General features: G+C 40.6%; 2 protein-coding genes, 1 non-coding gene and 1 pseudogene across 7 annotated transcripts; all 4 read right to left on the minus strand.

Moving 5' to 3' along the window:
* Positions 1-8,169: 8,169 nt before the first annotated feature.
* Positions 8,170-48,945, minus strand: TTC39A (tetratricopeptide repeat domain 39A). The gene is made up of 18 exons (XM_054572883.1): positions 48,797-48,945; positions 37,578-37,682; positions 30,250-30,381; positions 29,300-29,376; positions 27,994-28,061; positions 26,214-26,278; positions 24,137-24,236; positions 22,637-22,702; positions 20,657-20,765; positions 20,089-20,156; positions 19,945-20,004; positions 18,884-19,045; positions 14,288-14,379; positions 12,257-12,377; positions 10,685-10,796; positions 10,175-10,289; positions 8,955-9,071; positions 8,170-8,412 (listed from the first exon to the last, which is right to left on the minus strand). Exons 1-18 carry the CDS (start codon positions 48,832-48,834, stop codon positions 8,289-8,291), a joined length of 1,731 nt encoding a protein of 576 aa, XP_054428858.1. The 5' UTR covers positions 48,835-48,945; the 3' UTR covers positions 8,170-8,288.
* On the minus strand, positions 43,366-43,529 carry LOC129071497 (U1 spliceosomal RNA). Its single transcript, XR_008529263.1, has one exon. It is a non-coding gene; the product is annotated as a U1 spliceosomal RNA (small nuclear RNA).
* A 22,067-nt stretch (positions 48,946-71,012) lies between the features above and the next one.
* Positions 71,013-184,852, minus strand: EPS15 (epidermal growth factor receptor pathway substrate 15). 5 transcript variants are annotated; one of them, XM_054572893.1, is made up of 25 exons: positions 184,768-184,852; positions 157,718-157,759; positions 153,899-153,988; positions 152,705-152,752; positions 149,490-149,585; positions 146,986-147,051; positions 145,730-145,855; positions 143,622-143,681; positions 137,598-137,687; positions 136,479-136,624; positions 134,760-134,916; positions 131,437-131,522; positions 119,120-119,192; positions 105,827-105,988; positions 105,233-105,430; positions 100,419-100,622; positions 98,347-98,463; positions 98,034-98,124; positions 95,993-96,028; positions 94,826-94,962; positions 90,515-90,584; positions 79,379-79,455; positions 77,882-78,044; positions 75,041-75,228; positions 71,013-72,513 (listed from the first exon to the last, which is right to left on the minus strand). In XM_054572893.1, the coding sequence occupies exons 1-25, from the start codon at positions 184,798-184,800 to the stop codon at positions 72,367-72,369; spliced, it is 2,703 nt and encodes a 900-aa protein (XP_054428868.1). In that variant the 5' UTR covers positions 184,801-184,852; the 3' UTR covers positions 71,013-72,366. The 5 variants fall into 5 exon arrangements, with proteins under 5 accessions (XP_054428868.1, XP_054428865.1, XP_054428860.1 ...); XM_054572890.1 differs by having other exon boundaries at positions 77,882-78,050; XM_054572885.1 differs by having other exon boundaries at positions 137,487-137,687.
* Positions 184,853-212,442: 27,590 nt separating this feature from the next.
* Positions 212,443-225,062, minus strand: part of LOC129069304 (calreticulin-like) — a 24,454-nt pseudogene continuing 11,834 nt past the window's right edge.

The raw sequence follows: 225,062 nt of genomic DNA on the forward strand, positions 1-225,062 counted from the left end.
CTACCTCTGCTTACAAGGGCGTTGGCTACTAGTCAGTTTTTGAGTTAACTGATTCACTTGCATGTAAGCGCATCATAGCTGACGTAATAACCTCAACTAATTTTTTAAGTCTTTAATTTTGAAATTAGTGGACATGCAAATAGTTGGATTTTTTGTTGTAGCTCCTGAAGTAATATTAAATTTACGCACTTGAATTTAAAGATCATCTATTCTTTTTGGGGGGTGGGGAAGAAGCCAGAGGAGATAGTTTGTTAGCCCTCCTTCTGTACCCTCCCTGAGTAGCTCCCCTGCTCTAGTCGTACGCTCAAATAGACTTCCCTGAGACACAGGCCTGGTTCAGGACGTCCGCATCATGGGAGGTGTGAGCATGAGAGCTTGTTAAAAGTTTGCATCCACCCATTTATCTCTTTAAGTACATTTTTTTCCCTGAGGAAGAGATACTCAAAACTTAAGTGTTTAATAAATGCTTGTTAAATAAAATATAGAGTAAAAATGTCTAACTACAAAGTTTTCATCATTGCATTGAACACGGTTACTGATTGACCCACTGTTAAGTGAGATTTTTCTAAGAGCTATCAGAAATAGTTTCTGAAAGAATTTTTTCTCACTTCTCTACATGTCAAAAGATGAATTTGCCTATGCTCAGGTAGTGATTTAATGTTCACAACTGAGATTTAGAGAAGGCTTTCATTTGTTATGATTTAGTGAAACATAAGGGTTTAATCAAGAAACTGTAAATGTTTGGTTGAATTGTATTGTATAAACATCTTAAAATAGTACTTTTCTTAAGTGGTTTAAAAGGTACAGTAAGTTAATTTTATGTATTTAGGGAAAATGAGCTAGTCTGTTTGTTAGCTCTGCACGTACAGTATTTACCTAGAGAAAAATAACCTCCATCTATTTTTTTAGCTCCTAGGAGTTACATTACAACACACGGAGGTTTATATTAAAAAATCATATGGAAGTTAGTAAATGGATAGAGCACATGTATTTGGGGAATATTAATTTTTTAAATACTTTATAATTCATTTTATGAGAGCCTCTGAGTCTAAAAGCATCCCACAAAAAAATCGATTAGCCTGTTTAATTCTAACCAATCCTTTTTAAAACCACACAGGGTAATTTAAAAAATAACAACAGTATTGGGTGCTTGTGGATTATTCAAAGTTTGATTGTTCAGGTAAGAGTACCCAGACTTTGCTTTTCCATTTGTCCTTTGGTTATTTTCTTACTCTTTAGCATGGAAATAGAAAATCACGATGAATCCCTATGCAACCCATTAACTGATTCATAAAGTTTTGTTAGAGGCATTGGTAAAATTTTACAAAAGGGGTTTGGACCTATCTGTACATTTTCATTGTCCACACTGTTCTTGTTTGCATTATCACTCTGAGTAATAGGCATTAGCTCAGGACAATAACTGGAACCATCTGATTAAAGTAACTGATAGACTAAAACCACTTAACATTTCATAAAATTTTTTAGGAAACTTTAGGAGAGACACTAACTTTCTATATTTTTGTTTCTTGAGAAAGTTACTCTCCACTAGAAGAGTTAGTCATTTTTGGATGCTTTCCACAGAAACTTTTTCCTCTGCATATGAGTGAAGAACGAAGCAGGATTATGAATAAGGTACACACATTTTAGGCATCTAAGACTGATTGTGTTCAAAGAATGAGCAGCACCTGTTTGCTTTGAACCCCTTCTATAACAGTGTTTATAGGCTCCAGATTTCTTGGCACTGAAAAAAAAGAAGTTGAAATAGACAGCTGAGGGTTTGCCTCAAGAGTCTGGTCATAGTGGTGAACTCTGAATGCTTGTGAGAAGATTTGGTTGGGTCTTTTTTTTTTTAAGATTTTTAATTTATTTTTAGGGGGAGGGGTGGAAGAAAGAGAGGGTGAGAAGCGTCGATGAGTTGCTTCTCATAAACACTCCGACTGTGAATAAAAATGTCAACCTTTTACTTTACAGACCAACACCCAACCAACTCAGCCACATAGGTCAGAGCAAATTTGGTTGGCTTTGAAAAGTGATAAGCCCAGCTTTTCTCTCAGGGACACATAGTAGTTTATTTAGTGATTTGGCATCCCAAAGCATTATATGAAATGGGAAGCCTGGACTATGCTATCAGAAAGACATTGAGATTGGCTTCCAGCACTCGCCATGCTAGAGTTGGAAGAATAGACTGCGTTCTGTCAATTACAGAATCAGAGCCAATCCTTGAGCTTTGACACTGCAGAATCATGACCTTCTATGACGGTAGCTGAATTCAGAGGGCAGAATATATATTAATAGCTACAGTTTTATGGTGTGTAGTGTATGGAGAATGGACACTGTTTTTCACAAATTATTTGTCTCCATGGCCCTTGCTTACACTAATAATATAATTTCTTGACATGAGGAAGAATAATTTACAAACATTCTTTGTGGTAGTGAGCAGGTACTGTATCTAATAGGGCATTTTGAGATGGTTTGTTATTGCAAGTACTGTTCTCGGGACTATTTCTTAAACTTTGAGTTAATGGCTTTGAAGACATCTTTGAAGTATGGATTTTGATAAACTGGGTTTCTGATTTTCATGACAAGCAAAGGATATGAAATGCCAACTTTCATGGACTCTTAGAGCCTCTCACTCAGCATATTGAAAGTTTGGGGTTTTTTTTCCCCTAAGTCTTGTAGCTGGTGAAGGGAAGATGTATTTTTATTGGCAGTTTTACACAAAGCAGAGGCAAGTACTGCTGGAAGCCTTTGGCATGGGTATCAGCTTCCAGAATTCCCTGTTTAACCCTATATAATCCATTCTTCACATCGCAACTAAAATAATTTTGAGTAAATTAGATGATGTCATTCCTCTGCTTAGAGCTTATATAGCTTCCCACTGTGATGAGAGTAAAATCCAAACTTCTTAACGAAGAGAGTTGGCATTCTGCCTCTTTTTTCGTAGTGCTCTACCTTCTAGCCCCATAGCTTTCTTTGTGTGCTAAAATGTCAAACTCATTCCTGTTTCAGGTCTTTTGAAATTATAGTTTCTGCCCTGTAGATCACTTCCCCAGATTGTTCCAATGGCTGGCTTATCCTCTGGGCCAAACACATCCCATTTATTTACACCATGGCTGTAATTCTGTGGTTACTTGTGTATCTTCCTCATCAGACTAAGCTCCATGAGATCAAAACAATTGGGTGTCAGTATTTATTAAGTGAAGGTAAGGAGAATGAGGTAGAAGACAGGCCCTAAGGAATCTGAGCAATTCTGGGGGAGATGGAGCCATCATCAAGGAAGTTCCCATGGGAAAATAGGGATCTTATAATCAGGATTTTTGAGGGTGGCAAGAAGGGCAAAGGCAACTTTCTGGTAATTCTTGTCATAAACCAGTACCACAGATTGAACCTTCTGTCTGCATCTTTCCCTTCACCTTGGAATGTAGCAAGCCATAGTTCCTGTATATGAAATTTGGAAAAAAAAAAAGACATAGAGTGGATACATGTTGTGTTTGTCTGCCCAGCACCCCATCTAACACAGGGGCAAAGCCAAGAGATGGGGAAGCACTAGAGCCCTTGATTCAGTCATTCCCAAGGCCAGCCCCACCGCTGCCTTCCCACAGTATATGAGGCCCAATAAATTTACCACCTTAATATACTGAGAGCTATGCTAGGATATTTGCATGATTTTTTTATCAACTTTTTTTTTTTAATCATGTTTATTACGGTTGTCTCAATTCTCCCCCTTTGCCCTCCTCCACCCATGCCACCCCATCATGATTCTCTTTATTCTTAGCAATTCTGTGAAGCAGTTGGCATTAGCCTCATTTTGTGGAAGTAAAGACTGATTCTCAAAGCAGTGAAATAATCCAAGTTTGAATTCAGTCTCTGCTTTTTTCCCCACTACCCCATGTAATTAATAGAATCTAGCATTGGTATTTTTAGGAGAGCTGGCTTTTCTCTTACTGTGACTTTGCTCACAAGCTCTTTCATAGACAGTTATCTGAAAGCTCCAGTCCAGGGTGACAGATCTGTGGCTCAAGGACTACTTTGACCCACACATGTGTTGTGTTTGGCCGGCCAGCCAAACTTAAAAATTGAGTGCCTTTAGCATGTGCTTCCCAGTTGTCAAACATTCCTGCCTTTAACTGTCTTATACCAAATCTCCTCTAGCACATGGTTTGCTACCCCTCCAAGCCTGAGTCCAGGCCTGAGCCTCTGCATCTGTTCAGGCTTCACTTCTTATCTCTAGAGTAGCAAATACTGTTGGTTAAGGGTTGCCTTTTATTTCTGACTTCGTCCAAGCTAGAGCCTATCCCCACCTCATGAAGCCAAGTGGCCTGGGGAAACTCCCCCACAGACATATATTCTCTAGGTGTGTTCCAAGCCAAGGATTTCTAGTGTTTGAGTTTTTAGCTGCCACCTTAACAGTGGCCCAAGTCACTGTAAGCCAGATCCAACTTTAAACTGGTCATTTTAAGCTCGACCAACAGTTTAACAGAGCATGGGCTTTAGAGTTCAATTACTTTGCTTCAGATTGTTATGCTGCGTAGTAACTGTGTGATCTTAGGCAAATTATTTAACCTGAGTTTTCTCCTCTGTAAAATGGCAATAATAGCTCCTCCTTCAAAATGTGGTTATGAGAATTAGAACTATGTAAAGCATTCAGAAGAGCAACTGGTAAATAATGAGCACTTGATGTTAGCTAATTTTTCCCATCCAGAACAAACAGTGTCTGGTGTTCAGAAGTGTTTGTTAAAGATGTGAAGAAAAACAAGACAGCCCAGTCCAGTCATTTGTGAGGTATTAGCTGTGACATGTCTGGTTAAACTTGAATGTCAACTTTTAGAAGTCCATTGTGACCTTCAATAATTGTATGTCTTCACAAAGGAAGGGCTCGATTACATTTTATCATTTGACAGTTGACTTTATACAGTGGGGGCAATTCATAGATTGCTAATTTAGAAATCAATTTTTCAAGCCCCCAAATGAGGCTCCTTGTTGTGGACTTACCCTGATGGGCAGTCACAAGCTTTGCACCAGCTTTCCCAGGAGCTGTGCTAACCTGAGCAGAAAGGCACTTTCCAACATTGGAAACTGTGTTGGGATGAGGAGTGAGAAATTCCCATTTGCTGCATGGTTTTTGGAATCCAGACACCTGTCATTATTACTGAATTAGTGCAATGGTGGTAAGGACATAAGGAAACAGTTATTGAAAAAGCACACTGTGAAGCTTTAATTTTGAAGCAAACAAGGGTAAGTTGTCCATTCCCCCATCATTTTAGAAGAAATAATTTTGGGAGTAACTCCAGAGAAAAGTGTCTTTGGATTTTATTCCTTTGTTGAGTGATTCTAGTACTCACAGACTAGCGCTTTCTAAAAACCTCCTGGTGCTATTGTTCAGTTGCTGGGACTCTCCCACCTGGACTTCAGCCAAGTCTTGAATTGGTGTTGGCCTTTTAGGGCCCTGGTTTTGCTGTCAGGTCATGGCTTTTGCTGTGAATGACCATAGCTGTTTTGGAAACACTCCCGTTCTGACTTGAGAGATAAGGAACAGGGAATCCTGCCAACACATGGGAGAACTGATAGGGACCGGCACACTGCTGAAAGCCCCAAGGGCCTGTGACCAGTGAGAAGCAGAGGTAGACTTTCCGTTGTCAAGGGCCTGTTCAGGTCGTGTTACACAGTTGCTACTTCCTAACAGCTGAGTGCCTGTGTGTGGCCGAGGATTTAGACTTGCCCCAAATGAGGATTATTTGCTCTCTGGGCATCCCGGACCCCTGTTGAGGCCCCAGACTGAGGAAGCCTACTGTTTCTGTTTAAGTAGATTGGTAACACAAGGCTTTGGCAAAAAGTAGTTCTGTATCTGTTGCCTCACGTTGGCGATGAACACCCACCAACAGACTTGACCAGAGTTGGAATGAGAACTGTTGACAGCAGGAATGAGTGTAATCTAGTCCCAGTTGTTAATTTTCAGAAGGTCTGTGAATTTTCCAAGGTTACCCTGAAAAACAATAGCGAAGCAAGGACTAGAATTGAAGTCTCCTTATTTCTAGGCCAGAACTCTCCACCTGATCAGCTGCCTATCCAGGGCAGATGTGCTGGAAAGATCTGTAAGAAAAGTAACCAGAAATGGCTCAAAGCAGACACAGGAAGAAGCTCGTAACAGAATTTCACCTTCAAAGGCCTCTGCACAAGGATAAGTGGTGTCAGACACCCAACGTGTTCAGCCTCCACCCTCCCTCACATGCGTGTTTTTCATAAGCTATCTCAAGCTGCAGATGGGATAAAGGAGACAAAGCCCACTGATTTCTCTTATCAGCCAGACTGCAGCCAGGGCAGCAGAGGTGAAGGTGATGTAGGCTAATTAATGAAGCCCAGCAAGAAAAGCAACAAACACAAGGAAACCATCTGGCATAAATTTTTTAAATTCAAGCAAAAGCACCTAAAGTAAATGTTGAAATCAAAAGCTGTTGGGTTTGTTTGGTTTTTTTTTTCTTTATCCTATGTCCAGTGCTGCTTTTCTACAGCAGTAGGGAAGGTTCTACTATGTGGGGGAAACCACAGAAAGCCATCCTGTCAGCATCCTGGCTGTAGGCACCTTCTCACCCCTGCCCTGCCCAACAACCTAGAAGCAGGCTGGTCTCCCGGCACGCAAGCTTTGGAGGAGACAGAGCTTGTAGAGGGCTGCTCTATGGAGAGCAGTCTTTTGTCTAGTTCTAACAAAATGAGAAAAAAAATTTCACCGCATTTCTGCTCTGACAGTTTGCTTTTTTCCCCTAATGAGAATATGCCGTACCTAAAACCTATTCAGTATCAGTCACAGGAAGCTGGCTAGCTGTATGTTAGATTAACCCACCCAGCCACTGGCAGATGTTCAAGAGTGTTTGCTAAATACAGCAATGCTGGAAGATTGGAAAGTTGTCTGTGATTCTTCCGTTACAGGAATTGCATGCATGTATTTGAGGAGTGACATGTTCACAGATGAGTATTTGTACTGTGTACATGAGTTTTCTACGGAAATGGTGAAATTGAAGCGTGCTATCATGAGATTCTGAATGGTAAAACTGGTCACTGAACTTGAGTTCTCATTTTAACAGTCCCAGAGGTTGCAAATGCAGGTGATTTTAGGGACCAGAAGGGTAGTGTGTTTAAAGACACCTTTACTCAGCTCCAGTTGATCGTTGCCTTACGGTGATAAGGCCCAATGTCGCCAGATCTTTTTTTGACTAAGAGGCTGGAAACCAGATTTATTTGTGATATCTCCCCATTTTTAAATGTTGGTAAATTCTAAAAATTTTAGAATATCATATTATCTAAATAAAACAGGTTTCTGATCCAGACTTTCTGCCCTAAGAATTCAAGCAACACATATTTTACTGAAATAGATGTTGCATAATCTCTTTTAAGTATGTAAGTTTTATTACTTAAATATCTATTTTCTCTCAACTGAAAATTTTAAAACATATACAGTAGGCCAAGAATAACCAGAAAAATGCTGTCTGTAAATAAACATACCTTGGAGTAAAGTACAGAACATTTCATAAATTACTTTCAGCGGTTTCAGTTTGAGAACCATCCCCCGCCTCCACCCCCCACCCCCCCGCAAACATCTCAGCATAGAAAGAGCCCCACAGCTGCCCTCCTGCCAGCCTCAGCATCCCCATCCTTTCCTGGTGGAGATTGATTTTTTCCCCCCACAGATGGACTCAAATGAAAATTATCTCACTAAAAAGACGTTTGATTTTTTTTTTTTAAATTGGAAGGATACAAAGGGTGTTAAAATCAAGTGTAAGGAGTAAGATAGGGGGTGTCTTTGTGCAACCCCCAGAAGTTTTGAAGCCTGAGGTACAGACCCTCCTGAGGGTCCTTCCGGCCCCGGAAGCTGAGACCTTGCCAAAGTTTGAAAAGCAGCTTCGCCTTTGGCATCATACAGATTTTCCTCCAGGTCAGTGGGGGTTAACACAAAGATATACAGGTGGTTGGTTGGTGGTTTTTAAAAAAGCCAACTAAGAGCCCACCATTGTATTTCTAAGGAAAATGTAAACTGTTCGTACATTCTCTTAAACATCACAGTGAAAAACAAGTACCCGTATATGTGATAGGGCAGGCAGAGGGCTCCACCTGCTCTGTCCTTGGACACACTGGTGAAAATGCCAGCTTGGCTTCTTCACGGATACTCAGGTCGTGCTGTCTCACTGGAGCACCGGTGGACCCCGAAGGCAGGGCAGGGGGAGGGGATCAGTTTGAAATGTTTCCAGGAGCTCTGTCCAGGTGTTTGTCTTCCAGCTCGGGAGTGCTGCACAAAACTACAAGGACACCGATGAGACCATGGATCTATTGCCATTCTCTAGAGAAGACTTGGCTTGGAGTGTGGCTGCCTGGATTCGAAAATGTGTCCTTGACTCCATGGAGTAATTCTTGTAGTTTTGCCTGGAAGAAACCAGAGAATCAGACACAGGCTGCTCCAGTCTGAGTTGGTCCGAGTTGTGGGAGCCCACCAGCCAAGGAAGAGTTACAAAGGCTTAAATCCCTGTCTCTGTCTAAAGAAAGTTGGTCCTGCCTGATAGGGATTAGCAGAAAGGTCATGTAGCTCCTCATCCCGATATCATGCCCTCAGGAGCCACTCTTGGTCCTGATGGGTCCCCCAACCTTGAGATTTCAAGAGGTAGATTCTATGCGCTAGAAGGCAGGAGACCTGAGGTGTCACAGAGGCCTGTGGCTGACTTGTGTGAGACCGTGGGTAACTCCCTCCCTGCTTCTGGGTTTCCAAGTCCTCACTGGTAAGTTGAGGAGGAAGCCTTTCCACAGTAGGTAAGAACTAGGTTCCCAGGGACGCAGGTCCAGACTCTGGACTGCCATCCTGCGTTGCCCTCACCCTCCCTCACTGACGCCTGGGCTCCTCTGCCCCCAGCCAGGTGAAGCTCCTGAGCTCATGGAGAGCAAAGGACTCATCAAGGCTAATCCAGCCTTACTTGGCAGTTTCCAAGAGTTTGACAGCCTCTTCATTTCTGCCTTGCTCCATGAACAGCAGGGCCAGCTCCAGCAGGGCATTTGGGATCAAGTAGTGGTCATATTTAATCTTCTTTTCACTGTGAGACAGAGGAGAACAAGGCTTACGGGCCCTGCCCTTGAGACATCCTTCAGGCTTCTCCGGAGCCTCCCCCAAGTGGGAGGATGCAACTCGTCCTCAGGTGGAGTTTCCAACTCTGAATTACAATTTGGGAAGGTTCCCACTACCTAGCCCTAGAAAGGCTTAGGATCCACAGCAGAGCGTTCCAGGCCTCTGCACCTGGGACCCAACTTCCTGACAACCTTTGGCTGTTGTCATAGCCTTAGCCCACTCCCACCACAGTCCACAACCCCCTTTTTCCAAGTTGACTTATTGAGAAGTGTCCTGTCTCCAACTTGGCCCCTCTGACCCACCCACCCTGCTGCCCCAGGAACACCCTTTTAGGACCCACATCTGCCCTGTCTGGTATCTTCCCTGGCTCTTTTCTGTCTGCAGGATAAAGTTCAGTCTTGGAAGCAAAACAACCAGGCCCTTTGCAGTGTGGCCTCCCCCCCAACTTCCTGCCCCTCATTTCGTCTGCAGCCCTTTCCCTCTAATTTCACGCAGGCAGGGAAAGCCCAGTCACTGTCCCTCCAGCCTCAGGTGTGTCTGTGCCCAAGCATTTGCACATGCTCTACCTACTCCACTTAAAACCCCTCCTCCATTGCTTTCTTTGCCTGAAGAACTTCACAATTTAAATGGCATCTTTGGAAAGCCATTCCTGGTATCCTGAGCATTAGGTTTAGGGTCGTCCTCAGGACACCTGCTGTCTTCTCTGCTTCCCTTTAGCATAGCCCTGATCCTTCCAGACTGGGTTGCCTGTAGCTACCTATCTGTAACATTTGTGATCCCCAAGGGCAAGGGCAGATTTGGTGAATTACAAACTTCAGAGGGGGCACCGTTCTCATGAAACTCAGCGTGGATGGGCTCCTGTAGTTGAGCAATCTGGTGGCCTGGAGGGGTGAGGCCTCAATGATCAGTACCCAGAGCAGACCTGGCACAGAGTGGACACTAGTACCCGCATAAAGATAGGGCCATGCGCTGGGGTAAGTGCACATGGAGAAATATGCCTGAAATTCCACCCAAGAGAACCAGGCCCAGCAGTAGGCCATGTGGATTGGAAGCAGCTACAGAAGCACTTACTTGGCAGTGATGCTCCTGAAATTCTCCTCTGCCTCCTGGACGCGGCCCAGGTATTTCAGACACAGGCCTTTTAGCAACTTCACTAAGCACTCATCATCCACCGAGTACTCGTTCTCTGAGAACAGGGCAGTGAGAAGAAAACAGGATTGTTCATTTCTGGGGCCCCTACTCTGCTGGGCCCTGGGTACACAGAGGTGATTCACACATGGTCCCTGTCCTTAGGGAACTCAGGCTGGGAAGGAAAGACATACTGAGATGATAATAGAGTGAAACCAGGGCTGACTGAAGGAAGCCCAGGGGGCTGTGGGAGCCCATGGGAGGCCTTGACTCTACCCCGGGGGACAAAGGACAGCTTCTTGGAGGAGCTGTCCTTGAAGCTCACTCTAGAAAGGCAAAGGTCAGTTACCAGGGTAGAGAAGTAAGGAAGGTCATTTTTGGTGGAGGAAGCGTCAACTGAAAGCCCTGTGGTTGGACCCAGCCTGGCAGGTTCAAGGGCCTAGCGTTAGTCACCTGGCCCCTTTTCCAGCATCTCTTCAGCCTTGGTGATGATCTCAAGTATCCCCTCTGTGAGTTCCGGCTGCTTCCCAATTACAGCGTAGCCATTCCAAATGTACATCATTTCCTGAGGGTAGGGGAAGCAAGTCAGTCTTAGGTTTCCTCAACGGGGCCTCAGTTTCCCCATCTGTAAAATGGGCAACTAAAGGCCCTTCTAAGGTTCTAAATATTGGGGAAATAATTTGTTTAGAACACTCTCACCCAATATATTTAGTCACAGATCATTTCATGCATAAATGACATTTTTCAGATTATAGTTTGGGAAGTTCTCCCCTAAATTTTTTGTATAGGTACTTCCCCTGCCCTTTTTTTTTTTTTTTGCATTGCCCCCAATTTTATGATAATAGCTTTATTTTAAACTATAAAATATTTAAAAATTTGTTTAGCGATATTCAGGATACAAGTTCTAAATAAATTCTGTAAATATTGAACTTTTTGGCCTTAGCCAGGTTGCTCATCCCAGTGCGCTAAGGTTGCAGGTTCAATCCCCAGTCAGGGCACATACAAGAAGCAACCAGCAAATGCGTATATAAGTGGAACAACAATCTCTCTCAAAATTTTTTTAAAATATCGAACTTTTTGATTTACACAGTTTCTTATGCATCTTATCAGCTGATTCTCATAACCGCACTATGAAATGGGTAAGTTATATACTATCCTATTTTACATTAAGGTCACACAATTAGGGAATGGTAGAACCAGAACCAATGAAAGGTCTCTGAAGACCCTTTCTGGCTGCCTTCCTATTTGAACAACAAGGATTCCTGACAAACTGAAACCTTCTCTAATGTCTGCTAAAATCATGCATGGAATAAGCATCATAATGGTTGTTCAGAATACATCTCTGGAACCAGACTATGTGAGTTCAAATTCTGACTCTCTAACTCACTAGCTGTGTGACCTGGACAAAGTATTTTATCTTTCTACTTATATTTTAGCCACTTACTAGACATCTTCCTACTTTTATCACTTATCTTTTAGGACTTTGTATCCCTATCTGTAAAATGGGACTACTACCAGAAACTACGCAGAGGGTTATTGTGAGGATCAAATGAGGCCATAGGCAATGGGGTGTAAGGAACCTTAAACACAGGGAGCGCCCAATAACAATGTCAGCTATTATTGTTATTTCAGAGTGGAATATCACAGGGTCCCAGGCCTCAGAAAAGCTAGGTCCAGTGACAGGAACTATGTAAACAAGTACAATCATGTGACAAGACTGAAACAATCAGGGTAGGAACACAACAGCTGAGCAATGCCTCTGCCTCGGGACAGGTGTGTGGAGCTGTCTAGGAGGGCCATCCTTTCTGCCATGAGGTGTTTGAAGCCGGCTCCTCTGTCTCCCAACCGCCCTCCCCCCCCATCCCAGGTGAATTGTGAAATCCTCTCCAGGCCCTTGAGGCATGAAGGTCTTTCTCCCTCACCCACCTCCCACTTCCCCTGGGTCCATGGCTGTATCCCTGGCTCTCAGCTAATCCCTAAAATTCCAAGCTGGAGTGCAGAGCCAGTCAAGACCCTCCTACCCACCAGAGCAGGAATTGGCAAAGAAATAGGTTTGGGAGAGAGGTATCGCCTGGACTTCCGGATGGCAAACTTCTCCGTGGGTAAAGATTTCCCAGCAATCTTGAGTTTCAGGCCTGGCACGGCTCTGCAAGAGATGGGGGGAGGCAGGGGAGGCAGGGTGAGAAAAAGCAGGAGAGAACTGAGAGTCCCCACACTGCCCAGTGTCTGCTTGGCACCTCACTGGGCTTCAGTTTCCTCATCTATACGACAACAGTGTGGGATTCATAATGGCCTTATTTCACAGGCCCTGTCTCAAGACTCGGCCACTTCCTGTGGCTAGGCAAGGGGTTCCTCCTCACCCACTGGCAGAAATGAGAATACATACCAACAGCCCAGGCCTGCTCTGCCTTCTAGCCGTCTCTCCTCTGCTCCCAGACCCTGTTTCTGGAGAGCCCAGTGGAAGCCTGACCCCATTTCACAAGGGATGAGCACCCGGAGAAAGTGAGGGACCTGCCCAAGACCTCACAGCTCGAACCTTTAATTAACTCTTGCTGGGGGAGTTGGGGCCTCCTCAGCTGTTTCCAAGGGCAGAGTAAAATGTGGTATGCAGCTCGGCGAGCCTGCACAGCTGGGGCCTCACCCACCCAGCTCCATCCTACCCGCCGATGTCTGCCACATTCACAGGGTGTGGCCGTGACCCTCAAACCTGAGCCACCCAAGTGCAGGAAACAGCTGGACCTTGTTGTGAGGTCCCCCCCACTGGACACCTCCCCTGCTTATTTACTGTGGAACCTCTCTGGGCCTGTTTTCTCATTTCTAAAATGGAGATAATAATATGAAAGGGAGCAGAATCTGTTACCCTGCAACATACCTCCTCGGCACAAAGATTATTTTAGGCAGGTTATTTTTAAGAAATAGCAGACACAGGAAAACTGAAAACCTAGAAGTTACCTTTTGTCAGAGAGAGATATTTACAAGGGAAATCCCATATGTACAGGCACCTCCCTCTCTGTAACAGGAATGGGAGGGTGACTAAATCTCTAGGAACTCTTATAACAACCATCAGCTCCTTTGCTGTGCTTTGAAAGCTGGCTCCCCACCCATTTTTTGTCTTGAGTTGAAGATGGTGTTTAAGGCGATGGCTTGGGCCAGTTTTCCTGGCTATCTCCCATCTATGCAGGAGGCATACATGTTAATAAACTTCTTTTTCTCTTGTTAATCTGTCTTTTAACTATGGGGTGGGGGTGGGCTCAGCCAAAAACCTGGGAAAATTTTCTTCTTCCCCCACAGATACTTACCCTTAGAGCCTGTCTGGAGAGTTACATGAGATGGAGAAACTGAGGCACTCAGTAAACGGTAAACGCCCTATGACTAGGACATTGGTTGCCCGTGGAGCTCAGGAGCTCAGGTTGCCCCCACCCCAAGACCAACCCTCACCACAGCTGGAGGAAGGCCCAAGGCTCCACTCTCCACCTGCCAAGGCTGAGCCCTGCTCTAGGGCCTTTGCAAAGATGAACAAGACAGGCCTTACAGATACGAATAAAAACAGCCATGGTTTAGTGGTTCCAGGCTCTATAAATATATCCTCTATCTGATTCGCAGAACAACACTGCAAGGCAGAGGTTATTCCCATTTAACAGATGCTGAAATTGTCCAAGGTAACAGAGCTAAGAAATGGCAGTCTGGATTTAATCCTGTTGGACTTTTTGGCTCTCTGCTGTGCTTCCCTGAGTGTATCAGGTTAATCCATCAGAAGGGACCTCGCTGGACCTCAGTGTCCACATCTGTCCTACTGACCTGATGAAAGAGGCCCAGAAGAAAGGATGTTGACAAAACCACTCTGGTGAAAGAAAGCCTCTAAACAGATTGAAAAGGTTCTAAAAGCAGCAGCTGGAGAAGGCGGTGATGGAAGGGAATGACGGGCATGTGGGGCGATCCTTGGGGAGAGCCAGGGAGCTCAGGGCCGGGGGCGATGACAACCCCAGCACCTCCTCCCTGGTGCCCTGGATAGAGCCTGGCTGGGGCCTCCAAAGCGGGTGCCGTGGTAGGGCTCACCTAAACAACTCCACTTCGTCATCCCCAAATGGCTTGTAGTCGTCCTTTCCAAACATGCTGAGGTAGGCAGCCTTCATGTAGATGTAGGTAGCCTGTGAGAGGCACAGCAAGAGTCAGGTGTGAGGAACCAACCTTCTGATCACAGCTGCAGGCTGCGTGGGTGAGGCCCCAGCTGTGCAGGCTCGCCGCGCTGCATACCATGTCTTACTCTGCCCTTGGAAACAGCTGAGGAGGCCACAACTCCTGTGGCAACTCATTTGGACCTCATTTGGTGCAAATACCTCATTTAGTAGCTAACATTACCCCCAGGCCCCAGGGGAGAAACTGGGGGAACTGAAGCAACTTGAGGACTTGAGCTGAGAGTTAAATCCAGGACGGGCCCACGTCAAAGCAGCTGCCACCCTCTCCACTGTGAAGCAGCAGAGAAGAAAACTCCAGCAACTAGTGGATGCACAGGTGGTGCTGAGGCTGGGATGGAGACATGAAGGTAGGGCAGCAAGGGCTTCTGGGAAGCAGTCACTTCAGACTGGACCCTTGAAGGCCAACAGGGAGATTCACAGGAACCCAGAGAATGGACCTTCCTGGCAAGCGGAACAGCCTGAGCAGAGCCCGGGTATAATAAAGATACAAATAGGTAGCATAAAGTATGGGATGCATAAAAGAAGAGGTGTGAGGCCAGAAGAGTGAGCATGGCCCTGGGGTAGGGCTCAGCTCAGAATCCTTTGGGGACACTGCCTTACTCGTAATGTGGTGGACACTTTACATATATCACCTCACTTGATCCCGAAGACGATGCCAGAAAGGAATCTGGACACACCTTATGCTTCCTAGGTCTTCAGCGCTGCTGGGGGGCAGAGCTGGGAGCGACGCCAGATTTGTGTGGCTTTAAGGGCCTTGTCCACAGGGAAGGAAGGTGTAGCTGTGCAGAACCGCCTTCCTCCCCCCAGAGAGCCATCCTAAACGCGGCTCCCCTTCCCCTTAAAAATCCAAGGCCGGAGGAGCCTGGCTTTGCGCTGCCCTCCAGTGGCGGAGCCTTGAACCACAGCACCTGCCACCTGGGACGGCTGCGGCTACCTACTGCCATTAGCTCAGAAAGAAGTGCAGTGAGTGGGTGGAGGAAGAAAGGAAGCAGGACATCCTGGAGTCTCCTCTCTGGAGAAGATGGACAGCAGCCTCCACCTGGCAGCCCCACCCATGCTGAAGCTCAGGGCTACTCCCGGTTCTCTGCCCTCAGTACCTCAGTCTGCCCTTCACAAAATGAGGAAAAGCTGGGTTTTGTGGGGTGTGGCGGGAAAAATCTCCCCTTGCTAAAACCCGTTCCCCATCCCATCTTTAACTTCCTGGTGTCACCCTTGCCTTCCCCCTCGTCCCCGCCCTGGCACTGAGTCACTAAGTCCTCATGGTTTTACTTCCTATCTAGTTCTTGATTCCCGCTGACCGGACGGCTCACCTCAGCTACTGCACCAGCCTGTACACCAGCTCCCTGCTCCAGGCCACCAGGGATGTCTTTCTTTGCCCTCGATTATATGGCCTCCCAACCGATCTTCCTGCTCCCACTCCTGTCCCCTGCACACCACGCCAGGCAGGCCTTTTCAAGTCACATTACATCAGTTTGTCCTTGAAATGTTCTCATGATATCCCACACACTTACAATAAAATCCAAACCCCCTCTCATGGCCTGCGAGACCCTATCCAGTCTCCCCTGGCTTCCTCTCAATTTCATCTCCCACTGTTTCCCCCTCCCTTCCCCCACACCACCCTAACCACGCTGGCCTCTGGGCCCTTCCCAGAATACATCAAAGGCACTCGGCTTCAGGTAGGGGTGCCCAGGAACTGCAGGAGAGATTGCTTAAAGCCCGCATCTAAGGCGCAAGCATCAAGGGCTCCTTCCCTGTCAGACTGAAGCCCAAACCAGCCACTCAGGGCCCTGTGACCTGCTTTTCTGGCTTCTCTTCTGCCAATTATTCCTCCATCTTTCCTTAAACTTACCCCCAGCCTTTGCCTGTGCCTTTCCTCTGCCTAGGGTCTCACTGTTCCTTCTCTGCAAGGCTTACCAATCCAATGGCTTCCTCTAAGAACTTTCTCCTACTCCCCCCTGGACAGCTCATCCCCCTGAGTCTCCAAGGGGAAGGGAGGATGCAGTGACCTAGAGTTGTGACACCCACGGACACCAAGCTGCCAAGGGATTTTATGGGGCCGCATTGCTGGAAAACAGCAGCCTTCTCCTCTGATGGCATTCCTGTCTCCCCAGGGTACCTGACTGTTTGACCATTGATTCCACACATTTTTCTGGATTACTCTACCAGGGTATGTGCAGTCAGATAGTCCTTGTCCTCAAGAAACTACAGCAAGTGACCTAATGGGGACGGTTTCCCATAGTCCCCTTGCACCTCTACCCACAACCCTTCACCTGGCAACACAGAACTTCTTAGCAGCACCCTGGCTTTCAAGCCTTTGACCTTGCTGTTCTTTTGGCTTGGGGTGTCCTTTTCACTTCCTCCACTCTCCACCCGAATTCCTCCTCCTCCAAAACTCAGCTCAGATTCTCCTCTTCCAGAAGCCTCCCTCGTCTTCTTGGCTGGGCTGCCCAGCGCTGCCTCTCAGCTCTCCTTAGTTTCCCTCATTACAGCGCTGAACACATGACTGTTACCACCTAGATTCTAGCCATCTCAAGCTGAGGGGAACATGAAGGCTCCACAGGGATGTGCAGTCCAGGCGGAGAGAGATGCCACAGCCACAGGCCAAGTCCCTTGAGCTGAAAGTGGGTGGACTCTGTGGCTCAAGTCCCTTGAGCTGAAAGTGGGTGGACTCTGTGGTGGCCAAGGACTGGAGAATAGGAATAAATGAGCCCCAGAACTCAGGGTGCTACAACCCCCACTTTCACAGGAAACCCTTCTGAGGAAAGCGCTGGACAGAGCGAGGTTGACCACCCCAAAGTCACACAGCTGGAGACTGAGCTGAGCCAGACTTCTGCCCCTGCTCCTCAGAGCAGCTGTGTGCACCCCGACACCTCTCCTCGCTCATGTAGGTGGACCCAGCTGCCCGGCCACTCCACAGGAAGGCTTCTGGGCCACTGGTTCAAAAAGGTTCCCGAAGCCTGTGCTCTTACTGGGAGTGGGAAGTGATGAAGCATGAATGCCAGGCCCACAGGAGCTGGGCCTGAGGAAGCACCTTTAACAGCTAGGTGGCCTCAGAGCAAGCTGGCAAAAGCAGGGGCCTTTGAGTCACACAGAGCTGTCTTCACATCCAGTGTCGGCACCAAGAGCTATGTGGGCGAAGAAAGTCACCTACCTTCCCTTAGCCTCAGTGGCCCTTGTGTGCCCAATGGAGAGAACCTCTGCCTTGTCGGATGTGGTGTGGAGGGAATGGCAAGTGCTGGGCCCGCAGTGAGAGCTCAGTGGGAGGCTGCCCTTCCCCCACCCTGCTGCCCAGACCTAGAGAACTCCCTTTGAGCTTGGTTCCTGGGCGGGGCTCCTGGAAAAGGACTTCCACACAGAGGCAGGGAGGAATGAGAAACGGGAATTCAAAGTCATTGAGACACACTGATATATAGTTGCCAATAGCAGATTAGATGCTCTCTGATGATCTAAATTATCCTAAAGCTCTTTGTTCAGAATTTTGTGCTATCATTACCATGATGATAATGGCTCATGCTGACTTTGACACGTACCTTGGTGGTATAAGTTTTCGCCTATAGTGGGCACCTGTTTTGCTTTGTTTTGCCTACATGGCATTTCTTTAATGCCCCCCAGTGCTGCTTTTGGGGATATCACCTCAGTTTTCTTCTGGGCAATCACCCCTCTTCTACTCCCCATTCCTCAGCCTTCCCATCCCTCTGTTTCCAGGCATTGACCTGCAATCTATGCCAGACCAACAGGGCTCAACTGGGGGGCCACGGTGGAAACCAAAGGGAAGATGTGAGTTTGGGGCAGGCAGCCCATGGCCACCCTGCCTATCACATGGAGAGAACCTGCCTGCACAACAAAGGTGTCATAGAGCAGAGCAGAGCCACAGATGGAGAAAGCAAGCCCAAATGAAATAATTTCAATCCCTGGATCCAACCGTACCTGAAGTCATATTGCCTAGAATTCTTTGTTGTATGAATTAATGAGCCTTGTGTGTTTTAGACCCACATAGTCCAATACAGTTGCCACTAACCCTTGTGACTTCTAAATTTAAACTTCAATTAAAAATAAATAAAATTAAAAACACCCAGTTTCCCCGTTGCCCTGGGAATATTCCAAGCGCTCAGTGTGTACATGGGGCTGGTGGCTCCCACAGTGGATGGTGCAGGAACAGAACATTTCCACCATAACAGAAGGTTCTACTGGCCAGCACTCACCTAGAACAGTGTAAGCCATGTTTCTGTCCCTTGTGATTAAAAATCTCGACACACATTGTAGTTCTGAAGTCTCTCTGTTCCTCATGGTCTTTAGTTCCTTCCAGCCCTAAGTCTTATTAGAAGTTAGGGTTCTGTTTAAGTTCCAGCTGAGACATCTGTGTTCAATCAGGGATTTAGCCCTTGATCTAGGGACACGTGGCTCATCTGGGTTGGCCTGGTCCCGCAATGTCCCCCAGCCCTAGGTATGAGCCCACCTTGGACCAGGAGTTCTCCTTGCTGAGCAGGTCGGCGTAGAAGTAGGCCATCTTCCACTGGCCCTTGTAGGTGAAGCACCACATCAGCTCCCAGTAGCACATGTGGTGAAACTGCTTCCAGTGCTGCTGGGCCTCGCAACACTCCTCAAACCGCCGGATGGCCTGTGGGGCACTGGCTGGTCAGTCTCGGCGGCGGGAGCCCCCGGCCCACACCTACTCCACTCTGCACCCACCTGACTTCACCGTAGGCCCAGCCTCCCCGGAACAAGGTGGTCCAGCCCATGCCAGGAGACTGGCCTCCAGTCCTGATCATTCCCCCATCTTACATGACCTCAGACCCAGTTACTGCCCCTTTCTGGGGCTCTAATCATCAAGTCACAAAGCAAAAGGATAGGATGGAGCTATAATAGAGGGATAACAGGCAGTGGACAGTGTTCATATTAAAGTGATATAATAATGCCTGTGCCGCAGAGCCAAGTCCAAAGGTTTCTGAAGCTCCTATGAAGTGACCTGGACGGGGGGCGGGGGAGGGGGCATCCATCCTGATGCCTGAGGAATCACAGCCAGAGCCAGCGGAGACCCCCGAACTCCACATTGCAGAGTCCATCCCGGGCCTTGGCTTGGAGCTGGGGTCTCAGCCAGGACTGTGACCTCCCATCTTTAGCCCCTTCGGTGGCTCCTTCCCACCTGCAGCGTCTTCCCCCCAGCACCAGGCTCCCCAGCACTCACTAGGTCCCTGCCTACCACCGTGCTCCAAACAAGTGCCAATAAGTGCGTCTTCTGTCTTCTGGTGTCGCTGCCTTACTCAAGCACCTCCCCCTCCAGGAATGCTGAGGTCCTAGTCTCCCTGTCAAAATGCTGCTCCACAAATGCCGCCTCCTCCCTCGGCTTCCAGACTGCCTTGGAAGTGCCTCTCCCCCGCCTGCTCGCTGGTTGGTCCTCCCTTGGGGCCAGCTCCCAGCATGCCCTGGCCCGGAGGGTATTATCTCTGTGGGTCTGACTGCCTGCTGGCCTGGGATCCCCCGAGGCGTCCTCACACCAGCCTGGACCCCAATACTCACTGCGTCAACATTGCCTTTAATGGCTTCAATCCGCCCCGCAAAGAACAGGAAGATGGCGCCCTGCAAACACATACATACATGTCGGTCCGGGTGGGCCCATGGGGCACGCGTCGGCTGGGGTATCTGGCAGGAGGTGGAGCTCACCTTAGGATATTGCTTCAGGTAGGGCTTCAAGAGCCTCTCTGCCTCCTCAATGTTGACGTTCCCAGTGCCTGAAGGAGGTAGGGGTACAACACATGTCAGTCACCACCACTGGCTCCCGTGATCTCTACCAGCCTCTATTTTCCCCTCTGTGAAATGGGGATAATATTCTTCTCTCTCTAGAGTGATGGGAGGATTAAAGATGGCAGTGCAGATGTCACCGCTAGCACATCACAGGTCTCAATAACCAAGAATCAGGGTCCACGGAGGCTGTGCCCAGAACCCCGAGGAGCAGCCTACAGTGTCCCCACGCCCACTGCAAGGCGGGCATGAGCATCCCCATTTCACAGATGATAATACAGAGGCTGGAACCCCGTCAAACTATGGGGAAAAGAGTGGGCAGGGGCCAGGCCCCGGGACAGTTGATGTAGCTGCTGTTTGTGGTTTTGGTGCCCCATCCCCAGTCTTGGGGGTCCGATCAGGGTGTGTAGCCCTTCACCCGCTTGACCCCTACCCTTAGAGCCAGCCACACCCCAGAGGCCCCCTGCACTGGCCCCAAGGGCCCTCCTACCGAGCACGAAGGTGAGGAAGGTGTGGTAGCACAGCAGCAGCATGACACAGAGCACAGCCCGGAAGCTGTGCCCCGAGGCGCCCTCCTTCAGCTGCAGCAGCCCATAGTCCTGGGGACAAGGAGACAGGCTGAAGCCAGCAGGGCCCAGGCTCCCCAGGGCCCACCCTGGGACCCAAGGAAGGACAGGGGCCCAGGGGTCACTGGACTGCTGTGAGGGCCGCTGCTGGAGCTGGGGGAGGGGGAGAACACGAGGCCCAGGAGGCCGGGTCAGCTGCTCCCAGGCCGTGCACCGCTGGACAAGGGGCTGCGCCCCCCAGACTGTAAGCAGCCTTCCTGGCGCGGCTGCCAAGGCCGCCACCTCAGCAGCCCCTCGCCCACTCCTCCCTTTGTTCACCTGCTTGGCCTGTGGTGGGTGCCGAGGCCCTGAGCAGCCCCAGGTCCGATAAGGGGAAGAGGAATGACAAGAAGGAAGATAATCCTAATGGCAGGCCCCGGGCACAGGCTCCAGGCAAGGACTGTGGTCTGGGAAGGCTTTCTGGAGAAGGTTCCAGAGCCCGACTGGGAAGGAGCAAGAGGCCAGACCCCACTCGTATCCCTGTCTGCAGTCTCTGCCGTTCTGCAGTCGGTCCTCCGGGGTGTTCTTATTCTTTGTGATATACAAATCTGACTGCCTCCCCCTGCCTCAAACCCTCCATGGCTCCCGGGCTTTCAGGACAAAGACAGAGCTGGAGCTGTGCTGGGGGTCTCTCCATCCTGGCCTGGTCACCCTCTCTTCCTGGCCAGGCGGCCACACTGTCCCACCTCTTGGACTTTCTCATGCTCTTCCCTCCCATCATCATCCTGAATGAGCCAAAGGCCTTCCTAAGAAAACAGAACAGAAAGGGACCTTCAGAGCCCCCAGTCAGTGTTTCCCCGCCTGGACCATGGACCACAGGTGGCAACCAAGATGTCAGAAGTACGTGAGCAGGTGAGGAAGCAGAGTGTCCCACGTGAGAGTCTCCCCTTCTCCGGTGTCTGCCTGTCTGCCTGCCTGCCTGTCTGTCTGACAGCATCCAGGAGAACCTAGGGCCTGTGCTGGGGTGTGCTCCACATAGCTCTCACTCAGAACACCCTTCCTCGCACAGCCTTGGCAGACCACACAACCTAGCTGGGCCTCCGTAAGATTGTTCGGGCCTCTTAGTGTTTATCTTTATGATTATGCTCTTATCGTGCCAAATCATATAGGGATTCTGTGTAGTATATTTACTTTAAATCAATTTAAGTAAAAATCACAAGCCACTTTTGAGAAAAATAATATGTAAGTAATAATAATACAGAAGTCTGTGGACATGGCAAAAATCAGCAAGGGCCAGAGAAAGTTCAGGTTTGAGAAACAATGATCTAGTTTTAAAAAAAAAATTAAAAAGCCCCATGTTTTACTGAAAAGAGGCTCAGAGTTACAGGGAGAAGGGCGTGCCTTCTAGGCCAATGCTCCTTCCATCACACCAGGCCTCCTCCACCAGGGAGCCTTCCTTGATCTGCTGCCTGGTACTCAGGTCGCCGCACTCAGCAAAGCCTAGGAAAGTGATTCTGGTTTCTGCCTCAAGGCCTGATGCACAGTAGAGCTTCCCTTGGGCATGTCCCAGACCAGAAGATGGTCCCAGGGGAAGGGACTTATTCTAGGTCTTCTGAGGGGAGAAGAACCAAGTTCCTGACACCTGTGAAGCCCAGAGAACATGCCCCCAGGCCCCTGCACAGAGCTGCCTTTCACAGCCACCCCAGCCCCAGAGCCATCATCCTGTGAGGGACCAGGCAGGGATCACCGGCCTCACTTGACTGGAGGGTAGACTGAGGCCCAGAGAGGTTTGGGCCTTGGCCAGGGCCACACACTGAGGGGGCTGAGCCAGAGCTGGCACCTAGGCCCTGCGGCCCCTCAGCCCCACTGCGTCCAGCCGAGCTCCAGCCCTGGGGCTGGGTGGGTCCCAGAAAGCAGGTAGTTACCTTGTTTCCTGAAAATCCCACAAACTCCAGCAGCCGTAGGATCCTAGTAGGAAGCATGGACAGCGTCTGCAGGAACAGAAGCAGGTGGGCACATGGAGGGGTGCAGGTGGGCACACTAGGGGCGCAGGCCCTGTGTCTGCAATGCCCCTGGGTTCCCGGGAAAGCCAGCTTCCCCGGACAGAGAAGTATGATAGCATGACAGGAGCAGGCTGCGTCCAAATCCTATCTCACCGCTTCAGCTGTGTCATGTTGGACCAGTTACACATCCTCTCTATGCCTTAGTTTCCTCATCTATTAAATGGAAATCATAATAGCCCCTACCTCATAGGGGTACGTGCAGATAGATCCAATTAATATGTGTAAAATGCATAAAGGAGGGCCTGCACATAATAATTAGCTATGGCGGTGGTTATTACACTGAATCCCTGCTTGGACCCAGGGGCTCTGTCATTGCATTTGATCCTTAGAACAGTCCTGCACAGAAGGGATTGCTGCCCCTTTTGACAGATGGGGAAACAGAGGCAGAGGTCAGTGACAGGGCATGTCCGAGGCCCCAGAGCTCATCAGAGGCAGAGCCAGTCCTTGAACCCAGGATAGTCCAGCTATTACGTGCACCCAGGGCACTTTGCAGCTTGTACTGCTCAGCTCTCAGCCTAGGATCACTGCTCCCACTTTACATACAAGAAAATGAACTCAGAGTCAGGCAGGGATCCCCCCGCCCAAGGCCTGCTCTTGGAACACGCTTTGTCTGAAGTGGAGAGAGCAGCTCCCACGCCTATTCTGTCTCTGTCTCTCTCTCTCTCACACACACACACACACACACACACACACACACACTCTCTCTCTCTCTCTCTCTCTCTCTCTCTCTCTCTCTCTCTCTCTCTCTGTTAGAAGGGTCCCCAGGCCGGAAGCCTACATTTTCCGGGAGCAGTTCCTCCCAGGAGTAGGCACGGCTCTCCTGAGCCTCCCTGCCTCGCCCCACACGGTTCCTTCTGCCAAGTGTGCCCTCCCTGCCTGGACAACTTCCCCCACCCATGGGTCATCCAAGATCCAGCTCAAATACGACCCCCTCCAGGAAGGAGTTTGGCTCCCTAGTCCCTGAGGGCCACCAGCTATTTCCGGGCCTCTCTCCTTCCTGCCACTGGTCAATGTTGAACCACCAGCTACCCGGGCTGAAAAGGCCCTGATTTATCGTTTGTCCATTTTTGGTGCTATAAATACTGCCACTGTGGTAGATTTCAAACTTTCGACTTGACCTGAGAAGAAATGCACAGAAGGGACTCTGGAACCAGGTCCAGCACCCACCCCCACCCGCACCCTATCTGTGAGCCCCCCAGGTTGCAACATATCTGCTTATCACTGGGTCCCAGGCCCGGCACAGGGCACAGCACAGGGCCCAGCACAGGAGCCCGGCAAACAGCACGCGTGCGGCTGGAATGTGCAGGGGAGGTTAATCTTGAGCCCAGGCAGTTGGACATGGGGAGGGACACTCCCACTCACCAGGTTGAAGGCGCCCATACCGAGCTTCACGCCTCCTACGAAGTGCCTGTGGCTCTCTCCCTTGCAGTACTGTGAGGACTGCACGAGGCTGTCCAGCTCCCTGCAGAAGGAAGCAAAGTCACGTAGTTGGGGCTGGGTCTCATTCCAGCTAGGCCTACTGTTGTCCTTATTCCCAGCTGATCTTAGAACTTACTGGTGGTAGATTATATCAGTTCTGGCAAGCTGAAAAGCTCATATTCAAGGAGTTTCCAACCACATCTCCCACTATAGTAGCGTACTCCTTGTCTGTAGATTTCAGCCACACCAACCATAGGGAACCTGCTTTGTCCAACATCTAGGCATTTGCTTGTGTTCTGCATTTTGTCTAAAACATTCTCTCAAACTCAGCCCTACGACATGTTAGGCTTGATAATCCTTTTTGGGGGATTGTGCATCATAGGATGTTCAGCAGCATCCCTGGCCTCCACCCGCTAGATGCCAGTTGTGACAACAAAAGTATCTCCAGACATTGCCAGACGTCTCACGGGGTGAAGGGGGGGCAAAATTACTCCCAGGTGAGAACCACTGGGCTAACTCCAACACACCCTCTTTCAGGAAGTCTCCTGGTTAGAATTCAACCATCTTTCCCCTGCCCACCACGAAGCCCATATCCCAGCCTGCCTGGAACAGGACAGACGCTTGAGAGATGTGCGTGCCTTCTTCCCCGGCCACAAGCATCTCACGGGCCTTTAACCAGCAAACACTGACTGCAGCCTCTCTTGCCAGACACTGAAGGACAGCAGGGGGCAAAGCCACCAACCAGCTGCCCTCACAAGCCTCCCTCTCCAGAGGACAGACCCTCATCGAGTCAGCTGTGAAGGTAAGGAAGGCCTCAGAGGAGAACATCGGGGCCTGACCGAGTCTGGGGTTCAGGGAAGGCTCCCTGGAGGGGCTGACATTTGAGCTGAAAACTAAGGGATGAGGAGGGATGAGCCTGAAAGAGAAAGAATGTTCCTGGCAAAAGAGGACAACACGTCCCAAGTCCGTGAGGTAGGAAGGAACTTGGCGCGTCTGAAGAATTGAGGGAGTGCCTGAACGTCTGAAGCGGCGTGCAGGTGGGAGATGTGGTGAGGAGGGCCGGGGGCTCTCGGGAATGACTTGGCAAGAAGGGCTTTGGGACGTGGCGGAGGACAACCTGACGAGGTTTGTACTTCGGAAACATCGCATCGGTGGGGAGGCTGGAGGAGCCGGAACGCTTGCGGGGTCCCCTCGCACAGTCCCAGCACAGGCCCACGGAGCGTGCGGGGCCCGCACCCCACACGGTGTGTTACACCAGCAATACCTTGCAATCAAACTCAAACTAGCTCTGGAGGGAAATCGTCACATTAAATGAGGGAAATAGAGATGATAAATAGCCTCAAGTCAATTCAAGTCGACTTTTAATGGAAAGTGATTTTTTAATGCCAAATGGGTAGAGGGGGCGGGGGAGCAGGGAGATGAGCTTTCAGAGTGTTTTTGATTTTGGAATGATAGACGTGTGTGGTACGATGTTAAGTAACAGTGCTGTGTTAAGTCTTCATTCTTTCATCCATAAACATGGCCTATGCCTTGCCCAGTGCTGAGGTGGCACAGAAATGACCTGGCCCTCAGGAAGCTTCCATCTTAGCCGGGGTTTGGGGTGGGTGTGGACACCAACCCTGTTGCCCTGGAGAGGACAAGGAAGGCTTCATGGGGAAAGCGGCATTTGGACTGGGCCTTAACAGGTGTGTAGGAGTTACACTGCTGTTCCCAAAATGACTGTGGCCTTCCCCCTCCCCCCACTAGCCCAAGCTGTTTGTGCAGAATTTGTGTCTTATGTTCTGCAAGTTCAAGGTCAGGCACAGAGTAAGCACTCAGGGGAACCAACAGGCACACCCAGGGAAACCAGGGGAATAATATCCCAGAAAACTGAGGTTGTGAGGGTGCAGAAAGCCTCCTGAGGTCGCCCATATTCTAGGCTTCCTGCCTCCAGCCGGTGTTCTCCAGCTCCCACAAAGCAGCCCGAGGGGCACAGAGTAGCAGATGCTGTGCCCCAGGCCCCCCGGCCAGCCCCACTCACTTGTAGGTCTGATAGCTGTTTCGAACTTTGATGCCGCCCTTGATGAAGCTCACCATGTTCTCATCCTGCAGGAGGGAGAGATGCTAAGAACTGGTCCTGGGTGGGTAGCCAGAGGCTTCAGAAAGATCATACAAGGCTCTGGGCTCTGCCTTCCCCTCCCTGGGCCCAGCTCTTTGAGGGGCCTAGGGGCATGGGGTCAGAGGTCAGCCAAACCAGGCTCCCTACCTTTGGGACTTGAGATGAGGGTCTTGTGTACTAAACAAGACCTCCAAAATGCCCAGGGTTTGACCACAATGCCCTTCACCAGCTATGCGTGGGTACTGGAAGAGCCGCTCTCCACGGTTCACCCGTGGTTCACAGCACCTCCTCTAGGTGGAAGACAGGATGTGGGAAAAGAAGAGGGATGCTCAGTTTTGGATTGTTTGTGTTTCTCACAAGCTGGTATTTATCACATGTGTAATGTAAAGCACTAACACCTACAGCCTACCCAGCAGCTGCCCCCCAGAGTTTACACCCAAAAGAAATGATGAACATGGGCTGCGGAAGTCACCTTCACGAATGTTTACAGCACCCTGTTCACAGCAGCCAAAACCCAGAAAAAACCCAAATGCCCTTCAGCAGGAGGATGAATAAACAAGCCGGTATATTCACAGAAGAAACATTACACAGCCACATAGGTTTGGGTAAAGAAAGCAGATCCCACACAGCTTGAAGCCAACTAACACATAATATGCTGTTCAGACATGAATTGGAAGATGAAAAAGCTATTTTTAAAAAATACAGTGGGGGGATGATAAACAGTAAAACTCTAGCTAGTGGTTTCCCCATGTGGAGGGAGGCAGGGAACAGGGTGGAGAGGTGCCCAGAGAGTGAGGAGACTTCTAGCAAAGTTCTGTTCTCTGATGGCGGGGCAGGGGCGGGGGCGGGGGGTGGCTTCATAAACATTTGTTTATTTACTATGTGTAATATTAGAATAAGCAAAGAAAATCAAAGGCCATTCCTGGTGCCATTATTACAGTGATCCTAATGAAAGATTAGGATTAATCCAATTCTAATCACCAGAGGTCCAAAAGGATAGAAAAATAGAAAACCAAAATAAACAGTGCCCCAGCAATAAATTTTATATATGCTTTTCCACCCCCATATACCTATTTACATGATGATTATATGTGATCATTCTAACTCAACTCTTTGGTAAAATCATGAGGTGATGGTTCTCATGGTTACTGCTGTGTGGTAAGGAGCACAGGCTACCCTCGGCCAGACCTGGGTCCAAATCCCAGCTCTGCCATTTGCTAGCCACGTGACCTTGGGAAAGTGGCTCCTCCTCTCAGACCCTCCCCTTTGCAGGCCTGTGAGATGAAGATTAAGTAATATATGTAAGTGTACATAAAAACAAACATGCAGCGTGTATAAGGTATGTGAACACTATATGCCTGTAACGTATGCCCACAGCCTGGTATGTCGTAGATGCTACCAGTCAACGTGGTTGAATAAATCAGGTGTAAAGCAGCCTTTGGGACAATGCCTGTATCCCATGTGACCCTTAGCAGGACAGCAGCAGTCACGAGGTGAAAGCGCGTCCTGGGAGCGGATGGGACACACGTGCTGGGTGGAGCGGGTACAGCCCATGACCTCTGTCCCTGAGCCTGGCCGGGGCTGAGAGTGTCGCTTGAACCACAAGGGGGCTGATCAGGGCTGCTATGGGCCCTTCTGTCTCTGACATGGTGATCCATCTCCTGAAATCCCCAGGCTGCTTGTACAAGCAGAGGGCTCCTACCTGCAGGAAAGTCAGGGCTGCTCTCTGCAGCAGGCATTCTGCATAGCAGACCTCAGCGTGGATCTCCTCTGCGGGAAGAAAACCAAAGCCCTGTGGCCTCCCGGGACTCTTGGCAGGAGGCTTGGGCCAAATCCTCCCCACCCCCACTTCCCAAAAAAGCAAAGGGAGCCTGAGTCAGCACCCTCCCCAGCCTCCTCCACCGCATCACCCAGGTCAGGCTGGGCAGTACTCACCGCTGTTCTGAATTAGCTCACATCCCCTGCCCGCCTGCCTTGCACCTGGTTCCCAATCCCCACCGCCGGGAAAGTCAGCACAGAGCCCTCCGCCTGCTCCCCGCTCCCCAAGTACCACTGTAGCTGTGCACCAACATCCCGATGGTGCGGGGCGAGGACAAGATGCTGGGTTGAATGGATGAACAAAGAAGCTTTGAGAGTAAGGGAAGGAGACCCAAGCTTCCAGGGAAGGTTTCCAGAAGAAAGGACATTTAAGTTGAAAAGGGAATGAAAAATGAGGCAGGGAAAGCTTTCTAAAAAGAGGCCCAGGAGAGCCAAACAATGGAGATGTTGGGGGACAGCTGAGGCACAGAAGGTTGAAATGGGGACGAGGTGAGGAAAGAACGGGCGTAGGGCAGAGGAGCCCCTGCAGAGAGCCCCGAACCCTGGTGAGGATTACAGATTGGCCCTGTGGGCGGCTGGGAGCTACGGATGGTATGAAGGAGGAAATGGCACCATCATGTGCACTGCTTCTTGCTGGGATCTTCCAGGGCTCTCGAGGTGGGGAAGGACATTTGCCCCTATACTGAAGAGCCCCAAATTGCTCACAAGTGGCTGCTGAACGGCCACATGTGGCATGAAGACACCACATAGGCGCTGGCAGACTGGACCATCTCTCCCACTGCCTTCAGCTCCCTCCTACCGTGTGTCAGCTTCTAAACACACATCCCCTCTGGGGCCCATGAAATCGATCACTGCTACAATTCAACCAGCAAACCTCACCGCACACACAATGCTAAGCGCCCCTGGCCTGAGGAACAAAGTACACAGACCTTATGACAGCGTCCTCCTTCCTGACCTCCAGGCCCTTAGCAGGCCGTGCCGTCAAGGGGGTGAGTCTTACTTGTCTGCCCTTCACCTGAGGGCCACTCCTCAAAGGGCCCAGGTTTGACCCACGTGTGTCCCCGCATCAGGCCAGGGCCCAGCCCCTCAGCAAGACCGGGAGGTAACTGCCCCTTCCTGCCCCTCCCCGGCCTGGAACTGGGCTGCCTGGGGCCAGCGGGGTTGAGAAGACATCCTGGATGACGCCACACCTTCCGTGAACTGATCCATGGTAGGGCGGTGCACAAGGTTGCTGAAAGAATCTGTTACAGAGGACTTCCTCCGGTGCCTGAAGAGGAAAACGGGGCCTCCGATCATTCAGGGAAGGGGAGGGGGCTCCCAGCTGGGCTCTGACCGCACCTGACCCTCCCATAGGAACCCCCCCCCCACACACACACACACTGAACTCCTGGCCACTCCCCCAAACCCAGGGCTTTCTCACACTGGTGCCCCTGCTGGTCTCTCTGCTTGGAGCCCCTCTCCTCTCTCCTTTGCTCCTAGTCACCCTTCACCAACCAGCTCTGCCATCACCTCCCCCAAAAAGCCTTTCCTGCTCCCCCAGCTGAACCCCACAGCCCCTTGAGCATCATGCTGGCTGTCACTGTTTGTGCCTGTCTTCCCACCAGGAAGTGTGAGTGTCAAGCGGCCCAGGCCTGATGAGCGCCTGGGCAGCCAGCACCCAGCACAGGGCCTCACCGAGGGCAAGCATGAGGGTGCGCCCACTGAAGGGTGACCACACGCTCACACTCAGGGTCTACCGGTCCACCGATGTAAGCAGTTAACATGTACTGAACGCCCATTACACTCCAGGGCCTGCGACGGTATTTTCATGCAGCCCCTGTGACAAGCTTGTGATCACCCCCATGTTATAGACAGGGAAAACCAGGTCCCCAGAAGGACTTGCCCAAGGCCAAAGAGTTATTAAGTGACAGCCAGGCTTCATCTCCTCCCAATCAGGCCTGGCCCCTGGGAGACTCTCAGTGAGTGGCTCCGACAAGGTTCCTGAGGCAGTGCTGAGAGTGGCAGCTGTTGGCACTTGGGGACACATCCTTTTAGCCAAAAGGAACAGCATTCATCGTAGCATTTGAGACACTGGGATAGGCCAGCGTGACAGAAGGATGGGCCTCGTGACCCCTCAGCCCTGCCCACCCCGTGGCCCGACCTCTGACACAGCAGCTGCGCCTCCTTCATCATGTTGCCAGCAAGCAGGATGTCCTGAGGGTCAAAGGTCATCATGGCCTGCATCTCCAGGATGGTGGCATATGTCAGGGAGTGGTACATGCTCTCCTTGGTTCTGCCAGAGAGAAAGGACATGAGAGCCCCAACTCCTGGAACTCCAGAGACAGCCAGCCCTGTGTCACCCAGCCATGCCTCTCCCACTCTGCATGGGGGCAAAGCGGGGTCCAGGGAGGAGAAGAGGCTTGCCCAACGCCTAAAGGCCTCCTATCCCAGCTGAGTGGCTTTAAGTGACTTTCCAAACCTGAGCCTCAGTTTCTCTTCTGTTCTGTAGAGATAGCACCAACAAGGCTGCTGTGAAGACTCCACATCGGCCTGAGGTCTTCCTTGCACGCAGCCATGGCTTGCCCCGAGCCTTCTGCCCAGCCTCCCGCCGGCGGAGCCCCAAGTCCTGGGAGTGGGATCCCTTCTGTCCTCAAGGCCCACCGTGGGCTTGTCCAGTGCTTGCTTCCCAGACCTCCGCACAGGCCTCCCACCGCCGGCCTCTTCCCATTCCACCATCTATCTGATCACGTCTGTCTCTGGGTAAAGCCTCTGTAGCTTCCACATCCCGTGAGATAGCACTTGGGTCTGAGGCTCCACGCAATACAGGCCCTGCCTACCTCTCCAGCCCAGCCCTCTTGTCACTTCCGTTTCTGCCCTGTGATGTGGTCACATTCCAGGTTGAACCACACAGACTCTCCTCAAGAAAATCCCACGTTCTCCCTCCTTCCAGGTCTTTGTGCTGTTCCCTCAGCTAGAAATGTCCTTCCCCTACCCTCCTGTGCCCTGACTGTCAAAGCTTTCAAATGCCTCCAAGGCCACGGGGAATCCAGGGCTCCCTCCTCAGGGAACACGTGTCTATAGCTGCAGTGAGGCTCACAGTGAACTTAAACCAGCAGAAGCACAGCTCTCTCCCCAGACTATGTGTGCCTCAGGGACACAGCTTGTGTGGCACACATCTCTGTCCTCAGCACCATGTATGGGACCAAACAAGCCTACCTCAGCCAGGAGGCCTTCCCCTTCAGTCCTCAACTAAGGACGTGCTGGGGTTGGAGTCGGGGTGGGGAACATTGAGTCTGACACACAGAGAGAGCAGCAGGCAAGGAGGGATGAGAACAATGCCAGTCCCTCTCTGTACTTGGGGAAGTCCTAATATGGCTGGGCCTTGATTTATGCTTCTGCAAAATGGGGACAATGATGCTGGCCTGCCCTTGCGTAGCACATAGTAGGTGCTGCAGTGGTTTCACTCCCTTCCCTACATACACATGTTAATTATTTATGAAACTCCTAAGCACTAAGCTTACGCTGGGAACTTCAGAGGAAAAAGAGATGGTTAAGGTTTATAGATTGTTCTATTGTAAAATCATGTGACTTTACCCATTTTCCTGCTTTTCTCATTCACGAAACACCTCTGTAAATTAAGTTGCTTTTTTTTTACATCTGGGTGACCCTCAGGTGATATTTCCTTGGAAGTCAAAGGTTTTGAAAGGAAACCAATGGCTTGTCCACCCCTCACCACGTCTGATGGGACACCTCCCAGATCTTTGCTAGAACTGTTTAATCTGAGGGCAGTGACCTGCGGAAAGGAGGCCACAGCCTGCAGTCCGGGCAGAGCTCAGGCTTCAGAGTCCCTCAGACACAGGTTGGAATCTTGGCTTTGCTAGTTACCAGTTGTGTGGTTCTGGTGAGTCTTGTAGCCTCTCTGAGCCTCAAGGCTCTCCTCTGTAAAACGGATACAATAATCCTTCTCTCCTAGGACTTTGGGTGGCTTAAATAGGATGTCATGCGGCCAATAAATCTGAGTCCCTCTGTGTACTGCCAGGGTCAACAGTCATTACCCTGGATACAAGCTTTCTCCTTGGTGGGGGGGTAGGGGGGGTGTCTCTCCCGCAGCACACAGACCCATGCCTCCCCAGGTAGTCCCCTCCCACCAGGCCTCTCAAGCCCCTGCCTTCCTCTTCCTCTCTCCCCCAACCCCCACCCCACCGGGCTGAGGCCAGGGACTCAGCTCTGCCCACTCAACTCCACCTGCTGAGCCCAGTCTGGTTCTGGGCCTACAAGAAGGAACAGCCGCCAGCCACTCCCCTCCCCCTCCAGCAGCTGGCAGGCAAAGTGGAATTTCCAGTCCGAGGCCCGAGGCCAGAGCATGCTCCTGGCCCTTCCCCAGCCCACCACCTGGAAGCTCCCCAGCTATGTATGGACGGGGATTTGGGATACAGAGGTATGACAACCTCCCTGACCTCAAACACTCCAAGTTTAGTCTGCAGTCCACAAAGCTCTTCTTTGCACATACAGCGTCCAGACCCCTGGGAGAACAGCCCCCTCACCTCTAAGCTAGACCAGCTGTGGAACATGATGCCCACTGGGGTCTTACATTCTGGGCTCAGACCAGCTGTCAAGATGGGGAGGGCACTGGAAGAGCCCTCAGAAGAGCTGGTGTTGGAACCTGGGGCTCCATGGCTACCTGGAGGTCAACTAAGCCCAGTGGCCTCCAGCCCTTCCCTCCTCTACCAGGGGCCAAGCTACTTGTCAGCCATCCTTGTCCCCAGCATCTGGGTCTCCCGACTCTGACCCAATACCTCCCTGATCCTTCCTGGGGCACCCCTTCAGTCCCAGCCTAAGGCTCCACTTTCAAAGGCCTCCCTGGGCAGGCTGCTCTAGGTTGGCAGGCAGAGGCAGCTCCCTTGCTTCTGAGCCTCCTTTAAAAAAGACTTTATTTATTTATTTTTAGAGAGGGGAAAGGAGAGAGGGAAACATCAATGTATGGTTGTCTCTTGAGCGCCCCCTACTGGGTACCTGGCCCACAACCCAGGCCTATACCCTGACTGGGAATCAAACCCGTGATCCTTTGGTTCACAGGCAGGTGCTCAATCCACTGAGCCACACCAGGCAGGGATCTTTTTTTTTTTTTAAGATTTTATTTTTTCTTTATAGAGAGAAGGGAAGGGAGGGAAGAAAAGAGAGAGAAACATCAACTGGCTTCCAGCAGCCTCTCATGCACCCCGTATTGGGGACCAGGCATGTGCCCTGACCAGGAATCGAACTGCAGCCTTTCAGTTTCCAGGCTGGTGCTCAACCCACTGAGCCACACCAGCCAGGCCAAGCGTCTTTATTTACTCCACTGTAGTTAAAACCCTACCTTCCAGACCCCACCTCATTGCCCTCTTCTCCAGCCCAAGCACCTTCTGGGGGACTCACAGCCCCAGTTCACCCTCCATCACCCCGCCCTCTCCCTTCTGGGACCTGCTTCAGCTCTCCTCACTCCAGCCAGGTCAAGTGTCTCTGTTCCTCGAACACACTAGACCCTCCCTCCATCTGTCAGGCCTTTGGACAACCTGTTCCCTCTGCCTAGATACGTCCTCCATCTGGCTGACTCCTTCTCAGCCAGCCCATCTCAAACTAAATGTCACTTCCTCCAGGAAGACATCCAGAGCTAGCTTCATGATGGGATCTGTACAGTGACACTGGGCCCGATGCCTAAAAAGGCCCCCTGCTTGCTTGGTTTAGTGTTCTGCTATATGTCTTGAAATCCTTGATAATTTTTTAATAGGACTCCATATTTTCATCTTGTCATGAGTCCCAAAACTTATGTGGCCAGTCCTAATGCCTTCCTGACCAGCCCCTCCCCACATGAGTCCGGGGTCTAGGTATAACTCCTGGCACCCGTTATTGCTTGTTTCACTGAGAACAGCCATGCCTTGCTCAGTACTGCAGCCCCAGAACCCAGCACTTGTGAGGTTTTGGTGAATGAACCAGGAACGGGAAGGCAAAAGAGGGGTAACATCCCCCACTGCATGGGATTAGGACAATTAAATGAGATGCATGGTACACAATGAGGAACAGTGAAAGGGACTGAACTCCAACATCTTTTCAAGCTTCAGTGGCTATGACTGGGGAGGGGAGGCCATTCTGAACAAGGACAGTTTTCAGTAGACCAGTGGTTCTCATGCGGTGGAGAGGTGTTTTTGCTGCCCCCGGACATTTGTCGTTATCTGGAAACATTTTTTGGTTGTCACAAGGAGCACGGGGAGTGTGCCACTGACATCTACTGTTTAGGGAGAAACCTCTTAAATTCAAAAAGAAAGGAAAGATCCTTTTGTGGGAGGGGGCAGGACCTAAGATAAAGAGAAGCTACACTGCTTTCCGTGTGCAGGAGAAGGTGGCCTCATGGGAAGACTGTCTCTCTGTGGAGCCACCTTTAGGAGGGAAGATGAGGCAGCCCCTCAATGAGGAGGGGTGGCAGGGGGTCACTTAGGGACTCTGTGGTGGGTATAGCTTCAGGGACTGGGTGCAGCATGGCATCTGGTTTTAACAGTTTCCTCTGGGCTCAGTCTCCCTTCTGTTGGCCCCACGTCTGCAGGACAGTTTAGAGTGAGACCCAGGTATGGCCTAGTCTCAGCTGGGCTTTAGGGGTTAAGGAGACAGGCCAGTGCTGGAGCCTGGAGTGGAGGACGGGCCGAGCAGCTGTGCCCTGGGCAGTCTGGCCAGTGAGGGCAGGTGGCCACAGTCTGGGGTTCAGGGCCAAGTAAGTGACAGGTAATAACCAGGATGGAAGTGGAGTCAGGAGCCTTCCAAAAACACTGGGAGGGGACCCTGGACGTTTGGCAGTGGAGCAGGAGGAGGCTCCGTCTGCCTCAGATGGAGGCCACATTCAGACTGTGGACCCCTGCTTGCCCGATCTGCCCCCACTCAGGCCCAGATCCCCTCCGAGGGGGGGATGAAGTGTGGGGGTTCCTGCCGGTGCCGCTGTTGTAAGACTCACCAAGGTCATCACGCCTTGGACCCCCCGCCCCCCCAGAAGCTGAGCCACTGACCCCAGAAGAACAATGAATGAGTCAGTGCAGACTAGAGAAATTGAACAGGTCAGGCGTGGGGACTTGGGGAAGGAGGTCCCCTGGCCTCACTCTTTGCTTTTCCTGAGAGCTTAGGGACCTAGGTGTGGCAGAGGAAAGCCTAGAGCTGAAAAGGGGATTAAGGGTAAGCAGACCGTAGACATGATTAGACCGTGCACCCCACCCCACCCCAGCCCCAAAGGGCAGGCAGCCAGGGGCCCTCTGTCTCAGCCGAGGAATGGAGGACTCTTTTCTGGAGAAGCTGACATCTGGGGCCAACTTTCAGCCTTATAATCCCGAAGTTGATGCCACTAATGACAAGGCTGCTTGGTCCAGACTTTCCAACCGGCCTTTTAAGAAACTCACTCCTAAATATGACCGTATAGACAGCCAGGAAACAGCGGGCATTAAGGAGAGGATTCCCCCACGAGAAGAGGATTCCCCTCATTAAATGGAATAGGGCACCTGGAGAAGGCTAAGATTATGCAGGAAAAGAATAAAACATTATAAAGAAATAATATTCTGTGATAATAACAACAATAAATATTTATTCGAGTGCTTGCTACATGCCAGGCCTTGTGCTAAGGACTCTTATATTCCAGATATAGATATAAAGAACAAAGAGCATTCAGAGAACAATGAGGAGTACTAGGAAATTAATCATATATGGTAATTACAAGAATAAAGAAAAGTCAGTAGACAGATTTAACGGTAAGATTGAGGAAATCTCCCAGAAATTAAGAAAAAGAAAAAGATAAAGATAAAGAATTTTGAATTGGGGGCAGGGAGAAATAAGAGTCTTAGAAGAGGACTGAATGATCCAGGAAGTCTAATATCTGACTTAAAAGAAGTTTAGGAAGGGGAAAGAGAACATGGAGGGATCATACAAGAGAATTTCCTAGAACTGAAACACAGAGTCTCAAATCAAATGTACCAAATAAAAAAGACCTACAGCCCTGGCTGGTGTGGCTCAGTGGACTGAGTGCCAGCCTGCAAACTGAAATTTTGCTGTTTGATTCCCAGTCACAGCACATGTCTGGGGCCACGTCCCCAGTTAGGGGCGTTCGAAAGGCAACCAATCGATGTATCTGTCACATGTTGATGTTTTTCTCCCTCTCTTTCTCCCTCCTTTCCCTTCTCTCTAAAAATAAATAAATAATTTATTTTTTTTAAAAAAAGAGCCTACATTCCATCATGTCATAGTGAAGTTTCCAAGTTGCGGAAATAAAAGCGAAGAGCCTAAGCTTTCCTGGAGAGGGAACAAAGGTCAGATGCAAAGTGAGAATTAGGGTTCTCATGGCTAGTAAGGGCTAGAAAACAAGGCACAATACCTTCAAAATCCTGATGAGGAAAAATTATATTCCTGCAACAGTTTCTTAGTAACAATTTCTCGAGGACCTGTTCTGGTAAAATGAGGGAAGATACAAGAGAGAAAAAGCCAGGATCAAGCAGAGGGGGTCCGGGGGACAGCTGGGAGGGGGCCAACAGACACGTCTGTCCTCCAGGGGACAGGTTTCCATGAAAAGCGGGGAACTGAGTGCTTACCTGACATGTCTGAGCATTTAGGGGAAAAAGTCAAAATAGTATGATCTGATGGAGTGGTTAGAAAGAGTTCAAGAAAGATGTATAGTAAACTAGGCTAATGAAACAAATGAAACAATTATTAACTCTGGAAAGGAAATGTAGTCTTACAATGTATGACTTGTCTCTGTGGTGAGCATTAACTACATAGTTATAATAATGTTAACATTTATTGTTGATCCAGCCAAATATTGTGATATAGTGATAAGAGGGAGATGAGGGAAAGGAGATGGGGCAGAGGTACTGGAAAGTTAACTTCTTGTTTACCAATAGATAATGTTTAAAAGTAAAGAGTAACAAAAGAGTGAATTTTATGGTACTTGAATTTTATGTCAATTTCAGTTTCTGAAAAACTGCAAAAAGTAAGTAAAAAAAGAGCAGTATAAACATGTTTTTTAGAAATAAGGCTGTAAACCCTAGAAGAATTAGCTAAATGACTGTCATTATTACCCTAAAAGGCTTGAGTAAAAGCAACTCCATAGTCTTTAGCACTTGGGGGAAAAAAAATAAAGAAAAGGGGCTGTGTTAACTGATGGGGGAGAAACCCCTGGTGGGTTCAGTGGGAAGAAGAAATCCAAGTAGAAGAAGCCAGAAGATCTAAGAGGAAGGAAGTCACAGTGACCTTGGGGAGGGCCTGGCCACTCACAGCTGTGGAATGGGGAACCTGAGCCATGTTTATGGGATTCTCAGGGGTCACTGTGACCCGGAAGGCTGAAGGCACTCAGTTACTGGGCATCCACTCACAGATGACCTCTGGTTCTCCATGACCCACCAACCCCCATCCCTACACTCGCACATGGGCTCACACAAACACACGCACACGTACACCTCCTACCCCCAACCTGGGCTTAAGACTCACCTGGGCTTGAGGTAGCTGAGTGCTTCTGAGAACTGGTTGGTGAGGAAGAGGTCCAGGGCGGTCATGCACTGGTCCAGGGCCTCGTGGAGGCCGCTCACAGCAGTCCTGAGGAGAGAGACGCGGGGGTGTGATCCCGGGGACTTCTACCACGCTCTTGGCCGGGACAGCCTCTCAGGGCCCATCTGGCTCCCTGGTGGGCCTTGGACGCCTGTCGCCAGCTCCTCCAGGCTGCCCGTTGGGACACAAGGACAATTTGGACCCACTTCTAAATGTTCCTAAAGGCGGGAGGAGGGCAGAATGGGCTAACCTCTGAGATCTTATGGAGAGGGTTGAGGAGGGCTGAGCATAGGGAGGCAAGGAAGACTCAGAAACGTTATCTTACCTCTCACAAGAGTAAAGGGAATCTTTGTGGCCCTTCTGACCCATTGGGCTTTCCCACCCCCGCCCCGGGGGGCACAGCCCACCCGCTTAATTCCTCTCAGTCCTTTCCTTTCTCCTTCCCTAGGCCCTCTCCTGCCCCCTCAGGCTGCGCTCTAGAATCCCAGAGACGCTGTCACAATGGGCTGCAGTGGGCAGCGGGCCTATGGGAGCTGCCCAGGGCCTTTTACGCTCAAGGCTCAACTTCCCAACAGCACCTCCGATATTTTCCAGTCCTTCTGCTTCTCTATAGCTCTTACCACCTTCTGACATATAGTTTTTCCTTATTTTTGTGGATATTTTGTGTTTATAGTCTATCTCTCTCCGCTAAAATATATGCTTCCTGAGGGCAGGATTCTTTGTTTCATTTCCTGCCCTAGCCCCAGCATCTAGTATCTGGTACAAAATGAGTTTTTGATAAGTGCCTGTTAAGCGAGTGAATGAATGAATGAATGAATGAATGACAAGTCTAAGGCTAAGAGAGCAAACCTCTGATCTTTCTGGGTCTCAGCTTCCCCAGTTGAAAATGAGAGAATAAACAAGAAGATTCCAAAGTCCTCTCTGGTGATTTTGAGAATGTCTCTTCTCAAGAGGTCTCTTTAGAGTGAGAGAAGCTTTCAAAACGGGCCTTGATCTTGCTGCAAGGAGATCCTTTTCCCCGGAAGTTAGGACGAAGTCCCTCCTCCACCAGGTAAACTCCTACACACACCTTCAGGCCCAGCTCTAATGTCTCCCCTGTGATGCATCAGCAGATCTTCTCAGGCAAACTGAAACTTGTCTCATTTAAAAGTGAGCTCTTGTCTGTTCTCTCCAATCTGTTCTCTCTGCTCTCCCCAAGTTTTTAATAAATGACACCCCTCTAACTAGCGCCTCAAGCCCAGAATTTCATAGTCATCTTCGACACATTGCTCTGCCTGGCCGCCGTCATTGGCTGCATCACTGAGCCCTGCCAGTTCTCCCTCCCGAACATCTCTTCCAGCGCCCCGCGCCCTCCAGTGCAGGCATGTTTAGCCTGGCCTCATGGAAGACGCCCTTTCCACTCCCAACTCCTCCTGGCCCTTCTCTCTCTCGGATAGACCATTTTAGTCTTTATTTCATGTCTCTTCCCTCTCTGCTTTGCTACCTCTTTGACTTTCTCAGTTAGAGTCTGAGTAATTTAGATCCTCCACTTCATTAATTCTCTTCATTCCAATAGTTATATTTTTCATCTCCAGAAACTCTACTTTGTTCTTTTTCAAATCTGCTTGGCCATTTTGGGCAGTATAGTCTTCTCTGCTTATTGTTGAAAGTCCATCTTTGATTTTTTTTTTTTTACACACTTAAAACACAATTCTTTATATTCTATATATCATAATTCTAGCATCTCAGACTCTCAGAGAAACTAATTCAGCTATTTCTTGCATTCAGTGCCTATCGCTCACAGCAACTTGTTTCCTTGCATGTTTTGTAGTTTTACCATGAGCTCCTATTTGATGGATCCCCTTGGGATGAGACCCTGTTCCTCCCAGGAGGATGTTCATTCACTGCACCAGGTTCTCTGGGGCACTACCACCGAAACCACGCTAGTTACTTTTTTAGTTTAGCATTTTCAGCATGACAAATATAGTGTTGTACTGAAACCCAAAATTTGTGTGAGGGCAATATAATTTTCTTCGGAACCCTTCCGCCCCCACCAGAACTGCTGTTTCCCATTGCAGATAGGTGAATATTTTGTTCTGGCCAATGCCCCTATTTGATGAAGACCTTTGAAAGTCCCAATTCATGTGGTGGGGGCAGGGAGGCTACATTCCAGCTCCTCACATTGTGGCTGCAGGCCCAGGACCTTATTGCCCATCCCTTGAGTGGCTGTTAAAACTCAAGGTTCTATGTTTCTGCAACTTGTAAATACCCTCAGGTTGCTGTGGCTACATCTCATTTACCAGCCTAATATCCACTCTCTCTTTACTCCTGGCTTAGGAGTTCTGTTACTTCTGTGCAATCTCAGGAATGTATTTCAAAGGATATTTGTTTTAACTTATCCAGCCTCTAGGTAGGTTGTTTTGTTTTGTTTTGTTTTGTTTTTAAAAAAGGAGAATGTTAGGGCCCTGGCTGGTGTGGCTCACTGGATTGAGTGCCAGCCTGTGAACTGAAAGGTTTCCAGTTCGATTCCCTGTCAGGGAACACACCTGGGTTGTGGGCCAGGTCCCCAGTTGGGCGTGTATAAAAGGCAACTGATTGATAGTTCTCTCACATGTATGATGTTTTTCTCCCTTTCTTTCTCACTCCCTTCCCCTCTCTCTGAAAATAAATAAAATCTTTTTTTTTTTAAAGGAGAATGTTAGAAGTGTTATTCCCTCTAATCTGTCCCTCTCATAATAGCCAAAGTATTTTTGTTTTTTTTTTTAATCCAAATATAACCATGTCACACTTTTGGACTTGCATGCCTTCATTGTCTTCTCCCTACTCTTAGGGTAAAGACCAAATCCCTTCCCATGGCCAAAAAGGCCCCACTGGAAGCAGCCCTGTCCCTCTCTCCATGAGGCGGGGACAGTGTCTTCCTTTGTGCCGAGCGATGAGCCTGGTGTTCAGTCCACCCACCTCAGCTGGATGAGTCGATGAAGAGGCAGTGAGCACTTACGGCCCCAGGGGTTTAACTGGCATTCTTTCCTTGAGCCCTCACTAAGCCCGTGAAGTGGGTTATTACCCCCACTGCCGATGAGGAGACTGAGGCACAGAGGAGAGGTGACTTGGCCAAGGTCACATGCCCAAGCATGGGTTCTAAACTCAAGTTTCTGCCTGAGCCAGTGCCCACCAGCTCAGCCCCAAGGTCAAGTCCATTGTCCTGGCTTGAGTCCATCTCTATACAATTCCAGAGCCAAGAACCTGCTTCCCATGTCTGCGCAACACCCCTCCACCACCACCACCAGCTTCTCCCCCCTCCATGGAAAAGGTTCTACCTGTTGGGACAACCTGGAAAGGAGGCACAGACAGATGGCCACACAACACAGAGGCACATATTGCCTCCCCTGGCAGCCCCAGCACCTCTTCTACTTAACTCTAGTGAGGTGGGTCTGAGATGACCTCTCCCTCCTTCCCTTCCCAAAATACCTCTAAATCTCCAGCTCCAGGCCAGGCCTAGGGACACAGAGCAGACCCAACCCAGACCTGGGCCTGCTTTTTCAGAGCTCATGGGGAGGACAGATGCAATGGGTGGGGGCAGGAGCGGTGACTGCCAGAGCCCTCAGGGTAACCACCAGGGACTGCGGCGGCCCAGAAGGGAGGGTGGGGCACACAAGGAAGCTTTCCGGGAAAGATGGCACTGAATTGAGGACAAGATGGAGAAAAAAGTCCAAGGAAGGGAAAGAGTGAGAGCAAAGGGTTGGAAGCAGGACACCATAGGGAGGAGGAGCCCAAGCCACGGGGCAGGGCAGGGAGACAGAGGCTCTGGAAGGCCTGCTGGGGGGAGGAGGGGCTGGGGAGCTCAGGAAGCTAAGGACCTTGGGCCCAGTGACTTAATAACAGCATTAACAACCACCCCATCACCACCACAAAATTATCACTTCAAGTTACCTAAATAGATGACTAATTAGTTCACTCAATCCTCCCACCAGCCTGGAAAGGCAGGCAGACTCTTATCTACACTTGAAAGACAAGGAAATGAAGACAGGAATCTATTCTGCTCCTCCCAGCAGCCTGGAAGAAGATAGAAGTGCTTTCTGCAAAAGCCACCTTGCCAAACCTTTCTTCTCTCCTGGCTGACTGAGGTCCCCACGTGTCCACAGGCTATCTCTGTTACTTCAAGGTCTTTCTGCTCCAAACCACCAGGCCAATAAATTCTTGAGCTCCCAAGTGGGGATGGTGGCTTCTCCACTGGGCCTTGGGGAAGCAGAGGATCGGAGGGGGCACTGAGCCGGTTGGAACGTGAAGCTGGATGTCCACCGATGCCAGGAGCTTGGCACAGTAGGGGAGACTTGAGGCCAAGGTGAGAGGGGAGCTCAGGCAGCCTGGAGACACCCCACCCTCTCCTTCCCTCCCGCCTCCCTTCTTTAATCTTCTGGGAAGCTGCCGCCTCAGCTAATGCCTGATGGGCATGCCTGGGTAGAGCTGGGACCCTCAGTCCCTACTGGGGACAGAAAACTCCCCTTCCCTGACCCCAGTCAGGAAGAGGTGGGTGTGGGACACTGGAGAAAGGGCAAAGACATCATTCAGGGAGCATACGGGATCCAAGCTGGCTTTTTACTCCCTGCTTCCCCATTCAGGGGGAACTTTGGCTCAGAGGGCAAGACAGCATGTCTACAGGGACCTTATCGCTTCCAAAGTGACCTTTCTAAATTGCAAATATGATTGTGAATCTACTTCCAAAGAATCCCCCTTAGCTCTGCATAAAGAAAGTATCATGTGGCATGGAGTGAGGTGTCATGGCCTAGTGCAGCGTGGCCTTCAAGAGTTTTGAAAGCAGACAACCCTGGACTCAAGCTGCAGCTCAGCAAGTACTTGCTGAAGAAACCTGGCAAGGTGCTTTAAACTCCATGAGCCTCAGTTTTCCTGTCAGTGAAACGGGAGGTAGGAGCCCTACCTCACAGGGCTGCTGTGAAGAACAGCACAACAAGAAGTACTCAGGAAATGTGATTGTTATTTTTTCTAAGATTATGTATTTCCATCATTTCTCTTATTGAGCACCTCTACTTTTATCATGAAACCAGATAACTTTAAAAGATTAAGTATATATCTCTTAAGATCCTGTGATTCTACTCCTATGGGGAAATGTAAAAGGACACGCATGTGTGTGCAAAGGACAATCATATGAAAATATTCATTGTTTAAAGAGTAAGACACTGGGAACCACCTCACTAATTATCAAGGAGGCTGGATAAATAAGCAAATGGGGTCACATCGAGTGGTGTATCATACATCGAGGCAAGTAGGAACCAGAGCCACAAGGATCTAAAAAGCTACATTTCAGTAACCTGAAGCTGAGTGAGAAAAAGCAAGCTGCAGAACGATTCATATTGTGTGAATCCATTTGTATAAAATTTTTAAAGTAACAACTACATATTTTTTTACACTTACACACTCAGCAAAAGAATAAAAACACGTAAAAAAATGAAAAAACCAAAATTCAGAATGGCATTATGTCTGTAAAGGTAAGTGGGAAAGAGGTCCACCAGAGGCTTCAACAGTCTCCGCCACGGTCTCTTAAAAAAAAAAAAAAGGCTATGAAATGGGGCACAATGTTAACTATCTGGAAAGGCTGGGTGGCAAGGGCATGGAGTTTCCTTTACTATTTGCTATGTTTTTCTGAAGCTTAAAATATTTCTTTCCTTTTTTCTTTTCTTTTCTTTTCTTTTCTTTCTTTCCTTTTTTTTTTTTTTTTTTTTTTTTTTTTTTTGGTCAGGGGAGAGTGCAAACACAGTCCCCCACTATCACAAATTATGCAGTCGAGTTTCTCACACTTGGGGAAATCACAGGGGTCAGCACATCCAGAGAGCAATGGATAAGCCTCACCCTAGGAAAGCCACCTTCGTGATCATGCTATCTCCCCTGCCATGTAAGTATATATGTCATGATTTTTTAAAGTATATTTTATTGATTATGCTATTATAGTTGTCCCATTTTTTTCCTCCCCTTTATCCCTCTCTGCCCAGTACCCCCATTCCCTCCTGCATCCCCCCACCTTAGTTCATGTCCTTGGGTTGTACATATAATTCCTTTGGCTTCTCCATTTCCTATGCTATTCTTAACCTCTTCCTATCTATTTTGTACCTACTATTTATGCTGCTTATTCCCTGTACCTTTTCCCCATTCTCACTCTTCTCCCTCCACACTGATAGCCGTCCATGTGATCTCCACTTCTGTCATTCTGTTCCTGTTTTCATTGTTTGCTTAATTTGTTTTGGGTTTTTTAGGTTCAGTTGTTGATAGTCGTGAGTTTGTTGTCATTTTACTTACCATAACTTTGATTTTCTTTTTCTTAGATAAGTCCCTTTAACATTTCATATAATAAGGGCTTGGTGATAATATGAGTTCCTTTAACTTTACCTTATCTGGGAAGCACTTTATCTATTTATATAAAGCTAAATGATAGCTTTGCTGGATAGAGTAATCTTGAATGTATGTCCTTGCTTTTCATGACTTTGAATTCTTCTTTCCAGCACCTTCTTGCCTACAAGGTTTCTTTTAAGAAATCAGCTGATAGTCTTATGGGAACTCCTTTGTAGGTAACTCTCTTCTCTTGCTGCTTTTAAGATTCTCTCTTTATCTCTAATGTTGGGTAATTTAATTATGACATGTCTTGGTGTGTTCCTTTTTGGGCCCAATTTGTTTGGGACTCTCTGAGATTCCTGGACTTGTATGTCTATTTCCTTTGCCAGATTGGGGAAGTTTTCCTTCATTATTTTTTCAAATAAGTTTTCAATTTCTTGCTCTTCCTCTTCTCCTTCTGGCACCCCTATGATTCAGATGGTGGTACATTTAAAGTTGTCCCAGAGGTTCCTAAGCCTCTCCTCATTTTTTTTGAATTCTTGTTTCTTCATTCTGTTCCAGCTGAATGTTTATTTCTTCCTTGTGTTCCAAATCATTGATTTGAGTCCCAGTTTCCTTCCCTGCACTGTTGAGTCCCTGTATATTTTTATTTCAGTTTGTATAGCCTTCTCTCTTCCTTTATTTTGCAGCCATACTCAACCATTTCTGTGAGCATCCTGATTACCAGTGTTTTTGAACTCTGCATCTGATAGGTTGGCTATCTCCTCCTTGCTTATTTCTTTTTCTGGAGTTTTGATCTGTTCTTTCATCTGGCCATATTTCTTTGTCTTGGTGTACCTGTTACATTGCAAGGGGTGAAACCTTAGGTATTCACCAGGACAGGGCAACCCACTTCGCTGCATGTGGCGCTGTATGTAGGGGAGGGGTCAGACAGGGAACAATGCCAGTTGCTTGGCTCTCATCCCACTTTCAGTCACTTCCTCTGCTTCCCACAAGTGAATTGTGTATTTTTTGTTGCTTCCCTGATGCTGATTCCTGGGTGAGTGGGCTTGTATATATTCTAGGACCCCATGGGCCCCTCCAACACTCTCCTGTGAAACTGGCAGTTTTTCCCACAGCCATAACCCCCACAGATTTTTACAACCAGAGGTTTTGAGGCTTTATTTTCCCAGCTCTGGAATCCTGGGTTGCAGGGTCTGTCTCCCTCCCCAGTTGTTCCTCCCAGTTTATCCACATGCAAATGTGGGACCACCCAGTCCACCAGCTGCCACCTCACCACACGTCCTCTCTGCCCCATCTGCCCATCTCTACCCTTCCTACCAGTCTTGATGAATGTTTCTTCTTTAACTCTTTGGCTGTCATCTTTCCATACAGCTCAATTTTCTGGCAGTTCTGGCTGTTTTTTGTTTTTAAATTGGTTGTTATCCTTTTTTTGGTTGTGTGAGGAAGCAAAGCATATCTACCTATGTCTGCATCTTGGCTGGAAGTTATTATTTCATGATTTTCAAAGTCCGCAGATTGAAAGCTTGATTTGTTCTCCTTTGACCCTCATACACAGGGCCAGGCCCAGAACAGCGTCAGAGGTATTTGTTAAGTTGCTGAATGAGCGTCTATAGTGAAGATGGCACTGCTTTTCCCCCGCTCTGCTCAGACCCCACCAGGATGGCACTGACCAGGGGAAGGGGCACAAGCAGGTGGACCTGTGTGGCCTCAAAGAAAAGTGGGGCCTGGAGGGCATGTGGGGAGGGGGGTTCAGTATGAGGAAGACCCAATGTTAAAAGAGTGAGCCCATTGAACTGGAGGCCTGCAAGGGGCCAGAGGAGTCTGGAGTTGTAGAGAAGGTACAGGCTCTGATGTGAGTGCACAAGAAAGAGAGATGAATGTGGCTTCTAGCCTGGGAGTTCAGAATTCTTTGATAAATGCCCTGTTCCACCTGCCTTCTGATCTGGAAACCACTTTTCTGGACCCAATGGGGTTGTACTCAATCAAGGCTGGGCAGAAGAGACCCAGCCAGGTTCCAAATTTACAAAGACCAGCCCAGGGCAGGAAGGGAGCAGCCAGCCCAGCTCCCCTGTATTTTCCAAAGTGTGGACAAGAAGTCTAGGGAGCAATGTACATAAGGGTATATATATTCTTTTGAATTAGTGTTTCAGGTTTCTTCGGATATATTCCCATAAGACAGTTCCATTTTTAATTTTTTGAGGTATTGCCACATTGCTTTCCACAGTGGCTATACCAGTCTGCATTCTCACCGACAGAATGCAAAAGCATTCTTTTTTCTTGCCACATCCTTGCCAGCACTTGTTGTTTGCTGATTTATTGATGATAGCCATTCTGACAGGTGTGAGGTGATATCTCGTTGTGGTTTTAATTTGCATTTCTCTGTTGATTAGGGACATTGAGCATCTTTTCATATCTCTATTGGCCATCTGTATGTCCTTTTTGGAGAAGTGAAATTGTATGGTCTTTGTCTTTCACTATTTGTCAATTTCTATTCAGATTCTTTACCCATTTTTCGATTGGATTATTTATCTTTTTGGTGTTGAGTTATATGAGTTTTTAATAAATTTTAGATATTAACCCTTTATCTGATATATCATCAGCAAATGTGTTCTCTCATTCAGTGAATTGTCTCTTATCATTTTGTTGATGGTTTCCTTTGCTGTGCAAAAGCTTTTTAGTTTGATGTGGTACTATTTGTTTTTCTTTTTTTCTTTTGTTTCTCTTGCCTGAGGAGATATATACTACAAAATATTGCTACAAGAAACATCTGAGATTTTACTGGCTATGTTTTTTTCTAGGATTTTTATGGTTTCAAATTAACATTTAAGTCTTTAATCCATTTTCAGTTTTATTTTTGTGTATAGTGTAAAAAACATGGTCTAGTTTCTTTCTTTCTTTTTTTTTTTCAGATATCTGTCCGATTTTCCTAACATCATTTGTTGAGTAGACTATTTTTACCCCATTGTATATTCTTGCCTCCTCTGTCAAGTATTAATTGACTATAAAGGTGTAGGTTTATTTCTGGGATCTCTATTCCACTCCATTGATCTACATGTCTGTTTTTATGCCAGTACCATGTTGTTTTGATTACTATGGCCTTGTAGTATAGTTTGATACCAGGCAGCGTGATTCCTCCAAGATTGTTATGGTTATTTGAAGTCTTTGGTGTTTCCATGTAAATTTTTGGTATATTTGTTCTAGTTCTGTGAAATATGCCATTGGTTTCTTGATAGAAATTACACTGAAATTATAAATTGCTTTGGGTAGTGTAGTCCTAGAAAGTATTATGCTAAATGAAATAAGCTAGTCAGTGAAAGACAAAGACCATACAATTTCACTAATACGTGGAATCTAATGAACAAAATAAACTAACAAACAAAATAGAAACAGACTCACAGATAGAGAACAGACTGACAGCTGTCAGAGGGGAGGGGCTTGGGGGAACTGGGTGAAAAGGGTGAAGGAATTAAGAAAAAAAAACCCCAAAAACCTCATAGACAACAAACAGTATGGTGATTACCAGAGGCAAAGTGGGGTGCAGGGAGATAAGAGAGGGTAAAGGGGGGATAAATGGTGATGGAAGGTGACTTAACTTGGGGTGGTGAACACACAATACAATAAACAGGTAATGTATTATAGAATTTACACCTGAAAACTATATAGTTTCATTAACCAACACCACCCCAATAATTTCAAAAATGAAAGAAAGGCAGGAAGGGAACGAGGGAAGGTGGGAGAAAGGAAGGAAGGGAAAAAAGAAAGAGAAAGAAGTCTAGGGACGATAAAGGACTTGACCGAATTCATACAACGAAAATCGCCAAGACTCACCAGTCAACCCTCCCACAGTCCCGAGGGCCCCCCGGCCACCCCACTCCCAGGTCCTCAGCAAGGAACACACACACACAGGCCCTGGTCAGGATTCCAGCTGCCAGCTGGCACCGGCCCTGTCACCTCCCTGTTAGTGTGTTAGCCCTGAGGTCCTTGGCAAATATTGTCCTTGGTGGTGAGGCCCCAGGCAGGGTGGCGCCCCTCCCAGCTCACCTGGGCCGGTTCTCCACCCAGCAACCTGCCAGCAGTCCAGGCTCCCAGCAGCGGGCCCCTCACCACTAGGGCCTAGGAAATGCTGAACTGCTTCTTATCTCCCAGCAGTTAGTAGCTGCCACTGCTCCGAGGGCAGAGTAGAGGTCCTACAGGGTTTCTCAGTGGGGTGGGCGAAGAGCCACAACGAAAGTGACAACACCCACCGTTACTACTCTGGTTCCTGCTGCACCCAATGGGCTTGGCTGGTTCATTTCTTAGCCTTTTAACTCCTCCAAATATCCCTGAAGACGAGGTAGCGTGCCCTGCGGATGGGGGCTCTCGCATCCATCGAGCTGGGTTCGAACCCCAGACTCACCTCTCGCCTCTTGGGTAACCTAAAACAAGTTACTTAAGAGCTGTGCCTCAGTTTCCTCCTCTGTAATGGAGATGATAATGAGTCCACCCACAGGTGTAAAGGCCACTAGGAGAGGAAGGAGGCTTTGAATGTAGTAATGGCCTGTTACTACGAATGCGAAAGTTGGGACCCAGAGCGGAGTGACGACCCAGGACCGCCCGCGCCTCCAGTCTCCAAGCGCGAGTTTCCGCAGCGCCCTCCCCCTCCTCCCGGCAGCGGCAGCACCAGCACCCACAGGCGGACGGAGCGGGGGAGCGCGGCGCCGCCTGGCAGGGGCTGGAAGCCGCAGTGCGGGCCGCGGGGCAGGTGGCGCGGGGGAGGCCGGCCCGGGGCCCGCCGCACGCCCCGGGCCCCGGGCCCAGGTCGGCCCGCGCCCCGCAAGACATCCCCGCCGCGCACTTACCCGGCGGGCGGGGCGCTCGGGGCGCCGGCCGTGGTCATCGCGGAGGAGGGCAGGCAGCGTGCCCCCGCCGGACGCCAGCTGCGGCCCAGGTGCTGCCGCCGGAACCCCAGCCGGGCGCTGTGCCGCGGAGCCACGGACGCGGCGGCCAGGGAGGGGCGCGCCGAGGGCGGGGAAGGCGTCGGGGCCGGGCGGGCCCGGCCTCGGGCTGCCCACCGGCGCAGTGGGGCCGTGGCCGCGACACGCCTGCATATTGCACCCCCACCCCCGCACCCCCAATCCCCGCGCCCCCGGTTCGGACAGGTGAGAGCCCCGGGCGCGCATGGCCCATGTCTGGGTACCTTCTGTGCGCAGCCCCCAGAGACTGAGAGTTCGCTCCTTCCTTACACAGCCCCACCTATTTGGAGCCAGAAAGTTCTCCTAGACTTGCCACTCTCCCCTCCTCCACAGCTCCCGCCTCGCAGAGCTGGGGCCTGAGCCCTTCACCATCCCACTGCATTCATTGGCGCAGGGCACTCATGCAGAGAGAAAGTCCTGGCCTCCAGAATCAGGCTTGGATTTTAAGCCCACCCACATGCCCACTGGTGACTGTATATGAGGACACAAGAAGATAGAAAATAATGCGGTTTAACACTCTGTACTAGCCAACAGGTCACACTTGCCTTCTCAAATAATCCCCCTAATTGCCATTTTACAGATGGGGAAACTGAGGCACAGCGTTGATGTGACTAGCTCAAGGCCACTCACCTAATAAATGGCAAGTTGTGATTAGAACCAGCCCTCCGGACTACAAAGGTCAGGTTCTTGCCTCTTGCCCCCTTGGCTCCTCCCCTGAATCCCCAGTGCCTGTGTGGGGGTCACCTATAACCCTCCTCAGATGCTCACTGTGTGCCCAGCTCTGAGTTATGTGTCTAGGGCCAGGGCTGAAGCCCACCTGGTCTCCTGGCAGAAAGAACTGCAGGCCCATGAGGAGTTAACCAGCCACCAACCCCAGGCCCCAGATGCTCTTAACTATGACTCATCAGACCACGTGGCTGCCATTAGAGCTGTCCCTTCGCTCAGGCTGGGGACAGAAGGAGGAGGGACTCTAGCACCGGTGGATCAGCCCTGAGCTCTAGGATGTCAGAAGAGGAAAAGGAGGAGCTTGCAGAAGCAGCTGTGGTGGGGAGAGGGCTTGGACTAGGTCCAGGGAGAGCCAGGCAGATAGGGTCTGGTGGCAGAGGGGAGAGTTTCAGGGGAGCGCTGTTTAAATCTGAAGAGGCTATTTGCAAAAGTGGTGAGTTCTTATCCTGCCCAGATGTGAGCAGAGGCTAGATGCTCAGTTGCAAGGTTCCACGCCCCTCTGGGATTCTCAGACACAGGCACGGAAAGATAATTAACTACAAGGAGCAGGCTATGGTGACATTCACCATCGGCTATAGAAATCCAGATAAGGGAAAGTGCTTCATAGGCTGGCAGGGTCTGGGTGGCTTCCTGGAGAAGGTGGGCACAGAGCTGACCCTTGAAGTTTAGATTATTTATATGCAGTGAAGTCATGCAAAGGGTGCACCAGATGGGAGAACAGCGTGGATGAAGGCATGGCGGTGGGCAAAGGCACACTGGTGACAGCTGGAGTTTACCAAACTGGCGAGACGACTGGTGTGTCAACAGGGGCCTGGGCGATGTGGCTGGGGGAGGCGGGGGTGGGGGGGGCCCTATCACATGCCATGCACTTTCAGATCTCTAGGCAATTGCACATGCTGTTCCCTCTGCCTGGAACATACCTTCCTCCCGTGTCACTTATTATTCAATCATTTAACCATGAGTCAATCCAGGAGTTTACAATGGAAAGGTTTCCTCCAGAGCCTTAGGAGGGACCAGGTGAGTGAGAGGTTCTTTATACTACATTAACTTCAAGTTAAGTCTTTACTGTATTCAATTAACATTTACTAAGAATCTGCCATATTCCAAAACTCCTACTTGCCCTGTAGGTTTCTGTTCAGAACCTACCTCTTCCAGGAGGGCCTCCCGCCCTGGCTGGTGCAGAGGCTTCCTGGGCACACGCGGCCCTAATCCCCTCTGACCTACCCTGCTCACCCTGGGCTGACATGGCCTGTGTGTGATGGTGGTGAAGTGAGGTGTGTATGTGACTGTCTCTGCCATCAGACTGGGAGCTTCTGGAGACTCAGGTCTGTCAGTCACGTCTGTGTCAGTGTCTGACGAATCACTAAACACTAATGTTGGGCCCAGCGCTTGACCATTTCCCTCTGACGTAATGATTATAATGATGGACGTTCATCAAAGGCTTATTACGTGTCACACATGTTAAGTGTATAACAAAGAGTATCTCATTCAATGCTCACTTTTAACCACCTCTCTGAGCCTCAGTCACCTCATCAGTAAAACGGAAATAATAACACTGCTCACTACAAAGGGGTATTGTGAGGATCAAGATTCATGTATGTAACACGTGCAGAATCGTGCCGGCATGTGGCACAGTGCTGTGTAGGGACACTGATGAGGGCGGCAGGGGCGGTACGGAGGATGCCATTATTCTCCCCATGTTACAGGTGACAGCTGAGGCTGAGCAAGATGAGCAGCCAAGCTGCCTTTGGAGCTGTAACTCTCCTCACACCAGCACAGTGACAGTGATACTAGAGCCACTCAGCTGGTGAGTCAGAGCATCAGAGTGGCCCACCCCTCAGGAAGGCCCCGCCCCAGCAGTTCCCAGCCCCCAGGAACCCTGGCCCAGTCCCAACCCTGAGGAAGGAGCCTGTAAGTCACCATTATTTCCACCTCCCAACCCAGGTGACACTGCTCAGGTCACCTGCCCATCCCCAACTCGGGCTGACAGCCAGGCCGTAGGGACCAGGAGAGTGTCCTGAGTCCTGGGTCCCATCCTCCCCTGACAGGGGACCTGTCTCCTGGTGCTTTGTGCCTGGGAGATACGAGGCCTGCTTTCCCCCCTCATTTCCTCCCCGACCCACAAGAACAAACCAGTGGGCCCACCGCACTTTTTGATGGCCCCGAGGCCCTCGCAGGGACTGCTTTCACATCTACCATCTCTCGGCTTAAAAAGGCCCTCAATAAACATTTGTTTAGTGAAACCTCCTCAGAATGCTCCAGGAAGCTCTGTAATAACTTTATCTCCCATCCTATAGGAGGCTTGGACCAGGTGGGACTTGGACCCAGGCCTAGTCATAGAAAAAACTCAGGTCTTGACTACTTATCTTGCAGAGAAAGTGTGTGGAAATGGGGGCCCCAGGAATGGGGGTGTGAGCATGTGAAAAGTGATTCCACTGTTGCAGAAAGAGCTTAAGCTGTGCCTCTTCCTCTCTGAACCTCAGCCTCCGCATCTATAAACCTGGGACAAAAATGTCCCAGCCTCTCCGGGATACTGTGAGGCTTGCTGAGCACTATGTGGGTGATGCTTCCCTTTTCTCAGTCCCTTCCTCCAGGGCTTTCCCTGGCATGAAGCGCCCTTATCCCCCACCTCTTTGCCCCCACCCCCGCTGTCTCTACCAGCCCAGAAGCCCCAGAGCCCTCGGACTTCAGAGCCTCCCATTCCAGCAGAACTGGTGACTGTAAAACAGGATTGTCTTCAAGTGAGTGAGTCTCACCCAGCCGTACTTGGTCTCATTAATAATTCACAAGGAAACAGGCTCATCAACAAAGGACTCTTGAAGGCAGCTGTAACAGTCACAGCTCTTAAACATTCCCTGGAGAGGGACCCTTGGGGAGGTCCTAGCCTGCTCCTTGGGCCAGTCACCTCCCACCCCACGGACTTTGCCTCCCACTAGACAGATGCGTGACCTTGCGCATGTTACTGCCCCACTCTGGCCCTTAGTTTCCTTCTTCCTGTTCAGTATAAAGAAGGAAGAATACTGGAGCAGGAGCTCAAGGGCCCTCTCAGCTCGGATGTTCTCCATTCTGGGATCTGAGCTCTTCTACCAAAGTCTGGTCTCCAGGAGCCGCCAAGAGTGGGTTTAAGGAAGGAGCCCCAGTCAGACACAAGGGACCAAGAACAGCTTTGACTGGGAGAAAGGCAGAGCTCTAATGAGGGGTTTCTGGCATTGAGTAGCATCTTGTCAGGGGTTATCGGAACTTGGGCTTCAGAGCCAGGAGGTTCCTGGCCCACCGTGTTTACCTGTGCAGCCACAAGCAGGTCACTCTACTAGCTACAGGCGGGACAAGGAGTGGTTTGCAAGACAGGGCTTATACCCCTGCTCTGACACCCTGGACCAGTGACATCGTCTCTGAAGTGAGAATATTGATCGCACCCACCTCACTGGGTTGTTGCAAGGGTTAAATGAGGTAATACCCATAAAGCACTTGGAAGAGGGCCTTATTATTATTCTTTGAGCTTTAGTTTCCTGACCTACAGAGCAGGGGCAACACGACTGTTGTGAGCATTAAATAAGTAAATGGACTCGAAAAGGCTTTGGAACCATGCTGTCAAGAAAGAGGGATTTCCCCTAAGGTGTATCCAGACCTGGCCAGGACCACAAGGACAGAGCAACACCCTTTGGACACCTATGATATACATTCAGGGCAGATGTGATACATCACACACTGCCGGTGGCAGTAGGAAGTGGCACCCTCTCTCTAAGGGCAACTGGAATTACGGAGAGAAAGCCTTAGAAAGATGACCCAGTAACACCCAGACAGCAAACGTGTCCGACACAAAGATTTATGGTACAAAGGTGTTCATCAGAGTGTTTTCTATAATAAAGACACAGCTGGAAATAACCAAAATGCCCATCAATAAGGAATTAGTTCAATGAATGATAGTACATTTGTAGGGCGAACTACTTGGAGATACTTAAATTGTGTTTATAGATAATTTATTTGCCTGGATTACTGCACTGTCTCCTAATGAGTTTCTCTGCTCCTGCCCCTGTCCCCTTATTGTCCTTTCTCCACACAGCACCAGACCCATTTGGTCAGATCATGTCACTCTTCTGCTCAAAACCAGCGCCCTATGTTTCTTAGTACAAAAGCTAAAGTCTTCACGTGGCCCTGAGGCCCTGCACGACTTGCACTCCACACCTCCCTCTGGCATCACCTCCCTTTTTTCTCTCTCTCATTCAGCAAGCCTGGCCTCCATGCCATTCTCTGGAGAGCCAGCACGCGCCCACCTCAGGGCTTTTGCACGTGCTGTTCCCTCTGCCTGAAATGCTCTTCCCCCAAATACTCACATGAGTACCCTCTTACCTCCTTCAGCTCTCAGCTCAAATGTCACCTTCTCTGTGAGGCCTTCCCTGACCATTCAATTTAAAATAGAACTCTTGCCCTCATACTTTGAATTCTTTTCTCCTGCATTATTTTTTCCAGAGCACTTGATTTCTGACATCCCATATATTTTGCCAATTCATTTATTCTCTGTCTCTCCCCATTAAGTTCTACACTCCACACGGGTGGGGATTTATTTGTTTATTTTTGTTCTCTGTTTTCAGTGCCCAGAACAGTGCCTGGCACACAGGTACTCAGTAAATGTTTGCTACATGAATATGTTTTCTAAGAGGTGGGAAAATACTTTTAAAAAGCAGAATACAAAATTAATACTAAAAACACCCCTCATTGTCCATGCATTTGAGAAAGCGTGAGGAGGCCTCAGTTTCCTCATCCATTAGAATGGGAGACAAGACCGCCCAGTCAGAGTTGTAGTGGATTGAAGGAGACGATGCATGTCAAGTCAGGGTGCCGTCAAGGGCAGATCTGCGTGTTATTACAGATCACCGAGGCAGTGGGGTGGCTGGCGGTGGGGACTTCTAGATGCAGGGGCCCACTCAGGTCTGGGAGAGAAGCTGGGGTTGAGGGCGCAGTGACAAGTGAGGAGAAGGGTTATGGTCTGAGTGCAGTGCTGTGTGCTGAGCCTGTGGCTATGTCATTCATTCCCCTTTGACTGGCCTGTGCTCAGGGGCAGTGCTTGGGGGTGCCCTCCCATCGCCTATGTGTAAAGAAAGTACCTGCCCATCCATTTTCTTGGAAAGACAGCAGAGTCACCTTCAAACCGAGACTCGGATGCTCTATCTGGGGGAGGGTGTTCATGAATTCTTACAGTGAGTAGGCGCTTGCCAGAGCCGACCGTGCCGGGGAGTAAGAGGACAACCTGAGGCTGTGGAAGGGAATAGGCAGGGAGAAACTTCATCCCATGGGAAAAAGTGGGAATCAAAAGGAATGAAGTATCTGCGCAGGTCTACCTGGATAGGGCGCCTGGTGCCCCACCCAGTGTCCTCAATCCTAATGTAATCGTCCTGTTGAGGGACATGGGGCAACACTAGCCCTTTATTGGGTGGAAGAATGATTTTACCTAAAAGGAATAGATTTCTGCATTGCTGTTCACCTGAGAAGGGCTAATCTTAGAAAAGGAAAGCAAAGCTTGGGGATCTTGGGTTATGAGAGAGATTTCCTCCTCTTTGCAGGCAAGATGATGGAAGACATACATTCGGCCCTCCCAGAAGTGGTAGTTCTTCAGGGATGCTCCTTCCAGGATGGCTGAGGGGCTTGGAGAAGAGCCACAGAATCATAAAAATCTTCTATTACTTTTCTCTGCTTCCTAAGGTACCCTTATGAGGCAACAGGGGTTAGTTATCGGAATCCCAGGATCAGAAGCTTCAACATCGTAGAATCTTGGAATTAAAATAGTAAGTCTGGTAATCAGCTCCAAAGATCTGAGACTCAACATTGGCTTCTAGTCCAGATACAGTCCCAAGGAAGAGACACCAAAGCTGCCCAAGGATTCCTGTCACCAAACTACAATAGAAACACCCTACCTGGAGGAATCAGAGAACTCCTTGGGCTCAGGCTCAAACCAAGAGCAATGATTCTGTTGACAGTGGCCCCTCCCTCCCAGAGCAGCTTGGCCACAGAATTACCGTCTCAAAAGCAATCTGCCTGCCCACACTTCCCCCTTTGTTCCTGGTGCTAACTCCTACAGAAGCAGCTATAAGTGGGGGTTTCTGGTATGGCTGGAAAGGGGCCCTATTTGTAAGTCAAGTAGGTGATGGTCCACAGTGTATGATGCATGGTTTTCATTTCCTCCTTCTAACAGTTCCCAGCTACTGTGGACCCTGAGAAAGAATGGCTCCCTGTGGCTAACTGGGCTCAAATTTTAAATACAGAGCCTAGCAGCCGTTTCTACACAAGGGCCTCTCATGCAAACTGCACCTCAGGGAGAAGCCTGCTCTGAACTGCCAGCCTGCACTGTGTTCCTGCCATCTGAGCCAGCCCTTATGAAGGAGTTCCTAAAATCCTATGTCAACCAACAGGACTGAGGCTTTTCCCATCCAATCAGAGATAAGCAGCTATCGCAACTATATCCCCGTAAGTTTCTTCACCAGCCAGTCAGAGTGGCTCCATTCTGACCAAGCAGGACAGTATCTTTTGGACCAATTGAACTGTAAGAATTTGGAGTCCTCATGTGCATGAGAAGGAATCAGTCATGGTCCAGGGAGCGGGCATTTTTGTCTGTATAAGCCAGCTCCCCTCTAGCTGTGAGAGCACACTTTCCCTTTCCACCAAAGGCTGAACACTGCTTTTCCCCTGGCTGCCGTCTCACCAGAGCAGGGGGCACAGCAAATGGGCACAGAGCAGGCCCATGCAGGAGTGAAGCAGAGCTATCTAGCCAAAGAGGGGCCTGGCCCCAGACCTACCTGGTCAAAGGGCCGCCTAAGAGTTATGCTATTTTCAGGGTGATGCTGTATCACAATTGAGCTGTTTGCACAGAATAGTTTCCTTTTTCACCACACCCCTATTCAGAGATTCCTGTTGCTGTCAAATTGATGCCAACAACCCTTCAGTTCACACTACCTAATCTGGTGCCAGGAATCCCACAATTGGCTCCCAAACCTCTCAGAATCCCCTTTGTTCAATGCAAATGCCTCTGAAGGAAGGTTACCTCGTACCAGTGCAAGAAGAAAGTAAACTTGCATTTACAAAACACTGACCGGATATTTCCCAGTAGCTGTCTATTAGGTCCTTTACCAACATCACGTCCCCAGGTCTTCCCACTACTCAGTGAGTAGCAATTATTTTTCAGCTGAGTAAACTGAAGCTTTCACAGGTCAAGTAACAGAATCAAGGTCAGAGAGCCAATAAGTGAGTGGCAGAGCAGGGTCTGAACACTCTACCAAGCTCTCCACCCTTTGGCCAAGCTGTGAGAGACAAGGCAGCATGATGGGCAAGGAGTGAGGTGGTGAAGTCACATGTCCTAAGCTGAGAGGATGGAGACTTGGGTTTGTTCCTTAGGTGTGAGTCCTGGTGGGGGCCACTGGAAGCAAATAATTTTTAAGTATTTGAGTCTAGCAAGTTCCCTGAAGTACAAAGGCACATGTGTTCAGGCGCTCATGCCTACTCCCTTACACAGGCCCTTGGAGGGATGTGGCAGACTCTACTTGGCCAGAGTCCCCCGTCTCCCCCTCCTCCTCACTGCCTCTCCTCTCCCTCCGTCACTAGTGATCCTGGATCTTGCCTCCCAGCTTGTCCATTCGCCACGTCTCAGTTCTTCCTTCTTAGTTTCATTTCCCCCCATTCCCTCTATTCTACTAACCAACACCCCAGCATCTGCCCTGGATCATCACACCAGCCTCCCCTCCACACTGTGACGTCAGCAGTATATACACATTTGAAACCCACGAGGACCCCTGGTGCCTATAGGATAGAGCACAACCAGATTCTCACAGGCAGGACAGGCCCTGGGCAAGAAATCCCTCTGGACACAGCCACTCCTCACCACCGTAGCCAGGGGACCTCACCCTCCTCAAAAATCATTTCCCTATGACCTTATCAAAGCGGAAGCACACTCTAAGCCCCATTCCGTGCTGGGCTCCCAGGACATGGGAGCAGATGACCACTGTCCTCTCTCCATGTGTAGTGGGGAGACAGAAAAGGGTGACTATGACTCCGTGTTGAAATGGCCTGTGCTCAAATATCCTCCCCACCCCCCTTGCAGCAGGGTCATTCTTAAATATGTAAATCCCCTCCCCAACGCCCTCTAGTGGCTTCCCAACACACCATGAAATCCCTGTTTGTTCTGGGCAGCCTGCCTCCAAGCACTGATGCTCAATAACCTACCCCCTTTTTCTGCTCCTCAGGAGCACCTCAGGCTTTGACATGAGCTGTTCTCTCTGCCAGGAATGCTCTTGGCATGGCTGATTTTCCTGTTTATCACATCACCCCATTTTAAGCCTTACACAGCATCTATCTGGTGTTTACTTGTTTATTTGCCTAATAGGTTAGTCTGTCCCACTAGGACATGGTCTCCTGAGAGCAGGGACTTGTATGTGTGAAGTAATAGCATATCTGCAGCACCTACTACAATCACCTGAAATATGGTACGTGCTCAAAAATGTTTGTTGAAAGACTGAATGAGAGCCATGAGAGGGAGCAAAGATGCTGGAACCCTGAAAGCCCCTGACGCGGAGTCAGAAAACCTCTCTAAAAGAGGTCGACCTAAAGTTGAGCCTCAACGGGGGGAACGTCAGGAGTGGAGGACAGCACTCCGGGCAGAGGCGGCCCCCGCAGCCTGGCACAGCTGTGAGAGCCCCGCCAAGCCATCCGGCGTCGGTGGACGGCGTGAGGGCCAGGCAGCTGTGGGAAGCAAGCCTGGGCGGGCCACGGCCTCCCGCCTTGAGAGCCTTGAACTTGAACTTCCAAGTGACACAGAGCCGTGGAAGGGTTTAAAAGCAGAAAAGTGACATGATCCGGTCTATGTTTTTGAAGAGACCAGTCTGAAGGATGCATGGAAGGGAGGAGACTGGAGGAATTGGGAAAGTTAGAGGCTGTTGTAATAGTCCACGGGAAATGAACAGCTTTGAGAGACATGCAGGAGATAAAACCAGCCGAGCGTGGAGACTGGGGTGGCGGTGAGGGAGGAGAGGGATGACTCCCAGGTCCCGGGCTTGGGCAACTGGGTGGATGACTGTGCTGTTTTCTGAGATGGGAAAACAGGAGGAGGCACAGGTTTCAGGGGGGAACAAGCAAAGTTTGATTTAGGGCCTGCCCAAGTTTGAGGTGCTCATAGCATAGTCAGATGGAGGCGTTGGTGGGCGACTGTGAGACCGCCCTTCTCCAAGCAAACTTTACATATGTAAAGGAAAGGAAGTGGGAGTCAGGACAGCTCAGAAGAGAGGTCAGGGCTGTCTCCCCTTCCCTCTTTGATGGGGACACTTCTAGAGACACCAGCTCATCCAGGAGGAGGGGACAGAGGGGAGGTGAAGATGACACACAGGAGGCACTGAAGGGTTGGCCTTGGAGGATCTGTGGTGCATGTAATTCCACCACGGACTAGAACTGGGACCCAGGATTTCCCCCCACACTGCTACCCCCAGATGTGGACAGTCCCTCAGGGGGACAGTGTGCCTGCTCTCACGTGTCACCTCTCCACTCATGCTTCCCTGGGGAGCACCAGGTGTGTGAGGGGCGCCCCTGAGCGGAGCCGCGGCGCCGAACCCGCCTCCCAGCCGGCCGAGGGCCGAGGTCCGTTCCCTCGAGCTGCCCTTGCAGGTGGCCCATGGTTTGCAGGGGAAGCTGGACTGGAGCGAGATCGGGATGGGGCCGTAACACGCAAGCGGGGGCGGGGGGGCACGTGGAGGCATGAGAGGGGCTGGACTGCCCCTCCCGGGGCCCTCGGGCCGTTACCCTAACCCAGCAGCCCCACACACCCGTCTCCAGCTGTGCCCCCCTCAGCTGTCCCTCCCGTCGTCGTCTGTTCCCCAGCCGCCCCTCGGACCCATCCGCGCGTCTCGCCGAGTCCCCGCCCAGCCCGGTACCTGCGGTCGCTTTTCCCTGGGGCCGCTCCCCTCCAGGCGGTCAGAAAGGCCATGGACGGAGGCCGGACTCGGCGGGGGCGCGGGCGTCCCCTCGTGGCGGCGGTGGCGCTAGCGACTCCCTGGCAGCAACACCTGGACGGCGCGGGCGGGGTCGGACCCGAGGCTCCGCCCCGGCCCTGCCGGCGCCTTCCTGATGACAACGGAGTCGCCTCCCACGAGTGTCCCTGGGGTCCCAGGGCAAGACCACTTTCGTCCAGAGCCATCAAGACCCGTCATTAGTCACAAGGAGAAACTGAGGCCCAAGACGGCGAGGGATTTGCTCAAGGTCACATAGAGGGTCAATGGTAGACGTGCCAGGACTACCTCGGGCCTCTCCACTCCCAGTCCAGCGCTTGTCCCCGATGCAGATGAACGATGGTGTCACCAATGCCTTTCCCTGCTGCCTGAGTACAGAACCGGCCTAGCCAGGGCTGCCCCGGAATCGAGTCAGGGTCTCGGGGCTGCTGCGGGGGCCGGGCACGGAGCGGCAGGGGCAGGGGCAGGCCGGAGGGGGCCGGAGGGGGCCGGAGGGCACCGGGTCGTGACGCCGCTCACAGACCCGAGCGGAGGTGGTGGTCGGAGGGGAACGGGCCACAGCCGCTCTCCAGTACAAACTTCCTTTGAAATCCTGTATTTTGTCTTAGGTCATACTCATTTAAAATTTTATTTTAAATAACTACTAACAGGTAGAAGCATCAGCTCTGGAGCAAGGCGAGGCCCTGGCAGGGCAGCGCCGCGGGCTTCCGTGGGAGGCTCAGTCAAGGACAAGGAGCAGGAGGGCGCCCTGAGGCCGGACGTAAGAGGATCGCTTTGGTCCAGCATAAAGGACGGATTGAGGGGCCCCTGGAGACTCCCCTCAGTGAGAGAGGGTGGGGGTTGAACAGCAGGCAGGCCCAGGGGGCTAAGGCACCTATTCTGTCTCCTTTTCGGGCTGGGTCTGTACCCTAGATACAAATTGTGTGTCTAATATGGGTACTGATTCTGATAAGTCAGAGACATTTTCTGATGTGCCAAGACCTAAGCCAGGTGTTTTGCCCAAATTCTTATTTAATTTCATTTTATGAAATACCCCTGTTTTTACAGCTGATGAAACTGAGGTTCAGAGGGGTTAACTGATTCCCCAGAGACCAAGCTGTTCAGGTCTTACACCCAGGTCTGTCGGCGCCACCTGGTTCTTCCCCAGTGCCTGCCTGGGGCCCACAGGTGGGCTGAGCATCGAGTGTGAGGCCTGGGCAAAGCGAAGGGCAGAAGCCTCAAGGCTCATCTGGGCAGTTTCTCTCACTTTTCCTTGGGAGGCAGCAGAGAAAGAATGACCTTTCCCCTTTACTCTGAGCACCCATATCATAGTCTTGGATCAACAAGGGTCTGAGAATGCTGCCTATCTGACCACAAAGCTAGAGCTTCTAGATCTGGAAATTCCAGTTACAGTGCATTCATGGGCCCAAACCCCTCAGGCCACAGCGCTTTGTCCAGCTGGGCAGCACTGGACACCGCGGAAAGCCAGGTCACAGGCACGGATACCACAGGGCCTCGGAAGCCTGGTCTCTTAAAGGCCCAAAGCCCAGTCTTACCCCAGGTAGGATTAAAGTCCCACCCAGCCTGTGAGCCCACAGGCAACACCACTTCTTCTTTGGAGGCTACATTTTTAAGTGTTGTTTTTTTAAAAAATATATAATATTTATTATATGTTTTCATGGGAAGTTACACTTTTACCTTTCTCATGGCATTTAGCACTATGTTTTTCAATCCTTATATTAGTTATTAATGACCATATTAGTCTCACTCTTCAGATTTCTGTCTCCCACCTGTGTCTTCCTTGGACCCTAGCACCACCGCTGCAGGTAGCAGGTGCTCAGCATTAGGTGAAGAGGGAACGAAGATTCATTGTTTCTACTCAGTGGCAGGCACGATGCTGGGGACTTTACATACACTTCCTCTAATCCAGACAACACCTCTGGTCTGAGAATATTTGGGTCTGAAGTTTAGAAATGTTCCTGAGATCAGACTAGGGGCTGGGATTTCGTCCCAGGGTTCTCAAACTTCAAAGCTTGTTACCTGTTCTTCTTCCCCCCTTTTTTCCTTCATCTTCTTCATCTTCATTACTGCCATCATTGGTTTAAAACTATGTTCAGCACTATGGTAACCCTTTACATGTGTTTCATCCTCAAAACAACTCTATCAGGTGTTTCCTTTTACAATCCCAATTTCTACAGCTGAGAAAGTGAGGCAGGGGGTTGAGTAATTTGCTCAAGATCACAGAAGCTGGGTAAGTGGCAGAGGGAGGACTCAACACAGGCAGCCAGACTTGAGCCTGTAGCTTAACCAGCCCAAGTCTGTCTGCCACACAAGCTCTTAGAATGAACACAGCATTTATAACCACTTTTCCAAGGTTTATCTCATTTTGAATCTCATAGGAACACCAATTCTTATGAGATTTTATTCTTGCCCTTGCTCTCGAGCCAGGCTGCCTGGGTTGGAACCTCGGCCTCACCACGTGATAGCTGCGTGTGACTTCAGGCAAGTGTTTTAACCTCTGCTTTCTCATCTTTAAAATGGGAATAATATCAGCACCTACCGAAAAGGTTGTTGTGAGGACTAAATGAGTTAATGCAAACATTACAGAGCAGTGCTGACACATAGTATATGTTATGTGTTCCTCCTACTATGTGATAGTTTTATTCATAATCAGTGGGGACGTAATGAAGTGTTCTGGATCGATAAACTTTTAAGGTGACCGACGTTTACTCCCTTTAATCACAGACATTTTCCTAAAGTGTATTGTTAGCTTTTCTGTCTTCTTAAACACAGACATGACAGCTCTTAGTGACTATCTGCCACGTAACAGGAACAAAGACTTTATATCCATCATCTTCAATCTTCACAACCCTGTGAAGTAACTGTTATCCCCACTGAGGACCAGAGGGGTTAAGAGATTTAACCAAAGTCACATAGCTAGGAAATGGTAGGCGCATGTTTATCAGACTCCAAGGTCTGGGTTCTTTGTACAAGGGCAGGAAACCTTCTCAGGAAGCTGCGATAAATTGGGGATTTCTTTGAGAAGGTCAGTTCTTGCTTAGGGCCCAGGGTTGCTGTGTTTGATCTCTGTTACTCTTTGGTCTCTTAGGCTGTGCAAAAGGCAGCTTGGTGCGGTGGACAAGCAGGTCTCAGAGGTGAGGCACCTGGGCTGGAACCTGGCTTGATCTCTAACAGGTTGGGGGGGGTCTTGGCCAAGTCAATTCCATGTCTTTATACAGCATGTTTTCTAAATGGGGTAATACAGACAGCCTTAGTACCAGGCTCAGAGAAGTTCCTCAGTTAAGTGTCAGCTACTTCTCCTTGTCTCTTCCTTTCCACAAAATGCAGTCATGCACCACTCAATGATGTTTTGGTCAATGATGCATATATGGCCCTGGTCCCATAAAATAATAATGAATCTGAATTTCCTGTAAGAAATGGAAGGATATGTAGCTCAGGAGGAATTCTTTTTCTCTGACGGGAGCAATATCCGTGGGGCTTGGCACTAGATTCCCTGTCACATAGAGCACCTCAGTTCTGTGAGTGCACACATCATTCCATCCTAGTCAGTCAGTCATTGGCCTGCTCAGCACAGAGGAGCCTGTCCCCCAGCACTACACACTCAGCGGGAGCTAGAGCCCTCCCAGGTCTAGCTTGATGGTGTTCTGAGTACATTGCCATACATCACTGTGGAGGTCATTGTGGAGTACGTTGCCTTACATCATTGTATGAGGACACAGGTCCACAGGTGTTACCCTAACAGGTAGGAAGTGCCACTGCCACTCTAGTAAAGCTCGCTGTGGTCCTGTGGACCCAGCCTGTCTCCATACTTTGGAAATATTTTCAGATTGTAATGAAATAAAGCACAGGTCTAAGTTTTATTTCTTCCATTGATTCCATGTCAGAGAGAGACTTTTGTATTAGGTAGGGTCAATGGAACCCAAAACAAATTTCCAGTGTCAAAATACTGAGTTTTTAGTTCTACGGCTTCTCCATGTTAAACACCCTCTTTTTTAAAGTTCCTTAATCTGACCACTGCGCCAACATGTACTGGCCAAAACCACATTGCCATGACAACCCCCTATGTTCCTTTATCTCTCCATCCTGACTTCTTAAAAAAAAATTATTGATTCTAGAGAGAGAGGAAGGAAATGAGGGAGGGAGAGAGGGAGGGAGGGAGAGAAAAATATTGCTAGTTTATGCATTCATTGGTTGATTCTTGTATATGCCCTGACTGGGGACTGAACCTGCAACCTTGGCATATCAGGATGATGCTCTAACCAACTGACCTACCCAGCCAGGGCCTCCATCCTGATTTCATATTCCTACTGGTCCTCAGGCCTCCTTTCATTCCCTCCTAACAGTCACTATTATGGTGATCTATGACTTACCCAGCCAGTTTCTTCTCATTATTTCCAATCAGTCTGCCCACGTCCCTATTCAGGGAGCAGCATTGACAGCTTCAATGTTCTATTTCTGACCCTGTCACAAGGGAGCAGGGGGGAAGGCTGTGGGGCATGTTTATAGAGTGTACGGTAGTATATAGTGATGTCCTGGGCCTTCATACTCAAGCAACACTCACTGACTCACCCAGAGCAACTTCTGGCCCTGCAAGCATCATTCATGGTAAGTGCCCTGCACTGTGCACCATTTTAAATCTTTTATACCATAGTTTTACTGTACCTTTTCTATGTTTAAATACACTTAAATACTTACCATTTTGGTACAATTGCCTACAGTGTACAGTTCAGGTTTGTAGCTTTGGATCAATTAGCTGTACCATAGAGCCTCGCTGTGTAGTAGGCTGCACCATCTAGGTTTGTGTAAGTGCATTCTATGGTGTCCGTGCAACGACGAAATCATCCAATGACGTGTTTCTTAGAATGTATCCCCATCGTTAAGTGACACATGACTGTAACTCAGACCTTCCAAGTTCTGACTCCAGAGAAAACAGAAAGGAGAGGCTGAAACTGAACCCTTAAGTCTTGGGCAGCTGAACACATTCCAGACACTTATTGAAGTGGGAAAGCAATATGGGTGGGGTCTTTCGGCAAAGACACGCCTTCCCCTCCTTGTGGTATTTTTTTTATGGTATTACCCTGGATACTGTGTTTTGCTGTATATACTGCACACTTCTTTGCCCAAATTTTTGAGGGAAAAATAAAGATGCACATTATACATGGGTATAATGATTACATACCCGGGAGACAATAATCCCACGTATAATGCGCACAAAAATGTGGGTGCACTTTATACAAGGCAAAATACGGTATATAACATTAGGCCCTATATTTCTTACTTGACAAGAGATGTTTAAAAGGTCAATGGCTTTCAAATGTTTTATCCTGTGGCCCAAAACATATTCGATAACAAATTCTATTTCATGACTTTGAAAATGCTACTCATTAAAATACTGAAAAAGTGAGTAGGACTATATATAACATTGAATACAGATTGGTAATTATTGAAGCTGATTATTGGTACACAGGAGTTCATTCTACTATAGTACTGTTTATATTTTTTCCATTCCGCTTGATTCACTACACTGATTTCATGACCCAACTAATATATTACAATCTGTAGTTTGAAAAATATCAAGTTAGAGAGTAAAGTTTTGGACATTTTAAAAGGATTTCATACCCTGCAATCAGATTAGGGATACCTTTATTTCCTTCAAGTGGAATTTTCACAAGATCTGTTTAAAGGAAAGAAAACCGAGTTGCACATTCGAGCCATTACTGATTAAACACCAATCGGAAATTAAGGTTATAAAGGAGAAGCCTCCTAAGGGGTAGGATTTTAACCTGAGTGTGACAGGCATCAGTGGCATCTTTTACTGTAGGAGTTACGGGGGCAGATTTTGATTCTAGAAGAATCTGACTGCAGAATGGAGGATGGTTTGGAAGCAGGGAGAAAAACAGAGATTGTGGCAAGGAGATTAGAAAGCTTTGGCAAAGGCTAAAAAATAAAAATAAAAAATAAGATGATGAAGACTTGAACAGGGGCAGGGGCACTGACTGGAGATGAAGAGGCCAACCGGAGAAAGGGTTAAAAGGCAGAGCTGTTAAGGCCTTGATGGTTTGGGGGAGGATGGCTCAGGGAAGAGGCCTGGCACATGTACACTCAATAAACAATACAATCAATGAAAGCGGGGAATCAGAGCCCAGCCGCTGAGGTGCTTCACTAAGAACACAGAAACTGGGAAAAATCTGCCTTAGAAGGAGTCAACTGTGTATTCCACGGACAATGGATAAAAGCAAAGATAAGCAAAATCACTCCAAAGAGACATCAGAGCCACCCAACCAGCCAAACCAGACTATAACCTGATTAAACATATTAATCTAAAAACTGTGTTCACCAGAGGGACCCAGCCACGCTGGCTGCAGAGAGCGAGGAGCCTGAGGGGCAGGAGGTATCCGGGCACTGGCTGGAGGGGGGCGGGGACACAGGCCTGTCTTGTTCAGTCAATTGTGGGCGCTCCAAGCCCTGTGGCAACAACTTTTACTGGAAACTGACTTTCTGGTCTGACTTTCTTGTACATCAGTCCCTGTGAACTTGATTAACAGGACCTATATTTAACGCATGAAAATCAGGTTTCTAAACCTGAAGGTCAGGCCTTGAGCCCAGCTGGATTGATTCACTGAATGACTGAACACCTAAACGAGGCCTCCTGGGAGCCCATCTGCCTTTTGCAGTCGGCAGGGCCCTGACATCAAATGGTGGCCTGTGAGAGGTACATTTCGACAGTCACCCCCTACGTTTTTACCAATGCTAGGAGCAGAATAATGTGTCCTGGAAACATACCCTCTGGGGAGCCTTCCCCAATCCTTTAGGCAAGAACTATTCTCTCCTTCCTCTGAGTGTCCCAGCATTCCTATCATAATCCTTAGTAAGCAATGTTGTTTGAACCTAGCTGTAGGCAGGTGGCTAGCTCTCACACCACGCCACCATTGTTGGCAAGGCTGTTAAATGAGTCTTCTCTTGTGCCTGGCCCAGCACAATGCCCGGAGCATATACACCTTAGCCAGGGTGAATGGGAATAGCAATGATTTTCTCACTGTGCTCACAAATAGAGCTTTCTGAGAGGAACAGGTACACTGCAAATCCTCGTACCAGAAGCATTTTGACGTAAGTTTTTTGGTTGTTTTTTTTTTCCCCAGCCAAGCAGAGCGATTGAGCGTAGGTTCTGGAGCCAGCTGCCTGGGTTTGAATCCTAGCTCTGGCACTTTTTAGCTCTATGATCTTGGGGAAATTTAACCTTTTTATACCTCAGCTTTCTCATTTGTAAACTGGTAATAACAATACCTAACTTAAAGGATTGTTATAGAGATTAAAATGACTATATACAAGTGTTTCAAATAGTACTGGCACACAATAAGGCACTCAAGCTGTCTTTCGGCTTGCAATTATTTTTTAAAACTCTATTCACACACACAAAAAATGAGAGGTTCTTTGCACTATCAGGCAGAATCCACAGGTCAAGTCTAAAACAACAAAGTTCAACAGCACTGCAAACTAAAGGAGTAGATTTAGTAAAACTCACAAGACAACAACAGACATGGAAGTTAGCCTCTACTCCAGTGGTTCTCAAACTGAGATCCCTGGCTAGCAACTGCAGCATCATCTGAGAACTAGTTGGAAATTCACATATTTCTGTCTCACTCTATTCCTACTGAAATCAGAAACTCGGGGGATGGGACCCACAATCTACTTCAACAAGCCCGCCAGGTGATCCTGACGTCTGCTAAAGTTTGCAAACTACTTCTTTCCGTTCACCACCTTGTCTAATCATACTTAAAGGGCTGGTAGTTCTCCTAAATTGGCCCCTCTTCAGGCCTCAGCCACAGCCACACTGAGGTCCTTACCCTCTCACCTGAATGAATGCAAAAGCCTTCACCTGCTCTCCCTGCCTTACCTGGTTTCCTCCTAAGGCAATTCTCCAAATCACTACCAATGAGATCTTCCGTATATGAAGTATATGAAGGTAGTGTTCCATATATGAACATGAAAACTGTGTCCTTTTGCCCACACACTACTTCAATTCTTGCTGCTTGCTAGCACACAACCCCTGTCCTACCCATTTTTCCTTATCCACAACCATGCCCTCTGCGTAGAATACCCCACCCCTTCATCTGTAAGGCAAACTCTTCAAAATCTACTCTGTGCTTACCTTTTTATGTATTTTTTTTTTTTTGGTACATAGTCACCTTTATTGTAATTCATAAATACTTTAGAACTTTAGAAATACATTAGAAATGGAATTTTAATAAAAGGCATCTAGGTTCTCATGGGCTTCTACTTCTGTTCCATTTGGCTATGTAGTTAGAAAACCAACTCTGAGGATGAAAAAGGCCAAGTAACACCTTAGTTTCAATTTTTCACCTCAGGTATTGTAAAAGGGCTTCTGGGCCTCCCAGGTCCAAGAGCCATGCTGTCTTAATAGACCTGCCCATACTCAGTGCCTTCTGTGATTCTTCATAAATGTCAATGGACCACCTGGCCAATGGAACACTCTATTACTCTACCAGTTCTTAATACAGATTTGGGCTACGCCTGAGAATTTGCAGTTCTGTCCTCTTGTTCCTTTTTTCTCTCTAAAGGGCAGTTACTATCTTCCAAAAAATAGTATCATCACTTTACCAACTCTCTGTCAAGTAAAAGACCCAAAAGCATTGTCAACTGGCAAAAAGGTAGGTGAGCTCCTCTTCTCTCCCCAAATCCTTTGGAATCTTGACTGAAACCAAAGTGCACGAATGCAGAGCAAAAGCCTTCCCCCACCTCTTTATGTGCGCTGTCCTGAGCTCTGGCAGCACTGAGTTTTTATTTTTGCTACCCTCATGATTTTAAAATATTTCTTTAATAGAAGCAAGGTTGGCTATCTCCCCTATACACTTACTTATCGTTTATGGTAACAGTAATAACTAACAATGGTTGAGTGCTTTCATGTTAGAAACTATCCCAAATCCTGGGAAGGATTAAATAGAAAAATGAACAGGAAAATGCTTTATGAGATGCCAACATGCTATGTGTAATAGGTCTATTTTATTAATCCCCAAGAATAGAGGTTACATGGATTATTCTATTTATATTTCTCCTTTGGCTTTAATGGAATACAAGTAGTAGTTAAAACTCTGGAGCCAGTATCCTGGGTTCAAATTCCAGCTCTGCCACTTACCAGGTGAACAACTGTGGCCTAGTTAGGGCACCTCTTCTGTGAAATGGAGACAATAATAATATCTATAGATTACAGGGCCAATGTTGTTGTGAGGATTAAATGAATTAATATATGCAAAGCATTAAAGATCCTGTCTGGAATTTAATACATCTCACTTGTTATTTATCATGTTTTGTTCCTAGCATTTCCTATAAGTAATTTATTTTTTCATACAAAATGAGACAAAGCATGGTAAAATGGAGAAAGTATCATGTTTTAGAATCAGAGAGACCAGAGGTCAATTCCTGGATCATCAATTTACTAGCTGTATAATGTAAAGCACAGTATTTTAACTTTTTTTTGAGCCTGTTTCCCCATTTCTAAAATAGAGAGTAATTGATTGTACTATTTAGGGCTCTTGTGAAGATTAAACAAACAAAAAAACCTCACAAATAAAGTTCTTAGTATAGTGTTTCACACATAATATGCATTCGACAACCAACAGCTGTTTTTCACTATTAATAATATGTCTTAATTTTTAAAATTAAAATACAGTTGACCTTTAAACAATATGGGCGCAGCGGGGCACCAGCTCACTCACTGCACAGTCGAAAATCCACGTAAAACTTACATCACCCTTCCTCATATGCAATTCCTAAGTGCAGATAGAAAATACAGCTGACCCTCAAACACAAAGATTCAATCTGCGTGCGTCCACTTTTATTGTTAAAAAGTTGTCAAAATCAAATCCTTCAGAACAAATCTGTGAGTTAGATATTTTATTGTTCATTAGATGAGGAAAATAATGCTCAGGGAGGCTAAATAACTTTCTCAGTTATCTTTCTCAAAAATGACAGACCAGGGACTCAACCCCAGGACTGTATGAATTTTTTACACCACATTGCCCTTCTAGAGCCTGTGTCATAAACCTCATTCAACAAATATATGCAAAGCCATCTATGTATTAGGCACTGTCTCTATGCATACACATTTCCTATCTTTCAAAAAACAGAACTTGACCTGGCCAGCGTAGCTCAGCTGGTTGGAGCATCAGCCCATGACCGAAAGGTTGCAGGTTTGATTCCTTGTCAGGGCACATACTTAGGTTGTGGGTTTGATCCTCCATCCCCAATCCCCAGTCTGGGAGCATATAATCCCCCGTCCGGGTGTGTGTGGGAGGCAACCAATAGATGCTTCTCTCTCTTCCTTCCTCTCCAAAAGCAATGAAAAGAAAATGTCCTCAGGTGAGGATGGAAAAGAAAAAAAAACAGAGCTTGATAACTAAAAATAACAGTTAACATTTATTAGGTATATATTTGACACCAGTTAGTGTCTCAAGCACTTTACACTTATACCTGATTGTATACCCACCCTAGGGCGCAGCATGGACATAACAGAGAACCATGCAAAAACTCCATTTCAAATAGGATGTATGGACAGTATGTTTTATGATTACTTTAAGTTTATTGTTCTCATAGTTACAGGCTACAATTTAGAAGTTTGAAACATAAAAGAAAATTCTATAAAGAGAGAAACCTGACCAAGGATGTAGAAGATGGTTAACACTTTGTAAAAATTGGTACTTGGCTCTCAGGAATACTCGTCGGTCCTTTCCAAGCACAGGCTCTGGAGCCAGAGTCAACAATGTAAAATATAATCACAAACAGCTCTAAGACATTCATCCTACACAAGTGAGCATAGTGATAGAGATATATATTTATATTTATATAATATATACATACTTTAATATTATATTGGTCCACTGAGTATACATATTTTAACAAAAGATAAGAATCTATGTAATCCAGTTAAACATACATAAGATCAGGGTACACATTACATCAAAAGTTGGTGTTTATAAGTTACAGATATTTAATCTTTTCCAGAGTTTTTTAATTAAAAAAAATATTTTAAAAGCATTTCAAACATCTGTTCACTTTCCCAGTGCAAAAGAAGGTTGTTCAAGTCAACTTACCTTTTTCCTGAAGTGTAAGGGGAAGAAAAAACCCAAAACCATTACCTATCATAACTCCCAACACTACCTTCTCAGTCAACTTCTGTGTATATCCTTAGTCACTGGATTAGTTTATCAAAATTTAAGCCTTGTGACTATGATTCAGCCCTTGCTTCATATGTATGACTTTTATGCTGAACTGTTTCAATTTACAAAAGTAGAAAAAAGTTAGCAGTGCAAGAAAGTGGTTTAAGTTTGTTTTAAACTACAGCAGTCCAATTGTTTGTGGAGAGAAACAAAGCACCATTTCAAGATGAAATGAACTGGATGTTTTGGAATTTATTCATAGGCTCGGCAGTAAGTTACTGATTAACACAGATTAATACAACTTTGACTTGATGACGAGAGAGACTTTTAATTAGTTTTAAGTGCGTTTTTCTTTATCTTGGTAAATAAGTATTCAATACATTACCTAAGTCAGTAACTGATGTTAAAAAATATTAAGATTACACCTTACAGCCTATTTCAAATTCAGCTTGTCTGCTAGGTCAGTTTTACAGAAGATAGGCTTTTAACACATGAAGAGTTTTAATAATTTGGCAGGTCTCTTATCTCCCAATTATTAAAAAAACAAGATTTTTTTTAGCCAGACTGCCGATTTCATAGGCAAAAAACATGAAGAGAATAAACTATTTTAAACCACAAAGATGTACAAAAAGCAGTATGATTTAATACATGTTACTTTTTTCATTTGTATTCAGTGAAGTTTTACATTTCAAGTAACTGAGCCTTCATTAAAGAAAACAAAAATATATATACAAAAAATTAAAGTACCTTCCAGTTCTAGCCTGCTAAAGTCTCTTCTGCAAAAGTACAAAAATAACCTACCACGAACCGCCGAGGACAGTGCCACAGCAAAGGCAGAACAACTGCCACACTCTGATGTTTGCTCACCTTGTGCTGATGGGTATATTCTAGGGGATAAATTTTCTCCATTGTCTAGCACTTAAAATTCTGGAGAGGTATCTGTTTATCTAAAATTCTTTAAATTCAGTCTGAAGCTGTAATGGTTCAATCTAAAGCATCCCTTTTTCAATAATGGAGTCACTTTATGCAAAATATTTTTCCTTGTCTATTAAAAAAACAGTTTTTTGATTCTATGGAAATACAAACACGCACTTTAGTTAATCTTTACTATCATAAAAGAAATAGGATGGTCTATCCCTTCTCCTCCCTCATCCATCCAAATCAGGAGAGAATACTGTAACTTTTAAGGACCCCACTGGCTATCAGCAGAGTAACTAGAGAACAAGGGTAGCACAGGGGTGAAGCTATTTTTCTATATTCCAGAAAGCAGAAGCTTGGGTGCTCTGGTTTTAACACGTAGAAGTAGCAGAGGCAGGCAAAAGCTCACAGTAAATGCACACCAGAACAGGGACGTAGGTGAAGCTGTCTGACTCGGCTACTGCTTTTACGGGGAAGGGGTGGGGGAAGACAAATCTGAAATGAATTTTTTTAAAAAAACAAACTTTTGTCACATTTACAGGAACCTCAAACCTTTTGTATCCCCATGCTTATGGTAGTTTTGATATACACTGTAAATAGCTTCAGCATTCAAGAAGAAGAGCATTACATGGTTGACAAAGGAGAGGAGAATTCTTCATGCTTCTGAAATCTCAGATTTGCTGAGTGCAATTGCCAGTTCTAAGTCTTCTTGCTCTTGCTGAGTCAGTCTGGCAAGCCTCTGCTCTTCCTCTCTCTCGCTTTCCCTCTTGGCCCATTCAATCATGTCTTCTTCAGAGGGATACTACCATGTAAAAGACAAAGGAATAAACAAATGAATAGATTAATGAGTAAAACAAATAAAAAGAAAAGAAGGAAAAATAGTTTTTACAAAAGGCATTAGCTACTTGTTTCACCTGAAGGACTCTAGAAATAGTCTTGTTACTTGTTGAATTTTTTTTCTGAAAGCGCCTTTAGTTTTACCAGTTACTAAATACAGTTTTGTTTTAAAAATTATTGCAGTTTACAGCCAGTTTATAAAACTAAACATTAAAACATCATTTTTAAAAGTGTATGTTTACAGTGAGTTAGTAGTTCTAAAAACAGGAGCGGCCAGCCTTTTTGCCTAATACAAAACACCTACTACTTCAACTTCGGTGAGCATCCTCACATGATAAATCATTTTCAACTTAATCCCACTGGTGACTCCCTACCGTATCCTAACCTTCCTGCACAGAAAAACTATAAAGCAAAGAATATGATGATTTTGCTATATGTACAATAGGAGTACTAAGTATACTAAACAAGGTATGGATGAAATCCTTTTTTTTTTCTTTTTTCTTTTTTTTTTAATAATACATTATAAAGATGTTGGCAGTCTCTGAGAACTTTTTGACCCAGTCAGACATTAACACTAGTTATTAGGTCAGGGATATATTTTTACCCCAAAACAGCAATCTTGGCAGATACTAAATAAAAAAAATTCGACTTGCTTTAAGTACTGTCATATATAGGAATACCATAATAAGATGAATATCACAACAGACTGAAATGAAAGAAACTGCCAGGTTTTTAAAAAAAATGATAGCTTTTTCCTAAGGAGTTAGAGGGACTTTTAAATGTTTAACTTAACAAATCTTTGATAATGGAAAAAGACATTTTTAAGATTTTGTTCATTTTTAGAGAGGGGAAGGGAAAGGGAGAAACATCAATGAGTGGCTTCCTCTTGCACACCCCCTACTGGGGACCTGGCTGGAAATTCCGGTGTGCCCTAGGCTGGGAATCGAACTGGTGACCCTTTGGTTCACAGGCCAGCACTCAATCCACTAAGCCACAGCAGCCAAGGCAGAAGACATTTTTATGAGCTGCTTTATATTATACTATATTGAGATTCTGGAGCAGAAAATAAGCAAAATGCCTCAGCTATTGGTCAAGGCTCATTCCAAACAGGTTTTAACTTGCTGAAATAATATTTAATGTATTAAATGCCACAAACTGCCAGCAGGTTTCTTTACATTAAAGGGATTAAAATCTCTTAAGCAATTCTGGATTCTATGCTGGAAACAAATCAAATCCCATGTAACAAAACTGAAGTCAGTAAATTCTCACATTCCATTTTCTAATAATCAAGATACTGATTCCTATTCTGCTCCTTCATATTCAGAAGAAGTCAGTGGTACCTAGAGTACAAATTCAAAATCTTGGTAGCTCAGTTTAATTCATTGGCCTTGGCTGTATGCAGATTCCTTGACTATTCCTTTCTCACTAGAAATGGCTGCTGGGCTAAAGTGACTGGCTGGGTGACCCAAGGCAACACGGAAGGAGAACCAAAGCAGATTTTGGCCCGGGGTTACCTGGCCACTAGATCTCCTACTTCCAAAATCATCAAGGGCTTTAGGTGGTAAGTAGAGGAAAATTCTTTTGTTATAGAATAAGCAGTGATAATGAGAGTCATTATTAGTGGGGAAAAAAATCTGGAAAAAGAAACTTTGTTAGCTACTCTAAGAATTTTATTTTTAAAAAGGCCTTGTTTTTTTAATCAAATAATGGCGGAATGTGTCATTGCTTTATGTCCCTCCAGAGTGATACGTCCATAGTTGGTTCTCTCACTTGTGTGATATTACAGGCCCTGCCTGTGTCATTATCACATTATCCTTCCATTTGTTTAACTGGTCTACCTATTTTGGTCAGCTCTGGGAGAATTCCAAGTAAATATGGGAGGCCAGTGAATTAGAGCCCTCCAAATGATTAAAGATTTGTTTAACTCTTGACGACTGTATTTATTTCATAAAAATGACATTCACGTTAAAAAACAGTACTATATAAAACCAGAGTGTTACTTTCTATTCAGAATTCCTGGCCCTATCCTGTCATGCAATAGTTGTTCACTAGTCTTCAGAAATCTACAAAGCTTTATACACAAACACACATACGCAATAACAAATGCACAAGATCATTACTGGCATTATTCATTCAGTGGGCAGACAGCAAACGACTGCCTAATGGCCCATCATCCATAACACTGCAAAATCAAAACAGTAACTATAGAGATTTTACTTATGTTGTTTACCAAGATGAAGAGAAAGGTTTACAAAACAACTGGTATATATCACAAGAAATAAGACTACTAAAATCATTTGTGCAAAGGAATAATTTTAGAACCATTAAAACAGAAGCAAACAGAGGTTTTGGTTGGGGGAAGACCATTTTTAGTATGTTGGTAAATTTAGTTGAAATGATGTAAATTTGGCAGACTCCAAAGTAATCTTTGAAAACCCTTCAAACTGTAAATGGAAAGATTCTCCCCCAAACAGCCCATTCACAGTACTTACAGCACTGAAGTTAGCAAAATTGCTTGGGTCAGCCTCTTTATTGGTAGTGGTAGTAGTAGTAGAAGTAAATGGATCGCAAAACATATCAGGATCTTTTTCTTTGGGGCTATCATTGACTGGGAAAGGCTGAAATGGATCATTCAGTTTAAAGGGATCGGAAGAATCCAATTTGTTGATAGGTCTTTTTCCTGGATCAAAATCATTACAATTAACCAGCAAATACGGCAAACACAAACACACAAGAACATGAACACAGGGAGCATTAAAGAACTGGAGATGGGAGTAGGGGTGAGTGTCTAAAACACATTCTCCATATGGTTTTAAATGGCCACACCAATAGCCTAACCTCAAATTTTTCACATGCAACCTCTCAACTACATTCCAGCTCCATGTAGGCAAATTAAAAAACAGCAAACGGGAAAGGAATGGGCCAGAAATCCTATTTTTGCCAAGAGAGTAAACCTTTTCTTCCCCAAAACAGCATTTCTCCAAGAAGAGAGAAAAGAAAGAATATAACAGAATGACAAAGAATAAAGACAGCAATGCCTCTGCTATTAAAACCTCAGCCTGATACAGTTATTCACTACTGGCAGTAAGAGCAAATGACCTTTGAAAAATGTTAATATTCCTCTGATTTTTTTTCTCTGGATCTATATGCCACAGTTGGGAACCATGAAATTAAAATTTACTTTGGCAAACCCCACCCACTTTTTGCCATCTACAATGTATTACTGAGGAATAAAGAGAATATTTTGATGCATAGGGCCTAAAATCTTTGTGTTTGCTGATAAACTCTAACCAAACAACAGCATATTGCTGCTCATAAACTCTGACCAAACAACAGCATATTGTTGCTCATTAATTCACCATCATTTTCAAACAAGTTCTCAAATTTTAAAGTCCTAAACTTAGTACTTTTTGAAGAAAAATAAGAATAGATGTTAAAATATCTTCGAATATGTATTTTTCCTAAAATGTGTTAAATGGTGATAGCAATCGAATCAAAAGAATCTTTCCATCACTGCAACAGCTTACAAAAGATGTTCATATTTCGTATCTTAGTGGATCCTCCCGAGAGTACTTGAAGGAAGGCAGAATTAGAATCACAGCCACCATCTAACATCTCAGACAGTAAGGCTCCAAAACTACACACTCAAGATCATGGAGCCAGTCAGAGCATATCCAGAATTAGAACCCAAACCCTTAAGTTTCCAGTCCAGTACTCTCTCCAACAAACCATCTTTTCTTTGATCTTTCTATAGCAATAGACACTCACTATGCTGCAGACACCATTTAGTTAAAACACTAGTGTATTATTTTACTTAGGACTTAAAAAATAACTTCACTTTTGGCATCATACAGATCTAAAAATTAAATGAACAAATTGACTCATACTTGTTTCATATAGTCTGACAACCTTACCCTCTGGCAATATATAATATAGGCTACTTTTCCTTAAAAGATAGAAATGACTTTAAAGTGTTTACCTGATCTTTCAACAGATAATTGAGTATTAACAATTATGTATGCAATTCCTTTAAATCAAGGAAGAAAAATTAATCTTCCCAAGAAATACCATAGGGAGGTTATTATGATAAAAAACAAAAGAGTAATCTATAGCTACTGTGTCTGAAAATTTCCCAGGGAATGACATATGATTAAAAGAACAGCCTGGCTGGTATGGCTCAGTGGGTTGAGTGCCAGCTTGGGAACTGAAGGGTCATCAGTTCGATTCCCAGATGGGGCACATGCCTGGGTTGCAGGCCAGGTCCCCAGGAGGGGGCATGCGAGTGGCAAGATGTATCTCAATTGATGTTTCTCCTCCTCTCTCTCTCCCTTCCCCTTTCTCTAAAAATAAATAAGAGCTTAAAAAAATTACAACGTCCAGATGTGTCTTCTCATAGTGCTTCTCAACCTAGTAGCACTACACCTACTCAGGGGACTGGCCTTTTTTGCCACTTCCAATGAACTTTATTATCTTCATTAAAAAACACCCTCCAACCCTTTTTCTTGGTATAGTGCTAAAGATTAAAAAAAAAAAAAACAACTTTAAGAATTTGTTCCTGGACGCCCAAAATATCATTTTATTAAAAAAAAAAGGAGTCTTTTTAAAAAAAGATTTTATTTATTTATTTTTAGAGAGAGAGGAACAGAGGGAAATAGAGAGGAAGAGAAACTTCAATGTGTGGTTGCCTCTCCCACCCCCAACTGGGGACCTGGTCTGCAACCCAGGCATGTGCCCTGACTGGGAACGAATTGGAGACCCTTTGGTTCACAGGTATTGCTCAATGCACTGAGCCACACCAGCCAGGGCAGGAGTCTTTATTATGTAAGGTAATGCTTTTCTTCAAGAAAAACAATACTTCCTTTTCAAATCACTATATTGCTAAATTCTGGATACCAAAAAGCCATATATTCTCACATTAAAGAATTTAAGACTTCACATTTACCACAAAAAGAATGGGACTTCCAAACTAATCTTCTCTTATAGAAATTAAACACCCAAGTGTGGGAAACTATTGTTCAAATGGTAATCGATGAACTTCCAAAAAAACCAAGAGACTTCATTAGTACTTTCCTTTTTCCATTTACTGTCTCTCTAAAATGATTTAAAAAGAAATTCATTTGTGCCAGAAAAGTAGTTCCTTACAGGTACACAGGCTGGCCCCTTAGGCACATGCCTGTCATTCTGTGTTGGGGTCAGAACAGAGGACAGCAGCAGGCACCTGCCATGTTTTTTGATTTGTTTTGTTTAAGGCTCTTTAGGTAATTAAGGCCCAAATGACACTTTAAGAAAAGGAAAAGATCTTGTTGATTTAGGAAAGGTACCATCTTTCATACCAGGTGGCAGTGGGCAAGGTCTTGTTGGAGTTCCGATCTTTGGTGGCAGTGCAGGGGGTACATCTTCATTTTTGACTGGTGCTTCCTCCAGCATATTTTTTGTAACAACCACATTGCTGGCAGAGCTCGATGTAGCTGAACTAAAAGGATCTTCATTGTTGACCTTTGTTTGAAAAGAAATGTTTATACACGGTTACATGTATTATACCAACCAAACTGTATGTGGTCATGTAGCATTTGAAGAATGGTCTTCAGTATTATGCAGCTTTATTTATTTCAATTCTGAGAGCACTGACTTTGCTTTCAGGGCCAAAGGAAGAATTTTTTGAGTTGTTCTTAATGAGTAGTAATTATAACATCACTATTTATTAAGAGCAACAGATCACAGCAAAAAACAAGCCAACTATGGATTAACAGTTTGTCAAGTTTCAGGCAATACAAAACCACCTGAAGTCATTTTAAACAGACTACATATCTTCCCTCAAATGAGTATCCGATGCAAATGATTTAAAAAAAAATTTCACACTTCCCAAAGTATACTTAAATACAAGCAAGATTTAACAAATGCCCCCCTTCTAAAAATGGCATTAAAGACAACCTGAAAGCTAGTTTTTTAAAGCAAAGGGAGCCCATGGAATCATAATTTGAGTCTTAATGTGAGTCTGAGAACCCTGTCTTTCTAATACATGGAGTAATGAATGATTCACTTTTGAATAATGAATCAGATGGTATGACTTTAGATCCACTTAGGCCAGTGTTTTTATACAGGAACACTAGTGACATTTTGGGCTGGCCATAATACTATGCTGTGGAGTCGGGGGACTAGACAGGGCATTTGTAAGATGTTTAACAGCATCGCTGTTCTCTATCCACTAAATATAAATAGTCCCCTCCCTGGCTGTGACAACCAAAAATATCTTCAGACATTTCCAAATGTCTCCTGGGGGTAGGGAGAGGTGGGAAATAACACCCAGCTGAGGAACAATGACACAGACAATCTGACTCTAATTTTACTCTTTTGGCTTCAATCAGTCCTAAGTACTGGACTATGTGTATAAATTATCTTAATATAACTGCGACAGCCTCAGAACAAAAAAACAAACACACAAAAAAACCCTCCATTAACCAATGCAGAGAGGATGGAATGAATACCCAGATTATACAACTACTGACCCAGACAATGAAGAGGAGAAAAATGTAGTTCAATTGGAAGAAACATGTTTAAAAAGACAGAAGACTCTTAAAAACGAAGTTGTTGAGCAAATTTGTCATTAGGACACTATAATTACCTGTAGCCTCACCACTGTCTTTATTAATATAAAAACATCTACTTTTAATTATATCTTACCTTTCATCTCTGTCTGAAATCAACATTAGCTGTGATTTATTGAAATGAAGTAGCAATGTCTGCAAGAGGGTTAAATAATAGAAAGGAAGGACTGCTCTTTTGGTAGAAACATAACATACTTTAGTTACCCACTAATCACTTCAGATTACCTTTGACAATGTGCTGAAGTCAGCAAATCCATCTTCAAACGATTCATTTCCAAAAACAGAAGCAAAGGGGTCTGTGGCTAAAATGAATAAAGAATATCAATATAATAAGACAGAAAGACATCACATTTCACATCCTCTTTTCTTTGGTAACATTTCAGACAGATGAAAATGATCTAATTCCAAATATTAGCCCTGAATTTCTGACTTAAGTCCGCAAAGACAGTGAGCACATTGATATCCCTACAAGATAGATATATTCCTTTGTATAAATCAACTGGTAAATGACTTAGGATTTTAAAAAAACAGGTAAACTAACTCTAGGTAAAGCATTCAACACTGGAATGAATGTCACATAATATAGTTCCCATGCACTTTAAATATTCCTAATAAAGACATCAAGAAGTAAAAAAAGCTGGACTCCATTAATTCCACATTTTCACCCTCATCCTGCAAGGTCCATTCTGAATGCTACTTAATCCACAGGCTTGAAATAATGTAGGCAATTTCACCTCTAATTCCCAGAGCAAGAAGTGATTTATTCCTTCTTTGTGGCTGACTGCATTCTAGTTTGTACTATAGTTATCTATGACTGACCTATCACCCTTACTAGGTTTTTTAAAAAAAAATCCTCACTTGAGGATTTCTTCATTGATTTTACAGAGAGAGGGCAGGAGGGAGGAAGAGAGAGAGATGAGAGAGAAACATCAATCAGTTGCCTCCATTTGCACCCCGACCGGGGATCAAACCCATAACCCTTTGGTTTACAGGACGATGCCCCAACCAACTGAGCACCTGGCCAGGGCACCCTTACTAAATTGTAAGGTCCTTAAAAACAGGGAGTAAGGCTCAGCCAATGAAAAATGAATGGCCAAAAACCATGTTGACCATATAGCAAATCCAGGAAAATAAGAAAATGCAGTTCCTACCCCTGGGAAGCTTGCAGTCTAGTTAGAAACATGTAAAGAAACCATAATAAAACAATCTTAAATGAGCTATCTGAGATATGAAAAACCTGTTGTAGGAGTCAACAACTGTCTAGGAGAATTAGGAAAAGTATCATAGAAGCTACTACATTTGAGCTAGACCTTTTAAAAAAGTGATGGAATCTGCCAAATAGATGAAGGTGGGAGAAAGCAAGCTATTCCAGGCAGAAGGCACAGTAATTGCAAAAGTAATGATTTAACTTGTGCTCCACAGGCATGAGAAATGACCTGTTCCATTACAGTGCACTTACCACAGGGACTAACATTTCTGGAAGGAATGAACTGATCTACTTTGAGACAGGTTTCACCTGTTCAGGCATAAATTCTACCATAAAGTCGAAGAATGTTTATAGGAATTGCTGCTTGATATAAGAAAGTACAAAGAAAGAAAGGTGCAGGGCGGAGGGGCGGGCGGGGGGAAGAGACCTGCAAAACAGAGGGTAAGAGGGAGCAAGCTAAGAGGTGCAGAAAGTTTCCTTGTCCTTCCTCAGCTCTTTACCTTTACATCAAATTCATTCTAGAACAACGGTGTGCCCACCCACCATTTAAATGTGTACAGTGTGCTTTTACCCTAAAAATGAGTATACCATGGACATAAACAGAAGAGAGGGGTAGGCAAAAGTGGGTTTACAGTGGTAAGTACATGAAACAGGTTTATTCGTGTATTATTTGTATTACTACTGTAAACCTACTTTTGCCCATCCTTGCGTATTATTTTTTGTTTGCTTTGTCACAAAGACAGTCCTGGGGTGGAGGAAGTACAGAGAGGTGGGTAGAAGCACAGACATCAGTCCTCCAGGGATACGTAACAACTCAGAGCCTGAAGAGGATGTGGAAAGTCCAGAGCTACAGGAAATCCTACAGCTTTAAGTATGAAAGATGCTTTATTATTATTACATATCTGCTGAGTCCGATAGCCTGGGGCCCAGCCTAGTCATGGGTGCTGTTTCAGGCTTTCCCTTCTTTCTCCCCCTCTTCCTGTTATTCTTGATACCACAGCAGCTGAGGTATAATCAGGGTGTACAATCAGGGCACAGACACTCTCCTGATTGGTAGGCGGGTGATGAGGGAAATGGAGTTGGGCTCATTTTACTGGAGGGACCGAGAAACCTGCTTCTTGCTTTTCCTCTGCTACTGTCCCAGAGCTTTTACAAGAAGTCATAACACATGTGTGGCAACAGTGCTAAGGTAGGTCATGTTTGGCTGAAATTTTGTAAAGTATACACTATGGGAAAAAATGAACAAAAAACATGACATTTATGTATGAAGCATGTGCTACTGTAACTTACTAGAGTTTTTCTACAATTTCTTCATCAAAGTAAATGACCCATTCAGCACTGGTCCAAACACTGAGAAATGTATCCTGAAAGAATGACAATGTATTTTTGCTCAAATTGGGGAATTAGTAAGACTTCTAGAACTTTCTCAGATACTGATCATGACTGATACGAAGCAGAGGCCTCCTCAGAAACTGGAAGGAGTCACTGAGTGCAAACTTGTTTAGATCATGTGTGAGACACCCGCTGAGGAATCTCGCAAACAACACTTGCAGAGGAACTCAGCAGGAGGCTTACTTCCTACTGATGCGCACCGCACCGGAGCTATGGGCAGGCAGAATCAGGCTTCAAATGCAAAAGTGACCTCACTAACACCCTCTTCTCCCCGAGGCTAAAGTTAATGAACACTCTGGAAAAATACATAAAAGCATAATTAAAAAAAGTCATCTATAATATCATTTCCAGAAATAGCCTGTACCAATATTTTAGGATACTTCCGTAACAGCTTTATATCCTGATATTCTTTTTCATTACATATTTGAGGTCATACTATGATGACAGGCTTTTTTTGTAATGTGCAATGGATAAAGCTACACTTTAGGCATATCACTTTTATCCTGTTACCCTGATTCAATATATAGCATTCATCAGTACCTAACATATCACATATAAGCTCTATGAAGACAGGAACTGTTTTGTTCACCACTGGACCTTCAAGGCTGAGCAGAAGGTCTGGCCAATAAAGATATAATTCATATTGTTGAAAATATTGGGGGGAAAAAGAGAGAGAGAGAGGATAGAAACCATCTATTTAACCAGATGACCAACAAGTAATAAGGGATACTAGTTTTAAGGATCACAAATAATTCCTGTAGAACAGCTGTCTACAAGAGAATCCTGGGAGAATCAAGAAATCTCCCCCCCCCACAAGACCCATTTATGACCCACAAGATAATCAAGCTCAGGCTCACACTCAAGACCTTCAATAGATCCTCATGAATAATCTGAGGTGGAGATACGGGTCATTAATAAAGGATCCATTTTCTCAAGCTGGTCTCCAATTCATTCACTCCCTCACTGACCCACTCATCCACTCACATTTACTAAGCATCTATTGTGTTCAAGGCTTGGTACTAGGGATTCAGAGGGAAATAAGACATACCAGTAACCTTCAAGGAACTCATCATTTAACTACGTGGTATACATATACACAATTGCTACACAGTAAGTGTTAAAATTCAAAGAGAACAAAGGAGAAGCAACACCTAAGTTTATGAGAAAGAATCAAAGAAGACTTCACAAGAAAGACTTCATTTTCTTTTACTGTGGATGGAAAGGAGGTGGGAGAAGGGAGGGACATGCATACACTATACACACCTGCTTGTGCGCACATATTTTTCTTTTTTCTTTTCTTACACACCTGCTCAAGTGCACATTTTCTTTATTTTTATTTTTTATAGAGAAGGGAAGGGAGGGAGAAAGAGAGGGAGAGAAACATCCCTTGGTTGCCTCTGCATGCCCCCAATCAGGGACCTAGCCCACAACCCAGGTATGTGCCCTGAGTGGGAATTGAACTGGTGACCTCTTAGTCTGTGGAGCAATGCCCAACCCACTGAGCCACACTAGTCAGGGCTTAAAAAAAAGATCTCATTCATTCATTCATTCATTCATTTTGGGGGATGGGGGTTTATCCAATATGAGAGAGAAACATGAATCAGTAGCTTCCCACATGCACCGCAAAGTGCGACCGAACCTGCAACCCAGGCATCTGCCCCAACTGGGAATCAAACAAGCAACCTTTCACTTTGTGGGACAATGCCCAACTGAGACACAACAGTCCCGGCATGCAGATGCATTTTTCCATTCAAAAATGAAGTGGCCTTGGAAGAGAAAGTCATGGTCTGTGGCTTGTGGAAACGAAGAAAATTAGAGAAGAACATGAAAGAAAGCAGAAGCTAAGAGTCATAAAATATGTGAACATCTGTGTGCTTAGCCTGAGTCATTGCCTATAAAAACAAAGACCTGCCTACTCGGCGTTTTATTACTGCTGGAGCCAAGGGTGCTCCACGGATGCCGCAAGCTCCCTTCTACTCTCCAGGATGTTGTAAAGCTTTATTTAAGAGTTGGAAAAACTCTACATTTTCTCATCAGGAGATAGTAAAATATTCAATGCAAAGAATTTTCTGGCAACAGAACTAATCTCATTTAAAATGAAGTGGCAAAAGAACTTTCACGAGTTGAAAAAAAGTGTATGTAGAAACTAAGTGACCTGATTTTTCTTGCTTCTGTTTTCTTTCTTAGTTCTGTAATGTGTCTGCCCACCAGTAGGAAATGCTAAAAAGACCCCAATGTGAGGCAAAATACTAAAAAATTTTAATGTCCTTCTATCTGTCATGCCTACTATACTGTAGAGATAGGAGTGCAGTAATTTACCATTTAATTTTTAAGAACAAAAGTTAAGCTTATGTTTTTATTTTGAAAGGTTATAATTTTCTTTTTTAAAATTTATTTGTCATTTTTTTATTTTTTAATTACAGTGGACATAAAATATTTTATTAGTTTGAGGTGTATACCCCAGTGACTAGACATTATGTAACAAAGTGATCATCTCAATAAATCTCATACCCATCTGACACCATACATAGTTATTAGAGTATTGACTATAGATTTCCTATGCCGTACTTTACATCCCCATGGCTATTCCGTAACAACCAATTTGTACTTCTTAATCCCTTTACCTTTTTCACCCATCGCCCCAACCTGTCTCCCATCTGGCAATCCTCAAAATGTTCTCTGTATCTATGAGTCTGTTTTTGTTCTGCTTCTTTGTTTATTTTGTTTTTTAGATCACACTGTTGAAAAGATATGTATTTACTGTCATTTTATTGTTCATATTTTCTATCTTTTTTCTCTTCTTCTTAAAGAAGACCTTTTAACATTTCATATAATATTCTTTGGTGGTGATGAACACCTTTAGTTTTTTTCTTTTCTGGGAAGCTCTGTATCTGTTCTTTGATTCTAAATGATAGCTTTGCTGGGTAAAGTAAACTTGGTTGTAGGTCCTTGCTTTTCATCACTTTGAGTATTTCTTGATACTCCCTTCTGGCCTGCAAAGTTTCTGTTGAGACATCAGCTGACAGTCTTATGGAAGCTCCTTTTTTGGTAATTAACTGCTTTACTCTCATTGATTTTAAGATTCTGTCTTTAGCCTTCTGCATTTTAATTATGATGAGTCTTGGTGTGTGCCTCTTTAAGTTCATCTTGTTTGGGACTGTGCTTCCTACACTTGTATGTCAAAATAGAAGTCCTAACTAGAGCAATTAGGTAAGGGGAAAAAGAGCACCCAATTGTAAAAGAACAAGTATAATTATCTTTGTTTTCTGAAGACATGATTTTATACATGGAAAACCAAAGATTCCACCAAAAAACCTATTTAGAACAAATTAATTCAGCCAAGTAGTAAGACAGAAAAATCAATACACAAAAGCCAGTAGGATTTCTAAATACTAATAATAAAAAATCTGAAAAGGAAATTAAGGAAATAATTTCAGCCCTGGCTGGGTGGCTCAGCTGGTTGGAGCATTGTCCCATACACCACAAGGCTGCAGGTTCACTTCCCGGTCAGGGCACATACCTAGGTTCTGGGTTCAATTCCCATGGGAGGCAACTGATTTAATGATTCTCTCTCACACAATGATGTTCCTCTCTCTCTCTCCATCTTCCCAACCCCTCTAAAATCAATAACCATATACTCAGGTGAGAATTAAAAAGAAAAAAAAATGGCCCTGGCTGGTGTGGCTCAGTGGGTTGAAGGCCAGCCTGTGAACAAAAGGATCACTGGTTCGATTCCCAGTCAGGGCACATGCCTGGGTTGCAGGCAAGGTCCCCAGTAGGGGGCGCGTGAGAGGCAACCACACATTGACGTTTCCCTCTTTCTCCCTCCCTTCCCTTCTCTCTAAAATAATAAAATATTTTTTAAAAAAAGAAAAAAAGTGATTTAAAATAATATCAAAAAAGAATAAAATACTTAGGAATTAACTTAACCAAGGCAGACTTAAACACTGACAACTATTAAACATTCTGAAAGTAAAGAACAAATAAATGGAAAGACAGCCTGCATTCATGGACTGGAAGACTTTGTATTGTTAAGATTTTTAAGACTATCCAAAGCAATCTACGGACTGAATGCACTCCCTACAAATATTCCAATGACATTTTTTGCAGAAATATAAAACGAATTCTAAAATTCACATGGAATCTCCAGGACCCCTGAATAGCCAAAACAATCTTGAAAAAGAATACAGGCCTCAAACTTTCTTTTTTCATAATGTATCACAAAGTTACAGTAATTAAAACAGTGTGGTATTGGCATTAGACATTTAGACCACCGACAAAGAATAGGAAGCCTACAAATAAACCTTTGCATATTTAGTCAAATTATGTTCTGCAAGGATGCCAAACCACTCAATGGAGAAAGAGCAAGTCCTTTCAACAGATGGTGTTGGGAAAACTGTATGTCCACATGAAAAAGAATGAAGTTGGACCCTTACCTTACAACACGTACAATATTAACTCAAAATGGATCAAGAAGGGGAAGGGGTGGATGGAGGTTAAAGAGGGCATAAGAGGGATAAAGAGTAAAAATACGATAAAAAGTAACTATTAAAAAATGGATCAAAGACTTGAATGTAAGACTTAAAACTATAAAACTCTCGGAAGAAAGCACAGGGGAAAGCTACATGATGTTGGATATATGTAGCTATACTTTCTTGCATATGACATTATAAACATACGCAACAAAGAGTAGAGTGAACTAATCAAAACTTAAAAGTTTTGTGCACCAACAGACAGTATCAACACAATGAAAGGCAACCCATGGAATGGAGAAAATATCTGCAAATCATATGTCTTGTAAGGGGTTAAAATCCAGAGTATATAAAGAATTCCTACAGCCCAACAAAAAAAAGCAAACAACCAATTTGAAAAATGGGCAAAGCATTTGAGTAGACATTTCTTCAAAGAAGATATACAAGTGGCTAATAAACAAGCACAAGAAAAGATGTTCTCAACATCACTAATCATTAGGGAAATGTAAATCAAATCAGTGAGTCAATACTTGACACCCTTTAGGATGGCCACTATTAAAAAAACAGAAAGTAGTAAGTATTGATGAGGATGTAGAGAACTCAGAACCCTTGGAATATAAAATGGTACAGCCACTGCCCTGACTGGCATGGCTCAGTTGGATGGGCATCATCCTGCAAAGCAAAAGGTCGCCAGTTCATTCCCAGTCAGGGCACATGCCTGGGTTGTGGGTTCAGTCCTGTTGGGGCGCTTATGAGGGGCAACCGATTGATGTTTCTCTCTCACATCAATGTTTGTCTCCCTCTCTTTCTTCTTCCCTTCCCCTCTCTCTAAAAATAAATTTATAAAAATTAAAATAGTATAGTTACTATGAGAAACAGTATGACAGTCTCTCAAAAAAAGAAAAATAGGATTACCATATGATCCAGCAATTTCACCTTTGGGTATATACCCAAAAGAATTGAAATCAGGGACTTAAACAGTATTTGTATACTAATATGAAAAGCAGCATAGCCAAAATGTGGAAGCAACCCAAGTGTCTATGGGTGTATGAATGAATAAACAAAATACGGTATAGACATACAACAAAATATTTAGTTCTGAAAAGAAATTATGATACATGCTACAACATGGATGAACCTTGAGGACATTACACTTAGTAAAATAAGTCAGTCACAAAAAGATAAATACTATATGATTCCATTTATATGAGGTACCTAGAGTAGTCAAACTCACAAATACAGAAAGGAAATAAATGGTAGTTGCCAGAGCCTGTTAGCAGGGGTAATGGGGAATGTCTGTCTAATGAGTATAGAGTTTCAATTATGGAAGATGAAAAAAGTTCTTGAGATGAGTGGATGTGATTGTTGTACAACAATGTGAATATACATAATACCACTGAACTGTATACTTAAAAATGTTTAAAATGGTAAATTTTATGTTATATATATATATATATATTTTTTTTACCACAATATTTATAAAAATCCACTTATCAGAACAAAATAAACAATATACCCTATCCCCAAGATTTTCATCCACTGGGCTATTATCATATGTTCTGTGAGGAGAGTAATTCATTCATCCATTCATTCAGTAATATCATGTGCCCATGCATGGTTTAAGGTTCTTGGACTACATCAGTGAATACAGAGATCCAGATTCCTGTGGAACTTAAAATCTAGTAGAAGAAGAAGATAGATAAAAGAAAAACAGAGTAATTTATACAGTATGCTGGGAAGTAAGTAACCATAATGAAAGGAGGAAGCGTAGAGAACAGTAGGCAGGAGTGCTGGGGCGGGCGGTAGTGCTTGCAAAAAATGTTAAATAGGGTGGCCGAGTCAGCCTCCGAATAAATACCAAAATGTCAGAACAGTGACATTTTGGCGAAGATTTGTTAGAGGTAATGGAGGACATCACATGGATAGATGAAGAAAGATCATCCGAGGAAGAGGGAGCAGTTAAGGGCAAAGAGCCTAAAGAACACCAGCCCATTGTTTGAGCAACAGGACAAAGGCCAGCGTGGCTGGAGCAGAGTAAGTAAAGGGAATGCTGATGAGATATTATTAGAAAGTTATAGGCCACGGTAAGGCTTTCACTGGATATAATTTGAAGACAGAGACATATTTCCTTACAAACTAGGGAAAGAGTGTTAGAAAAAGAAGAACCAAGGATGACTTTGAGGTTTCAGGTTGTAGCAATATTAAAGATGAAATTGCCATGAATTAAGATGGAGAAAGATTTAAGAGAAGCAGGTCTGGGAAGGGAGAGTAGATGTTTGGTGCTATTAGACATGTTGTGTTAGATATATCTAGCAGATAATTTCAGTGGAGATGTCAAAAGGTAGTTGAGTCCAGAGTTCAGGAAAAAAGTGTGACTAGAGCTATACATCAGCATACAGACAGAAAAAATCAGCAAAGGAGACACAAGGAATGATGAAAGACGACAGCAGAAAACCAGAGACCTCAGATGGACCCTCTAGGTCCATCCATTACTCCGTTTTTAACTTGGTGAAACAGCTCCATGTGTAAAAATTAAATGAGACCACATATGGAAAAATGGTTAGCACATGGAGTGCTACACTTACACAAGTGCTCAAAAAATGGTATCATTATAATTATGATTAATGAGAATAAATCTTAGCCTCCTGCCAGGCAATTATAGTTATTTATTCTACCACTTTACTAGAAATGAGCTTGAAACTGGAACTGAAGGAGAGAAACAAAGGCAACAGAAACCTTCTACAGTAAGATTGCAACCTACCACTTCAGCCTTAACCTTACTCTTCCTATGTTGGATTTTTCTTTGAACATGCCCTATGCTCATTCTTTGCTCATGTTACTCTCTTTGCTTTATTTACATAGTCTCTTTCCATAACTACTTATTAAAAATCCTAGCCCATTCTTTCAAAGCATATCACAAAAAACACCTTCTGCTTTAAAAATCACTCATGATTTACCCTTAATGGAAGTAAGCTCCCTTTCCTTTGAATTTTTACAGTTTTAATGAACTCTCATGGCACTTACCATTGCTCAGTGTGGGTAACTGAGAGTTAATTATAAACTTATTAACCTTTCATTTTATTTTCTTAGGTTATTCTTTCTAATTATATAATATTCCTAGCAATATATTAATTTCTCAGTTCAATAAGGAGAGTCTAAAAAAGTACATGTATTTTTAAAAAATATAATTTAACCACTGTTACTACAATAAGTCTTTTAGAAATCATATTTGCTGTCATTCTAAATTTTGGTTTAAATCAATACTCTGTACTACATTAAATCTTGTTTTCCTCACATCTGCTTTTATATTCACCATTCTTGCTACTCAGGTTGGAAGTAAAATTTCAACCAAAAAAATAAAACACAGCGCTAAATCCCATCTTGTTACAATTTGTAAAGTACAAGAAATCCAAATTGTAAAGGTATTTCTACTTTCTTTCTCTATGCTCATAATCCTTAATTTGTCTCCATCAACAAAAGTGTACTGCATAACTTACCTTATTTCTATCTGAAAAATAAGGCATTCTATTTTCAGCATGATACTGAATTATTTATTTGTTTTCGTTTACTCCCCTCTAATTCCCAGCTTTCCTACATAATAGCTGCTCTGTTTGTTTTATTTTTAAATGAATAGTGAGAGAGAAGGAGAGTTAGTTAAGAAAGCTTTTAGATTCTGTCAGACTTAGGTCTGAATCTAGGATTCAACTTGGCTCAAATATAGTAAACTGTATATCCTTAATTAAGTTACTTGATCTTCTGGTCTTCAGTTTCCTGATCTTTAAAATAGGAATATTACTAAGGTTAATAAAAGGATAAATGGAAAATTAGAGACCATGAATAAAGCATGAGAACTGGATGCTAAAATAACATCTAGCTTTTCTCTGTGTTATTACAGGATGCATCCACTACCTGGAAAGCTATTACCATAATTTATTAGAAGCCACTAGTTTTTAAATTTAGGCCAAGACCCGTAAGAGTCAGTGCTGACTTTGAAACTGTAAAGCAACATTCCTTTATATGAAAAAAAATCTGTATTGGTTTTACTGATATTGGCTACAGTACATATTCTAGTAAGATCTTCAACATGAACAAAAAATGAAATATTTAAGAAAAGTAGAAAACGATACACGAACACTTGTCATCATCATCATTATTGGTAGATTGTAATTGGGTATAACTATGCAATAATTTTAAAGCCACACATATATAAATAGGACAAATACATCTGGAGACCAAAGAAAAGAAGCTTAAAGAAAATGGTGATGTTTACCGTTCAAAGAAATGGTTTACCTGAATCACTAGCTGCAACAACAACCGTTCCACCAGGAGCAAAAGGATCATTGTGTTTCAATGTTTCTACCTAAACAAATTACACAAAACCATGAGTGAGTGAGGCAACATTCCATAGCTGAAACCTCATTGCCATAACAAAAGAAAATATTCTTTACAGATTCTAAATTCATTAAGGAATACAAGGCATTAGGAACAATGTTTCCCTAATTTGCAATCTTATTAAATCAAAATGATACATAAAACTATATGACATATATACAGTTTAACAAATAAGTATCAAGTGAACGCATATGGTATCACCTCCCAAGAAACTGTCAGCACCTCAGAAGTCCTGATGTGCTTCTCTCCAATCACAGTCCCATGCCTCCCATGCAGAGGTAATTATAATCTTGACTTTGGTGGTTTCATTTCTTTTTTCTTCTTAATTTTGCTACTTGTATAGATGCACACTATTTAACTTTTTACTTTGAAAATAATTTTAGATTCCTAGAACAACTGTAAAGATAATACAGAGATTTCCTATATACCCCTCCGTCCAGCTTTCTCTAATGTTAATATCTCATATAGTCACAGTACAGCTATTAAAACTGCAGAATTAATTCTGGTACAAAACCATGGACTTAATTTGGATTTCACCAGTTTCTCCATTAATGTCCTTTTCCTATTCCAAGATGACGTGTTGCATTTAGGATGCATACTATTCTAACTCTTATATATCCTAGTATTTAATATCAGAAAATGCTAGATTTCCATTTTCTATTTGTTATCTAAAAACAATTTAGCATTCTTCTCCTTAAACAAAACATGCATTTGTGCTTTGGGGGGAGGAATAGAGAGGGGGCAGACAGAGTGGAGAGAGAGAGAGAGTAGCGGGGGGGGGGAGAGAGAGAGAGAGATACTGATTCCCGATAAAAAGATTCTGCTATTTTCAAATAAGCCATGTATATAAAACTCTGGATCAAGTTTAAAGGGCGAGTAGCTGCAAAGAGTGAGCACTTTCTCCAGCAGCCAGTTGTCTTCCTGCTTTAGTTTTTAATCACAGTCAAACAAATTGTCTATTTAGGAAGACAACTGAGCTTTTTCTTTCTGATATATTTTTAAGAGGCCATCCAAAAGCCTTGGCAAACAAGTGAAAAGGACATGAAAGAGTTTTGCAATATTTATCTCCTACTCTGACTCATCTATTTCCAATCATCAAGAAATTGGATATTATAATTGAACGTCAAAGAACAATGCAGAGCTCGATTTATAAATTCCCAAGTAAAATAAATACATTTGAAAAGAGAAAAGAAATGCTGAGAATTATATTCTCTTTATAAACGAGGATCCATTAAAATTATGAGCAGAAAGAATACTAATGAAGTTTTGAAACTGAAAATGATAGTCCTTATTTTAACTGCTCCCAATGATATTATTTATAAAACTAGCACATTAGCTTATACTCTGATTACATCTGCTGAGTGAATAAACAGCAATCAAAGAAAAAAAATAAGCTGGTCTGTACAGTAAATGACTTTCCATGGTTCCTAATATCAGTGTGAGAGACAGTCACTGACATGATAACTTAAGTCACCAACTATTAATTTCTTCTTCTCTTGACTTTGAGGGAAGGAAAAAGAAGCAGGCCTGGCTTTTAATAATAGCTTACAGGTTCTGTGTACCATTACGGAAAGAAATAGAAAAAACATGCCTACATGCGTGTCAGGTTTAAGTTCTATTCCTTCATGGTACACTGTGGACCACTCAAAAATGCCTCTCTAGAGAAAGGGGAGAGAATGGACATGTAGCTCTTGAAGGAGTAAGAAAGTCTCTTTATGTTATGGTCAGTTTGATAATTAGGCAATTTAGTACAAAACATTTTCAGAACTAAAATTCATGTTCCAAAATCCTCAAAGAAGGTCATCTAAGTTATTAAAATTCTCTCTCTTCTGCATCAGCCATCCACTCCTCACAGTGACAGTGTGGCGTAGCACCTATGCAATGCTGCCATACACTGGCTAGGACAGTAGGAAACGGCAGTTGTTTGTTTTGGTTTGGTTTTAACATTATGTCCCTTTGAGAACAAAGACCATCCTTGAGGGAATAGGAAAAACTTTTGGGGAGAGACTCATGAATAGAGGAATAATCAGGGGCCTGTTTTGCTTTTTTTTTTTTTAAGTAAGATCACAAAATCAAGAGGTTTTGAGCTACAAAGAAATGAAGTTCAACTTTAGACTATAGTGGTGAAGACCTTAAAGATTTTTGATCAAGGTTTGAATTCAGTTCTGTCATTTACTAACTTAGTACCACGTAACCTCTCTAAGCCTCATTGACTTTATCTTAAACACAAGGATAACAGCATGAGCCTCATAGGATTACTGTGAGGACTAAATGAGGAAACACATGAAAAGAGCTTAGCACCATGCCTGGTACATAAAAAAGATTAGATGAATAACTATTCTTATATTGCCAGTTTGTTTTCTTGTTTTGTTTTGCTTTTAATGGAGAAATTAAGAGCTGTCAGCAAGGGCAAGCCGCTTTCAAAAACTGGGAGGAAAGAGAAAAAGTAAGTAGAACAAATGGCCGAAAAATTTCACCAGTGTAGAGGAACTTTGTTTATTTTTAAAGTAGAAAGAGCTGCTTTAGCTTTCTTGTTCTTTAACTGATACAAGTAGAGGATGAGAGGGTAGAATAAGGTGAGAGGAAAAGAATTCAGGTTGCAGCCAATTTAAGAAGAATTTGGCAAATGGATCTACACTGTAAATATGCGCTGTAGGAAAACACAGTATCCAGTAGCCTGTGGAAACCACAAATATTCAGTTACGGAAGCATTTGCTCAGTTTTACATCAATGGAAAATACCAATTCCTGGCCAAATAGCTCCTGACCAAAGACAGTAAGGAAACAATTCAAGAATACCAAAATCTATTATTACCTTTTTAAAATAAGTATTCTTTTAAAAAATTTTTATTGAATTTATTGGGGTGACATTGGTTAATAAAATTATATAGCTTTTACTTGTACTAATTTATAATACAACTATATATTGTATTATGTGTTCATCACCCAAAGTCAAGTCTCCCCTTTACCCCCTTCTACCTGCTTTGCCCTCTGCCCTTTGGTAATCGTCATACTATAGTCTGTGTCTATGAGGGTGATTTTTTTTTTTCCTTAAAAAGGTTGATTCTTTTTTTCTTTTTAATTATTTATTTATTTTTAGAGAGAGGGGAAGGGAGGGAGAAAGAGAGGGAGAGAAATGTCGAACAGGCCGCCTCTCGCATGCCCATGGGGACCTGGCCTGCAATGCAGACGTATGCCCTGACCAGGAGTTGAACCAGCAACCTTTAGGTTCACAGGCCAGCACTCAACCCACTGAGCCACACCAGCCAGGGCGAAGGGAGTATTCTTAATCTAAGAGTATTAAAGACAAGATATTTGCTTCAAATGCCTGACACTCAATTGATCCTTTCTGGGTCTGGTTTACTTATAAATATGAAACTCCTGCCTCAAAAAATAACCCTCCACATAAAAATTTTAAAAGAACTCTAAAATTACTCATAATTATTAAAATTGGATGGCAGATACATGAAACTGTGTTAGAATATTTCATTGCATTATTCTTTTGAATATGTTTAAATACCCATGATATAAAGATTTTGTTTTTAAAGCCTCCAAATGATAAAAAACTTGGTTGTATGACCTTGGTTATGTTCATTTTTCTCGGTCCCAGTGTTCTAATTGTTAAAATAGAAACACCAACGCCTGCTTTGCAAGTTGATGTTAAGATTAGGAACAATGAATGTAAAACACACAAGAAGTATCTGATGATACAGTATGTGGTTATAAAGTAGTGATTGTTGTATTACATACGTTCTTAGGACTCTGACATTTAGTGGGAATTTGCACTTCTTTACAAGATTAACATCCCAGATGTGTCTATATAATAACATAAATGATTTTATTTTTCTAAAACATCAATTTTGTTCCCTCTAAATTGATTTTCATTATTTTAATAATGCATACCAAACATTTCTGAAAACCTTTACTTAAAATTGGTATATGGATTTCTAATCATTTATTTTAATATCCCCAATGGGACAATATTTGGTCCTTTGAAGGGGAGACTTGATTTTTGGATGACATAAAGTTATTCTAATTAATTCCCACAGGTGATCAAGCTGTAAAATACTGCTCTGAACCAAAAACTAAATGGGTTAAATGAAACTAGAAATTTTATACAGTCCAAAGTTACCTAAAATAGAGGTGAGTTTCAAGAAACTCACTTAGAACACTCGTTACCCATTTAACAGCTTTTAAGCCTCTCACTTACGGATGTATTACTGCTATTGCTGGCTGCACTGAAAGGATCGGCACTGGAAGCAGCAAAAGGATCGGCAGAAGACTGCTTGAAGAAACAGTCAGATGCAAATGGGTCTGAACCTTTGAAAGGATCACCTCCAAATGGATCTAAGAAAATACAGCACAAACATGAGTGATTAAAACTCTATTACACTGAATTTCCTGTCCCCTGAAGGCATGACAACTGCAGTAATAAAAAGACATCTTAAACTCCTGAAGAATCTAAGTTAGGTACTTTCTATTATTTCTATTGATCTTAAAAAGTATAGACTGTGCCATCTAGTTAAACAGCTTTAATTAACACTTTTTCCTACTTGTTCACCATTCACCCAAAGGACACCAATTTCCAACACTTAACTACTCAAATGTTTTCTGCATGCTAGGTTTACATAATACTTCTAAATTGGTTCTAACTGGGAAAGGGAAATCACAAATTCTGTTACAGTTTTAATAAAAGATAACAGCCTTTCACCTAATGAACTTATTCTTTTTTTAAATTAGCATATAATTTCAAGGGATCCCAATTTTAAGACCTGTACTCTATGCTATCATTAACTAAAGAAATAACAACAAAACCCCTAAATATATTTCTTCCTCTGAGCTCAAAGGTAACAGCCAATACTTGGGAACAAGTTTGCAAAGCATAACTAAATGGAACAAAAGATTTGTTTTATTCAAAGGCAAAAATCTTAGAAAAAGAATCTTAGAAAGCCTGACATTTAGTAATTCTTTAAGATGTTTCCTTTTCTTCCATTTATTGGAATACCCTATAATCTTAGGAAAACAAAAGTTCTAAACCCTGTACTAGTGTAACTTCTTATACTCACCAAACCCTTGACTAATAAGGAGAAATAAGTGTAAATATTACTAAAAAGCATCATCTTTTAAAAAGTAAAACTAACAGTTAAGTAAATTCATGAGAATCTATCACTTTTCTCTCTGAAAATGCCGAGTACATACAACATCTTAGAAGGACCTTAGATCTGTTTCAAAACTAAATAAAAAAGAAGTCTATTTCCTATAACAAGCCCATTTACTATAACTACGAAACTGTGATCTCTTATTTCTAAATACAACATAAGCTTATAATTAAATAGAATCAAACTAAAGCTAAGATGGACCTCAATAATATACTGACCAATTTTCCCAAAAGGATCATCCTTGAAAGGATCACCTGTGATAAAATAAATAAGCAGAAATCAAAATAATAATATTCACTATTGTGGCGCCATTACTTAAAGGTAATTTTAAAACAAAAGCAAAGGTTCTTAAAGCAAAATTTGTTTCATTAACTCCACCTCAAAATAGATAACAATGAGTGCTATTCACCTTTAGGAAATGTTAAAATAATAAAGTGTAAAGGCAGAACATCAACACACCTCATAAAAGAGGCAAATCTGAATTACAGCCAACTATACTTACTTCATAGGACAGGCATGACAGCAAGAATTTTACTAACAAAATCTCTACTCTTCACAACAGTATGGAAGGGGTATTATAACCTACTTCAAAAACAGGCACTGAACTTCACCGAAGTAAAAAACAAAAAAAAAGTTCTTACAGAATTAAGCCTAGAAATAAACCCTTACATTTATGGTCATTGGGTTTTTGACAAGAATGCCAAGATATTAATTAAATGGGGATAGGATGATCTTTTCAACAAATGATGCTGGGACAACTGGATATCCACATGCAAAAGAATGAAGTTGGACCCCTATCTCACAGCATATACCAAAATTAACTGAAAACTGATCAAAGACCTAAATGTAACAACTAAAACCATAAAATTTTAGAAGAGAACATAAGAGCCAATCTTTAAGACTTTGGACCTTAGATATTACATCAAAAGCATAAGTAACAAAAGAAAAAGATGAATAAATTAGACTTCATCAAAATTAAGACAACAAGGAATATAAGAAAGTATCTGCAAATCATATATAATATATGATTCAGGACTTGTATTCAAAACAAGTAAAGGACTATAAAGAACTCTTACAAGACAGGAATAACATGATATACAAATAGCCAATAAGCTCACAAAAAGATGTTAAAAAACACTAGGCATTAGGAAAATACAAATCAAAACCACAATGAGATACTGTACAATATAAGATGAGTGAACCTTAAAAATGTTATGCTAAGTCAAAGAAGCCAGACATAGAATGCATGTTATAAATATGCAAATCTACAGAGACAGAAAGTAGATTAGTGATTACCTAGAGCTGGGGGTTAGGAATAGAAAGTGACTTCTAATGGGTATAGAACTGCTTTATGGGGTGACCAAAAATGTTCCAAAATTAGATTTTGGGGATGATTATACAACTCTGTGAATATACTATAAGCATTTAATAGACTTAACTGTATACTTTAAAGGTTCAATTTATATACCTTTTAACACTTTTCTATATCTCAGTAAGATTTCTTTTTAATAAAGATTATATTTATTTTTAGAGAGAGGAAGGAAAGGAGAAAAACAGGAAGAGAAACATCAGATTCTTGCACGCCCCAACTGGGGACCTGGCCCCCAACCCAGGCATGTGCCCTGACTGGGAATCTAAGCAAGTTATTCTATGTGCCTCAGTTTCTCATCTTTAAAACTGATATAAACTGACCTATCAGTTTCACAAGGTGACTTTAGAAATAAATAAAATGCAAAAAGAGCTTTAGCACAAGTAGTATTTAGCATAATTTACAGTAACATCAGATATTTTTTTCTAAATATTTTTATTTTATTTTTTAAAAAATTACCTTTTAGTCCCTTTATACTCCCCTTCCCCCCAGCAATCAGATGTTTCTTCAGTAAGACTGTAGGTACCTTAAGGGCAGGGATCAGGCTATTATCAACTACAGCTTCCACTGTTTTAAAAGCATGGTATTGGCACTTTCAGTAAATAATGGCTGGCTGACTTAAAAGTACTCAACCTCCTCTCCTTTTAATCCCTTCTCTGAAGAAGAAATGTACTTATTCATGGGTTCCTAAGACATAATCAAAGACTTAGTCTTAGGATTTAGTTGCCTAAAGGGGACAAATACTAAAACCTGAGGATTTAAACCTTACTCTCCATTCTACTTTTGTTATAACAAGTAGGTTCTCAAAATTGAAGCCCTAATTCTTATACAGTTTTTACACTTAAAAGCCTTTTTTGGTAAACCTTTATTATAAAAATAAGAATACTTACTGCCAACAAAAGGATCAGACTGAAAAAAATCCAAGTTTGTATCTGCAACTGGATCTGTCAGTGAACTTGATTCTACAGTAAAAGGATCTTCCTAAAAATAATTTTCAATAAGAAAAAAATTGTATGAATCAAAATTTTAAAAGTAACATTTTAAAATAACATGCTTTGAAAAATCAACAGATGGTAATATAACAAATATTTCTATGGCATAAGTTCATTTAACACATTTTTCTTCTCCCTTAGCTTAAAATAGTATAGAATCTTTCTTGGGAAACCAGCAATAAGAACATTTACCTATAAAATTATTTTTTACCTCTTTTGAATGACTGCCACTGTTGACTTGAGGACAAACTTTTTCATTAACAGCTGCAGTCACCATTTCATTTTCATCAATAACACCGGAAGGCAGTATTTCAGGACTACTTCTTGCCTATGAAATATTAAGGCCACATGGACTCACAATGTATTTTCTACTTGGCAGAGGAAACTAACAAAGAATAACCAAAAATTACTAGAAAATAAAAAGAGAGCAGAACATATACGCTGAATGACTTCTATAACATTTCTTGGGAAAATGGTATCACTGATTATCAAGGTCACTCAGGTCTTCCTTAACCACTTCCCTTCGGTCATTCCTCAGCTAGACTCCATGTCTTACTGAATCTACCTCCTACCTCTTTCTCAAATTCCTTCCTTCTTTTCCATGCTCACTATCACTATCATCTGTTTATATCATTTCTAGTCCAAATCACCTTTCAATTGTTTTTGTGCCTCCAATAGGTGCCCCTTCCATCCTATCCCCCCTATAATAGTCAAAGTAATAGATCAAAAAATGTGATTCTAATCTTAACCCTTCTGGTTAAGTCTCTCAGTGGCTTTCCATTGTTTTTTGGATTTATACCAGTATATAATTAGGCTTAAGAAGTGGCAGGGGCATCCTGGTCAGGTAGCTCAGTTGGTTAGAGCATTATCCTGATACACCAAGGTTGTGAGTTCGATCCCTGGTCAGGGAACACGAGAGAAGCAACCAATGAATGCATAAACAAGAAGAACAACAAATCATTGTTTCTCTCTCTCTATAATCAATAAATTAAAAAAAAAAAAAAAGAAGTGGCAGAGGCAATCTCCATTTAACACCACCCTTTGTCTTTGAAGGATGGCCTAGTAATTTTACCTTTTGTGCTTAAAAGAATATTCTATAATGTGTCCAACACTGTGCTATTTAAATACAATCAAGTCTGTTCTCTCAAATCTATACTCTTCTTATGCCACCTATTACCGCTTAAGTTTAGTCTAAAAAACCATCACACAGACCATTCCAATAGTCTTCCTAATACGTATCCAGTCCCACCCTCCAATCCATTTCCTACATTCTTCTCAAAGGTAAATTAAATCCTGTCCCTTCTTGCTTAAAATTCTTAAAACAGCTACTCACTGTAGCATGATAAATTCTTCAATGCCTCAAGATAAATCTAAATTTCTTATTCTCTGGCTCTTTTTGACCTAAAGGTGGTCATTTTAATCCAGTTACACATCACAATCACCCAGGGAATTTGTTTTTATAAATATGTGTACCTGCCTCGAAGCCAGAAACTCTAGCTCACCAAGTTCAGAGTGGGGTGCAGGCATCTACACATTGATAAAGTACCAGAGGTAATGCAGGTGCCATAGGACAGAGCCGCACCTCCTACGAACACTCTGTCCACCATCACAAGATATCCTCCGAGACCTCCCCATGACCCTGCGCAGCATGTTTTCTCCCGTCTCATCCAGATGTTAATGCTGTTTCTCTTCTGGGAATGTACCACCTTCTACTTTGCTTAGTAACTCCTATCTCACTTTGGAGGTCACTTGTAGCTTTCCCTACAACATCTTCTCTGAGCCCCTTCCAAGCTGAGTATCCCATGCTTCCTTTGTCAAAGCCCTTTCATACAGTGTTACAGCACCCGACTGTACGCTGCCTGAAGGCAGCGTTCTTGTCTTTTGTCTCTGTAGCTTGCACACATACCACAGCAGCACTCTTGCACTTAGTTGGTGCTCTCTAAATAACTGGTAAATTAATGTCCTCAATAATAAGAAATAAAGAATTACTTTCAGCTTTGGGTGAGGGTATCTAAAAACAGTTTTAAAATGTTATTATCTATAGAACTACTGTTTTGAAAACATGTTATATAATAAACAGACCAGTTAAAATAATATTTTTAAATTGTTAAAACTCTTAGCACTGTTAAATCAGTAACCACTCTCAGAAGAAAACCATCTCAACTTTACTCAGATGAGGCAAGGTCACATATTTATATCAGGCATGATGTCAACAAAACTTTAATCTGCATCAATTTTTTTTTCTGAGGTTGACTGTGAAGGCTGTGCAACTATCAGACTCACTGGAGACTCCTGGTGTATAGGCTCAGACTCCAGCGCACTCTGGCCGTCGGCGTGCTCGCTCAGGTTGGCTGTTTCACTGCTGCTGGTGCTGAGGCTGCAGTAATCTGTAGCGCCATTTACGAGAATGCTGTGTGGGCTACTGCACCAGTTTAGTTGATTATTATGGTTTTCCAGCTCTTTCATCTCCATCAGTTTCATTTGCATCTGTCAATACAAAGTACAAAACAGAATTTATTACCCAAAGACATGCAATGTAAAAGTGGCTATACCCCTAGACTTGGTCAAGGATAAATTTGCTTCCGCAAGGAGAATACACTAGGAATGAAGCATGACTCAGAGATATCAGTAATTCATCCCAGTAAGTTCTCCTCCTGAAATTCCAGTACATACGGATTTGCTTTTGTACACCTTTTGAAAGCCCTAAGAATTTTGATTTAAATATCTGCAAATTAGCAGTCCTTTATAGGGTATAATTTAAAAAGGAAGGGTCAGGGTATTGGAGAAAAAGAGAGCAAAGTGACAGAGCAAGAGAATGTTTTGTGGTGAAGCTTTAGAAGAGATAAAGAAAGTTGAGGGAGAGTACACAAGGCTTTGGAGTCATCCATACTCCTGTTGTGAAGGAGAGGAGTAAAGACAAAGATAAAATGAGCTCTGGGATTTCTTACTAATGGGCTAGAGTTCTAGGAAATAGCCTCTAAATCTAAGCTATGCCAAACATGCTAAATAAAAGGCACTCAAAGTTTTCTTGATCCCAGTATCCAAGTGACTTTATACTTCTGGGACAGGAGGTAGAAGTCAATAAATTTTAATACACACACACAAATGTTGGGGCCCAGTGGCAAGAAAAAAATGCGTATTTATATTAACATCTTTAAAGAAAAATAAATTTACAAACATCTTTAAAAAACTGAGATGGTAGAGTAAGAAAATGTTTCTTGGTCAAAATAATCTAATTTTTCATAAAGTATATGTATTTTAAATGACATTGGAATTCCCTTTATTACCATGCTATGCTTGTTTTTAGCAAACATAAAAATGAACAATTGGCATTTCATAAATCAAGGCTCTGTTCACACAGCCTTATTTTCCCCCATAAGGTTTTTAAGTTGCTCAATTTGAAATCTGTAATTTACCACAGATCATTCTGAGTCATAACCTGGGGAAAGAACACCATTTTGGATTGGAAGACAAATGTAAATCTAGCTCTGTCACCTTCTAGTTAGACGATCTTACAATAACCACTCCAAGTCTATTCTTTAATCCAAAAGGGAATAACACCATCTATTATATGAAGCAAAAGATATATGAGACAACTCTGTAGAATGTAAAGGACTATGTAAATGACGGACAATGTAGCACACCACATTTCTCAAGCCTATAGCAATTTCTCCCCTTTATTCATTTTCTACTAATTCATGCATTTTTCAAAAGTTAAAGACTTTGAGCTCTTTGAGGGTAGAGGTCACAACTTTTGGTATCAACTTTGTATCTAACATCTAGCAAAATGATGCATTTAATCATGTTAGTGCAATGTTGTAAGTGCTTAATATATGTTCACTTAATGAACACAAGTATTGTGCTGATAAATTTAAACAGTGGGTATCAGGAAACATATCTATCAAATTGGATATTACACATTTGTAACACACAGCATAGATGTGCCTTGTATAGTCCTAGTGCTATAGAGCAGTGGCTTATAAACTTTTGTTTTTTAACCCGTAGAAAGAAATAGATTTTATATCCTAACTCAGTAAATATGTATATATTTGGATGTCTCTGTGTGTCTATGTATATATAAATATAAACATATATAAGATAGACACATACATAATCATATATAGTTTATATATATATGATTTTATACACACATACATATGTACATACAGTGGTGAAACAAGTTTCATAAAGTAATACTTATCCTTATTACATGTAATGCAGTCTGATGTTTCATATTCTCTCCAATTTTATGATAGGAGATAAAAATTTTTTTTATCATGATCATTGACAAAAATTTCAATACCCACAACAACCTTGCCATCAAAAATTTATAACATTAACACTAAAATAATACCCTTCTTGTAGATGAAGTAGTAAGTAGATAACACTAGCCTATTAAACAACTCTATTTAGGACAGTTTGTTTCTCATGGTTAGTTCTGAGACAATCAGTAGAATGTTGAACAGAATCAGGCACTCTTGTGCCTGGCTCTCTCATGCACCTATCACTAAGTCTATGTTCTTTCTTAGTCTCTAAGTAAACTTAAGTGATATTTAAAAAAAAGTAAGTCATGCAACACAAACTCACTGTGAATTGTGCAAGAAAAGTACAATAAGCTACTAGAACACCTTCAAAGTACTTGGAGAAAAGTAGTATATATCATAAGTACAATACATAGATTTAAGGTCAAAGGTTCTTTTCTTGCTACAAATACAAGGTAAGAAGAAAAGATGAAAATTCAGCAAGTCAGAAAAATTTTCTTCAGTTATTCCTTTTTTCCAGAAAAGCTATAGTTGAAGCTTTAGAGAGCAATGGAAGTCTCAGGCTAGTTTACAACCATATTTTCACTGTTACAGACCCATGGGAATACACTGCCCTCTGTGGGAAAGGCACAGAAGCCACTCAGTAAAATATAAGAAGTAGGCGTGTTTATTCTTAAGATTTGGAGATCAGATACAAGGATGTAATTCCTTCCACAGATACCAAACATATTCTGGCACACTTGGTAAGTATAGTTTACTGAGGCTCTCTTCCTTGCTCACAAACACTGCTTTATTTTCTGAACGATAATTTATAATACTGAGTCCTTTCTACTTTTCTTATTTATGCTCCTTCCTTTGAAAGAAGTCTCCTCTCAAAAAGTCAAAGAAAACAAAAAGACGAGCCAGAAATTGAGAGAAGTTATTTGCAAATCAAGTATCTGATAAAGGACTTATATTTCAAATATATTTTTTAAAAACTTGTAATTTAATAACAAGAAGAAAACCTAACTTTAAAAATGGGCAAAACATTTAAATAGACATTTCGACCAGAGATGTATGATAGCTAAAAAGCACATGAGAAGATACTTAACATCACAAGTGATTAATAAATACAAATTAAGAAAACACCATGAGATACCACATTGCACCTACTAGAATAACTATAATTTTAAAAACAGACAATGAAAGTGTTGGTAAAAATATGGAGAAACTGGAACCCTCAGATATTGCTGGTGATAATATAAAATGGTACAGCCACCTTGGAAACCAGTTCAGCAATTTAAAGTTAAAAAAAGGGGTGAGCATAACTTTACAACAGAAGTATTCCATACCCAAGAGAAATGAAAACACAAAGAATTATATGCAAATATTCCTAACAGTATTATTCATAATGACCCAGGAGTAGAAAGACTCCATATGTCCATTAACTGGGAATGAATAAATAAAATACCTATACATTTTCAGTGGAACAGAATGTTGATAAGATGCTACAACATGGATGAATCACAAAAACATTATAGCTTCCATCTGTTCAAATTCAAAATAAAATGGACTATGTCCAAAAAAAAAAAAATAAATGGAGCTACTTTAAATGGAGCCAGAGCTGCCATGCCAGAGGTACTGCTTGGCGTATCTTGTGCCTCAAACCTCTGGGCAACATAACCTTTGTACTGGGCCTAAGACAACACTGTGTCCTGAAGAACTGTTTTCAAAGATAACAAGAAAGCAGATATTGTGACTACTGGACTGAAAATTTCAAACAATATTTAAAATTAACATCACTGTGTTATGTTTATCTGCACCAACAGAAATGCCTTCCTTCTATTGATGTAATTGTGCTCCTCCTCTTCTCATAAATATCCATTTGTCTCCTAATAAGAACACTATATGGGCTTCTGCCTAAATCGGTGTGTCCTAAATGTCTGTTCTTACTGATCTCAAATAAATACTTTTTTTTGCCTCTCACTTTGAAAGGCCCTTTTATTTTTAACAGCTGTACGATCTCTATGCTCCTATCTAACCATCTTGCTATCTATCATTCTATAAAATACCCTCCATTTAGGAAGGCCTAGAAATAACAAAGCAAAGGATCGCTCAGGGGTATCCAACCAACCTGTGGTCCGCAGGCTGTGTGCAGCCCAGGACGACTGTGAATTCAGCCCAACACAAAATCAGAAATTTACTTAAAACATTATGAGATTTTTATTGTGATTATGTGTCACAATGTATTTAATGTGTGGCCCAAGACAACTCTTCTTCTTTCAGTGTGGTGTAGAGATGCCAAAAGGCTGGACAGCCCTGAATGGACACACTACAACACGATATATTTATCTATATAAAAACAATTTTCTAATTAAAAAATTAAAGGTTGCCAATAAGCAAAACTGATTTCAAAATTAGATTCACAAAAAGGGAGATGTTGGGCTATTTTTTTAATAAAAACAAGTAACACATTAGCATTTATGGATCAAACACTATGCTAAAATGTCTCACAAGTTTTGCCTCATTTAATCCTCACAGCAGCCCTGGGAAGTAGGGGTATTATTAATTCTCCACTTTTAAAGATGACGATCTGATGCTAAAGTGATTCAGGTAGTAAGTGGCAGAGCCAGCACTTAACCTAAACCATCTTAACCATGACTCCAATGATTATCATCACACGTACAAAATAAATGATAGTGTAACTTATGACAGGTGACAAGAAACTGCATCAGATGACTGAAAAATTGATCATAAACTAGGCAGAGAGAGAAGGAGAAGTTGAGAAATTATTATTTACTGAAAGGATATGCGGGGGCCCATTTGAGTATATTTCTTACTGCTCTAAAGACTTACTGAACTGACTTCCTGCTGTGAATCTTGCAGGTGCTGCTGAAGAGGTCCCAGCTTGGCCTTCCCTGACTCCACACTCTCCTCCAGTTCTGCTGTTTCTTGCTGTAGGCGATTGAGCTCTTCTCTAGCTTTGGCCAGCTCTTCTTCGTAAGTGGAGATCTGAGATTCTTGACTAGTTAACTCAGCTTTCAGGGATGAGATCTATAAGATGGAGGTAAATGAGAAGAAAAGGAGATATAAAAAGATGTCATTATAATATTCCATAATGTGTTTATTTGTTTAGTTTACAATTTTGCTATTTTTTGATGTAAAATTTTGATAGAAAAGAGCAATTAGAGAACAGAGGACAGCTAAAGGCACAAGTGTCATACTTCCAAATAAAATTTGGAAAAATAAATAGCTCACTAAGTACCCTATTTTCCCTAAAGAGGACCTGTTATTTCTGGATGAACCATGTTCCATTTCCTTCATGTGCCCAAAGTGTTGATTAGATTGCCACCTAACAACAGTGACAAGAAGAAACAGAGAATGTTTCCATTTTAAGCCAGGAAAGGGAACTTAGGCATAGATATGCAGCAGAAACCAGCCAGTCTTTACCAGCTGGGCCTCCTCAGCGCATTTCTTTCGGACTTCCTTGAGCTGCTCCTCCAGCTGGGCTTTCTGCTCGTCCAGGCCATCAAGGAGCTCCTGCACTTGCTGTTTCTGGGCCTGTAGTTTCTGCAGATTAGTATTCTCCCTTTGGACTTCATCTTGAAGATCCTGAAATACAAGAAAATGAACATATGCTCTTTGGAGGCAGGGGAAGGTTAAGACAACAATTTTTAAGAGCCTATCTTGAAGGAAAATCAAGTCTTGTCTTAGTAAGTATATTGTGTTGGAAGATTGAAGAAGGACTGGTAGCTTTAAATACAATGTTTACTTCTCCCTAGACTCAAGATTTAGGTATTCAATTTGCTTACCAAATCTGTCTGATGCATCCACTAACAAGTCAAAAACAGACCTCCTGGCACTCCACCCCTCAAATCTGTTTTAACCTCAATCTAATCCCCACCTTCAGTTTCTCTGACAAAACAAACAAAAAAGCACCATCATCTTCTCTGATGCTTCTTTCTCTAACATCTCAGCTCCAATTTGTCAGTTTGTATTCAGTACAGCAGCCACTGTTAAAAATCTATGTTAGATGGTGTCACTCCTTTAACTCGAAACTGTACACTGACTCCCCATCGCCCTCACTGTAAAAATCAAAGTCCTTATAATAGCCTTCAACGATCCCATCTCCCTACTTCATTTCCTACTGTTCTCTTCATGGCTTGTTTCATTTCAGTCATACTGGCCTCACTGCTGCTCCTCAAACATGCCAGATATGCTCTCTTCTCAGGATCTTTCAGTAACTACCCCGTTCCTAGAAAGTTCTTCCCCCAGGTATCCACATGGCTCAATCTCTCATCTCTTTCAAGTTTTGCTCAACTGTTACTTTGTCAGTGAGACCTTCCTCAGCACCAACACCTCATCTCTCCCCACCTCTAATTCTCCTGCATATACAGCATATGATTTTTTCCATTGCTTTTTAGGGAGGCAGGGAGAGAAAAACATCAATGTAAAAAAGAAACAGCAATTGGCTGCCTCTCGTACATGCCTGGACCAGGGATCAAGCCCACAACCTATGTATGTGCCCTGACCAGGAATCAAACCCACAACTTTCGGGCTACGGAACCAACCAACTGAGCCACACCAGCCAGGGCTATAGCATATGATTTTATTTACTTCCTGCAACAGCTTTGACATAGCTTACATGTCATATAATTCATCCATTCAAACTGTACAATTCAATGGTTTTTAATATGTTTACAAAAATGTGCAACCATCACCAACACAGTTTTAGAACATTTTCATCACCCTCAAAAGAAACCCCACACATTAGCAAGCCGCTCCCTATTTCTCTCCTGATCACACCAAATGGAACATACAACACGTAGTTATTTAGGACTGGCTTTTTTGTTGCTTTGCATGTTTTCAAGGTTCATCTACGTGGGCATAAAATAACTATTTTTAAAATCTTTATTAAGGTGTAATTTACATACCATAAAATCTGCCTACTTTAAATATACAATTTGTAAGTGTTAGTAAATTTATACAATTGAGCATCACCATAACCCAGTTTTAGAAGCCTGCAACACCTAAAATCTTCCCTCATACTTTTTCAGTCAATTCTCATCCTCATGTCTAGACCTAGGCAACTTAATGACCTGTTTTCTATCTCTGAAGTCTTGACTTTCACAGAAACTTCACACAAGTAGGATTATATAATATATACTTTACTATACTTGGCTTCTTACACCTAGTATAATATTTTCGAGATTCATCTGTGTTGTTGCACGTATCGGTAGTTTGTCCTTTTTATGGATGAGTAATATTCCGCTATATGAATATACATTTGATGGACATTTAGATTGTACCAGTTTTTGGCTCTTATCAATAACAGAGCATATAATTGATCTTGTTTATGGTTTTAATACTTCCACAGAATGTAAGCTCCATGAGTCCAAGGATATTTATAAGTTTTGTTCACTGCTGTATTCCCAATTCCCAGCATGCAAGAGGTACTCCATAAATATTTAGTGAATAATAAATGACATTATAAAGATGTCAGTTATCTCCTATCTATACATCCTATGAAAATTCCAACAAGGTTTTTTATGGAACCCAACAAGGTGATTCTAAAACATACATGGAAGAACAATGAAAAAAATAGCATTATAAAATGTAAAAGGGCTTACCCTACCCGATACTATGCATTATTGGGAAACTAAAATAATAAAGACAGTTTGGTACTGATTCAAGGACAGTCAAATAGACTAAAGGAACAAAAAAGAGAATTTAGATACTAATATAGGCATATACAAAAAAAATGATGAAAAGACATGTATTAAAATTGACTGGAAGAGAACTATTCAGTAAATAATGCTAGGCATATCCACATAGCAAAAAATAAAAAATAAATAAAAAATTAAGTCAGTCTCTAAATCATACCAATCAGAAAAATTAATTCCAGGTATATTATATACCAAAATATAAAAGACAAACTTTAAAATGTATAGAAATTAATACAGATCTCAGTGTAGGAAAGAACTTCTTAAAACAAACAAAAAATAAACCATTTTGAAAATGCTAGATTTATTCATTTATCTATGTGCCAGGCTTTATGCTTCATGATAAAGACTACAGAGATTTTTTTAAAATACAATTAGAAATCTCTGTACCTTCTGCTTAATTTGCTGTACACCTGAAACTTTTCTGAAATATAGTTTATTTCAAAAAAAGACTTCTGGTCAAGATGGTGGCATAAGTAAACACAGCTCACCTTGTCACACAACCACATCAAAATTACAACTAAAATATAGAACAACCATCACTAAGAATCATCAGAAATTGAGTTGAATGAAGGTCTGACAACTGTGAAATTAAAGAAACCACATCCATCCAGACTGGTAGAAGGGACGCAGGTGTAGAACGGGCTGGTCCCATACTCATATGCAGTGGATAAATATTCAGAAGAAATATCTTGGGAGTGAGGAGTCCCAGCCCCACACCAAACCCCCCAGCCCAGGGTTCCAATGCCAGGAAGATAAGTCCCCATAACTTCTGGCTGAAAAAGCAGGGACTGAGTCAGTGGAAGAAACTACTAGAGTCCCAAAGAGTTCCTATTAAAGAATCCACACACGAACTTACTGAGACTCACTCCCTCTGAACTCCAACACCGGGGTAGCAGCCTGAAAGGCACCAGAGGCATACAGGGAGGAACTGAAGCATCTGGCATCAAGATGAGAGCTGGGGAACATCTTTCTACCAGACAGAAAGGTGGGAAGAGGCCATTGTCCCTTTTCTGAACCCTCCCTCTATAGAGCCAGCAGGCTGGTGCCATACCTGAGACTCCATCAACCTGGCTAACACTGCTTGCCCTACCCTGGAGGTCCCCTGAGGCTCTGTCCCACCCAAATTATGGGTCCACCCAAGCTGTTAATAGTGGCTTTTCTATATGAATGGCTGGTCTTGGCTCATGCTTCACAACTTCCTAAATCCTGTCAAACAAGTAACAGCTGGCCTCAGTGAACCCCCAGCCCCCATATCTCTTGATAAGTGGCCTTATGCCTGGCAGTAGCAGCAGCCAGCTCTATATTCACAGCTTGGCTTTGCTTGGGAATCTGCAAGACCAGCACATGAAGTAGCCATCTCAGATTGCTTTAGAGTTTAGAGCTCAGGTGACCCAGGCAAAACACAGGTGGGGGCTGACCTTGGCTTGCACCTCCTGGAAAACCCCAGGGCCTCCGGAACCAGTGGACAGCTATAGACCACGTCGAAGCACCACTGCCTTGCTCCTACACAGCTGATCCTCCATGGAGGGTGGAGGCTGGTGGTCAGTGTCACTGGTCACAGCCAGTCCTTGCAGCTGACTGGCCTACGTAAGTCCCTCCCATTGATCTGCTGACAGCAATCAAACCTCAACTACAGAAGGGTGTACTCAGCCCACACGAAGGGTGCACCTTAACCCCTGGGTGATAGGGGAGGTTGTGACACTGGACCCTATAGGACACCTACTATATTAGGCCATGCTGAGACAGGGAGTCGTAGCAGCCCTACCTAATACATAGAAACAAACACAGGGAGCCTGCCAAAAGGAGGAGACAAAGAGACATGGCTCAAATGAAAGAACAAATCAAAACTCCAGAAAAAGAGCTAAACAAAATGGAGATAAACAATCTATCAGATGCAGAGTTTAAAACACTGGTTGTAAGGATATTCAAGGAACTTAGTAAGGACATCAACAGCATAAAAAAGATCCTGTCAGAAACAAAGGATACACTAATTAAAATGAAGAACAATTTACAGGGAAACAGTAGAGTAGATGAAGCTGAGAATCAAATAAATGATTTGGAACATAAGGAAACAAAAAACAACCAATCAAAACAAGAAGAAGAAAAGAGAATCCAAAAAAATAAGGATAATGGAAACAGCTTCTGGGATGACCTCAAGTGTTTCAACATTTGCATCATAGCGGTGCCAGAAAGAGAAGAGAAAGCAAGAAATTGGACCTCTATTTGAAAAACTAAGGAAAGAAAGCTTCCCTAATTTGGTGAAGGACATAGACAAGCAAGTTCAGGAAATACAGAGAGTCCTAAACAAGATGGATGCAAAGAGGCCCACTCCAAGACACATCATTATTAAAATGCCAAAGATTAAAGATAAAGAAAGAATCTTAAAGGTAACAAGAGAAAAGCAACTAGTTACCTACCGGGGAGTTCCCATAAGACTGTCAGCTGATTTCTCAAAAGAAACTTTGCAGGCTAGAAGGGACTGGCAAGAAATATTCAAAGTCATGAAGAGCAGGGACCTACAGCCAAGATTGCTCTACCCAGCAAAGATATAATTTAGAATCAAAGGGCAGATAAAGGGCTTCCCAGACCAGAAAAAACTAAAGGAGTTCATCATCATCAAACCACTATTATATGAAATGTTAAAGGGACTTATTTAAGAAAAAGAAGGTCAAAACTATGAACAATAAAATGTCAATAAATACATATCTGCCAACAGTTGAATCTAAAAAACAAACTATGCAAAGAAGAACAGAGAGATAATCATGGATACGGAGAGTGTTTTGATGGTTGCCAGATGGGAGGGGCGTTGTGGGGAGAATGGGTGAAGAGGTGAGGGAATTAAGAAGTACAAATAGGTAGTTACAGAATAGACATGGGGATGTAAAGTATATAGGAAATGGAATAGCCAAAGAACTTACATGTATGGCCCAAAGATATGAACAATAGTGTGGGTGAGGACTGCCTGAGGGAGTGGGTGGTGCTGGGGAGGGTGGCAAAAGGAGAAAAATTGGGACAACCGTAATAGCATAATCAGTAAAATGTAATTAAAACAACAAAAATACGAGGAAAATGAATGAAAGCAGCCATTGCCATCATCACTACCACCTTGAGACACAGTAGCCAAGACAGAGTGATATATATATCCTCTGACAGCTGGGGTTCCTCATGTGAGCCACAGAATGGTACATTACCATACCAGTATAAATGCACAGGAAAGAGGTTAATTAATTATATATAAGTGATTCCATAGGGAAGTAGGACTCAGTTCTCTCCAGGAACCATTGGTGAGAAAGAAGAGGAAATGGATAACTCTAAGGCATGTGTTAGCAGGAGGGGGGGAGATCGCAAAGATGGTGAAGGAAAGTTGTAAATGCAAATTTTAAAAATAATATCTTTTTAATAACATCCTATTCAAAGGTCCCAATAATTATTCTTCAGAATAAGGATCTAAGAACAGAGGAAACACTTATCAGAAGAAGGTTTCTGAATTATTGAATGTTACTTACACAAGATAGCACAGAATCATCATAATAGTGAACACTTTCAATAGTGCTTACAATGCGACAGGTATTCTTCCAGACTTTTTACATATATTAATTTATAATCTATTGGGTTGGCAAAAAATTTCATTTGGTTTTTCCCATAAGATGGCTCTAGTAGCACTTTGTTGTCTTTAACCTCATTTGAAACAATTTTGCTAGACTGTATTATGACAGCTGTCATATTAGTGTGAATTAAAAATATCAAAATTGGTGAATTTTTTGTGTAGCCATTTTAATACTGAAGATGGCAAAAAATATGCAACATTTCGGCATACTAGGCTTTATCATTTCAAGAAAGGTAAAACACAACTGAGATGCAAAAAATGATTTGAGCAGTATATGGAGAAGATGCTGTGACTGACTGAACACGTCAGAAGTGGTTTGCAAAGTTTCATGCTGGAGACTTCTCGCTGGATGATGCTCTTTGGTCAGATAGACCAGCTGAAGTTGATAGTGACCAAACTGTGATATTGAGAACAATCAACATTATACCACGTGGGAGATAGCCAACACACTCAAAATGTCCAAATCAATAAAATTATTAGTAAAAATGAAAAATGTGTCATTTATTTCACAGAAGAAAATAAAGACTTTTGGCCAACCAATATATGACAGATCTATAAGGTAGGTTCAATTATTAGTCACATTTTTACAGATGAAAAAACTGAGGCACAGATGGTGAAGTGATCCAAAGTTACAGTTAGGAAGTGATGGATTCAAATTCGGTTCTGACTCTCAAGTCAAACTGCAGAGTCTGAGCTCTCAACCACTATGTTATATAATGCCTACAGACTAAATGTCTCACACATATGTACCACTATTTTTCAAATACAGGCATATCTTGGAGATACCATGGATCTGGTGGAGATCACTGCAATAAATCAAATATGGCAATAGAGAGAGTCACATGATTTTTTTGGCTTTCCAGTGCATATAAAAGTTATCTTACCACTATATTATAGTCTATTAAGTGTGCAATTGCATTATATCTTGACAAACATTGTACTTACATACCTTAACTTAAAAACAGTTTTTTGAAACAAATGGTACTACATCAAATTAAAAAGTTTTTGCACAGCAAAGGAAACCGTCAATAAAATAAAGACAATCCAATGAATGGGAGCATATATTTGCCAATGATACATTTGATAAGGGATTACTACTCAAAATTTATAAGGAACTTAACAAAACTCAACACCAAAAAAAAAAAATCCATTTGAAAAATCAGCAAAGAACCTGAATAGACATTTCTCCAAAGAGGGCATACAGATGGCCAATAGACATATGAAAAGACATTCAATGTCACTAATCATCAGAGAAATGCAAATTAAAACCACAATGAGATGTCACCTCATGCCAGTCAGAACGGCTATCATCAGTATCAACAAACAAGTGCTGGTGAGGATGTGGAGAAAGGGGAACTTTTGCACTGTTCATGGGAATACAGACTGGTGAAACCACTACGGAAAGAGGTATGGCGATAACTCAAAAAATTAAAAATGGTTCTGCCTTTTGACCCAGCGATCCCACTTCAGAGAATATATCTGAAGAAACTCAAAACACTAATTTTAAAGAAAATAAGCACCCCTGTGTTCTCCACAGAGTTATTTACAATCACCAAGATATGGAAGCAGTCCAGGCATCCATCAGTAGATGAGTGGATAAAACAATTATGGGACATTTACACAATACTACTTGGCCAAAAAAAGGAAAATTTTACCCTTTGCAACAATATGAATGGACCTGGAGAACATTATGTGCTGCTAAGTGAAATAAGCCAGACAGAGAGAGACAAATACCATAGGATTTCACCCATATGTAGAATCTAATGAACAGACTGAACTAACAAGGAAAAAAGAGAGAGTCATGGAGAGAAGATGACAGTTATGGGTGGGGGTGACAAGATGGAGAGATCAAGCAAAAAAGTAAAAGGACTCAGACAACAGCATGGTGATTACATGGGGTAAAGTATAAGGGGGCTAAATGGTAATGGAAAAATACAATTAAAAAAAGAAAAAAAATAGAAATTTCAAGGAAAATATCCTGTTTTCTAGAAATCACCCAAGTAAACTGAAAATGATAAACTCATCCCCAACCCTCTACACCCCGTGGGTAGGGATAGTGAAAATAAAATTTAAACAAATACATAAAAACTCTTAGCTATTAAAGAGTAAAATAATTCACTTTAAAAATCCAAGTCAATTGTATAACTGAAAAAGTAACTTAAATACTAACCCTATGAAATATTAGAAACACAAATATGTTTGCATTTGTTTCATAAAAAATACAGTAAAAAATACATATAAAGGACACTAATTTATGACTAAAACACTTATATTTAATTGATTTATAAAAACTCTACATACTAAACCAAAACTAGAAATAATTAGATACATTCATTTTTTTGGCCCAATTCTCAAAACAGAAGGTATACAAGTATTCTTAATATTAAAAAAGTATCAAATGTACAGCAAGATGTTTACGTCAAGGAATAAAAAGGGAATTTATTAAAGTAGGGTGGGTGTTAGAAAACCTCACCAACAGCCTGCCTTTATTTCCCAATCATATGCTTCCCAGCATGTTCTAAGAGCATTATCTCCAGGAAAAGAATGTTGAGCTCATATATCTAATTTTATTTCTACCCAAAATAAGCCATCCCTCTTCATCTAAGGAAAAAAAAAAAACCTAATTGAATTAAAATTTTAAAAACACATGGACAATTACTATGAATTACTGAACCTTTACTGATAGAGTATAAATAACTGGGAGCATCTTTTGCATGAGTATAGTACAAACAATATGAAAAAGTCTGACCTGTTACGACTTATACTGTGCTCCCAATCCTTTCTGTCTGGGGTTTCTGGGCATGTCCTGTCCTATTTTTAATTTCATGCACAAAATTGAAGTTTATTCATTTCTGTTGTCAACTGCTTCCTTAAATTTACCTCCATTTAACAATATCTTAATCAAATATAGTAAAAAGTATGATCCAAGGTACAATTTCCACGCTTAAGGAGCTCGTAATATAGGCTGGAAGATACTCAAATCTATACACATACATACGCACTCTGCTAGCACAGTTTGGTAAGTACTGGACATGCCATGTAAGTGGATATCCAACACAGGAAAAACTGGTGCAGACTGAAGGGACAGGAAGAGGGAGTTTAAGAGATGTGGTGGGATTTGAGCTGGCCTTTAAGGCATGAGTGGAATTCACATAAGCAGGGAGGTAGGGAATTTTAGGTTGCAACAACAAAAGGTGTTAGAGTGCGGAGTAAGGAAGAGAATGTTTGGCACACGGTTCAGAGGCAGAAAATAAAATAGTAAGTAGTAAAAGAAAAGGGTTTATATCTCATCTTTTTTCTACTCCCAATATAACCGTGAGTTACGCATCCTCCCATCATTAACAGGGGCAGTGGGCACCAGTACATATTTCCACATGTGACAGTCATGATACTAACATTAGGAAGAAAGGCAAGAGGATGAGGTAAGTACTTATCCTGTGACTTTACAGTTTTTAGATGTTAAGTGGTAAGGGTGGCAACCAGTGAGAATGAAAAACACTGGCAAAAATAGGAAAGTTCAAAATTGAAGCCCTTTTTTCCCAACACAATGAGACTCATTTTAGACATACTGACTTTGAAATCACAAACACGGAAATGCCTAAGTGGAGAGATGACACTGGTCTTCAGGAGAACAGAGGGCTGGATAAATACTTGGGAGTCATCAGCATAAGGATGACAGGGGTATGTAAAAGAAGGAAGTGGGCGAGGAGAGAATGCGTCAGTCAGTCCCTGGCAAAGGAACAGAAGCAAAGGGTCAGAGAGGTAGAAGAATATCTAGGAGAATGCAATCCAAGAAAGCAGTAACCAATGGATACAGCCATAAGACTATTGCTGGTCCTGAGCAGAAAAATTAAAGCACAGTGGTAAGTAAAGTACAGTAGATTAAATAAGGTTAATCAAAGGATAGGAAGAGAAAAAATGGCCATGCAAAGCAACAAGAAAAAGAAACATAGGCTGGTAGCTAAAGTGACAGCAATAGCAAAAGTAAGTAAATAAATACAAGTATTTTCCAATTGGTGAGTCCTATGTACAGATAGCCCGGTGTGGAGCTTGAAAATGAAGGGAGGGTGATAAGGAGATGAAAGGAGGGGGCAGAATGTTACTACTAATCAGTGCATTTACTGAACTTTTACTCGACGCCAATCCCTCTGTGAGACACTTTACCTGCATTATTTCATTTTAGTCTTACAGCAACTCTAAGTGCTTGGTATTTTTATTATCCCATGTTGCAGAAGATAAAACTAATGTGTAGAGTTGTTAACTTACTTACTTAGGATCAATAACCTAGAAGACCCAGAACCAGGAACTAAATTGAAGTTTGTCTGATACCAAGTTGTTCCTATAAACTTCCATGCAAAACTGAAGAAAGCAGACATATGAAGGTGAATTTCAAAATATGTTAAATAATCAGAAGAAAAATCTTAATAAAATTGTACATAGGCAGTTTAAGGTAAGAAAATATGTAGGTCTATCTTCTCTTAACATTTCGCAATAAACATTTCACAACAACAATAAACATCTGCAATAGAATGACCTCATAGAGCTTTTTCCCCTTGGATCACTTTGGGCCTAATTTCTCCACATTCCTGGTGTATCTCATGTGCGTTAAGAGTGGTCATCTCATGAAATTAAATTTGAACTTGTTGCTTTGGTTTTCAAGAAAAAAATCTTGAACTGAAAGTTTTCAATATGTAGTTCATGGGACTACAGACAGGAAACAAACATTTAGAATTTAAATATGTAGCACATTTTCTAATTTTACTGAATTAGGAAGACTATATAAATGCAAAAACAAAAAAATAACTAGTCTTTTGGCACTTCGGTCACACATGAAAAGGCTTTGAAAGTTTGGTTACTGGCTTGAGATATAAGCTCATACAATAACTTTCTGTGACTTTATAAATATGGAGAAAAGCAAGAACACTCAGAAAAGCCAACTTTGGATTAGGCAGACACTTGCTGTTAGGTCAAAATTCCCTTACTTCTCCCCTGATGCCTTCATGTTGGCGTTTCTCATTAGCATCTACATTAGGAAAGTGGAGTCAGAAAGAAGCAGTGAAGTGCACATTCCTCCATTTTGCTATTTATTAAAAGCTGCAACAAACTGCCTTTTGCCAGAGAAATTAGAAAATAAGCTCTAGGAGTTGCAATTACTTACAGATTTTAATTATCCATGTTATTACTAGTCTGTGCCTTATTACCAATGGGTAAATCAGAATTAATTCAATAGGTATGGAAGTCTACATATCACCACTTCTGAGAAGCTGTCTTGTGCTTCAGAAAATTGAAAATGATCATTAAAATTAAAACTTTTAATGATTTGTAGATGTCAATTATCCATGTCATCATAGTCTAGTGTCTCATTACCATGGATAATACAGAAACACCTATATCAGAATGGAATGAGTAATGAATGCACTAATGCAAAGTTTTAATCCAACGTTCTTTTCAATGAACTGATGTTTGACCATTATAACTTAGTCTGTGCCAACCATACTCCAAGATGCCTTTTATTTACAACACGCAAAGCAAAAAATGCAACAATTTAGATTCCCTATGCCCGTCACACATTTGAATTCAGCAAAGCTTAGGTTTAACATATACCTTACCATCACCACTAAGTAAAGAAAGATAGCCCTGGCTGATGTGGCTCAGTGGATTGAGTGCCAGCCTGCAGACCAAAAGGTTGCTGGTTCAACTCCCAGTCAGAGCTCATGCCCAGGTTGCAGGCCAGGCCCTCAGTTGGGGCGTGAGAGGGGCAACTGATCGCTGTTTCTCTTGCACATCATGTTTCTCTCCCTTTCTCCCTCCTTTCCCCTCACTCTAAAAATAAGTAAATAAAATCTTTTTAAAAAAAGAGAGAGAGATAAGCAAATCACAAAGGAATTTTGACTAACAAAACTGTAATTATAAGAAATCAAATATTCAAGGATAGCCCTTTTAGCCTAAAAGGAACAAAGTAAATTTTAGTATTTGTCCAAACTGGCTATTTAAATTCACATCCTCAAAAGATGCAGTAGGGAAAACCAATAGACAGATGTACATAAATAAAATACTATCTATCATAAAAAAAAAAAAAAGCTTTGTTCTTTGAAACATTATCTGGTTAAATTTAGAAGCTGTCCAAGATTATATCAGTAACTGTATCTATTTCTTCAGACTGATAAAACTTTTATAGATTATTTTATCTTCCATTCTTAAACTATTTTCAGCATTTTTTAAGAAGCTCAAAAACTGCACAAAAATAATGTAATTGAGGTAACCCCCCATCTCACTACCACAAAGAGAAAAAAAACATTAGTGATGATCTCTTGACTTCTGCATCACCTTTAGAAAATTCCAGTGCATGTAATAAACGCAGCCTTCCTATCTGAGCACCAACTTCCAACAAGGAGTCTCTGGCTCCCTCCGAATTCCCTCAGTGAACCATCCTCCCTACCTTAGCACAGTCTACCTGGCAGGCAATCTCTGGTGAATGTCCCACATCAAACCAAAACAATGGATCTAACAATTTAAAGCCTTCACCCACTGAAAATTGAGAGAAGCAGGGAAATCAAACATACAAGTAACATGTTAAGAAATGCCCATGCATGAGCTCTTGCTGGCAGCTGCGCCCAGTGCTTTCACGCCCAGCCTCCTGTAGGCACTGGTGCAGTGTTCAGGAAACGTGCCCCAGGAACATGGCCACATGCAATGCTTACGCTTCTAACTGCAACGCTGCCTGGTTTTCTGTATTTTTAATGTCTGAAAAACCCCTTTTTGTGTCATTTCCCAATCAGAAATTGAGGTTTTATTACCTTTTCTATTTTATATGTAAAATGAAGCTACTTAACACAGCACCTAGTGAAAATGAATTAAATCTCTTTATGCCAAAGTTTAAGATATCCTGACTACTAAGCAACTTATAAAATACTATTTTAAATTATACCACATCATTTCCCCTCTACCAATAACATGAGAAATAGTCCTTTAAAATACTAGGTCTCCTTGCTAACAAAATCTCACAGCTATGAAAAAACAATCTGCATTTTCATGAACATGATGATGATGATGATGATGATGATGACAAGTTCACTCATTACATTTTATTGGTGCAATAATATTTACATTGCAAGCCATTAAAACTTACCTTTAATGATATAATATGCAGGTAAATATTATCTTTAAAATACTTCCAAACTAGAAATTAATGATTAAAAATACTGCTTTCTCATTGCAGTGTGGTCTCTACAGGCCAGAATTCAGAGAAAAACAGTCATTTTACGAACGATAACTATTTATATCACATATGTAATAGGTATTCCTTGGTCTATTCACCAACACCACAATCAACATAGTAAATGACCCTATATCTTTAAAATAAATTCTCCTAAGTCAGAAATGGAATACTGAATTTCACAGCTCACATACCTGAACCTCGCTTGTTCTCTGTTTAAGAATATCTTCTTTCTCCTTAAGGTCCTGTTCCACATTATTCTTTTCCCTAGAAGACCAGCAAACAATGCAAGAATATTTGAGAACATCAGCTACAGCCGGTATGGTTATCCATCCTCCTAATCCTGAATCGCTTTTTAAATACATAGTGAAACATTCAATTTTTAAATGAGGGGCAGATTTTTCTACCCTCTTTTAATTATTTATGGAACAGAAATCAATATAAAACCCTGATTGTTAAAAAAAATATCAAATCTCTCTCACTAAAATGAAAAGAGAATAGATTAAAAAAGGAAGAGGAGAAAAATAATCAATGAAACACTCAGGTTTCACTGATCTCACTGTTGCTATGGAAATGCTGTCCAATGAAAACTGCTGGTGAAAAAAAGGAGGGGTTGCATCAGCTCTGTAACCTTAACCCTTAAGTACCACTGTGAAATCAAATGAAAATGGCTAATAGAAACAGTCAAATATTAAGAAAAAGGACATTTACTGAAGTGTTAATGTCCCCTTAAATCATTGGTGTGTACCAATTTTAGAATGAAATATAGAGAAAATGGGAAGGATTGCCAATACACAGGCCAGTCGTTCTAGCAAATACATCTGCTGAAAAAATCTGTTTTAGATCACTGATCAATCTCAATTGATCAAATATAAAAAACAATGCAGCATTAGCATTTATCTTTTTACTCTTCAGGTGAAACATGCTAGGATCCTCTTTTACTTTGAAGGATAATGTATTTAAATTCATACATTATCCCTCAAAGCTGGATTCCTAATAAATGAATCCTAACAATCTTAGATTCAGAATTACAAAATAAAGCTATTTCTTTCGATGTAATAAACTTAACTGCTGTTTGCACTGAAATCACACACACACACACTGTCTCTCTCTCTCTCTGCTCCATTCACTTTCTTTTCTACAAAATGAGAGAAAAAGCCATAAATTCTGCAGTAATACATTTTTGGGGCGGGGGCAAGGTTAAAAAAGGCAACATGAAGAAGAGAGGAAGGCATTCAAGAAGTCCTCCAGACTAGCACTGCAGAGTTGACCCTTACAGCTTCATGACAATATTTCACTTTCATCTCAGACATAACCCAAACAAGCTCAGGTTACATTAAACGGAAGCATACAGGAAAGTGAGAAAACAGCAGCAAAGGAGATACTTAAGAGGCAACTGCATTCTACACTTGTACTTCTCACCTTTTTGAGTGGGATTTTAAATGCAGACAAAACTCAACTGTTCTGGATATGTAGGTACAATGTTTTTAATATTTGTATGGGAGGAAAAAAGCACAAGAATAAAGCTATATGTATACTGTTACTTTTAAACACCTGAGATGGCCAAAGAGCTCACTAACTGTTTCTCAGATGGGTCATAATATGGGTCATGATATTGCAGAGATTTTCAACAGTCTCTTACCTCATGAGTCATTGCGGCAGCCCATTCCTCCCATACCTTAATCTACTTATTATGCAAAGGTCATACCCCATTACCAATCCTTATAAAATTATGTAAAGTTGAAAAATAGAAAAACATAGGAAGAAAAAAAATCTAAATATACCCTACAAATTCTGCCAGCTCAATCTTGGAAATTTTTTCTTTCCCACATATATGAGCAGAAGTGTTTTCTCAGTCTGGCTACAGCATGTCAGAGATAAATAAAATGAAAAACTAGCCTCTTCCCTGTACCCTAGATCCCCAGAGGCAATCCACACAAGGTCAATATCAATTCTGTTCCTCATTTCTGAAAGTAGATCATAACAAAAATAGAAAACATTACATGGTATCCTAGATCAGCATTACACACACTAATGTATGTGTTTGTATTCAATCCCTCCTTTTCCGCCGCTAACAGCTTCACTGGCTGTATCTGCTGAGATCAAGTGTATGTGCAGAAAAACAGGACTGCAAGAAGGCAGTAAGCTGACACGTGAATGGGAGAGCAAAAGAAAAAGGCTCACTTGGTGAAAAAGGAAAACATTACCAAGAGCTCTCAGCTCTAACAAGCAAACACAGTCTATGTTTGGATAAAATGAAGGATGCTTAGAAAGTACAATTTCTCTTTACCATTTTGGGCAAGAGAGGGGTAAGGAACAATGGTAATGTCTACAAACATATCTTGAAAATGATTCCCAACTAAATAAAATATAGGAATCTTGAGGCATTAATTTCTCTTAGTACTGAAATTAAATTTAACTTTTGACTTACTTTTACCTAGTAAAATTCTGATTTCATAATTCCTTTTACTATCAAAACCAAGTAGTATAACATATACTCCTAAACAGAAAACTTGAAAAAAATAAAATCACCAGTTTTATTACTTTCTATAAAAAATGTAACTGAAATCATGTCCTATAAATTAGACTGACAATCAAATAATTTTCTCATTGGCTTAGATTATAATTACAGAGATGCCAAAATGGTATTCTGTAGCATTCCATAGAATCTTAGCCTCTAGCAGGGGTATCCAACCTTTTGGTGTCTCTGTTTCACACTGGAAGGAGAGTTGTCTTGGGCCACATATTAAATACACTTTGACACATAATAAAAAACCTCATGTTTTAAGTAAATTTATGATTTTGCTTTGGGCCACATTCACAGCCATCCTGGGCTACATGCAACCCGCAGGCTGCAGGCTGGACACTTCTGTTAGCTATCCTTCTCATTTTGGACAAGTAAAAATATCTAAACACATTTAGGTGCACTAAAGGTGCTTGGCCATATTTCTTACATTTTCCTCTCTTTCAAATTAACATGTATTTTTATTTTCTTTTAAAAGATCTTATTTATTTTTAGAGAGAGAGGAAGACAGGGAGAAAGAAAGGAAGAGAAACTTCAATGTGTGAGAGATACATCAATTGGTGGCCTCTCAAATGCTCCCAACTAGGGACATGGCCCACAACCCAGGCAGGTGCCCTGATCGGAAATCAAACAAGTGACCTTTCAGTTCAGAGGCTGGTGCTCAATCCACTGAGCCACACTAGCCAGGGCTCAAATTAGCACATATTTTTCTAAAGGTAATGGATGTATAACTAGTGCAAAGCATTCTGTTTAATATTAGTAATTAAAAAATTTAATTATTTTCAAGATTCTGTACCAGAATACAAAATAATATTTATATGCAGTTTCCTAAGAAATCCACCAATATATGTGGATAAGACAGACATAAAATATATTTCAAATATAGGTATGTGAGCATTTTTCCCAGAGTAGTAATCATCTTCGATGTCACGACAGGAAAAGCTATTGCCTTCACCTTGGTAAATTCCAGAAAATGGAAATGAAATGATCCTACACACCCTCTATCTTAGACTATTCACTCTAAGATGCTGGTACAACCTGAGGGATCCAAGAATACCAAAGCCATAAAGAGAGGCTAGGCATAGAGCTCCCTGGTGTTCCAAAGGCTGACTGTTCTGATTTGGTGGAAACTAAAGTCTGAATCAGCAAGGAAAGCAAAGCCCAAGCTAGGCTTTCGACGTCTCAAGTTGAATAACTACATAAACCTCATATGAAGTAGTCAAAAGCTATTCACAGGGACAATCAGGCTGAGGACCTTGAGTTCATGCAATTCACTTCCATTTACCCAGGCTCTGTTTATGGGGAGGAGGGAGTGAGCTACCTGCCTTAATTTTTATATAACAATATATTCAGAAAAACAGGATTAAATCACTTTCAAAGTCCTTTCAGATTCTCAGTTTTATGTCTTTTTTCCTAAATAGAAGCATCTATTATTTTCCAACCAGAAAACAATAAAAACTAAAAACCAATAGAAAACTAGAAAGTTGTGAAGCATATGAAAGTATATTTTTCCATCCTAAGACTTATATAACTCTGAAGATGCTCTTAGTATTAAGTAGCTTAACTGCCAATAAATCTCTCTAACAAGTAAACACACACACAAAAAAAGCACACTATTCTCCTTACATAGTCTTCAGTAAGGCATGTGGGTTTTATGGAAAGCAAGAAAAATGGGACTAAAACTGGAGAACTGGAAACAACCTGGCTCTGCTGTGAAATAGTTCTGTTGACTCTAATCAGGTCACATAAACTTTCATTTTCCTATTTTTCATTATGCAGATGCTAGTATCTCTACCATCTTAAGATTTGCAAGGCAAAAAGTACAAGATGGCATGTAATTAGGAAAAAAAGTAGGCTTCCAGCCTATGCTTTGGTTGCTTTTTACTTACACTAACATTACTAATAATTTTTAAAAACATTGATGGAGTAATTTTAAAATTTGTTAAAAGGAATTATGATTTACAAAAACACTTAGAAAATGATCTAATACACAGCTGTAAACTATTTAATCACTGAACTCTCTACCCCCCAAACCTTGTAACTATTAAAAATAATCCACCTCTCTATTATTAGAAACTGATCATATGGTTTTCTTTTCCTTCTCTCTTTCTCTTTTTTTTTTAATGGTTTTCAAAGCATAAGACTTAGAGTAATAGTCAAGAATTCAAATGCTGGCTCCATCACAGGATATGACATCTGGCTGTGAAAGCCACTGGGGATTCTGTCCACTAGGGAGAGACAGGAGTCTGCTAGACACTCACTGCCCTCTTAAAGGGCCAGCGCACCCTGCTCTCCAATGAAGGGAGGGTAGATCAGAGCTGACTGAAGTTATGCAAAGACAGACTGGGAGTTGAGAGTTGATGGGACAGCCACCAGGGTAACTGTGCTGAATCCCTCTCCCACACAGCGAACAGAAGCCATCTTCCCTGGATGGAGCATCAGCCTAGAGAAATACAATAACTCTACCCTCCCAACTACCTGTCACAAGCCCTGCCTAGCTCCTCCCTGCAGAGGAGTCACCAAAAAAACAAACAATCCAATTAAAAAGTGGGCAATGGACCTAAACAGACACTTCTCCAAATGGGACACAGAGGAAGGCCAACAGACATATGAAAAGATACTCAATGTCACTATTATCAGAGAAATGCAAATTAAAACCACAAAGAGATTATCACCTTACACCTGCCAGAATGGCTATCACCAATAAATCCACAAACAGCAAATGTTGGCGAGGATGTAGAGAAAAGGGAACACTCACGCACTGTTGGTGAGAATGCAGACAGGTGCGGCCACTATGAAAAACAGTATGGATGGTCCTCGAAAAATTAAAAATGGAACTGCCTTGTGACCCAGCAACTCCACTTCTGGGTATATATCCAAAGAAACCCAAAACAGTAATTTGAAAGAATATATGCACCCCTATGTTCACTGCAGCATTATTTACAATAGCCAAGATATGGAAGCAACCCAGGTACCCATCAGTAGACAGGTGGATAAAAAAGTTGTAGTATATATATACACACATATAATATTACTCAACCATAAAAAAAGAATGAGATCTTACCATTTGTGACAGCATGGATATACCTAGAGGGTATTTGCAAAGTGAAATAAGTCAGTCAAAGAAAGACAAATACCATGTGATTTCACTTATACTAGGAATCTAAAAAACAGAATAAACAAACAAAATTGAAACAGACTCAAGAGTCACAGAGAACAGACTGAAGGTTCCCAGAGGAGCACGAATGAAAAAGTTGAAGGTTAGATTAAAAGTACAAATTGGTAGTTACAAAATAGCTGTGGGGATGTAAAGTACAGCATAGGGAATATAATCAATAATATTGTAATAACTATGTATGGTGCCAGGTGGATACTAGAAATATCTAGGGGAACACTTTGTAAAGTATATGATTATCTAACCACTATGCTGAACACCTGAAACTAACACAAAATAATAGTGAATATAAACTGCAACTGAAAAAAAAAAACCTTAAATGAAGAAATTAAGATATTCCCAGATAACAGTGAATGACTTCATTACCATTAAACCTGTGCTACAAGAAATGCTAACTGAAGTCTTTCAGGTTGAAATAAAAGGATGCTACTAGATAGGAACTCAAAGCCATATGAAGATATAAAGACCTCAAAGGTTTTAAATGTTGAGCCATTCACTTTAAGTGAAACTGAATTAAATTGCTTCCTTATTACCATATGTGCACTATAACCTTGTGCTTCAGTAACTCAGTCAGTAACACCTTTCTAGAGATAGTCAGTATTAAGACCTTCTCTATCGGTACCACAGATCTCTACAGGGCCAGAAACAGATTAGGCTGCATTATATAAACAAAAGAACTCCAGATTCAATAACATAAGTAATGCTCTCCCCAGAGCTAGTACTTTCTAAAGGTATCCGAACTTAATTAAGCCAAAAACATAATTTAAAAAATTTCAACCCATCTGCTAACACTGCCTTAAATATTAAAATATTATATTGTAATATTTAAATATAATTTATAAATTATAGAATATACTATATATTTATATATAGTATAATATATATTATATGTAAATACATATATTATATATTATATATTATACTATAGTATATTAATAGTATATATTAATTCATAGTATATATTAATATAAATACTATTTATATTAATATATTACATACTATGTATTAATATACATTATATATTATATACTATTTTATATTATACATAAAATATATTTTAATATTTAAATGTAATTTATATATTATGTACAAATATGCAGTATATATAATATAGAAATTATATTGTATCAATATGTAAATTATAAATATATAATATATACATAAATATATAAATAATACAAGCTAACACTGCCTTAAATATTAAAATATAAAATATATATATTTTAAAATCAACTCTCAAATATGATTGAAGTAGAGATCTATATATTTAGGAATATAGATCCTGGATACAAGTTCCTGTTTCTCTTCAACTAGGGAAAGACTGTTCATTCAGATACTACAGCTAACATTTGCTGACCACCTATAGTCAATGCTGTGCTCTAAGTATTGAGCTGGTATTACACATGATGATGATGATGATGATGATGATTACTATCATGTATTGAGAATTTACCATGTTCCAAGAAATGTACCCAGCATTTTATATGGCATTATTCATACTTCCACTTTACAATGAAGAAACTCAAGCACAAAAAATGAATTAAGTAGGTTGTCTAAGTCACGTCAGGAGTCAAACCAGGCAACCTGGTTTAGAAAGCCCATACTCTGAGATACTACACTATATTTGCTTTATTACAAGAAAGAAACATTCTATGTTATCACACAGCTCAGAGTCTATTGTGGAAAGAAATATAACCCAGTATTGTTAAGTGTCCTGACACAAGGAAATTGAGTGCTCTCTGAGCTGAGATGGATTATCACGGAAGCCTTCTTAGAAAAGAAGACTTGCCCATTCCTCATCTGAAAAACTGAGATAAAACTACTTACCCTTCAGCAGCATTGCAAGAACTGAATAAAAGAATTTATATAAAGCAGACAGAGCACAATGGCTAACAACGATTATTGTAATTATCTATCCCATTTACTGGCCCAAGACCAGGACAACAACTGGCCTGACAGGATGTAGCTTTTACTTCCTGATGTTCTTGCTGAAAGGACAGAGACAGGAAGGAAGAAGAAGCTGGCAGAAGACAAACAAATATTAACTGCTGCTCAGCACAATTCACCACCACCACATTAAGTGAAAGAAGCACTTTCTCAATGCATCCCACCTTATCACTGCCAAGTGAGCCGCTTAACTTTCAGATCAAGGGTTCTTGAAACCAGTTTCATGGATAGTTTTTAAGGACCTGAGAACTCCTGAAATAAATGTAAAATGGTATACATAGAAACACATTTTTTTTCTGGATGCAGTCTAATAGTCCTCATCAGATTTTCAAAGGAGTTCCTTGACACAAAAACAGGTAGTCAAAATATGAAAAATCAGCCCACTAACCTCATTCCCTACGAGGATTAAAAATCCTTTCATCTATAAAATCCTCTACTATAGTCCTCAAAATAAGCCATTATTGAGAAGCTCTTTTGCTTTATTTCGTCATTTAATATATGACCTCTAGTGCACCATACACTGTAGGAATTAAATATGAGAAACATTCTAATATTTATAACATACTCTGACTTCTTCATTCAACCAACAAACCTATACTGAGATTCTATGGTTTCAGGCAACGTGTGTGCCAATTTGTCAACCTATCTAAATGAATAAGACACAGCTCTTGACTTGAAGGAGTTCAAATTTTTTTATGCACATTTTTAAAAAGACCACAATAAAATGTGGTAGGTAGCATTATAAAAGACTAAAGTCTCTCTAGTCTAAAGTAGAAAGAAACGAGCAACTAGCAATCAATCTTTCAGAAAGGTTTGACAAAGGAAATGGTATTTAAGCTGAACCTTGAAGCATGAGTGAAAGTTTACAAGGCAAAAGGAAGCTCAGGCAAAGGGGAACAAGAGGCAAAGAAGAATAAAAAAGCAGTGGCATATTGAAGTGAGAGGTAATAAACTCACCCACCATGCAGCTGGAGAAGAGGGATGAAACTGAAATAGATTAGAGCACTATCTGAACCCTGAGAGTACAACAACAAACATACTGTATTTGCTGCAAGAAACTTCATGGTGTTATCAGGAAAATGAACTGGATCCAACTGACAATGGGGAATCGCTAAGGGATCTGAGTTGTACTTCATACATCAATTGGAGGTAGGATGGTCAAGAAACTCAAAGCAGAGAGTTAATGAGGAGGTTATAACAGTGATGCAGGTAAGAGATAAATGCTAAAACTAAGACAGAAAGAGAAGAAAAAAAGGACAGATTTCAACAAAATTCAGACAATTATTTTCTCATCCATTACATGCACTAATAAGCATTAGGGTTACAACAGTGAACAAGCAAATAGTCCCTATGCTTAAAAAAGTACATAGTCTAGTTTTATTTTTCCAAACAAAACAGACAATTATAATAAAGTACGGTAAATGTAATGACAAGTATAAATATAAAAACTACGTATGACAGGTGATTACATTAGGTTTGACAGGTCCAGGATTGGGACATAAAGTAGTCAAAGGAGGCTTCCCCTTCTGGAGGAAATGACGTCAAAGGTGAGATTTGAAGGATGAGGAGTTAATTAGGCAAGATGATGAGAAGGTAGAAATGATTTCAAGAAACATTTCAAAGATAGAAAAATAATGATGAGAGAAAGAAACAATCTCAGGTTTGTAGCTTGAGTGACTACAGAAATAGTGGTATTATTGAGAAAGGGAAGTAAAAGAGACAAAGACAGTGGTCAGGGGAAGATGAGAAAGTCACGTCCTACTGGACGTTCAGATGAAAACAATGGTAAGCAATAAAAAATGTGGGTCTTGAGCTCGGGTGAGAGATCCAGGTATTTGCTATGTTACAGTCACTACTTTTCCTTCTTTAAGTTAAAAGTATCACACTAATTTAGTCTGACTGATGTATTTAAATTCCTATGTAGCAAAAGTTAAAAGAATTAGTGACCTAATACAAACATTTATAAAACTGAATTTTAACAATCATGATTTTAGCATGGGTCAATGAGCCTCATTATGATGTTACTGGAGTTGACAGATGATGGAAGTTTGCGTACATTGCAGATCTCACATAAATAAAAGCCTAGGGAAAGTATTTTCACAAATGTTGAATCATATATAAATGTATTACACATTTTTAAAATATGACTACAACCTAAACCCTAACAAGGTTTTGGAGGTCGATCATTTTCTTAAAAAGGCAGTCACAAAATGTTAGATATGGTCTTTTTATGTTAGCTGTGGTTCACTAAACAAGACTACCTCTAGTACAACTTAACATTAGAGTTACTAAAAGTTAGTGAAACCTCAGTTGACCAAAATAACTAATAATTGCACATGTTTGTACCGGCAAGAACATTTCATGTATGATGCTCTACTTCCTGTTAAAACTCAAAACATAACATTTCCTATGTTAAATAACAACTGTTGAAGTCAAGCAAGTCCTAGAACGTTGAGATATGTGTCCATTTTCATGGGCCTGTGAGGACCAGAAGATGAGTATTTTCAAATCTAACAACTATTTAGTGTGCATTACATATAAGGCAAAAAATGTTTATAGACCAATAATGGACCACATGAAAATGAAAAGTCTACACACCATTACAGACTCAGTAATCAAATGTTTACGTCTCCGACTCTGAACCAAAGTAAAATGTTTTGAAGTCTCAATGAGAGGCAGACTTATATAAAAGAAAGAATACAGAAGTAGAACTTACACAACCTGGTTTGAATGCCAGCCAGCACAGTTGCTGACTTGATGTGCGACTTTGGGTTTGATTTTTTCCCACAAGTAAGAAAGAAAGTTGAACTATATGATATCCAACGGGTTTTTGTTTTGTTTTACTCTCTAGGATTCCAATATTAGAGGCTTTAAGTAACAGGCAAAGGCCAATTTTTGAACAGAAAATAAGAATTTGGTAGATATGATGAAAACTAAGCAATGGCATTTAAAAAGGTATCCAGAATAAATTTACAGAATGTCACGTCATATTGTTCAAAGATGCTGATCACTGAAATCACTGGTGATTTAAAGCCACACTGTCTTCAGCAGGCATTCACCTCCCCAGAACTCATTTCTCCCTCCTGCAGAATTTTCACGTGGGGATTCCCTCTCCCCTTCATGTGGTGTCTGTGGCAAACTACCACCCACCACTCTCAGGACAGGGTTCATGAAAAATCTACCTGTACACATCCCTGCTCACTGACTGTTTCAGGGTAGGCACCCCTGGCCACTGATTGTTTCACGGTAGGCATGACACTAAGCCAGCCCGATCAGGTTCAATCTTAGGACTTTTGCAGGAACTGCCAGAAGAGAGGCACTCCAGTAGACTGGAAATTATAAGTACATGAGGCTAGGTGTGTGACAGCCCCCTTGACAACACAATCAGCAAATCCATCTGAGAATGGGTCAACCCAGTAAAAGTGGAAACAAGAATGGAGAGAGCAACGGAACTGACTACATGATTTGAGCCCCAGTATAAAACTATGCCTTAAGCCATCACTACCCTTAAGAGGCCTTAGTTTCACAAGACAACAAATTCACTCTCACTTAAGTTAGCCTGGGTTGGGTTCCTTCTTACAGCTGAAAAAAAAAATTACAACTAAGTTTCTCTGCAGCAATCTCAATATAGTCTCATGCATATGGAAAGATCATTGCCAAGTTCTTGTCATATAGTCCAGATAAATGATTTAATCCTCTTATATCTCAATACCATCAATAAAATAAAGTATCAGTCATTATTTGCATCGAAGCATATTCAGGGTAAAGAAAAAGGGGGTTTCTGTAAATGCAGCAATATTTAAATACAATGCCTTGTAGATGGAAAAATGGTCTCACTTTTTAAAAAGTAATTTTAGCCTTAGCTGGTGTGGATCAATTGGTTGGAGCACTGCCCCATAAACCTAAAGGTTGTATGTTCGATTCCCGGGCAGGGCACATGCCTAGGTTGCATGTTCATTCCTGGGCTGGGGTGCGTATGGGAAGCAACCAGTTGATATTTCTCTTTCACATCGATGTTTCTCTTTCTGTCTCCCCCTCCCTTCCTCTCCCTCAAAAAAATCAGTAAGCATGTCCTCTGGTGAGGATTTAAAAAAAAGTAATTTCAGGAGGGTATTTTCAACAATGAGTATTACCATAAAGTTTGCAAGGGACAAGGAAATATCAATAGTACCTGTTGTATTTAAAATCAAATCTAATTGTATTCAAGTCTGTTCTACACAGTACCTATGTAAAGAAAGGAGATTTTACTCCAAATCAAGTAGCCCTGAGATTAGGTACTGGTTCTACTGTTGACAGATTTGTATGACTTTCACCAAAATAACCTCTCTAAAGCATCTAAACTCCTAACCTATGAAACAGGAGCAGTAACATCTATCTCAAGTCATAAGGCTCTTGAGAGGATCAAATGGGATAACAGTTATGAAAGCTCTTGGCATGGTCTCTGTATTTAATATTTCTTCCACAAAATGGAATGTAAGCTATTTTTATAATTAACTTTCTTAACAGACTACGCTCTTAAACAACAATGTTCTTCTAACATGTTATTCAAATATCTAAAGTTAGAGGAATGTTATATTTTATTCATTCTAAGATACATATTTTTCACTGTCTGAAATCAAACAGTATCTTACAGTCGAAGGCAAGTCATTGTTTATTTGGATTTTTTAAATGAATTTTCTTGTTTTAGTGGTACACAAGAAAATAGTACATCCTATCATGAAAGGTTGCCTGAGGTTTGATGAAATAGTTATACTAATTACCAATTGAAGAACCACAGAATTTAACCAAATAAAATAGTATTTACTAAGAAACAGGAGAGAGAGAAATATTTATACAGTTAGTTGCAATAATTTTACTTTACATACCTCTGTAGATCAACTAGTTCATTGTTAAGGGTATCTAGCTCCTTAATAGCAGAGAAATCTGCAACAGGACTTGATCCTATGATGTTCTAAAAACAAAATGTTCATAATTACACATTATTACTACAAAATTAGATATGGCAAAGCATTTAAAATGTTTAAAAGCACTACATGGACATAGGGTATTACTTTTTTTATGGTATTACCAACAATTTTACTTTATTTAAGAACACCATATCTAGTACAATTTTAAACATACACACACAGTTATATATTAAGACATTTTCCCCTAAATTCTCTAAAAGCTATTATCCTGTATTATGTACCATCACTTCGGATCCCAATGTCTTTGTCACTTGATTCTAGCCTGTCCAGAACTTGTAGTACAGCAGATATCAGATTTATAAAGTAATTCCTCCATTAACTAAGTATATATTTCTTGTGGAAATGAACAGTGATTTATTTGTATTTGAATCATGTGGCAGGGTAAGTGCACAAATTTTTGTTGAGTATTAGAATTATAATGTTCATTGATTTTCTTCAATTCAACAAATATTTACTTTTGTTAAATACTTTTGGTGTCTACTCTATTTAAAGTAAAATCAACTGCTCAAGCATGTCCCATAGTAAATAGTATTATCACCAGATAAGAAACTATCTTCAAATATGACATCCTGTACATATGGTTCTCTTTCAGTAATAAAGGTGTCAAAATTGGTCTCTGAATGGTACTGCAGTTAGAAAATCTAGGTGGATTTATTTTGGGCTGTACTATTTTACTAGCTATATGATCTTCACTGTAAAATAGAGAAATAATTTCTGCCCTGCACACTTTAAGAATTAAATGAAATAAATAATACATGTGAAGTCACTCTACAAACTTCACATTCTATAAATGTAAGTTACTCTTGTAATTAACTTCCTCAACAGAAGGTGCTGTTGAAGATGGATGGCCTCCCAATGAGCTGCTTCCCCCTTGGCTCAATCTCCTTTGTGAAATGACTTCCACACCTCTCCTATCACTCTAATCCAAAAAGAATGACTCACATTTGACAGCCATTCACTATTAAAAAATATCATTAAATAAGAAGAGTGAAACAAACAAGTTTAACCTCAAATTATAAGGTGACACCACAGATGACTCCGAGGGAAGATCAGTGTCCTGTAGTTGGTACACAGTTTGTGCCACTCAACTGCTGACACAAAAATTAAACTCCCGTACTAAAGCAATAAAATGACATGCAACCAGGAAGCCTAACAGCACGTGAACTATAAGAAGGGCATATGAAGAAAAATGTAGTATGTTCCCTTCTTTCAAAATATGTTCTCTCACCCTGTTTTGTGTATTACACAAAAATTCCACTTTGGTGATTTGAAGTGGATCAGAGAGCCTACGGAAGGCAAGTTAAAACACACACAAGGACCAAGTAACAGACAAGTGATAGAAGCATGCTGTTTAGGTATTTTCTCTGCATCAACTTTGCTGCATAAAAAACTTAACTTCAAAGTGTATTTTGTAAACCCGAAACTGTAATGCTAAAAAGGCAAAAGTAAAGCTCTAACCTTGAGAGAGTAAAGAAACTGACAGTATAAGAAAGGCGAAAAGCAGAGTGCTGCAGAAGGGAAAAAATAGTCCAAACTAGAAAAAACACAGAAAGGAAAGCAACATTCAAAAAAGGATTAGTCAAAGCTACAAAAAATTCAGTTCTAAAAAAAAAATCAGCTTATAAAGAGAAAAGAGATTATTATAAAGACAAAATAAATGCTAATTTTAATTTTTAAGGTTAAAAATTTTGGTTAACAGATAAGAAACAGTGATAGAAATCCCATTTTAATGAATAGAGCTGTTATCTGACATAAGCAGACAGGGACGTCTATGCTCTCTCTAGTGAGTGAACTTCAAACAAATGTATTACATTAAAAACTCTGCAGAACATATACAACTCGAAGTGTCTACTAATGTCATAGAGACGTCAATGAACAAACATAATTTGCTTCAGCAAGTTGTGGTATCTGTAATTTGTGTTGGTGGGACATTAGTGTGTATAAAATGAAGGCAGCAAGGGAAAAAAAACCAGTCACATAAGTAAAACAAAGGGTGACACAACACAGCATTCCATCACTGCGAGAGGGTCATAGCAGAGGACACAAACACAGATTTGTAACCTTTACCTTTCTGGTGGCATCACTTTTAGCCTTCTCCACAATTTAGGGAACCCAAATCCTACATCACAAGAAATCTCAAAAAATTCATAAAATGCTCTCCCCAAAAAACTTGCAAAGCCAATAATCAAATACTTATTTTATTTAAAAATAGGAATAAAAGTTCTTACAAGTAACTCCTGTACCTGGTGTCTACAAATTTTCATTTAGACCACTTCAAAACAAAGCCATTTTTGACTTTTATTAAGTCTGTTTAAATGGGATTTTTAAAATCTATGTGAGAAAATTAAGGCAAAACCAAAATATTCTATTGACATTTAAAGAGTGCTTTTCTTTTATCATACATTTGACCACTCCAATATAATGCTGAAGAATCGCTACAGCAATGGTTACTTTATAGGTCACAAGAAATTTAAAGATCTGTATGTATAATTAACAGAAAATAGCCACTAAAGTATGCAAACCCTTTTAAAGTTCTATTAAGGCCAAGATATTACAAATGTGCTATACCTGGAAGGGTTTCTAGATGAGGAGAGAAAAAGCAAGGCACAACAGGGCTAACCAATGCAGGTTTGAAAATTCATACTGATGGCCAGAAACCAAAAGCAGCAAAACTTCTTTCTAGCTGTGCAGGTGTGAAATTTGGCTATGTGCTCAGGAACAGAGGGCCATCCACATGGCAGAAACCACACAGACTTCAACACAAAGTTTTTCCTGGGTTTTTTTTTTTCTTAATTTAAAACTGATACCAAGCAATTATAATCTCCTTGATTTTGTTTTCAAATTTGTATTCTTTTTTGTAAGAGCGAATCATTAAATTAAACATAATTAATTCTTATGGATTTCATTTAAATTTTATACCCTATTCATAAAAATTAATCCACAAATTCAGGAGAGGAAAAGAAGACCACATTTTTCCAATTTTGAGACTGGAAATGTGGTTGCCATGTGTAATGAATGATGGGGTAAACAAGGCACAACCCAAAGATGTCATACATGCATTCAGCATATTTATAGTCACAAACCAAACCACAAACAGTACACTGCTCAGCTCCTAGCCAGATACATTGTTTCCACTATTCCATCCAAATTCAGTCTGTCATCTGACATAGCACTTGTTCCTTTCTGTTAATGCATTAAGGTTTTCTTTCAAGTTGCCTTACCTTTTGTAAACTGGCCCTGTCTGATGGTGGAATCATCTCAGGAGTAAGAATGTGAGGAGGATCGACGCCCTTTATTAACTTCTGATTGATTAGGTGAAAAGCTAAGGCAAACTGATCCTTTGAAAGCTTCCCACAGTCCTTTGTGTCACATAATGCCCTGTACAAATAAACAAAATGAAGAGTATATAAATGCTAGCACCACCACTATAAAAATCTAATATGACTATGTAGCTTTTTAAAAATGATCACTTGAATTACAAAACAAAGTCATACTAACTTGTGGCTTGCCCAAAACTCACTCAAATGTTAGACGCGAGAGATCAAAAAAGATAAAGGCAGAGAGAGAGACAGACAGACAGATAGACAGAATGTTCATCCTGGTGTTGAGCAGGGGCCTCTCATCTGGGTTTGTTTTCTACTTTTTCTTACCAATTTTCACAACCACTACTGAGTAAGAGTTATAGTGAACCAAAGAATCCCAACAATGTCTACCCCCAACATTTCAACATTCAAAGATGTAAGAAAATGAAAGCTAAGTTACAACAAATTTGGTTCATTAGTGGCATTAAAAAAATTCTGAAACAAGCAAAAATTTCCATGTCAGCTTGCTTCCTGCAACTCTTGGAATAGGAGGATATAAGGATCAACAAGTCAAAGGAGAAACAACAGCTGCAAATGGAGATCACATATGAAGACAGAGCAACAATCTGGAAAGCTTTATAAAACCACTTGAAGAAAAACAGCAAATGTTTTATTTTATTTTCTTCTTCTTTTTTTTAAGGTCAGCTTTCGGAAGTCCTGATCTGTTTGCTTCATTGAAAACCAATACAGCCCGACAGAGAGACTATGAGTTACAGTGTCAAAGCAGCCTTGAATTCCCGCTTTTCTATTTATTTATTCTTGTGATCTTAGCCAAATTTTCTAACCTCTCCAAGCCTTGGTTTCTTCATCTATAAAGTGGAGATGACATTCATCTTGCAAGGTTACTGTGAGAATTAAAGACAAAGTACGTAAAAAGCGTGGGCATAACGCTATACCCATGACAGCTGCCATTTTACTGAGCGTGATGCCTACCCTAGGTACTCAAAAGTGGCAGCTATTATTAGTTATGCATATAATCTTCCCAGTCTTGGGTTCTTGTCCCTTTGTTGTTTTCTAAGTTTCTCTTGGCAACTATGTGGTTCCACTTCTAATGTTGCTTCCCCTTGAAAACCTCAAGCTAACCTCTGCCACAGTCACATGGATTTGCAGCTGGCACACTCTAAAGCATTTTCACATACATTATCTCACTGAATGTGCAATTCACGAGAGATACTAAGGCTTGTCTTTTTTAGGGACCAAGAATGTAATTCCTATGTGAAGGTATAAAAGTATACACATACCCTACAGAATTATACAAATATGTCTTGAAGACAGTTCAAATTTCAGATTTTGGAATCTCCCTTAAAAATGTAAGTTTAACGAATTGATATAAATAGATGCTGCATTTTAACATTCTAGTAACAATTAACTGACAATGTTAATCTTATAAAACTTTAGGTAACCCATTCTCAAGCTTCTGTTCATTATCCAGAAGAAATCTTCAGTTTTAAGTTTTTCCATGAAGAATGCTGAAACAAAAAGTTTCTTATTTACAAATACCTAAAAATAAGAACACACAAAACTAGATTTGACACAAAACTGTGTTTGTTTTTTAAATCAGTTTAAATAAAGTCTTACCAAATATGGGCTAGTAAAGTAGAAGGTAAACCTGTCTTCAGGAAGATTTCACGGACTTCCAATCCAGACACAAATCCATCATTATCTTTATCAGTTTTCAGGAAGATTTCATCATATTTAGCTTTTTCTGCAGGTGATACAACCCACTGCAGGAGAAAATGTGTGTGTATGTATATATATATATATATCATTTCTGCCAAAATGAAACAAACTTTGAAGTGATATCTTTTAACCCATGACAGTATCTGCCACAAATTCTGAGCAATTCTACCCCACACTGACTACTATCTAAGCAACATTGTATCATTTTCATCACACCCTCAACCAAATGCTGTGGTAAAGAGAAAATTACAGAAAAAACATGTAGGTCAGTGGGACTATATTTATAGGTGCCCGTTTTAAGTTTTTCCTTTTTAAGTAATGAGTAAATTTGAACACAGTTAACTCTTGACTTATGAATGACCACATGAATATGGGTTGGGAGAGTCTGTATAAACAAAATATTCAGATAATTCTCAATTTCCAATTTTTACAGTTTCATTCAGCAGTGTTAACTATAGCCAAATTAGCTGATTTGCACAGCCCACCATTATTTTCCTTTAATCAACCTGACAAAAAGCAGGTTGGAGGGGAAAAAAGGCCTTGGATAACCTAAAATTGGATAATTTGAACCCAAAGAATCAAGAGTTAACTAGCGATTAAACAAACAAAAACACCTATTAACTAGTTAGGGCGAGCATGCCAGATTAGCATGGAGTATCTGCTACCTCCAACTTTAATTCTAGGTTGATCAAGGCAAAGCCAATGAACCATCATATGACCTAAGTAAGGCCAAATGCAGGAGAAGGATTATCTATTTTCTCTGGGACATGACATTACGCAGATTCAACCAGAGGGAGCTCTAAATCTTGATCTCTTTGATTGCTCCCTCTATCTTCATCAAGCAATCAACTGTTAAATGCCATGCACTTTGTATAAAAAAAAAAGTTAACACTGATAAATCTATACCTGTCTTAATGGTGCTTTGGTAGGTAAAATGCCTACAGGTGGTAAGGAGTGGTAAGATTCCTTGGCTGATGCTGAGGTGGGGATCAACCACATAGGGCCTGATATACTGACCGTTTTCCTCTTAGAAGGTGGCACCAAGGCTGGAGGCAAGGACATTGGCACAGGTTCTTTCTCCAGTGCGCAGTATACCAAAAACATGGCCTTCAAAATAGATGAACCAGGGTCATATATATTAAAATCATTTAACAACATCCACCCACAGAACTGAATATTGTTTAATAACTAAGCATCTGCAGTATGTCTCAAATCCCTTTTATAAGAAATTGGGCTGGGAAGGAAAGAAAGTAGAAGAGAAGGAGAGGTGAAAGAAAGGAGGAAGAAAGAAAAATCAAAGCTAAGCAACTTTTAGGAAGATATCCTGAGTATTAAAACCTAAAGAAAAATACCCTTCAACAAAAGTTCTTGCAATGCCAAAGGCAAACAACCTGGGGAAAAATATTTGCAAAGAGCGAGCTAATCTCCCTAATATATAAAGAATTCCTAGGAATTATCAGAAAAAAAAATCCAATAGGAAACTGGGCAGAATATGAACAGATATTTTACAGAAAAGTAAATACTACAAATGCCTTATCCTTTCACATACAAAAATACGCTCACTTTCACTCATATTAAAAAAGGCAAGTTAAAATTACATTAAAATAAAATTTTCCACCTAATTGGCAAAAATCCAGAGTTTCATAACGTACTTTGTTAGCTTGATGAGGCAAACAGATACACTGCCAGTAGGAGCTCAAACTGTACAAAGTCTATGAAGGGAAAAATGGCAATATTTACCAAATTTATTTCCCCTTTGGCTCAGCAATCCCACATTTGGAAATCTATCCTGACCTACCTGCCTACATAGGAAATGCTGTATGAAAAACAAATAATTACAGAATTTCTTGTATCAGCACCCAAATGCCCATCAACAGAAGACTGGTTAAAAAAACTATGATGCATCCATACGATGAAATACTATGAAACAAAAAAAATGCAGGGGAACATTCTATATCTTAACTGTAGTGGTACTTTCACATGTATATACAATTATCAAAACTTGTAAAATTATATACTTAAATCAAATGCAGTTCATTGTATATAAAGTAGAGCTTAATAAAGTCGACCGGAAAAAAAAAATGGAGCTCTTTATGTGAAAAGATATTCAAAATACACTGTTAAACCTGAGAAAAGTACAGTGTTGAACAGTATATATAACAGTGTGTATACTGTGTTATCTTCTATGGTAAGGGGGTAACAATTACTCATATTTGTTTATATTTGCATTAAGAATTCTACAAGGACAAAAAAGAAACTAAGAAAAGTGGTTCATTATGGAATAGGTGTAAATGGAGCAGTGAGGGCAACAATGGGACTCAGATTTTTCCACTGAATATTCTTTCATACTGCATTGAATTCTGAACCATGAGAACGTATTACCTATTAAAATTACTTTTAATTATTAAATGCATAAAGCACTTGCACAAATGAGATAACCTACATACAGACAGTATCAGGATATCCCGTCTACTTTGAATTCAAGGCACCTTCCAGACTTTCAAAAGATGAAAACTCTCTGTAACTATCTTCAAGCATATGAAATTACTCAAAGCAACTTGGAACCCCCAGAAAGGTTACAATAGCAACTGGAAGATTTAATATTTCTTCTTAATTTTTTCTTCTAAAAATTACAATTCTCCCCCAAAATAAATTTGCTTTTAATTCTAAGTTTTGTGGGACTTTCAAATCAATACTTCCTGAACACCTAATACAATCCATGATTTCTGAGATTACTAATGTTATTTTACAAATGAAGAGACTGAAGCTAAATGATGTTAAGTAACTTGTCCAGTTTATTTTTAAGAGGTGATAGAGTAAGGTTTAAACCAAGATCTTCGGGCTACAAAGCTCTTTTTTCCAGATTTATTCAGCTGTATTAGGAGCACAGATGTAATGTTACAATACTATGTTCTCTTCTACAAGAAATAAAAGCAACATTTGCCCTGGCTGGGTGGCTCAGTTGGTTGGAATGTCATCCCCTAAAGTAAAAGGTTGAAGGTTCAATTCCACATCACAGCACATACCCAGTTTGCAGGTTTGATCCCTAGTCAGGGTGCAAACAGGAGCCAAATGATCCATGTTTCTCTTTCACATCGATGTTTCTTTTCTCTCTCTCTCTCTCTCTCTCCCCCCCTCTCTCTCCCCCTCTCCCCCCCGCCCCCGGCTCCCCACCCCATCCCTCTTTTCCCTTGCCTCCCTTCCTCTTTGTTAAATCAATAAACATAGGATTTTGGGGAAAAAAACCCAAACCTAACCTTTAACCCCTTGGTAATCCAAATTGTAGCAGGCATCAGAATTACCTAGATAGCTTGATAAAGCACAGATTTCTGGGCCCTCTTCCCAGAATTCTAGAATCAGTAAGTCTGCAGTTGGGCTGGAGAATTTCTAGGAAATTCCCTGGTGATGCTGATGCTGTTTATTCTGAGGCCACGTTTAACCATTTGATCCAAACCAACAATTCTCCTCTCCCCATTTACTAGTTAACTCGAAGAATTCAATTTCAGTTCTTCTTTCCCCTCCCCCCGCAATTTCAGTTTTAAAAACATACAATCTTTCTATCTCCAAAAGATTAAGGCTCCAGAAAAAACCAATCTGGCTAGCACAATACACAATATATGTAACATTATCAGACTGACGATGGGCCAGAAGAAGTGATGAACATGAACATTAAAGGTCAGCATTCCTCTTGCTGCAGATGGCAGTCATTTCCTGGAAAAGTAGACACTAGCAGCAAAAAAGCAATGTCAGCTATCTGCTACCAATAGACAATACATTTTTTGAAAGTTAAAAATATACTACAGTATTAATTTCATGTTGCCTTGAAAATAGCTACTTTGACAAAAACTGTAGTCAATTTTTCTACTAAAAAAGATAAAAGAAAACAGAAAAAACGACGTTGTTTGTTATCTTATAATACTGAGGTCTACCTTGACCAAAGAATGCCATTGAAACAGATGCAGCAACTAAATCAAATGATGACCATATTCACACACACAAAAAATATCTGTCTAGCAACTCGTGTCTAAACTGAAATGTTTTAGCAAATGTATTTACATAGCTAGAGATAGACACTTAACCAAGAAGCATTTAGAATATTTTTTGATGATTTTGATGTAAAAATATAAAAAATAAACCTAAGCTTACTCCAGGATATCAGAGAAAAGGACAAAGAGAAACTGTAACATAATAAAATTGATATTGTGGATGTACAGAAGCCTAAAATATCCTGTACAGAAATGTTAGCATATCCAGAGAGCATATGTAAAAACAGGTCACGAACTTGGCAACAAAGAAAATCTTGAGACCCAAGATGGCAGAGGAGTAAGTGGAAACTACACTAACCTCCTCCCAGGACCGATCTGAAATTACAACTAAATTGTGGAGAAATCATCCTGAATAGCCAAATGAACACTAGCTGGAGACAAGCCTTATAACCATGGACAGATGGAAGAAGCGACATCACCACAACATGACTGGTAGGAAGTGTAGAGCTGCGAGAGGGCCGGCTGGGCTCTCCCAGGCTGCAGGTGAAGTTCCGGAGGGATATTTCAGAGGCCAGGGTGGGAGTAGGGGAGCAGGTTCCTCCTGAGAAGTGTGGGGTCTAAACCCAAAGCTGGGCTCCCCGGCCTACAGAATCAGAGCCAGCAAAGGAACCCAAATAACACAGAGCTATGAAAAGCAACAGGGTTTCTGTCTGCCAGGAGAGACAGCTCGAGATGCAGAGAGCCTCTTAAGGGGCAATGCACAAAATTTCATTTGCAACCACTTACCCAGGGCCCCAGCAGAGGGAGCGCAGAGTGTACTAGAGATGCTTGAGGAAAATCTGGGGTTGGTGGCTCTCAGGGGAGAACAACTGAAGGAATATCTGCTAAGATCCTTGTGCTGAGTCATCTCCCCTTACTGCAGAAGCCATCTTTCTCAGACAGACTACTTCCCTCCAAGTGGCCTCAGCCTGAGGGGAAGCAAAAGCCCCACCCCATGAAGCTTACGCCAGGCTGCTAAGTACAGCTTGAAGCTCTATCACTGACTAGTTAACAACTGAGGCAGATCTCAGTGAGTTCTGAGGCCTCAGCTGACCCGCCCCTGGGTGGGGTGCTGGTTAAAGCCCTCGCATGGTGTGTAGCCTGGTTCTTTCTGCACACACACAGGCCCAGCAGAGGAATCCACAAGCTGTGGATCAATGACAGCTCGAGCCCAAATGTCCATCAATAGACGAGTGGATAAAACAACTATGGGACATGTAGACAATGGAATACTACTCAGCTGTAAGAAAGAAGAAAATTTTATCCTTTGTGACAGTATGGATGGACCTGGAGAACATTATGCAAAATGAAATAAGCCAGTCGGAGAAAGACAAATACCATATGATTTCACTCATGTGTGGAATCTAATGAACAAACTGAACTAACCAGAAAAACAGAGACAGATTCATAGAGAGCAGGATGACAGCTAAGGGCGGGGCGAGAGGAAGTTAGGGAATGAGGGACTGAGCAAAAAGGAAAAAGGACTCATGAATATGGACAACAGCGTGGTGATTGCTGGTGGGAGGAGGTATAAGAGGACTAAACGGCAATAGGAAAAAAAATGCAGTTAACAAATAAATTTAAAAAGAAAATCTTAAAAATTTTTAAGGAGAGATTTTTTTCTTAATCCTTACTTGAGGATATGTTCAGTGATTTGAGAGAGAGAGAAAAACATCAAAATGAAAGAGAAATATCAATTGGTTGCCTCCCATATGCACCCTGACCAGGGACTGGACCCACAACCTAGTTATGTGCCCTGATCATGAATAGAAGCCACAACCTTTGGTGTACAGAATGGCACGCCAACTTAGCCACCCGGCCAGGGCTTCACTGAGGTTTTAACAACCACATTCTCAAGGCATAATCTAATCAGCTAAAAATATATACAAAGGAAACAAAACCAAACAAACGTAAAACCTTAAAAGTAGGAAACATTCCTAAATAGATGATCAAAGAAAACTAAAAATTATCTACAAAGTAGTGAAAATGAGAATATTTCATGCCAACATCTGAAGAATCTAGCTAAACCTGTATTCCGGGGAAAAATGTCCTTTTAATGCTTTCAGTATTAAGGATAAAAAATAAAAGGACTTAGTACTCATTGTCAGAATTTTTTTCAAAAAAGTAAACCAAAAGAAACTAGATAGGTAGAATTAAGATAAAAGTTGAAAAGAATAAAAGTCAAGACATAATAGAAAGAATAAATAAATCCAAAAGATATCTTCTGTTAAATGATCAATAAACTAGATAAACTCCAATTAAACAAAAAATAAGACCAAAAAAACCCACATAAGATTTGGAATGAAAACAGATCATAAACCCAGAAGAGATGAAAAGAATAATGCAAATAAATCTGTGGTAACAAGTTTGAAAGTCAAAGAAATGGATAATTCCTTAGCAAAATAAATACAGAAAATTTAAACAGGCTATTTTTCAAATAGGAGATTAAAAGGGGGGTTAGAAATTTGCCATTCATGAGTTCACTGCAGAATTTTATCTAACCTTTACGAAAAAAATGAATACAACTCTATTTGAAATTAACTATCCAATTACTAAGGGTAACATGTCTTCAAATAAGATGTCAAAACTTTCTCAGCATACATAAATGAAACAAAACTAAAATATTATTCGTGTTTTCCTCTAATGAAAAATATTTGAAAATTTGGGGGTAGTATATGCAAAGTAAAATTATCCCATAGGAGAAGCAGGTACAGAGATGCCTGGTCAAGTTGAAATACAAATGATGATACTATTCAGCGTCTTCACAGTGCATTATCCAAAGTGTATATTTGTATGTACCTTAAAATTAAATAAAGTGAAGAGAGCAAACACATATATTTTCTATTATCCATTTGCTTAAAAATATTTATTGATTACCTACAAATTCTAGGTAAAAATAATCATACCAACAATCTTAGGGAAATAAGTTTTCCTATAAGGATGAACTAAAAGGGGAAATTTTCACTTGAGAAAAACATTAAGATGTTTAAGATTTTAAGAGCACTAGGTTCCTTACCACTGCAAACTCATCTCTGTCAAGCATTCCATCATGGTCAATATCACTCAACTCCCAAACCTTAAAAAAGAAAAAAAAACTTTGAGAAAAATAACGTTCTTTCATTTCATGTGTTACACTCCAACCAACTTAAGTCAAATAAAAACATCAAATAAAAAAAATGGGTAAAAGTTTCACCTAAACATTATTATTTTCTCTGAGAAATTTCAATTATGCTGATTTTTATTACATTGGTATTGTATTAAATGCTGTATTAACATTATTGTAAAAAGAAATAATAATTCACGAATTTTTTAAATAGAAATTCCTTTACAAAATTTTTTGAAACTATTTTCTTCCTCTCAAGTCATAAAACAATTATGTATACAATACTTAAGACAACTATTGTACAACGCTTTTTCACGAACATCATCTCAGTTAATTCATGCAGCAGCTCCATGTGGTTCCATCAACCCTGTTTTCCCTACACTACAGAATCTCTAATTCACTAAAAGAAATATGCAGCAAATACTGTGTTATAGATCATTAACTAGCTAATAATGTCCAGGCCAGGGCTTAACAAGAAGAAATAAAATCTAAAAGGCCTTAGTAGATTTGGTCTAAAACAAGAATAAACTTCACAGCTTTAGACCCGCTATAAAATTACGTTAAATCCTACATTAAAACTACATTAACAAGATATATAAACATTCAACAAAATCTCACTTGGGGCAGGAAGAGAAAGTGAGCTGATGAGAAACCTGAATAGAGATAAGCAAATGCTTGACCATTAAATGCCCTGAAAGGAGTTTAGACTTTATCCTAAATACAATGGAGAGCTACAAAGAGGGTTAGTTTTATATTAAAAAGAAGAAGATAACACAATTATAGTTATAGTTTAGAAATCTCACACTGGACAGACCACACATTGGAAAAATGATGAGTAAGAAACAATACTAGAAAATGGCTTTTAAATTTATATTTACTGAGCACCTATCCCATACGACACTCACTGATCCAGTAGTAATGCTGCTGCTGGTGGTGAAGTGGTAGTTGTTAGCAGCAGCAGCAGCATGGCAGTTAAGTGTTCAGAGAGTCTGTGCCAAGCACTATGCTAAGTACTTTTTATACATTATCACATTTAATCCTTACAACCCTATATACTGGGAATTATACTCATTTAAAAATCAGAAGACTGAGACATGCTTTTCTAATGATTTGTCCAACGTCACACAGTTAAGAAGTGATGCAGCCAGGATTTGACTCTACAGAGTCTGATTAAGCAAGTGACTAAAGAGGACAGGAGGTTTAATGAGAGTAGATAAGGTATGAATATGAAGAGTGGTAGAGAAAAATCACTATGGAAACAGCACAAGAGTGGCTGGCAGTAAGGAAAGCTCAGCTGAAGATGCTGATCAATTATGATGATACCAATCTTTATCCGACTTTCTCAGTACCCAATATGCAACCACAGAGAAGGTAATAATTAGCTTCATGCAAAGCTTGATTTTCACTGAGCAAGCAGGCAGTTAGAAAACATGGAAAAAGGAGCTAAAGATACTGACATGAAACTGTGGACCATAAAAATTAAAGTCGGATGGGGAAAAAAAGTAAACTCAAAAGATGGGAGAAGTAAAGGAGTCAGATTTAAAAATTTTGATGAAGTCAAAGAGGTAGTTTTCCAAGTACCTAGGAAAGAGATCTGGAAAGACAAAAGTTCTATTGAGAGAGTAGAATTGGTGATTTCAGGGATGAAACTATTCCTTATGAGAAGGCCCCATGACACAACCATGGAATCGGTGGTAGCAAATGTAAATTCCCGATGATCTCTGGAAATTAGGTCAAGGAATTGGATTTGAGAGGTCAGAATGTACAACACAAAGAAAAAAGGACCTCCTTAAGGGGTTTATAGATATAATTAATTTCAAACACTCATACTTTAGAGGGAATAATCCAAACAAAGAAATAAATTGACAATGATTTTATATATTAAGTCAGAACACCCAAAATTCTGTAATACAACTTCAAAATAAGATCTGTACATTTTTTAACAATGAGCTATAAGTCCTTCTGGTAGATACAGAATTAAAATACATAAAAATTACAGTTAGAATTTAATAATATCTTACTCTTCCAAGGATATCCACAGGTAACTTAGAGTTGAGCAACACTGGTTTCACTTTATCACCAGACAGAAATCCATTTACTGGGCTTAAACTGTCAAAAATTGCATCATATTTGGCCTTATCTTCAGACTATAATATAAAAAAAAATCGCAAATTAAAACTTCAGTGAAAAGGATTTAACTGTAATTATAAAAATCAAGCCCTCAAAGAATAGATGACATAAATTTTAACTTATCATTTAAAAAATTTTCACTTTTATCAAAATATTACAGTAAATGATAATTTAAGTTCCTCCACCCAAGATTTCGGTATCCCCTCCATTTCTTTTGTAGCTTGAACACATATTTGCTTTTCTTCTGTCAGTTTAGAGTCAAAAGAATCCAGTGGTAGAAGGACTTTGAGAAGAGCCCTTCTCAAAGGGAGAGTCCAGCCCTCTCATTGAAACCGATCCACAACAAGGAAGTAAGTTTCATAAAACACACAGCTAGTTTAGTGACGTTCCATGACTTTCTAAACATGGTGAGACTAACATTTCAAACTCAACTTTGAAAAAGAAAATCACTACCACAGGCAAAAATCAAGTTTCCTCCATTTTTCCCAAAGCAAGATTTCTTATCAATAACAAGAATGTCCAAAATCCTGGAAAATTACTTGTACAACATAAAAATCTACTGTTCATAATTTGTCAAGTCCAAAACCCAACACTTTTTAAAATTAGTTAAGAGGACACAGCTTTCATAGACATACAAACCAAAACAGCTTACTGACAAAACTGTACACATTTACTGAAGGTCATTTGATCTGCTATATTTGAAAAGTATTTTTAAATTACACTTTTAAAAATCTGACGCTAACTATAACCAGTGTGATGTCTCCAAACATCTATAAAGCAAAAGACCCATTTCAGACAAAGATTTCATAAAGAATTGTTTGTTTTGTAGCTCTAAAAAGAGTACCTATTTAACCAGAATTTTTAAGCAAGACGTAATACCAGTGGGGTAAAATATTCATCAATATTTTAGTAAATACAGGATTTTGACATCACCACTGTAACAAAAATGAGAGTAAGCCAATACTAATTGTCACAAAATGATTGACAATGCTGTAAGATCCCTCCAAAGATTTCTAGTACCACTATTACCCAAAAAGTAAAACTATGAACATCTAATTCAGATTTCAGTATATTTTGAAAGTAGTGAGAGAGGATTTTGTGGAAGAAAAGCAGGGGTAAGGAGAAAATATTTAAAAAGTTTACTTACTTTTACAGCCCATGGGAGCTCAGTTGCAGAGGTTCCACTGATAAGCAAGGGACTATTGGTATCATGCTAAAAAGGAAAATACAGCATATGAAGGGCTAACATCCTCATATCAATAAAAGCTGAAGAAAATGAGGTCTTTGGATTTAAACATATTCATACAAAAGGTTGGATCTCAATGAACATTCTATTTTACATTAACTATTTTATATTAATTTTATTAAATCATCTAAGTACAAATAAAACAAAAACTGAGTGAGCTGCACAAATGACAATGGGGCACTAAATAAAACTTAAGTATTACAGAAGAAACCTATTACAACTGAGATTAAGATAAAGATATCTGAATGTAACGAAAGTATTTACTGCCCTGTTAACCAATGATTTCTTCCCAACACTCTAAGGAAAGCAGACTGGGACAAGAACTGAATTTAAGATTTATAAGTTACAAGTGCATGAACCTATCAACAGGATGTCCAAGTAATTATGCTTATCTGCTTGTAGAGACAGAGGAATATATTTGAACAAATATTATAATATAGTTAGGCAACAAATCTCTAAATTATCCCTCTGACTCCATGACTCCAAGTCTAAACTTAGAAGTGCAGAAATTCTCAAAACTGAAGTTAAATTTATAATATTCAGATCAAATCCTTTTAAAATGTCAAATTTAAAAACAAGCAAGAAAAGCCATAAAACTTCTGAAAAAAGGGAACAGCGGCAGAGAGGCCTAACCCTATCAGATATAAAAACAAATTACCAAATATGATCATCAAAACAACGTGAGGTCAGCATATGGATAAACAGATAAATCAATGAACAGAAAAATCCAGAAAGAAAAACAAAATACATATGAGAATTTAGCATATGATTGAAACAGTATTTCAAATCAGTAAGGAAAAGATGATTATCAATAAACTGCAATAGATCTGTATGATAGTCATCTTTAAAAAACATAAACTTGAATCTGTACTCATACCTTACATCAGGACTGACATAAATGTGAAAAAAGAAATCATAAAGTAATTTAAATCCTAATAACTCATATGAATAGAAAACAATAACCTCTCTATAAAAAAAATCACCATAAACAAAGACAAATGACAAACTGGGAAAAATACCTGCAACTCATATAGACAAAGAGCTCTTTTCCTAATATATAAAGAGCCTCTAGAATGAATAAGAAAAAGACCAAAACCCATGAAACATAAGCAAAGACTATAAAATAGACATTTCACATAAAGGTCATGTAAATTGATGATGATAAACATGGGAAAAACTATTCAACCTCATTCTATAAAACCAAATCGACAAATTAAAACTACATTTACACTCCATTTGTCACTTATCAAAGTGAAAAGGATCCAAAAGTTTAACAACAGTATGTTAGCAAAAATGCACTCAACCACTTGCTGATGGGAGTGTGAACTAGTGCAACCAGTAAGAAGACACGTTGATATTATGCGAAAATTACAAATGTGCAGACTTTTAAAACAGCTATTCCATTTCTGATCATTTATCCATATAAGTACATTTCTGCACACGCAAAATGATAAACAGTCAAACTTCAGTTCTCAAATAATTTGGTTCTCAACTAGGTTGTTCACAGAAAAAATGTCTTGGTTGTCTGAAAAAACTTCAAGTGTTGATTCTCTACTCAAAAACCCTTTCATGCTGATACCTAAATGATCAGTCACGCATCTCTCAGATGACAAAGATTTGGTTTTTGAACAAACTGCTTCTCAAAGTTTTCCAGAACAAATTTTTAAGAATCGAGGCTCCACTGTACATTCAAGGTTATTAAGCTCTGCAGCATTTTTTAAAATAAAAGATTAGAAACAAGCACCCTGGCTGGTGTGGCTCAGTTGGTTGGAACATGGTCCTGAACTGAAAGGCTGTGAGCCTGATTTCCAGTGAGGACACATACCTACAATGTGGGTTCAGTCCCTAGTTGGGGCACATTCAGGAGGCAACTGATCAATTGATAAATGTTTCTCTCATTTATCATCAGCGTTTCTTTCTTTCTCTTTCCCTTTCCCTTTTTCTCTCCTCCCGCCCCCTTCCTCTCTCTCTGAAATCAATGTATATAAATATCCTCGGGTAATGACTTAAAAAAAATTTTTTTTTAAATATTAGAAACAAGCTAGAAGCCTATCAATAGGAAGTTAAATAAATTATGGTCAATAGAAGCAAGGAAATATTAATAGAAAGCAGCCATAAAAATGAATGAGGAAGCTTTTACATAATCGTACAGAAAGATCTCCAAAATACATTGTTATTAAAATAAGGTATATAATCATGTGTACAGTATGCTATAATTAATATAAAATAAGAATATAGGTATTATTTCTTTATGTACACATAGAACAACTCTGGAAGGACACACAAGAAACTAATTAACAGTAGTAGTCATTATGAAAGAAAAATAGCTGGGTGATAGAAGTTGGGGGAAATTTTTTAATACAGCAATCTTAAAAATACAATTTAAATTTAAAAGCATTTCTTACAAATCTTGGTGGAGGAACAGCCAGGTTCAAGCTACTCAGTGAAACCTCCAATCCATTCTGGGCACATGCCACAAGACGCAAAGCAACAAAGAATTCCTGAGGAAGAAGAGTAGGACTGTAAGAGCATCTCTACCTATCCATGCACCCATCCACCCATCCATCTACAGACATACTTAAAATCTGAAAATACAACAATTCACAATTACTCCAAGGTTTTTATGTAACAACAAATGTAACAGCACATTTGCTTGAATAACACTTGCTTTAAAATTGAGGAGATGGTCCCAACATTATAAATAGCAAAAAAAAAAAAAAAGTGTTAATATAAATGGAAAAATATTTAAATGGTGATACATACAGATGGTGGAAATTAAACAAAATTAATAAACATGCTTCAAAAAATATTTAATGGTGTTAAGAAATGCTTTTTATCAATTGAGGGAAAAGAATCTGGAAAAAAAAAAGCTCAGAAGAAAATAATACAGAAATGTTATCAAAAGTCATCTCTGGATTTAAGATTATAAAGTAATTCAAGTGCCTCAATCACTGCTATTCCAGAGAAGCTTCAGAAAATAACTGTACAGCATCTAAAAACAATTATATAACTGCTTGACTTCAAAACACTTATAAATCTCTCCCAAAGTTCCTTGGATTTTTGCTATTTGACGTCTCAGTCCAGAATGTAATAAATTAATGCAAACATGCTGAAGCAACTAGTTTTCAGCTGTTTTTAGTTAAAGTCAGGTCTGGGAAAAGACATAAAAGACTTTTATTCCACTTGTATAACTTTACAGCTTGTCAATACTCTCTAGTACAGTTATTAATACAATCAATCCTTCACTACTTTCCTCACGCCTCCTGGTCTCACCGACACCTTTCTCACCCAATTCCTAACCTGTTCTTAGAAACGTGCAGGTTGTCTGGTATATACAATACCTTGCCTTCACTCATAAATTTCTTGAAAAAACGACTGAGATATTTATTTCAGTATCTCCCCTTCTCTTTTCATTCATTCCACAAGCTTCTATGCAACTGACTCCAACTCCCACCATTAGCTAGAGAAACTACTATGTCACAAATAACATCCTAACTACCAAATGCTCTTTAAAAAAAAAAAAGGAAAAAAGCCTCCTCCTACTTGTTTCTTTCAACAGCCTGGAAAGCACAATCTTCCCTGAGGCTTCCCTGTCCTCTGCCAACATGGCTTCTTAAAGCTCTCCCTGTGCTCCTGACCTTTCAAGTCACTTTGTGGAAGTCAACCTTTAAATCCTCTAACCTTTAAGTTCTGGTATTCCAATATTAACCTTCTTTCTCTTCTCATTCTATATGAGATTCAGTTACTCAGGTAATCTGGTACATTCCCAAAGTACGGGTGGGTTCTGAAGTAAAATAATCCTGCAAAAAATTCTAGTTCTGCTACTTAAAGTTGTGAGGCCATGGGCAAGTTAAATACAATTCCTCCATAAAAGGGGAGGGGTGCTAATAGCTACCTTGCAATATATTATGGGACCAAAATAAAAACCATACTGTAGGAAGAAAGCACCTACTGTCATTCCTGGCACAAAGAAACTCAGTAAGTATAGTTTATTTTCTTTCCTTCATACATTAATTCAAAAATCTATTCCCCCAATGCAAACATCAAAGTTTAACTACAACTCATAAATCCAGCCACCTAGCTGTAACAAAGGCAACTTAAACTCAACGTCCAAAGTCCATAAATATCCGTGCAGAATTTATTAAATGGTCAACTCATGAATATAGGAACCACATTCACCTCTGTATTTTCAAAGCCTGGCTCAAAATAGGTATTCAACAAATATTTGCAGACTCTGGGTGCTCATGAATTTGGTGTTCCTATGTCTCCAATGCACCAAACTGGCCCTTTTGCCCAGAGCCCCAATGGGGACTACAATACAATCTAGCCCTATAATCCTAATGAAGAGACTGCATCTTCTGACCACCTCATCAAAATTTTTCCCATCCTCTTTCTGAGTTTCATACTACTTCAGCAGTCCCCATGTTAAGGAGAATTAGCTTTGAGTGCTGTAGTCAACCAACCTATCAGCCTGTAGCAAGCTCTGAATCCAACTCTGTAGAACTCTAAAATCCATCCTCAACAAACAGGACTTAAAAGAACACCGATGGTGTCCAACACACCCAGAACTACTTCTATGTACTTCTAGTCTAGGATTTATATCTAGCTTATAAACTTTTTTTGTTTGTTTGTTTTTGTTTATGTCAGAGGTAAGACCTGAACCAGAATATTCAGGTTTGATTAGCCAAGAATCTCCTTTCAAATGTATAAGGCAATACCATCTTAACACTTAACTAATAAAACTCTTGTTTCTTTATAAACCCTGTACATGTAAGAAATTTAATTAGTAAGCTATAAAGAATAAAATCTCTCTGAATGACTGAAAAAAAAATCCATGCTATTATTTGATGTGTCCCTCAAAATTCTTATGTTCAAATCCTAACCCCCAAAGATGATGGTACTAGGAGGTAGGGCCTTTGGGAGGTGTTTAGCCATCAGGGGAGTCATTAATGGGATTAATGCCTTATAAAAGAGGGTTCAAGAGAGATGCACATTTTGGCATGTGCAGATACAACAAGAAGTCTGCAATCAGGCAGAGAGACCTCACCTGACCATGTTGGTGCCCTGATCTCAGAATTCCAGCCCCTAAATCTATCAGCAATAAATTTCTGTTTATAAGCTACCCAGTGTGTGATATTTTGTTACAGCAGCCCAAACAGACTAAGACCCTCCAGCAGAACAATGTCGCTGAACTAACACTAGCCAATGGGAATTAGTTACTTTAATGACTACTGATTAGAAATTTTTTCATTGTCATGACACTTGCCCTTGCAAAACTCTAATGTTGGTAAAAAGAAATTCTTAGTTTAAAAGTACAAAGCCCTGGCCAGTGTGGCTCCATGGGTTGAGGCATCATCCTGTACACCAAAAGGCTGAGGGTTCGATCCAGGCACATGCCTAGGTTGTGGGTTCAGTCCCTGGTCAGGGTATCTGATAGGCAACCAACTGATGCCTCTCTGTTACATTGATGTCTGTTTGTCTGTCTGTCTGTCTGTCTCTCTCTCTCTAAAAGCAATGGAAAAATGTCCTCGGATAAGGATAAAAAAATAAACACAAAAAACTGCTGACTTTTTTTATTCTGAATCACTCAAATTTTTTCATATGAATCTTTAAATCTTACCTGTTTGTTTAGGATACCTTTGCCATCTGTGTCAGCTAAATCCCAAATCTGAAAAAAAAAAAAAAAGTATCAACCTATATTTTAAACAACTTCATCTTAAAGATAAATTAAATCCTTGCAATTTACAACTTAGTGATCTTTGGTATTAGATTTAAGAATCATAGAATTAAGCCATGGCCAGTGTGGCTAAGTTGGTTGGAGTGTTGTCTGGTATGCTGAGGTTGCAGGTTTGATTCTCGGTCAGGGCACATACCTAGGTTGTGGATTCCATCCTCAGTTGGGGCAGGTACATAAGGCAAAACAATCAATGCTTCTCTCTCACATCAATGCTTCTCTCCCTCCCCCCAACTCCCCCCACCACCAAAAGCAATGAAAATGTCTTCCAGTGAGGATTTTTTTTACATTATTTTTTTAAAAAGAATCATAGAATTAAAAGTGGAAAGAAACCTTAAAGATCATTTAGTGCAACACTACACAAAGACACTAAAGTCACTAACACCCAGTAAAGTTAACTGTAAAGTCAAGTCAAGAACATTTAGGGCATCAGGGAAAGAACTGATACCCAGGTCCTAATTTCCAATCCAATGCCTTTTTCATTAAACCAGGCTCTAATACCAAGTCTAATGCTATTTTTATTAAAACATACTACCTTGATTTTAGATCTTTACTAAGATGATATTCTTCCTTATGGGCAAGTTGAAATAGTTAATGTTTATTTGTGAATAATTAAATTATTAATGAAAATTTTAAAGGTTTTTGAATACACATCATGTATAAGGACTCGCCATGAGATCAAGCCAGCAGAGGGACTTTCCAGTTCTTTGTGCTTTTTCTTAAGCCTCTCATCCCCCACTCTATTCACTACATATAAAACACAGTTAGAGACAGTTATACTAGAGGAAGTAGAGATAGAGCCACCTCTGAGTGGGTGGCAAGGCTCCCAGCCTGCACTCTTTCTCCCCACAATGCCCAAATGTACTACTGCTTCCTCATTTATCCTACTAAAATGTAATTTGTTTTCTAAACATCTGAAAACACCTTACTTTTCAAATTCCCTGCATCACATTACTGTAACTGCCCCTATTACTCAGTTCTAACTTCCAAGTTTGTCGATGGTATCTTTGTGAATTTGCATCCAATGTATCTACTCTACTAAATATTCATTATAATCTAGTCATAATAAACAAATACTACCTTTCCAAGTATCAAGTCTGGGAGCCCTGATTTTTTCAGGAAAACAGCAGCATCAGAAGCCAATACCCTTCCAGTATTGCCAGTATCAACCTGAAAGAATACAAATAGTAAGCTGACAACAAGCACAAAATTATTTGCCTTCCTTCCTGTGATTTGGGAACTAGCTTTTTCAAAAAGGAGTGGGAATCCTTTGACTAAACCAAGGCCAAGGAATATATGGAGAGCCATATAAATAGAGTTACCATCTAGACAGTATTGGCAATTTACAAAGTGTTTTTTATCATGTCCATTATACAAATGAGAGAACTGAAGCTCGAGGAAGCACAGCAAATTAGCGGAGTCATAACATTAACACATTATCTCCTAACTCCAAGTCTTCTAAAGTTGCCTTTTAAATTCCAATAAGCTTAATGGTAATAGGAGGAAAAGGGCAGCATTTCCTGGGGAGGTCTTTTGACAAATGGGAATAGCTGCATATGTTACCTGTTTTTTCAACACCTTTAAATCATTAACTTCTGCTTTTTATACTTACTGTTAGAAACTGCAACACTCTATTTAAAAAAAAATCAAAGCAGCTCTAAAACCAGCAGTGATTCCATAATAAACTTATACATTTTAAAAATTGTTAAGCGCCTAAAGCACATCAAGAGTAACACATCATTTTAACCTAGAGGGACTTCCCTTTAAGACAGAATGAGGTCACCAAGAACAGAAAACAGTTCAAAAGAAAAAAAGTGACACACACTTCTGTAAAATTTCCTAAAGTAAAGTTCTATTTGTAAAAATGAAAGTTTTTTAAAGTTATGGGAAAGATAACATGATACTAGGGTATTTGTAAGCTAGCTATTTTTCCGGTTTAGTTAAAGACTAAGTTTGTTGTAAACACATACAAAACATTCCAGACAGGCCAATCCCATCCAGGAAGCAAAAGAGAAATCCTTTTTTTCCAAGCACTAGAACATAGGATAAATCTGGCACTCAGCAAAAATGGAAGAATTGCCCAATCCAAATTTGGGGTAACAAGGAAGTACAAAAAGGGTTGGAAACCTGCCTCTAGAATTTTCCAGAACTCCTTCTTTCCCCACTTCCTGACCAGGGATGGTGGGGAGGGGGTTATGTTGCTGGAGAATACCTACCCCAGGATATTCTAAATATAGAGGCACTCAGGGGAAACATTAATCAAACTCTTATGAAATATTTATGTACCAGCCCTGGCTGCTGTGTCTCAGTAGACTGAGTGCTGGCCTGAGGAATGAAAGGTTGTGGGTTCGATTCCCGGCGAGGTCCCCAGTTGGGGGCATGAGAGAGGCAACCCACCGATGTTTCTCTCACTCTAAAAATAGATACATAAAATCTTTAAAAAATATATTTATGCACTGTATTCCAATTAAGAATTTTACTATCTTCCATTCTTTTGGCTATTAAAATAAATAACATAGCCATTTAGTCACTGTCATCTACAGGTAGTTTCTGTTGTATTCTTATGCTTATCTAAAGGCTCTGCTATAAGCTACCAGCTACAATTATGTCTTCAACACTCTTAGAGCCTCATCTAAATGACTATACCCTGTACTCTGTATTGTTAACACTTCAAAATAAAGACTTTGGGGTAAAGACTTTTGACCTACATCACTTTAGCAACCTTCAGACTGTATAGTGAACTGTCAGATATTTCCAGGACTCTCTGCAATCCAGAAATAGAGATAACAGGTCTGTCCAGAAAAAGTCCAGTCATTGTTAATATAACAAGAACATTTGTGTAATATCAATGTAACCTGGCAGCCAAGGAGAGTGCACATGCCTGAACAACTTCACTGTACTAGTCAGTGGGGACAGTAGAGCTGTAGAGTGAACATGTGTACCGTGTGGTGGTGGCACTCAAAATGACTGAGTAGAGCAATGCATCTGCATCAAATTTTGTGTCAACCTTAAATATTCCTCCACATAAACCATTTGGATATTTCAGAAGGCAGCAGCTACGGGCAACTAGTGATTGGCAGCTTCATCATGACAACATACCCACTCATGCATCATGTCTTGTGCAGAGGTTTTTGGTGAAACATCAAATTACTCAGGTGTCTCAGCCCCCCTATAGCCCAGAGTTGGCACCCTGTGACTTCTGGCTTTTCCCAAAACTAAAATCACCTTTGAAAGAGAAAAGATTTCAGACACTCAGTAAGATTCAGGAAAATAAGACAAGGTGGCTGATGGCAAATGGGAGAACAGTGTGAGGTCCCAACGTGCCTAGTTTGAAGGGGACTGAGGTGTCATTGTCCTATATACAATGTATCTTGTATCTTCTTCAATAAATGTCTCTATTTTTCGTATTATGTGGCTGGATACCTTCTGGACAGACCTCGTATTTTGTGAAAGCAGACTCCTGACCCAAGATGCAAAACAAGAATTACACAGGACTGAATGAACTATTGAGGGAAATGTAATTATGGTTATTTACTTGGAATATTATTGGTATTATTTTTAATATTCTGTTCAGTAATGGATACATGAAAAGGCTGTTTTTCTTACACTATCTCTGACCCTCAATTTAGTAGACTGTGTTTCTAAGTGAATGAAATAGTTTTCAATGATATCTGACTCTCCCTGACTCTTTAGAATTCAAAATCAAATCCTTTAACTGAATGTCCTTACTTTTTATGGCAATATAGTAATTATTACATAGATTAAATAAAAATTTGGTCTCCTTTTTTATCAGGATATAATTGAGAAAATCAGTTGTGCAAAACAAGGTAATACTTGAGAATTATTCTCTTTTATTCAGATAGAACAAGCCACTATTAAGGAACAAGAAGTAGCCTACCAGAGAAAACCAGCCTGCAACCTGGTTTGTAAATTCCCAGTCTCTCAGACAGTTAAAGCAAGGTCACTTAGCAGACTAGGAACCTTAGCAGATCTGGGAAACCTCAAGATGAGATCTATTCTCTCAAACTCATAGGTGCAGCGGGTGAAATATGCAAGGAGAATTTCTAAGGTTTGGATCTTAGCCTCAAAATACAGGAACAAATAAAGGTCAATCTGAGATGTTTTAAACATTTTAGGCAGAGATTAATTCTTTAGCCACAGAATTTGTTAAATAGTGACTATATGACTCTCAATCTGCAAGTCACACTATGGAGATAGCCAGGTCACAGAAAATGACACCAGCTTTTTCTGTTATCAGGCACACAAGGTGAGAAGATTATTAGGAAAAACTATCTAATATTTGGAGATAGGCAAATGAGACTGTTTACACCCTCAGGAAATTATCAAATCTACGATGTGCACTCTTGATTGACTTTCAATCAACTAGGCTATTTTACACTCTGCTGGGATAGTAGTTAAATTCATACTAATGAAATGAGAATTTTGTCTGTACAATATAAATCTCTATAACTCATATTCTCATTTTTACATCTTACTGGGTCTCCCAGTAATTAATGAGTTTAATAAAATCCTTGACACATGTCCATTTTACATGTATATGAGAGTCATAGTTCTAACTTTTAAATATTAACATTTAACAAGTCTTAAAAACAAAGTAATTTCCATTTAGTTTATTTTTAGATGAACACATCTAATGTTATATGGATTTTTAAGATACATAAATATTTGAGATAATTAAGTATTTAGGCTTAATTATCTTTCCTTCATTTTCTGAGAGCTTGTCAAAAGTATTAAGTACTCAAAGCAGGAGGCTAAAGCATAAAAAATTAAAAACAAGACATGTCCAATTTATCCGGCTGACTGGTAATCTGCATGTATACAATCAAGGGTTGCAAACACATTTTATGTTCAATCTAGGAAGACAAACAAAAATCTTACCTGTCTATAGTATTTTTCATACACAGGATTCCCACTTGATAACTAAAATAAATAAATAATTAGAAATTAAATGCTATCCAATAACTTATTAATATATTTGCAATCATTCAATAGCTATTTGAAGGATAAAGACAAATAGGATTAAAATGTCCTTGATATCAAAAAATCTGGTTTTGTTTCTTTTGGGAAGGACAATGGGAGTGAATAAAGACAGCCACATAGATTATGAAGAATCAGGTAGAAGAAATAAAAGAAGATTTTTAAAAACTACTCTTGACATCAGAACTCTCTTCCTCATGCAAAATTTTACTCAAAACCCAACATATAACAAATTAGGGGTGAAATGCTGGTGTAAAAGACCATTGAAAGACCAAAAGCCTTAAGATGTCAATCTCTACCCAAGTGCCCAAAGTACCTAAGAATACAATTCAAAAACCACTTCAATAAAATAATAAAACGAATACACAAATGGTATACAAAAAGATGATCCTTGCATCATCAGATCTGGAATGCTTGTAGGCCAGGGAGTGCCATTCAATTCATACCACAGTTCAAAGGGTTCCTTGGTCAGCTGATGAACAGACTTACCATCTCATCTGAAAGACAGTTTAGGAGTATCAGTGTTTGAATGCTCAGGTTCACCTATACATGAATGTGTAAGAGTGTTCTGGAACCAGGAAGGGAGTTTAGGAACCAGAATGGAAGTGTTGTTAGCGCAGGAATTTGAAGTATGAGTAGCGGGGAGAGGGTGATTCTATACACAGGTAACAGCATGTACAAAGGCGAGCATGCAATGGAAAGCTCAATTACATTGAAAAGAATCACTAGGTGTCCTGAATGGTGATATAATGTGAAGATAAGATTGTGAAGTTCTGTATAAGACAACTTAAGAAGGTCTTCATCTACATGGTAAAAGAATATAAGGATGGAAAAAGGGGACAAATTCAGGAGCTATTACCTTAGTATTAGTTCAAGGTGATTATTTATATGCGAAGAAGTAGCATGGAATGTAGAGTGCTACTGAGGAAATGAATTTAATGACCCAGTAAAGAACCTGAACAATGGCAACAGCAGAAAAAAAGACATGCTTTGAAGAAAAGTGTGTAAGATAGATTTGACAGGGCTTATTAAACAGATGGAGGGGCAGGAGAAGCTTAGAAATAAAAAGATAAAATGGGAAAAATATCTTCAAGTCTTACTACTGGCCCAACCTTGGGTATAAGACTGGACTGAGAAACCAACATTCACTGATTGCCTACTTGGAGAACACATTATGCTAGTGCTTTATAAATACTTCCACAGTTTATTTTTGTGAGCCACATATTATCATCTAACTTTGCAAATGAGGAAACCTAGTGTGAAGTTCATATACGTGTTGATTTGACTAGGGTATGGTAGCCAATTGTTTGGTCACATATCAGTCTAGATATTACTGTAAAGGTATTTTTTTTTTTAGCTGTTATCAATATTTAAATCAGAAGACTCTGAGTAAAGCAAATTACTCTCCATAATGTGGGTGGGCATCATCCAATCATTTGAAGGCCTTAAGCAGAAAGAAGGCGGTCCCCTGAGGAAGGAAACCTGTCTCCAGAACGCCTTCAGACCTGGCTGCAACATGGACTCCTCCCTGGGCCTGCCCTTCAGAGTCAGGACTCGCCAGTCTCCACACATGAGCCAACTCCTTAAAATTAGAGTGAGTGAGTGAGTGAGTGAGTGAGTCAGTCAGTCCCCGGTAGGTTCTGTTTCTCTGGAGAACCCTAATATACCTGGTCTCAGAGAGGTTACTTGTCCAAACCTTTACATGGCAGAGACTGGACCTAAATGCAGCCCTGCTCCCAGCACCATGAGCTTTCACACCGCCATGCTGCTTCCCATACGCCCTGGTTTGCTCAGGGCGGTCCTGATTCACAACCTACTGTTTGTTGTTCCAGCATCCCATCCAGGTTACCATTTGCCTCAGATTTCTCATTATCTTAAATGAACTATTATTATTAATCACTACATTAAAATAAACCAAGATGGAGTCAGTATACTTCTAACTGCATATATCTAGCTTCTGGCCAAGGTATCAGCTAATACTCTGTCAGTGCTTTTATCACTTAAACAAGTTATGAAATCTGAAAGAGAACTAGTGATATTTCCATCTTTCTTTTCCTGAGTCTTTACAGATACAACGTGGCTAACACTTTCTTTTAGGTATTAGTTACAGCATGCACCTAAGTATCCTCAGACACAAGCAACCATGGACACCTAAGTCCTTATAGCCTTTTGAGACAGCGGAAAAAGTATTTGACACTGGTGCTCCTGCTGGCTATTTGGTGTGCCAGTTGGTACTACAGCGTGTGCAATGACCTGCAAGATGCACCAGGCAACCAACTGGCTAAGTCAGTGGGGAATTCTAGGTTAGGTGGGAGGAGTCAAGTCTGATAACTCGTGAGGTGGTTGTCATTTATTGCAGAATATAAATCTGCAATTGTTTATTTATTTTGTTGTTGGGCAATCATTTTTATTATCCAGTAAGCCCTTTCAGTAGCAATGAGCTAAAATGAAGTAACTGTATATTTAACACAAAAGAACTAAATTTCCATTTCTGTAGAAAATGAATAAACAATTTGCATAAAACTTGAGGCTATTTCTATTTAAAATGGAGCTCTAGTAACATAACTGTTGTGAGTTAGTTGAAATTGTCAAAATTTACAAATGTTTTCATATATCCAGTTAAAATGTTGAGTAAAAATACTATTGAATAAAAAAAATAAAAAAAAAAAAACTTCAACATGGCAATATGTGCGCTCTACTTGCAACCTATCTTCAGATTTTAAACACTGGAATCTTTGAAAAATGACTTTATAAATTCAACCTAAGTGTCTCAGTATTGAATCTTCTTGAAAACAAGTAGCATTTTGTTCAAAATTAGTCAGAAATCTTTAATCAAAGATTAAAGTTCAATGATTAAAGCTCCAAAAAAACTTTAGCTTTGAAGCTTTTAGCAAATACCAATTATTACAGATGGCATTTGCCAAAATATTGAAATACCTCCCTCAAAAGCAAAGGAAGAATTGATGAGAGCTCAAATAGTATACATGATTTAAATTTGAAATCCTATAATTATACTTTGTAATGAATTGTAGGAGTTCCACCAAAAGAGTATTCCTATTTTTAACTGAAAAAACTTAAACTCTTTACTGGAATTAAATGAAATTACAGAAAGCCTACAATTTTGTAGCATCTAAATTTAATGGGCTATGTAATATAATCATAAATAGAAACAACTTATATGACAAGATTTGTCTTATAAAAATATTTGTCCAACAGAGTACCTTTAGTGAAGGCAAAAAGACACTGCCTTTGAAAATATGGGTGCTGATAAATTTATAGTTTTCAATAAAATAGAATTAAGAATATTCTCCAATTTGCAAAAATTTTACTGAACTAACCAGGTATATCACAATCTATACAGAGAGTATATTAGCAATTAAAAATGTTACTGGTTACAGAGAAGGGTCAACTGTTAAGTGTTGACAACCACAAAACATAAATGTCACTGAAAAATACGGCAAGCAGTTTTATGAAAAAATTACAACTAGTTAAACTATACTGGAAAATAATTACATTGCTCCAAAAGCATTAAAGACAGCTATGGCTAAGAAACTGACTGAAAAATCAAATCTGATTATTACCAAGAATAATTATTGTTTATTTTTTAATAGTCTGATAATCAGTGTAAAGACTTTACTTTGTTGTAATACAGAACAAATCCTTTAGAAATTTTTAATTTTGAAAACAGACTTGAATACAACTGTTTTACTGATCTATCAATGTAATAAAACCATTGTGATGGCCAAAAGATTAAGTATTTTTAAAAACTTACAAAATTGAAAATATAGTGTGTCCCTTTCATTCTCAGAAATGACCCAGTTTGAATGAAAATGATATATTAACCCTGCTTACAGATAGGGGTGTAAGTACTTTGCTAGAGAAAGTAAATGAAGTATGTTCCCTCAATAATCTAAAAGTTAATTTTTAAAGACAATTCAGTTGAATTTTTATAGGTTGGTGAAGTGATAAAATCCAATGTCTCCTTTTTTGTCCAGGGGGGAAAAAAGAAAGAAAAAAACCCTCATACACGGTAAGGAATCCTGAGCTCCAAACTGTACCTTATTAATCATCACATTACAAACTCATTAGGTTACTACATAAACACATTTGAGAAGGCATGAGCTTACTTAAGTGTTCTAAAGTACACCTTGTGCTGATTACTATACTTAAACGATACAGCTAAGTGAGAATGGAAAAAGCCCTTCAAATTGCCAATTCACTCATCAAGCAAGATGACCAAAGAGTGTTTTTGGTGTGTCTCAGTAAAACTGGCTTTTTTCGCTTAAATATAACAATTTTAGAGTTCTAAAAAATCACACATATATAATATACATAATGATGCACAGAAAAAAATTTGAATGGTATAGCAACATGGTAACAGTGATTATGTCTGGATGATGGGATTATAATGATTTTTATTTTCTTTACATTACTCTGTATTCCCTAAAAACTTTTTTATAATAAGCATGCCCTACTTATTTACATAAGTAAAATTAAACAACAAAGCTATTTTCAATTTGGGGAAAAATATAGAACTCCAAAAACTTGAAATCAGTATGCAATATTACATATGAGTTATTTAGTTAATAAATTTCTAAAGGAAAACTTCTAAACTAAAGTTGTCAATACCAAAACCTGACCTTTTAAAATTCTAGAATTTTAAAGTAATTATTTGTTCATTAGCTATATCATAAACTCTTATCAGCTGCCACAAAGTAAAAATGAGGCTGCTAATTTTATTAAGAAAAAAAATCATGTAAAGCACAATAAACTTTACAAAGAAAAAAGTTATTATAAAAGTATAGCATAGTATACCATTCTATGGTCTGGTACGTTGTATTATAATTCTCAATCATTTGTTCTCCTTTTATAAGAGCATTAACATCCCTGCCTGTTGCCATATGACTTGGTAGTACCTCTCTGTGGGTACCCTACTGTTGGCTTGGCCATGAGCCTTAATTTGGCCGACGAAATACAAGCAAGTTCCAGTTCCAAGTAGAAGCTTTAAGAGATATTGTGTGTTTCAACCAGCTTGCGCTCTTTCCTCTCTGCCAAGAGAACAGTACATCATAAATAGGGTATGCTCCTTCATGCTGGATCCTGAAATAAAAAAGAATTATGGAGCAGAGCCATATAGATTACTAGAGAACCTATAATGTGAGCAATAAACAGACCTTTGTTATTGTAAGCACTAATATTTGGGGTTGTTTTTTAGTGCAGCATAATCTAGCAAAAGTTAACACATGTAATCTAACACCAAAGTGTAGCAGGTAGTTTAAAAAAAGAAAAGAGGCCCTGGTTATTGAAAATTCATAGGTTAATAAATCAATGTTGAGTTGCTTCATATAACATTTTTTATTTCATTTTTGGGAGTTCTGTGGAGGGGGAGACGTTGGATTATATCACTTCACCAACCTATAATTCTATAGTGCAGAAGATAAACTAAAACTTTAGTATTAGCCTTACTGCAAATGGTTACAGTACAATGCGGAAAAAGGTAAAAATAGAAAGACGTTCTCTAAATAATGTCAATCTTTTTTCCATTCATTAAAAGATCATATGATTTAAAGAATAACCAGTGAATAAATTAATAAAATGATGAGAATGGGTATAGATATAAAGGAGTAGCATGGTGGATCTTTGTGATAAAAGTTTATCTGAATTGTGGTAATAGGTACATGAATCCACACATGATAAAACTGCATATGCATAGTATATACATGCAAAACCATAAATAAGTATTTGAATAAGATCTGTGACTTGTGCCAATGTCCATTTCCTGGTTCTGCCATTGTATTATAGTTACAAGAGATGTAATAATTAGGTACAACTGGGTGAAGGGTATATGGGACTTTTTTGTACAACTCTCTGCAACTTCCCATGAAAAGGTCAGATTCAAAACCGCTGTGATGTAGGAAGAAGGTGGCAATCCAAACATAAAAAACACTGTAAAAAAGCAAGCAAATACAGAAGTCTAGGTGAAAAGGAGACAATGGAATGAATACATTTCTTTCCTTCAAATAAACCACCCAAAATCTGTTTAGTTTTGCTCTAAAAATTTAAAATAAGTAACAATTCCGTAGTAGTAAATATTAAAAAAGAAAACCAGTGTTATAATGCACAAAATTTTCTGGGTAATTTGACATACAAATTTTTTTTGACATGTTAACACACAAAAAGTCAGCTATTTAGAATTTAGCCGTCTAATACTCCATCTTCAAGAGAACTGAGGAACCGTTAGGGAAACTAGTCCGTACGTGCTTTGAATTCTTCCATCATAACCACCACCACTACCTCTTTGGTGGTGGGACAGTAATTCCTAAGGCTAAAGGACCAAATGAATACAACCGGAAGAGCCTATGCTTTTATAGACATATGTTTTTGTTTACACAACGTAAATGGCTTACAGGGTATGACACTAAAACTTTCTGATAGGCTTGAGATGTCTAGAGAAGAGGAGTATTTCCTGATACAAAGGGAAACAGGGTGAAAACAAATAGTAAACAGAAGAAAACAGAATGAAAAAAGGAGCAATAAGTAACCAACAGCAATCCAAACTGACAAAGGAAAGAGCAAACAGAAGCTGAAGAGTCAAGAGAAAGTCAGTAATAAAGAAACTTTAGAAAGGAAAACAACTCTGAAGTTGGATAGAGAGGGCGGATAAAAGCAAGTCATCTGAGCAGTCCTCACCTTTAGGGCTGGTGGGGAGGAGAGCTCAAGAAAACACAAGCAGCCATCAGGGCAGTTCCCTCAGTGAATGCATGGTATTAGTCCTCAGCTCTGTTATTCACAACTCATTTAATAATTTAATAAACCTGTACTAGATGCCTTCTAGGAACATAACAATAGGTTTAGGTGTCTGGGGGTTGCAAAAATCATACAGGGCTTCTGCCCTCAAAACAGATTATATTCTAGGAAAATTTGCAATGCTTCATTCTGCAAACATGCTAACCTCTATTTGTTCCATAACAAACCATTATAAATTGATAGCGTATTTAGCAGGCAAAAACCTAGGTATACTCTAAGCACAGTTCTCTGGAAAATGTTCAAAATCTGGAACTAAGAATACATCTGCTTTGGAGATTATCAGAAATGAAAGATTAAAGGGACTTTAAGTAGGCAAAGGAATTTCAAAACATGGTACAGTTATACACTACTGAAAAACTGGGTGTAAAGAGACCATACCAACAACTCAAACCAATAATGGACTAGCTTTTGTGAAATCCGGTTCAACCTGGTCAAAAATCTAAGTGGCAGAGTGACAAAGAATGAATACAAAGAGTAGCTTTGGTCTCTCATCAGATGACAGTATGTCTTACATACACCATTCTAGCCAGCCCAAAATAAACAGAAATCACTGGAAGAAGTATTACCTTTAAGCATAAATAACTAATATGTGAATTTATAAAAATTTACATAGGGAACAAATGAACCAAAATCACTATTTCCTGCATTTATACAGCACTTCACCTTTTTTACAAAGGACATTCACAAATTCATCTCTCATGTCCTTTATCTTCAATAATCCAGATGATCACATCAATTTCCATGGTTCAAATAACACATTTATGTTGATAAATCTTTAGTTCAGACCACTTCTCTGAAGTCCAAGCTTTTATATTAATCATCTACTTATTATCTCTACTTGGATGTCTCCAAAACATCTAAAGGAACCTGTATTTTGTTTTTCTCCAAAAACCCATTCCTCTCCTACCACCAACCACCTAGGTGCGGAAGCCAAATACCTAAGCCAGCTTGTCTCTCACTTTCAATCTTAAATCCATCAGCAAGTCCTATCAACTCTAATTCTATGACCTATGCCAAACTCATCCTCTCTCCATATCTTCATCCACATGTTGTCTTATTACAACAAACTTTTATGCATCCTCTCTGCTTTTATTCTTGCCTATTTTTCTCTCCACACAGATTGCAGAGTAGTCATTTAAAAATATAAATCAGGACATAACATTCCCCTCTTTAAACCTCTCAATAGCTTCCCATCTTACAAAAAGTAAAATCCAAACTCCTTGCCATGGCTCCAAGTCCCTGCGTGATCCAGCCTTTGCTTCCCTTTCCAGCCTCACCCAGAGCAATTAGAACAGCAAACTCTGTCCCAAATCATACTCTTTGCACATGGCATTCTCTCTTCCTGAAAAGCAGAGTTGGTGTCATTTTCTTTAGGACTCAGCTTAAATATTACCCACCCAGAGACTTATTTGGATCATCATAAAGTACGCCCTCATCTTAACTAATTGCATCTGTATTGACTCCATTTCCAAGTAAAGATATCTTCTGAAGTACTGGAGGTTAGGACTTCAATGCTCTTGACTGGTATTCAAAACTATAAAGACATAAATACATAATTTAAACCAACAGATATCTCTGCTATTTCAATTTGTTTCTCACTACAGACCTGACATTTAAAAAAATATATCCACAAAGCCTTACTTTTTTATCTCAAGTATAATTTGAAATAAACACCATTTCCTAAATAAATTAATTTCTTAAAGTGAACTGAGAAAGCATACATCCTTGCATGTTTATTAGTTTTCTATTTCTCATTTTCAAAACAGCAAAGAATTTTGAAAACAGAACATTCATCACTGTAATAACTTAATAAGTGTGAGCGAGGGCAAATCCTCAAGTTTACCACTGACACCCAATTGGGTGGGATGATTAATAGCCCAGAACTAATAGATTTGATTGGAAGTTGACCTGTGCTCATTAAGGGTAAACAAACATGCTGAAACTTAAAACAGACAAATAAAGAGTAGCTCACAAGGGAAAAAAACATAAGGTTTGCACAAATGAGACAAAAAAAAAATTTCTCAGTTAATGGGGCACCAAGAGACCCCAAGGTTGGTAATGCAATACTGCTCATAAAAAGGCAAGTTAATTACCATTTATACCCCTTATACCCTCTTCCAATAAAAAGTAAACTATTGAAAAATAAAATAAAAGGGTAAGTTAAATTATAAAGTATGAACTTAACTACATTTTAAAATCATGCACACACACAGTGTCTTACAGCTTCATAACAAAATATTGAATCCTTATTGGGCATTTCCTATCCTCCAAGTACTACTCTTCAGCACTTTACACATTAAGTCCATTTAACCTGACAAGATACATACTATTATATCCATTTTACAGATGAGGAAAACGAGACATTAATAAATGGAGTAACTGTCTCAAAGTCACAGACTTATTTAAGTGTCGGCACCAGTATTCAAATCCTTGAGGTCTCACTGCAGGACTTTCTCGCTCTTAATCATTAGGTTTGTTTCCTCTATCATCAAGGTTATTATCATCACCTTTATCTTACTACTAACTTTCCTATACATTGTATCCTTTGAACCTTCATTAACAGTCAGAGATGTATTTTCCAATTCTAAGACACCTTTCATTGTACTTCTATTGAACACAGCATCAAAATAAAGAGAATTTTAAATAACATTTTTTCATTATTAACCCACAACCATATACATTTATCTACCCTTTTTTTTTCTAGTTTCACAATCAAACATTAAGTAAAAACAATGTTTTGCAGTTTTCATTTTCCTTTGCCTCCTTTGGATAAATTTACTCCTAATTTATTCTTTTTGACACAACTATAAACGGAAATTTCTTTTGTGAATTGTTCGTTGCTAATGTATAAAAATACAACTGATTTTTGTGTGCTGATTTTATATTTTGTGCTTTGCGTAAGTTTATTAGCTCTATCAGTGTTTCTGTGGAATCTTCATGGTTTTCCGCATATAAAAAATTGTGTCAGAGCAGCATGATGGCTCTTCAAAAAGTTAAAAATAAAACTACTGTGTGATCCACCAATCCTACTTCTGTGTTTACCCAAAAGATCTGAAATCTGGTTCTCAGAGAGCTATTCGCACTCCCGCGTTCACTGAGGCATTATTACAACGGTCAAGTAGTGTAGACGACCTACTGTCTGTCAACGATAAACGGGGGAAAATGCAGTGCATACATCAAGGGAATATTGTTGAGTTATAAAAAAGAAGGAAATCCTGCCATATGCTGCAACATGAATGAGTCTTGAAGACACTGTTCTAAGTGAAATAAGCCATTCACAGAAGGACAAATATTGCATGATTCCCCTTACTTGAGATTTCTCAAGTTGTCCAACTCACAGGAGCAAAAAGAAGAATGGTTGTTGCTGGGGACTAGTGAGGGGGAAATGCAGAGCTGCTGTTCGATGGATACAGAATGTTAGTAATACAAGATGCAAAAGTTCCTGAGATCTGCTATAGAACAGTGTGCTTATAGTTAACTATTCCGTATTATACGCTTAAAATTTTGTTAAGGCGACAGGCCTCATGTTATGTGTTATTTACCACATAAATAATTTTTTTATAAACTCATCTACAAATAATTTTACTTCTTTTCCAATTTGGATGCCTTTTCTTTCTTTCCCTTGCCTAATGGCTCATGCTAGAACTTCCAATACTATGTCAAATAGAAATGATGAAAGTGGGCATCCTTGTCTTGCTCCTAAACATATGGTAAAAGCTTTAAGCTTTCATCATTAAGTATGATGCTAGCTATGGATTTTTCATATATGGCCTTTTTCAAGTTGAGGGAGTTCCCTTTCTCACTAGAGTATTTTCATCATAACAGGATGTTGAATTTTGTCAAATGCTTTCTCAGTGTCAATCGAGATGATCATGTGGCTTTCCCCTTCATCCTATTAATGTAGTGTATTAAGTTGACTGATTTTTCATACCAACCATTCTTTCAAGTTTGTCTTTTCCTGGAAATAACCCACAAGCCAGGAAATAAAAGGCATCCTTTTTTAGCCAAATGACAGAAACTTTGACTGGAAAAATACTGTCAGTTTATCTAAACTGCAATGTGAAAAGATCTGTTGCTTTTTAATCCCCACTTTAGTAAAATACTAGCAGTGGGTTACTTTTGGCCATACACACTCCATCCATTTGTCATTTGGCCTACTCCGTTTTTACAATGCAGAAGTTGCTCTGGAGGTTGTCTACTGATCACTCATGCAGACCCTGCAGATAACTACTTAGACCAGAAATTGTAACTGCTTAACATCAACCCAGAAGGTAGTAGAAACAAGAATTTCTACTACAAAATTGGAGAAGGGTATAATTTTGTGCAGGGGTACAAAGATAATACTCAACCAGTCTCAATTTCAGTATTCTGTATAATTACTGGACCACAGTGTTTTGATTTATAGTTGAGAAAGTACAGTAACTCTGGCTGAAGTACTTACATGAACATTAAACTTGATAATGTGCTGATGAGGAAAAGCAGCTAGCAGGGCTAAGAATACTTAAAATGACCTATTTTGCTTAAAGCTCCTAGTTCAGGGTCTATTGGAATAATATGCAAATACGCATTATACTATATAGTCTATATGATTCTATAGAAGACTCAGTATATTAACATACAAAGATATCACTCATTTATTCCAACAATTGCTGAACCACTATGTGTTACTGTGCTAGGCACTCCTGATACAGAGATGAAAATTCAAATAAATTATACTTATTATCATTATTACCAGGCAGAAACAAAGTACAGAGAGAAATACACTGAGGAAATATAAAGTTAAAAAAACTTTAACTTTTTGTTCATTTGTTATTCACTCATTTAGACATTTATTGTACAGTAGTCCCCCATTATCCATGATTTCATTTTCCACAGTTTAAGTTACCAAAAGTCAAACACCATTCAAAAAGAGTATATAGAAAATTCCAGAAATAAAAAGTTCATAAGTTTTAAATTGTGTGCCAGTCCAAGTAGAGGAATGAACTCTCGTGCCATCCTGCTCCAGCCCACTCAGGACATGAATCACCCCTTTTTCCAACATATCCATATTATATGTGCAATAAAATATTTAGGGAGAAAGAGAGCACATTCACATAACTCTTATTACACTGTAATGTTATAACTGCTGTATGTAAGTTTCAGTACGATCTGCAATTCCAGGCATTCACTGGGTACCCTGGAACGTATGCCCTGTGGGTAAGGGGGACGACTCCAGTACATCTGTAGGCTGAGATACTGAGAATACCAAATTAAGTAAGAAACTACAGTCTCTGACATTGAGAACTGAGTACAGTGAGGAAAACAGACAATTTTAACAAACCATTTGGGTTAATTTAACAAGAGGAAGCCAACACAGTTGCTATGGTATCAGAGATACCTGAGGGAGACAGAAAAGGACAAGTCATGTCTGAATTATGGCATTCTCTTCCCTTATCCTACTTCATTGTTCTTCCTAGCTTTTATCACTATCTGACATTTATATGTTTGTTCTATTTGTTTCTGTTGGTCTCCCTCATTCACAGTATTAACTCAGGGGGCCAGTGACTTTGTCTTGCTCGTTATGTGTTAGCAGTATAGACACCAATGCTTTACAGATAGTAGGTACCCAATATTTGTCAAATGAATGACTCAAAGAGGAGGAACAGAAATTCAGGCACAGCAAGAAATACATACAAAAGAAAGGTACAAGAAATGGACCATGCTGAGTGTTCTTGGTCAATAATTACAATAACAAATATTTACATTTACTAAGGACATACTTATGGGCCAGGCATTTTTCTCAGCACTTATATTATTTCATCTAATTATCCCAACTCTATAAAGCAGATACTCTTACTCACATTTTACATATGAAGAATCTGAAACACCTATTAAATAAATGCCCAAATTCACACAGCTGGTAAATAAATGGTAGAACTAGATTCCAAGCCATGCAGTACAATGCCAGGGCTCACTCTTTTAACCACCACCAAAAGCACTGAAAATTGACAGCCTCTCTGAGTTGTTCTGACATATGTTGGAAGAAAGGAAGAGGGAAGAAATTCCTACTACAGCCAGTCTTTGTGAATATTACATTCTTCGTGAATATTACATTCTTCATATACTTAAAACCCTGTATGTATAACTCATTAGTAGCATTAATTTCTTAAAAATATGAACTACATTTATCAAGCAAATGGCTAAGTAAATCCCCCACCCCCAATTTTCCAGTTCTAATTCAGAGTAGGACTGCAGTGAGGCCTAAGAATTTACATTTCTAAAAAGTTGTCACATGATGCTGATGGTATAAAACCATGCTCCAAGAACCCCTGAGCTACATAACCAAAATGTGAATTAAACCTCTTTCAAATATTACTAGGTTTCTTGAACATCAATGACCGAACTAGACACCTACAAAGTACTGAAAATATATACACGTTTCCCCCCAAAGATCAGGAACAAGTGTCCACCCTGGACACTTCTATTCCACATTGCAGAAGTTCTAGCCAAGGGAAATAAACATAAACAAGAAACAAAAGGTATCCAGATGGGAAAGGAAAATGTAAAACTATTTCAGATGACATCTTATATATAGAAAATTCTAAGAAATTCCCTAAAAAAAGTATTAGAACTAATAAATGAGTTCAGCAAAGTTGCAGGATACAAGGTCAATATACAAAAATTAACTGCATTGTTATATACTTGCAATGAGTATGAAAGTGAAATCAAATCATTTCCCTTCAAATAGCTTAAGAATAAACTTTTTTAAAACCTTAACAAATGAATTTAACAAAACTTAAGTATAAAACATATACTCTAAACATTACAAGACACTGTTGAACAAAATTAAAGATATACATGTGAGATAAAAAGGTTCCTTTTTGAGGTGATAGAAATGCTCTAAAATTGTGCTGATGATTGCACACATCTATGAATAAATCACTGAATTGTAAACTTTAAATGGATAAACTGTATTACATGTGAATTACACAACAACAAGGCTGTTTAAAAAGTTTAATTGTGTCTGCTCTCCCTCCGGGGGACTCTTCCTTTCCCCCCACTCTCCCCCGTCCCCCCACCTCCCAAGGCATGCATCTTCTAAACCCTAAAGGACCCCAGGAGGCCTGCAACTAAGGAGCAATGGGCAGCAAAAGCTCCTCCTGGGCTGATTCCCTGAACCTGCCTCCAAGGCCTCCCTTTTCTCTGATTTCCCAGTGAACTAAAGCAACCCCGCCACGGCTCATCTTTCCTGTAACATTTCTAGGGAGCCAAAGCAGCCCCGCCTCGCCTCGGCTCTCTCTCGTGGCTGCTTCTATCCTAAGCCCTCCTTGTTTCACTGTCCCCAGCTTTAATAAACATACTCTCAAAAAAAAAAGTTTTTAAGAAAATTTTTAAAATTTTGTAGGGGAACAATAGGGCAGGAAGTTCAAAGTAAGTATCTTAACACCGAAACAATTTTTAAACATTTTAGAAATTCAGTACCTCTAGTACTTTTAAAATTACTTGATGGCTCATATTTCTAAATGCAGATATAGTTCAAAAATTATCACTAATTTTGACACATGGAGTATTTTTAAACTAGTACAAGAAATTAACTCAGTAAATTGACAATTTGCAGAATATGTTCTTCCTTTCCTAGCCTCAAGATGAAAACTATAATTAGTACCTAAAATATTCAATTTTTAAATATTGTATTAAACATGTATAAGTATACCAGTTCTATCACTTATACACTATTTTTAAAAATAAAATTCTTTGTGAAGTTTTTGTTATAAGCATTTTTCTGGTGAGGTTATAGGAAAAAGTCTTGCCCAAGTTAACTTAAGAACACTGGCACTGGTAAAATTTCTGTACTAAAATAAGGAAGAAATTAGTAGTAAAAAACTGTAAGGGTATAAAAGAAAAAAAATCTGCCAAGCACAGAGACAAATCAGGACATTTCAAGCAAGTCTGGCTCAAAGTACAGTCAATAGAGTTAAGTTTTTGAACTGTTCTAAAGAGCCAGATGGTCTAGAATCCACCCCTCAAATCTTACAAAGCCCTACATAAAAGCGTGCCAGAAAAAAAAAATACACAGAACAGAATGTAAGAACAGACTAAGAATGAAAGCATTCCAGCCAGCAAAGGATGAAAACCGTAAGCAAACTGAAATTATCCAGTCTCCTCTAAGCTCAAAACTTTTAATGCCAATTTCCAATATTAAGTGAACTTTACAAATTATAAATGGCCTTTACAGCAGAATTAAATATGCTCAATTTAGTTCTTTCACAATATTTTAGATATTATTGCTCCTGAGAAAATTTCTGCTGTCTGCTTTGCCATTCAAGATCTTATAAACTATACAAAACCATTTGAGTTTAATTTCAAAACTCAGAGACATAAAAATGCAACTCAATCATGTACTATCATATATATAACTCTACAAAAAGGAATTCAGTGAACAGTATATCAAAGGTTATTTGCAACAGCATTAATATAATTGATATATAAATTATCTGTATATATAAGGGCTTGATTAAGTAAACTATAAAACATTTATTCAATGAATATATCCTAAAGACACTTAAAAATGCTATGAAGACCACACTGGAAAAACACCTATACTATTAAAGAAAACAGAATACAAATTTGTGTGTGTGTATGAGTGAGTGAGAGAGAGAGAGAGAGAGAGAGAGCGAGAGAGAGAGAGAGTACAACTACATTTAAAAAAAAATAAAAAAAGCAATGCTCTGGCCAGATACCTCAGTTGGTTAGAGCCTTGCCCCAATACACCAAGATACGCCCAGATGCACAGATACACCAACGTTGTGGGTTTGATCTCCAGTAAAGACACACGTAAGAATCAACCAATTATTGCATAAATAAGTGGAACAACAAATCACTGTTTCTCTCTCTCCTCCCCTTCCTCTCTCTCTAAAATTAATCAATAAATCAAACTTTAAAAAATAAATAAAATTTTTTACAAAGTAAAGAAACCTAAAACTTAAAAAATGGGGTAGATGATGATCCATGCTTTTTCTTCCTATTTTTACACTCATCAACTTTTCTTTAATAAGTGAAGAATTTTCTAAATGAAAAAAAATTTTTAATAATATTTATGAATTCTGCATATAAGTATCAATAATAATGTCACTCCTATTTACTGAATGTCTCCTATATTCCAACAATGTATATACAGTATACATAAGGAAAAGGAAGTTGAGAGTTTAAGTAACTTGCCATAGTCAACCAGAGAGAGTACAAGTGGGCGAGGGAGAACTCAAATGCAGCTTTGCTTTGTACTAAGTCTAGTGCTCGTCCCACTAAATAAAACCTCAGTACCCCTGGGCCAGAAATCTTGATACTATGAATATTTTACATACTATTTTAGAGTCATAGCTCTGTTAAAGCCTATCCTTGAAATCCTCTCCTAATGTCTTTTGCTCCAGGTTATAAACATTCTTGCTTTATTACAAAGTACCATCACAATCACAGGATATTCCCCAGCACTCCCGTGCCTTACTTCTACCATCCTTTATCACAGCACTTAGCACTCTAGAGTTAGTGTTTATCTCCCTAAAAGACTAAAAGGCACCTCAGCACATAAGTCTTTGTCTTATTCTCTCTGTACGCCCCAGGCCTAACACACTGGCAACACACAGGAGGCATTCTGTAAATATTTGCTGAAATAAGAGGATCAACAAGCAATCATGGAAGCACCTTGAATACACATAAGTTTCATATTCCTAAGTATATGCATAATGATTTAACTGTGTTGTACCTATACAATAAAAGGCTGAAGGAGGTTGCCAATTATCCTTAATATCAGTGACCTATGAAAATTGTGCAACATATCAAAGAAAATAGCTCTATAAACAGCTAAAATCCACAAATTATAAATACTTCTCTATTGGTAGTAGTTATTATTATGAATAGCTGCTACCATTTAAACTGATCCCAAACATTCATAGCTATTATTGCACATAATCTTCACAACAAATATGGGTTTATTCCCAATTTTACAGATTTAAAAACAAAGGCTAAGAAACTTGTTATATTACAATCAAATAAAAGAATTAAACCTAAGACAATCTCACTGCAAAGCCCAGTTAAATTTCCCATTGTTTCATCCTCTCAACAATGTTCATATCCAGAGCATCAGAAATCCTTAAGACCTAATGGTTCTAGGTTTTATTTAACAAAATAGCTTGTTCCTTAGGGAATTTTTCTCTGATATATGGAATCATCTTTAGCAATAGAATATTGAAGGAACTCCAAGTCCAAGTTACCATACCCAAGAGAGTATACATTTGAAAGTAAATATTGGCATGATGTACACTAACCCAGACCCGCTTAGGTTTTCATGAGTTAGAAATTCCCAAAGATTGCAAAATATAAATTTACCTTCTATCATGTTTACAAAAACCTTCCACTATAACTTGGTACATTCACTTTCTAGGGATGTGGTCTATGCAATAAATTGATTTTCACATAATAAGAAGTGACAGTCTAGATCATATGTTCAGTTATAACCAAGGATAGGTTCTATCAGAATTATTTTGCCCTTAAAAATAGAGACATTCAATTTATGTCTTTTATACTACCTGGGTTATAATCCTGGTAGCAGTAATTAAACAAATTACTTCACCTCTGTGCTTCAGTCTTCTCTTTTTGTAGAGTGAGGATAATAAGGATGATCCAGTTATCAAGTTGAAAGGATTATTGAAAAGTTCATCAGGCTGTCAGGATTACTGAAAGCAGTGACTGACAGATAAATCCTAAATGCTCAATGAATATTAATAACTATTGTTATTATTATCCCAACACTGGCCACTTCTCTCTGTCCCTCTCTTTTCCGTTCACATACTCACACAGGTGCTCACACACAGGCACACATACACAAACCGCACTCTCTGAATAATCTGTTACTTTTACATAATGGTAGAGGAATATAATATGTGAATGTTCCATTTTCATCCCTAAATTTGTCTGAAGTATTGTCAATGAATGTTTACAGGAAGCGGCATAGCAAATGAGCTTGAGAATAGAAGTGCCTGGGTTCAAATCTCAAATCTGCCATTTAAAACAACCCTGAATAAGTAATAGAGAAGAGTAACTCCTTCTTGTAGAACGACTGAAGTAAAACAATATATGTAAATCACCTAAAGGTACCTACTGCTTACCAGGAATTTACCATCAGCCTTTTTCCTTCCCAACAGTGGCATAAGAATGTCACCCTTCCAAGATCTCTGCATTAATATTTAGCCCACTTCAAGATGGTGACATAGGCACACGAGGCCGCCGCTTCGCACAACCACATCAAATTTCCAACTAAAATATAAAACCACCCGCACTCAGGAACATCAGAAATCAAGTTGAATGGAAGTCTGACAGTTACAGAATTAAAGAAACCACATCCATCCAGACTGGTAGGAGGGGCACGGATGCAGAAAGGGCTGGGCCCACACCTAAGTGGATAAACATTCGGGAGGGATAGCTTGAGAGTGAGGAGTTCCAGACCCACATCAGGCCCCACAAGCCAGGATTCCAGTGCCAAGGAAGGTAAGTCCCCACAGCTTCTGGCTGAGAAAATCAGCAGGGATTCAGTAGGTGGAGGAGGCTGCTGGGCCCCTAAGCAGTTACTGCTGGGGAACCCACACATGGACTCACCTACTCAGACTCACTCCCTCCGAACTCCCAGCACTGAGGTGGCAGCTTGAAGGCACCAGTGGTACACGGGGAAAGACTGAAGTGTCTGGTATCGGGTCGAGCAGAGCCCATTGTCCCTTTGCTGAGCCCTCCCCCACAGAGAGCCAGTAGACTGGTACAATATCTGAGACTCCACCAACCTGGCTAAAACACTGAGTGACCCACCTTGGAGATCCCCAGAAGGCCTACCCACCCAATTTAACAGACCACCCAAGCTGCTTTTCCAAAAGAAAAAGCAGCTAGTCTTGGCTCCTAAATCCCAACAAACAAGCAACGGCTGGCTTCAGCGAGCCCTGATGGCAGCCAGATTAGAGTCGGCAGCCAGAGCTTGGCTTCGCCTGCGAATCTCCAAACTCAGCACAAGTAGCAGCCACCTCAGATTGCTTTACAGCATGCAGGGTGATCCCTGGCAAAACACATGTGGGGGCTGACCTTGGCCTGCACCACTCGGGAAACCCCAGGGCCAGTGCACCCAGTGGAGAGCTACAGACCACCACCCTGCCCCTGCACAGCTAATCTTCCACAGCGGGTGGAGGTTGGAGGTCAGTGGTCACAGTCAGTCTTTGCAGCTGACTGGCCTGGGTGAGACCCTCCCATTGACCTGCCAACTGCAACAAGGCTCAACTACAAGAGGAAGGTGTACTCAGGCCACATGAAGGGTACACCTTGAATACCCAGCTTGGGTGATAGGGGAAGCTGTGCCACTGGATCCTACAGGACACCCACTACATTAGATCATACCACCAAGACACAGAATCAAAGTGGCTCTACCTAATACATAGAAACAAACACAGGGAGGCTGCCAAAAGGAGAAGACAAAGAAACATGGCCCAAATGAAAGAAGAGATCAAAACTCCAGAAAAAGAGCAAAATGAAATAGATATAAGCAATCTATCAGATTCAGAGTTCAAAACATAAACATGAAGATGCTCAAGGAACTTAGTGAGGACCTCAGCAGTGTAGAAAAGACCCAGTCAGAAATGAAGAATACACTAATTGAAATAAAGAACAATTTACAGGGAAAACAACAATAACAATGGATGAAACCATTGTACTTTAAGAGGTCCATCCATCACACCATACGGGTGCCAGAAGGAGAAGAGAAAGAGCAAGAAATTGGAAATCTATCTGAAATAGTGAAAGAAAACTTCCCTAATTTTGTGAAGGAAATAGACATGCAAGTCCAGGAAGCGCAGAGAATCCCAATTATGATGGAGGCAAAGAGGCCCATTCCAAGACACATCATTATTAAAAGGCCAATGCTTAAAGATAAAGAGAGACTCTTAGAAGCAAGAGGAAAGAAATTAGCTACAGAAAGGTTGCCAGATGGGAGGGGGAGGTGGAGAATGGGTAAGGAGGTGAGGGGATTAACAAAATCAAATAGGTAGTTACAGAATAGCCATGGGGATATAAAGTACAGTATAGGAAATAGAGTAGCCAAAGAACTTATATGCATGACCCATGGACGTTAACAATGGTGGGGGGATTGCCTGAGGGAGCAGGGGGCACTGGGTGGAAGGGGACAAAAGGGGAAAAATCAGGGCAACTGTAATACCATAATCAATAAAATATAATCAAAAAATATTTAGCCCACTAGAAGGAATTGTTCCACAACTAAAATAGGACCACTAAGAAAGGCAGACAAATCACGCATAAAATTATGTTGTCTCACCATTTAAGTGTTTTTACATCAATTATCTAGGCACAATTAGTCATTCATGGCTCCTGGCAGGTTTAGGAATAAAAATTTGAAAACAAACTATTCCCCCGTACCTATCCCAAGAAAGCACATACTCCTGTATCTCATACTAGCCTAAATGGATCACTAAGTTTAAAAAGTACGTATTTAAATCAGTGATTCTCAACGAGGGGCAATTTTATCTCTCAGGAAACATTTGGCAGTGTATGGAGATATTTCTGACTGTCCCAACTGGGAAGAGTGCTACTAGCATCTCATGCACAAGGGTGGTGCAAGACATCCCACCATGCACAAGACCACCACCCACACCAAATAATTTTCTAGCCCAAAATGTCAGTAGTGCCAAGGTTGAGAAACCATAATCTAAAAATATCCAAAGTATTATTATATAGAAGTCTTTCCCAAATATATGTTCTTGTCCCAGTGTTTTTGGCCAAATTCTTATTTTTATTGAAAACATAACAAGAAATAAGAAGCTTGATTATTTCAGATGGGAAACTCCTGGTACCATTAAATTCCTATTACGAAATCTCCAATCTAAAGGGAAAAGAAGTGAGGCTGACTTTCCTCTGTATACTTGTACCACATAAAAATAAGTTTTTAAAAGAGCTCCAAACTTTATTTTTTAATTGTACCTCCAATTCCTGAAAGCATTATTTATATCACCAAGGTAAGTTTCTTATACTTCACTTCTATCTTACTTTTAAACAAAATACTAAAAATTTCACATTTATGTGATAGGAAAGCATATGAGGCCAACTTTTAACTAATATTTTTATATATCAGGTTGACAATGATCATGTTTGATAATATACTATGTTGATGAAACTGGAGAAAAAAGGCACAAACACTGTTGCTGAAAGCAAATTAGCAATATCTATTCAAACTATAAGTACTTTTTGGCCCCCAAATTATACCCACTTAAAACTAATGCACATACTCACACATGTGCAGAGATGCGAAAAAGAATTGTTCATTTTTGTAGTAACAAAAGAATGGAAACAACATAAATCTCTACCATTAAATAGCTAATTAAGTAAATTGTAGCATATTCATATAAGGGAAAGTGCTAAAGTTCTGAAAATGAGGGAGAGCTGTTTGTGTTGGTATAGAACAATCTAGATCAGTTAAATTAAAAAAGAATTAGTAATAACAATAATGAGTCACAAAACAATATGCAGCTTACTCAAAGGAAAAATTAAAAATACATACACTGTATATATGTATATATAAATATGTGTATTTGCATATACATCACAGACTGCTGCTGGAAATACACACAAGAAATTGGCAAGAATGACTCCCTCTTAAGGAGACTGAGGGCCCAGAACAGGAAAGAGACTTTCACTGGAATTGTTTAAATTTTTTTAACATGGGTTTACACTAGTTCTTTTATTTACTGACTGTAAAATTTAAATAACTCACAAGTTCTGAGTCTTAGCATTCTCCAATTTGAAATGAAGATAATAATAGCTTAGCGCATTGTTATTATGAGATCAAATGAAAGAATATAAAGTGCTCTATAAATTATAAAGCAGAACACAAAATTATAAACTAGTCCTCTGAATGAATTCTCCAAATCAATGATAACAATTATTTCTATCATTCTTCTGACCAATTTCTCTAAACCTAAAGATGCTTAAGATGAAATGTGAGTATAGATGCAGTGTTAGAACACAGACTTTTTATTTTACCTATAGTTATTGGCTTTAATTTAAAAAAGTAAATTTTCAAAAAGTTATCACAGAAATGCTAAGTCAGCTAATTACAGAAGGAATACATGCTCACCATCGAAAAGGAGGTAAAGACTAAACCCATACTAATACAAACTCTTGGGTTTTTTCCTTCCCGTTTTTTCTTCTATGCATGTTTAACTAGATTAGATCATTTGTCTAAGTATTCTTAATTGTTTCCACTTTACTGTAATACAGCACTCAAATTACATTTTCAGATTATTAGAAGCTTCTGATAAATATAATTTTTAATGAAGGCACAATATTTTATCTTCTTGATTAGAGTTCAATCACTTTAAAATGAAATTCCAGGATGTGGATTTGCCTAATGAACTCTGCCTGGATTAACTTTTCATTTATTTCTGCAAGTAACCAGATTATGTATCTTTCTCTCTCTGTCCAACCCCCTACATTGTCCCCCCCTCAACAAAGCCATTTTCCTGCCTCTTGTTTCCCAGGGTTTCAATTTTACTAAGTCCAAAACTCACATATAAAGTGTGCTTGTAATTCCTTGAAAAGCAAGTACAACATCTTATATTGAGCTCTAAATCAGACTGTTAGTGAGAAAGGAAATTAGGACTATGATTTGTTGCTAAATAAAGATGCTCAATCTTTTTTTACTATGTGTTAGTCTGTTATCATTCTGTCTGCATAAGAGTGAAAACAAAGAAATATATCCTTAGGTTATTCCTGGAAGAATGCTATTGGACAAACCCAACTGTTCCTAATTAATTTTAACTATGACAACTCCTCCCAAATGCTGAACATTCCAAGCCATTTTTGAGAATAGTTAGTATCGGTTCAAGGAAGAAAGGATTTCCTGAGATTACTGGATTGTCATTTACATACTCTGCCCTATATTTACTGTCTTAATTGTTAAGCCAGCCCATTAAGGTGATACCTTTATTAACACAACTGCGTATTTTTTTTAATTGAAAATAAATACCAGAAACTGAAATTATGGGAGATTTTTCCCTTCCAATTTTCAAATTTTCTATAATGCAGTTAAATCAGTCTTGCAACTTAAAAAAAAGCATTAAAGAGAAAATTTTCCGTATAGCATTTACTCTTTTAAACCATATACTAAGATTATTTTAAGTCCCATTCTAAGGACTTTATTATTAAAAAAAATAATCCTTGCCCTGGCTGGCATTGCTCAGTTGGTTGGGCATCGGCCTGCAAAGCGAACGCTCACAGGTCTGATTCCTGGTCAGAGCACATGCCCGGGGTGCGGTGAGGTCCCAAGTCAGGGCACGTATGAGAGGCAACCAACTGATATTTCTCTCCCTCCCTTCCCCTTTCTCTAAAATAAATAAATAAATAAATAAAATACTTGTTTAAAAATATTTAGATTCAGGATCAACTCTTTAAAAAAAAAATCCTTGCTAAATTAAAATGAAAAAACTTCAGCATAAAACAGCTTCTGGAAGATTACTTAAAATACTCACATCATGCTTATTTCAATAAAATAAAACCTTTATCGTCATCCAGAGCACTGCTACACACCTGTAATTGTATTATCAAGATAGCATGAAAGACACTGAAAATTCAGAGGCACAAGACATGTCTTCCATTCTCAAGTTTACTACCTAATTAGGACAACAGGGCATATACTGAAAAAGAGAATCAAAAATACAAGGGAGCATCTAGTACACAGAGAGGGATAGTGAAATAAACTGCTTTTGTTGGAGTCCTATAGACCTTGGTTCAAATCTTAGCCCTACCACTTACTATTCATGTAAATTACTTCCCTCATTTGCAAAACGTTAAATTAAGTGGAATAAAACTCCTGCCATATAGTAACACCCAAAGGGAAGCTAATAGTATTACTGTTGTTATTATTAGGGATACAGTCTTGAGGAAGAAATGGGCAAATGGTAAAATTTTTTGAAGTATTAGTATCTTTTTTGTAATCTACCACCAAAAGCAAAAATCACAAGATCTTTCTCAAGTTTTAGTTCTTATTGACAAGAAAAAAAAACAAACATCTAGTCAAAACAACTAAAATTAGAAAACACCAATGTACGCAGCACTAAGTACCCTGTGGAAGTCACCACTAAATCTACAAACAAATCATAGAATGTGATCTATAAAAAAGAATGTTAGCTGGAAAGGTCCTTAGATCAGCTAAGTCAAATTTTCCTACTAAGATGTAAGCTCCAAGTTTTGGCTCCAAGCTCCAAGACTGTTATCTTTTTTGTTCATTAGTATGTCTTCAGTACCTACAATAACTACTAGCACAGTGAATGCTCAACAAATATTCACTGAATAAATATTAAAATTAAGAAAACTCAGGCCTGGAGACTTAACTCAATGTCATATATCGGGCTAAGCTTGGCAGAGCTGGGACTGGTACTAACGTTTCATTACTCTAATGGTCTATCTTCTCCAGTAGCTGAAGTATGATAATTTATTTTGGTGGTTGGGGAGTTGAAGCGTTGGTTGCCAGGCAGGGGAAGAGGAAGGAGTAAATTAAAACATTTTTTCACATTTTCCCCTGTCAGTTTTGCTTAATTGATAAAGGCAAAAAAAAAATTATAAAGAAGACAATCCCAACACAGTCCCTAGCACATGACACGTACTTAACAAATATTTGTTGAATGAATAAACCTACTCCAAAACCATCATTATCTCATGACCAGAGGTGGAAACAAACCCCAGCATCTGGTTAATGTTTTTAACTGTCGTAGAGCCCTTTAGAATTTTCAGTCATACAGAAGACAAAGTTATTAATCACATTTCTTCCAGATGGGCACTGAGGGAGAAGAGGTGAATTAAAAGACGTCCCTGCCCTTGAGGATCTCTTTCTCTTGAGTTTACCTATATCTCTGTCTGTCTCTGTGAGTGCCTGTGTGTTCCAGTAAGGGGTTGACATAAACATATCAATAATGAATGTGAAACCACGTTGCACTGTTATCTCAATTTATTGCCTCAAGCAGTTAAAAAATTAAAAAAACACAGATCAGCAAGTTTTAGATTAACAAGGAGGCACATTAGGGTATATAAACATTTGGGAAGATTCTTTTTCCTGTGCCTTTACAAAATATCTTATTGCCTCTTAACATCTTAAAAATCAGAATATTCGAAATGGACTTATTTTAATTGTCAATATAAATGAACCATCTATGTCCTCTCATATGTGAGACTCTGAAGGGTAATACTCCTAATTCAGTATTTACTCTGTGTACATGTTAATATTTAAATATATAAAATACACAAGAACAATTATTAATTATGTAACTGTCTATAAAACTGACAGAGCCCGAGTAAAACCTCCAGAAATGAATGCTAATAAATAGAAACTAAAAACAGTACTATTCAGGGAGCGAATAAAGTAGACACACAGCTAAGAAGTAAATCTATAGAAGTCTCTAAGAGAACAAAATCTTCAAGCGGGGAAAAACTCTTGCTCAGAATTGGCCAACAGAGCCAGAGAGCAACAGCCTGCCAACAGGATCTTGTTTATTAATGCAACTCACTAACTAGACTCATAAAAAGTGAACACCCATAAGTCTATGTTGCCATTCCTCTAATTTGAGTTTCAGAAGGACCCTTCCAAAGAGATTCACCACCAAGACTAAATCACCACATTCCAAAGATTCTTCCCCTTTACCTGCTTGTCAAAATAGGATAAGCAACACCAAACAATTGGGAAATAAACAGACTTCTTAAGAGATGATCATTCCTGCAAGCTGAGGCTAGTTATTCTACCTGAAACACACGTTTGTAGGTGATTCCTGGTTCCTGGGGAGAACATTTTTCACTCAGTCTATCCTACAGTGCTAAGTGGATCACCCCAAAACTCTCTGTCCCAAAATGTATACCCCATCTCAGTGTTAAAACCTTATGAGCACTGACTAATCCAGGCCAAGGAGACTACAAGGGGGCCGGAAGACATTACAAGGCAAACAGGAAGGCTGGGTGGGCCCCGAGGGGAAAGTACCTGACCACCAGCTCTGGAGAGAAGAGGATGAGAAGTTGAAACTGGGGTAAGTTTTGGTCTGAGGAGTGGGAAGGGGCTGACAGGTGCACATCACCTCATCATCCCGAACATCACAGATTATAATTGGCCTCCTTTTACAAAGAGGGAGGAACCAGGTTCCCAGAGTGAGTGATGTCGAGAGGTGTTCTGGGAAGCACAAGGTAAGGGTTCTGAAGGAAATAGAAAGGTAAGAGGAAAGACCCTGAGAACCACTTTTGGTGAAGATTCCCCCAGGATAAGTAATCTCTAGGGTCGTTTCCCAGTTCCAAGATTGATGGAACCACCACGCCTGTTAAAAGATGTTTTCCTGTTATCCGCTTGGACAGCGATTAAATAAAAGTCCACCGGGCAGAAGTGGAAGCAGACGTGAGCAGGAAAAGACTAACCGAGGGTCTGTCCCAGGAGGAAACCTGATAGGGAGGGGAAGAGGCTGAATTCAGGGAGGGCTAGCTGGGTAAGTACTTGGGTAGTATGAGACTTATCTGGCTTAGAGAACCCTGGAGGAAACTGCTAGGGAAGGGTGGGCTTTCGTTGGAGTCTAGTGGAAACAGGCCGGTTTAGGGAGGAAAGATGCCGTGAAGGTCTGGCTCGGGAAGGTGACTCGAACTAGGGTAAGCGCTTTGCCAGTCCGAGGGCTGACCCGGGGGTGAAGCTGATCAGCAGGAGCTCAACAGGCGATCACCTGGAACACACTGGCCTGGAAGGAGGAAACTTCTTGCGAGGGTGAAAGCTGAGTGGAAGGAGAGGAGCCCGGCACCGGCTGAGCGGGGCGGGGTGCATGGTCAACTCAGTCGGGGTGGGGAAGGGTAGGGAGGAGGGGGCGCCTCGTGGGGCGGGGCCGGGTCACCCACCGACCCCAGGTGGGGTAAGGGTATTCGCCGCGGAGTAGCCGGCTCGGGATGGCGCCCTCCCTCCTGCACACACGCACACACTCCTGCTCTCCGCCGCCCTGCCCGGGGCCGAGAGAAACGGCACGGGTCGGTAAACCACAGAGGGCGGTGGGGGAGGGGGCCGGTCGGGAACACCGGCCGACGAAGCCCAGCGGATGGGCTGGCGGCGTTACCTGTGTCAGGGAGAGCTGGGCCGCCGCAGCCATGGTGTTTCCATCATGCACGGGAGGGGAAGGAAGAACTGGCGGACGGGGGTGGGGCGGGGAGAAGGCGGAGGGAGCGGCCGGAGGCAAGGCCGGGGCGGGCAAGCGGGCGTCTCCCCTAACTTCGACAACTTCCCTCCTCTCGCCCGCCCCGCCCCGCCAGGCCCCTCCCGCCCCGCGCAGGCCGGGGCGGCACCCAAATCCTGGCGCCGGAGTTTGCGCCGCCGGACTGGAGCCTGACACCAAGGGCGGCGAGGGGTCGGGGATGGGGGGTGGGGGGGCGGACGGAGGGTTGCGGGGAAGGCCGCTTACGAAAACCCAGAAAGTCTATCAAATTAAGGAAAACGGGCTTTGGAGGCACTGACAACTCTAGATTGTCCTGTGAACTTTAGGCAGGTCTTCTGCATCTATAAAATAAAATAAATATATTTAGAAATTTTAAATGGGGAAAATTATACTCAAAATCCAGGTTTCTTGTGAGGATTAAATGATACTCATACAATGATATAAAATAATAACAGTACTTTGTATATATACGAAAATCTGTTCTAGATGCTTTATTTTTTAATTGTATAAACGAAAGAACTGAAATATAAGCTGTGCAAATGAAGAAACTAAAATATTTAAAAAAGTGCTATAACTAAAGTTATACAGCTAATTTGATAGCTGAAATAGAATCCAGATCTGATTCCAAAACCTTTCATCTAACCATCTCCTTTAGGATGTGATATTGAAAAGAAGACTTAAGTTAGACACTCTAGGAGCCAACATCTAGGAAGGAGGGGGAAGGAATACTTTCCTTACCTGCTTGCTGCCAGCCACTCCTAGATTGTTCAGTAAAAGAGCACTGGGCCCTGGCCACGTAGCTCAGTTGGTTAGAGTGTCATCTGGATACATCAAGGTAGTGGATTCCATCCCACCAATGAATGCATAAATAAGTGGAACAACAAAGCGATGTTTCTCACCACTCTCTCTTCCTTTCTCTTTCTTTCTCTCTCTCTCATCAATTTTTAAAAAATTAAAAATAAATATAAATAAAAATTTAAAAAGAGCTCTGGGACTGCCTCAGTTGCCTCCCGACTCCTCCCATAGTCCACCTGGCAAACTCCTACTTTCTCAAGACACAAGTATCACCTCCTTTGCAAAGCTGGCTTCCCCACGTCAGTTACACACTCTCCTTTTCAACATTTTTTTTCCTCTACACTATGAAGTCATCATCACCCTAATGACTGTTTACATCTGTCTACCCATCTAGACAGAGCTTCTCAATGACAAGGACTATTTCTGATATACTTCTATACTCTCAGACCCTAGTGTATAGTATTCTTTCAATAAAGATCTTAGTTCTTCCCTAGCTGGTGTGGCTCAGTGGATTGAGCGCTATCCTGCGAACCATAGGGTTGCCAGTTTGACTCCCAGTGTAGGGCACATGCCTGGGTTGCAGGCCAGGTCCCCAGTAGGGGGTGTGCAAGAGACAACCACACATTAATGTTTCTCTGCCTCCCTTTCTCCCTCCCTTCCCCTCTGTCTAAAAATAAATGAAATCTTTAAAAAAAAAAAAAGATGAAAAAAGATCTTAGTTTCTGTTGTATTAAATATAACACAATTAACACTTTTTCATGATGCCATCTTCAATTAGAATAACCAACCAGCTACTTGAAGTCCTCATCTTTAATGGCTTGGCTTGTATGTTACCTTTTTGGAGAAGCCTCGTAGGAACTCCCACCGCACCTTTTAGTTGCTCTGATATATTCCTTATTATACTCTGCCTTGTTCATTTAGTTAGTTTGGGGCTTTTTTGTACCCCAACTAGACTGTAAAATCCTTGAGGACAGCATGCTAATTCATGACTACATCCCCCTCACAGTTTAGTCTAGCACAGAGTAAAACCACAATAAATGTTTTTACCCAGGACTGGTCTTCCTTTCTCAGTTAGGGTGGCTTCCCACAACAATAAACCACAACTCTATGAGGCCTCCACCCCTGTTACCATTATCATAGCAGTTTCTTTTGACCCGACTGGAGGGCCAACTGAACAAGAGGACCCAAGACTGAGTTAGCCCCACCTAAGTTTTTAGATCTTTGCCACCACAGACAAACGGTTCTAGATATGCCCTCAGAGACTCCTGACTTGATTCAGACTCCTTTTTACAAGGTCTAGCCATGAAGAATGAGTCTGTAGGTCTGTTGAGCAACCACTTACTCAAGAAAGTCTCCCTTAACCTCTTTTTGCTGTTATTTTTTTTTACTTATGAGAGAAGGGGAGATACTGTTTTAAATTACTCCACCCTCATACCTCTATCAGCTATAACCACAACTGATGTTTCCACTTGAATTTTCCATTTTTAACATTATCACATTTGAGCTTCACAACAACTCTGCAAAGTAGTAATCACCATATCCACTTTATATATGAGGTAACTGAAGGTCCTAGAGGTTAAGTGATTTGCCCCAGGTTATATAGCTCATAACCAAAGCAGTTGTGCATAGTGTAATAAATAGAGCTTGAACATCGGAAACATCCAGGCTAGCTCTACCATTTTCTACCTGTACAACCTTAGGGCAGTTGTCAAGATGAATAAAATAACATACATAAAAATACCTAAAGATGTAAGTATACAAATTTAGTTTAAAAATATGAAGTTATGGAATAAATTGCGATCAGGAGTATAAACTCACTTGCTATTCAAGAAGACTCCTCCAAATCATGAAATACAAGATATTACTCTAGAGTGAATATTTTGACATCCCAGGTGTATGGAGTTTCCTAGAAAAGCAATGTGGGGTAGTAAGGAGAATATTGGGGTCACTTAGTATATGATGTCAGGCAAACCATTTAACCTATTTGAGCCTCAGTTTCTCACATATAAAAATAAGCAAATCAATGTGAAAAATGTTAAGGAAATTTAAAAAATTATTATTATACTTATTGTGTGATTAATGTTAAGTTAAAACACATATTTATTCAGTATTGCTTTTCATAGTTTGTAAATGTTTTTACATACAGCATCTAGCACAAGTCCTTAAGTTGAATAGATACATGATAAAAGTTTGTTGAACTAAGCTGAATGCATAATCTCATGTGTAGTTATTATTTGGATGCTTATTTTATCCCCATTTCAAAGTTAAGAAAATCAAGGAACAAATATTTTATAAATAACTAAGTAAGTGTCACTTACAGCATGTTTGGACTTAGTTGAAATAATAAAAATGATAATTAGACTCCTTAGCACAGGAAGATTAGAAGTAAAAATCATTAAATGAGAATTACCCTAGGTCTCCTTCCACACCACCAGCAATTTTTATTAGCTTCCTTCTCCATTCATTGGTTCTGGTTTAAAAATTTGACATGTAGTGGGGGATTGCAATGATGGCCCAAAATCTCCAAAATGCCTAGAACTTCTAGGACTAGATTTTTGTAAATGACACACCAATGACAGTTTGCGAATACATGTCCCAGATCTCCTCAAAGCACTGGGTCGTATCCCAAATCTATTTTAGGAGAGTAAAATGCAGATGATGAAAGATATGCTATGATTTAATTCATTCTAACAAGAACGAGCTTTGTGGAGCAGACAAAAAGGACTTAATGTTTTTTCTAGTGTCAATTAATGTCTCTGGGTCTCTACACCTCAAATTTATCATGTGTGCATTGGAGGTAATAATATCTACCTTGTAGGCATGGTGTAAGGATTAGAAATCATGCATCAATGTCCTATCAAAGAGCCTGATCTGGAAAATTCAATAAGTGGTAGCTGTAAGGATACCATTCTTCAAGGTCACTTCATCATTTAACTCTCTACCCCTCAGACAACCCTTCAGTTACTAAGTCAGTTTTGCAGATATACTGGCCATAAGAAAGTAGTGCCTTGAACAGGTGACACACATCTCATCAAGAAAGATGTTCTCTAGGTAAACAAAGTTGTGTCTGATGACTTCAATCCGGATACTGATAACCAACAACTGTTGCTTTTTTATACAGTATTTTATTTAATCCTCACAATAACCCTACAGAGATTATTATTAATTTTATTTTACAGAAGAGGAATTTGTCCAAATTCATGGTGACAAGACAAGGAATTATAAACAGGTCTTCTGACTCAAATATGCTTTTCACTAGGGCATGTTGCTGGTGTCCTGCAGACACTGATCACCCCTGGGAAGAATGGGTAAAATGATGCCTCTGACCATTAAAAGCTGAAGATGAGGCTCTGCATTTACAATAACCCTAAACCCAAGATGACCTGAAGAGAACTTAGATAATGACCAGTTTTTCCGTTAGACTGTCATTCCGTCTTTCCATCCTACTCTATACGCCCACTTCCCCTCCCCCACTCACCCTTAAAGGAAACCACAGCTAATTTTTTTATTTCTTTATTTTCCAACTTTTGGAGGTGACTGTCATATCAGCTCTTCATAAACACAGCACATCTGTGATGTCACCATTTAGAAATGCAGAATGATTGATTGACACTGTGAAAAAAAGACAGCTATGAGGAGCTCTCTGAATATACAAAGAACCAATTCATTTGCATGAGACTGAAAAAAGCCTTCCATATAAATGGTGCTAAGCTACAAAAAAATTATACTACAATTGTAATGGTAATCTGGAGCTCACGCTTCCAAGCTGCTGGTTTCATAAATATAGCCATTATTGTTCATGTTTGCCCAGGGCAGAAAGAATATGTGAGGCTGTACAATAATAACAATTGTGCTACACAAATAACTGTACCCGTGCCAAGGACTGAAAAGAACAAGCAGTAAGAGATTTCTAAATGCCACACATACCCAGGAGTGACAGGACAGTTCAAAATTGTCATCATTGCTAATTTTTCAGGGCATCATGTGTCCTGGGAAAAGCCCGAATTTGGGACTGGGAAGGTCCAACTTGATCTAGTGCTGACTTTGAGACTTTCTAGTTTTGTAACCTTGGACAAGTCACCGAACTATACCAAGCCATATTTTCCTCCTCTAAGCTGAAGGTAATAATAGCACCTGCCTGATAGTGTTATTATGATAGTTAAATGAGGTTTCATGTGAAAACAGTTAGCCAGATACCTGGCATACAGCAGATACTAGGTGAGTGTTAGCTCCTTTTCTTCATCCTGGAGAATAATTAGGGTTTAAGAAGCTAGAAACAAAATAGAAATCCTTTTTAAAGAGCTTCAGTGGTTTTGCAAAGCCTACCTCAATGAGTTTTTGAATAAAATTTATTCATCCATTAGTAAAAATTTGTAAGTACTATACAGTAAGGGAGGTTATTACATTTATGTCCCAAAAGTTCCACTGGCTTCTGTGAACAAGCAAATGCAGTTTTACACTCGCTCTATTTACTTCCTTTCTCTTTTCTTTTGCTTTCCTTATGAAAGGCCCTGGAAGCTCTAAGAAGCCAAATTTAAAAAAATTTTAAAAATTAAAAAAAAAAAACACACCACGAGAAAGAAAATATTTGCACTCAAGGCTGCAGGTCCTTTCATCTGCAGATTTCAAAGCATTGTCTCCATCACTAATTACTAGCCTTACTTACAATGTGGGAATGCTGAGACACCATCAAATTAAGAAGCTTGCCCTAAATCACAAGGCAAGTCAGAGGATGGGCTGCAGACAGAACAAAGCTGTCCTGTTTGCCAGCCTTGGGCTCTAAAGTAGGACACATGACAGTCAACAGTCTTCAAGTACCCAAGAGGAAAATTTGGGGAATTCTGATTCTGAACCTTTGAATCATTGTAGTGACAGGAGCATGGGCTTTGGGGTCCAACTGGACTTCAAATCTCAGCTCAGGCCCCTCTGATTGCATAACCTCAGCCAAATTACAAATTACATCTGAGTTTCCTATTCTGTAAAATGCGGAAATTCTTCTACAAGTCTGGGGAAAGTTAAATGATGCAACTTTTGTGAGAGAGCCTAGCCCAGTGTTCTGCATTTAGCAGGTTCACATAGTTAGCAAAGACTAAGACAATCCACATATAGGCATAACTACTAATAAACAACTCTTTCAGTCAAATATTTTCGAAGCCATAATTACAGTTGTGTCTCAGTTTAAAACGATGACTGTGTCTCGAACATCTCATAACACAAATAGGGGGAGCCTTGTTCTGGCTTTCATCACCTTTCTTCCTTGATACTATGCTTTTTTTTTTTTTAAGATTTTATTTATTTATTTTCAGAGAGAGAGGAAGGGAGGGAGAAACAAAAAGAGGGAAACATGGTTTGGTTGCTTCTCATATGCACCCCAGCCAAGGGCTGAACCCACAACACAGGCATGTGCCCCACCAGGAATTGAACTGGTAACCTTTCGCTTATGTGGGATGATGGCCAACAAACTGAGCCACACTAGTCAGGGCTGTGCTTTCTTTCATAGTCCAAGTCCAACCTATTAGCAAGTTTGTTGGCTCAACCTCCAATATATATCTGAAATTCCAATTCTATTTTCAAAATACATTCCACATCTGACCATTTCTCATTATCTTCACTGCCACCTTTACCCCTCTCCTGGGCTATGGCTAAAGCTTTTTAATCTTTCCAATTCCATGTTTGCACTTATGTCAGTTCTCCTTATCATAGAGTAACTGTTTAAAAACATGTCAGATCTTGTCATTTCCCTGTTAAAAACCCTCTGGGCCTTCTCATCAACTCCCGACAACTGCCTACAATGGGGCCAGGTCTTTCCAGGTGAAATATATGCTGGAAAAGCACAAATGAGCAAGTATTGCCTTGGCAAAGCAAGGTATGGATGAAAAAGGAAGTTTAACAGTCAGAGGGAGTAATGTGCCCAAAGGCTCAGAAGCTAACGAGAACAAGGAGCTGGGAAAAGCGTTATAATTCAGTTGGGTTGGATTTTGTTAGGGTGCAAGGTTAAAGTAAGATGCCTTGTGAGCAAAAAAGAAATAAAGTCTTTATTCTAAAGACGATATTGAGTCATTGAAGTGTCCCAAAGGTGGGAAATAAGAATCCAGAATTGTGTTTTAGAAAGGTTACTCTCTTCAACATTGTACTGTAAGTTCTGGCCAGTGCAAATAGGCAAATAAAAGAAATAAAAGGCATCAAAGTTGGAAAGGAAGATGTAAAACTATCTTTATTCACTAATGAGACAATCGATTGCATATAGAAAATCCTAAAGAAACAACAACAAAAAAAACCTGTTAAATTAAAAAGTTCAGCAAAATGCAAGATCTGATATAGTCAGTTGTATTTCTATACACTAGCAATGAATAATCTGAACATGAAATTAGCAAAAACAACTTTATAACCACATCAAAAAGAAAAAATATTAAGAATAAATTTAATGAAAGAAATATGTCTTGTAACTAAAAATTCCAAAGCATCATTGAAAGAAATTAAAAAACACATAAATAAATGGAAAGACTTCTCATGTTCATGGATTAGAAGACTTAAGGTTGTTGAGATGGCTATACTCCCAAACTCCATCTATAGATTCAGCTCAATCCCTATCAGAAGCCCAGCTAACTTCTCTGCAGAAATTCACAAGCTGATTCTACAATTCATATGGAATTGCAAGAAGCTCCAAATAGCCAATCTTAAAAATGAAAAGCAAAATTGGGAGACTCACTCTTCCTAACTTCAAACTCATCACCAAGGCACAGTAACCAAGATAGTGTGGTACTGGCATAAGGAGAGACATATAAATCAATGGAATAGAATTGAGACTTCAAAAATAAGCCCCTATATTTACAGCCAATTGATTTTCAACAAAAGGGCCAAGGCAGTTCAATGGAGGAAAGAATAATCTTTTCAACAAATGGCACTTGTACAAGTGGATTTCCACATGCTAAAGAATGCAGTTGAGCTCCTACCTCATTCCATCCACAAAAAACCAACTCAAAATAGATCATTGATATAGAACTCTTAGAAGAAACAAGTTTCTTAACTATAAAATTATAAAACTCCAAGATATAAATCTTCATGACCTTGCATTTGGCAATGCTTTCCTAGATATAACACCCAAAGCATGAGCAACAAAAGGAAAATTAGATAAATTGAACTTCGTCAAAATTAAAAATGGTTGTGCTCCAAAGGACACCATCCAGACAGTGAAGACAACCCAAAAAATAGGGGAAAAATAAATGCAAATCATATATCTGATGAGCAAATTTTCCAGAATATATAAAGAAATTTTACAACTCAACAATAAAAAGACAATTAAACCCAATCAAAAATGAATATATGATTTGAATAGATATTTCTCCAAAGAATATATAAAAATGACCAAAAGTTTCACAAAAAGATGCCCAACAGTGTTAATCATTAGAGATGTGCACATCAAAACCACAATAAGACACTTTCCACAGCCACTAAAATGGCTGTGATTTTTTTAAATGGACAGTACCAACGGCGTGGCCACATGTTAAACAATGAAATTGTTGGAATTGTTGCAATATCCAGTGTTAGCAAGGATGTGGAGAAATTGGACCTCTCACACACTGCTGGTGGAAATGTAAAGTGGAGCAGCTACTTGGGAAAAAATTTGGCAGCTCCACAGAGTAAAACATAGAATTACCATATGCCCCAACAATTGTATTCCTAGATATATAGCCAAAAGAACTGAAAACGTATGTCTACACACAATTTTATATATAAAAATTCATAGTAGCATTATTCATAACAACCAAAAATGAAAACCCAAATGTCCATTACTGATGACTGGGTGAGAGCATCTATGCAGTGAATGTCAAAAGGTCCAAGAAGTTCATCTCCTGAGCCCTCGGGTACTCCAATATTAGAGATGTGGGAAATGAAGCACTAGCAAAGGAGACTGAGACGGAGCAAATGAGTTTAGAGTAAAACCGGAGAGTATGGTGTGTGTCCTGGAGCCAAATGAAGGAAATTGTTCCAGGAAGGAAGGGGTGAGCAACTACGGCAAATATGATCATAGAGCTAATTAGATGAGGACTGAGACCTCCATTTATCAATATGGAGGTCTTTGGTGACCTTGGTAAGAACAGTTTCAGTTAAGGAAGGAGGTAAAACCTGATTAAAGTGGGCTCAAGAGAGATATAAAGGAAAGGATTTGGAGTCAAGGAATATAGATAATTCTTTAAACTTGTGTAGCTGAAATGAACAGCAGAGAAACAGTATGGTAGGTAGAAGGGAATATGGAGTCAAGAGGATTCTTTTTTTTTTTTTAAGACTTTATTTATTTACTTTTAGAGGGGAAGGAAAGGAGAAAGAAAGGAACCATCAATTGGTCAGTAGTCTGTCAAATACTCTCAAGTGGGGACCTGGCCCACAACCCAGGCATGTGCCCTGACTGGGAATCAAACAGGTGACCTTTTGGTTCACAGGCAAGTGTTCAATCCACTGAGCCACACCAGCCAGGGCACTTTTTTAAGTTAATGGCATGATCATTCAGAAAGGGAAATGATGATGTAGGAGAGAGAGAATTGCTGAAGCACAGGGAAAAGGACTGGCTTTTGAGTACTAAAGAGAGGGCTGTGTATGGAGGCATGGATGCCGGTGGGTCGGTTATCTGCTGAGAGGGAAAAGAAACAGAAGGCATTAGAGCTTCAAGAAAAGAAAAGAAAAGAAAAGAAAAGAAAAGAAAAGAAAAGAAAAGAAAAGGTATGAAATAATCATTTAGAGAAAGTTTATGGACTTTTAAAGTAAAATGGTTAGTAGATAGCACTAAAGGCCCACTTCAGATTAGTGGTGATGAATTTGAAGAGTCCAGCTGACACTGTTGTGGGTTTTTCTCCATCTGCTTTCCAAAGGAGGAGGGTTAGGTTGTCCAGGGTAGGGGGTTTGTGAGGCAAGAAAACAAAACAAGAGGAGGCAGGGGAGAAGATGACATGTTAAGGGAATTGCTATAAAAATGAACCTTGGAACTGAAGTGGGTAAGAAGAGAAGTGAGGGCATGAGATGGGTGGGGAATGGTAAAGAGGTGTTGGGATCAAGGTGTTGGCTTGCAGGCCCCAGGGGGGCGGTACCAGAGAACTGCTGGAGTTGAGGTATTGGAAGGAGTGAGCTGGAAAGAAAGGAGAGGTGGAAAGAAAAGACAGATTATTGGTAGATTCTTAATAAATAGTAGCAGACCCTGGCCAGGTAGCTCAGTTGGTTAGAGCATTGTCCCCATACATCAAGGTTACAGGTTTGATCTCCAGTCAAGGCACATACAGGAAGCAACCAATAAATACACCAATAAGTATAAGAACAAATCAATGTTTTTCTCTCTCTCTCTCTCCAATAAATTTAAAAAATAATAATAGTAGCATTAAGACCAGTTCATGCCCTCAAAGTGCTCACTATATAGTGGGGAAGACAAGAAAGAAATGAATGTAAAAGATTAGTACAGACAATGCCTGAGGGAGCCAAAAGGAACCCTCAAGTAAATGTGAGGGTCAGGTAGAGGAAAGCATCCAAAGAACATGGCATTTTAGATGAACCTCAAAATGGAGCAAGTGCAGAGCATGGCCCCAATATAGCAGTTAAACCATTGCAGCCAGTGCTCAGAAAGCAGTGGCTGGAGCATGAAATGGGAGCTAAGGCAGGACTTGAAACTGGAGCGTGGGCTGGGGCCAGGTTAGGAGATCTTTGAGATACCAGGCTAATGGCTGAGCACTTTTCTGTGGGTAACAGTGAGGTCAGGGGCCCTTATAAAGTAATCCAGCCCATTTGTTAGCACAATATGAAGTCATACTGGTTTCTATATTTTGACCAGTCTGAAGTTACTTTCTTCTTTATTATGTACTTAGGTCATTTTTAGAGGTTTTACATTTCACTAGGATTTTCTGTTTGTCCTTTTAAAATCACCTCCACTCTATTGCACTGGCACTGTTAACTTTCTCCAAACAAGGTACTTAAAAATGCCCATTCATTTTGTTTCCAAAGGCCTTCAAATCTATGCCCCAGTGTTGGTAGAAAAGTCTAATATGTGACCTCTTAGGGTCTTGCAAGAAGGGAGTGGGAAATAGGTTGAGTGTGATCATAACCATGCTGTGCAGAGCATTAGGACCAAATGAAGTGGATAAGAGTTGAAGGTGAATAGTTACATCCTCCCAGGGTAGAGGAAGACACAAGGGGCACAGTCTCACAAGTGAGGTGTCACAATTTTTCTAGGAACTCAGAATCAATACCAATGATGGGGTCAATCTCTTTGCAAACTGTATTTATGATGTCATTTGAAAATATCATAACCTCTGTCTTCACGACTAACCAGATGAGTGCTAAAACCATTACGTTCTCTACCAAGTCATTGCAGCTTTGGCCAAGCCCCTTCTCTCCTCTGGACCCAAGGTCTTGTCTATAAAATGAGAGGGCTGGATTCACCCTTCTTTAGGGTTTATGCTCTACTTTTTCTGTTATCATTTATTCTTTATTAAGCTCATAACATGAGCCAGGCATTTTTCCAAGCAGAAGACCTTCTGTCTCATCCATTTCCTTTCCCCAAACTCCTGTTATGAATTATGTCGGGCTTTTCTTGTTTAAACATTTGAAAAAAGTGTTAGGAGGTTGATTTTACACAATTCATTTGAAAGAAAATCATGTACAGGGCTTTGTTTTGTTCCAGTGGCTGAAACAATAAAACCACCAGAATGACACTTAGCATTTTGTACTGCCCTCAAGTGGTGGCCCACATGTCTTTTCCTACTAGCAGTTTAGGGAATAAAATGTGTTTTCAGAACAGTCCACGGTGTCTAAAAGTAGGAGTCTTAAACGGCCTGAGGCAAGGGTGTCTAATCAAATCTCTTCCTAAAAAGGAGAGGTTGACACCCATCATTGTTCGAATCTACAGGGCACAAACTTGCTCTTGTTTCTCTTTAAAGAGCTAGTATTTTATAACCACTACTCTCTCCAGTCCTATTTCTCTGCTCTTCTTCATGGTTTTTACTTCATCTCCAATTTATTTTTTTCTTAAAAAAATTTTTTTTGAAGATGTTATTTATTTACTTTTAGAGTTGGGGAAGGTCGGGGGAGAGGGAGAAAAACATCAATGTGCGAGAGATAGGTCGATCAGTTGCCTCTTGCACGCCCCCATATGGGGACCTGGCCCACAACCCAGGCATGTGCCCTGACTGGAAATCAAACTGGAGACCTTTCAGTTTATAGGCTGGTGCTCATTTCACTGAGCCACACCAGCCAGGGCTCTAATTTATTTTTTAAACTTTTTACTTTAAAATTATTTCAAACTTCCAGAAGATTCGCAAGAATATTACAAAGAATTCCCATATACGCTTCACCCAGATGTACCAGAAATTAACATATTGCCCCAATCTCTCTATTTTTGTGTTGGTATGTGTATGTACACATATGAGTATATATATGGATTTGTTTGTTCCCGAACCATTTGAATTGTAGTATTTACCCCTAATATTCTAAATACTTCAGTGTGTATTTTGTGAGAACAAGAACATTCTTTTCTATAACTATATACACAACCCCTGGCCCAGTATGAGGATCAAATTCAGGATATTTAACATTGATATAATATTTATATATAGTTCCTATTCAAAGTTCATTAATTGGCCTGATAATATATATTGCAGTTTTCCCTCCAATATGGTGTCTGATCCAGTGCCTGACCCCTAATCATGCTTTGCATATACTGTCATGACCCTTTAGTCTTCTTTAATCTAGAACAGTTCCTTAGTCTTTTATTGTTATTTGTGATATTAACATTTTTGAAAAGTACAGACCATTTGCGAAATTTCCCTCTATTTTGTCTCATGTTTCCTTCTGATTAGATTTTGGGGGGGAAGGGGCAGGAATGCTATAGGGTACATCAGATGAGGACAAACACTTGATCCCATTATTGATGGTGTTCACTTTGATTGGTTGGTTAATGTGGCATCTCCCAGATTTTTTTCACCGTAAAGTTAGCATTTTTTTCCTGCGTAAATAATGAGTAAACTGTGGAGAGCTACTTTGAGACTATGTAAATACCCTAGTCCTCTTCAAAACTTTTGCCTAAAGCTTTCTATATTTTTTAATAATTAATTCTTGCCTGAAGCAATTACTCTGATGACTGCAAAATGGTGATTTCATAACTCTATTACTTTGTCTACTTTTTTTAATGGGCATTCTACTGTAAGTAAGACTTTCCCTTCTTTCTTACTTATTTATGTATTTATCATCATCAGTATAGACTCATGGATTCCTATTTTATTTAATAGTTTATAATCCATCACTGTCATTCATTTTAATGTTCAACTCATCCCAGATTTGGCCAGTGAGAGTCCTATCAAGCTGGCTCTGGTATCCTTTTGAACATGTCCATTATTTATATATTTATTTTTATCACTTTCTTGCTTTCTGGTATAATATGATGTTCCAGGTTCATCATGGTACATCCCCTGCCTCCCTCGGAAATCATCCAGTTCTCTAGAGAGCTACCCTTTTAGTGGGAAACCGAGATCCGGGCACCAGGTTGCTCATTGCCACAGGGTGTAATTGCTTCTAGGCTCTTTAAGTAAACAGAGCCTGCGGGGGTCGATGGGGGGGGGGGTGTAAAATGACAACTTTGTCTAGTTCACCTATTCTCAGTCATGAATTTACTACTGATTCCTCTAATTCGGGGTGTCCAACCTGTGACCTGCCTGCCGCGTGTGGCTCAGAATGGCTATGAATGCAGCCCAAAACAAAATTGTAAATTTACTTTAAACATTATGAGATTTGTTTGTGATTACATGTCGCAATGTATTTAATGTGTGACCCAAGACAACTCCTCTTCCAGTGTGGCCCAGAGACACCAGAAGTTTAGACACCCTTATTCTAATTCCAATTCAGCACCTCAGGGCTCTTTCTCCCATTTCTTGTTTGCATATCTGTATTCCTAAAGTGAGAACTTTGGCTCTTAACAGCATCAATGACTTTCTTCATTTGCTCAATGTTTTTAAAAAATCTTTATTGTATTTTTTTTACATTACCTTTTGGTCACCCACTCCTTCCCGCAATCAACACACTGTTGTCCATGTCCATGAGTCCTTTTTCTTTTTTTGCTCCATCCCTCCACCCACTAACCTCCCCCCCAACTCTAGCTGTCATCCTTCTCTCCATCTATGAGTCTGTCCTCATTTTCCTTGTTAGTTCAGTTTGTTCATTAGATTCCACATATGAGTAAAATCATATGGTATTTGTCTTTCTCTGACTGACTTATTTCACTAAGCATAATATTCTCCAGATCCATCCATACTGTTGCAAACGGTGAAATTTTCTTCTTTTTTATGTCCAAGTAGTATTTCATTGTGTAAATGTCCCATAGTTGTTTTATCCACTCATCTATTGATGGATACACGGGCTACTTCCATAGCTTGGCGATTGTAAATAACGCTGCAATGAACATAGAGGTGCTTTTGTTCTTTCAAATTAGTGTTTCTGGGTTCCTTCGGAAATGTTCCCAGAAGTGGAATCACTGGGTCAAAAGGCAGATCCATTTTTAATTTTTTGAGGCATTCCCATATTGCTTTCCACAGTGGCTATACCAGTCTGCATTGCCACCAACAATACAAAAGGGTTCCCCTTTCTCCACATCCTCACCAGTACTTGTTGTTTAATTTATTGATAGTCATTCTGACAGGTGTGAGATGGTATCTCTTTGTGGATTTAATTTGCATTTCTTTGATGATTAGTGACATTGAGCATCTTTCATATGTCTATTGGCCGTCTGTATGTCTTCTTTAGAGAAGTGTCTATGCAGTACCTGTGCCCATATTTTAACTGGGTTGATTTTGTTTGTTTGTTTGTTTGTTTTGGTGTTGAGTTTTGTAAGTTCTTTATAAATTTTAGATAGTAACCCCTTATCAGATGAATTGGCAATTACGTTCTCCTATTCTGTGGGTTGTCTTTTTATTTCATTGATGGTTTCCTTTGCTGCGCAAAAACGTTTTAGTCTGATTTGTTTATTTTATTCTTTTGTTTCCCTTGCCTGGGAGATATATCTGATACAAAATTGCTATAAGCAATGTCCAAGATTTTGCTGCCTAATGTTTTCTTCTAGTATTTTCTTCTAGGTTTCAGGTCTAACATTCGAATCTTAGACCCGTTTTGAATTTATTCTTGTGTATGGTGTAAGATGGTTTAGTTACATTTTTTTATATGTATCTGTCCAATTTTCCAACACCATTTATTGAATAAACAGTCTTCAGCCCATTTTATGTACTTGCTTCCTCTGTCAAATATTAATTGACTATAAAGGTGTGGGTTTATTTCTGGGCTCTCTATTCTGTTCCATTGATCAATGTGTCTGTTTTTATGCCAGCACCATCCTATTTTGATTACTATGGCCTTATAGTATAGTTTGACATTAGGTAGCATGATTCCTCCAACTTTGTTGTTCTTTCTCAGGATCACTGTTGCTATGCAGGGCCTTTTGTGGTTCCATATAAATTTTTGAAATATTTGTTCTAGTCCTGTGAAATACCTTGTTGTAATCTTGATAAGAATTGTTTGAATCTATAGATTGCTTTGGGTAGTAAGGACATTTTAATTATGTTAATCCTTCCTCTCCATGAACAGGGTATGTGCTTCCACTTATCTGTATCTTCTTCAGTTTCGTTCTTCAGTGTTTTATAATTTTCCAAGTATAGATGTTTTACCTCCTTGGTTAGGTTTATTCCTAGATATTTTATTCTTTCTGAAGCAATTGTAAGTGGGATCATTTTCTTGATTTCCCTTTCTAATAGTTCATTATTAGCATATAAAAATGCAACTGATTTCTTGATATTAATTTTGTATCCTGCTACTTTGCTGAATTCACTTATCAGTTCTATGAGTTTCTTGGTGGAATCTTTGGGGTTCTCTATGTACAGAATCATGTCATCTGCAAATAAAGACAGTTTTACTACTTCCTTTCCAATTCAAAAGCCCTTTATTTCTTATTCTCTGATTGCTGTGGCTAGGACTTCCAGTATTATGTTGTACAAGAGAGGTGAAAGTGGACATCCCTGTCTTGTCCCCGATCTTAAGGGGAATGTTTATAGTTTTTGCCCATTGAGTATGATGCTGGCAGTGGGTTTGTCATATATGGCCTTTATTATGTTTAGATATGTTCCCACTAATCCCACTTTCCTGAGAGTTTTTATCATAACTGGGTGCTGGATTTTATCAAGTGTTTTTTCTGCATCTATTAATATGATAATGTGATTTTTATCCTTCATTTTGTTTATGTGGTAAATTACATTTGTTGATATGTGAATATTTTACCAACCTTGCATTCTGGAATAATGCACTTGATCATGGTGTATGATCTTTTTGATACATTGCTGTATTCAATTTGCCAATATTTTGTTGAGGATTTTAGCATCTATGTTCATCAGAAATATTGGCCCATAATTCTCTTTCCTTGTAGTGTCTATCTGGTTTTGGAATTAGGATAATGTTGGCCTTGAAAATGAGTTTGGGAGACTTCCCTCTTCTTGAATTTTATGAAATACTTTAAGAAGCAGAGGTGTTAGTTCTTGAAATGTTTGGTAAAATTCACCTGTGAAGCTATCTGGTCCAGGACTTTTATTTGTTGGAAGTTTTCTGACTACTGCTTCAATTTCACAGGTATAATCTGTCTACTCAGATTCTCTGATTCTTCCTGATTTAGTTTTGGAAGATTGCACATTTTTAAGCATTTGTCCATTTCATCCAGGTTGTTCAGTTTGTTGGCATATAATTTTTCATATTTTCTTACAATCTTTTGTATTTCTTTGGTATCAGTTGTTATTTCTCCTCTTTCATTTTTTATTTATTTATTTGGATCCTTTCTCTTTTTTTCTTGGTGAGTCTAGCTAAAAGTTTGTCAATTTTGTTTATCTTTTCAAAGAGCCAGCTCTTGGATTCACTGATCTTTTGTATTGTTTTTTTAGACTCGATTTCATTTTTTTCTGCTATGATCTTTATTATTTCCTTCCTTCAACTAACTTTGGGCTTTGTTTGTTCTTTTCTAAGTTCCTTTAAATGTGAATGTAGATTGTTTATTTGAGCTTTTTCTTTTTTCTTTTCTTTTTTTTTTTTGAAATAGGCCTGTAATGCTATGAATTTCCCTCTTAAGATTGCCTTCCCAGTGTCCCACAGATTTTGGGTTGTTGTGTCTTCATTTTCATTTCTTTCAAGGTATCTTTTGATTTCTTCCTTGATCTCATTGTTGACCTATTCATTGTTTCATAACATGTTATTTAGGTTCCATGTCTCTGCATGTTTTTGAGTTTTCTTCTTGCGACTGATTTCTAGTTTCATAACATTGTGGTCAGAGAAGATGCTTGATATGATTTCAAACTTCTTAAATTTATTGAGACTTGTTTTGTGTCCTAGCATGTGGTCTATCCTGGAAAACATTCCATGTGCACTTGAAAAGTACATATATTCTGCTTTTAGTGGGGTGAAATGCTCTGAAGATACCAATTAAATCCATCTGGTCTAGTGTGTCATTTAAGGCTGCTCTCTCCTTGTTGATTTTCTGTCTGAAAGACCTATCCATTGAAGTCAACAGGGTGTTAAAATCCCCCAGATATTACTGTATTTCTGTAACTCTCTCCCTTTATGTCCATCAAGATTTGCTTCACATATTTAGTTGTGTTGGGTACGTAAATGTTTACTACAGTGATATCCTTTGGTTGGATTGTTCCCTTTATTACTGTGTAGTGTCCTTTGTTTCTTACTATAGCCTTGGTTTTAAAGTCTATTTTGTCAGATATAAGTACTGCCACCCCAACTTTTTTTCCCTTTCCATTTGCATGAAGTATCTTTTACCATCCTTTTACTTTTAGTCTGTGTGCCTCTTTCAATCTGAGATGGGTTTCTTGGAGGCAGCATATATATGGGTCTTGTTTTCTTATCCATTCAGGCAACCTATGTCTTTTGGTTGCAGCATTTAAGCCATTTACATTTAAGGTGATTTTTGATGGATACGCATGTATTGTTAGACTGTTTTCCTCTTCATTTTTTTTTTTTTCCTTTTTTTCTTATTCTTGAAGCAAACCCTTTAACATTTGTTGCCTTACTGGTTTGGTGTTAACCAATTCCTTTAGCTTTTTGTTGTCTGGGAAGCAAGCTCCTTATTTCTCCTATGATTTTAAATAATAGCCTTGCTGGGTAAAGTAGTGTTGGTTGTAGGTCCTTGCTTTTCATCACCTTGAATATTTCATGCCACTCCTTTTTTGCCTGAGTTGTTTAAATTGAGTAATCAGATGCCAGTAATCTACTCTAATCTAATCTAATTAGATTAGATTGAGCAATCTAATTGGTGCTTCCTTGTAGGTAACTATGTGCTTTTCTCTTGCAGCCTTTAGGATTCTCTCCTTGTCTTTAAACCTTGTCATTTTAATTATGATGTGTATCAGGATAGGTCTCTTTGGATCTAACTCATTTCAGAATCTCTGAGCTTCCTGGACTTCTGTGTCTTCTTCCTCCACCAGATTAGGGAAGTTTTCAGTCGTTATTTCTTCAAATAGGTTCTCTATCCTTTGCTCTCTCTCTTCTCCTCCTGGTACTCCCATGATGTGAGTGTTGTCCTGTTTCATGTTGTCCAAGATGTTTCTTGAGCTCTTTATTCTTTTAAATTTTTTTTTTTTGCTGCTCTGCTTCAGTGTTTTTTTCTTCCTTTTCTTCCAAATCACTGATGCGATCCTCTGCTTCATCTAACCTACTGTTTATTCCTTCCAGTGTATTGTTTATTTCAGATATTGAATTCTTTCTTTCTGAGTGGCCCTTTGTTATGCTCTCTCTGTCTTTTTTCATGCTGTTGAGTATCCTTATAATCATTACTCTAAACTTTCTATTTGATAAATTGCTTGACTATTTCATCTAGTGCTTCTTCTGGAGAATTCTCTTGTTCTTTCATTTGGGATCTGTTTCTTTGTCTTCCTATTTTGGCTGCTTTTTCGTATTTTCTGTCTTAATAAACTATTTGGCAATTAAGCTGATTAGCTGTTAAACTAATCAGACTATAATCAGCAGCCTGGTTTAAATTCCACAGGGTGAGGCAGAGTAATTCCTGTAGGCAGGGGTATTGCTTCCCCTCAGGCTGATGTCATTCAGAGGGGAGTTCTCTGCCTGAGAGAGATGGCATCTGCAATATGGGTAAGACTCAGCACAGTGAGGTGCTGTTCCTCAGTCACAGTTGATTGTTCCTTCAGTTCTCTCCCCTGAGCCACCAACCCCAGACTCTCCTCAAGAGTCTCTAGTCCACTCTGCCCTCCCTCTGCCAGAGCCCAGGGTAAGTGGCTACAAACAAAATTTTGTGCATTGTCCCTTTAAGAGGCTCCCTGAATCTCCAGCCATCTCTCCCTGTCAGACAGAAATCCTGCTGCTTCTCACAACTGGATGATATCTGGGTTACTTTCAAGCTCTGGTGCTGTAGGCTGGGGAGCTCGGCTGGGGTTTAGACCACACACTTCTCAGGGGGAACCCCCGAGCCACTGAAATATCCCTCCAGAACTTCAGCTGCAGCCCAGGGGTGCTCAGCCAGCCCTCTCACATCTCTGCACTCCCTGCCAGTAACATTGTGGTGAAGTGGTTTCTTCTCTCTGTCCATGGTTATTATTAGGCTTCTCTCCAGCTAGTGTTCAGTTGGTTATTCAGGATGATTTCTCTACTATTTAATTCTAAGTCCAGATTGGTCCTGGGAGAAGGTTAGTGTGGCCTCCTCTTACTCCTCTGCCATCTTAGATCTATAATGTCTCATTTGCTCAATGTTAGTATACACACAGAATAATTTCAGAATTGTTATTTCCATTCCATTACCAAAAATAATCTACTAAGTAGGGTTCAAGATTTGTTTGCAATTTTGTTTTGTTTTTGGACTAATGGTATATATTCAAAGTACTGTGTTCAAAACTTCTTTGGATTTCTTTTTTTAACCTTCAGAGTGTTTATATTACTTATTTAAATTTAGTTAGATTTAGCCCTGCTGGTGTGACTCAGTTGGTTGTGCATCAACCCAGAGACCGAAGGGTCACTGGTTTGTTTCCTGGTTGTGGCACATACCTGGGTTGTGGGTTTAATCCCCAGTGGGAGCGCATGCCCTGAGGGAGCGACCAGTCAATGTTTCTCCCTCACATCGATGTTTCACTCCCTCTCTTTCTTTCTCCATTCCCCTTTTGCTAAAATAAAAAATACAAATGAATTTAAATTAGTTAGGTGTATTTGTTTCTGTTTATATTTAGTTTTGGCCTCCCTTTTATTCTTGTTGATTCAATTTTCTTTTTAAATATGTAAAAGATAGCATTGTCCAAAAGTCAACTTAATATACAAAACATATGAAATGCTTCATCTGTGTCATTTATGTGTAGAAGTCATGCCAAATTTCTCAGTATTGTTTTAAGTTTTAGTATATGTGCTATCAAAGCAAGAACACCTCCAATTCATTCTTCAACCTATTTGATGCTTAGTTAGTCCCCCTATTTCACTCACACTGCTCCTGTCATATCATCAGTGGACCAATATTTTTATATCCTTATCTTATTTGACCCTTCTACACTCAGCTGACCTCTCTAATTTTCTTGAAACACTCTCCTCTTCTGATTTTACTATTTCTCCACAGGCCTCTCTGCATTCTTCTTGTCTATTCAACCATCATAAAATACGTTGTTCCTCAGGATTCTTCTTGGCTCCTTTCATTTCTCTGTGTATACTCTCTTCCTACATGATCATAATTATTTCTGTGTCTCCAAATGCTATGTTCATCCCAGACCTCTCTTCTGATCTCCAAACTTATAACCAACTGCCTGATTGACATCTGCTTGGATATCTCACTGACATCTTACGTTTAGCATGTCTGTCAAATCTGCTTTCCCCAGGCTCCTGCCTCTCAGGAAACATCCCTATAGCTACCTGGTAGCTCTAGCCAGAAACCTAGGAATCATTCTAGATTCCTCTATTTTCCTCCACCACAATGCTCAATCCATCTGCAAAATATAAAAATTTTACCTCCAAAAATAGGTCAAATTAGTCTATTTCTCTCTGTTTCCACTACCACTACCTCACTCATCATCTCTTATCCATACTATTTACCAGCCTCAGAACTGGCCTCCCTTTTATCTCACACACATTCAGTCTCCATGCAGTAGCTATAATGACCTTTTAAAAAACTAAGTAAGAATGCAACTTACATTTTTTGGATGTTTCTTTTGTGTCAGGAGCTGCTATAAGCACTGTATACATATTTAACCATCACAGCAACTCCGTGAGGTAAAACCCAATTTCACCTCAATTTTATAGAAAAGAAAACTGTGACACAGAGAGATTAAGTAATTTGCTCAAGGTCACACAGCTGGCAAACGGTAGAACTTAGGTTTGGACCCAGACTGACTCTTTACCTTTAAGTTTACCTTCCACATTACACTGAATCATGTTACTGCCCAGCCTCAAATACATTCATGGCTCCTCAATATACGGGAATAAATTCCCAACACCATACGAAAGCCTGCTGGGACCTGTCACTGCCTCCTGCTTACCCTCCTTACTCATTTCCTGCTGCTTCCCTTTCCTCTACCCACCTGGTTTGTTTTGTTTTTGTTTTCCAACATCCTTTCCCTAAATACACTTCTCCCTGGCTCCTACTAATTCATTAGGTCTCACTTAATTATCTGTTTCGAGAGAAATGCCTTTACCTTGCTATTTCTTAAGTAGCTCCCTTCCTGGTACGTTCTATCTCAGACCCATATTTATTTCCTTTTTAGTCCTTAAAACAATTTGTAATTATTTATTTGTTTACTTGTTTCATCTCTCTTCCCCACTAAGATTAAGTGCTGTGAAGGCAGAGGCTGTCTCTGAGTCACTTTTGCATATTCAGAACCCAACATTAGCCTAGTACATAGAAAGAACTCTAGAAATATTTGTTGAATAAATATCTATTATCTTTTTTATACCTCATAGCGTCTTTTTACTCATAATTTCTGCTTCCTCATCACTCCATTTCCTTCCACACATACCCCTCCCTACTCAAGCTCATGGCCTTTTTCTTTATATCCTTTACATAGTTTTTATTGCTACTAATTGACTCAATTACCTCATTCATGTTTCCTAACTGGAATTCCTGAGAGATGTATCGATTTGTCCAACTCATTTATTAGGAGTCATGCCACATTTGCAGGTCATTAGCAAGTTCATAAGTTTCTTGCCTTGGGTTGGATTCCCAGGTCTGGTCCAAACAGCTGTGTGGGGCAAAGTGTGGGTAGGGATGGTCTGTCTGCACAGCGCTGCCTTTTTACAGGATTCAGCAGGCACCATAATTGATACTTGAGTACAAGCTGCACCTGCAGTAGCAGCAGCAAATAGTCAATCAGGCCTCACTAAAGGGTGGGTTTCCCCAGCAGATGCTCTCTGGGAGGAGGGTCTCAGGTTATCTTGAGTCCTGTTTACTTTCTCTCTGAGAAGAATAGTAAACACAAATTGAAAAGCCTCATATTTACACAGTATTTCTAAAACTAAAGAGTATTTGTATTCATCTGCATTTATACCTCCAGCAATCCTGTGATAAAAAGGCCTTATCTATTTATAAAAGAAACAATAGGCAAGCACATAAATGCAACAGCAAAACACATAGATGCATCTAATTACACAGTATTAAAATATATAGAACTGCAGGGAGAAATAGATGCATAATTTTAGCTGGAACTTTTAATATCTCCCTTTCAGAAACTTATATATCAAATTTTGAAGTCTAATTACCTTATTTTAACAATTCTACACCTTATACAAGGTTGAACTCTAGGAGTATTAAAGAAATAATAAGTGTGAAAAAAATTACAAAAGAAAAATATATAGGACACTATTATAGTTTATGACTGAGAAAAAAGAAAGGTAAAACTTAAAACACACAAACTATTAGACTATAATATTGATGAATAATAAGGATTTCTATTCAACAAAAGATACTGTGGACAAAGTAAACAGAGGAGAGAATAAGATATATTAAATACTTAATACACAAAACTCTTGCAAATAAACAAGAGGTCAGCAACTCCTAGAAAAAAATAAGCAAAAAATATGAAAGAGGAAATCCAAAATTCAAAAGGCATATGAAGAGATGTTCAAAAATATTAGCAATGTGCTATCCTTTTACCTCTGTTAAACTGTAGAAAGTTGACAATGCACGACCTGGTGGGGTTATGGGGGTGCTGGAACCCTTACGCATGGTGACAGGCGTGTGGACTGGTATAGCCATTGTGAAAAGCAGTCTGACATAAGTTATGCAAATTAAGAACTCATATTCTATGAGCCTCCAATTCTACTCCTGGGATATATTGCAAAGAAAGCCTTACACAGGCACGTAAAGGGTTATGCATTAAAATATCCATTGCTGTATTATTTATGATGGTGGGAACTTGAAGACAACCAGGCTATCACTGAGAGAGTTGATAGCTAAAATATGATAAATGTTATATCATGAAATATTATACAGCAATCAGAAGCAATAGATTTTATATATACACGCAGCAAAATGACTATATTTTAAAAATAGTACTCAATAAAAAATATGAAGAAACAAAATGAGATTTAAACACTGTATCATCTGCATAAATTAAAAATACATCCATGCAGCCCTGGTCATCTCAGTTGGTTGGAGCATCGTCCTGTGCTCCAAAAGGTTGGGGGTTCGATTTCCAGTTAGGGCACATGCCTAGGTTGTGGGTTCAATTCCTGGTTGGGGCACATGAGGGAGGCAACCAACAGATGATTCTCTCTCATATCAATATCTATTTCTCTCTCTTCCTTCCTCTCTCTCTAAAAAAAAAAAATCAATAAACAAAAATTCACATTTTGTAAGAACATAGACAAACAAAAAAGATATATATCAAATAGAACTTAGTTGCCTGTGTAAGGAAGGGAATCAAAATAAAAGGGAAAAAATAACAAAATTTTAAAGTGATAATTACCTGTCAAAGATAGTAAAGTGCTGTGTACTATGGAGTATTATTAACTAAACACTCTCAACTCAAATTCAAACCAACCAATGAATGAATGAACACAAAACTGGAAGGAAAGACAACAAAAATATTGCACAATTATCTCTGGATTTGGAGCTAATGAGAAATGTTTACTTTCTTAACACATTAACAGACTCTAATTTTTTTACATTGAACACTGTTGGGAACCATCCTGTCTGGTTTCAGGAACTGTAGCCTCACCAATAGGTGAGAGGACCCCAAGGCTGGAGCAAAGCAAGGAGGCCTTGGGAAAATAGGCCACTGAGGAGACAAAACCTGTCCCCCCGGCAGGGGCTGTGCCTCACATCACCCGGCTTGGCCCCGAAGGATGGCTGGTTAGTCAATGACAGGTAAGACCCCTCTCTGGCAGGGCAAACTAAGACAGGGACAGTCACAAGGGGCATCAGGAAAGGACTTGGGGGACACAGAGGAAGGGCAAAAGACCCTCACCCCTCTGCTTTGATATGGCCAGCATCCTCATTCTATCTGAAAGAAGTCTCCTTATCTCTTGGCGGCTCTGCTTCCCCCTGCCTGGCCCATGCTTGAAATAATAACTAGAGACAGCCTTAAACTGGATGGGGTGGTTCCGAGGGGAAATCAGGCCTAGAAGTAAATTCCTTGAAGCATGCTTTGTTTTTCCCTCAAAAGCTATGACAACCAGCTCATGCTGAGAAGGAAATTTACATTTTTCACAGACTCTGTCCCTAAACCATTTGGTGCTCTTATGTTTACACTCTTTATGTTTACTTGTCTCATCTTGGACCCATGTAAATCTGTGTGTTCCTGCCATTTGTTTTCTTCAAAACATCATCTATTCTCTGTAACCATTAACACACTGATGTAATGAGATCACCTGTACATTCCTACTACCTAGCCCCCATTGTTAACCCTTTCAATAAAAGCCACAGGACACAAGGGCTCAGGGCATTCCCTACCAGAGGGAATCGCCACCCCACTTCTCCTGGCAGACAGAAAAATGTCTGGAATGGCTTATTTTTATTTCCCGATCCATCACAACCAGGAGCATGCTCTGTGGGACCAGAGCTTGCCTCCACCTCAGAACACCTGCCACTTTTGAAAAGTAAACATATAACCGGGTTTTTTTTTTTTTAACCACCTCATGGAGGAGTATGTTTCAGTGGCAGAATGGTACTGTTCCAAAGACAAGTCCTGGAAAGAAACACAAAAAATTTCAAAGTGCAGAATGGGTGGAACTAAGCATGAATTTTTTTCTTGTTAAAGTACCTTAATTTCTGAATTAATGTGTACCATCAATTTAACCAAGGCAAAAGCAACACCTTAAAAAAATTAAAACATATTCTCATTCTGCATGAAAATTAGTATTTTATCTGGTGATATTTGAAAATACGTAACAATTGGTAGCTATGCATGACCAGTCAGAGCAGACATTGGTAGTAAACATTGTTCATATCAGATTGGCATCCCTAAAGTACAGATCACCCCCACACCAGCCCTCCAGCTCCAAGATAATGCTCAAACTCAGTACCTGAAGCCTTGCTCTTTTACACAATGGGAAGACTCATGTTATAGAAACAGGCGTAAAGGTGAAGGGTGTTAAAATATGCCACCCTGCCAAAATGCCACTTTGGCATAAGGATTATTTTCAACTAACTTGAAAAACAGCAGATACAAAAGGAACACTCTGATCTCCCCTTTTCTGCTGAAAACAGAAAACTCCCACGTGTGAGCCACCCATATATCAGGAAAGAAACATTCTTATCACCAAGGACGGAAAGCTGAGACACAGAATTCTGCACAAACAGACCTTCTTAAAATAATTCTTATCTCCCTTGAGCCTCCTTGTATATTTTAGTTATTTTCCACAAATGCCTCTCCTTATTCAACCTCATATGAAAGTATTTAGATTTTGATACCTCTTTGGATCTCTATTTCTTAATGAGGGCACCTGTGTCATGTAAAACTTTTATTAAATAAATTTGTTTGCTTTTCTCCTGTTGATCTGTCTTATGTCAATTAAATTCTCAGGCCAAGCCAAAGACCCTAGTAGGGTAAAATCTTGCCTCTCCTACAAAGGCAAATTTCCCAAACCAGAATACTCCAAAGATTGTAAAGCCCAGAAACTAGGCCAGACACCAACCTGCTGGAAAGAAGAAAGAAAGAGTTCTTGCTGCTCTCCTCTGATCTCACCACCCACCTGCTGTCCTCTGGTACCCTACTTTTGACTTTTGAATTTAGTCAGCACATCCCTGTCTCCATTGGACAGGTTCTTATGCATTCTATAAGATCTGGCTCAAAATCACTTCCTTCATAAAATCTTCCCTGAAACTGTTAGTCAAAGTTTTGTTCATTCTTTCAACTAATATTTATTGAGCGCCTTTTAAGTTCTGGACCCATATATTTAGTCCTGTGCTATCAAATGACAGCTAGTCTGGGCCTGACTCACCAGCTAGACGTGGACTAGTCTTTGCTGCTCTTCTGGTAAAACAAAAGAAGGAAGGAGTCAGCACTTCGTCCTTACAGCTGAGTTTGCAGTAGGTCCCTGTATTAACCCAGTTTCACAAATGTGAAAAATGAGGCACAGGAAAGTTAGATTATTTGCCCAAGATAACACAGCTGGTAACTCAATAGAGCCAGGAACAAACCATGGTGGCCTTGGACAGCTCACAACTACACTAGTAGTATCACTTCTTAAAATTTAAAAGCTGCCACACCTGATTGCTTATTTGTAGGTTTAGGGATTTTTGTTTTATTTTTGAGAGATGTTCTAAAAGAGGAATTCTCATCACGCTTATTTTCCTTTATAGGGTATTTCTTCCACGGGGAACATTGCCTCCTATCTGTATTCAATAGTAATAGACATATACTCACTAATTCAACAGACTAATGCAAAGGAAGGATAAGTTTTGGAATGAGACAAACTTGAGTTCAGACACTGGCCCTGCCCCTTACCAGCTGTTTGACCCTGAGCAAGTGACTTGCCCACTCTGAACAGTTTCTGCATCTGTAAAAGGAAGATAGTAATGGTGTCCTGTACAATGGCTGCTATGAGGGCTAAATAAGCACATTTCAGAAGCTCCTCAAATTTAGAATGCTTCGTAATCTGCAAAGAGCTACGTGAATGCATACGATAATGATGCTATAAGAGGTGGTACAGAAAAGATCAATGTAAAACCAGCAAAACCTAAAAACAAGTAATATAATTAAAATTAGGGCACACAAAAACAAAAAAGCAAAAGGACTTTCATAAAGTATCTTTCTTTATGTTAAGAAATCTGATTTTGTTTTTAAGTGCTTGATACATCTGCAAGAAAAAAACATAAACCACAAGTACAACCATCAATATTGCATAGTAAATACTAAGAAATATAGGTATGCAAACAAAATAAAATTCCCGGATGTACCAGATAAATCAAAAGGGGGAATCAGTTTTATACCGAAGCTTATTTACCAATAATTAATTTCATGAACACCATGATAACAACAGTAGTAATAGCTACTATTTGTTTACTGTGTATTTGTATCAAGCACTTTACACACACATCTCATTTAATCCCTACAGCAGCCTCATGAAATAGGAATCATCCCACCTTTTCCACTGACAAGGAAATAGCAGGAGGTGATGTGACTTTCCCAGGGGAATACATAGCAAAGGAGATGAAGTACAAATCCAAAGTTCACTCAAAAAGGGCAAGAAATTTTGCTTCCCAGATTTTGCCAACCTCATGAACATTTCTTCTTCTAAGCAACATCATTTGCTTCTAAGTGTAACCATTTGACCCAGTTACAATTTGCCCTTCTAGTCAAAATGAACTTTTTTCTTTTTACCCAGAAATGCTCTTTCACCATCAGCTTCCTTCATTTGTGTGTCAGTTCTTGGTTCCTCAGAAAAAAAATCCTCTTCATTTCCCTGTTCTTCAGTTTCCCAGATGTCACCCTCCCTTTCCTCCCCCTTTTCCCTTTTCTTCTTGGCTTCTTCCTGTTTTCTTTTTTCCATTTCTTCAAAGTTCTCTCCATTTGCTTCTCTACATCCTGTTTAGAATGCAGAATTTCAAAATAATTCACAGATGGTATAAACAAAGTTAACCGACTCCAGAAATGTCTGGTGTCTTCCCACACTCAAAGATTTCTGGGATGATATTTATTTACATACAAATTTTCACTATGTGTGGAGTGAAGTGTGTGTGTGTAATTTGCTCATAAATAAAATTGGTTCAGATTCAACAAACATTTGCTGAATAGCCACAGCATTGCTAAACTCGGTGTGAGATAAGTTACACATATTTCTATTCCTCACAGCAATATATGAGGTAAGTATTACTAGTCTCACTTTCTAGAAGGTATCTGAGGTCCAAAATGATTAAATAATTTGCCCAAGCTATACAGCTAGTGAGTGGCAGAACTAGAATTAGAAACCAGGTTTTCTGGCTGAGTCTGGCCCTCTTTCTGCTGTATCACAGTAACACAGTCTTTAAGGAACTCTTTGAATTTGCTTTTGAACTGTGACCAGTAAAACTTTGCATTAAATCAGAAACGGGACTCCTTCTCAGTTCTCTAATGTGTTCATCCAGGCCCTAGAACTCGATCCCTAGAAATATCTTCATAGATTTTTCTATTCAGAGGGGACTGAAAGAAAAGACACAGAGTAGAAACTGCTTAAGGGCTTGAATCCTCACCTGGAGCATCTGGGGCAAGAGGTGTTTTAGCCAGGCTTGGGGGACAAAGCCCAGGAGGTTGGGGCCTGTTAGAATCCTGCTGGGAGCAAATGCTTGATATCTTGCTGTGTATCCCACATTATTAGGGGAAAAAAAATTCTCTTTCAATCAGGACTTCATTTTCTTCTGCCTGGAAAACACTGATCATGGTTAATGTCTCTATTTCTTTACTTCTCTCTCACTGCTCTACTATCTGTTTCCACCCTCCAATCCTTACCAAAACTGCTCTTGCCAAAGGTAACCAACTCCACCAATTCCTCAACTCCACCTGGACCTACAGCAATCCACTGAACCTGTCTCCTTTTCATGATACCCCAATCGACTCATGCCCTCACTTTTCGCCTTTCTTTTTCTGTGATCAATCTCTTGCAAACACCTCAATTCCCTTGCCCTTCTCTCCCTTAATTGGGCAAACCTTCAACTCTGGTTAAATCCGACTCTTCATCCCTCCACCTAAGCAAAGAAAATAATAACAAGGTGATCTCATTTTAAACGCCTTTTGACTAAACTGAAGTGAGCCCTCAAGTGTTGGTCGGCAAGCTCATTATTTTTCTGTGGTTGATTCACTCTCTGTCTTCAGTAACTATTTCTCACCTTCTTCTTCTCCTCAAACTTCCCGCACATCTTTCCCAACCTCGTGCTAAATTATTGGCCTTCCTTCCTATTTCACAATCATTAGGAATTTTCCACTTACTCTGTGGCAGCCTTGGAGGTATGCCACTTAAATTGTTCATGAAGAAGAACTTGTCAGTCAGTTGTGAGGAATGCAGTGAGGTGATGGCCTGTAGCTGTAGCACCTGGGGATCCACTGAAGCATTTGAACACAGGACATGCTGTTCCAAAGCAGCCCCCAGCCAGTGACTGAGTACGGTGGTCTGGCCATTTCCAAAACGGAATTCCTCTACAGTCAGTCTTCCCACTGGAGCCCTGCTGAGCTGCCGAGGCTTTCTCAGAGCTGCACTGTACTTGGCAGCAATTCCTACTCAAGCCTCCAATTTTTCACAGGTGTCAGACTTTTATGCCTATTTCTGTACCCTCTACCCTTCTTCTTTCTCAGGCATTATCGCCAGTAAATCTACATTTCTAACTCCATCTTGATGTCTGCTTCCCAGAGACTCCAACTGACACATACTTCTGCCACCACATCTACCACCTGCTTGTATCTATTCTCATAGTCAGTCTTTACTCCTGTGATCACGAATGATATGTCTGTACTTCACTAGAAAGCTAACCTATCTCCTTAGGCAATAAATCTCATCCACGCTCACATTCTCGAGAACATTGCTCCAGAAATTCTTCTCCTCTTTCTTTCCTATATTATTTCTCTCTTTATTGGTACATTCCCATTAGCATACAAGTAGTCAGGGAGATCTATATATAAAAAATCTTGACCAACATTTCCCTTTACCTACCATCCCCTTCTCTCTGCCTTTTTTACAGCAAAACTTCTCAAAAGACTAGTCTACACTTCCTGTCTCTTGTTGTTCTTCCATTCTCTCTTGAACCCATTTTTGCCTGTATCTCTCCACTGAAACTGTTCTTGTCAGAGTCACCATAAACTCCATGCTACTCAATTCAGTGGTTCGTTCTTAGTCCCGATCTTTCTTGACCCCACTGATCACTCCTCTTCCCCTTAAAATATTTCCTTCACTTGACCTACAGGATATTACTCTTAGGTTTCTTCTTCTCTTGCTATTTACTCTTTCTGTCTTTTTTTGCTGGTTCCACATTATCTCCTTGATCTATAAACACTGAGGTGCCCCAAAGCTCATCCTTTAATCTCCTTTCTGTATATACTCACTCCTTAGGGGATTTTTTTGTCTAGCCTTGTGGGGCTTTACGTATTATCTGTAGGCTGATGACTCCCCAATTTATGTCTGTTTTCGAGACTCATATCCAATTGCCTCCTTGACATTTGGATTTCTATAATCAGATCTGACCTAACATTTAAAAATTATGTTACTTATTTTTGTCCCTACCCCCATGCCCTAATATATTTTTCCTTTTTTCTTCCTTATCTTATTAACTCCATCATTCTAGTTGCTTAGGTCAAAAACCTTGGAGCCATCCTTATTTACTCTCACTCATATTCCATATTTAATCTTAAATTCCATATTTCATATCTAATCATTCCTGTGAATTTTGTCTTCAAAGTGAATCTAGAACCTGAGCATTTCTTCCTTGTTCCATCACTACCACCTGTTTCTGCCTTGTTCCACTGTAGTCCTTTTTTTATTCCTATAGTCTTTTGCAACACAGCCGCCAGGCAATATCTTAAACTGTGAGCCAGTACATATCACTCCTTTACTAAACATGGCTCCAATGGCATTTAACTCAGGGATATGGTGCCAACTACTCTCGTTCTCTCTCACTCAGTTCTAGTCTCACTGGCCTTCCTCTCTTGAACAAGCAAGTTATGCTCCTGCTTCAGGGACTATGCATTTGCTGTTCTCACTACCTCAAAGGCTTTTGTTCTCCAGATACCTGCATGGCTTGCTCCTTACTTCCTCCAAGTCTCTTAAATCTCACTTACTCAATAAAGTCTGCCATGACCACCTCTATATAAAAAAGCAAAATCTTCATCATCGCGGTTCACTTTACTGCTTTATTGTACCCTCTCACTAATATATATTTACTTCTTTATATGTTTCTTGTTGGTCTCTCTTAACTGAAGGTAAGCCCCATGAAGGCAGAAACTTCTCTGTTTTATTACACTGATATATCCCCAGCAACTATAACAGTGTTGTGAACAGAAGCTCAAAAAATATTTGTCAAGTGATTATATAGTTTAATAATAATACGTACCACAGGTTGAACACTTGCTATATGACAGGAACTTTTAAGATAGTTGTTATTATCATTCCCAATTTAAAGATGAGAAAACCAAAGACCAGAGAGGTTAAATAACTTTTCCAATGGCATACAGTTAGTAAGAGATAGAGCCTGAATTTGAACCTAAGCAATCTAGCTCTAAAACTAATTCTCTTAACCAGTATGTAATATTGCCTGAACAAGACAATATCAGATGATGACTCAAAAGTAAAAGCAAAACAAAACCAGGCTAAAAAGTATACAAAAATTCCCATGGTGAGTACTTCAATGTGTCTATGGAAGTATTAACTATCAAAGTTCTCTCAAAAGTTTTTTTGGGGTTTTTTTTTTTTTTTTGGTACCTGTGCTTACCCAGCACTGTAAGCATGAGCTTAGTCTGCCTATTGGGTAACCCAACACTGGTCAAAGCCTGTTTGAATGGGCCTTCCTGCAGAACCAGGAGGCCTGGATAGAGGGTGTCACCATCATGAAGCCATTGTCCCAAATATCACTCCACACATAAAATAGCTCTGGAAGAGCAGGAAGCTGGTAAACAGCCCAAACACCTTCCTTCTTTCTCCAAGGCATCCATCAGACATGGGTTCAGTGGCTCCCTTTTAAATCACCACACTGTGAGCAGGGAGAGTGACGCAGGAGAGTGAGTTCAAACACAACAAGTTAAAGGCTGTGTGTGACCTCAAGGCAGTTTATATATACTCTCTGAATCTCAGTTCCTATATGTGAAAAATGGCAATAATATCTGTCTTGCTGGGTTGTTTAAAGGGCTAAAAGGGATAACTTTTGGAAAGTGCTCACAGAGTTAAATACAAACCTGTAGCTGCCCAATGGATATGAGTTCCTTCCCCAACCTCACAGGGCCATCTGGTCAGCAAACAAAACAATGACTGTGAGGCTGGTTTTTAAAATGCAAAGCACATTGTGCAAATGGGGAGTCAGATACCTAGAATTCAGGGTGAAGAGATATCTTATTTTTCTTATCCCCCAGGTCTTATTTCCAACCTCTTCAGCCAACTCTTCATCATTTGTAAGAAGGAAATTGTCAAAGATGCTGCCTGACTTCACCTGTTGAAATGAAAACAATGGGATTATTAGAACTAGGTCACAGGGTTTTAAAAATCACTTGGGGCCTTGCTAAATGCATAGTCCCAGGCCACAGGAGCTTTTGCTCAATAATTAAGGTGGATGAGGAAATACAACAGTGATTAATAATACAGAGGGTTCAAGTTACTGTACCACCTTGGCTGATCCACTCTAGAAGGAAGTTAATTTACTGTTTCCTGAGGTTCTGTGCTCCTCAAGACTCTGGCCACTTTTTAGAGGATTGGGAAGAACTTTTCATCACTCTACTAGGCTTCAAATTGCTACCCAATGGATCTTGTCTCAGCTCAGTTTGATAGCACTGACCGCTGATGCCACTTATAAATGCCCTTTTTAAGGTTTTCTCCTAACATAATCAGAAAAACTAAAAAAAAAAACAGGGAACAGAAAAGGAGTGCTAGCAGAATTTATATTCTCTGCCATATTTCTCTATTTTATTAAAATAACATTTTTAGTATTTACAATTAAAGGAAAAAAGATGAATTCATATATATGATGTATAATAATTTCAGTGTTTGTTGATTTAATGATAAAGGAACTGAATAGAAAGAGTGCAAGTCAGACCAGCTCAACCACATACTAGCTGTGTGACTTTGGGCAAGTTACTCAACTCCTCTCAGTCTCTTTTTGTCATAAGAAAAGTATTGAAAATAATCACACGTAGCAGTATTGTCATGTGAGTGAGAAATAATATATGTAAAGTAGAGTGTCTGACAGATAATAGTCAATAAATGGTAATCATTATTATCATAAACTTTCAGTACCTGGATATGTTTCAAAAGGAACAAAAAAGGGGTCATTCAGTGTGTGTGTGTGTGTGTGTGTGTGTGTGTGTGTGTGTGTGTGTGTGTTTACATTAGCAGTATGTTACACAAATCAGCAAGCTAATTTTGTGGGAGCAGTTGTGTGACCAAGAGATAGTTTGCAGCATGAGCTATCATATGTCCCTCCTTCAGGATTTGAAAAAGTTTTGTTTTGTTTTCAAATAAGAAAGGCTTTATTTGGCTTACGTTATCCTACCAACCATGCCTCCAACAGAAAAACAAATGACAAAATAGCTACTTTGAATAGACATTGTTGTTTTTGCTCTGAGCCATTGTAAAAAATGATTTCAATAATTCTTTGTGTAACTTTAAGATACTTTTTTACCTTTTGGATTTTTTTCTCTTTTGAGTTGTCAACAGCCTTGGTTACAGAACTGCTTATTTGTTGGCTCTTCCACTTTCCCTGCTCCTACAAGAAATGCTCCCGATCTCCCCTGCTCTCCTCAGTGCCCCTTTACCTCCATCCGCCTTACAGGAAACACATGGCTCTGCCTCCATCTAAGACCTGCTTCCTAAAACATAGGGGAGGGACCTTGGTGTACTCCCATCCTCTCTGGGCCTCCATGTTTTCATCTGGAAAATGGAAGAAAATTCACCTTCCCTGCTTTCTTATACAGAAAAGAACATGTGTGAACGAGCTTTGTTAGACTGTAAAGCCTAAACTGTTCATTCACTGAAAGTTACCTGGTATCCTGTGCTACCCCACTTGGATCATAAAATGGAAAGGGTATAGGTTTGGGCACTTATCACCTGTGGGATCGTGATAAATTAAGTCCCCTTTTTTAGGCTTCCCAGTCTCACAGGGCTTGACACGGACCTTATATGACTTAAGGGATGTCGACATGCTTTGCACTATGGCTAGGCTATACTCACTGCATTTCGTGTCACTATTCCTTCAAAAACCCTAAGGAGCCCCAAAGTAAGAGAATTTTCTTTGTTGCCGTATCCTCCCAGTCTCTGTCCTGATGAAAGAATGCAGTCACTTCTAAGAGAAAGAAGAAAAGAAAGAAAGGAAGAAAGGAAGGAAGAAAGGAAGGAAGGAAGGAAGGAAGGAAGGAAGGAAGGAAGGAAGGAAGGAAGGAAGGAAGGAAGGAAGGAAGAAGGGAGGGAGGGAGGGAAGGAAGAAAGGAAGAAACAGAGAGCAGGAAGGGTTAGGGATTAGATCAGAAAGTTAACCAGCTTGATAGGTTAGGACAAACCACGTGGGCAGCTGTGCTTACAGAGCATGTGAAGGCTGGAAACCTGGGTTGGGACAGGGCAGTTAAGGGAATTCCTGCCCATTTTTACACTGAGAGTCACAAGGCTTTTCCAACAAGGCACCAGGACTCTGAGGTAAACTGGATGTGCCTGGTCAGCTGAGTGTGTAGGGTTAGGTAGGACCTGTGAGTGCCAGACCCAATTGGAACCGAGAAGAAAAGGCTGCCTACAAGGGTGATGTCCCCATTGTACAGAACTGTGTCACCAGAAAAAAATACTGTAAAGAGATAATGCTGGAGTTTCAGAAATGTAGTCTTTCAGGCTTCACCCCAGACCTGCTGGGTCAGAATCTACATTTTAATAAAATCCCTGAGTGATTAGTATGCACTTTGGGAAGCATTCCTTATGTATGATGTAAATTCCCAAATAGGAAGCTATGCCTGCTTGGAGAGATTGATAGAACTCAGGGCAATTAGTGTCAAATGATTTTAAAATTTTGTAGATAAATAAAGAGACAGTTTAAAATGTGTATCTTGATGTTTTAGTGGGGGAAAAAAAAAACAATGCATCTTAAGGAAGCAATCAGATTAGGTATATTAATATGACCTCATATATTTTTAAGATGTAGGAAGTTCCTATTATTTATTAATAAGGGACAACTGAAAAGAGATTACAATGGAAACTTGTGCAAACTGAATCCATGTTCTTCAGATAATGAAGGTGATGATTTAATGATAGAGGAACAGAATAGAAAGAACGCAAGTCATGGAGTCATACAGACCAGCTCAACCACATACTAGCTGTGTGACTCTGAGCAAGTTATTCAGCTCCTCTGAGCTTATATTTGTCATAAGAAAAGTATTGAAAATAATCACCCTATAGCAGTATTGTCATGTGAGTTAGAAGTAATATATGTAAAGTACAGTGTATTCTTTCTTTCTTCCTTTCCTTCCTTCCTTTCTTCTTTCCCTTCCTTCTCTCATGAACCTTACTGTGCATGTGGTAACTTATGTACACTATCTCCTTGCACTCACATTCTGGTCTCAGTGAGCCAGGAAACTAAGAAAATAGAAATAAATAAAGTGGAAAATTAATAAACCAAGAAAGCTGCAAAAAGGGGGGTGTCTGTCCAAGACACTCTTGGCGGCCCTGAACTGTAGATAGCACTGGTCAGGGACAGAGGCTTCCCTGGCCACAGGACCTTCCAGAAGACACCCAAAGACAAGTGACTGCTGCTTCTAGGGGCTGTGTGCTCTTGGGAACGTCCTTGACATTCCCTGAGTCTCAATTCTCTCAAATGTAAAATGGGATAATAATAAGGAACAGTAATACTTACTTTACAGAATTGTGAGAATTAAAGGATGTACTAGGGGTCAGGCACTGACCCCAGGCTAGTGTTTAATAAAAGTGAGTTCCCTGCCTTTCTGAGGAAATTTCAAGACTAGGTCCACTGGGGCCTGTGTCTGAGGTGCTCTCTTTTCTCCCAAGTTAGGGAAGAATCCTCCCCATCTTCAATCACAGGCCTCAGGAAAGAGAGAGAGAGAGAGAACAACTCTAGAAGGCCTGGGAATCTGAGCCTTCCCCCTTCCCTCCCAATCAGAGCCAAGAAAGAGGACTGACAAAGAGAGGGAGGCTAGGTCAGGAGTTATCATCATGGCTGGGACAATCACCCCCAACATGTCTGTGGATTTTTAACATTTCAAAGTCTTATGACCTCTTTGATTCCCTTCTATCCCCAGAAACATCCCCAAGAGTCATGTAGGATCAGCCGAGCAGTGTAAAGTATCGGAACCCTGAAACGGGCCTCAGAAAGGCCAGCATTCAGAGCCCAGCTTTTCTGCGTACCAAATTTGTCTTGAGGCAAATGACTAAACTTTTCTGAAATTCGGTTTTCAAAATTAGACATAGGAGATTTCATAGTGAGAATTAAATGTCATTTGCAAGGTCTCTAATATTGTACTTGGCACATGATCGGGACTCAATACACTTTAACTACTACAATTATTAGGATAAATATGACTGGCCCCATCTTAAAGAGGAGTGGTTTGAGGCTTAGGGAGATCAAGACTCATTCAAGGCTTGTGATTTCCAGCCTGAAGCTCTTTCTGCTTTGTGGACACTTTAGAGGGACTGTTCATCAGTGGCTTTGAGCCCAGAGAGCTTTACCTGCCAAAGGTCCAGGCCAAGAACATCGATATTATATTAACAACAAATGGTAGGGTCAGGCTTATATTCAGGGTTGTCTATTTCTGGATGAATCCACTCCCCTTGGTAATTGGGACTGTCAATTACCTGATTCAAGGTTTCAAGGTTTCCATCATCCCTAAGCAAAGAAACAAGAGTGAACATGGCATCAGTATTTTTTTTTCCTTCTCATGCAATCAAAAAGACCAATTAATTTATAGGGACAATTGTATTAGACATAAAGATTCAGAGCAGGATTTCTGGAACTTCTTTCCCTTTTTTCGAGCTAATGCACAAGACTTTTCCAAGTTCCCCTATCTATCCAGAAGGAACCGACAAGGTGGCAGAGACCCAGCCTGAGCCTGGGCCCGTTTCTCTGCATAAGCCTGTCCATGAACTTATGAAAATGTAGCTTTGTAGGGAATACCATCTAAGGACTCTGGCACTTGGGGGCCATTCTCTTCCTTGTGTGTAGCACAGGAAACTGGCCAAACAAAATCTTGCTTGCATCAGTCAGTTTTATCTCTGGGCTATTTGATAGCTGATTCCTTTAGCTCCCTCTCACTTCTGATACGAGGTCAGGAATTAGACCTTAAAAAGAAGTACCCCCACAGTCCAACACCGTAGGCTCACTCATGTGCTATGCTTTCCCTTTCTGGACCATTTCTGAGATTTCTGATTCTTGACCCCAGACCATCTCCTTTTATGACCACGTTCCTTTGGCAGCTTTCCACCCCCCTGGATAACCACTTAGGGCTGCCAGTGTGGCCTTTACCAGCCTGCCGTCCCCCAGGTAGGCACCACCTTGAGTGGGGGTGGGGAGGCACAACCACAGGATCTGAGAGTTTCTGTTTTATAAGTAAAACTTATCATCTCTTCCCTTTTATTTCTCACACCTATTAGATAGAGAGACCCCTCTCACCTTATATTTCAGGTTTGTTATCAAGGGCCCTTCCCATTCTCTACCCATCACCTTATTCCAGTCACCTGGCTTCTTGGCATCTGGGTCTGGGCTGTACTCAAAGTCCTCTCAGTCCTAAAACAAAATGTTTCTCCATGAGGACAGATAGGTAGCCTGGGATGAAACTGGGATTCAGAATATAGACAGGCAGGACCTGTCCCTGCCCCTGCCACCCTCCTGTCCTTACTCCTATCAAATCCTGGTTCAGAACTCTGCAAACAAACCCAAGACAGGAAAGAAAACCTTTAAGCAACTCCAGCCCTTCCTCAAGTTCACGATCATACTGACCTTGAGTGCTTTAAGCTCAGATTAGATGGGAATTTCCCTTGTTTCTGACCTCCCCTGTCCCTCAGTCATGTGCCCCTATTGTCAGAACAGGTCTTCTAGCCCGGGCCCCTCTTCCTGAAGGCCTCCCTTGGTGATCTGTCTTTTACCACAGTGTGCTCCCAGACTTGTATCAATCCTCCCTTGTACCCCAGGTTCCTTCTATTCCCCAAGAGAGTCACAAACAGCGCGTCCCAACTTCCATATTTCTTCTGCTGTGAAGCCTCCAGGGTTTTGCTCCGTCTACCTGGCGGTTCACCTTGGTGCTGACCATTTGCCCAGACTGACTGAAGGCTTCAATGCCCAGCCCAAAAGATTCACAGTCACTCAGCAGCATTACAGCTGGGAAAGTTCACTGGTTGCTGCGCTATTTCAGCTGCTTTGCGATTCCTAAGGCATAATAGTCAACATCCTATCCAGAAGGCCATTGTCTTGACAGAGCCCTGCCTACCTAACTGCTGAACACTTTCCATCTTCTCCAGGTTCTCTCAGCAGGGAGCACAGAGACCTGCAACATCCCCCCTCTCCCTCGCCCTCTCCCCCAGGCCTTCCACCAACCCTGACATCGGATGCATGGTCCTCACCAGGAGGTTAGTCTTTTTTTTTTTCCAAAGATTTTATTTACTTATTTATTTTTAGAGAGAGGGGAGGGAGGGAGAAAGAGAAGGGGAGAAATTTCAATGTGTCATCGACTGGTTGCCTCTTGCACACCCCCAACTGGGAGCCTAGCCCATAACCCAGGTATGTGCCCTGACCAGGAATCAAACTGGTGTCCTTTCGGTTTGTAGGCCAACACTCAATCCAATGAGCCACACCAGCCAGGGAAGTAGGTTAGTCTTGATGCCCTGAGCCTGCTTTCCGGGCCTGGAAGAAGCCTAACTCTTAATTTTCCTATGGTGCTAAACGACCAGTCACTTCACTTGGTCATTTGCCTTAATTCCCTCATCACATGTCCCTCCCCCTGGAATTGGAGCCCTTTGCTAAATCCCCTACCTGTGGCTGGTCCCCTACCCGCCTCTGTGAAGGTCTCTCCTCAGGAACTGTATTCCAGTTTCTGGGTCCCATGCTGCCCCTTGCTGAACCCTGAGCATCTCCTCCTCTGCATGAGGCTGCATCTGCTATGACCTATGAGGTGGCAACATAGTAGGCAAGGCCCTTCAGGGCCTGGCTTCAACAGACTATTCCAACCTCATCTGCCACCACTCCCCACCTTGCACTTTATGCTCCCAAAATGCTAAACTGCTGCTTTCAGTTCTTCACACAGTCCTGTTACTTTCCACCAAACTGGTGAGCCTTTGCTCTTACTGTTCCCTGGGTATGGAATACCTTCTCTCCGATACAATTTCCCACTTCCCTCTCATGAATTCACATTTGAAATTCAGAACATTAACATTTAAATGCTGCATACTGAGGACTTACGACATATCAGGCACTATATTATGCATATAAAAAGTTCATTTAATTTTCACAAAAACCTTTGCACACAGATGTTATAATAATCCCTGTTTGTGAAATTGACTTTCCCATCAGTTATGTTCCTTGCCCAAGGTCTAACTGTTAAGCTGCAATCTCACAGTTAGTCAATAGTAGTGTTCAAAACCATATCTATTTGATCCCAGAGTCTATGTCTTCAAATCCAGGCTTAACCCAGTCACTCAGGCATTGCCTCCTCCTTCCCAGACCATCGCTCACACCCCATCTCAGGCTGGGTTGGGGCCGTTTTAGGGGTTCCCACAGGATTTGGCTTCCCTGACTGTCAGCACTAACTAGACTGTGAACTTCCTCCGTGTACGTATCGGCATCCTTATTAGATTCTGAATCCCAGGAGGGGTCTCAGTCACTGGGTTGTCCTATTCATATCTCTATCCAGTACAGCTTTCTAGTGAGTGATAATGAATCAATGAATATACTCCACACACACAACCTATCAGTACTTTTGAAGTCAAAAAGAGACCCAAGTTCAAATCCTGGTTCTAATGTATGTGTGCTTTGGCAAGTCACTTCATATTCTAAGTTTCCTTACCCATAAAATAGCACAAAATAGGGATCATAGCACACTGTTCACAGAGGATACCAGAAGATTCAATAGATCTTTAACAAATGTCAGTTGCTTCCCCCTTCCCTCCATGCCTTGTTGGGTAACAATATTTACCTAGTCACCTCCTTGAGAGAATGATGACCCCAGCCTCAGCTCTGTTGTTCCCAGCCTCCTTCTCCCATCTCCATACCTGAATCCCCACCTGCTTCCCAGCCAAACACCCTCTGACCGCAGATTTTTTACCTT

Source organism: Pteronotus mesoamericanus, unplaced genomic scaffold (genome assembly GCF_021234165.1).
Source record: "Pteronotus mesoamericanus isolate MK-2021 breed Mesoamerican mustached bat unplaced genomic scaffold, CSHL_Meso_final contig_105, whole genome shotgun sequence".
Taxonomy (NCBI): domain Eukaryota; kingdom Metazoa; phylum Chordata; class Mammalia; order Chiroptera; family Mormoopidae; genus Pteronotus; species Pteronotus mesoamericanus.

What these genes read in the sequence shown, in the direction of transcription:
- TTC39A (XM_054572883.1), bottom strand. Translation starts at nt 48,834, where the DNA reads ATGACCACGGCCGGCGCCCCGAGCGCCCCGCCCGCCGG. An exon ending in GCGCAGCTGCTGTGTCAGAG is followed by an intron (nt 29,377 to 30,249) that starts GTCGGGCCACGG and finishes TTTCCTCTTCAG; the next exon opens with GCACCGGAGGAAGTCCTCTG. An exon ending in TTAAAGGCAATGTTGACGCA is followed by an intron (nt 19,046 to 19,944) that starts GTGAGTATTGGG and finishes AGTGCCCCACAG; the next exon opens with GCCATCCGGCGGTTTGAGGA.
- EPS15 (XM_054572884.1), bottom strand. Translation starts at nt 184,800, where the DNA reads ATGGCTGCGGCGGCCCAGCTCTCCCTGACACAG. An exon ending in CTGTTCCTCCACCAAGATTT is followed by an intron (nt 147,052 to 149,489) that starts GTAAGAAATGCT and finishes TTTCCTTTTTAG; the next exon opens with CATGATACCAATAGTCCCTT. An exon ending in ACTTCAGCACATTGTCAAAG is followed by an intron (nt 78,051 to 79,378) that starts GTAATCTGAAGT and finishes ATTTCTTTTCAA; the next exon opens with ACAAAGGTCAACAATGAAGA.